Source organism: Aedes aegypti, chromosome 3 (genome assembly GCF_002204515.2).
Source record: "Aedes aegypti strain LVP_AGWG chromosome 3, AaegL5.0 Primary Assembly, whole genome shotgun sequence".
NCBI classification, from domain to species: domain Eukaryota; kingdom Metazoa; phylum Arthropoda; class Insecta; order Diptera; family Culicidae; genus Aedes; species Aedes aegypti.
In genome coordinates this window covers 153,975,258-154,216,482 of record NC_035109.1, presented here as the reverse complement: position 1 = coordinate 154,216,482, position 241,225 = coordinate 153,975,258, and the positions used below count along the sequence as shown (strand labels likewise).

Below are 241,225 nucleotides of genomic sequence, written 5' to 3'. Positions count from 1 at the left end.
CGTCGACTAAGCGAACGTCAAACATGATCAAACGTGTCAAGGTTCATTTATGGACCAAATTTTTAAATTAAAGTTTAAACATGTTATAGCCATTATTTGAGCGGGAAAAATTGCTAAAGTAGTTACAGTAACATGCTTTTACGTGTTATTAAATAAAAACAAGATTTCATTAAAAATTTTAGGACCCAATTAATCGATTTCGACCCTATTTTGGAATTCCAACCGGAATTCTCGGGGTTCCAACTGGAATCCTCGGAAATTCGACTGGAATCCTCAAGACACCGACTGGAATCATCGCGAATAGAAAATAGAAAATATATTATATAGAAAATATGTAACATAACTTAGAGTCCACTCACATTTCCAAGGATTCCACTCGGATTTGTAAGGATTCCAGTCAAATTTGCAATACTTTTTGCAAGGATTCTAGTCGAGTTAGCAACCATTATAATAAAATAAGCATGGTTTCCAGTCGGATTCATAAAGAATCTCAAAGATTTCGGTTGGAATTCTAATGACTCCACACCAGAAAATAATGTGTATTTTACCAAGAGATTTCCAACACAAATGAACCCAATATGCATACCAAAAAAGCAAAGACCGGTGGTGAAACGAGTTAAGGCTAATATGCTGATACTTTTTCTTTGATTCGTGAGATGAATTGGCAACAATCATCAACAACGCGTACAAATGCCAATGACGGCCTACTTCACCTTAAACTACTTCGCGACTTAAAATGGGTGAACCAACATGCGAAGTTCGATTTCTGACCAACTTCGCCGCGTCGCGAGGCGCTTCGCTATAGTGCGCATCTATGCTCTCCACCGTGTGCATTATGCGCACTATTGAGAATCGAGATGCGACGCGGCGAAGTTGGTCAAAAATCGAACTTCATACGTTGCACATTGGGGAATTCCGAGCCCAAAGGTGGAAAAAATTGATAAATTTTACTATAGAAAGATAAAAAATAAGTTTTATAGCTCATTCGAAAGGAAATTTTCTCAGGAATCGATTGGTGATGGTTTCATGAATGTGGGGTCTTTCTGGGATAAGCTATGGTGCCCGTTTTGCCCCAATTCCTTGAAAATTTTAGATTTTCATGTTGTTTTGAGTAAAACTTTTTTATTGTGGAGATTATTTCCCATAAAATCCATCATTTCTAGTCCAATCAACAATGTTTCACAGAGAACGTTATAAAAAGATGGAAATTTAGGGGATTATGGGGCCAAATGTACAATACATTATTTTTGAAGAGGAATTTTTGTTTTAAATTTTTTTCAACGTGTTTTTTTATTGAAATAATTTTTAAAATAGTCAAATAATTATGAATATAGCTTGCAGAAATAAGTTGTAGTAAAATTTGTAGAATATGTATGATAATTATGTATGCTCTATGCAACATATTGTGAATAATTTACCTTCTTATATCACAAATTCCAAACATTTCCAAACGATGTGCGATAGTTTGGGTAAACGATATTGATCTAAATGATCGATTGCCGTTAGCCTCATTGATAGGAGATAGTGGGAGCATATAGTGTTTTGGCTATTTTTGCCCCAATTCCTCTAAACACGATTTCTTTCATAATTAATTCAACTATTTTTCCTAAATCAAATTTATTGTGTACTGAATTGTTTATTCTGTATCTGATACAATATTTAAATCCTAAAACATAGGAGATTTTGGGGATCTTTTACGCATAAACAAAAAAATAACCAAATAAAAAAATCAAAAATGAATCCATCAAGAAATCATCAGTCGTTTTTTCTGATTGCAACAAATTACTCAGGATAAGGTTAGTTATTCAATCATTACTGTAGCAATTTCGTGAGAGTCAAATTGCATTTTACAAGAAATTATTCGGGAAATAATTTTGTCTTTTTATGGATATTTGGTATTCAATATTCCAATTGCCATCTTACACTACAGAAAAAGTTATCATAAAAGTGATAATGCAGTTGTTAATAATGCTCAATTCTAGATTTTTCCAAAATCGATCATTCATTTCATTAGTATAATTTATAGTTACTATGTTTGTTATGTTGCCTCTACATTAGCAGTTAACAGATTGATTGTTGGTTGACATCAATGTTCCTCATGGTGAACCTTACTTTGTTAATATTGTAAACAGTAATTATGGTTACATCTGTTTGACTGAATTTCAAGCATTTTCAAGAGCCTTCTAAAATGCATAACATGAAGAAATTGAAATTAATTAACTCATTACGCGTGGTAAAGATGGACAAATTATGGGTGAAAATATGAAAAAAATCCACGAGCTCGGCTGGGATTTGAACCCAGGACTCTTGTATGCTAGACGAGCGCTTTACGGGTTCGGTAGCTTAGTTGGTAAAGCACTCGTCTAGCATACAAGAGTCCTGGGTTCAAATTCTAGCCGAGCACGTGGATTTTTTTCATAATTTCACCCATGATTTGTTCATCTCTACCACGCGTAATGAGTTAATTAATTTAATAACCATGCGGATTGGATTACCGAACAGCTCAGTATAAGCGTCAATTTATTTTGAATTAAGCATTATTAATTACTACATCTTCAATCAAAATGTGCCATATTGAAATATATGGAAGACTTTGTTTGTTTATGATCACTTTTTCAGTAGTAGGGTGCAGGCAGAGCTACTTGGGCACTTCCACGCAATTTTATTCTCATGAAATTTCTTCAAAATGCAATTTTATTGTCATGAAATTTCTTCAGGTATGATTGAGTAACTAATTTAATTCTGAGTGATTTGTTTCAATCAGAAAAAAACTGCAGATGGTTACTCAATGGATCCATTTTTGAGTGTTTTTATTTGTTTTTTTTTTTATTTGTTTGTAAAAGATCCCCATAATCTCCTATGTTATAGGATTTCAATACTGTATCAACTACTGAATAAACAATTTAGTACATAATAAATTTGATTCGGAGATATCTGTTCAATTAATTATGAAAGAAATCGTTTTTAGGGGAATTGGGGCAAAAATAGTCAAAAAGCTACATGCTCCCATTATCTTCTATCAATGAGGCTAACGGCAATCTATCATTTAGATCAATATGGTTTACCCAAACTATCGCACATCGTTTGGAAATGTTTGGAATTTGTGATATAAGAAGGTAAATTATTCACAATATATTGCATAGAGCATAAATAATGATCATACATATTCTAAAAAATTTAATACAACTTATTTCTGCAAGCTATATTCATGATTATTTGACCATTTAAAAATTTATTTCATTATAAAAACACGTTGAAAAAATTTAAAACAAAAATTTATCTTCAAAAATATTGCATTGTACATTTGGCCCCATAATCCCCTAAATTTCCATCTTTTTATAACGTTCTCTGTGAAACATTGTTGAATGGACTAGAAATGATGGATTTCATCGGAAATAATCTCCACAATAAAACAGTTTTACTCAAAACAACATGAAAATCTAAAATTTTCAAGGAATCGGAGCAAAACGGGCACCATAGCTTATCCCAGAGTGGCCCCACATTCATGAAACCGTCACCCAATCGATTCCTGAGAAAATTTCATTTCGAATGAGCTATAAAACTTATTTTTTATCTTTCTATTGTGGAAGTTATCAATTTTTTCCACCTTTGGGCTCGGAATTCCCCAATGTGCGTTGGTTCACCCATTTTTCAACGCGAAGCAGTACACTGAAATTAATTTTATTGTAGAAACTACTGAATCCATGGTAAAATTAAGAACTGCACCAACGATATTCAACCGACTACATTTATCTGTTAATTCTACCAAAACATGGTCAACATCACTACACAAGAAAATATATTCCGTTTATTCAACCACAGTTGCAGTATTTATGACTAGAAACATTCTTGATTTGACGATTTTGACATTCTACTTTTGACCACACTGTGTTGTACGGTGGGTGTCACTGATTGAAATACAATGCTTTGTAGTGGATGCTACTATGGACATGGTCACATTTACTGCACTGCTCAGTGATTTGTACTAGATTATAGTAAAATTAACAGATTTTTGTAGTCGATTAAAAATCGTTGGTGCAGTTCTTAATTTTACCATGGATTCGGTAGATTATACAACAAAATTTGTTTGCGTGTATACTAAATATGGTGCACGTCGATTTCAAAAAAGTTTTGTGATCAATTCACCTAGCAGTGAGATGGAAAAACTATTTTTTCAAAACATTTAGATAGACATATGGTCTTCGGCAAAGTTGTAGAATTGGCAATTTGAAACAACTTTGTCGAAGACGCTATTGAAACAACATATCATTACGCTATCTTTTGAAGTAACAAAATTATTTACGAATTACTCTTTTTTTAAGAGGTAGTTTAGGCCCATATAACTGCCTTTGGCGCAAAATGGCGCAGACCACTCTTACAAATCATGAAAGTACCATATCTGTAGAAGACATGGAAAATGTTGAAAGTCTTGTAAAAGAGTTACGATTTTTTTACAGAAAGTCGTATGAAAAAAATCGTTTAAAATCATTATTGTTCATAACCATATCTGTAGAAGACATGGAAAATGTTGAAAATCTTGTAAAAGAGTTACGATTTTTTTTACAGAAATTCGTATGTAAAAACTCGTTTAAAATCATTATTGTTCATAACTTTTACAAAAACACGGGTTTTTTCATGACAAAAAACTTTGTAGAAAACGCAAAAAATGTCAAAATTCTTGAAAAAAAAGTTATGATTAAAAATATGATTTTAAGGGGCCATCCACATACAACGGCATATATCTCGAAAAGTATAAGAGATAGAAAAATCACGTCTTGCACAAAGTTGTTTCAAATTGCCAATTCTACAACTTTGTCGAAGACACCATATGTCTATCTCAATGTTTCGAAGCATAGTTTTTCTATCTCACTGCTAGGTAGATTGATCACAACACTTTTTTCATCAGTAAATGCGCTTTAATATACCAAGAAACTCCTCCGAACAAACTATATCGCTAAAATCAACGGTTTGGTTGATACATAAAGATGTGGAGGACAGACAAATCTCGAGCAGCCAAGAAGAATACATCGACAAAAGGAGGTTATGGGCCCAGCATCATACGATTTGGCGTATGAAATTCCACAGTTTCGAAAACATGGCGATTATTCAAAAAATTAAGCCTCAGGATCAGTTTGTTTCTGGTTGCAGCTAGTGCTTCAAAAGTACTTATGAGATACTCTTACGGAGAAAAAAATCATAACCGCAAAAGGAAAGTGATAAGGGACAAAATAAGTAGTCAATCAAAACGTGGTTTCATGTTCAAAAACGATTTTATTTCGCTAATTCAAACAGACTTCTTCTTGTTAAAAATCATAAGGTATACATTCGAGATAGGCGTACACAGAGAGTGCAAAGGATAGAAATTATACAAAATTATCACATTTTTATTTATCCTTTCATTTATCATAACGCGTATGTGTTGTGAGTGTGTTTGTGAATTGTCAGCTCCAAAGATGGGGTTAATTTTGCTTCATCGTAACCAGAATTGCGCTAAATTTTGTCTTGCTTTTTGTTTGATAATGAGATTTATAACACAGATAATGCACGCACGGGAGTGACGATGATTTGAGTTTACTCAGTGGATTTAACCGCCCAACAGTTTTTTTTTTTCAGAACATATGTCTTTCCCATCAGAATTTCCTTTACACAATTCTAAGCTCACTAATAATTTGACTTAACTGGGCGTTTGATGTATGATTATTTCTGTTCACAAATGTACATGATATAAGAGCATTTTGTTTTTCTTTCGTTCGTCAGCATTCGAAAACGTACTTGGGCATAATGAGGATCTAGCTATTTTCAATAAGAAACGATATTAAAACTAGGATGACGTTGAACTGTCGCTTACTAACTGATGAATTTCGCACTAATCACGAGAACAACTCTCGCCAATGGGTGAATATGAACGGAAGATGGTTTACGGTACTACTAATGATAAACTTGTTATATGTACTGTCGGCTTCTTCTACACACTATAGCTGTACTATGCTTTTGATTCGCATATGAGTCCTATATTCATTTGAATGAATAGTATTAGATAATTTGTTCATTTCATACTTCAGCGCGATTCCACGAATGCAACATAGGTTTGTGTTAGTGTGTGTATGTGTTTTTTGAACACATGTGTGCACATGCTTCATCATTTTGTTTCACTAAATACATTCATATCAGAAAAATGTTTTGTTTTTCTTATGCTGCTCTTATATGTATACAATCTTAATGCTAAAATCCTTGTGTTGCTTGTCTCTAGATTTTGTAATGTTTCTTTTTTTAATTTCTGGATTTCTACTCAACGTAGCCTTAAAATTATTGTATGTCTGCGTGTGTTATATCCAATCAGGAAATAAATGATAATTACAGCTTAAACTTCTAACTGCTTGGATGCTTGCTGTATGATGAACGGTTCACTCCACATCCGCCTCAAATCACCCTGAAATATAAAAAATAGTATTCATCAATTAGGCATCTAAAGGAATCATAAAAGTTTATTTCCCCAAAAATTTATTGCTATCGAAGTCTGATGGTAAAATTTTCAATAGAAACAGATTATTTACAAATAGTTCAGTAAATCATTTGTTATCAATAACCTTTTTTATTCCAGCTCTTCACGAGCGCTAAAGGCTGTCGCAAAAAAGCTCACTTTCTGGTAGGGATCATGTGATTTGACATTTCAAGCGTGTGCTAGAATAAGGGCGTAAGTCGCAAGATCGATTTCTCTTCGTCGATCCTCTTTTATGTGAATAAAAGTGACAAGATGCAAGTTTGTTAGCATTTTTTCATTTCTGACCGCTTGACAGCGATGCAATCTTGCTTCCTAAGGTGAAAAAATGCTGACAAATTTGAATCTTGTCACATTTATTCACAGAAGAGAGGATCGACGAAGAAAAATCGATCATGCGACTTTCGCGCTTATTCTAGCACACGCTTGAATTTGGCTTGTGTCATTTGACAGCAAATCGACAAGATGGATCATCAAACTTATCGATTAGCTGTCAAACGACCCAAGCCAAATGTCAAACCAGATAAGAAATTATTCGGGAAATAATTTTGTCTTTTTATGGATATTTGGTATTCAATATTCCAATTGCCATCATACACTACAGAAAAAGTTATCATAAAAGTGATAATGCAGTTGTTAATAATGCTCAATTCTAGATTTTTCCAAAATCGATCATTCATTTCATTAGTATAATTTATAGTTACTATGTTTGTTATGTTGTTAATTTCAATCCTTACCAGAAAACGTGCTTGCTAGTGGCGGCCATTAGCGCACGTAAAAAGCTGTATCTATATAAATAAAAGTGTAGCTTAAGAGCATATACCCCTCAGTCCATTGTTAACCTCCCGTGAATATACAAGTATCAATTGATTCGCTTGACATGCCACTGTATTACGCGGTCTCCGAAAGTACCCCAGGTTATCGGTCTTGTCCCCGTCGGTAGTGATCCTCCTGTTGACTCCACTGTCCTGTATTGTCCGTAGTGACTGATTTGTCCTACAGTCGAGTGTGATACAGAGAAAAAAAGGGAAAACGACTCTGTAGCATGCCACCTTTATTTGGCTTGGGCCACAAGTCCGATGTCCCCCGGAACTACCTCATGGTATTACTTCAGAGGGACTTGTTGATTCCTCTACGTTTTTTCGTCACCTCTTGGTATTTTTGTTCTGGCTGCGATTTGTATCTACCGCGTCACTTACATTTTGGGACCGGCCACATTAATGGGCCATGTGAGACTTTTTATAATAGATGCTCCTGTGCTTGTTAGTTCTCTGGACTTCACTGCGCTGCTCGTCATACTTTTTGGGCGGACCGGTTAGATGAGGGGTAACTTCCAGTACGCAAACGCCCTGACGACCCATAGCCGGTGATTCGTCGTGATCGATACTACTCGGCGTTGTTCGCGACGGTGAAGCTAGCCCATTTCAATGGAGAGTTCTCCGATGGAGGAATATATTCCGAATCCGGTAACTTTACGCGTTGTTGTTACTTCGTCATTGGCCGGAAGAGTGCCGAAGTCGGCCCAGCGATTCCGGTTGGAAGATGGCTTCCGGTTCATTGGCGCTCCGACGACTCAAGCCGGTGACTCGTTACGAAATGTCGGTTACCCCTTCCGAAATGTCAGATAGGAACAACTCCAGTGTTAAAACTAAAACTCCTGTGGTGTTTTTGTCGACTAAGCGAAAGTCAAACATGATTAAAAGTGTCATGGTTCATTTATGAACTCAATTTTCAAATTAAAGTTTGAACATGATATAGCCGTTATTTGAGTGGGAAAAATTGCTAAAGTAGTTGCAGTAACATGCTCTTTCGTGTTATTAAATAAAAACAAGATTTCATTGAAAATTTTAGGACCCAATTCCGGTTGAAAGATGACTTCGGGTTTGCAAGCGCCCCGACTACTCATTACTGATACTATCTGACGCTCGAACGACTCGGCATAGTCCCTACGAAGGATCTAGCCTACTCCGATCGCGGCTCGACGCCCTCTGTTCTTCTCGCCATTTCTGTTGCAGCAACGACATGATTTGCGTTATCGCTCTGTTCGTACTAACGTGTTGACGCATTTTCTGCATGATGACGTCTGGTTTTAGATCTCCGTCATTGCTTCGGAGCGTTTGGTTCCACACATCCACGAATTTTGGCAGTCAAAAACTACATGATGCGGTGTCTCCTCGATGTTTGGGAAATCTAGGCAGTGTGGCGACTGTGCATGCCCGAATCTACGGAGATACTTTCTGAAACATCCATTACCTGATAGGAACTGTGTCAGGTAGAAGTTCACTTCTCCATGCTTCCTATTCGTCAACAGTCCAGTCGGAGTGACGATAAGTAGAGGAGGAAGCAGAGGTGAAGTAGCGGGACAAGAAGAACGGACCCCGCCGATAGTGAAGAAGGAGATTGATGAAGTAGAAGATAGCCGTTAAGAAAGTGGGAGGAATAAAGGTACCTGATTGTGCGAAGATCGAAATGAACTGAGTTTATGTTCAGCAAGGTATTAAATACATTCTTGGTCGCGATAGTCAAGCGCGTACGCCAACTCTGAGACAGTTAAATAGTGGGGAGTCTCACCTGTGCTGGACAGAGATCGTCCCATTAGTTATACAGTGCCTTGCCCCAAGCAGGAACTACGATGACGAGACATTATCAAGCAGACGCCTCGTACTGTTGCTGAGACCGCCTGAGTTTGGCATATTCTCCCTGCCTTCTCAGATATTTCGCACGCGTAATCAACGTGGCTGTTGAAATTCAGCTGATCATCGATCATTATTCCAAGGTGCTTCAATACGCGCTTCGGTGCAATCACATACCTTCCGACGTTGACCTCCTTCTACTGAACCGCTTTGTAGTTACTGACTAGCGGCACCTTTGTTTTGTAGTGAGCTATATGTTGTTGGACTCCGCCCATCCAGCTCACGATTGAATCAATTGTTTCCATCACCGGCTTCTCCACTTCTTACAGCGTCTCGCCCATCACCGTTAGTGATACATCATCCGCATAACCAACAATCTTAACTTTCCTGGGCAGCCGCAGTGTCAAGACTCTATCATACAACCCGAATAGTTGGACCGAGAATAGAACCTTGAGGGATGCCTACTGTCACTTGCATGAACTTCTGTCCTTCATTTGTTTCGTACACCAAGCTTCTGTTCTGGAAGTAGCTCTCCAGGATTTTGCACAGATAGTCCGGGACCTGCATTCTGTGCGACGATGGCTGGCGCTGTTGAATGCGTTTTTTTTTTTGTAACCACGGCATAGTATCGATCTCCTCTTTGTTTCTGCTTTGAAGCTTTCTCAGCCTTCTCAACACACTCGAGCGCGTACTGTTCGAATTGCGTCTATTATCTATTCTCCTTTGGAGAACCCAAACTGCATTTTCGACAACCCGTGCTCACTCTCTGTACACTTTATCAGCCTGTTGAGAATGATTCTTTGTAGGAGTTTCGCGTAGTAAGCGTATCCAGCAACCAAAACGGCCTAAATGAGGCTGAATCTCCCAGTGACTACATGCTCGTCATTAGCGTCCAGGAGGTTGGATCGTGTTTCGGGAAGAGATCTTCTGCGATCACCTTCAGCTTGTCTGGGTACATCTCAGCTGACGTCGAAAGGCCCTTGATCTTGGCCATAACGACTCGATACGGATTACCCCATGGATTGGTGTCTGCATCTCGGAACAGTTCTTTGTAGCAATTGGATTTACTAAGCTTGATCTTCCGCTTGAGTGCGGTCCTAGCTTCTCGAAAAGCCGTCCTTCGCTCCCTTCTCTCCATTTCCGTCCCTGCTCTCTGAGTTTGCCTTCTGGCCCTGAGGCAAACTGTGCGAAATGTGCTAAGCGTGTCTCAAGCCGATACCATCCTATGGGTTAGCTCGGTGGCGTCGATATCCTCGTTATCGCCATCTTGACGAAGTGACTCAGTGAATAGTTCCTTGTTAAAGGATTTTGTCTTCCACTTCCACTCTCTAGTTATTCTTTCCATTATTGCCGCAGGGTTCTGTTGACCGATGCGGTAGCGAATCGCTAGTTGGTCGCTATGGGTGTACTCTTCAGTTCATATTCACCGACAATGCAAGACTGCCATAATACGTAACGTTGATAATGGATTCCCTTCCGTTTCTCCGAAATGTGCACAATCGTACATCTAATTTCGCTAAGTCTTCCCCACACCACAGCCCAGGCATTGAAGTCTTCTGCAATGAGTATCGGCTTCCTTCCTATCAATTTGTCATTTGGCTGATCCACCATGTGGCTGAACTGCTCCGCTGTCCACCTTGGAGGTGTATAACAACTGCAAACAACCACACCGTTGATTTTGGCGGTGCCTTCACCTGAATTGTTCACCACTTCATGGATAGGGAATCGACCCATAACATGTATAGCAGCCGATCCCGTTCTATCCGCTACCCAGTTGCCGTTATCAGGGGGAACTTGATACGGCTCTGCAATAATCACATATTTTCTGTCATTGACTGCCATAGCAGCTACTGTGCGGTGTTGAAGTGGATCAGATTGATCTGAGCTATCTCCAACAATATTGGTAATTTATCGCTCTTTTGTAGGCAGCACGTTTGAAGAAACCCGTTTGATGGTTGTTTCCATCTTCTGGAGTGCATAGCATGCACTTTGGCCTCTGCGTGCAGTCTTTCACAAAATTGCCTGTTCCCCCACAATTCCAGCAAATTTTGGATCTGTCCGGCCCATTGCAAGCTCTCGTCCAGTGTCCAAAGCTTAAGCACTTGAAACATTTTTCTGTTTGCTTGATCAATCGCGCAGCTACTTATAAGTCAGGAAATTCACGTTCTATCGAATACCTTGTTGTAGCATTACTGTTCTCACTGCGTTCTTCTCTTACATAATTTACACTACACAATGTTTTCGAGAGCGGCTTCGACAAGTGAATTCTCTTCCAGCAATGTTTGTTCAAGGTGCTTGGCGTATGGTATGGCGACATTCGGCTGCTTCAGTCGCTCAAGGATATATTGAGGAGGACGTCGGTACCGTACGTTGTAAACGACGGAGAGTTGGGCGTAGTTCTGCCAATACCATGTAATGGTCGGAGTCGATAGGCGCCACCATACGTCCTGGCGTCGGTAATATCCGAAAAGTTCTGTCCATCGATTAAAATAGGCAGTCCTAAGATTACGTGAGGATCTGTTAATGGATTGAACGAACTTTTGCACTCACCTTCAAATACGCCATCGTCAGCAGAGGTAGCAATGTGAACGGAACTAGATACAGCAGAGCGGGCTGTGCTGCCTTGAATACTTCCGAGCTAACGGTGGCGGTTAATAAACCGAGGAAATAACTGCAAAATGTAATAAAGCTGATTAGAAAAATGTCTCTTCAGGAGAATCTCACCTGATACACTTACCCTAATAAGGAACAATGGAAATAAGTAAGCTTCGAGCCGACTCCCCTCGGCGGTGGAACACCGGCTTCCGCTGTCTGCGTACACTGGGACTTCTTGTACGCGTCGTAACGGAGCACGAAGCACAACAGCAGCCCGGGCATGACGATATCGCCGAGGCCAAGCATCGAGAAGTGGCCGCTGTTGTGGATACTGGGGAAAACCAGCTTCCCCGGTAGGTTCAACTTGGGTGGCTCCTTAACAATACCCCCAAGGTTCAGCTTGCGAGCAACTATTCCAACGGGATTGTCTGCCGGCCGGGTGGCCACCTTAACCATAACGTTGGTGCTGAAGATGTACGACGAGAAAAACACCCAAAACACGTCGTAGATGAGCAGTCCGGTGAGTAGCAGGGTGGACACCTTCAGACTTGGTAAGCGTACGAATGCTATAAATGCAACACACAGTCCCATGCCCATGGCGTCCATCAGCAGCCAATGACCCGTCAGGACCCAAATGCAAACGATCGAAACGGCCAACGAAAAACTGAACAACTCGGCGGCCGTGAAGCGTCCACACACCCCAAATGATATCCGGTTTCCGTCCGAGCAGGGCCGAATGATGTACTGACACATGGGGAGTAAGAGGAACGCTAGCGCTACGGTGGCAATGACTGAAACGAAAATATATGCATTAGAAGCCCTTCAACATTTATCAAGATCAGCGATAATTACTTGCTGTACAGACGGCGAAGAGCATTTGCATAGAATCGAAGAAGAAGAACATCACCAACAATGATATCGAAGCTCCCAACGGTAGGCAGAGAGCGTGCATCGTGTCCAACGTTGCGAATTTATCTAGAACCATAATCAAATTGAAAATTCCACAATAATCTACACCTCACCTACCAATATACATACTTTGCTCCTGCTGTACCGGTTCGCCGGTGATCAGGTTGTTCATGCTCTCGCTTTGGCGCTTTTTCTCCTTCTCGCGCTGTTCCTGTTCCATGTTGAGACTCCGGAAGCTTCCGTACACGATCAGTAGCATCGAGATGAGACACGTGGACACCCGGGACGAATCCATGATGGTGTACGAAGACCACTCGCCGCTCTGCTGCTGTTGCTGCTGAAGAATGTCGTCCTGCTGCAAACCAGCGGCGAATCCTTCCGACATTGCGCGCAATCGGAGATCCTCCGGGTTGACCGAAGTCCGCCCCTTCTTTTCAGGACCGTTGGCGGCACCGATTTGGTGGCGAGGACAACGGTGGCAGTTGTCGGCAGCCTTCAGGCTCACGGATGCTTACGGTTGGCCGTGATTATCTTCGATTTACGGAGGTGCCAGATGGAAAACAACCTCGAAGCGTACGACCTGGATATGAACTGATAAGGTCGCCTCACTATCGACCGGAGCTGATCAAACAGCTATCGATAACGGTTTGTTTGGGGAGCACATGATTGCCGTGGTGGTGTGGTCGGGAAAGGTGTGTTATTATCTATAAACTAATGTCGATGAAGCTAAAAATGGGAAGAAAGTAGAAACAGGGTATCAAAATACGGTATTGCATTGATAAGATAGGAATTGAATAAGATAGATAGCAAGTATGTAGTCTGATAACTAAATATACCATATGCAGACAGCAGTTACAGTTACAGTTACAGATGTATTAAATATTAATCACATAAAAATAGAAGTCACACATTCGATGCTGTCCATCGAAATCCTGTCCAATTATCGATTGGTTAAATGAACAGACAGGTCCGGGAATCCCTAAACTGATTTTCTATGAAATTCCCTCAGAAATTTGTACGAAACTTCTAACTGAGATTTAACCAACAGATTTTTTTTCCGGGATCCTACAAGGTATCCCTGCTACTGACATTCCTCCAAAGATTCAAGTATTCTCAAAGGGATTGCTTTAAAAATTTCTTCAAAAATTAAAAAAAAGACATTCAAAATCTCAATTTTTTCTGCATATGTTCCGTCGGGAAAGAATTCCTCCAAAATTAGATCCCTCAGAAAATATCTACAAGAAAACCTTTAAAAAAATTACAACAAGTTATCTAAAAATTCGTCCTAGAGTACCACATGACATACTTTGGATAATTTGTCCCGTAAAGAAAAAGGTTCTGGAGGAAGTCGAAAAGATATTTCTGAAGGATTGCTGGATTAACTTCAGAAGGATCATAGATTGAGGTCTGGGAAAAAATCCAGTAGTAATGCCACAGAAGCATTCCTAGAGCAATTCCGAAAACAAAATCCTGTAGTCATTCTAGAAGGAATGCCAGAAGGAATCGCGGAATTCCCGGATTTACTCCAGAACAATTATTGGAGGAATTCCAGGAATTAAGGCCAACAAGGACTAAGGACGATGATCTCCTGGGAGAATTTTAGAATGAAATCCTTGAATGCTCCCAAGAGGAACTCCAGGAGGGATCTTTAACTTATGATCAAATTTTAATTGAATAGGATATCAGGAGGATTGTTGAGGGTTCATTCAAATACTACGTAACGCAAAATTTGTCAATTTTAGACCCCCTCCTACCCCCACGTAACAGCTTTCGTATGGAAAAAAAAAATTTGTATGGACCGTAACACCATGTAAAACTCCCTCCCTCCCCCTGTTGCGTTACGTAATATTTTAACGGTCCTTGAAATGGACACCCTCCAAGAACTTCTTGAGGACACAAATCAATCATAATTCTCCCAGTATTTTGTCTTGATTTTTCCAGAAATTATACTTCTTTAAAACTTAGTTCATCGATTCCTTTAAAAAATTATGTTATATTTTTTCCCAATCCAGAGAAATAAATTGGTAGAAATAATATTTTTTTGAATTTTATTAAATGTTTCTAAAGAAACTGCTTAAATAATTTTAAAGTAATTCTAAGAAAAAAATCTTTGGAATTTTATATGAGTTTTTGACGAAATATATGAAAAAAAATCCTGAAAGAATGGATCATTGAAGGCCACTTATTTTGCATTTGACGCAAAAAAACATGCTTCCTAATGCAGAATCTTCAGATACAATGCTTTCCGTGAGCTGGAAGTCGCCATCTTGTTTTATAGGCCACCATCTTGGATTCCAAAATATTCAATTGACATCAATTTTCAACTTGAAGAAACTTGTTGAATAAATCATCCTTCTAAATGATCAGGATCTTGACATACAAGCCTATATCTGTTGAGTTTGTGCATAGTTTTCCTAAACGGAGTAGTTCTTGAACTAAGTAACAACTTTGCTGAAGACATCGTCCTTCAATCGATTTTTCAGAATTTTTATTGTTTGGGCCCATTTTTTACCATTTGTGACTATGGGGCTCGGCACAAAAATATACCTCTCCCTTTCACTCCTTCGTGTAATTTGTAAACAACAAGGCCAGTAAAAGTCAAAATCCCATACAAAATCAAAACATTGCAGAGGCCTATGCTATTCTTCGATTTCGATTTCGAAAATTTGTGAAAATCAACAAGGCCTACTTGCTCGGTTTTTTTTTTAATTCAACCGATAGATCAATTAACTCAACTTTCTGCACTATGCCATCAACTCAATTTTGATTAAACGCACTAAGGTTCGATTTTTGGGTTGTTTTGCTCTTTGCTCTCTGACAACAACAGAAACGAATGAAATAGGGAGAGATCAAATTTAAATTAAGTTAAAAATACTCAACAAAACGTCGAAAAAACGTCGAAAGAACATAACGTCGAAAAGAAAATCAAAAGAAATCGAAAATTTCTAGGAAGAATGATTCTTTAACCAAAGAATACATAAATTAATTTTATATGCCAAACGCAAATTCCATTTATCACTTCACTATGTGAAAGAAAATCTGGGAACAATTCAAAAACAAAAAAATCGCGGTTGAAATTTTACTACTTTGGACGTTTTGGGATTCGACGTTTAGTCTTTCGATACTGTCGCACCGCCATCAAACCGGATCGCGCCAGTGAGACTCGCGACGCGCCTTAACTCGCCGCATTTTGAAATCAGTTTTTTAGTGTGGTACGATTTTTATGAACACAGCGCACTATTCACATATTAGCTGCGATGCACGGGGTCCTAGAAAACGATATTTATAAATAAATGTTGGTCTTGATTTCTACCGAATACATAATATTTTGCCGTTAAACCTCCATTTTCTCCGTGTAGAACGATTTGCTTTAAAATCCATCACCAATATCACGGATTATGTGCAAGTTTGTTCTAGTTTGAGACTTCAAATACGAACAAAAAATGTGGTTGTGTACTATTAAACATGAAAATTTTTTATTCATTTAATGACTGGTTAAAAGTCAGTGTTTGTCTGTGCTATATCATTGAAATGTTTTTGAAAAACAGCTTATCTCTAATAAACCCTGCCGGAATTTCATTTGACAATCTTTCTAAAGCCACACAAGTAAAAAACTGCATTAAAGTTTGAGAAAATTCTAAAAGAGTTTCATGGAGAAATACCTTGAGGTAATCCAGAAAAAAAAAATCTGCAAAAAAACGTTGAAAAATGCTGGTGTAAATTCAAGTGAGCTCTCAAGAATTGCTCCAGATACTCATATGACTTCTTCACAGATTCTTCGAGGAAAAGCTTCAGAGGCTCTTACAGTGCACCGTTCAAGATTTATCAGGAACATATATGGGAAATGTGCAAACGTCGAAAACCATGTGCAAAGAATATAATTCAACTACTGTTCAAGGTTATCGGTTTCGTTTTTTTCGCATCCCAACAAACAATTTTGCTGAATAGGGGCTGAACAAATCACTCTAAGGCTTATTTCAATTAAATAAACTATTGTTCAGCAACTAATGTTACTAAGGTAATGCTTAGGCGAAAACTGATACCTAAAAATATGGTAGAATTGGGTGGCGGGCAGAAGCTCGAGTGGGGCAAAAGTTTCTGTTTAAGATTTCTAGCTAAATTCAAAACAAATATACATAAATATCCATAGTGATTCGAATGCTATTCAAGCAAGACGCCAAAAATAATAGAAATCGATTTAGAAAAAATAAAACTATTTGTTGTTTGCCGACGTTAAAATTGTAATTTTTGGTCAAACTTTCATTGCATTGTATGAAATAAATATTAAATTTGATTAAATATTTATTATAAGAGCGCAGCTAGGCCTATCGTAACGATGGTTTGAGATGTGTAAGTGTTTTCGTAAATGTTTGGAAACCATTTTCGGACCATAGTGGGGCAAAACTTTGAACAATATTTTGCGTTCAGTTTAATAAGGGCGCAATACTGTATTCACAGACAAACAGAGACGCCAAACTCTCATCATTGTCCATCGACCACCTTTTTAACGGTCGATTGAAATATATGTAGGTGGTCAATCTACCACCTGCAGCGCTCGCATCGTTTTTGTTCGCGTTTGACGTTTACACACTACCGCCATCTGTTGGCCCATCGTCCAAACACACCGATTTTAGCACTGGGCGTAGTTCTCTCGACCATGGTTTTGATCACGATTTGTTCTAAGTGTTACGTCTGTTTGTCTGTGCTGCATTTATCGATTTCCCTTAATTCATTTTTGTTTTAGTCAATTACTTTTCCGGTGATTGTTAACGTCTGCTATTTTCCATTCAGTATTATCAATCTGACAGAAAAAAAGACAAACATTTTTTTACATTTATTTTTTCTCAATCTCCATGTGCCGCGACTAATATTTGAATAGTGCGCTGTGTTCATGGTTTGTAAATGGTTGGTAAATGGCTGGGCATGGAGTACCATTGGTATCCCTTGTGTGGTCCTTAGCCTTTTGCCCAGCTCCTATCCCTACCTCCTCGTGGTACTGGCTGGGGTACGAGTTACCTTAGGGAAGATCTGGTAACCAACCCCGGTGGGAACTTTGGTCGTATGCTGACGGGGAAGGGGGCGTTTGCTTTAGCATTTGCTTCAGCAAACCTGGAGCGTCTATACTCCATGTTAGGAGCGGCTCACAACAACGTCTGTTCCCCATGTCAGGGGCGGGTGATCATCGTCCGAGTGTCAGAGAAGGACTCTAAGCTAAACTGTGCACTATGGTCCTCCAAATATTTAGGGGGTTGGTATCAGGCCCTGCAAGCCAGCCGTAAAAAAATCAAGCAACGAATAATTAACGAGAGAATACGAACCGGGACAATCGGCGAAGACCACAGCGACGTAAAGGGACTAGCGATTGGAAGCTCGTTACGTGGAACTGTGAATCTCTCAACTTCATCGGGAGCATACGCATACTCGCCGACGTGCTGAAGGATCGCGGATTCGGCATCGTAGCGTTGCAGGAAGTGTGTTGGAAGGGATCAATGGTGCGAACGTTTAGAGGTAACCATACCATCTACCAGAGCTGCGGCAACACACACAAGCTGGGAATAGCTTTTATAGTGATGGATGATATGCAGTGGCGCGTGATCGGGTGGTGGCCGATCAATGAGAGAATGTGCAAGTTGAGGCTCAAAGGCCGGTTCTTCAACTTCAGCATAATAAACGTGCACAGCCCTCACTCCGGAAGCACTGATGATGATAAAGACGCTTTTTACGCGCAGCTCGAATGCGAGTACGACAGCTGCCCAAGCCATGACGTCAAAATCATCATAGGAGATTTGAACGCTCAGGTTGGCCATGAGGAGTTCAGACCGACTATTGGAAAATTCAGCGCCCACCAGCTGACAAACAAAAACGGCTTACGACTAATTGATTTCGCCGCCTCCAAGAATATGGCCATTTGTAGCACCAACTTCCAGCACAGCCTTCCATACCAATACACCTGGAGATCACCACAGCAGACAGAATCACAAATCGACCACGTTTTGATTGATGGACGGCACTTCTCCGACATTATCGGCGTCAGGACCTATCGTGGCGCTAACACCGACTCTGACCACTATCTAGTGATGGTTAAAAACTCTCCGTCGTTAACAACGTACGGTACCGACGCACAGTGTTGCGTCCCTTGGACTAAAGTGAATAAATCAACTATTTTATTGCGCCAAATTAAATATGCTACTTTGTTTCCATATAATTGATATGTGTTAAATGAGTAGAAAAACATCGTGAACTCAATTATTTATGAGACCAGACCAACCCAAGTTGTTAAACAGTTTGATTGACTGGCGCGGATTCTGTAAATTTTTGCGAATTACAATTTATCTTTTGTAGCGTTTTACTTTGGTCTATGATATTTTCCTAAGTGATTATCGGAATGGTAAGCAACAAACTGAATAAGTTCTATACATAACACTGTAAATAGGTGTGATTTTTTTTTCATACAGGAATTTTGTAAGATTTGAAACCCCCATATAATGTATTTTTTACTAAGAACAAAATAACTAGCAAAGCCTCAAACAGCTAAAACAAAAAATCACCTCAAAACACCTCTCTCATGTGTACATCAGTTCTTATTTAGGATGCCTTTTAAACACTGAAAATGATTCCAGCTGCTCCCATCTGCTCTTTCAATTACAATCTTCGATTTGTGGATGATGGTCTTGCGATAAATAACCAGAATTTTTGAACGCATGTGCAATGTTGATTTATTGAAAAACAATAAACACCTGCTTAGCTTCCTATGCAGTTTGAACAAGGGCGGAGGAAGCACTTTTTATTATAGATGCAGTGAACGTCTTTTTTGGCGTTACGTCCCAACGGGAACAGAGCCTGCTTTTCAACTTTTGTGCTAATTGATCACTTCTGCATTATAAGCACTTTTCATTACGAATACGTATGAACTTCTTCCTTTTATCGGTACGTTCAAATTGGAACAGAACCTGTTTCTCAGCTTAGTGTTCTCCACTGTAATTAATTGAGAGCTTTGTTGCCAATTGATCATTTTTGTATTTGCATTCATACATTTTTTCAAATTTTCAACTCGAAAAGGTGAGATTAGAACCCAACGCCCTGAGCATGGTATTGCTGAATAGTTACGTTAAATGGTTAAAGATTTTGATTTGTTTGAAATAACCTGCTTTGCTCTGCTTTGAATTTGTGCAGTGAAAATTGGCTTTCTTGTCATTCAGATGCATTCACATAATTCATAACGTCGAAAATGGCATCTTTGACACCCACGCACTTCATTGCTAAATCAACTGCTTTTATTGTTTGATTAAGGTGAAGATGAATCGAAGCCGAAGTTTAAATTTTTAAAGGCACGGATCTGGAGAACCAAACATCCGTTTAAGCTGAAAACTTAATCGATTAGTCACCTGCTGGTGGTGATCAATCGATTAGGTTTTCAGCTCAAACGGGTGTTTGGTTCTCCAGATCCGTGCTCTTGAAAATTTGAACTTTGGCTTGGATTCATCTTCACCTTAACATCGCTGACATGTTGGAGAGAGCTTACATTTACATTTTCAAGAGTTTACATTTTGTATGAAATAGACATAACTATTTGGTTATAAGAGTCACAAGGATTTCATGGAATATACGCACATTCTATAATTTATGGAAAACAAAAATATGTGAAGAAATATCAGCAAATGCAATGTCAAGATTACTGCTTTGATTTATTCGCTAAAGAATACTTCTGAATAAACTTGATATACGATATTTTTCAAAAAGTGATTTATTTTATCTGTGATGATTTGAAAAATAAATAACGATCATTTGGCGTTTACGCTACTCATGGGATCATTTAATTGCGAGTAATTTATGCTAATATTAAATTGAGCCATCTCCAACAATTTATGAAACACATCTTTATGAAACCAAGTAAATTGGCGCTTATGTCACTTATGTCACTTATGTGGTTACGTTTATCACATAGGTCAATCATGTCAAATATAGCTCTAATAATAGAGCGCTGCATACGACGAGCCTAACCTCACTTATTTGACAGCTGCTGGTCCTGTTGTTTACGTTTCGGACTTAGTCGTTTTTTCCATCATTTTTTCATCTTCGCATTTCTATCACCAGCATGCTGACGATTTTCCACGGTAGGAAGATAGAATAATACGACCCGTGGGTATCTGCAGTGGATTTGACCTCTCCTCGCAGCAAACTTTCACGAAATTAAGAATGATTCGAAAAAAGTACTAAGTCCAAACTGTAAACAACAGAACCAGTACCTGTCAAAATTGATGCGTGACGTCACAGTGCAGTGGAGTATTCCTGACAACATTCCTATAAACACCATTGAGCTAAAACGCCCATACCGGAAGTTATGATATTTGTCCCGAGGTCCCATACATTCGAAGTACTGTGCGACGGCCGCCCTCCGGTATGACCTAGAGCGGCTTAAGCAACCGGATGTCGCCAATGCGTATGCGCAGCACCTCGAGGCTGCATTACCGGAAGAGGGTGAGCTGGATGAAGCCCCTTTTGAGAACTGCTGGAGAACAGTGAAGGCAACCATAAACAATGCAGCTGAGAGCAACGTCGGGTACGTGGGACGAAATCTACGGAACGATTGGGTCGACGAGGAATTGTCGTAATCTTCGGAATCCGGATGGTCTCCGGAATTATGAGACTCCATTTTGTTTTCGGACGAAACTCTTAAGATGATACGCGCACAACTTCACTAGCGTAAATTCGGGCAGTAAAGTTGTGCGCGTATCATCTTAAGAGTTTCGTCCGAAAACAAAATGGAGTCTCATAATTCCGGAGACCATCCGGATTCCAAAGATTACGACAGGAATGTAGGCAGATTCTGGAGGAGAAGAATGCAGCGCGGGCTGTCAGAACGTGGAGCGTTATAGACAGAATCGGCAACAGCAGACCCGCCTCTTTCGGGAGAAAAAACGCCGCCTGGAGGAGACGGAGTGCGAGGAGATGGAACAGCTGTGCCGGTCTCAAGAAACACGTAAGTTCTATCAGAAGCTCAACGCATCCCGCAACGGCTTCGTGCCGCGTGCCGAGATGCGCCGGGATAAGGAAGGGAGCATTTTGACGGACGAGCGTGAGGTGATCGAAAGATGGAAGCAGCACTTCGACGAGCACCTGAATGGCGCTGAAAGCACATGTAATGAAGGACAGGACAACGGAGGAAATGCCTTCGTCAGTACTGCGGAGGATGGAAACCAACCAGCCCTCACTTTGAGGGAAGTTAAGGATGCCATTCACCAACTCAAGAACAATAAAGCTGCTGGTAAGGATGGTATCGGAGCTGAACTCATAAAGATGGACCCGGAGGCTGATAGGCACAATCTGGGAAACAGAACAGCTTCTGTCGTATGTCACCTGTAGTAAATGAGTTCGTGGGAAGTTATCAAGCCGGCTTCGTTGACGGTCGACAACGAACCAGATCTTTACTGTACGGCAAATCCTCCAAAAATGTCGTGAATACCAGGTCCCAACGCATCACCTTTCCATCGATTTCAAGACGGCATCCCGGGTAGAGGAAAATGGCAAAGGAATAACAAAACTTACATTTGAAATAGAATGTTTGAATAGCAAAATTTGTTCTTTGTTTGTTCGAAATAAGAGATAAAATATCAAAAATTATAACTGAGTTTGTATGGTATAAAAACTAAATAATAACATGTTTTGCCATAGTAATAACAAAATAATAGCCAAAATGTAGGCAACTGTAAGATATTGATATTGATAACAAAATAATAACTAAATAAGCTATTCCCAAGTAGATCAAAATAATGGTAATTTTAGTTCTTTGACTTTAACATCTTAATTTAGCATGATTGAAAAATAAACTTTTTGTTTTCCTGCTAAAAAACTTTTGCTTTTTGAATCTTCAATGAATATTATACGAATAGTAAAATGAGCTATTATGGTAAAATTTAATATTGGTTTGTTCTCATGAATTATTTTAATGAAGTTTTCAAATATCAAAATAATGATATATTTCACTGTAATGGCGATATTTGTTATTCTTTAGACATTTAATGTTTTTTAGTATTTTTGGCACAAATAACACATTTTTTCATGATAGTATATTTTGTTATTGATTAGTTATTACATGACTTTCAAGAATAACATATCAATGATAAAAAATTGGTTATGATTGTATGTTTTGCTATTGATGAAAATTTAATTCCTTTTTACCATTATTTTGTTATTCATCTCTACCCATGATACGATAGAATCGACCGCTTAGAGCTATGGAAAATCATGGACGAGAAAAGCTTTCCCGAGAAGCTCACGAGACTCATAAGAGCGACGATGGAGGGTGTGCAAAATTGTGTGAAGGTTTCAGGCGAACATTCCAGTTCGTTTGGATCCTGCCGGGGACTACGACAAGGTGATGGACTTTCGTGCCTGTTGTTCAATATTGCGCTAGAAGGTGTTATGCGGAGAGCCGGGCTGAACAACCGGGGTACGATTTTTTCGAGATCCAGTCAATTTGTTTGCTTCGCGGATGATATGGACATTGTCGACCGAACATTTGACAAGGTGGCAGACCTGTACACCCGCCTGAAATGCGAGGCAGCAAAAGTTGGACTGGTGGTGAATGCGACCAAGACAGAGTACATGCTACTGATGGGGCCGAGCGTGACAGGGCCCGCCTAGGTAGCAGTGTTACGATAGACGGGGATACCTTCGAGGTGGTCGACGAGTTCGTCTACCTTGGATCCTTGCTGACGGCTGACAATAACGTTAGCCGTGAAATACAGAGGCGCATCATTAGTGGAAGTCGGGCCTACTATGGCCTCCACAAGAAGCTGCGGTGAAAAAAGATTCACACCCGCAAAATGGTACAAAAAACGCTCCTCCACGTCCTCTACGGGCATGAAATGTGGGCGCTGCTCAAGGAGGACTTGCAAGCACTTGGAGTCTTCGAACATCGGGTGCTTAGAACGATCTTTGGCGGAGTACAGGAAAACGGTGTGTGGTGGCGAAGGATGAACGACGAGCTCGCTCAACTCTACGGCGAACCCAGTATCCAGAAGGTGGCCAAAGCTGGAAGGATACGATGGGCAGGGCATGTTGCAAGAATGCTGGACAGCAGCCATGCAAAGATGGTGTTCGAGTCGGATCCGCTTACAAGAAGGCTTGGAGCGCAGCGAGCTAGGTGGGCGGATCAAGTGCGTATCGATTTGGCGAGCGTGGGGTAGAACCAAGTATGGAGAGATGCGGCCACGAACCGAGTATTGTGGCGTGAAATTGTTGATTCAGTGTTATCTGTTTAGATGATAACTAAATAAATGAAAATGTTAAACGACTATTATGCCAAACGGCTTTATGTCAAATGACCTACTACCGCTACACTGCAATATAGCGCACTTCACCCATAATTGGACTACCAAAGAAGTTAGGGTGCAGAAGAAGTGTGATAAAAGTGCACGTTTTCATCTGATCGTCTCGACGTGTTTGGTGCACTTATTCCTTGAACAATAAAGAATAAGTGCACCGAAGACAACATCAAGATTCAACGTAACACTGAGATGCTACCACACTTCGAAGGAGCCTGCACACTTTTGTGACGGTTCAACTTGAGATGGAATAACTAATCAGCAATAATATTTTTGACTGTTCCGTCCTTATCGCTTATCGGTCAAGCCAAGCGGATCCTGGTAAATAATTTATTTATTTCCTGGTAAATATATTTATTTATTTTAAAAAATTGATATCAACCCACCGTGTGTCGCTATCAGCTATCACGAACACACATGAAACAGAAAGGTAAACAACAGTTTTCGCATACACAAAACACCCGAGGCACACGCACACCAAGTCATACTCTTTTTGACAGCCAGCAGTGAAGTGAATGCAGAATCCACCTCCCACTCACTGGTGCGATGTATCGTGTGCTGGGTGGAGGATAGATAGATCATCAGTCACCCGACCGACCGACCCAACCAAAGAACAAATACGAGTGGAAGTGGTGGAATCGATGGTTAGTGTGGCGCCGAAGCAGCAGGAATTTCATCATCATTCACCATCCACAAGCTCTAAAATTTTCTACTTCGCTTCTCATCGGTCGTGACCAGTTTCTGTTCGCATAAAGACGTAGTGTTTGGAGTTTGTAGAATAAAAAAGTGCAAAACTGGGACAGTTTTCTTGTTGCGGAAAACGTTTTTTGCTTGAGTCAGCACTTGGTGTATAAAGGAAAACACCCCATCGGGGGACGGCCCTAGTCTTGATCTGGACACGAACTGATGGATTCTCAGTATAATGGCAAATGTGTAGTAGCAGAGTAAAGGTGGATAGATTTCTATTTTTTGGAAAATTTCCCACACTACCCTTCCTCCCCCTGATGACGTCTACAAGGGGGTGAGGCGATCTAAGGGGTTTCAAGGTGAGCCACAAGTCAGTCCTCTTGTCAGTAGCTTCCGTGAGGGTGAGACGGCTTCATCTCTCAGCTGAGCACTTCAAGAGAATCGGTTCTGTGTTTGTCTGGTGCTGCGGTATCATCATCCAGTTACATAAACATCGCGGTTCGGATTGGCCGTTCGCGGAGCCATTTGGAAGTCCGGAGACAGAGCCAACGTTTCCCTTCGAAGAATAGTGCGTTGAATGACTTTACGGCCAGTCTCAGGGTCACGCATAGCTGTAGTGCTCAGAAGAAAGAAGTTCAAGCTGATGCAAAGCTGACGAAACGAATAGATAAGCTGTTATCTGAGGCGAACACAAAAGACCATCGTCGGTGACGCAAAAAAAAAATTGGTCACAAAGTTCACCTCGTGCAAAGGTCCGACGACCGTCTGTTGAAACCCTTTGGACATAATCCTCTCGGGGGAAACAATGAACCACCGGAAACAGGAGGCGTGACGTCAGTCGGAAATTCGAAACTACATTGGAATTGGAAATCTCTTTTAGGGACACGGAGACACACTACTTCTTAGGAAGATGGAGAGCGGCGAGGCCTTTATCAAGACCATCGAGTGGGACATGATGGACAAGAAGAAGTTCTTCCCGCTGTCGATGCTGAGTTCTTTTTCGGTGCGCTGCGCGTTGTTTCCGCTGACCGTGATCAAAACACAACTACAGGTATGACCTCATATGCTATAGGCATAGCTAGACTTAGCTAAACTAGACAAGAATGCAAATAGGGGGGCCTGTCGCCAGGGGAAAGCTTCAATTGCATTTGCAAGTTCAACTAACTCATAGAGGTACGAGTTTCATTTGTTTGCCCCCTTGGATACAGCGTCAGCTGTGTGCTGCGTGAGATGTTGTTTTGCAATGATGAAGGTCGTTCTTTTTGGGAATGTATTTATTCTTATCTTCAATGAACTGATGCTCTTCTATCAATGTTGAAAATTGTAAACCTTATCAAAGCAATTTGAAAAAAAAATATGCTTTTAGAACGATTTACGCATTGTTTTGCAAAAGTAATAAATATTGTTACAGATTCCTACAAGTTCATTGCTGTATACGTTGAAACATAATTTCAGTATACAAAGCTTATCTCTCAATCAGCTTTATACATTACGTTATATACGACATGCTGCATCGTGCATGTTTGGTTGATAATGACCATAATGCTCAATCAATGTAAAACAAGTTGTGATAATTTTAAACATTTGTCTGTAGATGGCCGGTCATATTCAAACCAGTAACTTACTACCGTGGGGCAAGTGGATAAATGGTAAATTTCTTAGGAGATCTACTGAATTCTTGGACAAATTCATTAGGGATTCCGTTTGCAGGAATTCAGGAGTTACAATGTACATATGCACATTAGACTGATGCAAATTTTGAAGTTTTTGCTCCCCTATGCTTAAACGATGTCAATTATGATGAAAATGATCCTCCTAAAATTTGAAGTGATTCTGAAGAAATTTGGTTGTGCACACGCTATTTGAAGTTCATTTGGAGATTACTATGGAAAACGCCAATCTTTTGTGTTCAGTCCTCTAACACGTCATCATAATATTTTAGGTAAAAGTGAACATACTCATCCTATGTGAAAACTTCCCAGCTACAACTTTGTCGAAGAACACATTTTAGTGGGACGTAAGGATTATTTGTTATTATTGATAACAAAGTCCAAATCGTGCTGAGATGATCATTCGATTACTTTCAGAGCAACACTGCTTTTTTGCTGTAGAACATAGTAGCCTGGATTACTTTGATCTATGCTTCCCGCCATGAGCATCGCTGTTGCCTGCCGAACAGTTGGTGAAGCATGCTACATGCAAACCAACTTTATGATGGAGAATAACAATTTATCGTGAGGTCCAATCAAAAAGTGGTCTTTGGCAATGTTGTAGCTGGGAAGTTTTCACATAAGATGAGTGTGTTCACTTTTACCTAAAATATTATGATGACGTGTTAGAGGGCTGAACACAGAAGATTGGCGTTTTCCATAGTAATCTCCATATAAACTTCAAATGGCGTGTGCACAGTCAAATTTCTTCCGAATCACTTCAAACTTTGGGAGGATGCTATTTACCATAATTAAAATCGTTTAAGCATAGGGGAGCAAACATTTCAAAATTTGCATCATTCTAATGCACATACAACGTTAATATAATTTTAAAACCTCTCTGAACTTTCCATAAATTCTAAGAGCTGGACGATCTTTGAGATATTTAATCAAATATAAAAAATAAATGTAAACTGTTCAAAACGTGTTGGAAATTCAAGTGCTTTGAGCTACAAATGTTCTATAAATTTAATGAAAAATAATTCACCAAAAATTTAGAATTTTGTATCAGAAATAAAAAAGAAAATATCAAGTCGCCGGATGCTGTTGTAATATGATTTTTAATTTTTCGGGTATCCGTGAAAAATCCAGGAACCGTAAAATTGATTTCGAATGGACACGCTGATCAAGACGCCCTTGGCGAACCTTCATTTGTGCACCCGTGGTCAAAGTCAAAGTTTGCCTTAATAATTCTCACTAGAAAATTCAAAAAGAATGTTTTTTTCAATAAGGAAGGAAAACATCTTCTTAATCCTTAAAAGTATCAAGGTCACGCTAAAACTTAAATGACTATAGTATACTTTAAACTGTTGATTAAAGTTCTGCAAGAAGTTTAGCATTTTTAGACTTTAAAATAAAGGTTCATGAAAAACAATGTGACTAAAAATTAACGTTCAGAAACTACCAAAAACTGTATCTGAAAATTTCAATTAAATTTATTGAAAAATAGTGTTGATATTATTGAAGAAATTCCTTAAGGGGACAGGATCCGTCATTGATTTCAAAATTTTCAGTAGCAAATTTTTAGTTCAAAATTAAGACACTTTAAAGGAAAATGCGTTCACTGTATTGTAGTATCCAACCAAAACACAGTGACCACAATTTCAAGTTTTGAGCAGAAAAACTGCTTTTGAAGTTTCGATGATGACGATGATTACGATGACGGAGCGTTGAACGTTAAGACATTGTTGAATTATAAATTGTTGGTAAATTTTTAATTAGGTATACATTTTTAATTTATTGATTTGAAATCTTTGGCTGTGTAGTGCACCAAGTGCACCTTAGGACGAAACGCTACTGCCTAGTTGTAACGTTTGCGCACAGACAAACAAATGTAACTGCTAGAACAATTATCAATTCAAAACATAGTCTCGCGAACATTAACGCCCAATGCTAAAACCACTGTGTTTGGACAACCGTTAGTGCGTAAACATCAAACTCGAACAAAAGTGATGCGATCGCCACGAGTGGCCCGTCGGCCAACTACCAAGTATTAGCATTGAGCGCTATTCTGCTGTACGATGAAAATAATTCGAGCGTTACGTCTGTTTGTCTGTGATTCGCGCTTACAAAGCAAAGCCATGCTGAAGCCGTCTGAGTTCGATTCCCGGTCGGTCAAAAATCCTTTCGTAATGGAACATTGTTTGTCCCCGGTCATAGATTATCATCGTACCTGCCACTCGATATACGAATGCGAAAATGGCAACTTTGGCAAAGAAAGCTCTCAGTTAAATAACTGCGGAAATGTTGGGACAGTTTACCAAGAAGAAGAAGAATATCATAATGTTTAACCAATAACATCACGGGACTGCTCGTATTTGAGCATACGTCAATATTTTTTCATCCATCCAATCGAAAAAAAAAACGTATTATTGATCTAGGGTGGGTGTACTCTTAGTAAACCCATTAGTGGCATTTTACGGCTGTAAGCAGCTGTTAAGCTAGAAACCGTTGATTAAAACTCGAGTTTGTCCAAAATATATCGTAATAATTGTGTCTGCTTAATTTTAGCGAAAACAGCTCACGCTATGCCTAAACAAGCAGATTATACAAATCGAATGTACCTCGGATTTTTCCCGCTAGATATCAGTATTTGATCTATAATTTCATAATCAGAAGGTTACAAAATGTTCTATCGGTGAATTTTTTCCCATACAGTTGTATGGGCTGAAATGTGTAGAAAAACGTGATTTTCATAGTCTGTATATGGAAAAATAGCAAAAATGTGGAAAAAATCAAAATTTCACCAATGGAATATTTTAAAACCTTCCGATTATGAAAATATAACCCAATTACTGAACTCTAGTGGAAAAAAATCCGAGGTACATTCGATTTGCATAATCTGCTGGTTTAGACATAGCGTGCAGCTTTTTGCGGTATCTGTATATCTCTATACAAATTAAAATTTCAATAGCGCTAAATGTAATTAGTAGAAACATTTTAAGTATTATTAAAAGACTGTTTTATGACATTACTTTGTGTCATTGATACATTTATTCATTCAAACAAAAGATTTATATTTATCTTTGCTCTGTTTCATGTTTGAAAAATCATGAAAACGAAATGAAAATAGGTAAAACGCGTTAAAATACTAAGAAACAAGAAGATCCCAGTGATGCAAGCTTTTAAAATTGCATCGGATTGGTGAATGTTAGTGGAAAATCTATTTACAAGATATTAAAATTGTAGGGTATATTTGAGTTAACAAATTCACTTCATATTTAGCGACTGGTGGTCTCAAATGAAAAACACTAGTCTATTTACATTAACATTTCAAATTATGACGGAAATGAAGACTTAACTGGCAAAAAAATCATTCGATTCATTGATTTGTTTTCGGGTCGTGACATAAAGTAATCAATTTGCTTGTTTCACATATGTCCAATGTCACACAAACTAACAATACCGTGCGGTGTCATTAACGCGGTGAGATCATAATTTAAATGCTCGAATATTGTGTGACATTGAATGCATACTAAATGTGTAATAAAATATATGTTTTTACCGCAATAATAGGACAAAGTAAGAGCTTCAAATTTACATTGAAAAAATGTCAATTTCATTTCAAAATTAACGTTTTAACTTCACTATACTCCAGATAAGGGATAGTTTCAACACTTCGCACCGCAAAATACGATAAAATTTAAGTTTTTGGTACTGAAATACGATTTGAATTTAAACCGTGCTCCATGGACACCCTGCAAGCTTTTATACTACGCAAAACAATACCTCTGGCATTATTTTTTCGTTTTTATGTAAATAGGGGTAGGCGGGGCAATATGAACCACCTTTGATTAGAGCATGCAAAACATATTCTGACCACGAACACATTAGCACTTCATAAAGGATGCTTCAATTAGCCACCACCGTGAACCGTACGAAAATTTTCAGCCCTTGGCTGGTTCATCTCCGCAAAAGCATTAAGGTATTACCGTATTTTAACTTTAATTCAACGAGAGCTATGCAGCATTGCTTTTATTCTACAATATGCGTGCAATAATGCTTTAATTATATTTTATGAATGCAATGTAGCATTGCTTTATTGTAGCAATGAAATGTGAAATAATGGGTGATAGGTCACCGCTCAATGCTTCATTGCATCATCTTTCTCAATGCTACATAGCAACAAAAACAGCAAGACTTCAATAATGCTGTATTTATCGTTAACCCTTCCCTCACTCAGGCAAATAGATTATAGAAATACTTAAATATCCCTTATGAAAACTCGGCACAAGAAATCTGGTTGAAATTCGTAGGTTTGTCTTATAAAAAACAGAATTTGAAAACAAAAAAAAATGCAACAACCTGGAATTGAACCAAAAACCTTACGATTGGTAGGCCCGTGCGTACACCACACGCCTATCGATGACTCAATGTGGCGAGATGCTAAAACGATACATAAAGCGGGCAAATGAGCAACTGGTTTAGCTCCACACAATGAAAACAAAACAAAATCTCAACAGCAAAAATCGACAGCCGCGGTAAACTTGTAAGTGCAACAGTCGTGTCCACCAACTTATTGCGCACTTCACCCCAAATTGGACTATTACAACATTTGAAGAGTGCAGAAAAAGTATGATACAGTGCACGCTTGCAAAGGATCATCTCAACGTATTTGGTGCACTTGTTCCTTGAACCACAAGGAATACATCATCATGATTCGACGTAATCCTGAGCTGCTATCACACTTTGAAGGAGCTTATACACTTGTGACAATCCAACTTGAAGTGAAATCGATAATATTTACCACTGGCAACGAAATGGCGCTGCTTCAAGTTGCACAATTTTCCCGGCCAAGACATGCATCATTCATGGTCCGGAGGATAGGCGCGGCGAGTCATCGAAAACATTTCTCAATTAATTTAGATTCGAATCCCGGCAAAGGAATTAAGAAAAATACACATATGAATATCATACTAAAAACAAAGACAGACAAACGCAACGCAGACACCCAACGATTAAATATTTTTGTGTTTCTATTTTTAATCTCAAAATAATGGTTTCCTTCATGCATTGAATACACGTTAGCTAAAGCTTTTATACGGTACAGACAGTAACTATACTTTAGCAATTGCCATCATACAGCTAGGAAATGTAGCCATATTTAAACTGTAATAGTGCCCTTTTCCACTTTAATACTGCTTTAATGAGACATATAATGCGGCATGACTTTATATGCCATATACTATAGTAGCATACAAAGTGATATTAATGCAAGTATCTTCTTCTTCTTTCTGGCGTTACGTTCCTATTGGGACAGAGCCTGCTTCTCAGCTTAGTGTTCTTATGAGCACTTCCACAGTTATTAACTGAGAGCATACTATGCCAATGACCTTTTTGCTTGCGTATATCGTGTGGCAGGTACGAAGATACTCTATGCCCTGGGAAGTCGAGAAAATTTCCAACTCGAAAAGATCCTCGACCGGTGGGATTCGAACCCACGACCCTCAGCTTGGTCTTGCTGAATAGCTGCGCGTTTACCGCTACGGCTATCTGGGCCCCTAATGCAAGTATATACAGCCTTACTATTACTTGGGGTGTTAATTCCGGAATATCACAAATTTCATAAAAATACACTCATAATCAACGTACGACTATTTTTTTGTTAGCGTCCTAGCCTACGGCTGAAATACATGGGTACGGCAAACAGTAGTGACATAGCTGAAATTTACTCATATTTCAAATCGCATAAAATGTATGAACAATTTAGTAGACTACTTTTCAAATATTGTTACCTATAACTACGTATTTCGGAAGAAAAATATGAGAGAAATTTCTCCCAGAATTTTGTAGACACTTTATTCAAAAATTCATAGAAAAAGATATTTAAAAAACTCATTTGGTAATTAAGTCCCGATTTTACTCAGAGATTACTAAAAGAATGACACAAGTATACCTCCAGAAGTTCTTTCAATAGTTCTACAAACACTCGTCCAAGTTCATTCAAGAAGACAGGGCTTGTAGCGTTTACGTGTTTTAGAAATAGGAGCTTCAAAGGCCTTTTGTCTGAAAAATAGACCAAACAGATACCAAAAAGAGGAGACAGGAATAAGGATTTGACTCCTCAAAGAATCTGCAGCATTTCTCTAAAAATACTTCTTAGACTGTTTTTATTCTTTGTGACATTGCCACAAGTATGACTGCTCGTATTACTGTATATATTTTTTCCTTCGTTTTTTTGTACCTTTAGGCTACCTACTTGCAAAATGTACAGTATTGGACAAAACATTTGCAACTTTTTCGATTTTTCATACAAAATCGTCAACTTTGGTGGCTCAGATCTCAGTTATTTGTGGACCGATTTGAACGAAATTTACTACTAAAATTCCTATTTTGGGAAATTTTTCAAACAATTTCCAAGAAAAATGTCAAAAGTTTTTTTTTATAAATTCTACTAGACATATTGTGATATGTTAACAATCCAGAAGCTTTTTTAAATGAAGTTGTAGAGTAACTTCTGATGAAATTTGTGTACCCTTAATGAGATCCTGCAACAATATCCGAAATAGTTCTTAAATTTTTGTGGAAGGAGGTTTTCTCAGATGAATTGCTAAGATAACATTTTTTGGAAGAATAATTAGAAAAAAAAAGTTGGATTTACTGGAAAAAATGTAAACGAAATTCTTCAAAAACTCTACAATAAATCTTGGAAAATTTTCTTGGAAGAAGTCCGTTAGAAATGTTTGTAAGATCTCCTAAACTAAAAATCTCGCATAACAGTCCCATTCGTATAGGAAATCCTATAGAAGATTGGACTGTTATGCGAGTATGGGCAGTAAAGTAACAAACAAACATATCGTTACAAAAATAGTAGACGAATATCTGGAGGAAATCTTGGAATAGCCCCCGGTAAAAGTTTGATAGTAATTTCTAGGCAAATTACTGGATCTAGTAGCAATGAAGTACTTAAGGATTTCTGGAAAAAAATTCTCTAAGCATCTCATAAAAACGTGATTAATTTCTGGGATTATTGGTTGAGGAATTTTTTGAAGAGATTCTTGAGAGAAAAAATATCTGGAGAAATCACTAGTAGAATTCCTGAAGTTTTCTTCGATTCTTCGAATAGTCGTGGAATAGTCGCTTAAGACTCTCTGAAAACTCAACTGGAAGCTATTGGCGAATAAAAGTTGGGTTATGTTCTCGAAAATTTGGGAATTGAATAAGCTTATTCTGACTTGCTGTCGCCTAAATGGTGTAACATTTGTCAAGGTTCCAATAAAAAAACGTTTTTCCTACATTTGCATCACAATGAAAGTTTTCTGGCAAACGCCAATTTTGAGTTTTCAACATAGATTTTGGAAATTTTAACCTCACCTTTATCCGTCAATATAAGTTTGATTCACTGCAAACAGAACAAGGAAAACATTGATTTTAGAAACCGCTTTGGTTAAAATAGAGACCTCAGACCAATTGCAAATATATCCTTTAGAGATCTGCGTTAAAATAGTGACCAAGTCTCAGGTACTACTTTCTGATTTTTAATGAATTCGGTTCACAGTTCTCCAGAAATGTATCCAGAAATCTTCAATAGATTTTCCTAGGATTTCCTACTGGAAAATCTCTATAATTTCTTCAGCGTATTCCTAGGAATTTAGACACAACATTTTCTTTCAAGATACTGGCAATATAACTATATCTAGCATTTCCTAATGGAATATCCAATTGAACTATGAGGAGAATTTATGTAAAATTAACTCAAGAGATTGTTGGAGGAGTGAGCTGCAGTAGTATACACTGGATGAAATCTCTGTAAGAAATTCCTTGAGAAATTTTATGAGGAAATACTGAACGAATTTATTGAGACATTCTTGAGAAACATATGTAGTAGCCCCTGGAAGATCTTCTGAAGAATTTAATAAATAAACCACTTGAAAACTGGGGCCATGCTGAGGGTCGTGGGTTCGAATCCCGCAGGTCGAGGGACTTTTCGTAAAGGAAATTTTCTCGATTCCCAGGGCATAGAGTATCTTCGTACCTGCCACACGATATACACATGCAAAAATGGTCAATCGGCAAAGAAAGCTCTCAGTTAATAACTGTGGAAGTGCTCATAAGAACACTCTTCTGAGAGCAGGCTTTGTCCCAGTTGGGACGTAACGCCAGAAAGAAGAAGAACTTGAAAACTAGATTAAACGTTTTTTTTTGTAGAATTGCTCGAAATAACCTTTAGAGGAATTCCTGAGGTTTTCCGGGGATTTTCTGAAAGAACCCTTGCTCTCTGGAAATAACTTGAATAAGTATTCATTTTTTAATTATGAGGCTTTAAACTTGAGCCTCATACCTTGAATAATTAATGCAAATCGGATTTAACAGGAAATTAAATTTCTCCAGGAATTCCTGAAAATATCCTTGTCGCAAATTGTGAAGGAATCGTTTGAAAAGCATTGTTAGAAAAAAAAAATGGATTTATTCTTCAAGAATTCCTTTGATAATACCTGGAGGAGTGATCTATCGATTCAGCATCCTCAACCCATACAAGAGATCCAAACCGATAACCGGAAGAATTTTTGGACGAGTCCCTGGGAGAATTGCAGGAGAAATCACTGTAAGATGTAATATATCGAAGCTCTTCCTCAAGGAATCTGTAAAGGAATTCCTAAAGAGCGTATGGAGACGTTGTGTAGGAATCTCTGGAACCTTCAGATTTTTTAGCATAAATATTAGGAACGATCATTCCACGACTTCTTGCAGAAATGCATTTTTTAATAATAAATTGATTTTTTTCAGGAATTAGCACGTTCTTCTGAGATGTCTTGAAAAACTTCTCCTGAGACATCCTGAAAGATTCCAGATACTCTTCATATCAGACTATACGAATATTAGCAGCATTTCTTAAATATTTTTTTGAAGTATGTCTGGAAAAGCTTCACTTAGTAGTTCAAGTATCTAACATCTTTTTTTTCCTTTTGTATAAATTTAAATCCATCTTCAGCCAAAGGTTGCACCGACTGAGCATAATTACATCAGACAAATGTAAAACATGAAATTATTTTGGCTCTGTTATGTCCTATGTAGCGCATGCCTACCAAATAAACGAGATGAGTAAAAGATAATCTTGAAATTTTTAGTTAAAATAAGAAATTTATAATAAAACAATAAAAATAAAAAAATAATTTCTGAAGATATGCCCTCGGAAATGTTACCAGTAATTCTTCCAAGAACCTTCGTTCAGAAGTTCAAAATTCAGGTGGAGTAAAGATGGAAGCGACAAATTTGAGTAGAAATCAGAGCAGAAGTTCCTGGATTTTTTTTTTGCAAACCTGGAGAAATCTTTTGAAACACTTCACGATAAAACATAACAGAATCTCATCTTATATAATCTTAAACTCGCAAAATAAAGGAGAATTTGTTACCATATTTTGATTTATGTCATACCTGGTTCAATTCATTTAATAGAAGTCTAGTATAAGTTTTTTGCCATACCTGGAAAGATAAGAACATAAGGTTAATTAGTAAGGCTTTATATTAATTTGCGTATAAAATAAAACATTTTAGGTAAAATTTGGCTAATCATTTCATGATTTTTTCATTTAAATTTACACATAGTTACTTTGACATCTCATAGATGATTTAGCAAAGATTGTAACAAAAATAACTTCTTAGCGTGTCTCAAGGACCTGACTGCCGTTCTAAGCATATTTGTCTCGTGGTCCATAAGATTCACATAGAACATGGGACAAGTAGGCGTAGAAGGTCAGTGCAGTCTCCATACATAATTCTGTGTTTCTTCTCTGTGTCTTTTATATGGCAAAATACAATTTTTTTGTTGATCACAAAAAAAAAACCTTTTAAGCATCAAAAGTATAGTGAACTATGTTGGTAAGTATTCTTCAACACATGAAGTTTAAATTTTGTGACAACTTTAGCAAACCAATTGCCCTACAAGCTGGCAAACTTGCATGCAAGTTCATAGAAATCGACAAGTTCTTCATTTTAATATCTCAAAAACCTGACTCGAAAACGACTATGGATTTAATTGTAATTGTAATTGTAATTGCTCAATCCACACCCTGGCAGACAATTATCCGCCCATCTAGACACGGGCTGGGTGAGGACCTACCAAGCCTCCCCCGTTAACATGTCCTATACCGTTTAGCACACCGGGATCTTCCACAAGCAGGCGCCGGAATTAAAGCGGTCCCACAAGCTTCAGATACATTAAATAGATATAGTCCCTCTGGCACTAAACCGAATAGCGGCCTTCATATCATCACTAGCACTGCCTATCCCGCACGCCAAACAAAATGCCGGAAGTAGCGTGCCGTGTAGAACATCCGATGTTCTACACAGCACATCACCTCCGACACCATGCTCAACGTACAGCAAAGACATCGCTAATAAAATGCGGAATGCGTCATTCGATTCAGTGCCAGAGGGACTATAAATGTAACGAAGAGGAAATGAAAAGATAGTAGAGATGGTTTGGTTGTTGGATTGCTGAAACGAGAAGAAATAAAGTCATTACGTTAAAACGTGGTTTTTATAGTTGAATAAATGTATCGATAGTTTCTCATCTGTTTCTTTTCCGTGTCGTAGTTGCGTCGATTCTATCCACCTCGAGTTTTGTCGTCTCCGCTCGAGCAATGAGGACCGCGATGAAATGAAAATATAAAAATATGACCATTAGTGTTTATCTATTATTTAATGTGGTTCTCATTTGCTTTTAAATACCTAAGTAACATGTGAACTCTGCCTCTATCAGAAAATTCCAATGAATTATATTTTATTCTCCTGCACTTTCCCTAACACAAAGTATTCCTATTTAGTAAGACATTTACAAGTGCAAAAGCGCAAATAAAAGTGTGGGACCTCATCGAATCATGTTGATGCCCTCAGAGCACTCATTCTTCGATTTGCGAAAAATGAGTCCGCTGAAAACACCGACCCGACTCGACGCAATCGCGCACCTCTACCAACGCCTCCGCACATGTAAAAACTTCTGCGATAAACCTGTGGTGTGAAAGAAATGCGCAATATTATTTTAATTTCAATCCTAACTGCATGACCCGTAGGCTCTATGCGTATGATTGTTCATTATTTTAGCTAAATATACCAGTTATTTCTGTACATCAGAAGAAAAGAAAAACGATTAAGAATATCTTGCAGCGTAAAGTTTAAGTGATCAAATATTAATCCTTTCTTCGAACCTAATTTCATTATACATTGGGTTAAATTTTATCAATTTATACATGTGTATTCGAAGAAAACAAATCACGAGCATTTATTACCTCGCAACACATTCCTAAGTGATCAGATATTTATCATTTTCTACAGCCTAATTTAATAATACCTAACCTACATTGGGTTGTAACAAAAATTTGATCTTGGGATGTTGATTTGCCTCCTAATCATTGTTTCGACAATAGTCACATGCTTACTATCCCTTATGGCAGTGTTGTTGATTCTATTGTCTATCGCTCATCAGTTTCGCGCTACCCGGCAGGGACTTGGTCCTATGTACCCAATACTCTGCTGTGTCTTAACTTCACGCAATACATTATGTAGATGTGTGATACAGTTTGCGGAATATTATGATTTATCACTTCATCCAGATGAAAAATTCTGTTATGGTACCATATTCACATATCAGATAACTCCCACCTGGAACGATGTAATACATCGGAGACATGTAGATTCAGATATATGTAGACGATCTATGCCTAGTTCGGCTCTGATCGACAGGCAATCAGTGTATTCAGTTTTTCAACTAGCTTGAAGCGATGAACGTATCAAGACAAGCTCTCCACTATATCTGCTAGCAATCACCGGTCGTCGATAGACATTTCGGTTCTTTTCTGCTAAAGAAAGACCCGATTGTATGCCAAAGACTATGGCTCATGCTTTTCAATACAGCTGGAAAAACAAGAACTACACCCAGCACCAAATAGTACGTAACTATGAGGCGGACCGGAAGGTTTGATGAGCAATCCCCACCAAAAAAAAACGACTATGGATTTAATAATCCTAAAATAAGTAAATAGCTTAGTGAAAGATTCTTGAGACAAAACACTGTGTTACGCGTATTTGGTAAAGTTTTAAACTGTAATGATTTTTTACTGAATCAACCTGTTCAAACCCTTTTAAAAGATTTTTTTCGCGAATGATGTGGGGATAGGAAAGAAAGGGTTAACATCTTCGATGTAAATTGATATTCGTGCCCAATCAAAATTACAATATTGTTTTGCACAAGATCCCTAATGGAATACTGACATTAGTCTCAACATCATTGAAGGGGGGAAATGCTAAGCGTTTTAGTGTCTCTTGGACAATCCAGTGGACATTCATTGCGCACTTACTTTTCGTTTCAGCTGATTTGATTGAACATAAGAACTGGAATGTCTTCTAAAACTTATTGATAAACATACGAAAATTATTTCATTTAATGATTTCATTTGCTTCCATTGCCTAATGTCTCTTCCATCGTTCTCCACTTCCAGGTCCAATACAAAAACGACGTCTACAAGGGGATGATCGACGCCGGCGTCAAAATTTATCGCCACGAGGGCGTCCCCGGTCTGTACCGGGGGTTCTGGATCTCCTCAGTGCAGATCGTGTCCGGCGTGTTCTACATCAGCACCTACGAGGGGGTGAGGCACCTTCTCAACCAGTACGGCGCTAGTCAACGAACGAAATCTCTGGTGGCGGGTGGAGCGGCCTCCCTGGTGGGCCAAACCATCATCGTGCCCTTCGACGTGATATCGCAGCACGCGATGGTGCTCGGAATGGGAGCGGCGGGTGGCGTGAAAGGCGGAAGCTGTAATCCCTTGGGGATCGACTTCGAGAGGAGCAATAGGTTAAGGATAACGATGGACATTGCCCGGGAGGTGATGCGTCGGGATGGGTTCAAGGGGTTCTACCGGGGGTACGTGGCCAGTCTGATGGCGTACGTTCCTAACTCGGCCATGTGGTGGGCCTTCTACCATTTATACCAGGACGAACTGCTGAGGGTGTGTCCCCCGTGGGTGTCACACCTGTTTGTCCAGTGCGTAGCGGGTAGTTTAGGAGGTTTCACCACAACAGTCATCACCAACCCCTTGGACATTGTGCGAGCGCGGTTACAAGTGCAACGACTAGACTCGATGCAGGTGGCTTTCCGCGAGCTGTGGCACGAGGAACATTTCCACATGTTCTTCAAGGGTCTGACGGCGCGGTTGGTACAATCGGCTGCGTTCTCATTTAGCATTATCTTAGGCTACGAAACGATCAAACGGGTGTCGGTGAACGAGCAGTACCGGCATCTTATAAAGTGGTGATTTGGCAATAGGTCGGCTGGAGATGTGCCGCATGCGTAGCATGGAAGCGGCGGAAAGGAAAAATCCAACCGGCGCAACGATCGGTGGAAGCGATGAATGCAAAAGAATAACAAAAGAATTCTTATGCCATCGTGCACAGTGGGCTCCATTGTGACCAAAACAAAAACGATCGAGACGCCGCAGTTTGCTGTTTAACGCTAGGCTCCAAAGTTGTGTAACGTAACTTACTAGATTATGTATTATGGATTTGAAATTTACGTATGTATATCAAAGTGCGACTCAAATGTTTTAAACACTGACACCTGTTATTTAATAATAAATGTAAATGTTGTAAATCTTATGCTTCTGTGCAATTAATCTTGATTTAAGAATTTCTAGGGATTTATTGTGATGGTCAACAAACTGTAATGTATAGACAACCTAATCAAAAATCGTATACCTTATTGCCTCAGTTTCCTATATTACCTCGCTGAGCGAGGAGTTACAGTCGTTATTTGGTACCGTTACGTTAGTTGTGAATACTGGATACGGGACTATTTTGTGTCTTAACCGCTCAGACAATCAAACATCTCAGTTCTATAATGAATAAGAAAAGCAAATTCGAGGATTTTTTTGCAAATTAAGGGTAAGTTTCACACTCGTTAACAAATCAATTCACCAAGCACTCATAATTGATAGCTACAATTCAACGCAAATTTCAAAATCTGGTAAAAACTAGTTATTTTGAAAACTTTTTCAATCAGCCGTAAGTCAGATGAAAAAATAAACTTAGTTAATCGATCCTACGTGTTTCGCAGACGCTTTATTCTGAACCAATTCGATTTTAACTTTTATAACGTTTAATTTTCGGAATTTCAAAACGACGTATGGTAGTTATTCGACTATTATCGGCAACCAAATTTTAAACGCCAAATACATAGTATTTTTCTATCAAAACACACCAACGAAAATACTCAGCTGGTTCTTCGTTCTGTCAGCTTTTCACTGACGAGATTTCCCAGACTGAACAAATAATTTTACCAGTAATGTCATCAATTCAAATGAACATGCCTCAAAATGCGACTGATTTGAAGCTGTCGAAGAGATTTTCCTGCAGTTCTTACTGGAAAGCTGTCGAAGAGAATGAGGCTGCCGACAATAGTCACGCGGACATGAGATGTTCGAAGCGTTTTAAAAATGTTTCCTAAAAGCTTTCAACAGGTCTATCGATATGAATTGATATAGGATTAAGCAGCGCATACATGTAAACAGACAAACACGTATTTTGTCTGCTGATGTCCAAGAAAATTACAAAAGAAACGCGGCATCGACTTAGACTACCGAGTATACGAATCCCCTAAGTAAGATTTTCAATTTCGCAACCTAACCACCACTTTCACCGCTCTGTTTTATCGCTTAGCTTAGCTTAGACTGACTACACATATCAATGGTTGCTATTCCGTGATTGACCGAAGTCAGTGAAAATGCACAAAGAATCAACTAGAAGTTCGGCGGGGATTGGCCATAATCTTCTTCAGTGTGCATAATTCAGTGCCTCTATTTATACAGGGTCAATAACGGCGCCGGCCACGTCCTTGCAGTCAGGTGGGATTGGAGGAAGGAATGTTAGTGTGTAACCTTTGCTATATGGAGACCGTGTTTACCTCTGCATCTCCACAAAGGTTACTGGGAGGGATGTTTGTTAATGGGGAGGATCGTTGGGTCACAGGATTCACTTTGATAAGCGATTAGACCAAGATAAATTGTTTGACGCGAGCTAAGGATCGAACACTACCAACCTGCTTCGCGAACCGCGCCACTAATAAATCATGCCACGCGAGCGACGCGCGACACGATTGATCCTGCTCACATCACCCGCCCCCGCAGGAGCAAGCGACGCGAGCAAAGGATCAAACACAACTAACCTGCTTCGCGAACCGCGCCACTAATAGATCATGCCACGCGAGCGACGCGCGACACGATTGATCCTGCTCACATCACCCGCCCCCGCAGGAGCAAGTGACGCGAGCAAAGGATCAAACACTACTAACCTGCTTCGCGATCCGCGCCACTAATAGATCATGCCACGCGAGCGACGTGCGACACGATTGATCCTGCGACGCGAGCAAAGGATCAAACACAACTAACCTGCTTCGCGATCCGTGACACTAATAAATCATGCCACGCGAGCGACGCGCGACACGATTGATCCTGCTCACATCACCCGCCCCCGCAGGAGCAAGCGACGCGAGCAAAGGATCAAACACAACTAACCTGCTTCGCGAACCGCGCCACTAATAGATCATGCCACGCGAGCGACGCGCGACACGATTGATCCTGCTCACATCACCCGCCCCCGCGAGAGCAAGCGACGCGAGCAAAGGATCAAACACAACTAACCTGCTTCGCGATCCGCGACACTAATAAATCATGCCACGCGAGCGACGCGCGACACGATTGATCCTGCTCACATCACCCGCCCCCGCAGGAGCAAGTGACGCGAGCAAAGGATCAAACACAACTAACCTGCTTCGCGAACCGCGCCACTAATAGATCATGCCACGCGAGCGACGCGCGACACGATTGATCCTGCTCACATCACCCGCCCCCGCGAGAGCAAGCGACGCGAGCAAAGGATCAAACACAACTAACCTGCTTCGCGATCCGCGACACTAATAGATCATGCCACGCGAGCGACGCGCGACACGATTGATCCTGCTCACATCACCCGCCCCCGCGAGAGCAAGCGACGCGAGCAAAGGATCAAACACAACTAACCTGCTTCGCGAACCGCGCCACTAATAGATCATGCCACGCGAGCGACGCGCGACACGATTGATCCTGCGACGCGAGCAAAGGATCAAACACAACTAACCTGCTTCGCGATCCGCGACACTAATAAATCATGCCACGCGAGCGACGCGCGACACGATTGATCCTGCTCACATCACCCGCCCCCGCAGGAGCAAGCGACGCGAGCAAAGGATCAAACACAACTAACCTGCTTCGCGATCCGCGACACTCCACTTTCACCGCTCTGTTTTATCGAGAGACAAAGTGATTTAACTACGCTCCATGTTAAGTTTGAGGATACACGTAATGTCAAAATGTAGATTTGTTTTCTTCAAACCGTGTTAAAGTTTCTTACGTCGATTACTTCAAACTCGGAGGCGGCATATGGGACCAAATGTGTTCTGTAATGCACTAATTGACCTGAAAACATGTCATCTTTGATCGGTTATGTTTCTTTGAAATTTTAGACAAATTTTCGAAATCAGTAGCAAAGTACCGTAAAATGGGGCGAATAGAATCACTTTCCGACATGTTTGAATGTGTACAACTTAAACCGTGCGGATAAAAAACAATTTTATTAGCCTTAAATATGGGTCGCGTCTTCCTTTGCTAAGACCCCAATTGCTGTTTAAAAATAAAAATTATATCGTACAAAGATTTTTGAAAATGTTGTATGTTTCAATTCACCCCGCAATGGGGTGAATAGAAACACTGTTCAGTAAATATCAATACTTATTTCATTTCAATAGAAAAAAAAAAAACACATTTTTAAGTGCATCTAGAAGAAATATCATCATGTATTTACTTAGTGAAGAAAAAAAATAAATTTTTTAAAATTAAGTTCAATTTTCGATCATTTTTGAAATCAGTAAAAATGGCGGATGTTTCAAGCTATCAAAAATGATTGAGATTTCAATATTTTCTTCTCAATTTTTTAATGATAAATTTAGCAAAATTTTTAATTTGAAAATAGTCTAGCGGTACTCTGTTGCTATTCAACTAATGGGAAAAAAAAGTATTTCAGTAGGTTTTTAAAGGTTATCATTTCATAATATTCACATTTTTAACTGAAGGTCGCTTTGTTTCTATTCGCCCCACTTTTTCTATTCGCCCCGTTTTACGGTAGTGGCTCTCTTTGTGTTTCAATGAGTAACCCACGGACCTCAGAACATAAAAGTTTTTGAAGTCACAGTTTATGAACGTGAATGATTAGTCTGTTTTACAAGACCTGAGTTAGGCAAATTCGGTACAGATTTTAGCAATTAGAATAATATTACCAAAAATTGCAGTACCGCCTCGGCAGAAATCGGCAAATTTTGAAAAATCTCTCTTTGTATCTACAGTCGACTCTCCACTTCTCGATGTTCAATATCTCGATATCTCTCCCTATGTCGATGATTTCTTAGGTCCCTTCGATCTGCATACAATTTATCTCTCCACATCTCGATATCCTCCTTATCTCGATATCTCCCTATCTTGATGTGTTGCTGTTGATTTTTCGTTCCCAATTTTCTTTCTGTATGTCGATATGACCAATATCAAAGGTTACTAGACCAAATTGTTCGTGTTCAAAACAAATTAGGAATAAGCAATGACGCCTGATTGTTTATTGTTTTCTTAGTAACGGAGTAATTTTCAATCTAGTATTTAATAAAAGTTTGTTCTTTGTCTCGATCTCTCCCTATCTCGATGGTCCCTTCGATATCAAGATGTGGAGAGGCGACTGTATATTATAGATTCATCCGACATTATTAAGACCATGATGAATAAAATTAAAACTAAACTAAACATTGCAACAAAATTCTTGAACAACTCACAGGATACATTAGACTTGGCGATTGCGGGACCGATTTTTGATGATATTACACGCAAACAAATTTTGTTGTATAATCTACCGAATCCATGGTAGAATTAAGAACTGCACCAACGATTTTCAACCGACTACAAAAATCTGTTAAGTTTACTATAATCTGGTGAAAATCACTGAACAGTGCAGTAAATTTGACTATGTCCATAGTAGCATCCACTACAAAGCATTGTATGTCAATTCGTGACACAACACAGTGTGGTCAAAAGCATGATGCTAAACTTCTCAAATCAAGAATGTTTCTAGTCAAAAATACTACAACTCTGGTTGAATCAACTGAAGAAATTTTCTTGTGTAGTGATGTTGACTATGTTTTGGTAGAGTTAACAGATTGATGTAGTCGGTTGAAAATCGTTGGTGCAGTTCTTAATTTTACCATGGATTCAGTAGTTTCTACAATAAAATTCATTTCAGTGTAGTTGAGATGTCAAACTCTAAAAAAATATTATTTTGGAATCTCCGGTTTATGAAGCAGAACAGGATTATCCTATCTGCTCCTGGAAATTTAAAAAGAGTAAAATTCTTAAGTTCCATTGAATCTATTTAGTTCCGATGAGCCTTGCAGACCGACTTGAATGACTCTGATACAGTAACTCCTACATTGTTCCGTGAGTCAGTCAGTTCGGAATTCCATCATGCAAGGCTTGTAGGAGGTCTCTTCTTAGAAACTTGGTATCTTTTTTAGTGCAAGTCTCTAAACAATCTCATTTTTTTTACGGAAGGTCTGTGAAGTCTCTTTTTTTTAGCCAAAATGTCTCTGAAGTCACTTTATACTGTAGTACCGTGTTGATCTAGTACGTCGTTTATTTTCATTTCCGTTAAAGTAGGCTTAGAGATTAGGAAGTCAGGAACATCCTTGTCAAATAAATCATTCTGTACCAAAACATCAACCACTGTAGTCGTTATTCTGTCAATACAAGTCAAAAATGGCTTAAAATAGTTATCAAATCAAATTTTATACAAGACAAAATGATCATTTACTAACTCTATCCTAACTGTACCTACTACCTAAGTGATTGGCATAATTTTCAAAATTGTTGACAATTTTTTCTTGAGAGACATCTGGGACTTGGAACTCTTGAATCTGCATTTACGTTACTATGTGGCTGCAATAACGGAGTACTAATACGGCAATATTTCGACATGTAGCCAAGTCGACCACGATAAGTTGATTTGAGCTTTTGTACATTTTTTTTAAAATGTGTCCAACTTGGTTACAATTGTGGCACCCAACCGAGAAACGGTAGGACTTTTTATGTATTTGACAAATTCAAATCTCTTGAGGCAGCATATTATATCCATAACTGAATCAAACTTCTGCATTGACAGCATTGCTTGAAGCTCGTAATCTTGAATACCATGTATTACATATTTGTTCAGCGCTTGTTCGCCGTCTTACCAATCGTCATGATCTCGCGTACCTTTCAAAATGTTCATTTGATTTTTTTTGAACAATGAATGGAAATGGAAATGAACATCTGATTTATCAATGGACCAATGCACGAATTCACCAATTTGACGTTTGAGCGGTGCCGAATTCACTTGTTTCCATGGTCACGTAAATAACAGGGCACCGCTCAAACGTCAACGAGTGAACGCGTGCATTGGTCCATGGACCGATGCACGAGTTCACTAATTTGACGTTTGAACGGTGCCGAATTCACTAGTTGCCATGGACCAATGTACGAGTTCACTATCTGACGTTTAAGCGGTGCCGTATTATTTATGTGACCATGGCAACGAGTGAATTCCGCTCAAACGTCAAATTAGTGAACTCGTGCATTGGTCTATAGGCCAGGGGAAGTGGTTCACCTAGAGTGAATTTATGTCAAAGAAAAAGTAGATTTTGTATGAGAATTGACAGAAAAATGAATGACAAGTTCATCCACTTCTCCTGGCCTATGGTCACGTAAATAACACGGCACCGCTCAAACGCCAAATAGTGAACTCGTGCACTGGTCCATAGAAATATTAGTAGTAGAACGCTAATGGCGCTGTTCTTACAAAACTGAAATAGTTTATTATCACCTTTAACTGTATCTTTTCATTGTTTGTTCGATGCCATGTTGTAGTGGATCATTTAAACATTTATTTGACACTTTGAGGATCGGTACTCAATCTGTCAGCGCGTGGCAAACTAGATGTTGGTAACACGAACAGTAGCGACATTAGCATTCTTAGGTTAATGCTTCTACTGCTTTATCGAATGTATTCGGAAACCCTTTGAACAACTCGTGCTTAAAATCTTCCCAATCATCAATTCTCTTGGACAGCATCATACGACATACGGGGAACGCCTTCTAGTCTTGTCACAGCATAATGAAGAGAGGTTTGGTTTGACCAAAAATATAAACGTTGCAAATTTTCAATAATTTGTATCCATAAATTTGAAGTCGTATCTTTGGGTTTGAATGAGGGTACTAGTTTCTTAATATCGTCCGGATGCAAAGGGAGTTGTTTGTCGAGTCTTCTAACGCTTATCTAACGGAATTGTACAATCAGCAACATCTTGTGGATTATCTTTAACGTTAGCAGAAGTTTGACCTTTTCCATGTTCATTACTAGTTTCTTGTTTGATTTCTATCGCCAACTTGAGGTTTATTTTCAGAAATAGGAATAACCGATCCAGAACGGGTATGAAGCGGAATTCTAGCAGTACGAGGTATCATAAACAGTAGACGTAGTCTTCCTTAAAGACAAATTGTAGTATCCCACTTTTGAAGTTGTAGAATAACGACTACAGTGGTTGAGAGTTAGTTCTGTTTGATCTTTCGACCTTGATGCTTGCTTTTGCCGGAGCGAGCGACGAGGGCAGGATCAAACATGTCGCGCGTCGGTCTAGTAAGTGAAAAAGTGGCGTGATCGGGGAGTTCGGTTGGAGTAAGTGAAAAAGTGCCGCGATCGGTTAGTTCTGTTTGATCTTTCGACCTTGACGCTTGCTTTTGCCGGAGCGAGCGACGAGGGCAGGATCAAACATGTCGCGCGTCGGTCTCGTAAGTGAAAAAGTGGCGTGATCGGGGAGTTCGGTTGGAGTAAGTTAAAAAGTGCCGCGATCGGTTCGTTCTTTTTGATCTTTCGACGACCTTGACGCTTGCTCCTGGGCAGTGCGTCAAGAAAGCCCGAGCTGTCGTCCGTGTTTTTTTTTTCGAGTCGCGCGCCTTTTTTTTTTTTTTTTTTTTTTTTTTTTTTTTTTTTTTTTTTTTTTTTTTTTTTTTTTTTTTTTTTTTTTTCTGGGTGCTAGCCGAGCAAACGAGTGAAGCTGAAAATGGATTGTGGCCGCTCAGTCAAGGATAACGGATCAATTGGTGAGCTCGTTTCATGCTACTATTTCTAATCTATAAAATATGTATGACTGCACATTTAATCGTTACAATGGTGGGATGTAAATATGATGTTTCAACAAACTATGGATGGTTCGTCACTGTGAGTGTCGACACAAACTCTGATTCATGATTTATTTATGTTTAACATTTTTTTTTTTTTTTCAGAACACCCCTTATATACCTTTATTTTTGTAATTAAAAAAACTTTGAATGGTTCGACACTACAAGTGTAGACTTGCGAAAGGTCCACTTTATTCAACAAACTTTGGATGGTTCGCCACTGTAAGTGTCGGCATAAGAATAAGAGTGTTCTATGATGTCCCAACCAATTGAGTCTTTTGTTTCTTTTCAAATGAGTAAAATATAATAACACATGCTTTCGTACTGACAGCTGTAGGAATGTTACATTTAGGTATTTGTTCAACAAACTTTGAATGGTTCGTCACCTCAAGTGTCGGCATAATTTTCCTCTACATAGAAATTATATGAACAATTATATTTACGTATAAGCATGTATATATCTCACAAATCATTGTTTATCATGGTCTAATCGCTTATCAAAGTGAATCCTTTGACCCAACGATCCTCCCCATTAACAAACATCCCTCCCAGTAACCTTTGTGGAGATGCAGAGGCAAACACGGTCTCCAAATAGCAAAGGTTACACACTAACATTCCTTCCCTCAATCCCACCTGACTGCAAGGACGTGGCCGGCGCCGTTATTGACCTTGTATAAATAGAGGCACTGAATTATGCACACTGAAGAAGATTATGGCCTATCCCAGCTGAACTTCTAGTTGATTCTTTGTGCATTTTCACTGACTTCGGTCAATCACGGAATAGCAACCATTGATATGTGTAGTCAGTCTAAGCTAAGCTAAGCTAAGCTAAGTGTAGAATAACGACTACAGTGGTTGATGGTTTGGTACAGAATGAAAGATGTTCCTGACTTCCTAATCTCTAAGCCTACTTTTACGGAAATGAAAATAAACGACGTACTAGATCAACACGCTACCTTATTTTGCACAATACCTTATTCTGCTTGCAGTGAATCCTGCTGCCAAATATGGGGGTTTTACGATATTTCACAGGTTCGTCAGGAATTTCTTCTCAGATTCTTTGAGGAAAACATTAGGAATTCTGCTAGTGATTTCTTTAGAGATTTCATCTGGCATAATTTCAGGGACTCTTTCACTGATCCTTCCAAAAATTCCTGTAGTAGTTTCTCTATCAATTTTCCAGAAATTCCTGTAGTAGTTTCTCTATCAATTTTCCAGAAATTCTTCCAGTAGTGTTTCAAGGGATAAAATCCATGAGCTCTCAAACGCTCTACATCTAGTAATTTCCTCTACATTTAGAATGTCTCAGGATTTCCTCTAGATATTTTTTTATGTACTCTTTCAGGGAACATATTAACACTCTAACACCCAAATTTTTATTTTCGATTTAAGTATTATTTTTCGTTATCTAAAATTGTTCTAAACACGTTTTGGGCATTTATTTATTTTTATTCGCAAATTTTTAAATTTTGGTTTTCGATTTTTATAATTTTTATTTTTGAACATCCCTAGCTTTTTTCATTTTTTCTTGAAGCCTTTTCTAGTTGTTGATTTTTGGCAATAATAAAAATTTTAATTGTTACGCTATTTTGAAAAAATTTAAATATTTTATTTTTTTTCAGAGCGTATTTTATCTTCCGTGTAACTAACGGAAAAACAGGTTTGAAATGATTTTAATACCACCAGGCTCTTCGTTTGTGATAGGTTAATCGTAGAAAAATATAAAAGGTACGATTTTTTTTATATTACACGTTAAATGAAGCCCAGGCATTTGTAGGTTATATAAGAATGCGATTTTTCAAACAATTTCTAAAAATACAAAAAAGTTTCAAAAGTCATTAAAAACTTTTCTTATATGCGTGTTATGAGTCAAGGTATAAGCCAAAAATAAAATCATTTTGATTTCCGAGCTACGAAAAAATACACAAAATTCCAAAGTGTACCCCGTCTAAAGGGGGGTTGGGTATTAGAGGGTTAACCCCTTTTCAGCCCTCTTGATTACTTGTAGGAATTTCTCCAGCATCTCATTCAAGGATTACTTCAGCACTTCTTCCAAACAATTTCTCGAGTAACATCTTTATGGATTCTTCACAAGTTCGTTTAACATTTTACACTATTTAGTACTACAGTTATCATTCCAGAAATTAAATAAGTGTAAAAATAAATTTCTTCTGACCTTTCGTACAATAATTTTCAAAAGGTTATATTTTTTTTGTTTTTTTTTTCTTCAATTTGTTTAGAAAATCCTCCAAGTTTCCTAAAGACACCAGGATTTTTTTCAAAGTACCTTGTGGGAGTTAATCATGGGTTAGTTTAGAACTTAATCAAGTTTCATCTGATGTTACTTTAGGATTTCCTTCTGAAATATCTCTTGGATTGAAAACACTTTAATAATTTCTGAAATAATCCTTTCCTGAAAACATCCTTGACATAAAAAAAAACATTATAAAAGTGGAAATTTCTCAACGAATTTCTGAAAGAATTTTTATAGAAATCTTAGAAGAAATGTTAGGAGGAATCTCTGGAGCAATTCCTAAAGGTACTCTTAAAAAAAAATCTTATTCAAATCTCACAAAAAAAAAAAAAAATAAACGACAATTTTGTAGGGAATTCTTGAAATCCTGGTTGAATTCTAGAAGATGTTCTAAACGAAAATCTTGAAGGAAGATGGTAGAATCATTGGATAAATTTATGAAAACCTTAGGGCTTGCTAGAAAAAATTCTGAATGAATTTTTGGTGGAATTCCAGTTAGAATCTCTCAGCTAACATATGAGGTTATCGTTAGAAAAGTTCTTGAAGAAAGACTAAATAAACTGAAGAAATCTTTGGAATAATATCTGAAGGCAAATTTAGGGCAAATACCTGAAGGAATTTCAGGAGAAAATGGCGAAAAAAATACATACAGGAATACGAGCAATAATACTTTTCGTAGTTAGTCGTAGTTAGATCCTATTTTCAAGCCACTTAGTCGCTAACAGCCCTGCATCATGATGACTCTCTTGTAGTCTTCACAGACCGCCGATTGACTTTAGTAAATAATCCAAGATCTGTACTACTTAAGTATTTCATCAGACTGGAGCCTCTCAAATTGATGTGGTGAGCATTGGCATCACTGCCCACAATCAGCGGATGGCCTTAGGTTACGCAGTGTACACTGCTTACACTATTTTGGTTCACCTAGTTACGATTATTAGCCAATATTTTGCACATGCAATTCAAATGAAAATGATCAATAATAGTAGGTGACCCGTAATAATGTGACATATTGTACTACGACTCGTTTAAAATCATCGGTTCATTATGTAGTACATACACCGAACGATAGACGTGTTTTATATTGAGGTCACCAACACAAACATGAATTGTGACACCACATACATCTTTGGTCGTTAACTAGAAATGAGTGTAACAACGATTGCGCCAGGCATGGCACGTGAGTGTGCGATTTCATAATTGCTGAACGTAGCAAAACCTGGGTCCACAAGGTTACCTTGATAAAAGTTCCTGAACTAGCACCACTTGAACTGTACCATTTTGCATGAGTCTACAAAGATTGATCGTTGCTGTTCTTTTATGCTGAAGTTTGATCTGAGGTTTCCTAACCGTAGCCAATACCAAACTAGGTAGGATTAAGATATTTGCTATCTCAGCACGTCAAAGACCAGCAGCGAAAATGCCAAGAATCCATATTCATAATTCCACCCTTATTTAGCCTCAGGCTAGAACTTGAAGAAGGGCAGCCCATTATCTCAGAGAAACTCAAGGTCAGCTGCACCATTGCTCCGGGTAGCACAGGAAGGGCACAATACTGGGACTCCACAGGCTTTGTTGATTTTGAATCTAATATATTTAAGTGCTTAAAATTTCTACAAGAAGGTTTGAAACTCTAGTCTATTCTAAGTGCTTGTACAACCAATATTTAAAAGCATCCTGGAAAAACCGAAATTTCTTCCAGTATTTTCTTGACAGCATTAATATTTACAGTATATCAGAGAAACGGTACAAATAATAAAATGGCCAGGCCCACTGTTCTGCAAGAAGTTTTGGAACTCTGATTCAAAATTTTGAATCTTTACAGTACTAGGTGCCGATATCGAAGTTCCAAAATGCTATAACTTAGCAATAGTTTGCTCGATTCCGATTAAATTTTCAGGAAAAATCCCAATTGTGTTATAATTTTGATTCATGCATTGTAAATATCGAATATAGTGCTTGTTTTGGACTTGAGTTCAAATTTTTTGGGGTACCTAGGGTATTTCGGAATGGAAATGGTTTGGAAATTCAAGAAACCTTATCAATAATTTTATAAAATTAGTGTTAAAATGATCAGATTGACAGTATATATCAATTGTTTGGTATTTGAAGAAAATTGCATACAAATACGGCAAATGATGAATTTGGAAAAAAATCTTTAAGGCCATTGATGTGAAAGAACTTGTAAAATACACATTTGAAAAGAAAGCTCAATTCCAGTTTGGTCGTAAGGTCAAACTGAAAACGAAGCATTTGAGAAGATTTATGTTCAATTCTGTGCGAAAAATCATGTCATTCAAGCCGTCACACGACAACTGCACAAAAGGTCCCAAAAGTGGCCTTTTTGAAGCCCTGTCACCAAATGTCCGAAAATGACAAGAATCACTTTTTCATGATAAGGCATTTATCCATTTCTGTATAGAAAACCATGAAGTTTGCGCCGTCGAAAGGTACTCGATATTTTGGAAATGTGCTTCCAGGGTTCCTACCGAAATTGATATCCGGTGACCATGTGCGCGGAACGAGCACAATACATAGTTTCCAAATTGAAACAGGTGAAACATTATGTTAAAAAAATCTATGTTACATTGATTTTTCGAAGTTTTCGGCAAGGTTACTTGCATTTCACTCATACCTAGTTTTCATTATGAAATAAATTGTTTAGTAGCTCAAGGGCTATCATTATTCTAGCCAAGAAATTCGGAATTTTGCCACTTGGCGACGCTAGTGAGCATGAAACTTTTGTTTTGCAGATCTCAAGATCCTGACCACTTAGAAAAATGGCGTCTTCGGCAGAGTTGTTTAGTAGCTCAAATTTTTCTTTGTTTAATCTTTAAAGTTCGAGATTTGGTAAAATAATGATAGTTCCTGAGCTTCTGAACAACTTTGCCCAAGTTGCCTGTCTAAAAAGTCAAGATCCTGCAGTATCTGCAAAACAAAAATTTCATGCTCACTAGCACCGCCTGCTGGCAACATATACTATTTCTCGGCTGAAATAATGATAGCTCTTCAGCTACTACACTACTTTGCCGAAGATGACATCTTTCCAAGTGGTCAGGCTCCTGAGATATTGGCAAACAAAAGTTTCATGTTCACTAGCGCTGCCTAGTAGCAAAATTTTGAATCAACTATCTCGAATAATGATAGTTCTTAACTTACTAAACAACTTTGCCGAAGACGCCATCCTGCTAAATGGTCAGGATACTGATATATCTGCAAAACAAAAGTTAAACTTCCATGCCCACTAGTGCCACCTAGCGGTCAGATTCCGAATTAAATGGGGTACCATCAGATACCGCTACACCTCCAGAACAACTTTACTGTAGACCCCAAGTTTCTAAATTATCTGGATTTTGAGATATACCGATTTCAAACTGTGGTTTACTCGAACCGTATATAGTGCGTTCATTATTATGCGACTTTCATGTACATTTGTTGATTTTACCGCATTACAAAGGTCCATACTGTAAATAAAAACTGTTCTTATGAAAATTCTTGAGGAATACATTTTGGTTTGGTATCGATAGATATCTTTGTTGCAAAATGATAGCATATAAATCACAACTGTTGTACAAAGTACAACAGCGCGACAGCCCGAAGGTTAAGGACAAATCTGGTATTTCTAAAAATAATAATCTGAGTTATGTTTTGCCTTGAGGATTTTTTTTTTAATATCGTAACTAATTTCAAGTAAGCTGATTTCCTGAAAATCAACAAAGAAGCAAATGAATAATTCATGAATAATTATTAATTATTCAGAAATTAAATTTGACCATTTAAATAAACAATAAACTTTCCTGCCATAGCTCCATGAACTTATTACGAATTATTACAAAACCTAGGGGTCAGCGAACCACTACTTGAGAACCACTGCTCTGAACAGAAAATATCAAAGCTCGGAATACATTTGTAAAATGAATAAGACTTAAATAAATTGGTACAAAAAATATCTCCAAATCGGACCCGCTGTGCATGGATAGAGTTGCTTCGCTTCACCACCGACAGCGCCGTCATACCTATAAGCTTGTAAGCAACAATAAAACAATGATAATAATTGTAATAGATATATTTTTTCGTTTGTCTCTAGATGCTAATAAATCAACTCCTAAACTACCTTTAGCCGGTAAGCGGCATCAGCAGGTGCAAGAGGCAGCAATGGTTCTTGCAACCACTTGTAGTTTAAGAATGGAAACTTAAAGGAACCAAACATGTTAGGCAAGTAGTCGTTAGCAAGCAAAAGCAAAAATGTTTATTAGCATAACCAAACAAGAAAACGAAAAAGAAGAAGCAGAAAAGCCCCAGAACATGGAAGTAAGCTGAAAACCACGGCAGGTGTTTGGAGGGAAAAGCACACACCATAACCAGCGCAAAATCTTATTGAAAACGACGAGAAGTGAAGAAATCTAACCATTCAGTCAGAATAAACAGAAAACCACATCCCGCAACGGTAGTGCGCATGCATCGTCTGGGATCCGCCGGTAGTAATATCCACAATAGCGCAGAAATTGCAAAACATTCAAACCATGTTGTGTTACGAACATCTCTTAGATTTTAGCCACTTCACTAACCTCGGTGTGTGAACTCAAAGAGCCATTGTTGCCGCCTCGCGTTGATCGGGCCAAAGTGACAATGGAACGCTTTATTTATCATTAGTATTAGGGGTACCCCATGAGGGGCGAGGCTCTCAAAAGTACCCGACAGCCATCGAGCGCAACCGTTTCTTTAGTTTAAGACCTACATATTTTGGAGGGTAATTTATTTGTACACATTTTTTTAGCGTTTATACAAAAGGGATTTCGTTTTCCAACGCGATCCATAGCGAGTTGCATGACTCAATAAACTGTTGTAAAATTAGAGTTGTACATATAAAGAATGAAGCAAGGTAAGCAATTGGAACCGAAAAGTATATTCGAGGGTAAAAAGCCATCTGTTAACTAAATGTTAATGAAGAACAATATTCACGCTTTGTAAAAGCACATGTAACGCGTAGTGTTTCCTTTTTGATAATACGTACTAGTGATGTGTTGCAAACTTAACATGTAATTGTAAATCGTCAGAAAACAAGTAGGGAATATAAGAAAATACCTGAACAAATCGTTCAAACTTCAACTTTGTCCCTTCTTTAAAATCCGAAAGCCTTATTTCTGAAACATCTTCACAATAAAATTTGATCCAACTAATATTTATCATTCTGTTTAGAGTTAGAGTGTCCGTTAGAGTGACGATTTACAAGAGATTTTTTTTGCAGAATAGTTCAAGAAATTCCAGCGAAATATTTGTTGGAGATTCTGCGAAGCAATTTTCAAGCATCCTCAGTTTCTCCTGAAAACTATTGCGAATAGCCGGATCTTTTCGATGCAAGGAAACAAATAAGCAACTCATATTCACAGAATTTTTGCTGTTCATCCATTTTTTGTCCAGAAAAAAAAAATGAGAAAATTAGAACAACCACACTGATAGTAAAGGCAAGGCATCTCTACTTCTAACGGAAAGTTTTTAGAGTATTTATTTCAACCAAAATGGTCTCTTTTTCTTATTCTGCTTGCATTGAATCCTGATGCAGAATTGTACAGGCTCCAAAGAAATATAAGAAACTATAACGGGTTCAGGGTGGCCACCATATTTCCGTTTTGAAATTCCCGCTTTTTTCCCGGTAAATTTTAGAGAAATTTTCCGGTTTTTTAATTTGCTGATTATACTTATTTTTGCTAATTATACCTTCAACTAAATTTTATTTTTTCGATTTTTTTTTCTTGGAATTGAAGGGTTCTCTAAAGCAAATACGTTTAAGGTAAAAATGAAACAAAACCACACGTGTAAATGCACCTCTACCTTATTTATTAATCTCTTAGTCTATTTCTTAGAGAATGACTCTAATACTTTTATATATTATATAAGTAACATTTTAATAAAGGATTGTTTTCAAGAATACATATCTTACTTTATGGTGGTATATTAATGTTCAGTAACTGAAGGTATTTTTCCGATACATTTGATTATCAAAATGTTCTACACTAATTTATTGAACTTTGATTCAAACATCGAGTCAAAACAGTTAGGGAAAAGTTAAAAAAATGTTATCCATGACAGAATTGGAAACATTTTTTTTTAAGACGCGTAGTTTTAACCAAGAAGGAAAAATAAAAAGCATTCCAATGAAAGTAAGTTGCTCAAACTTACAAATGATGAATTACAATATATTCAAACATAACGATGATCTACAATTTCTGGTTTGTAGATTTATAGCTCGAAAATGTTCGTTCAAAACTTTTTTCCCGGTGACCATCTCAGATTCCCGGTTTTCCCGTCTTTTTCCCGGTGGAATCAAATTCCCGTCTTTTCCCGTTTTACCCGGTTCGGTGGCCACCCTGCGGGTTCAACAGGCTCTTCAAGAATTTCGTCTCAGATTTTTCGATTAAAAGCTCCAGGAATTATCATAGTGATTTTATTTAAAATTCGTTCAGGGTCTTCTACAGGGTTCTCTTCAAGAGTTATTCTAGAGATTTATCCACCATTTCTCCCAGAAACCCTTTCACTCTTTTTTCGATTTTTCAAAGGATGATTAGAAGAATTTTTCCAGAATTTGCTATAGGAAATCCTTGAGAACTCCAAAGCTACTACCTCCAGTAATTCTTTTTCTAGGAATTGCTCCAGCATTTCATCCAAGTAATACTCCTATAATTTTACATTTTATCATTTCTTAAAAAAGTTTCTGCAAAAATTTTCATGCAAACTGCAAAAGTTCATTTAAATCTTCACACCAGTTTATACTACAATAATTTTTACAATATTTCCTCCGATTATTCCACAAATTTCTATAGAATTTCTGTCCAATGTTTTCCAGGAACTTCTTTAGAAAATCCTGCAGAATACTATCCCGAGATTCGATTGATTTTTTTTTATCGCCTTAGCAAATTTTCTAAGAAATCTTCTTTTAAGATTTCAGGAGTTATTTCAGAGATCCTTGTTCATTAAGGGTAACTTCAAAACTTACGCAAGTTTAGTCAGAGGTTACTTCATATGTTTTTTTTATAAATAACTCACTGATTTATTTTTCAGATAAATTTCCTTGACATTGCCTTTAAGACATTCTTGGAAGAATTACTGAAAAAACTTTCGTTTTGACCGGGAATCTCGGAGGATGTCCCAGGAAAATCGATGGATTAATCACTGGATAAAATCTTGGAGTAATTATGACTTTCTTGAAAATTTTCTCGAAGATTTTTTGGAGGAATTCATATGATTTCTGAAATACTTTTTAGAGAAATTATATTGCTGTTCCAAAATCCTGGTTATTATAGAAATATCTGCTCTGATACTTTGAAGAGTCAAACTCTTATCTCCTGGCCTCCTATTATATTTCACTTTGTTTTCTTGGTTCCTGTTTGATCGCTTCTCGGTCTCTTTTTGGTTCCTTTTTTATCTTTTTTTGGCAAGAGGTCTTTTAATTCCCGGGACGGACCTGGTGTAGGGGTTAGAACACACGCCTCTCACGCCGAGGACCTGGGATCGAATCCCATCCCCGAGATAGTCACTAAAAATTTCAGTGACGACTTCCTTCGGAAGGGAAGTAAAGCCGTTGGTCCCGAGATGAACTAGCCCAGGGCTAAAAATCTCGTTAATAAAGATAGAAAAAAAAAAAATAATTTTTAATTCCCATTTTTTTTTTTATTTCATCGTGTTTTGCAATGGCGATATCAATCACTAATAGAACTAGTTTACCTATTATGACAAGGACTCACATTTGCAACACACTCGTGACCTGTTTAATGACATGTTATTTTTTTGCGGAAACCGTGCGCCTGTAATGGGTGCTTGGTATCAGAAAATCAAGGAATCGCTAATATTATTTATTTTATAATTCGTTTATTTAAACACTGTAGCAAAGTGTTCGATGGTTTGTAAATTAACGTGTTTTACATTTGATCTTCGATGGCCGATCGGGACTGGTTTTACACCATCGAATAATGGGTTTTACAATTAGTGAAAATTCACGTGTGAAACACGTTGATCGAGCTTGTAGAATGTTTTCAGTGTAGTAACTTTCAATTTCCAGCCTAGGGTTAAAATTTACTAAAAAAATTACTAATGTTTGTGGGGACGGACCTGGTGTAGTGGTTAGAACACTCGCCTCTCACGCCGAGGACCTGGGATCGAATCCCATCCCCAACATAGTCACTTATGACGTAAAAAGTTATAGTGACGACTTCCTTCGGAAGGGAAGTAAAGCCGTTGGTCCCGAGATGAACTAGCCCAGGGCTAAAAATCTCGTTAATAAAGTCAAACCAACCAAACAACTAATGTTTGTCCTACCCATGGTTCCGAACGTGGACGCGCCTCTGGGTAATTGTATAATTGTGCATTTTACATATGATAATTTTAATTCTAATAAAGTAACTAAACAGAAAGAATACCCTGACTTTTCCCGGGTAATCGAGAGAATTTTCCAAATTATGTATATTATATGCAAAAGTATCAACATTTGTGTTATAAGGCTAGAATAATTTGTTTCATTCTGAACTTTAAAAATTCGCCTTCCTTAGCCGAGTGGATAGAGTTCGAGGCTACAAAGCAAAGCCATGCTGAAGGTGGCTGGGTTCGATTCCCGGTCGGGCCAGGATCTTTTCGTAATTTTATTTTGTTTTATTAGTGGCACTTTACACCAGAAGGGTGCATTCGTGTCAGAGAAAATATTTAACATTTTTTACTTGTCATCACATTTTACAATACACATTCACAATTTAACATACAGTCTTGTATCATGTAAAATTAGACTGGCCCTTAAACAAAAAAGTTGTAAAATTCAACGGGGCACCCCCTGGATATGTGCCTTTTGGTAAGAAAAAAGCTCTCTCAAAATTTCAACTCATTTGGTTGCTCCCCCAGCTGGCGCATTCAATTCAAAGTTTGTATGGAATATTTGTCTCAAATATATTGAAAATTGACCCTATGTCACTGTTTCGTCTCGTACACTAGTTAATCGCGTTCAATTGAGCACAGAATGACAAATTCACTAGTTGATACGCTAATGAACATAGTTACAGAAGGTTGTATCTGGATTTAAGCTCATTTTCATTAAGCTTTCAGTTGTTGAAAGTTAGGCTTAGATCAGCACTCCCGTACATGTGCATGCACCTTGTGCCGCAGCTCGCCCAGCGTCATAGGTGGCTATGATGCGCTTAGTGGCTACCACCCAGCTAAGTTGAAGAAATACTAAGCAATATTTCAAATCTACTTCAGATAGTCAAAACACCAACTTTATCAATTTTAATCGTCATACAACCTTCTACAATATTGTTTGTTAAACTATCAAGTAGTGTTTTTGACATTCTGGGTTCAATTGAACGCGATCAACAATTTTCCTGACTCAAACAGGAGATGATGTGCTGTTTCCTATATGTTTGAGCTGAAAATCCCATATTAACTTCAATTCAATTGCGCCAGCTCATGGAACGACCAAATGAGCTGAAACTTTCAGGAAGTCTTCCTCTAACCCTAAAGAATAATCCTGGCGGGTGCCCCGTGGAATTAGACAACTTCATTTTTCTCCCCTACTAAGGTGGGCCAGTCTAATGTAAATACTTCAGCAATTTTGCGTTTCTATCTTTACTGTTATCCAGTGCTTCTCTCAAGGTAAGAGTATCGATGGTGTATCGCTTTCTTTCATTCACATATTTTCTGCAATGTAATGCAGCCCACAGACGCTCAGACGGTTTGACCAACATTGACTCAGTTCCCAAGTTAGTCAAACCGATTTTTGTTGATGCAACCGTTTGACCGACTGTCATAATTCGTTGCAGCAACACGATATTTCTTCGCATCGTCCAATCCAATTGCCTGCATAGTAGTGCAATGTTGACAAAATTTGCTTCGTTTGCTGTGACGACTGTTACAACATTGCTTTTGTTTGCTGTGAGAAAGAAAATATAAACAGAATTGCTGCCGGGCATTGACGTCATGACGTCAAACAAACATCGACGCTTTTTTATTCTGAGGAAATCGAATTGTGTAAGATTGATCGTGCATTGGTATTCGTGGCAGTTTGCTTGTAGACATCTATGTTGTGAATTATCGACAAGTCTAGTGAATCTGTGATTGTTATTTTTTCGAATTCTGTGACTGTGGGGGCGATTCTTTCTACGATTTTTTGACAATAGTCGTAGTAAGGATGAGCAGAACTTTCAAAACATACCGTTACCGGAGGAAATGGATATTGATGAGGAATTCCAGTTATATTTTGCACGAAGTATTCCGGCAATACTCTGATATTATGAGGGGTCCCCGTCAGGGATTATTCTGAGCAGTCATCGATATGGGAATGGTCATGAGATTTTTTCAACTATTCTACCCAGAACCTTCTTCTTCTTCTTGGCATTAACGTCCTCACTGGGACAGAGCCTGCTTCTCAGCGTAGTGTTCTTATGGGCACTTCTACAGTTATTAGCTGAGAGCTTTCTTTGCCAAAGTTACCATTTTCGCATCCGTATATCGTGTGGCAGAGAGATGATACTCTATGCCCAGGGAAGTCAAGGAGTGGCAGGACGTTAGGCAACAATTTGTCGTTTCGATTGTATTGTTCATATATTGTTCATATTCTCTCATCGCTCGCTTGCGATTCTATCCATCATATTCTTTCATTACTTTCCTTGCTCCCTTCCACTTTGACAAGCATCGCGTTCATCGAAAAAAAAACACTAAAATGATCATTATGATACCTTGAAGAGTTCCTGGATGAATTTCTCGAAGATTCCATAGAGAAACCCCTGGAAGAAAATTCGAGTAGAATCCCTTAATTAATTCTAGTAAGAATCCGTAATAAATGGCCCGATGAAACCCAGAATATTTTCCTGAAGGAGCCTTTAGAAGAATTACTTACAGAATCCCTGACAGAACTTCTGATGCGATTCCAGGAGGATCCTTGCATAAACCAATGAAATCTATTGAAGAATTCCTGAAAATAAACCGATGAAATCTATTGATGAAATCCCTAGAGAAACTTCTAATAGAATTCTTGGAAGAACTTGTGCTATGATCCCTGGAGGAATTCCTGGTGAAATCATCAGAGAAACTATTGATGGAATTCCTGTAGACATATTCTGATAGAACTCCTAATGGAAACCCTGATAAAATAAATGATAGAAGAACTCCTGATGGAATTATTGGATGAACTCCTGTTGTAATCCCTAAAGGTCTTCTGATGTAATCCATAGAGGAACTTCTAATGAAATTCATGGAGAAACTCCTGATGAAATCCTTGTAGAAATTCCTTAAGCTATTCTTAAAGAAACTCTAGATGATCATTGGAGGAACTCCTGATGAAATCCATAGAAAAACTTCTGATAGTATCCCAATAGGACTCCTGATAAAATTCCTGGAGGAAATCCTGGTAAGATTCCTGATGGAACACCTGATAGAATCCCTAGAGGAACTCCTTATGACATCCCTAGTAGAAATCCCGATGAAATTCCTCGGGGAACTCCTGATATAATCTCTGGAGGAACTCCTGATAGAATCTCTGGAGGAATGTCAGGTGGAATCTTTGAAGGAACTTTTGATGAAATCTCTGGAGGAACTCCTGATGAAATCCTCAGAAGAACTCTGATACAAGCCCTAAAGGTAATCCTGATAGAATCCTCATAGAAATTCCTGATGGAATCCCTGGAGTAACTCATGATGGAATCCTTAGAGGAATTCCTAAAGATATTCTTGAAGGAACTTCTGAAGGAAACATTGGAGGAAGTCCTGATGAAATCCCTAGACGAACTCCTAATCAAATCCCTATAGGAACTCCTGATTAAATTCCCTGGAGGAATTCCTGATAAGATTCCTGATGGAACTCCTGATAGAATCCCTAGTAGAACTCCTTATGATACTCCTAGAAGAAATATTGATGGTATTCTTCGAGGAACTTCTGATATAATCTCGAAAGGGACTTCTGATAGAAACTCTTGAGGTATTTCAGGTGCAATCTCAGAAGGAACTCTTGATGGAATCCCTCGATGAACTCCTGGTGAAAACCCCTGAAGAACTTCACGACATTCACGAAACACGACGCAAAACAAGACATAACACTTATAGTTCTTACTATCGTCAAGAAAACTTAAAAATTACCTTTCTGTCGACCGATTTCGGGCGCGATGTGGCCCATCTACGGGACAATGTCCGACTGATTGCGTTTTGTACGTTGTTCGTACACGTCCGAAGAGAAATACTGCTACTGAAGTGTCGTATTCTCCAGATCGAACAGACACGAAACGATCGGAGGATCGTCTTTATTCATCAGCGGTCCTAGGTTATTGCTGAAGAACATTGATTCCCATGCGTTTAAGTGCGAGGCTTTTCGTACATTTTTGATGAGCTTCGCACTTTCCCTATCTATTTCGTGGTTGGAATTTAACGCATGAGCTGCCACACTGGATTCGTTATGTTTTTTTGGATGCTGCAGCATTTCTGTGTTCTTTGAGGCGAACTCTTACTTTTCGGCGGGTTTGGCCGATGTAAACTGCTGGACATCGGGTGGCACTTTGTCTCTAAGGTTGCATAATAAGCCACGCAAAGTTTTGTCGCTTTTATGAACGACGTTTAGGCCTTGTCGACGAAGTGTACTCTTAATCGAATTAGTAACTTTCGGGAAGAGCGGTAAACTAATCCTCCTGATTTGTTCTGTATCTGGTTGAAGTGTTGTGATATTTTGTCGTCGTCTTTGTCCCTAGAGGAATTACTGCTAGAATCCCTGGAAGAATTCCATGTGGATTCTCTGATGGAACTGCTGATGGAATCCCTGGAGAAACTTCTGTTGGAAATGTTACACATACTCCTGATGGAATTCCTTGAGAAATTCCAGGTGCAATCGCTGAAGGAACTTCTGATGGAACCCCTTTAGGAATTTCTGAACTCTTGTGAGAACCCCTGGAAGAACTCCTTATGAAATCCCCAGAAGGAATCCTGATGGAATTCCTCGAGAAATCCCTGATATAATCTCTGAAGGAACTCCTCATAGAATCTTTGGAGGAATTCCAGGTGCAATCTCTGAAAGAAATCTCAAAAGAATCCTTGGAGGAACTCCTTATGAAATCCCCAGAAGATCTCTGATGGAAGCCCTAAAGGTCCTGATTAAATCCTTAGAGAAATTCCTGCTGGAATCCTTGTAGGAACTTCTAAAGATATTCTTGAAAAAACTCCAGATGAAATCATTGGAGGAATTCCTAATTAAATCCTTTGAAGAACTCCTGATGCAATCCCTACAAGAACTCCTGATGAAATCCCTAGAGGAATTCCGGATAAGATTCCTGATGGAATCCTTAGAAAGATTCCTAATGGTATTCCTCGAAGAACTCCTAATAAAATCTCTGAAGGAGCTCCTGATAGAATGATAGAGATCCTTCCTAGAAAAAATATTGATAGAATTCATCGAGGAACTCCTGATATAATATTTAGAGGAACTCCTAATAGAATCTCTTAAGGAATTCCAGGTAAAATCTCAGAAGGAACTCTTGATGGAATCCTGATGAAATTCCTAGAAGAACTCCTGATGGAGAAACTTCTGATATAATTGCAAGAGGAACTCCTGATGGTATCCCTAGATGAGTTGCAGGTGCAATCCCTGAAGAACTCCTCACCTCTAGAGGAATTCCAGATGGAATCCCTGAAGAAATTTTCAATGGAATCCATATCATAACTCTTGATGGAATCCGTAGAAGAAATTCCGATGGACTGCCTAGAGAAACTTCCGATGGAATCCCTAGAGAACTCCTGATAAAAACCCTGAAGGAACTTCTGAACTAACTCTTCGTGGAATTTATGATTGAATCTTTAGAAGTACTCCTGATAGAATGTCTGGATAAACTCGTGCTTTATTCCCTAGAATAACTTCTTATCCCTAGAGGAACTACTGATGGAAGCTCTCTTGGAACTGTGAGGAATTCCAGGTAAACTTTCGAAAGGGATTTCTAAAGCAATTCTTACAGGAATTCCTTGTTAAATCATTGTAGGAATTTCTGGTGAAATTCCTAATGGAATTCCTGGTACAATATCTGGAGGAATTTCTTTTTGAACTTTTAATGAAATCTGCTGATGGGTTCTCTGAAGATAATTTTGGAAAAACTTTTGATATGTAAAAAATCCCTGGTGAATTTGTTGAAGAAAACTGTTAAATATTGTTGGATACTCTAGGGAAACATATAGAAACAACTCAAGCGCGCTCATTTGGCATGGACGCTGCGTAAATTCACGCATTTCGACTTGCCACCCATCTTGACCCAAATTTTACATGCTGACGTCGTTGTTCGTGCAACATCCCTACAGACAGTACGATCAGTTCGTCAAACATTTGGCTCCGCCCACCGGTGCTTTGACCAAAATCAAACTCGTTTGATTTTGGCCGACCGATTCGTCAACCATCAAATCGGTTTCACACACGGTCAAACATAGCACCAACATGAACATCAACCTGGAGGCGGAGTCAATGTTGGTCAAACCGTCTGAGCGTCTGTGGGCTGCATAAGATGAGATGTCGTACATCCAGCGTGATTCCGCAACACTCGCAAGTGGGCAGAGGTTTCTTTTTTTAGGAGGAAAGTGTGTGTGAGCCGCGTGTGGCCGATTCTCAGTCTGGTTAACACGCGTTGGTCGGCCGCATTGCCGAAATCTGTCCACTTTTTAGTATCGTGCTTTATCTCTCTCAGCTTGTTGTCTCTTATTCCAAACCATTGGCTATCCCATTGGTGCCGAATGGCTACCTTTATCGCTCTCAGAGCATCATCGCTTATTGCTGTCTCGCTACGTTGGCCAAGCGATCAGCCTTATTATTGCCGGTTATGCCGGTATGTCCCGGGATCCACCGGAACTGAATATTTTTGTTTCGCACAATGTGCTTGATCTTTTGAATCCATGGGTGCTTGGAAGATTCTGCCTCCAGGGCCTGCAGGCAACTAGCCGAGTCCGTGAGAATTGTCATATCGTTTTGGATAGAAACCGCCATCTTAATCGCATACGCCTCTGCAGAGAAAACGTTGCATTCTCTTGGTAGATTGAACAACCCGGACATACCGTTATTGTAAAATGCGGCTCTTACCGTGTCTTCGCACTTCGACTCGTCAGTGTAGACGACGGTCGAGTTGCGGAAGTGGGTCGACAGAAGTTGCTGGATGACTGGGCGGACTTTCTCCGGAGGATTACCGGCACGAATGCTCTCTTTCACGTCCTATACAATCGATGATTTCCGTTCATTCCAAGCACGATCGCCCTGACTCGCAAGGTGACCGACAGCAGCGAGTGCTGCGTCAGTTAGTTCCTCCAAACGTTACGAAGCGCGGATTGTTGCTACGGTTGTTCTTCCCCAGAATACGGACGGACAGCGTGGACAGCCCTACACATTGAACCGCCAGTGGTTCAAACGGTAGGGTACCCGCTTCAGCCATGACAGAAATTATCGGGCTGGTGACAAACGCTCCAGAAGCAAATCGAACCATTTTGTTATAAGCCAGAGTGAGGATCTGTAGTGTTGCTGGTCCACCTCGGCTCACCAATCCGAAATAGAACGTCAGTTTTGCAGTAACTAACACCGATCCGACTTGCAGTAGACTTGTCCGATTGCCTTGCGGTAGTTTGGGTCCGATCATATGGAGTATTCTTAGACGTGATTCACATGCTTTCTTTACCATTTTGCAATACGGTTTGAACGTCAAGGTTCGGTCCAAAGTGACCTTTTGAACCCTCAGTCGGTTGGTTTTCGGGACGGACACTTGGTCAACGATGAAGTACCAAGCCGGCTTCCGACGCGCGTTAGGGTTGCAGTAGAACACCTGCGGCTTAGCAGCAGACATGGCAAATCCAACACTCTTCGCCCATTTACAGACAGCCTTCACGGCGGCCTGCAATTCGCCTTTAGTCCTTTTATCGATGAGGACAATGTCGTCGGCGTACAAAAGTATGTCGACTCCATCCGGCAGTACTCGGAAGATGGCCTGTATCGCCACCAGGAACAGCTTTACGGATAATACTGATCTCTGCGGCACACCATTTTCCAGCTTTTGTTCAGTGGACGTGTAATTACCCAACGACATCTGAAACGTTCATTCCGAGAGGAAGCTTCGCAGAAGGTTCATCATCCGACCACGTATCCACCATGATTTCAGAATGCGAAGTATACCGCGTCGCCAGGTGGTGTCGTATGCCTTTGACAGATCCAGAGACGCTATCAAACAGTCGGCGTTCGGTATCGACCTTTCCAGCTTGGCGAATTACGTGTCGGTACCGCGTCCCAAACGATAAGCGTGCTGACGCTTGTCAAGTCGTCCGTGCGACTCCAGCTCCGTGATTAAACGACGGTTGACAATTAGCTCAAGTGTCTTCGCCGTGCAGCTTGTCAGCGATATAGGTCGGAAGGCAGCAGGACCGGAATCTTGACAGTTCGGCTTCGGAATTGGAACAACAAGGGCATTCCGCCAGCTGGCGGGAAACTCACCGTTGCGCCAGATTTTGTTCAGCAGCTCCAGCAGTACAAACTTTCGGACACGGGAAGACGTTGAAGCAGCGGATACCTTATTCCATTGGTACCTGTCGAGGCACCTCGGCCTCTGCCGAGAGCCCACAGAAGTTCGGCTAGCATGATGTCAATGTTGTACCCGGTCGCCGGTATTAGACGAAACTGTAGAGTGCAATCCGAGTATAGATGATAAATTAATCAATGATCAGTTATTGTCAATTAAAATATGCGATATGTTAGCACTGGTTGGAAATAGCGCCCTAGTCAATGACAAAACGAAACGCTTCAACGTCATTCTGAATGAACGGTAGACTCGGGCAGAAGAGCTTTACGAATTGAAGCACGGTTCAATGCTCGCATAAGTGTGCGTGAAGTATGTGAATGGAAAGTCAGAATTAGAAAAGCTTCGCGACGACGGAGATGATTGGAGCAGGAAAGCTAGAACGGCTGTGTGTCAGAGCAGGATGGTGATAAAACTCGGATTGGGTTCAAAGAAAAATATGCTTGACGCATGATTCATTCTGTTGACGATTTTATCGGCAAACGGATGTGTGTAAAAAAAGACAGTTTTGATTTCGGACGGTCTAAATTACAAGGTTTACTACAGAAACATCTATGGAATTTCTCTCAGCTGCCATTTTCGCCATCTGAAGCGATGGAGGGTAGCAAGACGTCGCCGATTGTTCGCCTTGAAACGTCGCCAGTTCTTCCGCTACTTCTTCGGGATTGTCCGTGAAACCGTTAGGTCGTTTGAGGATAGCTGAGCGTTTCTGCCGATTTCCACGCAGTGTGTTAACTGTACGCCACAGTTCCGTCGTCGTGCTGTGCGGAAAGATTTTCCCTACGAAGATTTCCCACGATTGCTCCTTCGTTTCTTTAATCGCGTTTCGCGCCTCTGCTTTTGCTGTTTGGAACTCCGCCAACGCTTCGGGTTGATCTGGGTTCACCCGTTGTAAACGTCGGAGCGACAGAAGACACTTTCGCCGTCGACGAATTGCCGCCTTTACCTCGGAGCACGACCATGGTACCGCTTTAGGTCTCATTCGGCAACTAGTCAGCGGGGTGCACTTAGCTGCTTCAATTAGTTTTTCGGGGAAGCTTTCTACATTCCACTCGACCTCTGGGCGGACGATTTCTACTGTAATCCGTTCGTATAACTCCCAATCAGCCCGATCGTACAGCCATTTTTGTCGCGTTGTTTGCTGATTTGACCACCCAGGTATGGTAGCTGAGCCGTCATTCAAGATCACCATTTGCTTCGTCAGGGTTGTTTCGGCTATGAATCGCCCAAGCGCGCTTGATTGGTGCAATGCCTATGCGATGTAGTGGTTTGTCGATCTGCACACGTTCGAACGGTTTACCTTCTCGGATGGCGAGGCCTACACAGTGTTGCCAATAGTTGGCGTTCCTCAACTGTAGCAGCAACGTGTAGTTTCTACCAAAGAAGTCTGGCGGAACAACAGTCTGGTTTACCTTGGTCTCCTGCAAGGCTATGACGCATTCCTTGTTGAGCTACCGTGCGAGACAGTCGATAGTTCTCGTGTGTCCGGGTTCACCCCCGTTTTTCCAAATCTTTGGTATTTCAACGCCTATTGCAAAGTGTTTTTAGTGCAGTGAAGAGCCTTAGTTCGGCTTGGAAGCGGAACACTTTTGGCGAAGCCATTGTGTTGCCGTTTGATCGAGTTTTGCGCAAAAGTCTTGAACGTTTTCGCCATTGCGTGGTTATTTTCCGATCACGTGTATCGTAGAAGACAGCTTGCACCTCGTCCCGTGTGCTACCTGAGTGATCATCGTTTGTGGTGTGCATATAGCGTGCACAGCGGTGCGCTCTCCACACCGACAGTGGTCACCATCGTTATCGACGCCTGTGTTGGTTGGTGGCAGGCAGTGAGAGACCAACCACACATACACCGTACCAGCGAACCAGGAACCAGACCGTCCTTTTTTGATCACGTGTATCATCGAAGGCAGCTCGCACCCCGTCCCGTGTGCTACCTGTGTGCAGTGCAGAGTTCATCAGTGCGATCATCGTCTGTGGTGAGCGTATAGCGTGGACAGCGGAGATCAACCACACATCTACGCGTCCCAGCGAATGGTCGTACGTTACTTGCTACCTCTCCCCAAGCGTAGACGCCCATCGGTTACAGCATCGACGACGCCAGCGTGGATAGAGTAAAAGATAAGTACCTCTCGTTGTTCTTCTCCTCTTCACGTCTTTTTTGATTAGTTTTTACTGCGTGTGAAAGTTTTCCCTCTTCCCTTTCCCCTTTGTATGTGTTTTTTTTTTCAGTTTGATTCAATTTCCCTTTCTGTGAATAGTGTTAGTTTGAGTTATTCGTGCGCCCTTTGCGGTGTTAAGCTACCGCAATGGGTGTAGATGATGATGGCGGGGGAACGTCGTATCCCCTCACTGAGTCTTCGAATGTGTTAAACCAACAAAACACAAACACCTCTATGCCCAATCCATGTGTGTCCCCTCAATCTGATGTGTCTCAAATGGACACCAATATTCTACCATCTCCGACGTCCCCTCGCCTCAAGGCCTACCCGCCCGACTCTGGTGGGCCTTTTGTTGTTTTCTTTCGATCCAAAGGCAAACGGTTGAACACTATTCAGATCAGTAAGGATCTGACTAAGCGATTCTCTTCCGTTGTCGCCATTGACACAGTGGGTTCTGGTAAGCTGCGCGTCACCGTCAGTGACCGTAAACAGGCCAATGAGATTGTGGCCTGTGAGCTCTTTACTCGGGAGTATCAAACTTATCTGCCAAGCCATCGGGTTGAGATTGCGGGAGTGGTCACCGAAGGCAGTATGACCTGCGAAGAATTGATGCAGGGTTGTGGTCGCTTCAAAAACCCTTCTCTCCCATCTGTCCCCATACTGGAATGCAAGCAATTGCATTCCGTATCCCTGGTGGGAGAAAAGAAGATCTATTCACATTCTGAATCCTTCTGTGTGACCTTTTCCGGATCTGCTTTGCCGAATTTTCTTGTAATCGTCAAACTTCGTTTACCTGTGCGGCTGTACGTACCGAAGGTAATGAATTGCACAAATTGCAAGCAGCTGGGCCATACTGCCCAGTATTGCTGCAATAAACCTCGCTGTGCTTCTTGCGGGGAGAGACATGTGGATGGTGCATGTAGTATACCGCCAAAATGCGTTTATTGCAACGAAAGTCCACCACATGCCCTCGAAAACTGCCCGACGTACGTACGCCGGCAGCAACATCAGCGACGATCATTAGAGCAGCGCTCTCGGCGTAGTTTTGCCGAGATGTTGAAAAAGGCTGCTCCGTCTGCTGAATCCCAAAATATCTACTCTTCTCTGTCTCTTGATGATCAGGGCTCCGACTCTGAGGTTGGTGAAGGAATTTCCTTCGTTTTCAAGGGTTCATCGAGGAAGCGTGTGAGACTCCAGAGACCCACAAAAAAGCCTCGGAATCTGTCTAGCAGTGATGACCCACCAGCCATGAAAAATACTAAGCCTGTCGCGAAAGTCTCAAAGCTTTCACCTCCTGGATTCAAACTCCAAGAGGAAAGAGACTTTCCGCCACTACCGGGAAAATCTAAAATCCCAAATATTCCAAAATTTCAAACTGCTCAGCCAAAAGAAAGTTCGCATTCGGAGCCCCTAGGGCAACCTCAGGGCGTTCCAATGTTTACGCTTTCTGGCATTGTAGATATCATCCTTAATTTCTTCAATGCTTCTGACCCAGTGAAGAACATTGTCAAAGGATTGCTTCCATGTGTGACTCCTCTTTTGAAGCAACTGGCTTCTAGAATGCCCCTCCTTGCAACGATCATATCTTTTGATGGATAAATTATCCACAGAGGTCGAAGATATGATTTCTGTTCTACACTGGAACTGTCGTAGTATTATGCCTAAATTAGATAGTTTTAAATTTTTAGTTAGTAATTTACAGTGCGATGTTTTTGCGTTATCAGAAACATGGCTAACACCTGATGTGACCCTTCCTTTCCATGATTTTAATATTATTCGCCTGGATCGATCCGACTCATATGGAGGAGTGCTTTTGGGGATCAAAAAGCATCACTCGTTCTACAGAGTCGATCTGCCGCCGATGTCAGGCATTGAAGTCGTTGCATGTCAGGTGACTATCCGAGGCAAAAGCCTCAGTGTCGCCTCCATATATCTTCCTCCGAGATCGGCGATATCTCGCAGAGATCTCTCTCACATCTGCTCTGTTATACCTGAACCACGGTTGTTCATTGGGGATTTCAACTCCCACGGAACAGGCTGGGGGGAACTGTATGACGACCACCGATCAACGTTGATATATGACCTCTGCGACGACTTCAATATGACAATTCTCAACACTGGGGAAGTTACACGAGTGGCACCTCCAGCTCAAGATGGAAGTCCTAGGGATAGCCGTTTAGACCTCTCAATATGTTCAAGCTCGTTATCGCTGGATTGTTCATGGAGGGTAATGCAGGATCCCCATGGTAGCGATCACTTGCCGATCGTAGTTTCAATTTCCAATGGAACACAACAGTCTTCATCCATCGATCTCGCCTACGACCTCACAAAGCACATAGACTGGGGAAAGTACGCGGAAACGATCATTGATGGAGAACAAGCGGTAGAAGTACTTCCTCCGTTGGAAGAGTATCGCTTTTTATCCGAGTTGATTCTCAACAGCGCTCTTCAAGCCCAACGCCGTCCTGTGCCTGGTCCGTCGGTTCGCAAGAAGCCTCCCAATCCGTGGTGGGATGAAGAGTGTAAGACACTCTATCGCGAGAAATCCGCCGCGTTTAAAGACTTCCGGAAACGTGGTTCAATTGGCAACTATGAGCGCTATTCTTCCCTTGAACGCAAGTTTAAAAGCTTGGTCAAAGCGAAGAAAAGCGGTTATTGGCGTCATTTTGTGGAAGGATTATCACGTGAGACCTCGTTGAGAACGCTTTGGACCGTCGGAAGAAGAATGCGTAATACATCGTCGGTTAATGAAGTTCGAGAGAGCTCTCCTCGGTGGATTATCGATTTCGCTAAGAAAGTTTGTCCGGATTCCGTTCCTGTTGATCGCGTGCGACGAGATATTCCGGTGGATAGGGACGCCATGGATAGACCTTTTTCGATGGTTGAATTCTCACTTGCTCTCCTTTCATGTAACAATTCCGCTCCAGGAATGGATCGAATCAAGTTCAATTTGCTTAAGGGCCTACCTGACGTCGCAAAGAGGCGCCTATTGAACTTGTTTAATCACTTTCTGGAGTGTAACATTGTTCCGGATGACTGGAGGCAGGTGAGAGTAATAGCCATCCAAAAACCCGGGAAACCCGCGTCGAACTATAATTCGTACCGCCCAATTGCGATGTTGTCGTGTATTCGCAAGTTGTTAGAGAAGATGATTCTCTTTCGGCTGGATAAATGGGTTGAATCGAATGGCATGCTGTCAGATACACAGTTTGGTTTTCGCAGAGCCAAAGGAACGAACGACTGTCTTGCGCTGCTTTCTTCAGAAATTCAACTTGCCTTTGCCCAAAAGAAACAGATGGGTTCAGTGTTTTTGGATATTAAGGGTGCTTTTGACTCAGTTTGTGTTGATGTCCTTTCAGACAAACTCCACGCAAGTGGCCTTTCATCAGTTTTGAACAATTTTTTGTACAATTTGTTGTCCGAGAAGCATATGAGTTTTACTCATGGCAACTTGTCAGTTTCACGAATTAGCTACATGGGTCTCCCCCAGGGATCATGTCTGAGTCCCCTTCTTTATAATTTTTATGTGAGAGACATTGATGACTGTCTCATGGAAAATTGCTCGTTAAGACAGCTTGCAGACGACTGTGTTGTTTCTGTCACAGGACCAACAGCAGCCGAACTACAAGGACCCTTACAAGATACCCTGGACAATTTGTCTACTTGGGCCTTAAAGCTGGGTATCGAATTCTCTGCGGAGAAAACTGAGATGGTTGTCTTTTCAAAGAAACACAAACCTGCCAAGTTTCCGCTTACACTCATGGGTAAGACAATCACTCATAGCTTGTCTTCTAAATATCTCGGGGTCTGGTTCGACGCCAAATGCACCTGGGGGAAACACATTGTGTATCTGACACAGAAATGCCAAAAACGAATCAACTTCATGCGAACTATAACCGGAATATGGTGGGGAGCCCATCCGGAAGATCTGATCAAGCTGTACCAAACAACCATCTTGACGGTCTTAGAGTACGGTAGCTTTTGCTTTCAATCCGCGGCGAAAACACATATGCTGAAGATACAGCGGATTCAGTACCGCTGTCTTCGCATCGCGCTAGGCTGCATGAACTCGACTCACACAATGAGTTTAGAGGTACTTGCAGGAGTACAGCCCCTGACAGATCGTTTCGCGGAGTTAACACTCAGGTTCCTCATCCGTTGTGAGGTTCTCAATCCATTGGTTATTGAAAACTACGAAAAGCTGCTTGAACATAACCCTCAAACTCGTTTCATGAGTGTGTACTACTGGTACATGACGCTGGAGGTTAGCCCATCTTCGGTTAACACCAATCGTGATAACATCCTAGAATTCGACTGTTCCTCTGTAGTATTTGATTTGTCCATGAAGCAAGATATCCATGGTATACCAGATCACTTTCGTTCAAAGTTTATCCCTCCCATGTTTGCAAGTAAATTCGGGCATGTCAGCGAGAGCCGACAGTTCTTCACTGATGGGTCAAAAATGGATGATATCACTGGTTTCGGTGTTTACAACGTTTCTGATAGCGCCTCCTTCATGCTTCAAAAACCATGTTCTGTATATGTTGCTGAACTAGCAGCTATACATTACACCTTAGAGTACATCAGTTCTCTCACACCCGAGCACTTCTTCATTTTTTCCGACAGTTTAAGTTCTATGGAGGCTGTTCGGTCAATGAAGCCGGTGAAGCACTCAGCGTACTTCCTGAATAGAATACGCCAGGCATTGAGTGCTTTGTCAATTCGCTCTTACACTATTACCCTTGCTTGGGTCCCTTCGCATTGCTCCATTCCTGGCAATGAGAAAGCGGAATGGCTGGCTAAGGTAGGCGCTAAAGAAGGCGATGTTTACGAGCGTCAAATCGCCTTCGAAGAATTTTTTGCATTGGCCCGTCGGGAGACCTTGATCAGCTGGCAACAGAAATGGAGAGACGGAGAAATGGGTAGATGGCTGCATTCCATATTTCCACAGGTGTCGAAAAAGCCATGGTTTAAGGGTTCGGGCATGAGCCGTGATTTCATTCGTGTCATGTGTCGGCTTATGTCCAACCACTATTCGTTAAGTGCGCATACCCACCGTATTGGGCTCTCAGAAAGCAATCTCTGTGTTTGCGGCGTGGCTTACCAGGATATCGAGCATGTTGTGTGGGGATGCGTTGAGCATTGTGGCGTCAGATCTGAGCTGACTGAAACTCTCCGGATCCGAGGAAAACAGCAGAAACCTGTCAGGGAAGTGTTGGCGGGCCTTGATTTAGAATATATGAATTTAATCCATCTGTTTTTGAAGCGTATCAATATCCGGGTTTGATTGTGTTCGTTCCCTGTCTTTCTTTTTCCCATTCAAATTGTCCTCTTCCCGTCGTGTCTCCCACAAACCGTTTCTGTTTAGTTTCATTACAGATCTGGACATCCTGTCCCTTCAAGCTTCATCAGCTTAGTAGTCTAAGTAGCTTAAGAAATTCCAAAAAAATCCTTTCCTTCCCTGTTTCAAATGTATCCACTAACCTTAAAACTTCCGCAAACTAACATAGTTTTTTAAAATAATTTCAAATTTCAAAATGTAAATAATGTAAAAAAAAGAAAAGATTTCGGCTCTGTTATGCCCTACGGCGCCTGAGCCTGCCAAATAAACGAGATAAGTAAAAAAAAAAAAAAAGGCTATGACGCATGGTTTGAAGTCGGAGATGAGCAGCTTTAGCTCGTTAGTGTTGGCCCTAAGATCACGGATATTCCACTGGAGGGCGCAGCAACCGCCGCACAGTATTTCGATCGGCCGAAATCGTGAACTTAATTCTGTAGCACCTTAAAACGTGATTTTTTTCGAAATGGTATCTTCGGACGAAAATTTTCTAAAAATATAGCGCATATATTGACAATAAATGTTAGTTCACAACTTTGCCTTTTTTTTGAAATGACGATCTTTAAATGTGATGTCTTCGGCAAAGTTGTAGATAATTCAAATACAAACAACTTTGCCAAAGACACCTAGTGTGTATTCAGCCGCATTTCCAAAATACGGGAGTATTTTATGAACGACCCCCTAAAACTAGTTTGTCTCCGATATTTTGAAAATACGAAGTTTCCGGTAGCAACAATGTTCTACAAAATTGTGTAAACAGTCAAAATGAATCATTCTCTAGAAGACACTAGTCTTCTGAAGATCAAGGAAAAGCAGTTATAACCGTTTATGTGCAAAAATCAGTCATTTTAGGGGTCCGTGTATTTATTCGGGTGGCAGCTGGTGGCAGATGAAACCTAGTAGGATTCAAAGTACATCATTAGTAGTTGTAAATGTCGATAGTGTCATTAGTATCCACGAGTATCCCTTTTACTTAGAGGAAGTTTCATCAATGACTGTTATTACCCTGTAGTACTTAGTTATATGATGGGTAGAGGGCTATGTGGCTCCATACTTCTTCTTTTTCTTCTTCTTGACACATTCTTCATCATTACGCACAATCAATAGGTTCCAAATACATTTTTGAAGAAAGTTCTCAATCTCCTGAAAAGACGCTTTACGAAATGACTCGCCCTACAACTATTTTTCACTTGAGATTTTTGCGTTTTTCGTACATCCCAAGTAGCCAAATAGCACTTTAATTTGCTCTGCGTGCTAGCATTATACAGCTGACACGCTTAATTGGTCGAATAATAGCACTTAAAGACCAAAAAGATAAACTAGCAGGCTAGTGTTTACTACATGCAAGAACGATGCGGTGAGTAGCAAATTAAGTGATGTATCAAATTCAAAACCAAAATCAGGCAAGTGCCTCAATAGCAGATCATTTTGTTAATGAGTGTTGCAACCATAAGAACTGCGTTAACATTTAAACACTGATTTGATTCACAGAATAGTGATTCAATGATTTATTTTTTTCTCAACAGAATATTTCACCAAATTTGCATAGCTTGCACTTACTATAGTGTCTATGTACGAAAAATTGCTTAAACTGCAAGCGAAAAATAGTTGTATGGCGAGTCATTTTGTAAAGACTAATTGAGAACTTTCACCATGAAAGTATTTTGAACCTATTGAGTGTGTGTATAAATATGAAGAATGTGTCAAGGAGAAGAAAAAGATGAAGTTTGGAGTCACATAGTCCTCTACCCCTCACATAACTAAGTACTTCAGGGTAATAACAGTCATTGATGAAACTTCCTCTAAGTAAAAGGGATACTCGTGGATACTAATGACACTATCGACATTTACAACTACTAATGATGTATTTTTAACCCTACTAGGTTTCATCTGCCACCAGCTGCCACCCAAAAAAATACACGGACCCCAAATATGACTGATTTTTGCACTTAAATGGTTATAACTGCTTTTCCTTGGTCTTTAGAAACCTAGTGTCTTCTAGAGAATGATTCATTTTGACTTTTTACACAATTTTGTAGAACTATGTTGCTACCGGAAACTTCGCATTTCCAAAATATACGAGAAAAACTAGTTTTAGGGGGTCGTTCATAAAATACTTCCGTATTTTGGAAATGCGGCTGAATACACACTAGGTGTCTTTGGCAAAGTTGTTTGTATTTGAATTATCTACAACTTTGCCGAAGACATCATATTTAAAGATCGTCATTTCAAAAAAAATATTTTCGCAGCGCCGCCCGTGGCAAAGTTGCGAACTAACATTTAACGTCAATATATTCGCTATGTTTTTAGAAAATTTCGTCCGAAGACACCATTCCGAAAAAAACACGTTTAAAGGTGCTACAGAATTAAGTTCACTATTTCGGCCGATCGAAATACTGTGCGCCGGAGCGACTATCCGTAGCTGGTTGTGTGGTGGTTGATGTTCTTCGGATCGGCGGTACCCTCTGACGACGAAAGAACCAAACTGTCACTTGCCTGTGGGACGCTTTGTACCACAGTACCAGCTACTGTCAAAACCATTCGATTCCCGGTCGGTCCAGGATCTTATCGTAATGGAAATTTCCTTGACTTCCCTGGGCATAGAATATCGTCGTACCTACCACACGATATACGAATGCGAAATTGGCAACTTTGGCAAAGAAAACTCTCAGTTAATAACTGTGGACGTTCTCATTGATTGAACACTAAGCTGAGAAGCAGGCTTTGTCCCAGTGAGGAAGTAATGTAAAGAAGAAGAAGAAGAAGAGGAGATTTAAGGTTTCACATCAAATAGTATTTTTGGTATTGTTCAGGAATATTGTAAGGCTTTAAATCGAACAGCTACAATACTCTACATCTGAACTGAGTTCAATTCTCATCTAATAGTAATGAATAATAATTGTAAGTTGCGTCCAATGCTTGTATAATGACCTCGACAATAACTTCACACGAGTCGTTAAAAGACTTCATAATTGAAAGGGTGTACACCCGTACCATCATCTACATATTATACAACCATGCGTCACAGTCACGTTTCAAAGGCTTCAGAATGAGAACCTAACAATACAGCAACTGCCTACCGTCATAAATAATGCAACGGAAAGAGAAAGTCCCTCCTGCCCGGTTGCCTTTGTGTTCACAGCGCTACCGCACCAGAGGTTCCCAAAAAGTTCCAAAACCGCCTCAGAAGATGACTGCCGGCGGCGGCGACCGACCATGGTGTAACACGATACGGCAGCTCGACATTATAAGCTGAACTAACAAACCGTGGCTCACGATGTTGGTGTTACAAGCGAGACAACAAAAACTAAACAAAAAACTATAAAGGAACTTTCCCCCCGTTGGTCCACTCATGCTGGCTGTAAATAAACATCGTAAAGAAACTGTCCAGTCATTTGAAGTTTGCGAACTTTTGGCATGAGTGAGTAGTGCTCGGGACGTGGAATGTGCTTATAATCGGTCGGTTGCGTACACGGTATCGCCGAAATTATGTTTCGGCCCGCGGCCAAACGCACCATTGCCGCGTAATTCGTCCGAGCACTTTAATTATTCAACAGTGGCTGGCCCGTTAGGGTGTGGCTCATTTTTTAGAAGTACTTGAAGTCCAAAGCTCATATAATTCATTCTAGTTCAAAGACATTGAAATGGAAACCTCGAATTTAGAGTTAAAAATAATAGGATTAAGAAGTGACTAGGCTGGCGCAGACTACAGGATTACTCTACGATACTACATAGAGTCATCACACTTTTGCGCCAATCTATCTCGCATAGGACCTACCGCAAATAAATTGTCCAAAATCATGAATTTTTCAATGATGCGTACCTTCCTACTATACGGCTTTACCGCTCTTGGATGGATTTCTGATTCATGTGATAGGTAGTTTGCCGTGGTCACGAACCGTGAGTCGTTAAGCGCCGCGGCTGTGTAATAATAAATAATTGAACATTATTATGCATTCACACTTTTGGGCGAAGCGGGGGCGTAACGCGGAACCCAGGTCGAGACACGACTGTTGGTTCTTCGCGAAATCAGTTCGGTTTTGTGTGTGATCCGTGGGACCGTAGATACCGATGTGGATTTGTGTAACGTAAGGTGGGGCAAAAAATCGACCTTAGTGGAATAATCAATACTTCCAGAGAAACTAACATTTGGAAAGGAATAACCCCACTGTAGACGTTCGACGTATTGGCCAAAAACGGTGTGCAAACATCTATGCCCAAGCTAAAACTGTTCAAACCATCCAGAAATTTTTAACATTTGTTTTGAATTCAGCTATAAATCTCAAAAAGAAACTTTTGCCCCACTTTATCCTATTTAAATTTAAACACGTCCATTTCTCTAAAGTGCACATTTGCACGCTTTATTCAGCAGGCCACTACTGCTGGTGGTGCATATGCATGAATAGTCTTGATGAGATGGACACGGTACTGCACACGACGGTATGCACCAGGACGTCAGTCAGTGGTGAGGTATGCAGATCCAAAGTGTTGATTTGGTGATGATCATGAGCATGTCGCCCTTCCATTACGCTGAACACGAAACGCACGCAGTGTTGGAAAGAGTCATATGGCTATCGTAGTACAAGTATGTTATTTTTGTAACGAGCCGTTGTTACTATCAACAAGCTGCCACCTGCTGGAAAGTTGTTTAACATAAGAATTTGGATCATACAGTATGCATCAGATTGTAAGTTTGTATGCAAATTGAACACCCCAGCTCATGTTGGTACTAATGTTTTGGTGGCTTTAAAAACATTTTTTTGTTGACTCTTTATATCAGAAGGATGCATGTCGTTAACTTTATAGTGCGAGAAAATCTACTTCTCACCTTAAGGTTCCTTGTATATCGTGTCAAATATTTGGCTAGAATGGGAAAATAAACATTCAAACCAATAGAATCACCTCACTGTCAAACAGACGTTTGTCATTCAGTCCAATGAAAGTCAAATATTTGACTTCGTGTAGTACAAGCTTATAGCCCCAAACGCAATGATTGCGGAACGGCAACGGAAAGCGGAACCGGTTCGCCAGCATGAACTATAGCAGACGAATTCCATGCAGAATGAGTCGAAAAAAATAAAAATCGTGCTCGATAGTCTTCGATTTGGATTAAATTTTGCACATGCTTTTGGTATGGTAGAATAAGTGTTTTCCATAGAAAAATTGATCATTTTGACTCAAGTGGAACTTTTGAAAATGGCCTATGAATTTTTGCATGCAACTTATTTGAAAAATTCTAACTCCGAAACTGTTGATTTTAGAGAAAAATGTTCTATGAAGAAGTTGTAGTGAACCGTTTGGACTATAAGAAAAAAAAATATACACTGAAAACATATTTTATTAATTTTCATAAAAAAATCAAAAATAAAACTTAAATTTTAAATTACACAAAAACCCCATTTTTAATATTTTTTAAATTTTCACCATATAATCTTGATAGTAAAAAGAGTTTTGGGACAAAGTTTCATGATGGAGAAATTTTTAATAAAAAAGTTTTTCTAAGAACAACTTTTGGACGATTTTCAAAATTTTGATATTTTGTCAAAATAAATACGTTCTGATGATACAGTAAGCAACTTGAAATGATTCTAAGCCATAATGATTATATGAATAATTTCTCTAGAAGTAGCCATTTGTGAATTATATCGAGTTTAATGCAAAAAATATTATTTAAATATTAAAATAGGCCATTTTCATTAGTTATTCGTGATTCTCCATCAAGGAAAATAAGTAAATGTAAAGAAATATGGTCTTTACTCTCGAAAACGAATTATTATTAATGGAGAAACGCGAATAACTAATGAAAATGGCCTATTTTAATATTTAAATAATATTTTTTGCATTAAACTCGATATAATTCACAAATGGCTACTTCTAGAGAAATTATTCATATAATCATTATGGCTTAGAATCATTTCAAGTTGCTTACTGTATCATCAGAACGTATTTATTTTGACAAAATATCAAAATTTTGAAAATCGTCCAAAAGTTGTTCTTAGAAAAACTTTTTTATTAAAAATTTCTCCATCATGAAACTTTGTCCCAAACCTGTTTTTACTATCAAGATTATATGGTGAAAATTTAAAAAATATTAAAAATGGGGTTTTTGTGTAATTTAAAATTTAAGTTTAATATTTGAATTTTGTATGAAAATAAATGAAATATTTTTCCAGTGTATTTTTTTTTTCTTATAGTCCAAACGATTCACTACAACTTCTTTATAGAACATTTTTCTCTAAAATCAACAGTTTCGGAGTTAGAATTTTTCAAATAAGTTGTATGCAAACATTTATAGGCCATTTTCAAAAGTTACGCTTGAGTCAAAATGATCAATTTTTCTATGGAAAACACTTATTCTACCATACCAAAAACATGTGCAAAATTTAATCCAAATCGAAGATGGTCGAGTTCTGTAACTGACCGATTTGACATGGAATCCGTCAGCATGCTTGTCGGCTCAGACATGGTTCACTTTCGTTCGTTGACAGCTCAGTCAGGATGGTGTGATTCATGCTGGCGAACCGGTTCCGCATTCCGTTGCCGTTCCGCTATCATTGCGTTCGGGCCTTAAGTATTCACGAAAGGCCCAAACCCAATGACAGCAGAACCGGTTCGACCATAATGAACATTATCTCGACCGAGGTGTCAACGAATGAAAGTGAACTGTCACTAACACGACAAACATGTTATAGTTCATGCTGGCGAATCTATTCCGCTTTCCGTTGCCGTTGCGCTATCATTGCGTTTGGACCTTTATCCTAGACCCTAGTGGTTAGAGTCTGCCATGCCATGTTTCCCCGAAAGCTTGTTGAAAAGACATTTTTTATTTATTTTTTTATATTTTTTAATAATTTAATAATCTGCTACACGACTATATTCAGCATACGATAATTGATAAACGAATAATTTTCTTATGAATATGTTGGATCGAAAAACGAAAGATGAGATGTTTGGATTTGAAATCGATGACAATTTTTACTGGCAGGTCTGCTTTGAAAAATAATTAATAATAATAAGAATTGTAAAAAAATGCATAAAATGTAGAATTGTAGAAAGTAGGTTTTGGAAGAATTTGCAAGAAACAGGGCCGGATTTACAAATATAAAGGCCCTTTTCATAGAAAAAAAAAAAAAAACATTTTGATACTTCAGTATAGACAAGATATTTGTAATGTTTTATAAGGTTTTCATTACCAGAGTCAGACTATTTCATAACGTTAGAAAATACTTCAAATCTTATATGAACGTAAACCGATTTGAAATTAAAATTTATGTAGGTAATGTTTTTTTATATTTAATACATCTTAGTAGGTTTTATATGTTTACAGGTTAAGGTGAAGATGAATCGAAGTCAAACCTCAAATTTTCAAGAGCACAAATCTGGAGAACCGAACACCCGTTTGAGCTGAAAACTTAATCAATTGGTCACCACCAGCAAGTGATTAATCGATTTAGTTTTCAGCTGAAACGGATGTTTGGTTCTCCAGATTCGTGCTCTTGAAAATTTGAGGTTTGGCTTCGATTCATCTTAACCTTAAATTCAATGTTTTTTTTGTTAATGTCAACAATAAAATTCGTTTGACGATTCTATTCTTATAGGTAGCATAACTCAAATTATGCTTATTTTATTCATGTTTCATATTCAAACTGTTGAATTAACAGATTTATTTAACAGTTTTGAGTTCAAGAAATTGCTGTAGGGCTGGTAGCCAATCTTTTTCTAGAGTCTTCCCTACAGACATTTTCACAGAATAAGAGATTTTCAAACATATTTCACCTGAATAAACTGTTATTCAGCTTCTAATGTTGGTTGGGTAGGTCTCTATTTAGATTAAAGTCTCTGAATAGTCTATATTTTTAATGGAAGATCTCTATTTCAATCAAAATGCTCTATAGATTTTTTTCCCCTCATTAGGATTACAGTGAATCCTGATGCAGAATTCTTAAATGCAATTTTTCAGTAAGTTCTTTAAGAATTTCCTCTTTCATGTCTCATGGAAAAGCTTCAAGAAATCTTCTAGTGATTTTTCCAGAGATTTCATCTGAAATACTTTCAGGGACTCGTTCTGGGGCTCCTCTGGATTTTTTTTCTAGAAATTACTCTACCAATACTCCCAGAAATTCTTCCCGCGATTTTTCAAAGGATGCTTATGGCTTTCTCCAAGAAAACCTTAAGCACTCCAACGATTCATCTCCAGTTATTTCCTCAGGGATTACCTCAAGTTTTTTTTCCAAAGACTATACTAGGAGTTCCTCCAGGTGTTTTTTTTTTCACTAATCCTGCAACCGAATTTTTCAGTTGTTACTAACGAAATCGATGGAAGAATCACCTGATACAATCATGGAGAGCTTAGGGCTTCCTTGAAAAATCTCTAAAAGAATCTTTGGAGAAAATCCTGTATTTTTAATGTTATCCTTGTTAAAATCCAGGTTATATTCTTGAGATATCCGAAATTCTTTGAAAAGTTCTTGAAGGAATCCCACAGGAAATAATAACTTAATCTTCGGAATTATCTCTGAGTCTTTGGGAAAATACCTAAATCACAGACAGACATACGTAACACTTAGAACAAATCTCGATCCAAATTATAGTCGCGAGGACATGTGCGCCCAATGCTAAAATTAGTGTGTTTGGCGGACGGGCCAACAGATGGCGGTAGTGTGTAAACGTCAAACGCGAACAAAAACGATGCGAGCGCTGCGAGTGGTGGATTAGCCACCTACCATGTTTTTGAATCGACAGTTAAAAAGGTGGTCGATGGACCATGATGAGAGTGTGACGTCTGTTTGTCTGTGCCTAAATTCTCATGAAATTCCTAGGAAAAATCATTAAAAAATATATACAGTCAGGCTTGGGAACTGTAATCACAATTTACCACAGTTGATTCTGCCAGTCAACCAAAACACAAAGCAGCAGCAGCATCAGACGTTGCGCTGCCAACGGTTCACACACTGCTTGAATGTTTTTGTCTCTCCACTATGATCGTTTTCGGGCAGCCATCCCAAGGCTAATGAAATGACTGAAAAAATGTTAAATAACACTGCGGAACACGTTTTTGTCTCCAGCATTAAAATACCTCTATTTACTCAATTAAGAGTTGCTGAATCCATTGCCGTTTACAGAAATATCATAGCACGTCTAGTTTTTGAGATATTGGTTCTTGAAAATGTAAAAATTGACTATTTCAGCCAACTTGCATGCAAGTTTGCCAGCTTGTAAGGCAATTTATTTGCATAATTTGCCACAGAATTCATTCTTTATTTGTATAACAATACTTATCATCAAAGTTTATAATCATTTTGGTGCGGAAAAGTTATTTTTTGATGGTTTAGAAAAGTATTGTATTTTGCCATATAAGAGAAACAAAGAATTTTGTATGGAGACTGCAAGCATGTTGAAAAAGATCTGTTTTATCTAAATTTGATCATGAAATTTCAACCAAAATATATCTTAAACGAAAGTTTAAGTTCTATTTTGCATGCTTGGTGGATAAGATCACAAAAAAAATTGATAAAATATGCTTCAAATTTTAAGTAAACATCAATAAAACCAAAGTTTTATACAACTTTGGCGACCTGTAGCTAAAAATTGTGACGTGCTGGGAAATTTCTGTCAACGGCACCAGATTCAGCAACCTCAAATCTACTAGAGACACATAATTTGATTCTTGAGACACGCAAAAATGTCATTTTTGTTGCGCTGTGTAATTCAATCGCTAATATTTTATACATATAAACAAGTTCAATTTTACGCCGCCTTTACCGAGCAAAAAGTCGAAACCCCGAAAACCGGAAAAATCGTGTTACCACTGTGCTCGAGTCATTTCGCATTCGGGTTTGAAAAAACGTTGGGAAGAAAAAGATTACAGTTTTGAAGAGCCGTGACATTTTTTTGTTTTGAACTGTGCTTTGGATTTTGATGGTCGTGTATAAACATGTGAATGTCGTGGTGGTAAATGTTTCCCATCCCTGCATACAGTAATACGAACTGTAACACTGTCACAAAAAAAAGAAAAATGTCTGGCCTGATTCTCTTTTCTTCTGGTTCATTTTAAGTTACATTTTGTTTTTCTGTTTCCTGTTTGATCCATTTTCGGTCTCTTTTTGTTTCCTGTCTGGTTTTTTTGGTCCATTTTTTCAAGCTAGAGTTCTCTAAAGTTTCTTTGTTCAAAGCACTTAAATGCTACCAGGTCTGCAATGTGATCGATAGAAAAAATTTCAAAATAAATAATTAATTTTTATTCTTGATCTTCAGATATAACAAAATGCATTCGAACCTAGTCTTACATTTCTGTTTATTCAAATCGTTTTTGAATCTTCCTTGATCTTCTTGTTTCTCATAAATTTAACAAAATCCCATTCTGAATGTTTGAATGTTTTGTTCTAGTTATTTTACGTAGTTTTATTAGAGTTTTATTAGTATTAGAGTTTATTTTCAAAAAATTCTCCCATTATTTCGGATTTATTAAAAAAAATGATTCTTTCAAATCATGCGTTTCCGAACAGTATGTACTATTGCATTGATTCTTATTATTTGTGAAAGTTTAACTATAAATATTGGTCGAGATTTATGGGGGCCCGAGGGCTATGGCCCCCTCGGCCCCCCGTAAATGCGGCTCTGTCAATAGATGAACAAATCTGATGCTTAATTTCGTGTCATCTCAATGACATCTGGCTGAATTTTCAACGGCAGAATTATGAAATGAAGTTTAACTGGTTGAAAACAGTTAGCAGGATTCAAAGACGTGACCCAAATGAGATCTTCCCTGCATGAGAACTTAGAAAGAATAAATGAGTCACAAAGTTGATTTGGGATGCATCTGACAGTTCAGCACACCGTGTCCAGGCTGTCATTCGATCGATCATTACTTTCGCGTTAGTACCGTCAAGCTACCATTCACCGTGCATTTAAGAAAAATTTTCACTTCAAAAAATTATATAACTTTTCCAAATAATTTGATGCGTACTAGAATACCACTAAGTAGCGTGCAATAATATAATAATTCAAGGAAAAATCTACAACTAGTGATGTATAACAAAAAATTACTCAAAAATTATGTTTGAAAATGTCATCTTAAGGTCGCCTTGTACCGTTCTATGTTACCATTTACCGTGCACACTAGTGCACCATTCACCGTGCGTATAGTTTTCGTCATGATTTAATTTTATATTTAAAGAAACGTTGTTGATGGAGTAATTATGTGGCTAGTAGTGTGCGCACTCATTTTTAAGAGTATTCAAATCTTCATTTACAATAAAAACCATAAAAAGTTTCAAAATACGCTAAATAATTATTATTTCAATAAAACCGTTATAGGATGTTTGATTGTATTGTCCAAACCATTCCATATTCACTGAAAACCTAAATATGAGGTAGTTGAATGACGACATAACAATAAATCTAATATTACCGAATAATTTCATGCCTTTTACACTAATGCACGGTAATAGGAACTATATATATTGAAAAGGATCAATTCACCGTGCATTTGGAATTCGACTTAAAAAAAAGGAAATTTTAATTTGCATAAAATCTCATTGCTCATATGATGAAATACATTTTACTAATAGTATCCACAGTGAAAACTTATTGAAATTTTGAAAAAAAAATAAAAAAATAAAATGAAAAATGTGAATATTTGGCGTTTCTACTAAGAGTGTTGAAAAATCTCATTATCAAACAGAATTCACATGATTTTGACTACATAAACTAGGTTTTTCAAAATGCTTTGTGACAAGACTACTTCATTTCATCAGTTTTATCTTATTTTTCTGATAAAAGAATGATTTGTGAAAATTGTATGAATATTCTGTAGGAATTTGTATATGTGCACGGTGACTGGTGACATAACGGTAGTTTGTGTTTCTCAAAACATAAGCAGATGATTATTCTTTATTCTGAACTACGATTGGAAACGTAAAAAGGCTTGTTTCCAATTTTATAAATATCCCTCCGTTAGAACATATGTAGTTCTTCCTTATATTACTGGACTAATAATTATTGTCCTCGAAATAGTTGTTAATTTTAAAGCTAGTCTCGTCTTCTTATAATCGTAAGCAGTTTTTTGAAACTTTGTTGTGTTAATATTGATCTGCTAGCAGTTGCTACTGATTTCATCAGAAATTTGCTCTTCTTTTGTTGGAAGGCTGTTCTTTAAAGATAAATATATCGATAAAATTTAACAGATTTTAATTAACTGGTAATAATATGCTATTACTTCAAATGTAATTGTCAGAACTAATATTACAGATTATATTTTGATCCAACATTTTCAATGTTGGAAGGCAAAACTAAGCCGAATGTTCATTCGGCCAAATGTCCATAAGTCAAATATATATACTCAAAAGATACCGCTTCCAATGAAACTGCCTATCATGTGCTCGTTTTTTTCATCAAGCTATCACAAAAAAAAATCTAAGTTGCATTTGACTCAAACCACGTGGCTCATATTTTGAACATCTGTTACTCTAAACACATTTTATAACAAATTAATCAATTTTCATCTAACCTTACATCAACTAGCACGTTAACCTTCGGGCTGTCGCGCAGTTGTACTTTGTACAACAGTTGTGATTTATATGCTAGCATTTTGAAACAAAGATATCTATCGACACCAAACCAAAATGTATTCCTCAAGAATCTTCTTAAGAACAATACATGACAGTTTTTATTTACAGTATGGCCCTTTATAATACGGTAAAATCAACAAATGTACATGGAAGTCGCATAATATGTAATGAATGCACTATATACGGTTCGAGTAAACCACAATTTTAAATCGGTATATCTCAAAATCCAGATAATATAGAAACTTGGGGTCTACAGTGAAGTTGTTCTGGAGGTGAAGCGCTATCTGATGGTACCTTATTTAATTCGGAATTTGACCGCTAGGTGGCACTAGTGGGCATGGAAGTTTTACTCTTGTTTTGCAGATATTTCAGGAGCTTGACCATTTAGAAGGATGGTATCTTCGGCAAAGTTGTTTAGTAATTTAAGGACTATCATTGTTCAAGCTAGTTGAATCAAACGCTAGTGAGCATGAAACTTTTGTTTGTGGATATCTCAGGAGCCTGACCACTTACAAAGATAGTGTCTTTGGCAAAGTAATTCAGTAGCTCAAGTGCTATCATTATTTGAACCAAGAAATAGGATATTTTGCCACCAGGCGGCGCTAGTGAGCATGAAATTTTTATTTTGCGGATACTGCAGGATCTTTACTTTTTAGACAGGCACCTTCGGCAAAGTTGTTCAAAAGCTCAGTGACTATAATCATTTTACAAAATCTCGAACTTTTAGAATTAAACAAAGAAAGAATTTCAGCTACTGAACAACTCTTTCTAAGTGATCAGGCTCCTGAGATATTGGCGAAACAAATGTTTTACGTTTATTAGCGCCGTCTAGTGGCAAAATCTTGAATTGATTAGCTCAAACAATGATAGTCCTTGAGTTACCGAACAACTTTGCCGAAGACGCCATCTTTTAAAGTGGTCAGGATTCTGAGATCTGCGAAACACAAGTTTCATGCTCACGAGCGCCGCCTAGTGGCAAAATCCCGAATTTCTTGGCTAAAATAATGATAACCCTTGAGCTACTGAACAATTTTGCCGAAGGTCTTTATCTTTCTAAGTGGTCAGACTCCTGGGATATTCGCAAAACCAAGGGTGTTGTACAAAGTACAACGCGCGACTACTCGCGTTACAAAAATTCGCGCGACGACCGAAAGGTTAAATACTTTTTTGCAGAAGGATGATGAAGTGCTTTCAGTATGTCAATAACATTACGAATTTGGTACGAAATGGTACATTCGAGAAAAAAAATCGGGGAAATAGTTCATTCTGGAAAACGTCTTACGAGAAAATTACATTTGGAGAAATGGTTTTCGGGGAAATGGCATTCGGAGAAAATGGTCATTCGGGGAACTGACGTTTAGGGAAAAGTAACACAATCGGCAAAAAAGCTCTCAGTTAATTATTGTGGAACTTCTCTAGGAACACAAAGCTGATGAGCAGACTCTGTCCCAGTGAGGACGTTATATAAGGAAGAAGAAGAAAAAGAAGAACAGAAACAAGAAGACGCCGTCCGATCAGAGTTCAGAGTTGAAAAGATATGAAAGCTTATATTGCCGGCCACGTCTATTTTCTCCGTGACTGGGATAGGAAAGGATAATGATGCTATGATATATCTGCTTGGTAAAAGACATGCGACTCATAGAAGCAATACCCGAGTAACATTGGTAGCTGAATAAAAGCTTATTCATCTACCAATGCTACCTGGGATATATATCAAGGATTTGGTTGTAAAAAGCGATAGTCTAGGGTTTTGGCTTTTATTTTATTTTTTGGCCTAGGCTTAAGCGCCATTACTTAATAAAGTAAAAAGGCACATTTTTTTACTAATGATGCAAAAAATGAGCTCTAAATCAAGGCCAACTTGAATGGTCTCTCAAGTGGCTATGAGTCACATGATATGATCAAACAGAAAATGAATTATTTACTTGGATCTTAATCAAATCGTGATGAAAAAGAGAATCCAATTTAGCATTTGTCGGAAAAGGCTCTATCAAGAATATTATTTAGTTCACTTAAATAAAAGTGATCTAAATATTGTTAAAGCTTTAGAAAAAGCAAAACTTATGTTCGATGTCCATGTGACATAGAAACATGTTCGGGGGCCTGAAGGTAACTTCAGTGTTTCAGGTGCCATCAGGAATCTATGACAAAAAGGTCGAAAGACAAAACGTCGAAAGGACAGAAGGTCGAAAGACAAAAGGTCGAAAGGACAAATATGAGCATGAGCATGAGCATGAGCATAGATGACCGTACAATTCGTAGTTGCTACTCCGTGATTGACCAGAACAATCGAAGTTGCACAGAGAATTTATGAATGGGGCTTGGGATTAGCTTACCATTCTTCAATGTGCACAAATCGAGAACTCAAATTTAAATAATTAATAACAGCGCCGGCCACGTCCTTACGGTCATCGGGAAGGGAAGGAATGTTAGTTAGACAACCGTTGTTACTAGAGACCGAGTATACCTCTGCATCTCCACAGTTGGGGGTCATGCACAAATTACGTCACGCTCCAAGGGGAGGGGGAGGGGGTCGAGCCAAGCGTGACAAGCCTTACAAAAATTTCGGAGGACTCATACAAAAAGTGTGACAAAAAGGGGGGCGGGTCGAAAAAGTTGAAATTTAGCGTGACATAATATGTGTACCATCCCTTGTCATGTAAAGGATATTGGATTAGTGGGATAAGGTAAAGATCTGGGAGTCACCAATGGTTGGTGATGCGATCCATGATATAATCACGCCTAATCGGATTCGCGATATAATTTGATGAACGCATTGTACCCCGAACAAGTGTTTATCATTCGCCCAAACACTACAAACGATCCGCGGCGCTTTTTCATTTCATTACTCGACCGACACGCGACATGTTTGATCCTGCCCTCGTCGCCCGTCCCGCAGGAGCGAGCGTCAAGGTCGAAAGATCAAACAAAACTAACCGATCGCGGCACTTTTTCACTTCACTCGACCGACACGCGACATGTTTGATCCTGCCTTCATCGCCCGCTCCAAAAGGTCGAAAGGACAAATAGTCGAAGAACAAAAAAGAAGGGACAAAAGGTCGAAAATCTTTTTTCAAAGAAGGAAAAATTTCCCAACAAGCAAATCGTTTTCGACCTGTTGTCCTTTCGACCTTTTGTCCATAAACCCTAAAGACGTCTATCCTGTGAAAGAAGGAACCAAAAAATGTGTATGTACAAGTTGCGGAGTCAATCAAAAATCCAACTTTTTGGATAGTCCTTTACGCAAACGAATTGTAGGACTCGCATTAGGCAGATGTATGGGAACGTATCGTACCCGGAATATCCTAGGCAGAATCTTCAACAATACTCATTTTTCAGTTGACGGTCGCTTGATTAATAAACATACCCATCACCAGGTAAATTATAACCATGCTCATTGACAATATATTTTTTTTCCTATGGGTATCCGTTCGATTTTTTTTATTCGAATGGAAATACACAAGAAAATACTTATCTATGCTAATGTCGCCGCTGGTACAGTTCGGGACCGAGATCCGTACAGGCTCAAAATCCGTACACTTCATACAAATAGTAGGCGTTTCGTATGAAGCTGGGGGGTGCGCATTGGATATCAACAAGCAGCCATGCTGCTGTCAAGCTAAATTTTTCATAAAAATGATCCGAGTATGCCTAAGAGTGTGCGATCATCACTTTCTTGGGTGTACGGATTTCGATCCCCCACGGTAATGTAAATTCTGCCTCTTTATCAACCGAAAATCGCAATAGAAAATCAACGATTGTACCCCGATTGGCATAAAGTCGTTTGACATAAGGTCGTTTGGCATAATGGCCGTTTGGAATAATGGACATTTGGCATAATGACCGTTTGGCATAATAATTGACTTAAAATAAATATCGGCATTTTTTAAGCTTTTTCCGAGATCAATACCACCGAGCCCATAGCAAAAAATTTTGGTAGGTTCTAAACAAGCGTGGTGTTCGTTCAGAAATTTTCCAAGCTAAGAATTTCAAAAATTGTTGTGACATTAGAGATTTGCAAAAATATTATTATTATTTATAAAGCTCTAATCCAAAGATCTATCAATGCAACTTAATGCAAAAATAACCTATATACGAGAGCAGATTATTTTTCGTTTAAAATGTTTAAGGCTCTAACGCAAAAAAATCTTTTCACAGCATAGCACAAATGAACAACACATCTTTAAAAAAATGTTTGTGGCAAAACTTTTCAACGGTTTAATTTAAATTCTAATTTTGGAAGTGTACATCAAAAACACCGTCTATTATCGAAAGAAGGGAAAATTTATGATTAAAATAATATTTATTTTTCCAGCATATCTCGGAAGGAGATCACGCGTTTGCCACAAAAAAGTATATGTTAAATATTGGCAGTTTCAAAAGTAATTATCATTCTAACAACACATCTGACAAAACAGCAAAATATTAAAATGGTTAACATTTAGCTTTACTAAATAATAAAATTTAAAACAGTATAAATATAAGGAACAGCCTATTTTTAAAAGAAGGCAAAATTTAGTCGAGTTTAGTACACGACACTGAAGACGGCCTTGCAGTTGAGGTCGAAATACGCGTATCTGTCAAAGGATACAAACTCTAGTGGAATTAAACGGTATAGTACTAAATTCGGTTTTTCATCTACTTCAAAATTTATAATTAAACCAATAGAAGAATGGACACCAAAAATTATTGTGACATAATAAAACGAAAAGACATTAAAAAGTGGGTTCAGAATCATCGAAGCGATTGTGCTATAATTTTCCCCGAATGCCATTACCCCAAATGACTGGTTTCCCCCAAAAGTGGTGAAGAGAAAGAACGATAAACAGTCAAAAGGAGGAAGCATTCTGTTATTCTCGGCTATACACATGTTGGCAAAAATGCTGAGGACGGTAAAACTCGGAAGATCCGCCAATTAAATAAATAAGGGTACATATTAGATGGTCAGTTCGTTCACCACCCTGAAATGTATAAAGTTACGACAATTATGAACGCTAAAAAAAAATCGGGGAAGTGGGCCGGTCGGGGAAACGGGATATTCGGGGAACTAGCGTTCGGGAAACGCAATTCGGGTAACCGACGTTCGCGGAAAAGTAGCACAACCCATAGAAGTAACTGCATTAATCGATTTCTCTTTTCGCTGATAATTTGAGCAGATCAATGTTATCGATTTCCGCCCTTTTGTCAGTTGGAAAAAATGCTTAAAAATAAAGCTCCAAAGAACACCCTATGCATAAAAGAATGAGAAATTTATTGAAATTTTAAATCAACAGTTTTCATACCTATAATTATGGTTACATCATATTTAGAAAAAAAAAAAGACAATTAAAAGAAGGGTAAATTTGTGCTAAATATATAAAAATCTCCAGTGCAAAAATTTGTTCCAATAGCGAAACTCAAAAGAAGGGTAATTTGTGGATAAATAATAAAATACTATTGGCAATTACTTTCCTAATATGCTTAAATTTATTCAAGAGCGAATGATTGTTGAATAAAGTGTCATTCTGTATCAATTGACTCCAAAACAAGCCTGATGTCATCAGAAAGATTCAATAAAAACGTATAAACGAAAAATTGAGAAATTCTTGGTATCAGACTCATTATGCCAAACGACTTTATGCCAAATGACCTACCACCAAAAACAACACCTACTCCTAGTAACATTTATCCCTGCGATTTTAATTTTTAAACTGAACAGTTCTCGCATAACCTGTGATCTTGCCCTAAAAGCCATTGGTAAACGAGTGTGTAGTTTGTTGTTACCGAGCAAACGAATGGATTTACACGTTAAGTATTCAACAATGCTACGATGAAGAGAAGATACTTCTCTATCTCCCAGTGGTAATAGTTTTCATCCTGGTCCATTCATTTGCTTAGAAACAAGGAGCTACACACTCGGTTACCAATGGCTTTTAGGGCGAGATCACAGGTTTTGCGCATGGTGTGTTTCGTAGAACAACTTTATTTCAAAAAAATAGGTAAGTCTAAGACTTCACCATAATAAAGTCTAGGTCTCTCGCGTTCATATGCTGCAAAAACCAAAAAAATCGGTCGGGGGGTCTAGAGTATTTTTTTTTTTTAGTTTCGAGAGACTTGCACATATATTCGTATTTGCGTGTCTATATATTTATGTACATTAGGGCGGTTCAAAATTTCAAAATGTTTGAGAATCCAATCTCCCATATATCCCATATATACATATATATCCCCCGACGAATAGTAGAAGAGGTATTCATGAGTTTGTTTGCTATTATTTAGTGTAATATGGGATTATAGCCCTGCAAACATATACAAAAATCCCAAACCCATTTTAGCCTCATGATGTTAGTTTCTGATCTTTTCATAAGCACTGTGCCATTAATAAAATAACATAAAAAATATAAGATTTGAAGCTTCTCTCTAAAATAGTATATTTTTCTGCACCATGGGACAAGTATGTTACATGCCTTATAACAAGGTTTATCACATGCGAGGCTCTCTACTAGTCAATTCGAAAAACTGAAATTGTGTTGTTTGAAAGGCGGATAAATCACCTTTGTAACTACGAGTGGAAAGAGAAATCTCGCATAATTTATGATCTCGTCCTAAAAGCCATAGAAGCCATAGAAGCCATAGAAGACATAGAAGCCAAACCTCGAGTTTTCAAAAGCACAAGTCTAGAGAAGCAGACAACCGGTAACTCACGGGTCACTCGCTGGTGGCGACCAATCAATAAAATGTTCAACGCAAAAGGTTGTCAGGTTCTCTAGATTTGTGCTCTTGAAAAATCGAGGTTTGACTTCGATGCATCTTCACCTTAGGACGAGATCATAATTTTTGCGTGAAATAATTTCTAATAACTTCTTACATTATTATGACCAATTTAGGTACGATTTTCAAGGGTTTTCATGGAAAATAATTAAAAAGACGCTTGAGACAGTTTTGCAATTATGCGTATATCATTTGTCATTTATGCTTATTACAGCTTTTTTAACCAAGAACAACTTTACCTTCCATGCCAAGGTGTTCAAATGGTTTGATCTTGCAGTTTGTCCCGTATCTCCATATGTTCAACGCAATGTGTGTCGGTACAAAACAACATATCCATAAATACTTCACACAATATACAAAAAAATGTTCTGGACCCCCCGACCGATTTTTTTTTATTTTGGTCGCAAATGAAAAAGCACAGTCTAATTGTATTTAGTTCGCAATTTCAGACTTACCTTTTTTTTTGTAATAAAGTTGCTCCACAAAGACACCGTGATGCGAGAATTTAATCAAATCTCGATTACTTTTTCAAATCGACGTAAGTAACTTCCGTACGGTTTTGAGAAAATTAATTCAGAAGAATCACAACCTGTCTTCTAAAACTGTTTTAAAATGTGTGTGTTTTTGTGGCCGTGCGGTTAGTGTCGTCAGGCAATGAGCGCATTGTGTCATGGGGTGTGGGTTCGATTCCCGCTGCAGCCATTGAAAGTTTTCGTCAGGAATGTGTTTTGTTTTGATTTTGATTCGCTCAAGTAGTATTTTGTTTTGATTCGTGGATAAGTCACTTTGTCTCTCCATACAGCGGAGCGGCGAAAGTAGTGGTTAGGTAACGAAAGTTGAAAATCTTACTTTCGTCGTTTTGTAAATCCGGAAAGTAAACGCTCTAAAAGTGAAAAATCGAGTTGGTTTAGAACAAAATGTGTAGAATTTCGTCTGCGAAACACGTAGAATCGATAAAGTAAGTTTGTATACTTTTTTGACTTGAGTCGATAAGTTGACTTGTTTGAATAAGTTTTCGAGAAATGATTGATGCAATGTCCAAAACCACCACACCAGTTGGTGAAATTTACAAACAAAAGTGTTATTAGATTATGCTTCTCTCATGGAATTGATTTTTGATAATTTCGAATTGGAATACTCGTTTCAAAGAACGAGTTATTTAATTTTCTAACATTTAATAACGTACATATAGCAGGAATTACTGAAATTGATTTGAAACCTGGATCCAAAAATCGCTTGAATGAAGCATATGGTGGAGTTGCTATCATCATTCATAGGCATGTAAAACATCAACTTTTTTTCGTCATTGTAAATATACTTTCATAGCTGCCACAAAATTTAAAAACGTGAAAGCACATAGCGATGATAGAACTATCTGCATCCTTATATATAACGCGTAATTCCAGAAAAAAAGTAGATATGTATACTTGGTATCTAGATCAGGTTCCATGCAATCCTTTATAATTATCACACATTTATCTTCGCTGGTAAAAGCCTATCGCAATTCTTGAAACACTTAAAAACCAAATGTAGGCACATACATCAATTCAAATTACCCTCTGAGAGTGTCCATCGTAAATGAACAACAATTAACGACCAAAGTGCGCTGCCTGCCCTTGAACAAACGCGCCGAAGGCTTGGACTAGTACCCGATCTAACGTGCATTTTAAAAACCCATATAATCTGAGCTCGTGTGCCAGCAACACGGGAAGTACGAGTAAGTACTAAGTACTTCCCCACGCAACGGACCACATGGGAAGTGAACGGCGAGCGCAAATGATAGACCACAGTGTGAAATTTTAAAACCACGGTTCGCGAACCAATATTCAAACAACGACTAGGGGCATGAAAGCTACCGGCCGCATCTACATGGGCGTATGACATGGGGGAGGACCAGGAACCCAATTTTTTTTCGTGGTATTAAACACGAATTAAAAGCAAAATTATTAATAACACTGGCGAACATTTTTTTTTAACAATTACCGAAAAACTAGACCATATACTTTGCAATTGGACAAATTGATGTGAAATTTGCGAAAAAGTTACATGTCTTCTCGGTGTGAATCGAACTCACGACTCCCTGTTCACTAGATATGGCGCGTTACCCCAACGCCATGAGAGGACTTATGGACGCAGAACCTGAATTCGATTTCAGCTCAATAATCATGTGATCCTCTTTCGCAAATCGCACTTCTTTCGGAAGAATTAGATGCTCATCCAAACACTACGATTTCTATTGTATATGCAATGCCTAGCCCGAGCTTGATTGATTGTTCATAAGTTTTCAGAATGCGCGGAAATATCCCAACTATGGCAGCTTATCCAACCGGAGTTAGCGATCTTGAGAGGTCGGAGAAACTTTAGTTTTTCTATGCTTCAGTACCCTGAATTACAAGGAATTCGTAGAGAAAATCTTGGAAAAATTTTGAAATACTTCATTAGATTTGTCATTTTTGTAACAGAAAGTAATTCAGAAAACCTTAATGTGATAAATTTAAGAACCTATTTGAGAATGTATACTTAACTATAAGATAAAGTTTAATTTCAACTGACAATAAAACAATGAGGGGAAAAAAAGAAGAAAATCTGATTTTTTTTCTCCTTCTATTTAAAATATTTTTATTTTACATTCAGTGTTGTGAAAAACTCAATTTCTCACAACTCACACTTCAGATTTTTCATGCGTGAGTTGACAATCATGCAACTCAGCAGTCAAAAAATCATGGATGAGTTGGCTCACCTTTTTGACTCATTGTCTCGTATTTCCACAGTTTACTCACACATGGCAATAATTTCTTGTTAGTCTGGTAAAATTATATTATTTCTTTCTAACGTAAACAAGAACATTCGGGTTTCACGAGTTTCTGCCGTGTTTTGCGACTGAATCATTTTTTACGGTTTGAGTTGATTGAGTTGATTTTGCGTCAAAATCTCAAGCGTGAGATTTGCGAAGCAGATCTCTAATGAGTTTGCTCTCACGGGAGAGTGTATTGATTGAGATTTTGAGTGTGAGTCTATCAACACTGTTTACATTTTTATTTTTTTTTAATGCTAGCCCTCCTAGCTACGCCAATGCACATCGATTCTACTTGCTGCTATGTACCGACGGCCTTTTCTTGTGGAACTGCAAAAGCAAAACTCTACGCACTAATTGAATGATTCACACGTGTCGATTGAATTTAGAGTTCTTCCTACCGTACCACTTGCTACACACTGCAACCAACCACAGGCAACAGATGGGCAGAAGGCGGAAGTTTTTTGTTTTCAATTACGCAAACTGGTCGAAATTCGGGCTGCGATTTGAACTTGGGGAAGCTAATTGTAGGCAAATTGCACAATGGAATTAGGGGCTCCGGCTTATTTGATCATCTGGTGTCTTATGATGATGGAACACGTAAGATAGCTAGAGCTAGTCGTTTGATTGCTCCGATAGATAAAGGTAAGTTTTTGCCTTTGAAAAGATATTATGGCGAGCGAGGTTTTTTTTTCTGGTTGTCAATTCAGTGCGAGCAATTTGTTGCCACACCATCGTTTGACGCCTGTTGAACATGCGCGTAATAAGCAAGTAACCGGCACAACAATGGTAACATTGCTGAATTGTTGCGTTTGCGGTTTACTAATTCCGTATGCGACAAGCGAACAGCTAAACAGTGATTGTAGGTTTTGATGAAATTATTGCATATTATACGAGGTGATTTTTGGTTTAAGTGCTTCTGTGATGTGCTTATAATGAAAGTGAATCTTTTAATTTATATTTTTTCTTATTTTAATTTTTCAATTATAAAATAAAAAAAAAATATAAAATAATCCCAAAGCGATAGTCGATGAAATCGGTATCCGTTTTCCATAAATTTGTGTGAAGGCAGTTGAAACATATTCTATTTCAAAATATCAAAATAGAGAAAAGGAAATAGTATGATACAATATAAAATCAGCCTTAATTTTGAAGTCAAATTAAAATGAATGCTACAATTTTAGTTTCGTAATCAAAATATGTCTTTGGGTACGAAACTTCTTTCATGGATTATATTTTACATGAGCAATCGAAGTGAAGTCGAGTCTAGTACACAACACTGAAGACGGCTTACAGTTGAGGTCGAAATAAAATACGCGTATCTGTCAAAGGATACAAATTGTAGTGGAATTAAATTGTATAGTACTAAATTCGGGTTTTCATTTACTTATAAGCATTCAATTGAAAAAATGCGATCCCTGCTCGTTAGAAAAACAAAGTTACAAACCTGGGTCCTGATTGTGGTCTGACACATTGATCCAATCTAGTATTTATCACAGTTTTGGCCGGAATTACCTGAAATGAACAGAGAAATTGTATGCGGTTAATGTTAGATTTTGCGATAAATTCTTCTGCATTTCTGTATTTCTGTAGTGTTGTATTCGAGTTGAATGTGATTAGTGGAAACTTAGATACCTTAATATACATGTTTCTATGACCAATAAACGGTATAGTTTAAATTTGGACAGACTGCTCAGAAATCAAATTTGACATGCTTGAACAGATGTAAAGTGTAACGTATAACAGTATTATAGCGGAAATCAACAAAAATATATTTTAAGGGTTTCGAGTTTTGTTCAAATAAAGATATGACATTAGGGGTCTATTTTATGAGTAGATTCGATCAAAATGACTCGACTGCCTAGACAATCAGAAATCGCATAGAAATTCACGTTATGACTCGTTTATTCATACTAATTTCATCAAACCCGCAAAACACCGTGGATAACATCGTTAGATTGATGAGTTTCCTCGCATAAAACACTTTTTTCTGAGTTCATTTGTACATTTTTTTTCATCCCGTAGACTCGTACAAAGTAAGTCGGATCAATCCGTAGCAGCTGTCAAATCAACATTTGTTATCATAAGATAAGTCGCATAAGATCACAGTTTAGTCCGGTAGAATATTTATACACTCGCATTGTATACTATCATTCGTCACATAATTAATGCACGTATAGACACAGCTCTTTCACTAGAATTTTTCGATTGCTGTCACTCCATGTGGCTGGATTTCTATGGGAGTGAATCTACCCGATTTATAGAATAGACCACTAGGTTTACAATATTAAAGAATGGTTTTTATTTTTATTTTCATGCACATGCATATCTGTACTAATACAGGGACAAAAAAGTAAAATATAATCAAAATTCAAACATGTATAGCTTCCTTGAAAAGTGATGACATTTAAAGCGTCTGGAGGCATTTTTAGCGGGTAATTTCAGAGGGATGACATGAGCCAATAATTAGCAACCCAACATTGATTCAACATGGTGCCCAGTGTTTTTGTTTAGATCGTTTGGGAAGAACAAAATGTATGTTTTTTTATCTCTGAAACTAACACCCGAGCACTAACACAGAAACACTAAAATCAGGAGCAAGTTAGTGTAAGCCCACCAGATAGTGCATACCAAAACGCGAAGTACCAAAACGATGTCAAGAGGCGTCGAAATGTATTCAGATAACAGCCGTATTAGTCCTCTGGGTATTTTGATCTAGTTTTTTTTAACACCGCTAGCGCATGACGGCTCACCATAGTAGCATGTCCGAAAGAACTTGAAACTATTGAGAACCAGAGCTACAGGTCCAAAGCCCTGATAAAGGTGGATGGTTGTGATGGCTATGACCGTGGTCATCATGTAAAGAACAAGCGGACGATGCTGTATCGTGTCAGCATCGAGGAAGCAGCCCCTCTAGCACGATGTAGGTAGCGCAACCCTGGTTAGGTGGCCTATCGAAGACTTTTCACCAACCAAGAAAGGCAAAAGTAGAGCAAACGGATTGATTTTACGGCAACACACCCGGCAACGAATAAAGGACAACGATTGGAAAGTTGGATCTTGGAACGTGAGAACTTTGAATGAACCCGCGCGTGTTGGGCTCCTGGTTCGTGAACTGCGGAATGTCGGCGTGAACGTGGCAGTTATCCAGGAAATACGCTGCCCGAGAACCGGAGAACGCGAATTCCGAGCGGTAGACCCCATCGCCAACACTTCATTCAAGTACCACATCTACTACAACGGTGGCGACAGAGCAGAACGTAGAGTTGGGTTCATAGTGATTGGGAAGCGGATGAAGCGAATTATTCGGTGGAAACCGGTAAGCGACCGAATCTGTGTGTTGAGAATGAGGGGCAAGTTCTTCAACTGATCAGCACATATGCGCCAACGAACGATAAGCCCGATGAAATAAAGGATGAGTTCTATGAGAGCCTGGATAAGGCCTACGGAGAGTGCCCAAAACAAGATGTCAAGATAGTCATCGGCGACGCCAATGCGCAGATCGGGAAAGAAGATTTCTTCCGACCCGTCATTGGAACGGAAAGCCTTCAATCCATTACCAATGATAATGGCCTGCGGCTAGTGACCTTCGCTGCTGCTAGAGGGATGGCAATCAGTAGTACCTACTTCACATGAAAGAATATCCGCAAACACACCTGACGACACCCGAGTGGCGATGCCTGCTCCCAAACAGACCACGTGCTGGTTGATGGGCGACATTTCTCAGATGTCATTGATGTCAGGACCTTCCGAGGCCCTAATATCGACTCGGATCATTATCTCGTTGTAGCTAAAATTCGGGCGCGGTTATCCAGCGTCACGAGTTCCACAACAAACAGAACGCTGCGCTTCAACGCTTCAACAACGCTTGTCGACTGATGGGGTAGCTGCGCAGTACCATCAGCAACTAGACGAGCAGTTGGGAAGAATCAACGTTGCTGGAAACGTCGACAGCCTGTGGGACCCTATCCAGGAAGCGGTGACAACAACGGCGCGGGAAGTGATCGGCACTGGTCAACGACGAAGACGAAACGGCTGGTTCGATGAAGAGTGCCAGAGGGTGACAGACATGAAGAATGTCGACAGAAGCCGTATGCAGGGCAGCGAGAGCTGAAGAAAAACGAATCCTCCGCAGAAAGAAAAGGCAGCACGAAGAAAGTGTGGTAGCTGAAGCACAAAAAAGCATGAACCGGAATGATATGCGGAGATTCTATGCAACGGTCAATGGTGCGCGGCACAATACCGTACCAGTGCCCGCCATGTGCAATGACCGAGAAGGGAATTTGCTGACCGATAAAACGGCGGTGGCTGCCAGGTGGAAGGAGCACTTTCAGCAATTGTTGAACGGTGAGAATGGAAATGTAGCGAGGAACAGGATGAACATAGATGATGACGATCAAGCTGTGGACCCACCAACCATAGGGGAGAGGTTAAAAAGGCTATCAGCGAGCTGAAGAACTGTAAGGCTGCTGGGAAGGACGAGATCCCGGTCGAGCTTCTCAAGCACGGAAGCGAGCAGCTTTATCAGTCGATCCACCGAGTACTTCTGAAGGTATGGGAGGACGAAGATTTGTCCACCGAATGGTTGGATGGCCTCATACGCCCAATCTACAAGAAAGGGCACAGACTGGAGTGTGCCAATTACAGAGGAATTACCCTGGTGAATTCGGCGTACAAAATTCTGTCGCGCATCCTGTTTAACAGACTGAGACCGCTCGAGGAGTCCTTCGTCGGCGAATACCAAGCTGGTTTTCGTGAGGGCCGTTCGACAACGGACCAGATGTTTAGCTTGCGAATGATCCTAGACAAATTCCGGGAGTATAACTTGCAGACTCATCATCTGTTTATTGATTTCAAGGCGACGTACGACTCAGTGAAAAGAAATGAGCTTTGGCAGATAATTAGGCTGATACGTGCTACGCTGGATGGTTCGAAATCAAGTGTTCGGATGGCAGACGAGGTGTCAACCTCGTTCGTGACGTTTGACGGGCTGAAGCAGGGAGACGCATTTTCGAATTTACTGTTCAACATTGCACTCGAGGGTGCTGTTAGGAGATTTGGCGTGCAGAGAAATGGCACTATTATCACAAGGCCACACATGCTCCTTAGCTTTGCGGACGATATAGACCTAATCTGAATCGATTGCAGGTCAGTGGAAGAGGGCTTCGTGCCTCTGAAGAGGGATACAGAGAGGATAGGCCTGACTATTAATTCTACCAAAACGAAGTACATGGTTGCAGGTAGAGATAGGGGCAGGCTTGGTGGTGTAGGTGCTGAGGTAGTGTTTGATGGGGATGTGTTTGAAGTTGTTGAAGAATTTGTTTACCTTGGAACACTTGTGACATGTGGCAACGACGTTTCCCGCGAAGTGAAAAGACGTGTTGCGGCTGCGAATAACAAAATGCGGAAACAAAATTCGCCCTGTATAAAATATTGATTCTTCCGGTGGCTCTCTACGGGCACGAAGCGTGGACGTTGAAAGAGGCAGACCAGAAAGCTTTCGGTGTTTTCGAGCGTAAAGTGCTGCGGACAATACTCGGTGGGAAACTCGAAAATGGTGTGTGGCGCAGACGCATGATTCACGAGTTGTATCAAGTGTACAAAGATGCGAATATTAGCAAGCGTGTAAAATACGGCAGACTTCAGTGTGCTGGTCACTTAGTACGAATGTCGGAAGAATTGCGAAAATTCAGCAGGGAACCAAGTAGAGGTCGGCGGCTTCGGGTAAGACCACGAATACACTGGCTGTACGCAGTGGAAGAGGACCTGGCGACCCTAAACGTTCGGGGCAACTGGAGAAGTTTCGCCCAAGATCGACGAAGATGGAGCTCTACAATACGCCCGGCAATGGCGTGACGCTACGCTGTAGCCATCAAAGTATCAAGGTAGGTACTATACAACCTGTTCACCTCGGACATGCCTCAGCTCCTTGTAGGCGGCTCTCTATCGTTGTCCGCTGACGACACCTCAGTCGTCTACAGCGGTAGATACACGATAGCGTTAACATCTCGACTCCAGAGAGGCTTGAATGTCTTGTCAGATTATTTGAACAGCTGGAAGATCTGTATCAACGCGGCGAAGGCCCAGGTCGTCCTCTTTCTCTATTCCAAATCTCCCAGACTTCTCTTTAATGAATGTTCGAATCCTCTGAGCAGAATCTCAAATGGAGAAACTTTAAAGTAGATGGAGTACCGTGTACCTTTTAATTCCGCTCCTAAATGCTTATCTTTGACAGATACGCGTATTTCGACTACCACTTGCAGTCTTCTTCAGTGTCAGTTACTCGTATCCACTCTCTACTCCCAGACTTGTTCCGGCTGAGGATTGTAAAATCACCCTCGGTGGATTAACGGTAGAATGGTCTGATGTGGCCGACTACCTTTGTTTAACGTTAGACAGCAAGCTTCTCTTTGGACAGCAGATTGACAAAACGGTCACAAAATGCAACATCTTGCGTAAAGCGCTATACCCACTAATCAACCGAAAGTCAACCTTATCTTTGAAGAACAAGCTTGTTGTTTACAAACCGGTCATTCTTCCGGTCATTGAATATGGCGTACCAATCTGGGAGAGCTACGCTAAAACCCACCAGCTGAAGCTCCAAAGGACTCAGAACAAATTCCTCCGGATGATCCTCAACAGTCCTCCGATAGTGAGAACAACTGAGGTTCACCGTCTGGTTGAGCTAAAAACACTCGAAGAGCAAGTGCTCGTGACTCGATCGATAGATACAGGGCTCGTTGCCAACAATCTGGCCAGCAGGTCATCCGGGACCTCAGTCCCCCTCCTATGTTATCAAATTTTTATTAGTAGACTTGTAGTAATTAGGTTATCAAATTTTTATTAAAAAAACTATCAGTGCCAGAGGGTAAAACCAAACCAGAAACAGAACCTGTTCAAGGACCCCTCGGTGGTCAACCTCTTGAATTGTTAAAAATAACTTAAATGTAAGAGACAAAATGAAAATAAACATGAATTTAAGCACAAAAAAAAATACGTGGAACGATCACTTTTTCAGCGAACGTGGTAGAGTAAAGACTAGTAGCAGCAACAAACCAGTAGCAGAAGGAAGCAAGCCGCAACCACCGTTGAAGAGTCCGGTTGGATTGTTCCGCATGCAGCGCTGATTTTGCGACGGTCTCATCCACCTTGCTTATCGGTTTCGGATGGGAACAAGCTGCAACCATCAGTCTTGGTTGTTCCGCTTGCATCCACCTTGGAAACTCTCAGGAACTACCGCTGAAGAGTTCGCTTGATTGTTTCTAAGATGGCGGGCCAACAATAGAGAATGCGACATGTTGCGACAGAGATCTTGAACTCCATTGAGGGAATCAAGGCTTTCTTCTGAATCGCAAAGAAAGGAGATTGTCGCGTATTGTCGAAAACTATTATAGATCGCGAACTTCTTTTCAAACAACTTGAAGATAGGAAGCACAAATCTTTTACTTATGATGACAAAACTGAACGTTTGTTCAAAGTCGTCCTGAAAGGTTTCTCGAGTGACGTTGACGAAAATCGATCAGTATTCCAACGATAATGATATAATGATTATAGCATTGCTTTTTTGAATATTCTTAATCATCATTTGCCTAGTCTAAATTTAGAGAAAAAAAACGGATTATTATCAGTGCTATTGATTTGCGCTCCTAAGCCAATGTGCGACTCTGCGCAATCGAAAAATAAACTGTAGACATCAAACAACAACAGTTACAAAATTTAAATTTATTTACTACTGGACGTGACAAGAATGCGAAACTACAAAGTACAACAACGCACTTCCACATAGCGCAGAACGGATTCATGGGATTTAACTCTAGCATAATTTATGATAACGTCCTAGGCGCCATTGATAACTGAGTGAGTAGCTCGTTGTTTTTGAAGAAATCCATCCAGAAATAACAAGACACACACTTGGTTACCTATGGCCTTTAGGATGCTATCATAAAATATGCGAGAAATTATCCCTCGATTTGGAATGCCTCAACAAACACACTGAAAAAAAAAACATTCGCTTTCATCTTAATTGCGGCATTACGGCCAACTGATACACCCGCAAAGTCAAGTAAGGCACCGGTATCACACACCGCACCGTAACTCAACGCTCCGTCACCCATTCAGTAATAACTGCTGAACTAAATGAACTCGCGACTGTGACACACCATACAATATCAACTCCCATATCGACTACATATGTACACTACTAAAAAAATGTATATAAAACAATCTTATCTCTCCGAACAGCCACAAGCCGACGACTAAAGGTTCAATTAAATCAAAATAATTCTGCAGCGCAGCCTACCAGCAGTTGTCTCGGGACGTCGGGTTTGTACTGAGGTGGAGCTCTCCGTACGGCTCTTTCGAAAAACATGGAAATGAATTACAACGTTTCCAAAAGTGACGGCTTTCTGCAGCAGAAATGGGACGCCTTCCTGGATGTGGTCGGTAAGTGAAAGGTGAACCATCCGGGCCCCCCCTGTGCGTGTGCCAATTGTCATTTGCCATCTGCGATCGACCCCTGGGGGTAACGATTTCCTGTGCTACTCAGAAATGATATCGAATAAGCCTCCGGTCTAATTTATCTAAATTAGCATCTATTCCGAAGTGTTAATCCGTAAGATAACCTTTTGGATTTATTGAGATATAAATCGACCTTATACATAGATCATCGTGTGCATGTGTATTAACTCCTCTTCAGGGCTGGTAGCGAAAAGTGAAAAAAGATTTGAGAAAATCGTGATCAAATAAGGGCTTAGCCCTTTTCACCTTTATGACCAAATTTCTCTTGTAAAAGGGTAACATTACAAATGGATTTGTATTCTACATGATGTGTAAATGTAACTCGTTGGCTATGGAGAATTGAAGACAGAAAAAAAATATATGTGAATCTGGCCCGAAATAAGCCGTTTCAAAAAAGTATGTCCAGCACAATTGTGCTGCTTCGTCCCGAAAGGGATAGAGATTGAAAAGGTGCCTTGAATTCTAAACAAAATCAGTTTATTTCACTTCAATCAACTACACTGTGTTATGATGGAGAAAACAAACATATGAGGTGATCTGCTGCAGGTTTCACTAGACCACTAGTCGAGCACCGTAATTTGATCAGGTCGGTAGCAGTTGACTTTCCAAGAAAGCTGTATTTTTCGTTAGTATCTCACTGCCGTTCTACGCATATTTGTCCCGCTGTCCATAAGGTTTACATAGAACATGGGACAAGTAGCCGTAGAAGGGCAGCTCAGACATTTCATGTTTTCTAGTTTATAGATGTCTAATGATGATTTTGAACTATTTCATTTTTACTAAGGTCAGTTTTGCAAAAACAAATGAAGGTGTAAACTGCCCATAAATGCGTGTCAGTCCCATGTTTGCTGGATTTCCTATGTACATGGGACAATTATGCGTTTATGGGCAGTAAAGAATACTGTTGGAAATGTCGGTATCAGTGAATCAAATTGTCATCAAAACAGATGAAAAATAAACAACAAAGCCGGCTCGCTCAACAATTTGCAAGTGATAAATTTGCCCCCGGTTTACTTACTTACCAGTCAGGCTAAGGCCTGGGTGGCCTCTGCTGTACGTAAGAGAAGTCTCCATTCGACTCGGTCCATGGCTACCCGTTGCCAGCCACGCGTTCTGCGAAGGGTCCGCAGATCGTCCTCAACTTGATCGATCCATCCTGCTCGCTGCGCACCACGTCGTCTTGTGCCGATCGGATTGTTTTCGAGAACCATTTTCACCGGGTTGGTATCCGACATTCTGGTGACATGCCCGACCCACCGCAGCCTCCCAATTTTTGCGAGGTGGACAATGGTTGGTTATCCCATCAGCTAGTGTAATTTATGGTTCATCCACCTTCTCCACGTTCCGTCTTCCATCTGCACTCCGCCGTAGATGGTCCACAACACCTTCCGTTCGAAAACACCAAGGGCGCGTTGATCCTCTGCACGTAGGGTCCATGTTTCGTGCCCATAGAGGATTACCGGTCTAATCATCGTCTTGTAGACTTCATGCGACGGCGAACTTTGCTCAATCGGAGCGTTCTGCGGCATCCAAAGTAGGCACGATTTCCAGCAACGATGCGTCTCTGGATTTCTTTGCTGGTGTCGTTGTCGGCGATCACCAGTAGGCCAAGTACACTAATTCTTTGACAACCTCGATTTCATCACTCACCGTCAATCACGGTAAAAAGAAGCAAGGTATTATACTCCGAAAAATGACATTTGACAGTGACGTCATTCCTATCGCAAACTCGAACGAGTGCAAAAGAAAGCAAGCCCTTCTCTCCTTTACTGTCCTCAAGGCCTCATGCTTGACGATAGGAATGACGACACATGTTTTGATGGAAAATCGTTGTTTACACGTGGAAATAGCCTACCTTGTTGTGTATACCGTGACCGTCAATATGAACTCGAGGTGGGGAGCGTGCCGTGTCTTCTCTTGAGCCCCTCGCTATCATGTACTTCGTCTTCGACACATTGATGTTCAGTCCGATTCGCCTAGCTTCAGCCCTTAGTCGGATGTACGTATCCGCCATCGTCTCAAAGTTGCGTGCAACAATATCAATGTCGTCGGCGAAACCAAGTAACTGAACGGACTTTCTGAAAATCGTGCCAGTCGTGTCTATCCCCGCTCTTCTTATCACACCCTCTAAAGCAATGTTGAACAGTAAACACAAAAGGCCATCACCTTGCCGTAACCCTCTGCGAGATTCGAAGGGACTCGAGAGCAGGGTTGGAAAAAAATCTGAAATTCACTCTACAGTAGTCGAACAAAGCCAATCACAGTCAGCGAAGCCAGTGAGACTCACGTCCATCGCTGCTGTAGGCAAAAAGCCTTGAAAATTGCAAAACACCTGTTGCTAACGGTTACCCAAAATTACTGTAGAAAAATGTTCTATTTCCCGCTGCATTTCCCGCATTTAGAGCCTTCAATTACACTACTGATTTAGAGAAATTCATGTACCCAATATAGGCTACTTGATGAGATTCACGATTTTAAACTACTGTAGTGAGAGAGCCACGTGATTTTCGCGAAATTCAAGCCTACTACTATTACCATTCCCAGCACTGCTCGAGAGTGTCCCTGATACTCATACTACGCACATTACTTGCTCCATCGTCGCCTTGATCAATCTTATCAGTTTGTCCGGGAAACCGTATTCGTGCATAATCTGCCATAGCTGTTCTCGATCGATTGTTTCATAGGCCGATTTAAAACCGATGAATAAATGATGTGCGGGTACATTGTATCCACGACATTTCTGCAACACCTGGCGGATGGGGAATATCTGGTCCGTTGTTGCTCGTTCGCCCATAAATCCTGCCTTATATTTCCCAACGAATTCTCTAGCAGTTGGTGATAGACGGCGGCATAGAATTTGGGAGAGTACCTTGTATGCGGCGCTCAAAATTGTGATCGCACGATAATTGGCGCAATTCAACTTGTCGCCCTTTTTGTAGCTGGGACACACGACACCTTCCATCCACTCCTCCGGCAATACTTCCTCCTCCCAAATCTTGGAAATAACCCAGTACAGCGCTCTTGCCAGTGCATCACCACCGTATTTTAGCAACTCGCTCGGAAGTTGGTCCACTCCAGCGGCTTTGTTGTTTTTCAACCGTCTAATCTCCGTTTCTACCTCTTGGAGATCTGGAGGCGGAAGTCTTTCGTCGTCCGCGCGTGCTCCCAAAGTTATTCCGTCACAGTTTCGGCACATGTCTGCTTGTGGTACAAAGCCTTTGCACGAACGATTAAGCTTCTCGTAGAACTTCCGTGTGTCTTTAGCGCGGAACAGCTCTTCCATCGCTTCGCGATCTCGTTCTAGGTGGCGCTTTTTTCCCCGGAAGATCGAGTTTTGTTTGTTCCGTGCCTGTTTATACCGTGCCTCGTTCGCTCTTGTGCGGTGTTGCAGCATTCTCGCCCATGATGCATTCTTCTCATTCTTCACCTGCCTGCATTTGCCGTCGTACCAGTCGTTTCTCTGATTCGGGGCCGCTGGACCTAGTGCTGCTGTTGCGGTGCTACCTATGGCGGATCTTATGTGCCTCCAGCCATCTTCAAGAGTGGCGGCGCCAAGCTGCTCTTCCGTTGGTAGGGCCACTTCCAACTGCTGCGCGTATTCTTGGGCTACTTCTGAGTCCCGTAGCCGCTCGATGTTAAGCCGCGGCGTTTGGCTTCGACGCGAGTTGGTCACCGTCGAAAGTTTTGAGCGCATACATACAGCAACTAGTGGTAAAACATGAGCTCAATAGCTTTCAAAAAACACACTGCCGAAGTGAATCAAAAGTGCCAAGGATTGTTTCAAAAGGGACTATTATAATATTACGCAACTTTTTTTGAACCATTATTTAAAAATGCGTTTTTTTTGGCAGCACAATTTTTTTTTGTATTTGATCGAGTTTGATCAAAATGTGTATGAACAGTGGAGAAATATATTTTAAATGAACCTTGTATAAAAATATCGTCAAAATATACAGTCACCTCACAGTTATGGGTAGCATACAGATATGGATCAAAGTTGGCTTAAAAGGACAATATCTCATCAAATAGAGTAGCAATTACGCAGAACACATTTTATCTACGTGAACCATAAATCTGTACAGCATTGCAATCAATCATAACATCTTCTATCATATTTAATTCATCCGTATGAAACAAAATGTTATCCGTATTCATAGAATCGTTGATTCATAACTGTGGGGCATTGAAACCCGTACCACAGTTATGAATCAACGATAAGACTATTGCGAAAGAAACGCCGAAACGTATACTTTCACTAACACACCATTATTTCACTTCACAGATAGGGGAAATCAGGGTAAAACCGACACTGTGGGTAAGATCGACACCCTTTGATTTTTCATGTTTCGAGCAGATTTTCATGCAGTTTCCATTACGCTCTATTTTAACTTGTGAAATGTCGTGTTTCGGATGACATTACAACTGACGCTACCAATAAACTGCCAAAATAAACAACAAAATCATATTGGATAACATAGGAGCAACAGCAGTTGCAATATTTCGCTGTTATTCTTTAACTATTTCGCATGTCAAATTTTTCAAATGTCATTATTTTTTCTGCGTCTACATCATAATTTACTATTGTTACGTTCATACAACATGAAAAAGAATTTAATTTTTGGGTTTTCGACAGCTGAAAACGCTTTTGAAAAATAAATGTCCACTCGGGGTAAGATCGACACTTTCATTTGGGGTAAAATCGACACCTTTCTTCGCTTCATAATCTAACTTCAGGGAATCTTTCTTGTCGGAAGACTTCCTCTGTAGTTTATGTGAGTCTTTATTTTCGAATTCCAGTGAAGTTCATGGATGCCGACCTTGTTAACATGTGAAATATGACACTATATGACTTGTCGCAAGCTATCATTTAGTATTAAAAAAAATATTTCTATGTTTCACGTGTAATCTGATTGGATAAAGCTTGAAGAAATTTTTCTCATTTCAAATTGGAGAATTAATTGAATTCTAAATGTTTTCACATAAATTAATCTTATTGTTTATTTACAAACCATGGGGTTCGCCAGTTTTTAATAACTAAAAATAATTACACTTTTCTATCTTGTTAAAATAAAACAGTATTTATTTTTAAAACCAATCATTCGCCACAACTTCATCTTCGTAAACATTCCATGAACACAAATTAATCATATCCATGTGTATTCACCCCAACTTAATAATCTTAGCATGAGACATTTGAAATTTTCACATATATTTAGTGGATCTTTGGCCTTTCCTCAATAATTTACGTAATATGTGTATAATCCTTTAGAGGAAGGGGTCATAACAATCGAAAGTCATGTTTAAAGCATTCTTTTTTAATATGACATGTGATGGTGATGTTCATAACGTAAAAATTCTACTCAAAGTGCATGTGTCGGTTTTACCCCAACAGGGTGTCGATCTTACCCGCACTCTCAATCGTCTCACCTAAAAATGATGAAATATCAATTTGATTTAAATCACTATATAACCTTAATATATCATCCAGCGATCGCAAGGATTGATAGATTTATAACCAATATGTGATTCTACAACAATTTTAGGTTCGTTTAACAAGCGAAAGTAAACAAATTTTATCAATGAGCTTAGGGTGTCGGTTTTACCCCGAATTCCCCTACATTGCTTTTATAGTGTTCTGATCCATAATATGAGTCGATTCGATCCATAATAAGGACTCTCATGTTCCACTGATCCACATCTGTGGGATGGACATCGTTTGAAATTTATATCGAAATTGACACTTTTTCGTAAATAACCGTGATTTTTTATGTGTATTCTAGAAAACAACTATATTCGGCATTGCCTGGTGGGTAATTTTGTTTTTTACAAGGTCACCATGATTTGTAATCATATTTTATTCTAAAAAATGACTCTTAGCTGATCCATGGGGTGACTGTACAATATTGGTTTGTTCAAATCAGCAAATTTCTTAAAATAAATTCAAAAGTTTTTTGTGTGATCTAAGAATGCATTTTTTTGTGCAAATGTCGTGAAATGACGCGACAAAAGTTGTTTTTTATGATCGAAACAATCATAATTACTGAAGTGTAATATTGAATAGTACTAAAGTTTCAACTAAACATTTTTCCCATCGTCATGTTCGATAAAAGTGTTGAACCATAAGATTTCAAATAGGACATAACATAAAGAAAAAACCACTTTCCTGCTACATTCATGTTGTACTTTATTTTATTACACATTATTATTTTTTTTTTCAATTTTTTGGATACAGCCGCGGACTCTAACTACTCGGCTTAGGAAGGCCCCTGCACTTAACTTAGAGTTTTTAAGGTGAAACAGTCTGGAATCAATTTCTAAGATTATACTGAAACTTCAAAGGCACAAATCTCGCGAAGAAAGTATCCAACAACAGTGAACTTTTTATTTTGGCTTTGTGCAGAAAGCTTATAATAAGAAGATCAGAAACGTTTGCTAACTATTTCTCCAGTTTTGTGCCTTTGAAAACGTGAGTAGGGGCACAAGTCGGCCATTGTGACGGCCATCTTTGGATTCCGAGATGTTTTACCTTAATTTGGCTACATACACCCCTGCAAAGCGACTCAACTGCCAAAATTTGTCATGCTAACACATACACAGTATATACGCTCATACTTTATACAGAATCAGAACATAACATTTCAACCAGCAGATACGTCATACTGTTTCTGAATCACTAAACGTGTTAAAAAGCGAGAGATTCGGATTCCCACAGCTGACGGGTCGACAAACTGATGTGGAACATCATCAGTATTCGGTTTTAGATAACATTTCTTACAAAATTTCTCAAGAACTGTTCTTCATCTACTTTCGTTACTCACAACTGCGTCTGGTCCTCCGGTTGGTCAAGTTGAAACTTTTGAATAAAATAGTTTGGAATAGGTAGTCACTTATTGACGGAAAAAGTGTCTTTTGTAGAAACGACTTTTACTAGACTAGTGAAACAAAACTAAAAGAGTGACCAAATCACTAACAAGTGACTCGCTTCCAGCCCTGCCCAGTACAATCGGTGGCGGTTTATATAGTTTTCAAAAAGCTATAAAAGAAGCAACCGGAGCGAGCGAGCAGATGACATTGAAACAGCAGAAAGAAAACGCCAAAAATTCGCGTGACTCTGTGCCAACTCCGATCGTGCAATTCTGTGGAGTTGTTTGTGGGGCGAGTTCAGCGCTTCTGCTTCTGATTGTTCGTTCGGGCTAGCTTGAGCAATCCCTCCTCGTTGGCAGACTCCACTACACTTTCTGCCACTGACTGGATTCGATCGTCGGTCGTCTACAGCTCTTGCACACTGCGCATCAGAGACAGTCTGGGGCGGTTGTGCTTTGGATGCGTTTTCGGTCGTAAAATTGGCCAACCGAATGAGAATGAGAGTGTGATCGACCGTGCGACTGAATCTGAATGGGGCAGACTGCGTCGACGTCGTATGCTCTGATTGGTGGTGGTGCGATGAAGATGATCTTGACCGAATTTGAACGACTGAACTGTTGGTGTGAATGATTCCGGTTTGTGCACTCTGAGGAGCATCGAAACCTGACCAAAGTTGTCAGAATGAACTTTTAATTAAATTACGTTTTGAAAGTAAACTGATACTATTTTTCGATGTGAAGTAGATAAGTAAAATGATAACATTTTGTGATTGCTGATAAACAGTTATTGACATGTTTGAACCTTGTTTTCTTTTGTTATCTTTAAGAACGAGATTTTCAGCCCTGGACTATAGCTCATCTCGAGACTAACGGGCTTTACTTCCCTTCCGAAGAAAGTTGTCACTATAGGGGGAGATCACCCAGTACCGGACACTTAAGCCGCTAAATTCATAGCGTTAGCGTTAGCGTTAGCGTAGTTACGGTATACTTCGTAGATTGGATACTAGCGATATTCATGTTTTTCTTTTGATAATCTCATCCAGACTGCTTTCAGGAACAAGGCTAGGGAGTGAACCTTGATCCAATCATAGACAAGAGTACCAAAACCATGGATATCGTTATTCCCGGCCACGCCCATCTTTACCGTAACTTGGGATAGGGGAAGGAAATGTTGATGTAGCACTTACTTAATGAGAGGCCACCGACTCAGCGACGCCCTCATAAGTGCTACGGAGTTGGGGGTTGGGTGGGGTATAACGTCAGGATTCGCCTGAAAAGCTAGCGATGGACCCAGAGCATGTGTTGTTTAATTGGTTGTTATTTAATCTTTGATTGACGGCAATCAAAAGAGAAAAAAAGTTTTATTTAGTTGTTTTTTGTTTGACGGTAATAATTTTCTGCTTGATAATCACTAAGAAGCAGAATCGATCCCTCCAGGGTCATCGAATTGTCGAAAAAAAAAAAAAATGCTTTAAAATGCACACTTTTAACAGAAAAAAAACACACACTTTTTGGTTGACAACAAACGACCGAAACCACAACGTATGGCCAATTCTGCGACAAGCGACCAACTGAAACGGGTAAATCACCGCACTTCCAATAAGCAAAAAAACTGAACTTTTCGTCTATGTAAAAGCCTACACAATAATCAAATTTCAAACAAGTTCCGGGCTTTTTTATAAAGGAACCGACTCACCAAATGCCTGTAGCCTGTTGTATAATCCGTACTTATCCGTCGGTCAACGTCCAATACTCTTGAGTCAAATAATGCTACTCCAGAAACCTTCACAGGTCCATAAACTTTTTCACAGGTTCTTTAACTTACTACACTTTCAAACAGTTAGAACACTCGCACTTTTTTTACCGTTAAAATATTATACCAGCACAAGCCGATTTGCGATTGCATCAGCCAAATCTGAATTATACGCGAAGCCGAAAAAACGTGACAGTATATCAAAAACACAACCGCCCGCGCGCGCGGCTTGCTGCGAATATCCGGACACTTAAGCCGCTAAATTCATTATTCAAAAACTATTGATTTTATGCAGTCTTTGTGCCCATTTATAACAAATATTACCATTTTTGTAGCGTATAAATATAAATATGGATCTTGATTTTAATGATGTGTTTTAGTACCAAATTGACCTGTCATAAAAGGTTGCTCCCAATACCGGACACGATCTGGAAATGCCTCGAAGTCAGTAAATTTATGTATCATTGAACGTTTTTACTCCATGCAAAGTTTTCCATTGCTAATTCAATGCATTTGCAATATTCACAAGAGTAATTTAAGTTTTACTTAGACTGCAAGTTGGTTATCCAAAAACCTCTTTCATGTATGATAAAAAAAACATCACATTTTACGTGTTGATCTGAATTTTCATTCTTCTGATTTGGAATCTATGAATGAAATCTATAAAAAGGAGAGAGCTTGAGACAAAAACGTGTTATTTATGCTTTGGTGGAATTTTTTGTGTCCTCCCAAAAAAGTTAGCTCATTTGAATGCTGATACTGATGCTGTACAAATCTAGCTTCTAAGTAACACTAGACATTAGTATTTCACGCACTTTGACTGTTCTTAGAATTGTCGTAACACGTACAATATTTGTCAAAATATGTGTTTTGTTCACAAAAACCTAAAAATTTGTACGTCACTAAAATTTTTCTATCACAAACAGTTGAACAATTATTTCATTTCATTCCATTTATTTGGCATTACATCAATTATCTTGATAAAACCTCGACTCGGCCATGAACCGAAATATTGCCAATTCACTCGGTTCATGGCCGCTTCTCTCCATCCTCGTCTGCGACTCACGCTCTCCAGGTCCTGGTGCACCTGGTCAATCCACCTAGTTCGCTGTGCCCCACGTTTTCTTGTTCCGACCGGATTCGTAGTGAACACCATCTTTACAGGGTTGTTGTCCGGCATTTTTGCAACATGCCCTGCCCAACGTATCCTTCCAGCTTTAGCTACCTTCACGATACTGGGTTCACCGTAGAGTTGAGCGAGCTCGTGTTTCATCCTTCGCCGTCACACGCCGTTCTCCTGTACGCCGCCGATTGTCCTTAGCACTCGGCGTTCGAAAACCCCAAGAGCTTGCAAGTCCTCCGTTTCAAATTTTCTCCCAATAATATCCATGTCATCCGCGAGGCAAACAAATTGTCCGGATCTCGTGAAAATCGTGCCTCGACTGTTAAGTCCGGCTCTCCTTATGACACTTTCAAGCGCAATATTGAACCCTGTCATAGTCCCCGCCGAGGCTCGAACGAACTGGAGTGTTCGCCCGAGATCTTCACGCAGTTTTGCACAACGTTCATCGTTGCTCTAATCAATCTTGTGAGCTTCCCGGGAAAGCAGTTCTTGTCCATGATCTTCCATAGCTCTACACAGTGCCGTAGCGTGCGGTTGGCCAGGTTGGCACCCGCCAAGGGCGCCAGCCGTCAGGGGGCGCCAAAATGAGCACATGGCAAAATTTTGGAACAAACATATCCAACGGAAAAAAAAGGAAAACATATCAGTGAAGAATTGAAGAAAATCTAGGTTCATTTTTAGCAGTAAAGCATCTCAAAAGCAGCGTTACCAAACTTCCGGATTTGTCTGGAATATTTCAGATTTTTAAGTCTACATTTTACAAAAATCTGGAAGATCCATATACAAATTTATGGTGACATTCTAAGGTCTTCCATATAAGACAAAGGAAACCCAGTCTTTTCTAATTGAAATTTCTAAAACCATCAAAATTTTTGAAAAAAAAACAACCTGACATCTCTGTTTACATATTACAGAATTCATAAGTTGAAGAGTCTTTTTAGAAGTACTTGAAATCTATCTATCTATATAAATAAAAATGGAATGGTGTTTGTATGTCACGAAATGGCATCCAAACGGGTCAACGGATTTGAACGATTATAATTCCGTTTTGTTCGTCAAGTGTTCCGACGTGTTTGTGTGTATAAAAATCCCAGGATATTCACCGGGAAAGTCGGAAAAACGAGTGTGAACGGAACTGTCGTATTGTATGGGAGGTTCCATGACATGTTTCAACAGCCTACTTGATGGCAAGACGAAGTTTGCCGGGACCACTAGTATATAAATAAAAATGGAGTGGTGTTTGTATGTCACGAAATAACTTGAGAACGGATCAACGAATTGGGGTAAATTTTTCACTGTTATACTTGACAAGGGATGTGACGAGTTCGTGCAAGGAAAAAGTTTGGGAAAGTCTCCGGAATAATCGGGAAAACGGGAGAAGACTCTGTTGTCATTTTGTATGGACCAATGCACGAGTTCACTAATCTGACGTTTGAGCGGTGCCAAGTTCACTCGTTACCATGACCACATAATAACACGACACCGCTCGAACGTCAAATAGTGAACTCGTGCATTGGTCCATAGGGGATTACATGACGTTTTGCAACAGCCTACTTGATGGCAAGACGAAGTTTGCCGGGACCACTAGTTATAAATATAAATAAATTTATATTTATTATTTTTTTAAATTTACTTCCAAATTCCAAAATTTAAGCAGTTAGGCTTCAACGCTCTTCTTTTGTGAGCTCTAATAGCCGTGAAAACAGTTTTACAAATAAAACTGATTTGTGACGTTCGATTGATATTTAAAATGAGAATGAGCTAGTAGTTTTTATCAATTATATTAATTTGATCATACTAGATCCTTCCGCAATTACGCTTTCTATACTGTTTATTGGTAAAACAACATTTCTTCAAACTTTGAGAAGGTCGATAATCACTTAGATAGCTTAGATAGGTTTTCAAACACAGTTTTATTGTATCATCATATCAACAAAATTCTTCAAAATATATTCAAAGAACCTTGAGCATAAATTTCATGCAATCCTAAACGCAAATTCTGGGATGATTTTTTTTTATAAAATAATGAGCAGAAATCTTACATTATCTTGCGTAAGATTTTTACAAAATTTTGGAAAGTTTGATTACAAGATGCTCAGCAGGATCCCGCAGATTTAAGAAGTGGATTCTCGCACAATCCATGACATAGGAAAACGTGAGTATTTCAGGCTCTTAGTAATGGTAGTATTTACAGGTAAAGTCTTCTTATATTTGGCTAAGAAATAAGTTTTTGAGCAAAGATGGTTTTATTACGAATTAACTTATAAATAAATAAATAAATAAAACTTAAAATGATTTACAAATATCCTTCTGGTTCTACCCAACAAATGTTCTCAAATTATTAATGTTTTCTAATAAATCCTTGGAGATAATTTAAAAATTGACTTGGATGAATTTTAGTGATACTAATAAAAAGTAAGAACATAGGGAAATTTTTAGAGCCTCAATTTTTTTTGAGATGAATAAATTTGTGCTGAAAATTTTATTGACAGGATTTCTACGGAAAAACTGTAGAAACAATCTTAAAAACTACGCAAAAATTAATTATTCAATAATATAAATAAGATTCCTTTAATTAACGTTTTTGGAGCCTCTAACAAATTCTATGCTTTTGTTCATTGCATTTCACTAAAACTTCAAACTAATTGTCTTATGTATCAAGCACTATCTGCGGTTTTTTTTATAAACATGCATTCAAATTTTGGAATTTCGTCTAAAAATTATCTTGATAATATCACCAGACGGTTGTTTTATACAAAGTATGTTAGCTTTTTACGAACAGATTCATAAACTTCAAATTTTAGTAAAGCCGTGAGATTCAGCATGATACTCTTTCAAAACGAAACCTCTAGGATTTTTTTTTTTCAATATATTTAACGTAAACTTGTTCCATTCAAAGACATACAAAGTTTTTTGAGTTTTCACTTTGACTAGGGGGGCACAAATGGAGGTTTGCCAAGGGCGCCATGAGGCAACGCTACAGCTCTGGCTCTACACGGTCAATACTGTCGTATGCCGCCTTGAAATCGATGAACAAATGGTGCGTAGGGACCTGGTACTCACGGCATTTCTGGAGGATTTGCCGCACGGAAAAGATCTGGTCCGTTGTCAAGCGGCCGTCGATGAAACCTGCTTGATAACTTCCCACGAACTCGTTTGCTATAGGTAATAGACGACGGAAGAGAATCTGGGATAGCACTTTGTAGGCGGCGTTTAGGATAGTGATTGCACGATAATTTTCACACTCCAGTTTGTCGCCCTTTTTGTAAACAGGACATATATTGCTTGCTTCCACTCCTCCGGTAGCTGTTCAGTTTCCCAGATTCTGGTTATCAGCCGATGAAGACAAGCGGCCAACCTGTCCGGGCCCATCTCGATAAGTTCGGCTCCGATACTATCCTTGCCAGCGGCCTTATTGTTCTTGAGCTGTTGAATGGCTTCCACTGTCCGCTGTGCCCGATGTAGCCATCGCTTTCGCTGACCTGAACTTCTGTGCCTGTGCTATCTGCACCATTCAGGTGTTCTTCGTAATGCTGCTTCCACCTTTCGATCACCTCGCGTTCGTCCGTCAAGAGGCTCCCGTCCTTATCCCGGCACCTCATCAGCTCGCGGCACGAAGCCTTTGCAGGATGTGTTGAGCTTGTGATAGAACTTCCGCGTTTCTTGAGAACGTACAGCAACTCCATCTCTTGGCATTCCACCTCTTCCAGGCGGCGCATTTTGTCCCGGAATAGGCGAGTTTGCTGTTTCCGCTTCAGTCTGTATTTTTTTCTCAGTCGCCAAAAACTTTGCCCTTACAATTTTGGCGAAAATTGGCCAGTTATGTTTGAATATTCTAAGAATAAGACAAGATATTCCGTTTTTCCACATTTTCGTGTGATTTGTGCCGTTCCGTATGAAAACTAATAAATCGTACCACCGATCAATCTCCACCATCCGACAGGTGATGACCCGGCCACCTTGTACATCTGGGTGCAGATGTTCTATGTCTACTCGCACTACTGGCTCATGGGCGCCCTGTTCATGATCATGGACATTACCGGGAAGCCGAAGTTTCTTCGAAAGTATAAAACGCAACCAGGGGTTAATGAACCGATCAAGTGGAGCGATCTGAAGAAGGTAAGTTAGTTCAAAACTCTTTAAAAGAATACTTCAACATTTAACAAGCTCTATCTATCCAGATCATCAAAACGGTCCTGTTCAACCAGTTCGTCATTGGGGCTCCCCTGACGTACATCGGTTTTCACCTGTCGATCGACAAGGACCTGCCAGATGTCCGAGTTCTTCCGCCGCTGACGACCGTCGTGCGGGACCTTATCGTTTGCATGTTCATGTGGGAGATTGGTTTCTACTACAGCCATCGACTGCTGCACCACAAGTACCTGTACAAAATCATCCACAAGAAACATCACGAATTTACCGCCCCGGTTTCGTGGGCGGCCATTTACGCGCACCCCATCGAGCACATATTCAGCAATATGATTCCTCCGATGTTGGGCGTCTCGCTCATGAGGTGCCACGTGGTAACTTCCGCTCTCTGGTTCAACTACGTCATCCAGGACACGCTGACGGCGCACTCCGGCTACCATCTGCCGTTCCTGATGAGTTCGGAGTACCACGACTATCATCATTTGAAGTGAGTTCTTTCCTTGGTAAGGGAATTATAATGCAAATGATTAATTTGTGAACCTCCAACAGATTTAACCAATGTTTCGGCACCAATGGTCTCCTGGATTGGCTGCATGGGACGGATGCAAACTTCCGCAAGACGAAATATGGGCAACGCGATCAACGATTGTTAGGGCTGAAATCGGCAAGGGAACTGGTCCCGGATAAGGATTAAGCTGCTGCCATTGTTGGTAGAACGAATTGAGCTGTGAAAATTGTGAATTTATTACAAACCTGATAAAATATACTAAAAGTTGACATTTTTGATATTCTGTTTAAAATGAATCAGTGTTTTTTTTTGCTTTCACAGGCCTTCTTTACAGTTTCAGTACCAAAGTTGCGTTACCATGAATACTGGAAGACGAACTTATCCAAGTATGGTTATAGTTCCTCATAAAATCAGCATCTATTTTCACTCTAAGAAATAAACTAATTCGTCTTGGTAATTTTGCACTCGTTATGATCATTTGGCTCCGGATATATTCCGATTTTTTCTTGGAGGATCATGCCTCAGGCATTTTCTCATGATTGATTCTTTGCATTCTTGGACAAGAGTTTGTGGTGAAAAAATGAAAAAGGTTGGTGCAGCCGTTTTCGAATAATGAAGATTATGTTTCAGATATCACTATAAGGATAAAGATCTTAAAATGACAGGGCAAATCGTACTATTGCTTTTTTTTGTTCAGTAACTTTCACTCATGGTACTATAATTCTGAAGTATTCTCTCAAACAACAATAGCGTTCGAAATACAGATGTTTGAAAAAAATACAGTACTTTGAATTGTCCATGTTTAGTTCGTCACAGTCATAAGAATCTTCAACATATTTCGTTCTTTAATTAGTCTGGGTTCATATAGACTAAACCAAGTGTTTTTGATGGCTTCAAGAAATCGTACTCTCTAAAATAAAGTTACACAAAATCGGGTTCTTCTGGACCACATGTCATGTGTGGTATTTTCATGCATCCGGAAAAATCGGTTTTGTGCTAATTTCTGCATTATTTGCTCAAACTACACGACGCACAGAGATGCTTAGTATTTCGGAGCTTCTTTATGTGTCATATACTTTAAAAAATAGAAGAAGAAATTATCGCAGGAGCGTGTTGTTCAAATGTGTTAAAATTACACATCTGATGTGTTGGTCCAGAAGAGCTCGATTATGTGCGAATCGTACTCAGTTTTGTGTAACTTCGTTTATGCGTGTACCCAAGACATTCGAAATGTCAAATTATTAACATTATTGGCTGCAATAAAGAAAATTATCTATTTGATGATACATCTGTATCAAAATTGAATCGAAAAAGTCAGAATTGATGGGGTTTTAGCGTATCCATACTTGTCCTACTTGTTTTTCCTCTTGTAGAAATTCTTCTACAATATATTTGGTTTTAATAGACTCTAGTCAGCTTTGTAGCATGGCAGCCAATCCATGAAAATCCGTTCTAGTGGGTCAACGAATTCCGTGAAAATTTGCTATTTTGTTCCTAATTTGAAATAAGGATACACGTGTTTTTGGATTTTTTTATTAGGGTGACCATTTCCGAAATAGTGTGACCAGAAAAATCGCGATTTTGCAAAATTTTTATTTAAAAAAAATATTATAACTTTTGAATCGTTCGATCGATTTTTAATCTTTTTGGACTAAATAAAAGCTAAGGACGTTGACTTTTCAGGAAAAATAAAAAATTCACAAAAATTGTTTTTTACTTAAAAAAAACAATAATTTCTGTTTTTTCGTGTCCTAGAGGCCTCGGGGCTATTGCTGTTCTCATTTTTTCTTGAAAGTTCAGAAAATTTTACGTTTACTATCACACTGTAGGTCTCAGCATGTTAGATTTTTTATTTAAAAAAAATCATAACTTTTGAACAGCTCAACCGATTACCAATCTTTTTTATGGAATGAAAGCTTAAGATTTCAACTTTACAGACAAAATTAAAAAATCTAAAAAATAAATATTTTGATGTAAAAAATAAATATTTTTTCAAAGTTTTATATTTTTTTTCTGAAATACCGTCGTTGGGGGTGACAATGGGTCAAAAATGGATATGTGCGATTTATTTTTTGAATAACTATCGCAATTTAACTCCAATAAACTTCAAATTTGGTGTGTATGTACTTTGATGGTACATTAACAACTGTTCAAAAAATTAAAGATAAATATTTATTCACAGCGGCACCACAAGTGAATGAAAAATGACCCAATCTCACCCCATAGAGGGGGTGACATTGGGTCACTGTAATTGAAATAACTTGTTTTTGAGAATATGATTTCAAAACCATTCACAACTGAAAAATATTGATAAAAAACGATGCAAACAAGACAAAAACATATCTAAGATGTTTCACAAGTATGATAAACCCACTTAAAAGAAAGATTATACTGAAAATTGAAGAGCTATGAGAAAAAATATGAAAACCCAACATTTATCGTCAAATTTACATAAATTTTCTTGGTGTTTCCCTCAAATTGTCTTCAAAGTCTCATCCCCATTGCTATAAAGCCCATTCAGTTTTCCCAAAGGTGTACTGAAACAGTGATTATTTTAAACCTTCGCAAATAGTAAAATTTCGGTGCGACATTCCACGATCAATAAATTTCAGGCAGAAGTTGACGTCATAATCCCAGTATTTCAGCGATCCAACTCATTTGTAATTCCGTGAGATGTTTCTATTATATGAAAACACTGATAAATGATCAAATTTAGAAAAAACACCCTTTTGATAAAAATTTACGATGTTGCTGCGCTCGAAACACAGTTGCTGGTTTGAGAAGTTGTCAAAATGCGTTGTATTGTTATTCAATGCACGGAATACTCAAGTAGACTTGTTTGATGTTTCAGAGATGCTATATTTATAAAGAATAAACACATCTTAATGAAAAAAGAGAACACTCGGCACCGTAAAATGTCAAAAAAGTGGACTTGGAATTTCATTAACTATCGTTCTTGCTTGACCCAATCTCACCCCCATTTTAAATGTTTTAGACATCGTACCGAAAAAAATGATTTTTTTTTTTTGTGGGAAAATCAAACAGATTCCGGAAAATACTGGTGATGTGTTCAACATTCTAATAATACAACGGTAGAGGCTAGAGTACATGCGTGATACTTTGTACAGGAGAAATTTAATGTTGTAAATCTTATCTAGTTTCAACATGCAAGTTTATTCATGTAGTTAACAAAAACTACTATTTCTAAAAATGCATATTGTTATGAATTATGTGTAATAATATGTTCCCTAACATATGAATTATTAATTTTAGTAATATCAGCGTTATTAGCTGAAATATTTCACAAAACATATTTTTCCGTTTTGACCCAATCTCACCCCCTAGACCCATTGTCACCCCCATCGACGGTAGCAAATTTTTACGGAATTCGGTGACCTACTAGATCGGTTTTTCATGGAATGGTTGAAGGGAAAACTTATTTTTGCAAAGAAAAATCACCAAAGGAGGTTCATTGACCTCTATAGAAATGAATAATTTTGCCGAAGAACGCAAAACAATCCAACACTTGTGAAAAAAGTTAATCATTATAAACCTATTGACAAGGTGACGTTGATTAACACGTAAAGAAATAAAAATAATAACAAACTTTGGCTTAATTTCGGAATAGTCTATGCCAAATAACTTTTTTCACAAGCATCGGATTGCTTTGCGGGCGTCGACAAAGTCGTAAAAATACCTATCGAGATCCGTGTTCAAATTTTTTATAGAGGTCAATGGGAGACCTATCGCGATTTTCCGTTGCAAAAGTAAGTTTTTCCTGGCGCTAAAATATAGTTTCGGCGATCATATTTTTCATATAAACGTGTCCCAGGCTAGTGTCCATTCAGAATCAGTTCTCCCGTATGCCTAAAAATGCAAAATCGGATAACATCATGATGCTGCGACTTGATATTTTTCTGATATATGACAGAAAACTCTATGCAGTTTCATAGCATCAGAACATCATTTTTTAATATTATTCAGTAAACTGACAAATATTGTAACATTTTCCAAATCCATTGCAGTATAAATTTTGGATTAGTAGAGGATTTAACACGCGTTTCAATTTAACACTTTTTTCTATCTTTATTAACAACATTTTTAGCCCTGGAATAATTCATCTCGGGGAATTTAACATTAAATTTCGGGAAGATTTTGTAAATTATCCAGCTGTTTTTTCTTGAATATTATACATTTAGTAATACGAGGTTCATCAAACATTTGACAAATTTAAATTCAAGTTATTATGATACAGCCAACTCTCCCTAACTCGATATTAAAGGGACCATCGAGTAAGGGAGGTATCGACTTACAGAACATAAAACCAGTGCAACTGCGATCCAAGGGACCATCGAGTTAGCCATGAAAACCAATTTTTACTATGGTTCTCGAACTCGATATCAAGATACTGAATATCGATTAAGGGAGAGTTATCTGTTTATTTTTTAAACACTGAGTTTACAGAATAAGAAAATGAGATCAGTTTACCGCAGCGTACCTGTAGTAATATGTAATGCGTCCGTGTACAAAATGGAAATTGTGGGCTTAAGTCCCGCCAGCTACATAATCTTTTAGCACAATGTTAACACAATTACACTTAGTTTGGCAAACATACTTCTATCTGCCGATATTGAATACCTCCTCTATTGATTCAGTAGTTCGGAATGAACGCAGAATTTTGCTTTGTATGGTCGACTGGAAGAACCTCGACAGAAATCGGTTTACAGTTTTCAATGGTATCCTCCTGTGTTATTGGAAAATAATCACGTTATTCTTAACCCAAAGTAATTTAATAATGAACCCACCATTATGTTCCATTTGTTTTGGAAATTCCAGCGACAACAAAACAAAATAAAAAGCGATTTTTGGCTAGCTTGCAGCTTGTGGCGAATTACTTTGGCACCGGAGTTAATTGCAAAATGTAGTTTGGGCTACCATACGCATTGTCAGGATGTTTTAGTCATCTGTACTAAAACGTAGTAAACGTCCCAAAAACTGTGACCATTTTCATTAATTTTAGACATAGTAGAACTGAACAAACAGTAATGGTATGGATTACCATATAGTTTTTTTCAGTGTATGCATGCCATAAAACTTTTGACTTTTACTGTGCGCACTGTTTTCAAGTTGCCCGTGAGAGAGAACGAGACAGCACCAACACACGGCGCAGTTGAGCCCAATTACTTCATTTCGGCTAAATTTTCAAGGTCTCCACTAATTAATTTGCCTTCAATTCCGTTAGAAAAATATACTCAATTTTGGATTGATTCAAGGCAAAATTGAGTTCTTTTAACTCATACCTAAGAAAGGTAGCATTTACCCAATTTTGGTTTATTGAGCCAAAGTACCCCCATTAGGTAGATGCCAGAGTTTATATACACAGAGTTGCGCGAAGAGACTTCTTTGAATGCTTGCTCTTCTTCGTCTTCGAAAACAGCCCCTATCTGTTTTGCTGGGCTGCTCGATAGGTAGACGGTTTGACAGTTCGATACACTGAGAAAAATCTACACGTCAAGGTCGTGTGTTTTACTTATAGATTTGCGCAATGAGGAAAACCACATGATTTGAGTGTGGTAGCCATATGGATTTCATCATTGATTTCACGGTATCATAACATGTGTATCAACATTAGGTTGTCATGTGAAACAAACATGAATTTCCAAATATTAAATCATGAAAACCAACTGATTTGCTTATTGAATTCGAAATGTAGTAGCTTTAGATAGTCATGTGTGATAGAACATAAATGTCAAGGGACTGAAAGAAGAAATTTGGTAGAAAAACTTTTGCTCCCCAAAATATGGATCCGTGGCTCCTCTGCTTGTCGCAAGCTCTCTTGATTTTTTTTTTCAAACCCGTGAGCCAGCAACAAGCGGGGCGCCACAAATCCATAATTTGGGAAGCCAGGGATAAGCATATTCCATTTTTTTCGAAACTGAAAGCCAGGAAAATCTGATAGTGGAATCCGATTTTTCTACTAAACTATACATTATAATCAATGTTTTCTTATAGAAAGGTAGAACTCTCGTACATCGGTCAACTTCACTAATAAAAGAAAAATCGAATTCACAAATTTTCATCTAACACTTTCAGCTTCAAAATTTGCTTCTTCTCTTTGGAAGCATGATGATGACTGTCGTTCGACACGAGGTCCAACCGCAATTCAGTTCACTATGCATCCCATGGGTTGATCACAAACAATTTAGAAGCTTTGAACATGGAAATCGATAGCATAGCTCATGGATTTCATCATAACAATCTCATTGCGCAAATCAATGAATCGACCAACTTGAACATGATGATTATGACACAAGGTAACCATAAGCAAAACACACTGAATCCGTGTTGGAGTGATGATCTATGCGTCCATAGGTTGACACATACGAAACTGAAGAGAAAGCTTCGGGAACTTATGTGGAAAAAATATGGAATCCCTGTTGTCGGTTGATGAATCAATCCATGAAGCAAAACACAGGAATTTAATGTGTAACACACACGAAGTTTGCAAGAAAATCATAGCAAATCGATATGGACGTTCATGAATCGATCCATAATTTTAAACACACAGATCGAGCGTGTGGATTTTTATCAGTGTAGGTAGATTTGGTTTCACTCTTCGCGCAACTCTTCATTCATAGACTCTGGTAGATGCAACTCTCTCTATATTTGACAACATTCGTGGGGGAGAAAGAGAACACCGAGAGCTTTTGAGTGGAAAGGATAATGAATATACTTAATTTTGGGTAAAGTTAACCCAAATTTAGGTATTTTTTCTCCGTACACACTAAAAGTCAAAAGAACAAAAGAATTTATAGCACGTACAGAGGCTCATGAGCCTATGTATGCTATAAAACGTTTGACTTTTACTGTGCGCCCTGTTTTCAAGTTGCCCGTGAGAGAGAGCGGAACAGCACCAACACACGGCACACAGTAAAAGTCATGAGAACAAAAGAATGTATGGCACGCACAGTGACATGGTGACAGAGTACACTGATAAAAATCCACACGATTGATCCGTGTGTTTAAAATTACACAGCGCAACAAAAATGACATTTTTGCGTGTCTCAAGAATCAAATTATGTGTCTCCAGTAGATTTGGGGTTGCTGAATCTGATGCCGTTTTGAGAAATGTTCCAGCACGTCACAATTTTTAACTACAGGTCGCCAAAGTTGTATAAAATACTTGTTTTATTGATGTTTGCATGAAATTTAAGGAATGATTTATTAAACTTTTAAGTGATCTAATCCATCAAGCATGTAAAATAGGACTTCAACTTTCATTTCAGATATAATTCGGTTGAAATTTCACGATTAAATTTAAATCAAATAGATTTTTTCAACATGCTTGCAGTCTTCATACAAAATACTTCGTTTCTCTTATATGGCAAAATACAATACTTTTCTAAACCATCGAAAAACAACTTTTGAGCATCGAAAGTGTTATGAAATTTGTTGATAAGTATTGTTATACACATGAAGCTTGAATTCTGTGATAAATAAGACAAACAAAATGCCATACAAGCTGGCAAACTTGCATGCAAGTTGACTGAAATAGTCAAATTTTGCATTTTCAACAGCCAATATCTCAAAAACTAGAAGTGCTATGATATTTTCGAAAACGGCAATGGATTCAGCAACCCTTAATAAAGTAAATAGTGGTATTTTGGTGCTTGAGACAAAAACGTGTTCCGCAGTGTTATGGATCGATTCATGAACGTCTATATCGATTTGTTGTGATGTCCATACAAACTTCGTGTGTGTTACACATTCAATTCTTTAGTTTTGCTTCATTAACCGACAACATGAATTCCATAGTTTTCCACATAAGTTCCTAAAGCTTTCCATTTCAAATTCATGTGCGTCAAACTATGGGTGCATAGATCATTACCCAGCACGGATTCAGTGTGTTTATCTTATGGTTATCTTGTGTCATGGTCATCATGTTCAAGTTGGTCGATTTGAGCTTGCTGTCGATTTTCGTGTTCCAAATTTCTAAATTGTTAGTGATAAACCCGTAGCAAACTAAATTGCGGTCGGACCTCGCGTCGAATGACAGTCATCATCATGTTCCAAAGAGAAGAAGCAAATTCTGAAGCTGAAAGTTTTAGAGGAAAATTTGTGGATTCGTTTTTCTTTCTATTAGTGAAGATGTTCGAGTGAAGATGAGGAATTCATTCTATTTTTGTTTGAATAAAATGTATTACTTCCAGCATTGGATGTAATGTGTGGTGTTAGAGAAAAATCGAATTCCACTAGCAGCTCTTCCTAGCTTTCAGCATCGAATAAAATGAAATATGCTAATCCCGGGCTTCCCAAATTATAGATTTGTGGCGCCCCGTTTGTTGCTGATTCACTTGTTTGGAATAAAACAATTAAGTGAGCTTGCGACAACCAGAGGAGCCTCAAATCCATATTTAGGGGAGCAAGAGTTTTTCTATCAAATTTCTTCTTTCAGTATCATGACATTCATGTTCTATCACACATAACTATCTCAAGCCACTAAATTTTGAATTCAATATGCAAATCAGTTGGTTTTCATGATTTCATATTTAGACATTCATGTTTGTTTCACATGACAACCTAATGTTGATACACATGTTATTATACTCAGGTCATGTGGTTTTCTTCATTGCGCAAATCTATAAGAAAAACACACGACCTTGACGTGCAGATTTTTCTCAGTGTACACAATATCACCAGTGTTGCTGTTTTGTAAAATGGACTATTGTCGATCGTGTACCGCTTGATGGGTACATTTATGTGATTTTTTTAGGCGTTCAATGAAACAACAATTTCACTGGTTCATAAGTCGTGATTTATGGACAACCTAAGGTTTTTGCCTCAGTGTAGTATCCACTTCATAAGTACCGTGCAAAAGTATAGGACAAGTTATGGCCAAGAAATGCCTCAGCAGTCCAAATTACTTGAGCTGTATGGTAACGGTCGTATTTTAGGCCCCCTAAGGAAGTGATTTTGTTTTTTTTTGTCCCAAATAATCAATTGCACAGCTTAACTAAGTCAAAAAAACATGCCAGAATGTAGAGATAAACTTTTTTTTTTTTTTTTTTTAAAAGACACTGACACTGACACACAAACTTCGTCGAAAATAATTAAAATGTGAAGTACTGTTTGAGTCGGCGGCGGTAAACAACTAAAATCTGTTAGGGAAGTGTTGGCGGGCCCTGATTCGGAATATATGAATTGGATCTATTTGGTTTTCAAGCGTATCAATATCCGAGTTTGATTGTCGTTCGTCCCCTGTATTTCGTTTTTTAAAAGACAATTTACACCGTCTTCAGCCATAGGCTGCACAGACTGAACATAACTTACATTAGACAACGGACACACGGAACGACCAGTGGACCAATGAAGAATTTTTCGTTTGACGAAAAGTTTTCTCCGACTGGGGCGGGAATCGAACCCACACTCTGTAGCACAATACGCCTAAACGACTGACGCCGCTAACCACACGGCTACGAAGCCCTTCACATTGTCCTCTTCTCGTCGTATTTCTCACAAACCGTTTCTGTTTAGTTTTGTTACAGATCTGGACATCCTGTCCCTTCAAGCTTCATCAACTTAGTAGTCTAAGTAGCTTAAGAAATCCCGAAAAATCCTTTCCTCCCCTGTTACAAATGTATTCCCTAACCTTAAAACTTCCGCAAACTAACATAGTTTTTAAAATAAGTTCAAATTTCAAAATGTAAATAATGTAAAAAAAGAAAAGATTTCGGCTCGGTTATGCCCTACGGCGCCTGAACCTTCCAAATAAACGAGATGAGTAAAAAAAAAAATGCGCTTCGAGAGTAAGCGGAAATTCCTATCCCTTATTCATTTGGATCGTAGTGCAATTCTTACCAGTTCCGATCAATCACGGAGTAGCAACCATTGACATGTACAGTCAGTCTATGCTATGCTATGCTAGTAGGGCGATTCAAGTTTTAAAAAAGGTTTGAAAATCCAATCTCTTATATGTTCCATACTACCCTTACCATAAAAATAGTGTTCTATGAAATTTTCAGCTTTCTAGGTGGTGATTTAAAGGTAGCCCAAAGACAATGTAGGTTTATATGGAAACTAGTGGTCCCGGCAAACTTCGTCTTGCCATCAAGTAGGCTGTTGAAAAATGCTATGAATCGTCCCATACAAAATGACAGTTCCGTTCACTTTCGTTTTTCCAACTTTCTTGGTGAATATCCTGGGATTTTTATGCACACAAACACATCGGGTCCCTTGACGAACAAAGCGGAGAAAGAATCATCCAGATCCGTTCACCCGTTCGTAAGCCATTTCGTGACATACAAACACCATTCCATTTTTATTTATATAGAAGATAGATTACTATGGAGATATTTTGAGAAATGTTCCAAATACGCTTGTACTGTAATGTAAGGAGAAACTTATCATCCCTTATTGAAAACTCATTCTTCAAACCTTAATGAAGCATGTTGCTTAAGAAACAAATCCTTTTTGAGCAAATTTTGTTTGGGATTTTTGTACATGTTTGCAGGGTAATAATCCCATATTAAGCTAAATAATAGCAAACAAACTTATGAATATCTCTTCTGCTACTTCTTTTTTTCAGCAAATTTCTTCATTTTGGTTTAAAGAATGAGTTTTTACTATGCGATTATAAGTTTGTTCTAGCGTGTTTGGAACATATCTCAAAATTTCTCCATAGTAATTTTCATATAAACCTACATTGTCTTTGGGCTACCTTTAAATCACCACCTAGAAAGCTGAAAATTTCGCAGAACACTATTTTTATGGTAAAGATGATAAGGAACATATGGGAGATAGGATTCTCAAACATTTTTAAATTTTAAATCCAACATGGCTGTCACAATGGCCGGCTTGTGCCCCTAATCACGATTTCAAAGGCAGTAAACTGAAGAAATATTAAACGTACGAAATCAATCTTCTTATCTTCTTTAAACTTTGTGCTAGTGTACAAAGCTAAAATAACCTCGGAGATGAACAGTTTAATGTACCTGGCAAGTTTACATAGCACGTTTACCTGCAAATAGAGAAAAAAAATAACAGTTAGTCAGCTGAATAGCATTATTTCACATACATTTCGGCATTGAAAAATAAATTATTTTAATAATTTGATTCAATATGAACACATTTTAACGCATATGTTTGAATCAGCAGCAGTATTCATCTCACCTGGAGAAAAGCCTGAGTCTAAGTTTTGACTGCTATTTTGTCAATAGATTATTTTACATTCGTATATCACGAAAAGTATGTTGCAGTGCGGAGATATGTCTGTCAAACTTAAAAAAAATCTCCGACATGAATTGGCCGCGAGCCTTCCTTTAGCATGGTTTTGTTTTATAGCTGCACGTTCTTCAACCCAGCAGGAGCAAATCATTTTTTTTTTTTTCAAATGGAAGGGAACAGCTTACTGATAGTATAGAATCAAATGAGTTTTAGCCCATTCCAATAAACATAATTTAAAATAGCTTTTTCTATTCCTGAGACCAAGTTACGCCACTACAATAATGGTTTATTAATATCTTTATCAAATAGAAACAGGGCGTATTTCTACAAATTTTATACAAATCGCAATCCATTAATCTTCCGAAGAAAACAAAAACAAATTCCACTTATCTTTAACTCGTTATCTAGCTACCGTGTGGGTCAAGTAGATTAATGAATCGATTTGCAAAAAAATACAAAGAACAAATCGCACTCAAGCTTCCTATCAAAAATGTGGACTAAGATTGCAAATCAAATAGATAAGTTTCCTTAGCTACCGGTGAATCTAATTGAAGTGAAATGTAAATAAATCAAAATTAAACCAGTCGTAGCACAAGTACCCTACTTAACTAAAGATAACACGTATTGCACAACTAGCGCCTATCGACGTCCAAACTGTCAACAAGAGCATAACCGTCCCATGTGGAAAAACTAGACATCGGGGAAATTATTTCTTTAACCTTAAAGTATGATTTCACATACCAATGTTCACAATTTGAAAATGTATAGAGGACGGTAATGCTTTCATGGGCATCAAAGTGCTATCTCATTTTGGAATGCTAAAAGGTGGTTCTACGCTTACTCCCAGGCATAGATCATAGTGATGACTCGCTATGACTTTTACGATCCATCTCATTAATCATCGCCTCGCAGATCATCTGTCCCTACACACAGAAGCATTGCTCTTTTGCATTCCCCTCCCTGAACCAAAGACAACTTTCGCTTCTTCGCCACCAGGTGACGATCCGGAACTGCTCTACGTATGGTACCAGTCATTGTACGTCTACTCGTTTTACTGGCTAATGGGATCACTTTACATAATGATGGACATCACCGGGCGCCCTCGGTTCCTACGCAAGTACAAAACCCAGCCAGGAATGAACGAACCGCTCAGCTGGACCGATTTAAAGAAGGTATGGCACGGTGTGTTGGGAATCGTTGTTATTGAAAAATATGATCATAAATTTTGCAGCTATCGTTCGAAAAGATAAGACGTCTAAAGCATCCTCTCCGTGAATTTGATTTTTTTTTATCGAGGGAAACAAAAGTAACATATACGTTTGGGTAGTTTAATGACATTACAAACTTATCCTAGTTGTTCCCCTTTAATATAGAATAAATTCATCCAGAATGAGTCGAAAAAAATTAAAATCGTTCTCGATAATCTTCGGTTTGGATTAAATTTGGCAAATGTTTTTGGTACGGTGAAATAAGTGGTTTCCATAGACAAATCGAACATGTTGACTAAAGAATAACTTTTGAAAATTGCCTATAAATTTTTGCATGCAATTTGTTTGAAAAATTCTACTTAAGAAACAGTTGATTTTAGAGAAAAAAAATCTATGAAGAAGTTGAAATAAACCGTTTGGACTACATGAAATAAAAATACACTGAAAAAATATTTTATTTTTTTCCATTAAAAAAGATTTTGAATTATTCAAAAACCCCATTTTTTGTGTCTTTCGAATTTTCACCATACAATCTTGACAGTAAACAGATATTTGTGAAAAAGTTTCACGATGAAGAAATTTTTAATTTTCTAAGAACAACTTTCGGCCGATTTAAAAAAAATTGTATTTTTGTAACAATAAAGTTATACTAGAGTTATCTTTTTGCAAATTTCACTTGTATGCTGATGATTGCCAACTGTATATATCAGATACAATAAACTGTCTAGAAAATAGTATAAAGAAAATTAACTCAGATATTCAGAACATTTTGAACTGGTGTGAACGGAACGGACTAGTATTGAACTCGAGTAAAACACAAGCGATTATATTTAGAAATAAGCGTACTACAATTACATGCCCTTTCAAAATTAAAATAGACAACGATACCATTGAATTTTCAGATACTGTAAAGAATCTCGGATTAATAGTGGATTGCAGATTAAATTGGAACGTCAATGCTGTATGTAATAAAGTGTATAAAGCTCTTCATTCTCTTGTTGTTGTAAGAAGTAGCACTCCGCAACACACACGACTTCTACTTGCTAGATCATTAATTATTCCACTGTTCGATTATGGAGATATTTTATGCTCGCTTATTTCGATAAAAAAAATTACGAAAACTGCAACTAGCCTTCAACACTGTTACTCGATATGTTTTTAACCGCGGAAAATTTGATCACATATCCAGATATGCAAACTCGATACTTGGTAGAATTTTCGCTAGCCATTTAAAACTTCGAATCTGTACGCAATCTTTCAAAATCTTAAATGATCCTCCATTGTATCTAGAAAATTTCTTTTCATATGCACGATCCATGAGAGCACCTTTATTAACGACCACAAGCTAAAACAAAGACCAAGCTGAGGGTCGTGGGTTCGAATCCCACCGGTCGAGGAACTTTTCGGGTTGAAAATGTTCTCGACTTCCCAGGGCATAAGGTATCATCGTATCTGCCACTTGATATACGCATGCAAAAATGGTCATTGGCATAGTAAGCTCTCAGTTAATAACTGAGGAAGTGCTCATAAGAACACTAAGCTGAGAAGCAGGCTCTGTCCCAGTGGGGACGTAACGCCAGAAAGAAGAAGAAGAAGATGTAATTTTGGCTTTTCGGTAGTTGTTACAATTTAAGTTTAATTTTTGAACTTCTCATGGAAAAAAAATAATTCGGTGTATATTTTTTTACGGTTCGCTACAATTTCTTCAAAGAACAATTTTATCTAAAATCAACAACAGCATTTTAATGCAAATCGAAGATGTTTAAGTTCTAAGACTGACCGATTTGACATGGAATTTCGTCTCTAACCATCCTCCATACAGCATGATGCTCAAATGCTGTTATTATGATCTAATTTCGAATGAGTGTAGCCTTCAATGCTGTTGTAGTGCTTCTTCTATTGTAAATTACTTCAAAAGTTACAGAACGATCTACGAGTTCAATAGAAGGAAATTCTCGAATATTCTGTTGATAAGTACAGTGGGATTCCGTTTTTGACACCCCCCAGTGGGATTTTTGTAAACAACTTCGTGTTTTTTGTTTTAAGATGAAGATAGAACGAAGCTAAACTTCAAATTTTCAAGAGCACAAATCTGGAGAACCGAACACCCGTTTGAGCTGAAAACTTAATCGCTTGGTCACCACCAGCTAGTGACCAATCGATTAAATTTTCATCGAAAACGGACATCTGGTTCTCCATATTTATGCTCTTGAAAATTTGAGGTTTGGCTTCGATTCATCTTCACCTTAACTATTCGAACAGCAGGCTAGCTTCACGTTGATCGCATTCCAGGACTCCATCTCTGTCGATATTTCATCAAATCCCACCAATTAAAAAATAATTCCTTCAAGATAGTAGCTTCTTTCTGAGTACCTTGTGTCATTTAATTTGTTACTTAAAATGCGTAAAAAAATAACAAAATCATTCAAAATTGAGAATCTTATGTGATGAAATTAGCGAAATCGAATGGGCCAAAACAGAAGCCAGTAAAATAAAATGTATCCACGGCAAACTCTTGGGAGTTTTAGGGCGCCCTATGATTTTATAGCGGGATACTGTTGATTTTTAGTATTTCTTGTGAAATCCTAAAAATATGAATAGGTACCCAGCAAAACTTTGGTATAGCTAACAGTTGCCTATGACGTCATAACTGACCTTAATGAAGTCCCATCGAAGTCTTGACTGTTTTCAACAATATCAGAGCGGATCTTAATTTTTTCAGCGACATCCTCACAATTCCTAGCGAACTCTTGGGCATATGCCAATTCCCATCGAGATCCTAGGTGAAATCCTCCTGAGCATTCTAGGCCGGTTCCTGTAGGTAGATTCATGTGGAGATGATTCAGCGTCTCAACGATGTCCTGTGGATTTCAAAAGAGCACCTGAAGATTCATATAGGACACTTGTGGTTTCGTTGCGGCAACCTATTAATTTTTAATTTAATTTCAAACTGAAATCAATTGTCCAATATAATGTTCTACTATGCTAGCAACATAATTTTGAAGAGACATTTTCTACTTGCGAATTTGGCCAAATTTGGCGCTAAAGCTTAGAATGCATGAATGCATTGTATTTTTGTATTCTTACACAGTTTGAGGGAATGTGCAGTTCTTGAATAAAAGTCACTAATGCGATAATTATCTCTACCCACCCCATAATTACAAATAGTATAGAGCTTATAAACATTGGTTAAAGATTTTTATGCAATAAAAGTGCAACGTCTGTCACTTTTAATACCACGGGTCAATGGATTATCATAACATAATCATGACCTACGGAAATCTGCTTCGAAGTGAACCTTTCCGATATATGGCTGTCATATGATTACGTAGGGATAATGTAACACTATCTTAATGGTAATTTTGAAAAGAATCATTAAAAAATAAAGTGAGAAAAAAGTGTTCTGATTTTGGCACGGTTCCGTTTTTGACAACTGAAAATTTCGACTTTGTTGTCAAAAAAGGGATCCCACTGTATTACAATTTATTGCCATCTTTCGAAATGACAGTACATAGTAATGTTCTTGTATCGATGTTCTTTTTTCGGGTGGTGTTTGAACTTCAGCTAGTTTGCGAGTACCGCAACCCCCTTGTCAAGATAGATGATATTGATGTTCTCCCATCGAGCTGAAATTTTGCAGGAGTTGTTTTCCTATACAAAAGATGATATTTCGCAATATTTCAGATTTTTATATTAGGGGGAAGTGGTACACAATAACCACTAACGCTACTATAGCTATAGTGAAAATGCATGGATTTGTATGAAATTTGGCATGTTTACTTTACGTTATATGAACTTCAAAATGAACATGGTATTTGTATTAAAAAAATTGTTTCAAATCGAAAAATCGGTTTTTATTTTTTTTTTTCAAATCGATTTATTTTTTTAAACCGAACTAGGTTGAAAAATTGAATATGAAGTTTTGTAGGGCAACTCAAAAGCTTTCATTTGAGGTGTACCGTGGTGAATCAAAACCCGGACGGTATGAGAAGCATATGGAGTATCTCTTGTTGGTAGTTGTAATACCGATTATATCATACCGTATTGCCGCTGCCATATCTGAAATAAATTTCACTTCCTTGTACCGGGTACCCCCGTTGGTATGACCACATTTAATCTGAACACTTTTTAATTTGTACCCCGCTAATTTGCACATCGTTCAGATTAAAAATGGTTCAAACGTCATTCAGCTCATGAACGCTGTGGAACGGAACGCAGAATCAAAATAAAACAGCCAAAGGGGTAACCAGAAGTATGATTTTCTGTTGTTCGTAGGGTGACTAGAAGTTGAAATCAAAAATGAATCCCGATGGTTTGTTTAAGGTACCGTTCAAATTAGCGGGGGTGCACGGTAAAAGTGATGATGCGGATAACAATCAAATTTCAAACATTGCGACGACAGTGACGATAATTCAAGTCCTCTAGAATCATAGAAGAATTGATCATCCTGTGAAGAAATTTGAGTGATTTTCTCGAAAAATTGCTATAGAAAGACGATTGTTCGGAATATGAGTTATGTTCGGAGTTTGGAATAAAACGAATGTTTTAATTTGGGGTGGACCCGAAAAATCAGTTTTTATTTTTGTCTGACTTGTTTGTTTTCTGGTTTACTCGAATGTGGTCTTCAGAAGAGTTGTAGTGGAAGTAATGATATAATTTTTTGCTGAAATTGCAAGTTTGTAATTCTTGTGATTTTGAAGTTATAAGCTAATTTAAGTGAAAAACTATGAAGATGCCCATAACTCATGGAGTTGGTTCGATGTTTTTTTTCTTATAGCGGTATTCAAAAGACCACAAAGCAGGAACCTTTACTGCAAAATCTGTGATAACGACATTTTTTCTCAATTGCGAAACTTCACGTCAAAGATACACTTTAGAAAATCGAAATTCGTCTGTAAATCAAAACATTTTAAGTTAAAGTGAAGATGAATCGAAGCCAAACCTCAAATTTTCAGGAGCACAAATCTGGAGAACCAAACACCCGTTTGACCATCGAGTGACCAATCGATTAAGTTTTCAGCTGAAACGGATGTTTGGTTCTCCAGATCCGTGCTCTTGAAAATTTGAGGTTTGGCTTCGATTTATCTTCACCTTAAAGGCGTGGTATCTTCAGCAAAGGTGTAGATTTTAGCTAGATCTACAACTGCTCAATATGAAACTTTGAAACAAACATTATTTTTCGGGTCAACCCTAAGTAAAAACTTTCAGAATAAATTTACTTTTCTCAAATGTCTCAAATGAAGAGTTGTCTTCGAAAACTTTGTTCATAAGAACGCTTTCTGAAAGTTCGCAGAAACGCTTAGCAACAAATTTCTTCAAACAAAAAAGTTCGAGTCAAAATATAGTTCTAACTAAGGGCCCCTCAATTTCTCTCTGAAAACATTATACGTCTAAAATCGTCGAGAACAGATAAAATACATTTTCCTGCTAAAATGTCGATTCGGAACATTGTGCAATGTAAGGCCGGAGACACGACAACATTTTATTTATTATTTACTAATAGAACATCAATATTAATGTAACCTACAGAAAATGAACATCGTTCGTCTTAATTATTGTCGAATTGTGCGTTGTGAAGTTTTTTTTTTTTGCTTTAAAGAAGTGATTCCCAAAGTGGGTGAATTCGCCCCTCTGGGGGCGATTTTCAGGCTTAATGGGGCGAAAATTTGTAAAACAGAATTTGGGGGCGAAAAATCCTAAAAGAGGGCGAAAAAGCTAACATGGAAGCATTTTAAAATCTGAAGGATAATCAATTCTAAACTTAACTATTTACCGAATAATTTTGCCTTAGATCGATATATCGCTAAGCATGGTCATTTAATAAAATATATAGACAACACTTGATGATTGTCAAACACTAAATTTTCGGGGTTTTTCATATCATTTGAGTTAAAAAAAATTGTCGGTATTTGAGATTTTCTTTAGTTTAAGATGAATCGAAGCCAAACCTGAAATTTTCAAGAGCACAAATCTGGAGAACCGAACACCCGTTTAAGCAGATAATTTAATCGGTTGGTCACACCCAGCTAGTGACAAATCGATTACATTTTCAGCTTAAACGGATGTTTGGTTTTACAGATTCGTGCTCTTGAAAATTTCAAGTTTGGCTTCGATTCATCTTCACCTTAAGGTCGGAATGGTTAGCCACAGATAACACAGATAACAAAACAAAACAAATCTTTGAATGTACAAAACATGTATCTGAGAATTTTCAAAAATTGTTGCAAATGTCAAATTTTCTATATGGGCATTTTTTTTTGCATCGGAACTTTGCGGTTAGGAAGCTAGTATTTCTTTTTTACGGAAAAAATCTACAGTACCCATTTTTAGGTTTCGGTTACATTTTTTTTATGGAGGTTGCACTTCTTCTTGAAAAATTTACCAGGCAAAAATCGGGTTCCATTAATTATTCACAATTTCTGAAAATTATAGCAGTAGTTTTAGAAATAGCAGATCACAATTAACGAATCATATCACATATACGCGCCAACTTTTAACGTGGTTAGGGAGCGAGATCTTTCAAAAAACCCAGAATTGCAAACAAAATCGATGCAGTTCACCTTTGTTCATGTGGATAGAAATGTATTTGCTCGGAAAACAATGCATTTGCATCAGTTTTGGGGAGCTTCGCCACCAAACTACACAAGTGTGCGCCCATGCATATATCTTGTTTAAATAGTTGAAAGTGGGCCGAACTTGTATCGAAAATTGATTAAGTAGCCTGTAATACACGCAAGATTTGCCTAAATAATAAATTATAGTCTAGAAAATGATTGATAATAATTGTTGGTTCTGATATTTAAGAATTTAAGGATATATTTTTAAATGTACATGATAGTTATTGCATGATTGTAATTGGCTACGTAAAACGATGTATAATCCACTATGGCAACAATTGGCGTATGGCCAAAACCAGTGCTTCTACCCTACAACTTATTGTTTTAGGCAAATTTGATGTTCTACGAACTTTTATTGAACTGAATTTTGGAGATAATGAGCTTGAAGACTGAAATTGCTTGAAAAATAACAAAGTTATGTAAATTTCACTGAAGGACACATGTATTTTATAACACTTGTGCCATCTCTAAATCTTAATATTTATGGTTTCTCTATTAATGTGATTTGAAATCAGAAGAGCACACGAACTTTTGGTTTTGAGATCTATCAAAATATAAGTCTAGAGAAGTATTGATTGTCATTTGTTGTGTTAACAACGGTTCCAGACACACCCTGATAACTAATTTGATTATAGAGCTTGTTGAAATGATACTCCATCTTCCGTCTCCCTTCCCATCTAGATCGTTAAAACCGCCTTTGTCAACCAGTTTCTGATCGGCCTGCCGCTGTCCTACGCCCTCTTCCATCTGTTCGCCCAAGACGCATACCCCAACGTGCGGATTCTGCCATCCGCGGTGGAAGTGCTACGTGACTTCATCATTAGCGTCATCCTGTGGGAGGTTGGCTTCTACTACAGTCACCGGGCTCTCCATCATCGGTTCCTGTATCGGTTCGTCCACAAGCGGCATCACGAGTTCACGGCCCCGGTTGCGTGGGCCGCTCTTTACGCCCATCCGATCGAGCACGTCACCAGCAACATGATCCCTCCGCTGCTCGGGATAGGGCTGATGAAGAGCCACTTCGTCACGACGCTGGCGTGGTTCACGTACGTAATGCACGATACCCTGGCGACCCATTCCGGGTACCATTTGCCGGTGCTGGGCAGCAGCGAGCGCCACGATTATCACCACTTGAAGTAAGTGCAGGAGCGAGCGAGCGAGGGTCAATAGCTGACAATGATGATGATGATGGGAAGATATCACCAGTCATAATGCTGGTCGGGTTGAGGGAGATAGTTGCATGTTTAAAAGTCGTTAATATTGTCAGCCATTTTAAAGTTTTTTTTTTCTTTAATTCCTTTATTAGTATCATTTCGATCATTACATTCATTTCTAGGAGTTCTGTATTAGGCAACACTACCATCCTAATTTGGTAAAACAAAATTATGCTTTTATTAACAAATGTTCTGGAACATTTTTTTTTATTTCTTTATTAAGGTGAATTTTAGCACATTGACGAATGGCTAGTTCTTCACCTTGTTCTGGAACAGGGCTACGGCTAATGAAATGTAATGTGTAGTTAACTAACTACACATTACATTTCATTAGCCGTAGCAGTTCAGAATTGAGTTGATTTCACCTGCTTATAATAGAAATAACGCTCTCAATTAAATCAACCTAACTTACACTTACCATAGACAAACAGACATCACACTTTCATCATTGTCTATCGACATTCTTTTTAACGGTCGATTCAAATATATTGTATGTGGTCAATCCACCACCCGAAGCGCTGGCATCGTTTTTTTCGCGTTTGACGTTTGCACACCATCGCCATCTGTTGGCCCATCGGCCAAACACAACGATTTTAGTATTGGGCGTACTTATTTTCTCGACTATAATTTTGATAGCGATTTGTTTTAAATGTTACGTCTGTTTGTCTGTGCATATACAATGTCTTTATCCACTTATTAACAGAGAACAATTCTTGAGAACAAGCTTTTGAACTTCAAATTAATTTTCAGGCCAGCCAATATGGATTAGCTGTTGCAATACCAGGAGGAAAGTTCTGCATAATACTAAAAATAATATTTTGAAATTGATTCTTAAGCTCCCTCCGTGGTATAGTACTAATGAGTTACATAGAATATCCCATGTTGGAACATTTTAGCAAATGTTAAATAAAATAATTAATAATTTTAGACAAAAATCGTTGCAATCTTCTATTGCCACGATTAATGCGTTATATATTTAAGTTAAGTTAGGTTAATTTGATTGGAAGCGTTTTTTTTTTTGTAAGTAGGTGAAATCAACTCACTAGTAAAAATTCTGAACTGCTACGGCAAATGAAATGTAATATGTAGATAACAAAATGTTGATAAAAGCTTAATATCGTTTTAACAAATTAGGATGATAGTGTTTTCTAACGCAGAACTCCTAAATATAAGAAGTGAATATAATGTTTAGAATGATATCAATAAAGAATTAAATAAAAAATAGCTTTGCCAAACAAAGTCTTATATTACTTCGGAAGTACGAAGTACGTGTGCACATTTGTATCACACATAACCCATATTTTAAAGTACGCTTCACACTTTTCCCACGTTTGCTAAACTCGCGTTCCCATTTCCACAGGTTCACTCAATGCTTCGGCGGATGGGGTATCCTCGATTGGCTGCACGGTACCGATGATCAGTATCGCAAATCCAAGAACTATCAGCGTGATCGCCGGCTTTGGAGCGGGAAATCTGCGCGGGAACTCGTCCCCGACAAATAGACGTCGTCGTCGTCGCCCATTGGCGCTAGACGGGTGAAAGGAGCTTTAGCCGACGTCAAAAGTGGGACGCGACCTATAGTTGTCTTTAGTCAATAGATAGGGTTAATTTAATGTGGACTACCTCCTACCATCCTATCCTAGTTTATACGGGTACAGTGCCATTGTGTGCTAGTAACATTTATTTTATGCCATAGAATAATAAAGTTCAATCGGGTCGCAACCCGTTAAGTTCAAGTACATCCATTATGTTATTGCTCAGGATCATGCTCCGCACTCTAAGTCGTGGACCCAAATGACGACGGTGGAAAAGATTCACTGGAATAGGTAGGATAACGGAAAACGTATATCGAGCAACGCCCTATCTCTGGAAATAATAATTCGAATTTATTCCTCACGTACTTCCGATCGTCGACGCCACGCAGTAACTCTCCTCCACAATCGAAAACGAACGTTGCACAATGGTCCGAATCGGTAATTTAGCTTATCTTAAAATATCTACCCTTGAGCAAGACAAGTTGTTATACGCATTTCTGTCAACACTAAGGGTAGAGTTAAATGATGAAATATATTTAATTTACTCCAGTTGCGCCACTAGGCAGGAAAAAAGGTAAAAGCAGAAAATCCAATAATTCGAGTTTTTCATGGAGAAAATCGTATACAAAAATACCCAGACAACCAGAAATCACACGAAAGTTCACGTTACAACTCGTTTATTCATACTAATTACATCAAACCCGCAAAACACCGTGGATAAACTCGTCAGATTGATGAGTTTCCTCGCATAAAACACTTCTTTCCTGAGTTCATTTATACATTTTGTTTCGTCCCGTACACTCGTACAAAGTAAGTCGAATCAATTCGTAGCAGCTGTCAAATCACCATTTGTTATGGTGGTAGGTCATTTGGCATAAAGCCGTTTGGCATAAAGTCGTTTTGCATAATGGTCATTTGGCATAATGGTCGTTTGGCATAACGGTCGTTTGGCATAATAGTCATTTGGCATAATGAGTCTGAAGCCAGGCATTTCTTAAGATGACATTCATTTTTACGTTTCTGTTGTGTCTTTCAAATGACATCAGGCTTGTTTTGGAGTCAATTGATACAAAATGACACTTTATTCAACAATCATATGCTCTTGGGGCCCAGATAGCCGTAGCGGTAAACGCGCAGCTATTCAGCAAGACCAAGCTGAGGGTCGTGGGTTCGAATCCCACCGGTCGAGGATCTTTTCGGGTTCTCGACTTCCCAGGGCATAGAGTATCTTCGTACCTGCCACACGATATACGCATGCAAAAATGGTCATTGGCACAGTAAGCTCTCAGTTAATAACTGTGGAAGTGATCATAAGAACACTAAGCTGACAAGCAGGCTCCCCAGTGGGGACGTAATGCCAGAAAGAAGAAGATGCTCTTGAATAACCCAAAGCATAGAAGGAAAGTCATAGTCAATAGTTTTTTTTTTTTATTATTTATCCAGAAATTATCGTTCTTCCAAATATCAATTCTTCTTTTGAGTTTCGCTATTGGAAGAAATGTTTGCAATGGAGATTTTGATATTATTTAGCACAAATTTGCCCTTCTTTTAAACATTATTTTTTTCTGAATAATTATAGGTATAAAAATCGTTGATATAAAATTTAAATAAGTTTCACCTTCTTTTAGACATAGGCTGTTCTTTGGAACTATATTTTTCAGTTTTTTTTTGTTTCCAACTGACAAAAGGGTGGCAATCGATAACATTGATTGCTCAAGTTATCAGCGGAAAGAGAATTAGATTACTGCAGTCACTTCGATGGGTTGTGCTGTGATTTTCACAGCACGAGTTGTACATTAGTTGTGGATTATTACAACGAGCACTGTAAAAATCGAGTTCTGCAACTAGTTGCGTTCAAAATTTTTGCAATTTCGTTGAAAACCACTTAAGGGTAGCAAAAATCATATCGGAATGCATTCACCATGATTTTTTTGCAATTTCTGAAAATAATTGCGTAACTCAAAATAGTTACGTTATGAGAAGGCGTTGCGTAATATCCATTACGCAATTGATTTCAGTTGCGTATTGGCTATTACCGCACTGCATAACTCAGTGCAGCAAAGTAGGCCGTTCCATTACAGATTGGCGTTATGAAAAACAGCCTATTACGATGAGAAATTGCAAAATAGTATTTTACGGAACAAGTTGCAGAATAATGATTTTTATAACACGAGTCGTAAATTTGTCTTACGAGGCTTGCCGAGTAGGATAATTACGACGAGTGCTGTAAAAATCGAGTTCTGCAACGAGTTAGGTACAACATTTTTTGCAATTTCGCAGAAGACCACTTGAGAGTATCAGAAATTATATCGGATTGCAGTCATAATTATTTTAAAATTTCTTAGAAACTTTTGTGTTATGATTCATTACACAACTCAAAACAGTTGCGTAATGAGAAAGCGTTGCGTAATGAATCATTACAGCACTGGTTTCAGTTGAGTAAAGACTATTCCGATGAGAAAATGCAAAAAATATTTTTTTGATATTCCGTTGCATATAACCTTACTTTTTATCAAGAGGACTTATGATTTTTCCTAACCGAACAAATAGTACTGAAAAGTGCTTCTATTCAGCACTGCTTACGGTGCTGAAAAGTAGCACTTTTCAGTTGTGTTTTTTTAGTGTCCGTCGAATTTAATATCTGTTTCTCTTCATACGCCATTCATTTGATTTATATAGCTTCTGATTCTACGTCCGTTGGGCAATCCGGATCCGATTCAGGTGGTTCTAATTTGGATGCGAAACGTTCATTGTACGTAGAGGAGGCAGTAGAGTCAGCTACTTTACTTCTTTTTAGGGGCGATTTTTCACGCGACTTTTCGCGTAGGAAGTTTTGCCTATGATAAGCACTTGCACAACATGGCTAGAAATTACTCGCGACATCTTACCTGTCTATCCTCGAATAGAGAGTATAGATCGGTATCGATGAAAAACTGAAAGTCGTACTATTGTTGCTCAGCCTACCTGATTAAAAAGTCCATACTACGCAAGAATGTCCACGGATGCTCTTGGAATATGTTTGTACAATTTTCAGGAACATAATCATTTGCGAATTCGTAAAAACTGCATACACAGAAGGCAAAATTATGGATTGCATTGAACATGATTCCTTTTAGAAAACAATAATATCACTTTCCTTTCATAGATAATATTAAGAACTGCAATTTATGTACATGCAACAAAATCCATTAATTGTATTTTGAATTTTATTGTCAATATGACACTTTTGGGAACAAATAATGCACAATAGTGTGAAATTTCAAAAGATTACCTTTTAATATTATTCAAAGTTATGGAATTTATTCAAGAATCTCTAATTTATCATATGGATATACATCTGAAAGATTACTAAACGTCATTAATTTCTCAATAGTTATGTTTATATGAAAGCTTTAATATATAAATATTTAATATTTATGCGTTATTTTTGATATTTTTTATCATTTTCATTGGTTACCAGTTGACCCGACAAACTTTGTTTTGTCCCGAAGTAGGTTGTTTGATAATGTGAAGCAAAATTCTACTAAAACGTGTGAGTTTCCTACTCCTGTTTTTTTTTTATTTTCCCGTGAATTTCTTCGACTTTTCATACGGACTAGCACGTCGGAACACTTCAAGAACCTAACTGTTTAAGTATCAGGTAAACCCGTGACTCATGCTCAAGCTATTTCGTGATATACAAACACCATTCCATTGTTATTTATAGGTAGATTATCATGTTATTTTTTTACTTTTTGTCAATAAAATCATCACACAGTTGTAGTTTATAGGATATTAGCTCTTGAAATTCACATAGGGAATGGTCAACTAATCCCAAGCCCGACAATGTGTTTTTTTTTTCAAAGTGGTACATAATATCATTTTGAAAAGCCTGAATTCATAAGCTATTGAAGAATTAATTATAATTTTACTTCGACTAGATTTCTTGGAGCGAAACTGTTATTTAGCCAATGTTCGAACATTTGAAAAAGATTTTGTTGAAAATATGCCACTAACTTTTTTTTGCAGGGGAGCATATCAGTTAGAAAATCAGTACATATATCAAAAACTAATTTAAAACTGTGAGTTTTTGATAATATAAAAAATTACAACAACAACACTCAAAAAGAAGATACTCTAGATATTCGAAAAAAATTTCAACTTTTGCTGCTGTGTGAATTGTGTTGTATGACTCATTTATTTTTGTACACACATCATTCAAATAAAAAAAAAAACACTTAAAAAATCTTAAATTTACAATCAATCGTATAAAGACAATCAATGACAACTCTGTTGAAATCTTGTTCAGTTCTCAAAATTGTTTCAAGGTGAAGCTGACAGTACAAAGCGTCATCTAAATGTATACATTAGAGTGTTTCAATAGAAAATTACTATGAATTCAATATTTCAATTGCAGTTGCCTATAATAGTCGAATGGTGCCAAGGGGCCCAGATAGCCGTAGCGGTAAACGCGCAGCTATTCAGCATGACCATGCTGAGGGTCGTGGGTTCAAATCCCACTGGTCGAGGATCTGTTCGTAAAGAAAATTTTCTCGATTCCCAGGGCATAGAGTATCTTCGTACCTGCCACACGATATACACATGCAAAAATGGTCAATCGACAAAGAAAGCTCTCAGTTAATGACTGTGGAAGTGCTCAAAAGAACACTAATCTGAGAAGCAGGCTTTGTCCCAGTTGGGACGTAACGCCAGAGAGAAGAAGAAGGTGCCGAAGCCAAACCCACCCTTTGTGCATTATTTTTGACGGATTTTTCAACGTATAATCATGTAAACAGAGCAATCTCGTTTGTAATTTCACTTTCAAGATGCAAGAAAGCATGCAATATTGGCGAATTTTGGATGCAAGAATACAAAATGTTTAACCCTTTTTTTCCACAGCTTTGTTCGATAATTTAACTATTAACATGACAAATCAAATCAGCTAAATTATTCAAAATCATTATAAAAAAATAATTGTTTTCAATAGTTAGTTAACTGTTTTTCAATAGTTTGACGCTTATGTCACTTATTTCGATGTTTGATGAGACAAATGAGCGTATAAATTTATTTCATTTATTATTGAGCTAATTGTTCCAATACGATTTGGCTAGCATTCTTGAGTGCATAGTTCACAATGCTAGATCTGCAAGTCAGCTTAAAGATAGATTTAAAAATCATAAAAATAAGAAAAATATAATAATAATGCGGTCCGTGCAAATTCTTCAATAAATTGTTTAAACTTTTTTCTGTCCTAAAAGCCTGAAAATAATAAAACTTTTATCTAACCGCATTGAACACTATTAAATATTGTAGGTTACAGTCCTAATAGCTTTAAAATCGCTTGTTAATTATAGGCGACTGTCGAGTTTTTAAAGGATATTTTTGAAATTTTCTCAATTGAAAATAAAACTATACTCCACCAGTTTTGCAGCAGAAGCTACCTCATGTATGTGGAAATTCCGGGTTGATACGACCAATAAGTCATGATACTTAAAAAATCTTCGGACTATGATACGCGAAAACCGTATTCTACAATTCGATCATCTTCATTAAGATCAATGCGATCTTGCACAAGCTCCTACGCATACTGACTTCACAATTCATTACAATTTGATACATTGGAATAGGGTGAACCCGAAATATTTGAAGCAATTATTTCAAATCACAACATGTATGGCTGTTAAAGTTTTTTTTGAATCAACTCCATGAGTTTAAGGCAACTAAAGATTTCATTGCTAATTTTATAAGAGAAACTTAAAGTTGCTTCCAATTTCCAAATGACAAAGTTATAAACGTGCAATGTACATCATAATTGTGTATCATTACTTTCTTTATAACGCTTGTAATGAACATAGACCACACACCACCACCACGTAAAACTGAAAATAAAAAAAGTTAGGCAAACAAGTTTTTTTTGGTTTAACCTTTCAGAATCGATTTGTGAATGAAGACTTCAATCAAAAGTGTCTTCGGCAAAGTTGTTCGTAATAACATTTTCTAAAAGTTTGCTGAAAACGCAATCACAAACTTCCTCAAAAAGTTTGATTTAAAATTTAAACTTAAATAAGAAACACTTTATCTAAATTATTTCTAAGAAGATACAAACATAAATTGCAAACGACTCATGTGAAGATACCATACGTATGAAGTCAACGAGATCGTGAGCATAGATGACCGTAAAATTCGAAGTTGTTACTCCGTGATTGACCAAAATAATCGATATTGCACAAGGCCAACCAACGGATATGTCTAAAATCAACGAGAACAGAGAAAACACTTTTTTTTCTACAAAATTTTCGATTCGGACCATTGTGCGTCGGAGGAGAAGAGAAAAGCTTTCATTGGCAGACATGTTGCAGTAATTGCTGTTGGCTAGACGGTTCGTAGCCGACGAAAGAGCGAAGAAATCTGCGGGAAAAAGCGCACAACAGTCCAAAAGCGCAGACGATTGGCCCGGCCCGATACGGACAATCAACGCGAGGTGAAAAATGAAAGTTCAATTTGGTCGAATCAAAGTTCAATAAACAAAACTGTGTGTATGTGTGCGATAAAACCTTAATCTATTTAGCGGTAATTTATGATTGGTGGCGCGGCATGGACGCAAAACTACGTACCATGCAGCAGCGCTGGGTTTGGTTACGCCTAACAGCTTTTGCATGGATGGACATACACAGAGGATTTCTTTCACGTTTATGAATCGTATCGCAGCTTGTATGGTTTGTACAGATTTGTATTGTGTCTCGTAGCAGAGTGATTGCAATTTTTCTTCGTTTTCATTGTTAGCGTTACACTCAATACTTTTCATTGAGATAGTCACATGGATACCAATAAAATAGCATTGTATGGTTCGAAAAAGTAGGAAACAGAAAGTTACTTGGAAACATGAGGCTCTTTAGGATCATAAATAATACTAGGACCATTTAGATACTGTTCCTCTTTCAAACTGTTGTATAAAACTATTAAATGCATAAAAAAGTCGAGTCCAATACACGGCACTGAATACGTGTAAGGTCGAAATACGCGTATCTGCCAAAGGATACAAAATCTAATGAAATTAAATGGTATAGTACTAAATTCGGTTTTTCATTTATTTATTAAATGCAATTAATGACACAAAATGCTACAAATATTGTAGGTTCAAAAAACGAATCAATCGTATGCCGTCTAATGTATTACTACACCGTGTTTGAATAATCCCACAGCTAGTGATAATTTACTTAACTTTGGGTTGAAGTCGATTATCTCAATCGGATGAAGTGGCTATGCCATACTTTAATCAGTCAAATGATTGATTTGACAATGTTTCTTTGACCTACCATTTACTATCGAGGATACTGGGTAGACCTGTTTTCCGGAGAGACATGATCCCTCCCTATTTTCACGGAATCTAAAAAGTTTTTTTCCAAGTCATTTTGTTCATACGAAAACTAAAAACAATTTCAGAGCTGAAAATTTGTCAATGTTACAAAAAATAGTACCGTAAAATGGGGTTTTAAGGGATTGAACTTCTCCATCAAGTTTGCCAAAACGCAAAAACGTCGATGGTCGATATATCAGTCATCTGATATGCTTGATTTGTTCGGACGATTGTGAGCTGCATTATGTGTTAGGGGATGTCTATTAAAATATGGTATTGTGAAGTCTAGATATTGAAAACCTTTCAAAACATTTTTGTTCGAATTTTATAGGCTAAATACATTTAACTACAAGACTATGAAACAGTATTTAGCATAATATGTGAGTAACTTAGAATATATAATTAGGATCATAACGCAGACAAAAACTGTAATAAATGTGATCTAGATTTCAACTTTTGATATTTTCTATGGAAAAAGTCTCTTTTTGAAATTAAGTGGGGTGTTAAGGGATTATCTTTCCTACTTTTTCCAAGTTCAAAAACTCATTCGATTTATGTTGTTAATATATTTCAATATACTTTTGGCTTGTTCCGTGACGTAAAACTTATGAACTTATTTTGTTTGTTGCTGAATATAACCAAAAATGTCTAATCTCTAAAATCGGTAAAACTGGTAGGAAAATCTTGTTAACTACGTAATAAAGAAAATATGGGTGTTTTCTTTATACTATTTTCAAAACTCGTTGGATAACTGGTAAAATGTTTGGAAATACACACTCCCAAAATATCATGTGATTTTACGTTTTTTGGATGCACATAAAAGAAGCGAGCCAAATGACGTGAATTTATGTCACATTTCAAATACCATAGCGTCTGATTCGGGAAACGCCGATCACAGTGACATCGTTTTCGTGTCCATTTACGTGTAAAACTACATTTTTTGTTCAATACATCTTCAAGGACACATTTTTGTGTTGTTTTATCATTTACATCATGTGTCATTCAGTCATTCATGGTGTTACCACCGTTAGAGGAAATAAGTCTTCGATTCTTCAGCGAACAATTTATTGTAGAATGTTGCTTTTAAGCTACAAATGGTAGAGATTATTAGATTAATTGTTTACAAACTTCTAAGTTCCATTGGCTTACAATTTCGGTGACTTTTAGTCTGCAAACTACTCCTCTTGACCTCAACGGTGAATTACAATCGTACCGCAATCTGAATGAATGTTTAAGGCAGGTTTAGCAAATTCTAACTTCATTATTGATTGAATTACTTCATAAAAAAAACTTACGGATAGTGAGTACAAAATTTGGGTATTTAATAAGAATATAAAGCTTCGTTAACCACACAGGTATCTGTAATATTAATAACGAAATAAATTCATAGTTCAATTTAAATCAATCGTACTTACAATACTTCACAAGATAATTTAGAATAATCGAATTCAATTTATACTGTAGCGTATACAAAAGAGAAGAAAATATAATCCTGAATGCCTCTACTGAAATCTCAATCTAATTTGCTGGTCATATTAGTTGACGTTCGCTTCGTGTTTTTCTATTTATCCATCACGATGAAGGGTATCTAGGCCGCCACAGTCCATTGCGCCTACAGTCGTGCGTCCGTCAGTGATGCCAGTGCCAACATCCCCCGACCCGTAAAGCTGCCCGATATCGGCAGGTTTACCGTTATCCAAAACATCTAATACAGCTAACTTTGCAGCCGCTCGACGTAAAATTCCACCTCCAGCAATCTGCACGTCAGCCTGCCTTATCCTTCCATCTGCTCCAGGAATCAACTTCACAACTCTGCCTCTTAGCCAACTATTTCTTTCGTTTTCGTTCACTATGAACACCAGCGAGCCCTCTTCTAACGGCTTAACGTCCTCAAACCATTTTGTCCTGCGTGTTTTTCTACCTATCCATCACGATGAAGGGTATCTAGGCCGCCACAGTCCATTGCGCCTACAGTCGTGCGTCCGTCAGTGATGCCAGTGCCAACATCCCCCGACCCGAGATAGTGGGTAAATATTCACGGATCCATCTAGTCCAGAAACGATCAAGCATTAGTTGACATTGATTCCAATCACTTCGAAGTGCCGATCCTTCACACGTAGGTTGCTTGATGGACTGTTTCACTCCCGACGAACTTAACAGAAGGAAGTGGTTCGGGGTGAGAGCTTCTTGATCCGAGGTTTCTAACGGTATGTAGGTTAGAGGCCTACAATTCATCATTGATTCAGCTTCTGTACATAAGGTCTGAAATACTTCTTCTGTTGGAGTTCGCAGATGTCGTAGACCAGCCATCGCTGCCTTTACCGAGCGCACCAAACGCTCCCACACTCCTCCAATGTGCGGAGATGCTGGTGGAATGAAGAACCACTTGGTATTTGCGTCTGTAAAGGTTTCTGCCAATCCGTCATTCACTCTTGCTAGCTGCTTCGCCAATTCTCGACACGTTCCTTGAAAATTAGTCCCGTTGTCCGTATATATCTCGGCTGGGGCACCTCTGCGATCGATGAACCGCCGAAAAGCTAGCTTGCAGGACTCTGTAGACAGTGACGCAACCACTTCCAAATGTACTGCCCGCGTAGCTAGGCAAGTGAACAACGCCACCCACCGCTTCACTTTGCTTCGCAGAACTTTTATTGCAAAGGGCCCACAATAATCGACTCCAACTCTGGAGAACGGCCGCTCAAACGGAGTCACTCGTGCTACGGGTAGAGGAGCCATTCTTGGAATTTTTGGTTCTGCTTTCCGTACCAGGCAAAAATTGCACCTCCTTGCTACACTACGAACCAGAGTCCGCAGATTAGAAATGTGGAACTTTTGCCTATGTCCGAAGCGCCGGTGATACCAGTCAATCAAAAGCATGATCACGTAGTGCCCCTTGGGAAGAATAACAGGGTACTTTGCATCGAATGATGCAAATGGTGAAGTCTCAATTCGACCTTCCATCCTTATCACACCAAATGCCTCGATGCAATGGCGCAAGTTTTCGTATTTTACTGGTTTTATCGAAACGTAACCGTCGTCTTGCGTTTTCTTTTGAATTCCCCATTAACTCCACCATTTCCTCTGCATATTCGTCAAGTTGGGCTAAACGCCAAAGGGCATGTTCTGCTTTTTCAAAATCAATCTGCTCTAGTTGGAGTTTCCGGTTTTCTCTTTGAAGGCGACAGTTATCAACAAAGTGAAACACGTAGGCTGCACTCCTCAACAAGCGTTCCCATTTAGAGAACCTTGAGACGTCTATTACTGCGCAGTGCAATATTTCTTGGTGAATACATATCGATCGTAAATCCTCAGTGGTATCTGTTGACAATCCCCTTTGAGCAGGCCAGTGGTCTTCTGGCAAATATAAGAATTCTGGTCCTTTAAACCACTTACTATTTGGATCCATGGTTGGTCTATTGGTCCATTTCGTCGCTTCGTCAGCCACATTGAGTTTAGTTGGTACCCAACGCCATTCGGATACTTTGGTGTTCTCCAGGATCTCTCCTACTCGCACTGCCACATATTGTCTATACTTGCGAGTGTCCGATCTAATCCACGATAATAGTGTACTGGAATCGCTGTGATAAACGGTGCGTTTGATTGAGAGGCTGTGATTGTCCTTTATGGATGAAGCCATTCGACTACCTATGACTCCTGCTTGTAGTTCTAATCGTGGAATTGATAAGGGTTTCAGAGGAGCAACTTTGGCTTTGGAGCATACAAATGCGCAGCGAGGTTTGCCTTGCTCGATGATGCGGAAGTAAGCGACAAACGCATACGCCGACTCACTTGCGTCAACAAATACGTGGAGTTCAAGAGTTTCTAGGTCTTCTACGTTGTAGGATGAAAAGTAACATCGTGGAACCTGGACATTCTGAAGAGCAGGAATTTGGTTAACCCAGCGTTTCCAGTGCGCGTAGATCTCCTGTGGAATTGGTTCGTCCCAGGTTACTCCGCCTCGCCAAAGATCTTGTATAATAATTTTTCCATGAATTAGGAAGTTGGAGATCAAACCATGTGGGTCAAACAAAGACATCAGCAACCTCAATACGCCTCGCTTAGTTACTGTTGTAGCTTCGTACGCACTTTTCTTCAGATCATCGGGTAAATTTACAGAGAATGTGAACAGGTCTTCTTCAGGCATCCAGGTCATTCCCAAGACTCGCTCAGTTTGATTTATCTTATCTTCACCAATTTTCTTCTCCGTGTTTACTGATTCCTGCCCGACGCGTCGAAGAACATTTTTTGAATTAGAGCGCCAATTCCTTAGATCGAAACCCGCCTTAGCGTGTACAGTTCGAACATCGATCGCTAAGTTTGCCAACTCCTCTTCTGTGTCCCGGCTATCTAAGTAGTCATCTACATAATGATTGTCTACTATCGCAGATGCTGCCTTAGGGTACACATCTCTCCATTCTTCGGCGTTTAAATTCTTAACATGTAGTGCTAAACATGGAGAACACGTGGAGTCAAAAGTGGCTACGTCCATTATATAGGTCTGCAGTTCGTCCGTTGGATTAGAACGGTACAAAAATCGTTGGGAAGAACGATCAGCTGAGCAGATTTTGACCTGATGATACATCTCTTTGATGTCGACCGTGATGCAAAATTTACGCTCCCGGAATCGAAAGAGAACTGACGATAATGAAGTCATCATATCCGGCCCCTTTAGAAGCATCGAGTTGAAAGAAATTCCGTTAACCTTAGCGGCCGCATCCCATATGATCCTCACCTTTCCGGGTTTCTTCGGGTTAATAACCACGCCTAGTGGTAAATACCATGCCCGCTTTGGATCCGCAGCTTCCAACTCCTTCTTGCTGGCCTTATGTGCGTAGCCTTTCGTTTGGTATTCGATGATTTGTTTGTCTAGATTGTCTCGCTATTCCGGATTTGTACGCAAACGACGTTCTAAACATTGAAATCTTCTGGCAGGCATCATATAGCTTGGTGGGAATTCAAACTGGTCGTATCGCCATAGCAGGCCAGTTTCGTAGTGCCCATCAGCACATTTTCTTGTTGTTTCATTCAAAATCGCTTTAGCCCGTAAATCATCTTTTCCTTCTGGTAAAGGTCCGCCCATTATTCCGGAATTTTCCGCTGCGAAAAAATCCTTGACCAGATTATGGAGTTTTTCGTCGGTCGTACAGTCGCACATATGGAACGAATGTGATACGTTAGTATCTGCCATGTTGCCGAAAACTGTCCAGCCCAGTCTCGTTTTGGTTGCCACAGGTTCATTTTGGCGACCTTCGTGACATTTCAAAGGCACCGCTAGCTGCAAATTGCTCAAACCTATGAACAACCTAGGCGTAGCGTTCTCGTAACTACGTATTGGCAGCTTCTGTAGATGGGGAAATCTTTTTGCCAACTGAACATAGTCCAAGGATTGAAGGGGTAAGTTTAGCCGACCCACCGTACGCACATTTACTAGAGATAGGCGCTTTCCACCTCCTGCACCAGTTATTTCCAAATTGATCCGTCTAGAATTGGCCTCATCTCTAGTGATGTTCGACGTCCACTTCAAACAGAGACCTTTTCATTCTCCTTCGACGCCAAGAAAATCTGCGATTTCTTCGTCAATCAGCGTTAAATCCGATCCTTCATCCAAAAAGGCGAATGTATCGATTTGCGTTGTATTCCCATACAATATAACAGGAATAATTCTAAAGATGGTCAAACTCTTTGGTGTACGGTGTAGGGATATTACCGCGACTTCGGATGTTTCCGGAATACCGGGGTGAAGAAGCGAATGGTGATTCCAAGCACACCCGCTGACATCGCATCAGTGTTGGGAAACTCGTACTCACGAGTTAAAAAATACTCACCCTCGTACTCGTTTGCGAGTAATACTCACACTGTGAGTTACTCATTCCTTACTCTTACTCACGCGAGAGTATGACGTCATAACTCACTGCGAGTATTACTCACGTAAAGAGTAATACTCGCAGTGAGTATGACGTCATTACTCTCGGGTGAGTGAGCAAGTTACTCTTTGTGAGTATGGTGAGTAAAAAAAATCCAAAACAAATTAAGAGTGTACATTTGTATGTTTTATACTAGGTGAAAGACTGTAGAATTAATTCATAGTATTAACACTTGCTTCGATTTCTGTATTGTGATACGCATTTTTTAGCATGGATTTTAAAATATTACTGAATTTATAGTCAGTTTTCAAACATGAATCAACAAGTTATAATGGCGAAAGTTTGCTTGTGTTCAAATATACTGCTTCGCGTTAGAAAATGGGTTAACCAAGGTGCAAAGTTTGATTTTGGACCAACCTCGCCGCGTCGCAACTCGATTCTCAATAGTGCGCATGATGCACACGGCGGAGGGCATAGATGCGCACTATAGCGAAGTGACTCGCGACGCGGCGAAGTTGGTCAAAAATCGAACTTCGCACGTTGGTTCATCCATTTTTAGTCGCGAAGCAGTATATATTCCAGACCAATTTCATTCTTCTAGTAACAAATAATAATACAGATACTTTTTTCTGAATACGTTTATGTTATTGATATTCAAAATTGAATAGCAATAATAGTAACATTCATTTATTTAATTAACATCTAAACAGATAACACTGAATCAACAATTTCACGCCACAATGGACCGATGCACACCAATTATGAACTAATCTAAGATGACGTCACGCTGCAACTTCCAGCGGGAAGAAAGCCTTTACTGCGGGCCGTGTTTACAAAAAATGAATGATTTCGTTGTACATTCATCCAATTCATGTTCATCCGGTGAACATTCGTTGTCTGGATGTTGGTCCGGATGTCATTTAATGTAAACATTGCCCGCATTTACAGCAGAAAAGAAAAAAAAGTGAAGGGTAAAAGAAGACCGTGGATAAGTCCACTACGATTATTACACGAAACCAATGTATGGACCAATGCACGAGTCCATTATTTGAAGTTTGAGCGGTGCCGTGTTATTTATTTGACCATGGCAACTAGTGAATATGGCACCGCTCAAACACCAAATTAATGAACTCGTGCATCGGTCCATTTTGTCGTTTGCCATCATAACATAAATAACACGGCACCACTAAAACGTCAAAGAATGAATGCGTGCGTTGGTCCATTATCGCATCCAATTTCGATGCGATAAAATCTCGCAACACTGCTCACCTTTGTTTTCGTACCGGTTGACGACACAAGGTGCAGTTGGCGTTCGCGTTTTTCTCCACAACGCAGGAAATAAGTTTATTTTATTGTAAAAAAAAGTGTTAAATAGTGAAAATCACTTGGCATAGGTGCCGGAATGGTAAGAAACGAGAACTTATTCGGGTGGCGCAAAAACCTAAAACTTAAGCAATTCTGAAACAGCTACCGGTGAAAATTGTATTCCATTTGGCTCTGCGGATCAGGAGCAAACACGAGATGAAAATCGTGCTAAAGATAGCGCAGGATCTGAAAGAACATCCCAGGAGCTGATCGTCACTGGTTAGTTACCTCGTCTCAATAAAGGACATCGGTTCCTCCACATCGATGTGAACAGCCCAGCAACTTCACGAAAAGGATATCCCCTCTTTCAGTTCCTGGAATTCCTGCACGGATCCGCCCTCTTGGATAAACTTACCGCCACCTCCTCCGACGATACTATCCACTCTACGGCTCATCTCGTCCCCTCAAATGTCCACACAACAGCCACTACCGAATCATTCGAGGAAGCCATTGATTTGGTCCTCAAGGAAAGACACCGCTCGCCACCATCCCCCATTTTCACCAAACAGAACCTGCTCTAGGTGCAGATCAACCAGTTTCACGAGTTCAGTCTTCGACAAACGCAGATCGAAGGAGATTCTGGTGGAGGTCAACACAATCACCGTAACCGTCCTCCACAGTCACCAAGCTCGCGGAACACCTGAAATCCATACTGTTTGCCGTGAGGGACGAACTCAGGCGGTACGAGTAAATTCCGTGGACGGCCTCCTCCGAGCGGAACATGCTGTACATGATCAGAAACACATTGGTGACATGACGAAGATTTTGGACTTTGTGCTGAACGGGCGCATGCTGCTGCTCGAGAGCGTCCAATACGAGGCCAACCAGACCTTGCTGCTGCAAAAGTTTAAATAACAGAGGAGTGACTTGATTTTACCGCTAGGTAAGCGTTGGTTGTTGTTCGATAAGAAGGAATAGGAAAATTAGACCTCTCATTATCATGCTCAATTTTTATCTAAAAAAATCTGACAAAGTTAAACGATACGTTTCCTGTAGACAGGTTCTAAAATTTGGAAATGAATGTTGAACCCTAAATATCTGTAGAGATTACTTTATCCCAGCAACCTTTAGGAGTGGATTTTTTCAAGAATCTTCTCTATGAAATTCTTCAACACTCCGTGGCTTAATAAAATACAGAGATTATCAAAAGATTTTCCACAGTTTTCCAACGATACTCTAGGGTATTCTACAAAGATTTCAATGGGAGTTGTATTAATAAAATCCACATTTTCAGATAGGACCTCTATGGACTTGACATACGAACGGACAGCGAGACGTGCATCAGGACAGACGGCTGACTTAACAACTGTAGCTTCAGGGGCATTTTCTGATTTTTAGGGCACGGACAATAATAAGTCAGAAACTTGAACGGACATTCGAACCCAGGACTCTTGTATCAAAGACAAAATAAAGACCTTCATGTCCCTTGCAATTGCCCAAAAATTTTTGGCACATAATGTAATAGAGTAGAATATAGAATTCCGTGAAAATTGTAATTGTACCTGTAAATTGTACAAACCACATTTTCTATGCAAAATATATAAGACGCTTTACTATATAAAACTAAACTGCCCATAACTGCATATTTGTAATATTCGACAAAAGTAGGCATTGAGTAAATGGAATACCAAGTGTGCATTTTATTGCAGTATGGGAGGAAACTAAAATTTCAAAAAATTACCAGGAACTCAAAAGTGCTTATTTGAGGCTGATTTTGTACAACTCATATCGCATACTACGTGAATAGTCAGAAAATAATTCTGATAAAAAATTCATTGCTATTACATTACGAGGCACATTTATAATCTCAATATGACTGTTATGCGGTTGTAATTACCAATGTGACAAAACAACTTGCTATTTTTTCGAATTATCTAGAACAATCTCACAGATTTCATTAAGTTGATCGAAAGTATTTCATTTGACGACTCTTCATGGTATTAACTCCAATTTGTCAAAAATGTCGAATGTGACTGTTATGCAGTTATGGACAGTAAAAAGAAACTTGAAAATAATCATTTTTTTCTGATTGATTGAAACTTGAGATTTTTAATTGTTATAGGGCATGTCACGGTAAACTTCAAAACGTCAAAACCTTATAACAGCCCAAATTCTTGAGACCACACCATAAAAACGATCATCTAATTATGTATCATGAAATTGAAAGCCTTTAAAGCTAGAGGTTGTGCAACGAAATTAATTACAAGCCTAAACGAAGTTACACAAAATTGAGTAAAATGCGAACAATACCAAGCTCTTGTAAACCAACACATGTATACAATTTTAATACATATTGAAGAACTGCTCACGGGATGGTTTTATCTTTTTTTCGCAAAGTTTATTCGAAAAGTAATCCGAAGCATTTTTTTGTGTGGTGAATTTTAATAAAATGAAGTAGAAATCTGGATGTGTTGAAATCACACATATGGTATGCATCAGTTAAAATAAGTAAACTACCACTGACTAGTTTAGGGTAATTCGCTAATTGTTGAACGCTACCCAAATGTTGAACGATCTGTACAAACCATGTTAAAACAGGAAATTGAACCATTTTCAAACAGTTGCAATAAATTATACAGATTATTTTGTAAGTTAGCTGTACTATTGGACACAATAAATTTAATAAGCACATCAATTTCTGAAACGAACTATTTATTGAAAATTGTAATCGGTAGGTGGAACGAAAATTTCGATTCTCTTAAAAAATAACTTAAGCTGGGGCTGCTATGAAATAAGCTGTGTGGTAAAACATACTACGTATATTGGGTTAAGCACCTATTCACGATATCAGTAAAAGTCTACTTTAGTTATTTTCTAAACATCCGTACAATTTACTCGTATCTATTAATTACATAAAATCATTTTCAATTGCACTTTCGTTTCACGTACATTTTCCATTTGTTGAACACTAGCATAACATGAAAGGCTTGGTTTCATCAACAGTATTGCCAGATTTTTTTATTTTCGTACCAAACACCTATATTGAAATGGAATATTGCATTACACAATATAGTATTGTTTTTTGCTTTAAATATCTGTTGAATAATTATTTTAAAAATCCTATAATGGTGTATGTTGCAATGATGAAAACGCGATTCAGAAAAGTATAATTAATTGCATCCCATTTCCATAGCCATTCTGATTCTTTTTTTTACGAATTTCACTATCTTCACTATGGCATCAATGCCATCACCGTTTGTTTGTTTACACCATGATTGAAATTACGCATCGGCAGCCGATTTATCCGGAGTATAACCTCAATCTCGCGATTGATGCTGTAATGTCGAAAATAATGTACATTAGGAGAAGCCGCTAAAGTCTATGGAGTGTCGTAGGGGACGATTCACTTCCGTTTCAGCCCAGAGTGGTCAGGGAAAGTGCTTCGTGGACCTAACCCTGGCCTCACAACCGGCGAGGAGCGCAAACTTGCAAGTTGAATGAATGCGGGAGTAAAACGGTCAACATTTAGCGACAATCGTTCAACATTAGGATAAGATGGGTTATGTATGTGTTCAACAATTGGGTATAGAACTCTCTTTTTAAATATATATTTTTTCAATTAAAAATGGACATTACCGTGCTAAAAATGTTACAGAAATAATGTTAAAAAATCGTCTACGTGTTGAATGCTTTTTAAGCAACATTTCTATCGAAATTTCCATGAAAATCAAATAACAAAAAAACGTCTATCTTAACCGTTCAACATTTGGCGATTTACCCTATATGTTTGCTTCGAGCAGTGTGTAATGTACTGTAGAGGCGTAGCGCAAAAAAAACATTTACGAGACAACATACGGAGCGCAATGCCCAAAATAAATTACAGCTTGTGTTAAGAATTGATATTAAAACAAGGTTTTGCGTCCATCAAACAGTTCCCAGAATAAAAAAATCATCTTACCATTTCATTAAGAACGCCCTTATAAAAGCCTTACATAGAACTTATTATTTATTTGAGGCATTTGCAAGTTTTTGAATATTTACAATACTTCAAGTGAGTAAAACTACTCACGAGTGAGTAAGCGTTAGTCTAAAACTCACTCACGAGTATGAGTTGTACAGCTGAAACTCACGCCTGAGTATACTCACGCGAGAGTTCAAGCTGTACAACTCATACTCGCGGGTGAGTTTTCAGTTTTCAGTGAGTACTCACGAGTTTCCCAACACTGCATCGCATGACCGGGATGTTCGACACGGCCACTTACCGTGCGGAACAAGACACTTATGACATAATTTGTGAGTTTGAACCGTTTTCCAGCGTTCGCTTAAGGAGAAAGATTTGAACTCAAAACATTCCTTGACCCTGTGCCCTAATTTATCGCATACGAAACAAGGCTTTGCTGTATCTACAGTTTTGAATGTGCTGTCGCTCCCCTTCTGACCTTTCACTTGTTTGTACTCTTCAAATGAATTGTGAGTGTTTACGAACGATTTCTCCCTTGATTTCTGTCTTTCGATCCTGATTGGTTGTGAAGGTTCGAACTCATCAAAACGTGTCACGTCGTTTGCCGCTGAGATGATAGCAGTCATGTAGTTGCTGAACGTTTCTAGGTTGGCCCCTACTAGTTGCTTTTTGTAGAGCGCCCCGTCCAAGCGAATATTTGCAGGCAGCTTGTCAACCAAATCGTGTAGTAACGAAGGATTTGCAAGATGAGCTTGTTGATTGGCAGCCTTTAAATGCCCTACTAAGTTTTGGACAACGATCCCAAAGTTGATTAGTGTCTCAAGTTTGTCAGCGTTGGGAGCAGGTGTGTTTCGCACTCTAGCTAACAGCGATTGGATGAGCCTTTCTGGGTTACCGAATAGGGTCTCTAATGTGGCTAGTACTTGTGGAACTGACGATGGAAGCAGTAAATTGCTTCGCACAACCTCTAGTGCATTTCCACGCAAACATTTTTGAAGACGCATCAAATTTTCGGCATCTGTATAACCACACATCAATGTAGAATTACGATAACTGCTAACAAATATAGGCCAATCCTCTGGATTTCCCGAAAAGACTGGTAGTTCTCTCGGAACTACCTGTCTCGCTGCCATCTGTTGCTGATATTGACCTACGAACGGTTCAAGTGCCTCGTGTTGAGCCGCATTGCACAATAGTGGTTGTGACTGAACTGGTTGAGTCTGATATGGCTGCCATGGTGGGAACTGCGATGCCTGAACTCCTTGCGTCGGGTGAGATTGCTGTTGAGACTGGTTATTCTGGAAAATCGTATGCCTGTGGAATGACGTCGATGGCAACGCTGGACCAGGTTCCACAATTAGAGGTGCTTTCCAAGTCGTGACTTGAGGAACAATCGGAAATGTAGTTGATGCAGCTGGCATTGTCGTTCTTGAAATAATCGCACTCGAGACTGTTGCTTGATGTACCGCCGATCCAGAAGCCTGAAACTGTGGGACTGGCGCGGGCAATGCCGACAGTGTCTGTCCCAACAATGTTGATGATTGAGGGATTCTCGTTTCGCATCATGGGCTAGCCTGCCGGTTAGATTTGCTGCCCACGACACCGTAGTGACCGGTGCAGATGATTGCAACAACGTCTGTGTTGTAGTTTGGCATCTGACGTTAGCTTCGAGTGAACTTAGCGGAGTCCCATGCAGAAGACTATTCTGTTGTCCAGTCACCGGTGGCTGTGGTAGGCCAACTATTGAATCGTCGAGTGGCGCATCTGCAACGGTGATTTCTTGATGTCCTGCTTCCATCCAATCCTTGACCTTTTCAAGGCTCTTTTGACGACTAGCTCGACTTCTCACACTCATTTCTCCATCCTCCAAGGTCTCTGCCATCAATAATGCGTATTTTTCATCGATATATTTCTGGGTTAGATCCTCCTTCTCCTTTTGAATGCGCTCTTCTCGTTGCCGCTCCTGTTCCTGTCGTTCTAGCATATGTTTTTCCTTGGCTTTCTGAACCTCTTCCAAACGCATCAGCTCCAGTCGTACTCTGGCCGAGCGAGTGCTGCTTGTTGAGATTATCGATTTCGCCGGCCCGCTGATGGATAATACACACGCTACGCATGACCAACTGCCATCCTCAATCTCCCCGACTCTTCCTGCACAAGCGCCGTGATACCAACGGTGACATTGGTGACATGCGACCGTTGTCCCGTCGCTGAAACTGGGTTTATTACAACCACCACAGTTTTGTTGAATTCTGGGATCTCTTGATGCTGTTGCCATTGCTTGCCGTGCGCTTATCAGCGGATAATGAACGAAATTCTTAAAAGAATTGTTACCACCGTTAGAGGAAATAAGTCTTCGATTCTTCAGCGAACAATTTATTGTAGAATGTTGCTTTTAAGCTACAAATGGTAGAGATTATTAGATTAATTGTTTACAAACTTCTAAATTCCATTGGCTTACAATTTCGGTGACTTTTAGTCTGCAAACTACTCCTCTTGACCTCAACGGTGAATTACAATCGTACCGCAATCTGAATGAATGTTTAAAGCAGGTTTAGCAAATTCTAACTTCATTATTGATTGAATTACTTCATAAAAAAAACTTACGGATAGTGAGTACAAAATTTGGGTATTTAATAAGAATATAAAGCTTCGTTAACCACACAGGTATCTGTAATATTAATAACGAAATAAATTCATAGTTCAATTTATATCAATCGTACTTACAATACTTCACAAGACAATTTAGAATAATCGAATTCAATTTATACTGTAGCGTATACAAAAGAGAAGAAAATATAATCCTGAATGCCTCTACTGAAATCTCAATCAAATTTGCTGGTCATACTAGTTGACGTTCGCTTCGTGTTTTTCTACCTATCCGTCACTATGAAGGGTATCTAGGCCGCCACTGTCCATTGCGCCCACAGTCGTGCGTCCGTCAGTGATGCCAGTGCCAACACATGGTGTTGCAAGCAAATACGTTGTTTAGTGTGGTGTTTTATTTACAGGGAAAATTTGCCATTTCTCTTATTAAAACTAAAAGCTTGTTAAAATTATCCTTTTAGGGGTCATGCACAAATGACGTCACGCTCCCAGGGGGGAGGGGGTCAAGCCAAGCGTGACAAGCCTTACAAAAATTTCGGAGGACTCATACAAAAAACGTGACAAAGGGGGGGGAGGGGTCAAAAAAGTTGAAATTTAACGTGACATAATGTGTGTACCATCCCATATGATAGGTTATTTCGAAGTTGCTCTGCATTGCTTCTAAGATCCGTAAACTGCAAACATATAGGTTATGATACTGTTGCATATAATTATAAAAATTAATATAAGGCAATTTTACGATACATTATTGATAGTTCCCAAATAGGATTAATGACTATGAAAGATTTAGCAGTAAAAATAAAACCAAGTTCCAAGTTCAATAATATTGATGTATTATCTGCTTAAGTTTGAACATAACGTATGAAATTGAATGAAAGCATCATAGTTATTGACCAAAAAGATTATGTTTTGTTGTTGGCAAAATATGGTTTTATCTACGAAAGTCAAATTCCTTAACACCCCAGGTGGTCATGCACAAATTACGTCACGCTCCAAGGGGGGGGGAGGTGGTCCAGCCAAGCGTGACAAGCCTTACAAAAGTTTCGGAGGACTCATACAAAAAGTGTGACAAAGGGGGGGGGGGGTGGGGGAGGTGGTCGAAAATGTTGAAATTTAGCGTGACATAATTCGTGTACCATCCCCAGTTTGCATTTCCGTCAAATCACACATTTTCATGATTATCTCAGAACTCTGTCATACACAGAAAGGAAAATTCATGTAAATTTCAGCGTAAAATCATGCACATAAAGGGAATGCCAGATTTGTCGCAAATTTACATGACACGTCGTGTAAAATTACATCAACATCATGTAAATTTATGCGAATTGTCGCGTAATCGATTAGAGCCCATGCTAGATTACACGATGTATAGCGGAAACTTACATGATATTATTGTAATTTTACACGATGTGACGTGTGAATTTGTGACAAAACTGGCATTCCCTTCATGTGCATTATTTTACGCTGAACTTTACATGGATTTTTCTTTCTGTGTAGGATGTGGATTTCTTTGGGACTAGTAGTACTGGGGAATTGTATGGTAGAATAGAGGGTTGTATAATTTTTTCGTCTGACATATTATTGACTTGTCTGTCTATTTCGGTTCTGTGTGCTTCTGTTGTTCTGTAATTTTTTATGTAAACTGGTGTAGGGTCATTGAGATTAATCTGCTGTTTATAGAAATTGTTCGACGTCAACATGTCATTTTGTAAAACAAATATTCATTGTCTTCCAGTTTGTCTTTGATGTAGCAAGGGGTGTCTTTTAAATTTAACTCTGAAACACATTTTTCTTCCGGTTTGTCTGTGTCGTTTGATTAATTGAGGAAATGTTATAGTTGTCAAGAGGTCTGATCTGGTCTGAAAAGTTTTCGGGTATTTTGACTGTATAATTTGTAGTATTTATTAGTTTTATTAGACAGTTACTGGAGTTTATTACTGAATTAGCGCAAAATACTCCAGGTTGAATTTCTTTTGATAAAATGATGTAATCTTGATGAGGGTCTTGAACTGTAATTTTTCTAAATACTTCACAACGTGCTGGTATTAAAATTTCTTCATTTAGTTTGTCCTGAGCTGGGATTTAAATTAGTTGGGAATTTATAAAATTTGCTAAAGTCCATGTGTCATAGTCGATAACGCAACGAAATTTGGTCAGAAAATCTCGTCCAAGGATTCCGTCAGTACCAGATTTTCGGGAATAATATGTAATTGATGTGTTACTTGGGATTCATAGGGTAGATGTAAAGTTACGTTGATTGATCCTAGTGTGTCTATTGCTTGTTATTGAGCATATTTGTTGATTATTGATATTTATTGCCTGGTTCAATTTTGTGGGTTTCAAAACTGAAATTTCCGCGCCTGAATCTACTACGAAAGTACATTCAGAGTGTGTAGCTTCTGTTTTCAAAGTCACAAAATTTGACAGAGCTGTAGATATATTGAAAATTCCTTTTACTGCCTGCGTTGTTGCATGTTGGCTAATGCAATTTGGAATGGTTGTTGTTGCTGTTGTTACTGTTGAGTAGCAACTGGTATTAGTTGTTAGCCCCCAACTGCTTGCTGGGGGACCTGTAAGTTTTTTGGCCTCGGAAGAGGAACCTCCCCTTTGATTTTTTTTTTGAAGAGTAGGTATTGGCTGCTTTAGTTTGTATTTCAGCTTCATTCTCGGAAGCTTCTTCTACGGCTTGGGACAAGGTGTTAAATTGTCCAGCATTAAGAAGTAATTTTGTCTCATCATTTATTAGACCTGATGTCAGTGCTTTTACGCCAGCACTCGTGGCTAGTTTTGTAGCTGTGTCCAACGGGACATTTTCGCTTAGGTATGATCGTTCTAATTCAAGAGTCAGTTTTTCTATGCCTTGTGTAAATTTTTCGAACGAATCTCTCTGTTTGAGAGCGTTTAATTTTGCTAGCACAGAGTTTAGGGTAGTAGTAGTACTGCATTTATCTTTTAATTTATTGATGATTTCATCAATGTCCGCGGGATTGTCTGTAACCGCAGCGCGGGCTTTTCCTTCTAAACGAGAGAGAATGATCTGAATTGCTGCTGCTTTATTTGCATCATTTATTAATGCTTTGCAAGCAGTCAAAGATGCAGTGATATTAGTTAGTCGATCTGGGTTTCCATCATAAAACGGGACCAGTGATGTAATAATTTTCATGATTTCGATAATACTCGCCATTCTGTTGCGATTTAGTTTATTTTGTATTCTATTGCACCACAACACCACTTGAACAATTGTTTTGAAGTTATGATTTTTAGCAAGTAGAAGCTTTGTATTGATAATATTATAAATTTCTGTGTATAATTCGTTTGTTAGTTTTATAAAAGAATCCAATTGGGTTTTCGTTAAATCCAATTTTATTTTAATTAGGTGTGTTTAATTATATTATACGTTGTTTTCAATACTTCAAGTTTTTTTTAAATGTAGTTTTCAGATATTTTCTGTTTGGATTTTTCTTAAATTTTGACGTTGGATAACGTCTTACGGCAACATATGGGGGTACAATTCAGAAAAACGAAAAATTGAGCATGTAACGAAAAATGGTCAGGTTTTGACCGCTAATAACTCAGCCATTTGTCGATAGATTTTCAATATTTATCCATGAATCGATTGGAAATTTATCTACGCGTCGATCCAAATGGAGGACACTATTGATTATTAGCAACAAACTATTGAAATATCGTAAAATGTTGACCCCTTTCTTATCTAACCAATCACGTTCAAGCACATTTTTCGGTTCCGCTTCCCACTATAAAAGCGCACCGCACCCTGCTTCTTCCCTCATTCTTCTTTTTGCCGTCAGACTGTGAACACGGTCGGCGAGCAAATTTCGAGAGTCATTCGCGTCCTCAGTTCAGTTTTCAATAGGACGCGAATACAACACGCATTAAAACCGAAGAACCACGCATTTCGGAGCCGCAGCAACTGAAGCCGCTCATTTGAGTGAACCAGCCAGCATAATCGTTTTCGGCCAGAAACCGTCGCTACCAGCCAGTGCTCCGCTGTCATTGCCATGCGGGAGGCTAGCGCGGTCATTCTGGTTCATTAGATCGAGCGGCACAGCCGTCACCGTCCGTGTAATATTCCCTAATTTGTACGAGATGGCTGAAGAAAATCGACCAAAGCCGCTTGTTGAAGCGCACATCGTCATCCGCACCGCAAATCTCATCGGGCGAGGAGGATTGAAACCAGTGCGCCGTCAAAATGTGTCCGTGTTACGCAAATTCAACAACTCAATTGGCCCTTTTGAGAGCCAACAAATGTGTTTTAAAGAGTTATTGGTATAATATTCCCTAATGTGTTTACCACATACTTGCTATAATCTCTTAATTCATCTCATAGCATCATACAATAATTGATTTATTACGAATAATTGACAATACGGCAATTTGAAGCTGTTTCCGAGGATGCTGCTGCAGTGCCGTCGGGTTGCAATAACAGCATAATGCTAATCTGTACATCCCTTACCCAGACATCAGTTTCATATAGCCTATTTCCCAGATAAGAAAACGAAGAATATGAAAGGAGGAGCATCATCTGCTATTCTAAGGGTATAAAGCATCCCTCCTTCGTTGAATCTGGTTTCATTCTGTTTTCGCTTTCGAGCTGGTAAGAGCTCCTCCAAACCTGCTCAGCTCCTCGCCATCAGAGGCAAGCTGTTGTACGAGATGGCTGAAGAAAATCGACCAAAGCCACTTGTTGAAGCGCACATCGTCATCCGCACAGCAAATCTCATCGGGCGAGGAGGATTGAAACCAGTGCGCCGTCAAAATGTGTCCGTGTTACGCAAATTCAACAATTCAATCGGCCCTTTTCAGAGCCAACAAATGTGTTTTAAAGAGTTGATTGTGTAATATTTTCTAATTTGTTCGAGATGGCTGAAGAAAATCGACCAAAGCCGCTTGTTGAAGCGCACATCGTCATCCGCACAGCAAATCTCATCGGGCGAGGAGGATTGAAACCAGTGCGCCGTCAAAATGTATCCGTGTTACGCAAATTCAACAACTCAATCGGCACTTTTCAGAGCCAACAAATGTGTTTTAAAGAGTTATTTGTATAATATTCCCTAATGTGTTTACCACATACTTGCTATAATCTCTTAATTCATCTCATAGCATCATACAATAATTGATTTATTACGAATATTTGACAATACGGCAATTTGAGGCTGTTTCCGAGGATGCTGCTGCAGTGCCGTCGGGTTGCAATAGCAGCATAATGCTAATCTGTACATCCCTTACCCAGACATCAGTTTCATATAGCCTATTTCCCAGATAAGAAAACGAAGAATATGGAAGGAGGAGCATCATCTGCTATTCTAAGGGTATAAAGCATCCCTCCTTCGTCGAATCTGGTTTCATTCTGTTTTCGCTTTCGAGCTGGTAAGAGCTCCTCCAAACCTGCTCAGCTCCTCGCCACCAGAGGCAAGCTGTTGTACGAGATGGCTGAAGAAAATCGACCAAAGCCGCTTGTTGAAGCGCACATCGTCATCCGCACCGCAAATCTCATCGGGCGAGGAGGATTGAAACCAGTGCGCCGTCAAAATGTGTCCGTGTTACGCAAATTCAACAATTCAATCGGCCCTTTTCAGAGCCAACAAATGTGTTTTAAAGAGTTGATTGTGTAATATTCCCTAATTTGTACGAGATGGCTGAAGAAAATCGACCAAAGCCGCTTGTTGAAGCGCACATCGTCATCCGCACCGCAAATCTCATCGGGCGAGGAGGATTGAAACCAGTGCGCCGTCAAAATGTGTCCGTGTTACGCAAATTCAACAATTCAATCGGCACTTTTCAGAGCCAACAAATGTGTTTTAAAGAGTTATTTGTATAATATTCCCTAATGTGTTTACCACATACTTGCTATAATCACTAAATTAATCTCGTAACATCATACAGTAATTGATTTATTACGAATATTTGACAAAACGGCAATTTGAGGCTGTTTCCGAGGATGCTGCTGCAGTGCCGTCGGGTTGCAATAACAGCATAATGCTAATCTGTACATCCCTTACCCAGACATCAGTTTCATATAGCCTATTTCCCAGATAAGAAAACGAAGAATATGAAAGGAGGATCATCATCTGCTATTCTAAGGGTATAAAGCATCCCTCCTTCGTTGAATCCGGTTTCATTCTGTTTTCGCTTTCGAGCTGGTAAGAGCTTCTCCAAACCTGCTCAGCTCCTCGCTACCAGAGGCAAGCTGTTGTACGAGATGGCTGAATAAAATCGACCAAAGCCGCTTGTTGAAGCGCACATCGTCATCCGCACCGCAAATCTCATCGGGCGAGGAGGATTGAAACCAGTGCGCCGTCAAAATGTGTCCGTGTTACGCAAATTCAACAACTCAATCGGCCCTTTTGAGAGCCAACAAATGTGTTTTAAAGAGTTATTTGTATAATATTCCCTAATGTGTTTACCACATACTTGCTATAATCTCTTAATTCATCTCATAGCATCATACAATAATTGATTTATTACGAATAATTGACAATACGGAATATGGAATCGCAGATCGGTCTTAAGGTGACACGGGAGACCGTTTTATTTTCCCTATCTTTTGTCTCACTCTAACAATTATCATCATAACTTTGCAGAAGCAAATCTCTAGTTTAGGTGAACCGATTAAACTGAAAATTCAATGGGTTGTGCACTACATATATATAATGCTAGTGATACATTTTTCGCATCGATATATTGAGTGGTACTTGAGATAAATTTTTCAAATGGAGAGGGTGATTAAAACACCGTCCCGTGACCTTACTCAAGAAGTCCTGATCGATTTCACCGCCAGCAACAACGATTGCTGTGGCGCACAAGATTCGAAAACTCTGCACCTGTTATGATGTGGAGCTTGGCTTGTCAGATGATTATGGTGATATTTGCGCTGCCGAGATCACTATAATGAATTGTCGGCCACTACTGGTTTGCCTCTACATTTCTCCGGATACCACAATGAAGCAGAAGAAGTTCTTTATGGCGTGGAACTTCTTGGAGTATCAAAAGGAGACCATGCCAATCATCGTGACAGATAACTTCAACATCGATTTGAGCAAAGAGGAGTACACAGAGTTAGCGGACTTCATGGACAAGAGCCTCAAACTGGCATCGGAATCCACTAAAGCAACCAATCTTAGTGGATCATGAATGGACCTAACGTTCAACCGGTATATTTGTTTGGAGAGCAAAAGTTACCGCTCATGCTTCATCTTCCATCGACCGGTTCTATCGGTGTTGAAGTGTTAACCGAACCAACCAAATAATAACACTCAATGTCCATAATAGATCAGAATGGACATGCAACAAATAATTTGAAAATTGATTAGATTTTATGTCAGTACCTAGAAATCTTCCATAAGTTCGTGACGGTCCTAAATCAGGAAATAGAAGAAGCTAACGTTATCCAACGTCAACTTGGCGGTCGTATCTCGGAAACAACCTCTTACTTTTTTAACAGAACTAATTGAAGTTCAATGAACTTTACTTCTTCATCCATATAATTTGTATATGACATCTTTCAAGTGAAGTCATAATATATAATTAAATTTCTGTCATCATCAAATTTGTAACAATATTAAATTATAAGGGGTCATGCACAAATTACGTCACGCTCCGAGGGGGGGGGGGGGGTCGAGCCAAGCGTGACAAGCCTTACAAAAAATTTGGAGAACTCATACAAAAAACGTGACAAAGGGGGGGGGGGTCAAAAAAGTTGAAATTTAGCGTGACATAATTTGTGTACCATCCCTAATAAGCAATTCTCGCTGAAACCAGGCCGCCATCGGCACCCATCGTTAGAATTCCAATTTTATGTCACTGATCGCTAGTTTTCGATAAAACTTAAGGGTGGTCCTTTCTGTTTTCTCAAATTGGTGGACCCCTCGTACGCCAGCTAGCTGAACAGTTTGCGAAAAAGCCCATTTTTTGATAAATCTAGGGTATTTCGTCACGTGATATGCCTCATATTTCGCTTGGAACACATAGCAAACTCAGTGGCATCGTATAGAGAAAGGATATAGCTTTCATTTGAAATCGAAAAATTTTTGGCGGTCATTTTGAATTTGGCCGCCATCTTGAATTTTGATAGAAAAATCGTTTTTTCACCATTAGCGCACCGCTAGTTTTAAATTCTGAGATCACCATCAGAAAGCTGAGAAAAAATTGCGTAAGATAGGCTAGTAAAAATAAGGTGAGCAATGGTATTTACCCTATCAAATGAACGATTTTCTAAATCATGTTCTACGATTTTGACGCATATGACGAGTGCAATCAATACAAAAACCTTTTTTGTACTACAAAGAAACAAGTTTTCAACCTTTGTTGTTTTATTCGAGTCGAGTAAAGAATAAGAATATTATTTTAGGTGAAACAATCGGGCGGCCATCTTGGATTTAGACGCCATTTTGATTTTTAGTAGAAGAATGAATTTGTCACCTTGATAGCACTCAGCATGTCGAATTTAGAGGCTACCAATAAAAAAAAGGTTACGTATACTCTTCTTCTTATTATTCTTCATTTTCCTGACGTTACGTCCCTACTGGAACCGAGCCTGATACTCAGCTTTATTAGTTATAAATCCAGGGTATTAGACAGGAATTTTCTTTTATAATGCGATTTCTGACAACAGAATAATTCTACGACATATCTTTGGATTCAGTAATAATGAATAAATAAATTCAATAAATGAAAACCGGCCAAAAACATTGATTGTATTAAACAAACATGTTTGTACCATTCATTGAATGAAGTTTATAGATTGGGCAACGGGACATAAGTTAGTCTTGTTGTAATATCTGTAGTTTTAACGTAAATCATTGACAAAAGTGCATTAATTTAGAATGTTAATCTTACATTTTGAAGCAAAAAAACATCCTTGATTTTCTGAACCATAAAGTATCGTTTTTACTACCACCCAACATGCATGTGAAAAAGAGTGAAATTGAAAGATCAGAAGCAGGTTTTGTTCTAATGTGAACGTAATTCCGAAACGCAGGTGTATTATTTCGAGGTTGGAAAATCTAGCGGCCATCTTGGATTTCGACGCCATCTTGGTTTTTAGCAGTTAAATGATGTTTTACCATCTCAGTACTCATCATGTTGAATTATGAGGTCTCCGTTAAAAAATAACAATCAGATTCTATTTTTCTTATCTTATCTCAGCTGTTCAACTGATTGTTCATTTCTATCAATGGTTTAGACCAAATAAATGAAAAAAATAATGCTTTTTTTTCAACTCGAAGATATGCAGAAGAATCATTCAGGTAGCAAACAAGCGTTAAAAAAATATATTTGATAATTTGTATTTAAAGCTAGTTAAGCTGAGGGGCTGGCTCTGTTCCAGTAGGGACGTAACGTCAGGAAAAATAAGAGAGAGGAGAATAATAAGTGTAACGGTAGCATTAAAGTTCAACATGTTGAGTGCTAACAAGGTGAAAAATCATTCTACTACTTAAAACCAAGATGGCGTCAAAATCCAAGATGGCCGCCCGATTTTTTCACTTAAAATAATATTCATATTCTTTACTCGACTCGATAAAACACCAAAGATTGAAAACTTGTTCCTTTGTAGTACAAAAAAAGATTTTTGCATTGATTGCATTCGCCATATGCGTCAAAATCGTAGAACATGATTTAGCAAATCGTTCATTTGGTAGGGTAAATACCATTGCTCACCTAGTTTCTGTAGCCTATCTTACGCAATTTTTTCTCAGCTTTCTGATGTTGATCTCAGAATTCAAAACTAGCGGTGCGCTAATGGTGAAAAAACGATTTTTCTATCAAAATTCAAGATGGCGGCCAAATTCAAAATGACCGCCAAATTTTTTTCGATTTCAAATGAAAGCTATATCCTTTCTCTATACGATGCCACTGAGTTTGCTATGTGTTCCAAGCGAAATATGAGACATATCACGTGACGAAATACCCAAGATTTATCAAAATATGGGCTTTTTCGCAAACTGTTCAGCTAGCTGGCGTACGAGGGGTCCACCAATTTGAGAAAACAGAAAGGACCACCCTTAAGTTTTATCAAAAACTAGCAATCAGTGACATAAAATTGGAATTCTAACGATGGGTGCCGATGGCGGCCTGGTTTCAGCGAGAATTGCTCAATAGTAATAATGGTCATATTTTGTTTCACCTGTTGCTGATTCCTGGTTGATATCAGTGGCGGAGGCGCTCTCCTCTACGCTCACTTCTGTTGAATACTCTGCTATTTCTTTCGTTTAGGTGTCCAAATAAATTTCTTGAAGATATCATTGGTAATATCCCTCAAACAATCCCTAGAAAAACACCACTGTCACAATTTGAACCAATCAGGGACATAAAATATTGCTATTAATCGAACCACGTGCCCATCGATGCGTCAATTCAACGGACGACTGAATTACGTCTACCATCAATTTCTTACGCCTACAACATGTCTCATGGAAGGTACACATTTGTCTAGTATTATTTACACTCCGACTGCAAGAAAGGTCACCCCGAACCAAAGGTTAATGTCACCCAATTACACTACGTTGGGCAATTTGAGATATAGTAATACAGAGTTGGTGCCTCATCTCCAAAAGCACTTTCACGCCCCATTAGATTAGGCATTTGTCTCTCCGAAGGTACCGGGTAGGTAGATGGAGACCGCTTTTGGCCACAACGATTCACAAGGAGCAAGTTCACCACGTCTTCTCGTCTGGTGGCATGTTGCAACAAAGCATACCCGTTCGGGAAGGAATAACAAAATTATAACAACCAGATATATTATTTCGAAACATGTTAATGTTTAATAAATAATATATCTAAATGTAATAAAAATAGATTTTTTTTAACTATTATAATATAATATCAAACATTACAGTGTCCTGTGTTAGGCAGTATTTACTATCATCCTATCTTGATTAAACCAAAATAAGCTATTAACATTTGGTTAACAGCATATTATATTTCATTTGCCGTAGCAATTCAGAAATTTTACAGATGAGTTGATTTCACCTGCTAATAAAAGAAAAAAAAACGCTTTCAATTAACCTAAATATATTCGGCATCAATCGTGGCAATAGAAGATTGCAACGATTTTTGTCTGAAATAATTAATAATGTTATTCGACATTTGTTCCAATGTTTCAACATGGGATATTCTATGTAACTTATTGGTGCTATACCAGGGAGGAAGCTTCAAAATCATTTTCAAAATTTTATTTTGAATTCTTTGCAGAGCTTTCTTTCTGGTATTACAACAGCTAGGCCATATTGGTACATCATACAACATAGCTAGCCTGAAAATTTGTTTGAAGAACAAAAGTTTGTTCCTCACACAAAGTTCAGATTTTCTGTCAATAAATGGATACAGACATTCTATACATTATAACGATCGTTGATACAACTTTCGATATAAATGAGTTATATTACTGTCATGCATTTCTGATCGGGAACCCTATAGTCATACATTTAGCCGCTCGTTGACATTGACGTTGCCGGAGAAGACGTCAGATGAAGATAGATGCGCGCATCATGAACGCTAATCTAGGTCGAGTGGTAGGTATATCTATATTTCTCATTTTTTCTTATTCGCTAGGCTAGGCAATGCTCGGAGCGATGGTGGTGCTGCATATTTTGGAGACAGCCAGCGAGCATATTCGGCACTCCCAAGAAGTATAATGTGAAGGTCGCATGCCGGTTACGGGACTAGCCACCGGTAAATTTGCATTGCCATCTTTATAGTAAGCAAAAAACCCGTTAGATTGAAACCTTGGACTAATGAATCAATGAGTTTGACAATAGCTAGACCATGCTGCACAGTGGTTCGGATTAGAAAATTCATGAAAAAATTACGCAGTGCTTATCGTACCTTCGTGCTGTGCGTACACGAATTCTCTCTACTCGTAGAAGTTTTTGAAAACTACCTTAAGCAATAAAAAAGTACTAATCAGTGCTACCAAAACAGTACTTTTCATTGCTAAAATAAAAAACGGTACTTCTATACCAATATGGACTAGAAAGATATGTTGAACGCAAGCTAAAAAAATTGGTTTATGTAAATATAAGGTCAGCTTACTTTTATCCATAATCAACTGAAATCGAGTGGATAAGTACACTGTACAATCCCCGTCAAAACGTTAGTTAATATCGAGCTTTTTCGATCAAATATGCACAACCATAACCACACGGGAAATTCTATAGATTCTCGGAAAATTTCCTCAAGCTCCACTGAAGTTGAAAATTTTCACAGCTGGATGCTCTACCAGCACACAGGTTGGGTTGCGCATCCACTTCCTACACGGTTCGGTCCGACTTCGAAACACTTTCTTTCCTCTTTCAATTGGTTTTTACTTTCCTCGCTACCGTACCACCGCCGATTCGTTAAAGGAAAAAACATAATTTATCAACATCAACAATGACGATAGAAACAACGGCCTCCGCACGCGTCCGCCAAAACCTACCTCCTCGTTGCGTGGCTGACGAGCAGGCAGAAGCAAGCGAAAAACATGGGAGAGTACACCGCGAGTCGCAACGACGACGTCGACGACATAATCCGGCAACACATTATTGCCACAGTTCAACTACAAAAAGGACCGAATAGGGTAAGGTGGGGCAAAGGTTTGAGCTGAGTTGAATAATTAACATTTTCAGAAAAACGTTAACCAGAGTTGGGAAAAGTTCTGAGATTCACACTACAGTAGGCAAGCGTAGCGAATCACAGTCAGCGAAGTCAGTGAACCTCACGCGTATCGCTGCTGTAGGCAAAATGCCTTGAAAATAGCAAAACACCCGTTGCTAAGGGCAACCCAAAACTACTGTAGAAAAATGTTCTATTTCCCGTTGCATTTCCCGCATTTGCAGCCTTCAATGACACTCCTGATTAAGAAAATTCATGTAGCCAACATAGGCTACTTGATGAGATTCACAATTTTGAACTACTGTATTAGGAGAGCCACGTGATTTTCGCAAAAACTCAAGTCTACTACTATTACCATTTCCAGCACTGACGTTAACAATTGAAAAATAAATAAATACTACACAGTAGGCCTTCAATCTCTAGGATACAATTTTGGAACTTATGTCAGAATATTTATTTATTTTTATTTTTTAAAGTTTCAAGACTAGCATGAAAAAAAGCTTAGGAATAACGCCTTTCAGTGTTGTAAGCAATCACGGTAGTCGACACGTTTTCGTTGACATTCGACAAGTTTTGCTTTCAGCATTGACGCCACGAGCGGTCAATCAAACGTACGATAGCAAAATGTCAATTAAATGCAGCTGACCCAAGGGCTGACCACAATGACGTCGTCAGAAAACGGTGCGGTTTTGTTTATTTCTATCTTTTTTCGTAATAAGACCTGCTTTCACTGTATGAGTGTCACATTAAATGTCAAATTTTGACAAAACAAGCAAAAATATGCTATTCTTGTTGTTTACGATCTATAGACATCTCTGGAATCCATGTTAAATTTATGATTTATGAAAATGTCATCGTATCAGACGCAGAGTTGCTCAATATCAGTCATATAAGCTGATAGCTGATGTACTAAAACTATCAATATCACCCACAAGCTATATATCACTGCGACATCGCACTTTAGATCATAATCATTGCAGAATTAGTGATCAGGTGGTAATTTCCCAGTCTAATAATGTTTTTCAGTGATCAACATATAGTTCATATTCATCTGCAGCACTGTCAAATATATCGTACTGATAAATTGTCATTCTAGTTGTTTAATTTAAGGTCAGTGATATTCAGCCTATCGCCATCAATACACTGGTGATGGAGTAGGCAGCATGATGTTGATATGATATAGAATGATCCGAATTGTATCGAAAGCGGGCTTGTGGAAATTAGCAATTTTAAGGCGTTGATAGTGACAGCGAGCAAATCTGATCAGACGACATTCATTTCACCGTTTTTTCTGTTCCTTGATGTTCATTCAGCTCGTGCTGATTGTTAGAGGTGACTGTAACGGATGAGCATGAGCATAGATGACCGTACAATTCGTAGTAACAACTCCGTGATTGACCAGAACAGTCGAATTAGTGGCAACTCAGAGATTTAGTGAGTAGGGCTCAAGTCAAAAACGCCAGCCACGTCCTTACGGTCATCGGGGAAGGGCAGAAATGTTAGTTAGACAACCATTGTCACTATAGACCGAAGAATCTTCTGCATCTCCACAGTTGTCATGGAAAGGATATTGGGTTGGTGGGATAAGGTAAGGATCTGGGAGTCACTTTTAGTTGGTGATGCGATCCAAGATATATTTACGCCTTACCGGATTCGCGATATTATTCGATAAATGCATTGTACGCCGAACAAGTGTACATCGTTCGCCCTCTGCTGACTGCTGACCATGGAATCGAAACAAACGTCACGAGAAATGTCGAATGTTAACAGCACTGGTCAAGGAACATCAAACTTTTAATAGAAAACTAACACTATTTTCAAATTTCATATGAATGTCTATCATATTCATTCTTATTGATAAATAGTATCAAACATGAATAGAGGTCGATTATTTTGTTTTGTTCCTAATTCGGACCAATTCTAGTTTCTTGGACCTAATATCATCCCCTCGATAGGGTAAGAATGGGGGGTGACCCATTTCGCATAAAGACGTTTCGCATAAGGACGTTTCGCATACGGACGTTTGGCATAATGGACGTTTCGCATAAAGCAGTTTCATATAAGAACAGGTAGAATTTTAAAGAAGGCATATAATTCTCTTTATGCCAAACGTCCATTATGCGAAACGTCCACCCATAAAATTATGCGAAACGTCCTTATGCGAAACGTCTTTATGCGAAACGTCCCTCCCCCGTAAGAATGGGCCAATTTGCAAACATTTATGGATTCGTGAAAAATAAATAATTCCGTACATTTTTTTCAACATCTGCAAGTTTATTACCCGAGAAAAAGACGAAACAGATGCCAAAAAGGACAAAAAAATAAAATAAAATGCCAGACCAAACGTTGATTTATGAATCAAAGAATGAATATGACAATTTTTATGAACATTCCTTAGACAATCCGACCAGACATTTCACAGAAAGCACTTTTAATATTTCCTTGATGTAATCCAAGGATTTCATCAGAAACTAGTTTAGGCAGTTGCTTACAATTTACCTAAGGTACTATTTCTAATAATTTATAATTTCTCCAGTAAATATTTCACGGGTTCCTCTAAATATTCCTCCATTCGTTCAATATCATAAGTTTCCAGTAATTTCGGGATATAGCTGTAGTTAGAGACGTTCCGATACTGCAAAGTATCGATATTTGATTCGATACGATTATCGAATCAAAGTATCGATACCACCGATATATCGATTCAAAATATCGATATATCGGAATATCATATGATATATTTGAATAGAGCAAAATTCCTTTATCACTTTGTGACTTTCCGTTTAGTTGCCTAAGGTTCGAAAACATTTTTTTTGAACACTCAAAAATACCGATCTTTTGACCAAGGATTTAATTTTAGAATACAGATGAGTGTTAATAAAATACAGTTAACCCTCCATGAGTCGATGTTCCATTACTCGATATCGACCCATAGAACCATACTACACACTTATTTTTTTTTACTGGTTCCTGTGAAATTTCACCGAAATCTCAACAGCTGAAGATTCGGTGAAAATTCACCGAACAATCTGTGAAATCTGTGAAAACAAAATCATAAAGAAAAACACGAAAATGGTCCGATCGAGAATTGAACTCTCGACATATCGATCAGGAAGCAGGCTTGTTACCACTACACCAGCTTTCACTGCTGATAATTGGTGCGCCAGAAGTGGAACAAAAAGAGCTCATGCCTGCCAGAGCGGCTGTCAAATGATTTCACAGAAGTTCGGTGAAAATAATGCTTTTACCGAACTGTTTGTTGGTATTTTACAGAATTATAATTCATTTGTTTGTTTTCACGGATTTCGGCGGTAAAATAGTAGATTTCATAGCTTTTACAGGAAAATCTGTATTTTTGTTGTTTACAGTTCATATTCGGTGATTTATTTCACAGTATACTGCGATTTATTCTAAGCGTGTACATTCAGAAAATCATGGTTACAATGATGGTCCCCTCAAACAGCTTTCCGAGGAATACCTGTTCCATGACTCGATATTTCCATAAGTGGATGGTCCCTTCAATATCGACTCATGGAGTCATATATAAAATAAAAAACAAAATTGGAGAAAACCCAACAATCGTCTTCTACATATTCGTGTACGATATATCGGAAGGAAATATCAATACCACCGATATATTGAATTGAAAATATCGATACAAAAATATCGAATATCTGAAGCAAACTATCGATATTCCGATATATCGGAAGTATTGGAACGTCTCTAGCTGTAGTCTTCCATAAATTAAACTGTGCAACATTTTTGAGGTTCTTCTTTTTTGCGTTACGTCCCTACTGGGACAGAGCCTGCTTCTCAGCTTAGTGTTCTTATGAGCACTTCCACAGTTATTAACTGAGAGCTTACTATGCCAATGACCACTTTTTCATGCGTATATCGTGTGGCAGGTACGAAGATAGTCTGGGAAGTCGAGAAAATTTCCGACCCGAAAAGATCCTCGACCGGTGGGATTCAAACCCACGACCCTCAGCTTGGTCTTGCTGAATAGCTGCGCGTTTACCGCTACGGCTATCTGGGCCCCAGAGGTTTAACGAACAAAATTTTGAAAGCTCACAATAATACTAACAAAAACCATTTTGGGTTTTGAAAGATTAGTTCGATATTTGTAGTTACGCCTATTTTAATTTGCTTAATTTTTCCTTAACCCTCTAACACCCAAAATTTTATTTAAGATCTAAATATAATTTTTCGTTATCTAAAATCGTTCTAAACACGTTTTGGGCAATGATTTTTTTCTATTCAAAGATTTATGTATTTTGGTTTTAAATTTTTATAATTTTTATTTTTGAACATCCCTATCCTTTTTCATTTTTTCTTGAAACCTCTTCTGGTTGCTGATTTTTGGAAATAATAAAAATTCAAGTTTTTACAGTACTTTTGAAATATTTTTTTTTCAGAGACATATTTTATATTCCGTGTAACTGACGGAAAAACAGGTTTGAAATTATATTAGTACCACCCGGCTCTTCTTCTGTGATAGGTTGGTTGTAGAAAACTATAAAAAGAACGATTTTTTGTGTTACACGTTAAATGAATCCCAGGCATTTGAAGTTTATATAAAAATACAATTTTTAAAACATTTTTCAAAAATACAAAAAAGTTTCAAAAGTTACAAAATTATTTCCTTATATACGTGTCATAAGTCCCTTGACTCAATCATTTTGATTCCCGAGCTACGAAAAAATACACAAAACTCAAACAAAAGTGTACCCCGTCTGAAGGCGGGGCTGCGTATTAGAGGGTTCATAGGACTAAATCTCACAAACACAATGCAGCCTTCAGACCAAATGTCATTGAGAAGTTCCCAAACGTTGATCACATATAAGAGTCAAGGATTGAATCCTGAGAAAATTGAGAGAATCTCTCACGTATCACTCTCTGTAGCTATCATAATAAGCAGCACATTATGAGAGACTGTTTATCGTATACTGCTACAACTTTGATCAGATTGTGAGGGTAGTAGTGCATGATTAAACCCCTCTGAACATGCTTCAAACCTGGGGGACACTATTGCTATTGGAAGTTCGTGGATTGTTTATCGTGCCAGCAAAGCAAAACACCTACCCTCAACGGTAAACAAGCGAGCAAAATGGATTTTATCATCGCTCTCTCTTTGGGGCTCTCGTTCGCCGCTTCTATTTATTAGACATGTTACAACTTTCGATACATTGCTGATCGTGGACCGCAACAGATGGGATGTTTTTCTTTGCTTGCTTTCATCGTGCTTCAAAATCAAATGAGAGCGCATTCTGCAATGCTTGATAACCGTACTGAGGAAAAACCAAGTTGAAAAATTGGAAAGGGTCTAACTCCGAGTTCTGAACCCAAATAGGGTTTGCTAGTGTGGGTGTGTACTTTCAAGAACTGCAGACAGATTTTTTCTTATTCTTATTCTTATTCTTATTCTGTGCTACTCTACAGATATCCCCAGAAATTAATTAATATTAATTAAAAACTATATATTCCGATACTCTCCCATAATGTTTTTCAAGGAAGGCCTCAATGAATTTCTCCAGGAATTCATGAAGTGATTGTGCTGTTGAGTTCCCTAAGATTTCCCCCAAAATATTCATTCAGTTCTTCAAGAATTCAACAAAAGAATTAATAAGTATTTTTGTAAGGATATCTCCAAAAAATATTCCAGACATTCCTTCAGGTATTTGTTTCAAAAATCTACCAAAAAAAATTCAAAAAGAAAAAGAGTGATTTTTTCAGAAATTTTACATAAATTCATTCCGTGTATTCTACAGACCTCTAAAGGATTTATTTTAAAATTTTCATTCAGTATTATTCATAGATTTCAACTAGGAAGTTCTCTAGAAAAAGATTCCTTATAGATACCCAATAGAGTGGTTCAAAAAATCGTTTTTGCTCCACACCGCTCATTCGATTCTAGATCAAATTCTGAGTGTCGTCCCAAAATTTGAGCTCATTTGGATAAAAATTGAGACTGCACAAGTCTTTTAAAGTTTAAGTTTTAAAGGACACTTAGAATTTGAACTAGAATCGAATGAGCGGTGTGGAGCAAAAACGATTTTTTGAACCACTCTAATACCCAAGTAAAAATCAATGAATTTGTTCAAAACTTATAATCAAGGATTTCTCCAAGGAGTTGTGAGGAAAATGGTGAAGAAAGTATATCAAGGATTCCTGAAAACAAAACAGGATTATCTTGAGAAATGCCTGGTGAAATATGTATAGGAGAAATTGATTTAAACGCTATAAGAAGTTCCTGAAGGAACGTCATGGAGAAACCCTAGTCGATGTGACATGAGACATCTTGTAGATTTGTTTTTAAAGAATTCCTATAAGATATCCTGTAATAAAAAAAATGTTGTAGTGTACACCGAAACGAATTAGTTCCTAAACTAGTTCTTGGAGAAACCATGCGGAAATAACTGGAGGAATCAGAGTTAGAATGTTAGAATTTCTTGGAGGAAAATCTGAGAGAGTGTTTTGAAAAATCACTGAAATGATACGCAAAGAACTCTTTCGGTAAAACGTATGATGTTTTCCTGTAAAAACCACTATAATAATTCTTGAAGAATATGTGTTAATTCCTGAAGAAGTGATACCAGGATTTTCTGCAAGGATTCATTTCTCGAGAGATGTTTCTATGAATTTATATGATGTTATTTGGGAATGCCTACTAGATATCATGCATTTCTCATTTCTGTCGCTATGGTAGGTAATTATTTTTATCAGAAATTACTCAAAACAATTCTAGATCAATATTGCTGTGTGCGTTTGAAACGCAAATATCAAATGCGGGAACACCAAACGCGGTAAAATTTCGCGAAGTCATAGTTTGATTTTCTGTGCTGGGTTGGCGATGATATGGATCATGATTGCTAAGTATCCTTTGATTGATCTTTGCTACCGCATTTGAAGTCCAGTTAGGTAAAGTTTGCACGTCAAATGCAAACAGCAATATTAGCAAGATTTATGTATTTTATTTCTTTCAGGTTTTGTTGAAAAAATTCTGGTAAATGAAACAGTAAATTTCCTACCAATGGCATCCCTTTGCTGATACCAGAAATTTATCCAAGGATTCCACAAACATCCGTCCTGTTGCCTGTTGTAATTCCGCACACTAGGGCGGATCACTGTTTTCGACGGCCAAAACCTCTAGTACCTCTAGTGAATAAGAATCCTGACTGCTTCAGAATTTGTCTAGATAATGGTTGGTACGCTGATCATAAGTACTCTGCAAAACGATAGGACAAGAAACGGTCATGATATGGATCAAAAATGATTCCGCTACCGAAATAACTTGAGCTGTACGCTGCTGAGAAGTAGAGCTGATTTCGTAACGTCACTCAATTATTCCGCAAGTAAAAGTGACACTTCGCTCATACTGGATCAGCTATCAAAATTACTTTAACAAAAAAGAGACATTTTACTTGGGCGCTTTACGTTTCAGGTGCATACCACGCATAAGCTAAAACTGTTCTCGATTAGTTTAATCTTTTAATAGGAGTATCCTAGAAATAGATCTTTATTTTGTTCATTAAGGCATTTTTGACATTTTTTCCAAACACACCTATGCTCTATCGTTGACGTGGATGGCACTGTATGGTATTTTATTAAAAACAGACAAAAATGATCACGTCAGTGGTAGAGTATAAATGTCTTCGGATAAGTTTTTAAGTGTTAAAGACACCAAAACTCCAGGATGCTTATCCAGAGTACTAGAGGTTTTGACCGTCGAATACAGCGTGCTACCCCAGTGTGCTCTGTGAATCCCGTTTGCAAAATTGTCAATGGTGAAATGCATCCAAAAAAATCAATCAGGAATTGTAAAAACATTCTCCATCAAATTCTATAGGTATTTTATATAACAGAACTTGATTTTTTTTTCCAAAGACTCGCTCAACTTTTAGTAAATAATAAAAATTTACATATTTTCAATTCAGTCAATTACTTAAAAAATCATAATAATAATTCATTAAAATTTTACTGCTCGAAATTCGAAAAACGTCCTGTTCTTGTACCAGGTCTCATAAGACAAATCCATTAATAAACCAAAAAAGAGACTTTGAAGACCTTTAAAATTGATAGTCGGAAATGAACTTTTACCCTATTAGTGGTGTTTTAAATCGTGCAGAAACCTCATTTTTAATTTTGTTTTTCTAAATATTGGCCATAGAATTTATAGAATATATTTATGATTATTTCGCTAGAAGCGGCCATTCTAGAGTCATTTACGTTTATGCAAAAATATATTTCTTATATGTTAAAATTGGCCATTTTTATAAGTCTTTCGCGAGAATCATTCAACAACAATCAAGGACAAAAAATGATTTCCTACAACTGACCCTTAGATGCCCTAGGAATTTAAATCGTTTAAAGAAAAATTTAACGTAAATATTACCTTTGTTATACCAGGGTGTCCAGCCATTTGGCCGAATGTCATTTGGCCGTATGCCATATGGCCGAATGCCATATGGCCGAATGTCGTTTGACCGAATACCGATTGGCCGAATTACGAACAAAAAAATAATCAAATTGCTTCAACGCTGATGTGGATAGGATTCGTAAGTGATATAAATTGCTGATTTATATGATGTCGTGGGATGTCATGTTTGTGCTCCAAGAGAATGGTTTAATCGATTCGTTAATTCAGGACAAACACATCTCAAAGCTATTCTTTCGAGTCATACTGGTGTCATTGCTATTGGCAATACTTAAGCTTATATTTTAAATGAAAATTTTACCTTTTTTAAACCAATTCCTTGTAGTTATACTGATATAAGGATTATTTGCATTACACTTGCTTAAATTTTCATAAGAAATTTTTCCTGTTTTTGATCATAGGCTGTTCTTTCAAGAGAAATGTATATTTCATAGTTATTGAAATTAAGGCTTTTAATATCTTCATATAGTCTTATTAAAAACATATTTTCTTAGCACAAGAGTTAATTTAGGTGAGATGTTATTCTTATCCAAGATTAAGATTGCAACATGCAATTTATACTCTGCACCAGTGCTGTTAAATGTCAAAATTTTGAAAAAATAAATAAAATACGTATAGCGTTCTTTCATACAGAATCCAGCATCAGCAAATATAATCAACCAATAGTAATTCAAAAATGGTCACCAGGAATAACATTTTCCGATGACTTTTTCCACGGGAAACGATGATATTAGCAATATTCAAATGTCAAAGTCACGTGATATTCATGACATTTAACAGCACTGCTCTGCACCGTTGCTTGCCGAACGACTCGAACACCCAAGTCAAAGAAGCTCACAGCTTCCCCGTTTTGAAAAGAAATAGCCAAAACTTGTGGTTACTAGAACTATGGCATGATTTGCTACAATTGAGCTATCGAAGTAAAGTAATCATGCAGAAGGATGAATAAGCTGTAAACCGTTTTAGTTACTGTCAAAAGCTGACTAAAAATGCGAAAACTTTTGCTGGCAGCTGTTACCGCTAGCAGAGAAGTGAATAATTGCTTACATTAATGATGCTCTTCTTTCAGCACTTTCAGACTGTTTCTTGAACTAACATTAAAAAACTTATTATTTGTAAATCAATGACGATTTATCTTTCTTTAAGAATAAACTGGCTTTTTAAGTCCATTACAAATGCATGCCACCTATTGTTCACTATTGTTTTCAATTTCGGCCAAACGGCATTGGGCTAAATGGCATTCGGCCAAATGACCGAAACCTTATACCAGTTGTACAAACATTTGTTTTAAATTATCTCTACAGCTGGTCACTATCACTAAACAGGTTCAATAATATTACGAATACATGTTGCATGATTTCTTAGGTCCCTTCATTCTGCATACTATTGGTGATCTAACGCAAAGCTAAAATGCTAAGATGGCGCTGATGTTCTAAAATGGTGATTAGCGCATCCTAGTCGAAGTGACCTGTGATAACTTTGGAAGAAAAATCACCACAATCATTTAACTGATAAGAAATTGGCAATTTAAAGCACATGGAAGCGTAAATGTTCATTTGTATTTGCAAAACTTTCGCAAATGTGTTCTTTGTCTCGATCTCTCCCTATCTGATGGTCCCTTCGATATCGAGATGTGGAGAGGCGACTGTAATTGGAAAATGTCTACTTTCAGAGTGCTAGTCATAAGGAACACTATAGTTCAAAATAATTTCAAGATTCTTATCTAATTATCAAAAATTTGAATCAAATTATTTCAATGTTTTAAAAATTGATTAGAAGTTGCTGCTAGAAAAAAAAAAATCAACGAAAAAAGTCTTCATCATGAAAGTTAGCTATCAACTTCTGTTTTATCTAAATTCCACGGTCAAAATTTAGATATGCTTTTGTATAAAGGCCTTTAGTCATGCTTTTTTCGTAAAATTGTTTTTTTTTCGGTGTAGGAAAATAAGGTTCAATTTTGACGTTTACTGACCTTGTTGTTTGCTAATTTCATGAAAGAGTAAAATAGATGGGCTGATTTTTGTACAGAGCCACTTTCGGAACTAGTAACAGTTTTAGGCAATATATTTTATTGAGCTTGAGCTTGATTGACCGCCCGTAGTTGCTATCCCGTTATTGCCATAACAACTATATTCACACAGAGAGCCAACAGGTAGCACTTGGGACTAGTAAAAACCTTCAATGTGTGAGTACAGGTCGATATGGGATATGAAAATATGTTCATATATGTGGAATATGTTGATGTGGTGTTTGCTTAATGGAAGCCGAATATACCTCTGCACCTCCACAAGCACCACGGATAAGGGTTTTGAGACTGGGTTGATGTCGTGGTTGAATGTCCTCTATTTGCCACGCATTCAAAAATTAATACACTTTGTTTGAGAATGATGTGGTAAAACATGAATTTAGCTTAGTTACAACTAAAATCATATTTTCCCACAACATTTTCAAACAAAGTGTATCAATTTTTAAATGCGTAGCAAAGTTCATATGAAAACATGAATGTTTCGATGGAAAAGGATGTTGGTTTGAAAGTAATTGGTATATAATAAATTGTTATCACTACACTATTATCAACTCAAGTTACTCTTAACTCTTAACTCGATTTTAAAGGGACCATAAAATTGGGGATGTATCGATGTACAGAAAACACATTTTTTAAGTACGTTCAAATAGTAATTATAACGTGTTAAATATCAAAAGTCCAACCATTGATTTTTTATGAAAATGATCAGTGGAGACCCGATAAAGAAATTAAAACATAATTATATTAACTGTTGATATTTATAACATGGTTTGATTCAAATACGTTTCTGAAAAAAAAAAATTCATAGCAACATAAGTTTTGATTTATTTTCAATATAACTTACAGGCTCCTCTGATTTACAGCTACAATCGACATAAGATGGATATAACCCGACATCGACTTGACATCGACCCAATTACATTTTGGTCATCGACCCACACATTTTAACCCGACGTCAACCTGGCATTGGTCCGACATCGTATATCCGAGATTTGATAGACGTATCAGATCGAGAACAGCCCATATGTTTCTTCTGTGAACTAGCCGGCCCTCAACCCATCAGCGCACGATCATCTAGAACGGCGGCCAGACATGTTGATGGCCTCATTGGTAAAGCAGTGCGTGTCAGATATGCCGCAGACCTGAATTCAACTCCCGTCTTGACCAATTTTTTTTAAAGTTGAAATTGTTAATAAATCTTTGAGCTGTTTAGTAGAATACCTATAAGTAGATGAAAAAACCGAACTATACCATTTAATTCCACTAGAGTTTGTATCCTTTGACAGATACGCGTATTTCGACCTCAACTGTAAGGCCGTCTTCAGTGTCGTGTACAAGTCGAGTCTAGTACATGACACTGAAGACGGCCTTACAGTTGAGGTCGAAATACGCGTATCTGTCAAAGGATACAAACTCTAGTGGAATTAAATGGTATAGTCACAGACAAACAGACGTCACACTCTCATCATTGTCCATGGACCACCTTTTTAACGGTCAATTCAAAAATATTTTAGGTGGCCAATCCGCCACCCGCAGCGCTCGCATCATTTTTGTTCGTGTTTGACGTTTACACACTACCGCCATCTGTTGGCGTGTCGGCCAAACACACCGATTTTAGCATTGGGCGTACATGTCCTCGTGACTATGATTTTGATCCAGATTTGTTCTAAGTGTTACGTCTGTTTGTCTGTGGTATAGTATTAAATTCGGTTTTTTCATCTACTTATTGAAATTGTTTTTTGATATTATTGCGACATTTGCACCCATTTAGACTGCACCTAAAATCACGATTATCAAAGTCGAATCTCGCACACGATTTCGCTGTTTGTCAAGCATACTAAACAAAGTAGGTAATCTAAGATTTCCATAGAAAATGAATTTTACAGCACCTCCATTTCAAACCCCTTGCCTCGTCTGCGCAACTGTCAACAACTCGTTCGAGTGTAAACATAAACAATTTGTGCTCGTAAATGTTTCGCTTCTCTCGTGATTTTAACTTCTTCTAATTAAGTACGTAGCGGTATTCACAGATCAATATCGAAGTTAATTGGTAAGATAAACCCACAGACAAACAGACGTCACACTCTCATCATTGTCCATCGACCACCTTTCTAACGGTTGATTCAAAAATATGGTAGGTGGCCAATCCGCCACCCGCAGCGCTCGCATCGTTTTTGTTCGCGTTTGACGTTTACACACTAATGCCATCTGTTGGCTCGTCGGCCAAACACACCGATTTTAGCATTGGGCGTACATGTCCTCGTGACTATGATTTTGATCGCGATTTGTTCTAAGTGTTACGTCTGTTTGTCTGTGATAAACCTATTGAAGCATTAAACTTAGGATTTGATCGTTGAACATTGTTTGCAGACCGCCGAAAATGCAAGATCCAATCGAGCACAGTGACTTTACGGAATCCGACGAGGAGGTCCAGGGATACATCGAGGAACGATTGTTTGATGCTGATGAGGAGGAAATTGAGATGGATTTGGGACAAGAAGGAGATGCTGTTTCCGATGCTGAACCAGACGGTGATCCTGAGGAATCCGTTGCGTCCAGTAAGAATGGTGAATCGTCTCTGTTTATAGTGAGCCTGATTGTTTCGCTACGAGATTTCAAAGGACAAACTTCAGCCGGAGAACTGGACACTTGGATGGTTTGTGCGAATAGTGTCGAAGAATTTCTGCACAGCGTTTGGGTACAATCGAAGAAGCACCTCGTTCGTCACATCATAACGGTTTGTGATGATGACGGCAATATTACCTACAGTTGGAATCCGAAAAAAGTGATTGATGAGGCAGATTTCATTCACTTTGCTCTGTTTTATGACAAGCAAAATCGACGAACCATATCAGTGGATAAATTGACGACGACCATACTGCAAAATTGGAAAACAAAATCAACTGTAGAGCTTTTGCTGCACCGATATTCCCTTGCTGTAAACTCGAAGAGCGTATGGAAGAAAGTGGAAAAGGCGCTTATCGATGTTGTACCTAAAAATAGGGGTGGTGCCGCGACAACAGAATACGCTCAAGAGCTGGCAAACGATCTTCGTCGTAGACATGGATATATTTGGAATGGTCACGATATTGCATGGAGTATCTGGGCGAACAGCATACTTGCTTCACCAGCTCATCAGCATGAAGCATTGAAGGAAGAGTCTACACCTCCGGCAAGCTGTGTGGAACTATTATCATTGCGAGAGAGTGAGCAGATTCGACGAATTCGACGCGAATACCGCATAGCACATAACGTCAACGATGGTTACCATGCGGAAGTGAAAAAAATCGTGGATGCTTTAGCAGAGCTGAAGGAAGCACACCAACATCAAGGTTTGATGATTACGGCATTGGAGAGACACATCGAGAACCTTGCTCTGAGAAGTCAAATAGGAGAATCTTTCATCAGTTCTGCTGAATCAGCTTTAGATGCTCGTGATAACGAGTTTTCAGCATCAATTGCGTCGCGAGTGCAAGATGCCGAAGACGTGGACCACATGTGAATTACCAATGAGACACTGAATCAAATTTGTGTAATGAATTTGTTGTGCAATATCCGAATTTATATTATTGTAATAAAAAGAATAAATGATTTAAAACATGTTTTGCGCTTTATTTTTCATCCATTTATTTTTTTTCTTATTCAATGTTACTTCGCTTCTTACAGTTTTCTTCAAATTCAATGTCCAATAGGCTGGCTTGATCGTTGGCTGTTGGATCAAACTTACCACCCTGAATGTAGCCACACTTTCTGAACAAATTATTCATGTTGTAGTTCGAGAAATGCTTCATAATTTTCGCTATCGTAACTTTCAGTTTTATTTTTCTCAGCTCATCGTATTCACGCTGCAAGCGCTTTTTGCTCAATCCAAACAAGATCTCGATCGGGTTCATGTGCGGGCAATATGCTGGCAGAAAAATTATATGGATTCCGAGAGATCTGAAGTAATAAACCAAGTTCGGATCACAATGTATCCGAGCTCCGTCTAAGATCCATACAGAATGGAATCCTGGATGGTGTTGAACGAGTCCACTGTTGAGCGCAAATCGTTTACAATAATCAAAAAATTTTGCTCTCGTGAATGTTCCTTCAGTGTGGCACACTTCAATCATACCATCTTGCCCAGCAAAACACAATAAGGATTCCCGAGGTTTCCTAACGAACTCACCTCTGAACAATAGGCGCTTTCCACGAGCACCAAATCCCTTGTTTCGCAACATGGCCTTATTATCGAAGCTGACTTCATCAATAAAAAGGAGATTATGATAATCCCATTGGATAGCAGACAATTCGTTGTAATATCTAATCACATCTTCCTCCTTTATTTGTAAAGCTCTGCGTTCAATAGTTTTCCATGTCATGCCCTCATGATGCAAGATTCTACAAACTGATGCCACCGAGATTGTTATATGGAAATGCTTCAGAAAAAGTTTTGCTGCTTCGTCCAGGAATGTAGTCGGTTTAGTATGAAAAAGTTGAACCAACCAACGACGCTTTTCGGCACCAAATTTTTGGGCCGTTCTGGAATAGTTTACACGATCAAAATATCCATCTTCCTCATAGCGTTGTATCCAATTGGAAATCGTAGTTTTGTTTTTCTTATAAATTGTGGCAAGTTGTGATCGTTTAAGGCCCAAAAAGTAATAGCCGTATAAAACATGGTACACAGTATTTGTTGATGCTCTGCGATTTTTCACTTCAGCTATGATGTTGGCCATATTTCACAAACATTCACGCTCAAATATAAAAAAATATCTGTAAAGTTAACAAAATTATAATCAAACAAAGTGTGCAGCAAAATTGTTTGTAAACAATCCATGTTCTCATTGCAACGACACGTCACTGATCTGTCAGTTTGACAGAGCGAAATTTGGAGAATGACAGTGCACGATTATCATCAAAATCTAAGCAGTCATAAGAAAGGCAATATTATGTTCTCAAAATAGAATAGCACCGAGTTAGAGATGTATCAACATACAGAGATGTACCTATGTTATATCGAAGAAACCACGCGTTCCATCGTGTTACAGAACATTGAACATTGTTCTCTGCACTAGGTCACATACTGCTACTTTTTGGTATACAGCTTGGCTATGGTGATGATGAGAATGCTTTTTGAGTATGTCTGATTTTCAGTGCGCATCGTACCTTCGTGCTGTGCGTACACGAATTCTCTCTGCTCTTGGAAGTTTTCTTAAAAACTACCTAAAGCAATAAAACAGTACTTTTCAGTGCTACAAAAACAGTACTTTTCAGTGCTAAAATTAAAAACGGTACTTTTCAGTGCTACTAAAACAGTACTTTTCAGTACTATTTTTTCTACTATTGATCCCTTTACGATCCTTGTTTGGACCCGTGCCTTCGATTTTTCGTTGGACCCGTTGGCGAAAGCTAGCGGTGGTAATCCTTCTTGGATACCGTCTTGGGAAAAAACCTTTCGAAGGTCACGTCTTCTTTCGTTTATTAATTAAACATGGTATCAACAACAAACAAAAGGAAGGGTGAATCTCTGAATTCACTACTTCCTTCCAAAAAAGTGGGTTTTAAAACTGTCACTACACGTGGCAAGAATGGAAGAAAGGACGCTTCCCCGGAATGCGAACTTTCTTCCAAGGGTGAAATGAATAATTGTATCGAAATGAGCAATCAGTTCGATGCTCTAGACAAATTTTCCGAACACCAAATCGAAGCAGCCTCTAGCCTAGGCTCTTTGATTCAAGTGAGGAAGCAAAGAGTGCCGCCTATCGTGGTCAGTTGTTCCGAATTTGCGGGATTTAGGCAGGAGATCTTGAACTCCATTAGGGGAATCAAGGTTTCCTTCCAAATCGCAAAGAAAGGAGACTGTCGCGTTTTGCCGGAAACTCTTAAAGATCGCGAACTTCTTCTCAGATATCTTGAAGAGAAGAAGCACAAATTTTTTACTTATGACGACAAAACTGAACGTTTGTTCAAAGTCGTCTTGAAAGGTCTCTCAAGTGACTATAAGTCACCTGAAGAGATCAAAAATGGAATAAATGATTTACTTGGATTTTCCCCAGTCCAAGTAATCATTATGAAAAAGAGAACCCAATCTGGCATTGTTCGGAAAGGGCTTTCTCAAGAATTTTATTTAGTTCACTTTAACAAAAAAGAACTAAATAATATTAAAGCTTTAGAAAACGCAAAACTTTTGTTTGATGTCCGTGTGACATGGGAACATTTCCAGAAACCTGGAGGAAATTACCAGAACCCCACTCAGTGCCGTCGGTGCCAAAAGTGGGGTCATGGTACAAAAAATTGTCGCATGGATGCTAAATGCATGATTTGCGGAGGTTCTTCTCACGCCAAAGACGTCTGTCCAGTGAAGGAAGATACCACCAAATTCATATGTTGTAATTGCGGGGCTAACCATAAGTCCAATTTTTGGAATTGTCCTTCACGCAAAAAGGTTATTGAGGCTCGTGCCAGGCAGATGAAAGATAATATCCGTTACGATAACGGTCGTTTCCGGAATTTGCCTGGTAGAGTATCGAACAATGCTCATTTTTCAGTTAACGATCGCTTGATCATGAATCATACCCATCAGGAAGATCATAATCATGCTCATTCACAAACTAATTTTAATCCGTCGGGTAGCCGTTCGAATCTTTCCATTTCGAATGTATCTACCCACGGTAAATCCTTTGCCGATATCGTAGCAGGAAATTCGAAATCCTCCCCTGTTCGATCCATGGGTACCCATTCTACTTGTTTCAAATCAAATGGAAAAAACCCTACCGCCACAGGTAACTCCGCTTCTTCGTCTACCGGAAATTCCAATGGGAAATCACATGACATGTCTGCCTCTGATTTTAATTTTCTAACTGAACAATTGAATCTAATGATTGATGCAATGTTCAAAGCCACCACTATGACTGAAGCAGTCCAAGTAGGTGTAAAATTTACAAATCAAATTGTTATTGGATTACGTTTTTCTAATGGATCCAAATAATAATTTAAATATTTTAAATTGGAATGCTCGTTCTCTGAATGGTAAAGAGGACGAGCTGTTTAATTTGCTTACGGTTAATAACGTGCATATAGCAGTTATTACCGAAACGTATTTAAAACCTGGATCTAAACTCAAAAGAGATCCTAACTTTTTTGTTTATCGTAATGATCGACTTGATGGGGCATGTGGGGGAGTTGCAATAATCATTCATAGGCGTATAAAACATCAACTGTTTTCATCATTTGAAACTAAAGTTTTTGAAACTTTAGGTGTTTCTGTTGAAACACAGTTTGGTAAATATACTTTCATAGCTGCCTATTTGCCTTTTCAATGCTCTGGGCAGCAAGTTAATTTGCTCCAAACTGACTTGCGTAAATTGACTCGCAATAAGTCAAATTTTTTTGTCATTGGTGACTTTAATGCCAAACATCGGTCATGGAATAATTCTCAAAGTAATTCCAACGGCAGAATTTTATTTGATGAGTGCTCTTCAGGATATTTCTCAATTCAATACCCTGATAGCCCCACATGTTTTTCCTCTTCTAGAAATCCATCTACGATTGATTTGGTCTTAACCGACTCTAGTCATCTTTGTAGCCAACTGATTACTCATGCTAATTTTGATTCTGATCATGTCCCTGTTACATTTCAAATATCGCAAGAAGCGATTCTCAATCCTATCAGCTCCACTTTCAATTATTTACGAGCCGACTGGAATATATATAAAACGTATGTTGACTCCAATCTTGATGTTAACATTTCTTTAGAAACTAAACTTGATATTGACAATGCTCTTGAAACTTTAACAAATTCCATTGTTGAAGCCCGGAGCATTGCAATTCCAAAATGTGAAGTAAAATTTGAATCCGTGATTATAGACGATGATCTTAAACTCTTGATCCGTCTTAAAAACGTGAGGAGAAGGCAATTTCAACGCACTCGCGATCCTGCTATGAAAATTATATGGCAGGATTTGCAGAAAGAAATCAAGAAACGTTTTGCTCAATTAAGAAACAAAAATTTTGAAAATAAAATTTCTCAATTGGACCCTGGCTCTAAGCCCTTTTGGAAATTATCGAAAATCTTGAAAAAACCTCAGAAGCCAATACCGGCATTGAAAGAGGAAAACAAATTATTACTAACTAATTGCGAAAAAGCTCAAAAACTTACTATGCAGTTTGAAAGTGCGCACAATTTTAATTTAGGACTTACTAGTCCAATTGAAAATGAAGTTACTCAGGAGTTCGAAAATATTCTCAATCAAGAGAACGTTTTCGAAAATGCCTGGGAGACTGATTTGGAAGAAGTGAGAACTATTATTAAAAAATTCAAAAACATGAAAGCTCCTGGCGATGATGGAATTTTCTACATCCTCATCAAGAAACTTCCAGAAAGTAGCTTATCATTTTTAGTTGATATATTTAACAAATGTTTTCAATTGGCATATTTTCCTGACAAATGGAAAAATGCTAAGGTTGTTCCAATTTTAAAACCAGACAAAAATCCTGCAGAAGCTTCTAGCTATCGTCCAATCAGTTTGCTTTCCTCCATCAGTAAACTTTTTGAAAAGGTTATTTTGAACAGAATGATGGCCCACATCAACGAAAATTCAATTTTTGCCAATGAACAGTTCGGATTCCGCCATGGACATTCGACCACTCATCAACTTTTACGTGTAACAAATTTGATCCGTTCCAACAAATCTGAAGGCTATTCTACTGGTCTTGCTCTTCTAGACATAGAAAAAGCATTCGACAGTGTTTGGCATGAAGGTTTGATTGTAAAATTAAAAAACTTTAATTTTCCAACATACATTGTTAGAATAATTCAAAGTTATCTGTCAAATCGTACACTTCAGGTTAATTATCAGAACTCCAGATCTGAAAGACTTCCTGTAAGAGCTGGTGTTCCTCAAGGCAGCATTTTGGGACCAATATTATACAATATTTTCACATCTGACTTACCTGAGCTACCTCAGGGATGTCAAAAATCTTTGTTTGCGGATGACACAGGCCTCTCCGCCAAAGGACGAAGCCTGCGTGTCATCTGTAGTCGATTGCAAAAAAGTTTGGATATTTTTTCTTCATACTTGCAAAAATGGAAGATTTCTCCTAATGCTTCCAAAACTCAACTAATAATATTCCCACATAAACCAAAAGCTCTTTATTTGAAACCTTCAAGTAGACATGTTGTCACGATGAGAGGGGTTCCAATAAATTGGTCAGATGAAGTTAAGTATCTAGGGCTCATGCTAGATAAGAATTTAACTTTCAAAAATCACATTGAGGGCATTCAAGCCAAATGTAATAAATATGTAAAATGTCTCTATCCCCTTATTAATAGAAAATCAAAACTTTGTCTTAAGAACAAGCTGTTGATATTCAAACAAATTTTCAGGCCAGCCATGTTGTATGCTGTACCAATATGGACTAGCTGTTGTAATACCAGGAAGAAAGCTCTGCAGAGAATTCAAAATAAAATTTTGAAAATGATTCTGAGGCTTCCTCCCTGGTATAGTACCAATGAGTTACATAGAATATCCAATGTTGAAACATTGGAACAAATGTCAAATACAATCATTAATAATTTCAGGCAAAAATCGTTACAATCTTCTATTGCCACGATTAATGCGTTATATGTTTAGGTTAAGTTAGGTTAAGTATATTAAAAACGTTTTTTTTTTCTCTTATAAGCAGGTGAAATCAACTCACCTGTAAAAAAACTGAACTGCTGCGGCAAATGAAATGTAATATGTTGTTAACAAAATGTAAATTATATCTTAAATTTGTTTTACCAAATTAGGATGATAGTGTTGTCAAATAACACAGAACACCTAGATATAAGAAATGAATGTAATGTTTGGAATGATACTAATAAAGATTTAATAAAAAAAAAAAATAAAAAAAAAGTATGTCTGATTTATCAATTTCCCTGTTTTTTGAGGTCTTCCGTGTTTCTTACATTTGTTAAAAATCTTTCTAAATCACAACAGAAACAATGACACTTTTGATAAATATTCCATTTTCTATACTTTCACTATGAACCAAAAACATTTTCCAAAGATTTAATGTAAAAATTAGTACATTTCAAACCATCTTTACGATAGGCGATTTTTACTATTCCCTTGAATAAATAATTCAAATTATATATTAACACATATATGGAGCTTTTCGGTAATTAAATCCGCATGGTTATTAAATTAATTAACTCATTACGCGAGGTAAAGATGGATAAATTACACTGCGGAACACGTTTTTGTCTCAAACATCAAAATACCAGTATTTACTTAATTAAGGGTTGCTGAATCCATTGCCGTTTTCAAAAATATCATAGCACGTCTAGTTTTTGAGATAATGCCTGTTGAAAATGCAAAATTTGACTATATCAGCCAACTTGCATGCAAGTTTGCCAGCTTGTATGGCAATTTTTTTGCTTAATTTGCCGCAGAATTCAAACTTCATGTGTCAAACAACAGTCATCATAAGAGTTCATAATATTGTCGGTGCTCAAAAATTATGTTTTGATGGTTTAGAAAAGTATTGTATTTTGCCATATAAGAGAAACGAAGAATTTTGTATGGAGACTGCAAGCATGTTGAAAAAATCGATTGAATCTTAATTTAATCGTTCAATTTCAACCAAATTATCTTTAAAATGAAAGTTCAAATCCTATTATACATGCTAAGTGGATAAGATAACAAAAAAGTTTGATAAATCATACTTTAAATTTTATGTGAACATCGATAAGACCAGTGTTTTATACAACTTTGGCGAGCTGTAGCTAAAAATTGTGTCGCACTGGAACATTTCTGAGAACGGCATCAGATTCAGCATCCCCATATCTACTAGAGACACATAATTTGGTTCTTGTGACTCGCAAAATAGTTATTTATGCAACAAGTTGCAAAATGATGATTTTTTCAGCACGAGTACAACGAGTGCTGAAAAAATCGAGTTTTGCAACGAGTTGCATACAACATTTTTTGCTATTTCGAAAAATGCCGTTTCAACTCGATGAACTCTAAAAGCACAAACAAACATTGCAAGAGAACCCTCATGGGCATACAGCCATGCGTAGTTTCAATTCAGTATTTTTCAATCACGTAGGCTGTGACACAGTAGTACCGTGATGCATCAATACCCGGACACTTAAGCAAGACCAAATGTTCAAACACTATTTTTACTAAGTTTTCTTCAGATTTAGTTGAACTTCAATTATGCTACTAACAGTCTTACATCAGATCTTGGGAATAATGATGAATTTCATGGTAAAAACTACTAAAATGTAATGAGATTCGGTTTAACAATGTAGTTTGTCTTGTCCTTAAATCCGGACATCTGAAGCAATCTTTGGCTTTAAATCCGGACACTACTGAATCAAAATCCGGACAGCAGTATTTAACATTGAAAACTGATGAATTAATTCATAAAACATGTCCCAACTCAATTGAATATAACAGTCGTACGAATTTCTACCATTAATGGGCTCCAGAATATTTTACAGAGCTATTTGTAAGCGATTTTGTGTCGTAATTACCTCTCATGAAACTGATGGCATCCTATTAAGGGTGGCTTGTTTAAGCTGCAACCACGAAGCTACATTAACGGATTTTTTTTCATTAAACAGCATTCTGATTATTCATAACACTTTGCATAACTATTTTTCACGTTTCCACATAAAGCCATTTCACAAATATTAACACACGCAGGCAGAACACAGGGTTTTAGTACGATGTCCGGATTTGATGTCACTTGCACATAATTCCGGACAGCAGTTTTTAACGCCAATTAATGTATATTATCTCAATATTTCACTGCAGTTGTGTTGTCAGATTGTTGAACTATCACTTCGTTTATTTTTATGATGCAAAAGTTGCCAAAAAATATTGTTTAAACTAGTTATTATCAATTACACGTTATGGTACTTTTGCGTGAGTAATAAGCACTTAAACTTGCACTGTAGCAGAATGACGTTCAACTGGAGGAACATGTTTGTATTTATTTTTATTATTTTTTTTTAGCAATGGTAACTAGATTATAAACGATAGTAAAATAATTAGCATTTTTATAAGTTGAAATTGTGAATAATTCCAAACTGTTTAATACTCAATTATACCTGTAATTTATGAATAATATTCGAGTGTCCGGATATTGGTACCGTCCGGATTTTGATTCACCACGGTACCCATGAATGCATTCATTCATGACATTCGAATGTCACAATTCTTCTCGTTCCCATCGGTATCATGCAGATCTATATTCCCTATTAGAGGAATGAACAGGTAAGAAAGCACAAATGCTGGACGATCCGACCCTACATCAGTATCGCCAACCTGTGTCGGAGCCTGATCACACAACGGATGTAGACTCTAGTGAAGTGACTCGCCGTGTAAACCACATGGAAAGTCACTTCGCTCGAGTCGAGAATTGTCACCTCGCTATAGGACACCGACAATTCTCACCTCACGTCAGACATAGAACAAACTGAAGAATCAGATGCAATTGTGCTTTTTCTGTGCGGCATGTAAGGCAAGACGAATCGGTGAGGTGTCGACTCGCTTCCATTTGATTAACATTAGTCGCATCACGACACCCGAGGAGAGAACGATTCGTCGCGACTCACACGCCGCGCACAATAAGCATGGCATAAAGAGACTAGGACACTGGGTTGTTCGGTTGACGCCTACCAAAACAGTACTGAAAAGTGCTACTTTTCAGCACTGAAAAGAGTGCTGAAAAGTAGCACTTTTCAGCACTGTTTTATTTGGTAGGAAAAGTAGGCCGTTACGTTGATCAACTTCTCAATGAAAAGTTGATTGATTTGCAACGGAATTGCAAAATAGTTATTTAAGCAACAAGTTGCAAAATGATGATTTTTTCAGCACGAGTTGTACATTTATCCAACGAGGCTTGTCGAGTTGGATAAATACGACGAGTGCTGAAAAAATCGAGTTTTGCAACACGTTGCATACAACATTTTTTGCAACTACGAAATATGCCGTTTTAGTTGGATTATTTCGAGAAACAGAAGGCAACCCACATGAACAAACATCCACGTGTAGTACCGACTCAGAGTTTCCAATCACGTAGGCTATGATACTGTTTACACAGGACTGTCACAAATGTTCACTCTTCCATCGGTAGCACATTTGAACTACATTCGGAACAGGTAAGACGCTGCAATTTTCTGCCATATTTCACAAACAGTTGTCCCTCATGTTGGCAGATGAGGCCCGCACAATCCGCCGCAGAAAGATCCGGATTTTTTTGAGAGTAAACATTCCAACTTAACTACATATTCTATGTCCGCCAGACGATCATATTCTTAATCAAAAAGACTCTTCTGAGTTGGATTTGGATTGCCCAACGTATGTAGAATAAGAAACTAGTTGAACAAGTGTTTGAATAACCCAGAGCAATTAGAGAAGAAACGTGCGGTAAGACTTATGCAATAGTTAACGACTCCAAAAAACAGTGCTGAAAAGTGCTATTTTTCAGCACTGTTAACAGTACTGAAAAGTATCACTTTTCAGCACTGTTTCGTTTAGTAATAAAATTAGGCCATTTATCGTTCATATCCTAAATGAAAAGTTGGTTCACATACAACGGAATTGCAAAAAAGTTATTTTTGTTACGCTGTGCTACGGGTGAAATTATGAAAAAATCCATAACTTTGAGTAAAACTCTCATATTTAAATAGCATTGACCACCATGCCATTTACACGGCGTGTCTGGTAGAACAATATTATCGCAAAAAAATAGGCATCGCTAAATCTTCCAACATTCGAAATTATATGTTTTAGCTTTCATTTGACGTGTTCCCCAAAAAAATGCACCGAAGGATCCCGAACATTTTTTTTTTTACTTTAAATTTTTGTTCCTTGAAGTACATTATTTTCAAATATAATCATGATAAAAGGCAGTTTTTTTAAGCTCGATGGCAGCCCAAATTTCAAATGAAAATTGATATAACAAAGATATATAAGATAACATGTTGTAATGGACATAACTGTCCTATGTGATCTTGTGGATTTAATGTGCCATAGGACACTTATTAGGGGTCATGCACAAATTATGTCACGCTCCAAGGGGGGGGGGGGGAGGTGGTTAAGCCAACCGTGACAAGCCTTACAAAAACTTCAAAAGATTTATACAAAAAAAGTGAACAAGGGGAGAGTCAAAAAGTTGAAATTTAGCGTGACATAATTTGTGTACCATCCCTTAGTATAGTGACATAGGACACTTATCAGTTGAGTTCAACTAATTTTCAGCATTTTACCGAGATCCACTCAGCTGAGCCGTCAGCAAATTAATTTAAACTGATATGTCAGCAAAAAAAATCAAGTTTACTTAAACAGAGATTTGCAACAGCAGAGATTCTGATTTAAGTATGTATTTGATTCTAGTGTATAACTGTTTCTTTTCATGTTTAAAATAGATGATAATTTTTATTCTGTCTGGAATTACACCCCTATTGAGACGAAGCCAGCTTCTCAGATAAGAGTTCTTCGGATACTCAATAACTAAGAATTTGATTCGCCAATCGTTCATTAATGTTTGTTTTTTTTTTTATATTGTATGTCAGAAAAATATTCTCGACCGATGAGATCGAATCAACCATCCTGAAAAAATAACGTAATTCATAACAATTTCACGTAACTTTTCCTACAATTACATATTTCAGTGTTAAATTCCGTACGAATTCAAGCTGAAAACGATTGATTTGAAATAGATCTCTTTTAAACCATTTTTACAAATCAATAACACTTACTGCTGTGTTAATATTTTCATCTTTTTTACAATTAATATTATACAAAGATGCTTGATTTACTAGTTTGGTGGTGATATAATAAGGGAAAGGAGATTTCAGTCCGTTGAAAACTGTGTTTTTTATTTAGTACTAGTGGTCCCGGCAAACTTCGTCTTGCCATCAAGTAGGCTGTTTAAAAACGCCAAGCTAATCCCGTGTCGAAAATGACAGATTAGTTTTCTCCCGTTTATCCCACTATCCTGAAGACTTTCCTGAACTTTTTCTTCTCACAAACACGTGTTATTGGTGTTATGCTTGTCAAAAAACCACTTGCACGGTGGATTTTTTTTGTTTGATTTAACAGGAAATATCTTCCATTATATTCTTGTTAAATTTTGAAATTATATGTTAAAAACATCAAAACAATTTCAATACTATTAAAAAAGTATTCGGATTGTCACTTACTCCGGGTACCTCAATAATATGTTCAATGAGGATTTTTTAAGCTTTTTGCTAAGGCTTGGAGTATAGGGCGTTTTAGCATATTCCATTTACTTTCGTAGGCTGTTGTGATGTTGATCCATTTTACTTTTTATGAACCGCATAATAATAACGGTTGATTGGCAAAGAAAACTCTCAATTAACAACTAAATACCCAACGAACTCTAAGCTGGGAAGCAGGCTATGTCACTGCAGAGGTGTAATGACAGACAGAAGAGGAAGAAATTTAATGTATTCTTACAATGAAAGTAAACAGTGCTCGGTTCGATATACTTCCACAGTACGTATAAGTGAACAGTCGAACTCCCAACATATCTAATCAAATAAGTGTCCTATAGCTCATTAAAACCTCAAAATCACATAGGACAGTTCTGTTTTTTATTAAATGAAACCAAATATATATTTATGTATAATTATTTTATGAACTTATATATGAAAATGAAACTTTCATAGAGCTTAAGACCAACGAAACTGATTTTCACAATGATTACATTTAAAAATATTGTACTCTAAAGAACCAAAATTTTAAACAAAAAAAATGTTCGGGATCCCTCGGTGGATTTTTTTGGGAAACACGTCAAACGGAAGCTAAAAACTTATATTTTTGAATGGTGAAAGATTTACCGATGCGTATTTTTTTTGTGATAAACCTTTCCCATATACACGCCGTGATTTATAAAATTTGTGAAATAAAAAAATAAAAGAAAAAATATTAAACATATGTAAACTTTTGCACCACTCAAGCTTTTGCCCCACGATACCCTACACTTAAACCTATTGCTGCACACCGTTCAGCACTTCGCTCGGATTCATTTTTGTGTTTGGTTTTACAACCGGGCCCAGGTCTGTTAAACGCAGTGGCAGAAACAGAAACATCCATTCATCATTTTACTTATATTTTGTTTAATCATCACAATTGCACCTTAAGAGATGGGGGTTCCATGGGAAATGGTGCACTACGCTCGAGTGAGAGAGTGCGCGTTTTGAACGGATCAAATTAAGTGAAACGCGCTTGTAACGACTGACGTTGAATGCAGTTCTGTAGGTCACTTGTGTGGTGTTTCCTGAAGAAGTGCAATTACTGAGCTGCCACTGACTGGCACTGACTTGACTGACTGCGGAGGAGACGGTGATTTTCCAAATGGCGGCAATAATTGCCCAGAAATGTACTTTACTTGCGCATATGGTTGTTAGGGGGTTACGAAGATACCTACGACAGACAATGGTGCTTTAGTAATTGAATTAGGACCCTGATCTTTCTGGATTTGATTACAACTGGTAGGAACTTTAAGATTGTTGAAGTTAACATCGGAAATGTCTCATGCTAGTAGGTTGAAGATGATTAAAGTCAAAACACCGGAAATATTTAATGCAGACATATTTGGGATGGAATGACCTGAGAGAGAGGAGACAGCTCACTGACAACTGGCTTGTTTTCTTGGCTTCTTTGATCTCTTCTTCTCATGTTTTGGTTGTGCACAATGGTTCGGAGAGCACAAACTGGGTCAAAACCATTTTCCCATCCCATTTGATATCAAAAAGATCATAAAATTAGAAAATTTTCAATAGCAATTGGAGTCCAATCGACAATATTTAAATATTCAACTATTTTATATGCGATAGCACAGGAAAACAACCTAAATTTTCAATTACATCCAGTTTTAGTTTGGTTAAATTCTGACGATTTTTTACGTTCTGCCCTTCGAATGTGCGATTTTCCAGTGACAGTTGATGACAGGTTCCCATGACTTTTGGGAGCTCGCAATTTAAGCCAGCTGTCTCCTCTCTCTCAGGGAATGACTATAAGGCTCTGCATTGTTTTGATTTTGTATGGGAGTTTGACGTTTACTGGCCTTGTTGTTTACAAATTTTGTGGGAGAGTGAAGGAGAGGGGAAGATTTTTGTGCAGAGCCCCATTGGTTTGTAGAACCTTCAGTTAGTAGATAACAGCCTACTCTTCAAAAGTTCTCAAAACCAAAAATTGGTGTGCTTTCCTGAATTGAAATCACATTAAAAAAGAAACCTCCAAGCTTGAGCAAAAATATTAAGATTTAGAAGTGGTGCAAACGACTGTTGTAGTTATAAAATATGACCCTCAATAACGTTTACATAACTTTGTTAATTTACAACTAATTTTACACCATCAAATTTGTCTAAAACTACGACTGATATTGATCAGAAGTTAGTTTTCTCTAAATCTGTCCCACTTTAGACGTAACGCCAGAATGAAGAAGAAATTGTCCAGATTTCTCACAAATCCAATCGTTAACAACGTTCATTCGAAGTGAACCTCAAACAACGAGATTGATATGACGCATTCACAAAATCACTTTTGCTTCCCATAATGGTTGGGGATAAGTACGATGGCTAGTTATTACCATATTGGCAAAACATTGCGCCCTGCGTTCAACCGGTAGTAACGTTCCAAAAAGGCATCGTCCCATCCATTTAATCACCATCGTTCAGAACAATAAAAACAGAAGAAAATTTCAAGTGAAAGTAAATGACTCCAATTTTGCACATATTGAGTTGTGCAAAGCCAGAAGAAGCAAAAAAAACTCCGAATATGCAGCAGCACTAGCGCACTATGCACAGTTGCACGAAAAATTTACGCCATTCGAAAGTGGACCATCATGTTTCAGCAATTACATAAAAGTGAACGACGACGGTGACGATGACGGCAACCAGTTATTCCCCCCAAAATAAGAAGGAAAAAATCGTAACTGCACAAATCTGTTGCGATTGAACTGCGTTTTTGATACGGAATGATCTGGCTTACTTACTCATGGGTTGTAGCAAGCGCATTCCCATTGATCGATTACATGAAAAATGCACGCTGAGAAAAATTGAACAAAGGTCGAGCACATATCAAATTCGAGAGTGGCTGAAGTTGATTTTACGTATTTTCCTATAGAGAACGTCATAGAGGTCCGATCAACTTTTTGTTTTGATTATTTAAAAGTTCTATATACAGTCAAAGCGCGCTATAACGACTTCGCAAGGGACCGTCGCACAGTGCTTCGAATGTATGGGATCTCGGGACAAAAATCATAACTTCCGTTATAAGCGTTTTAGCTCGATGATGTTTATGGAATTATAAAAAAGGACTCATCAGGGCTATAATTAACATAAATTTTCTATGTGATAAACGTAACCGTATAAATGATACAAGCGCCAATTTTGTAAATTTTGATTCACAAAGATGTGATCTCTTCTAGAAATTGTTGGAGATGGCTAAATTTTATATTCGCAAAAATACTCGCAATTTATTGATCCCATGAGTGGCGTAAATGCCAAGCGATATAAGTTTATTTTTCAAATTATCACACTTAAAATAAAAATACAAAATCACTTTTGTTAAAATCTTTTATATCAAGTTTATTAAAAGGTATTCTTTAGCGAATAGATCAAGGCAATAATCTTGACATTGCGTTTGATGATATTTCATCACATTTATTTTTGTTTTCCAGAAATTACAGAATCAAAGTTTGCAGCATATATTCCATCAAATCCTTGTGACTGTTCAAATCAAGTAGTTATGTCTATGTCAAACAAAATGTAAACTCTTCCAACCTGTGAGCGATGTAAATAAAACAATAAAAGCAGTCGATCTAGCAACGAAGCGCGTGGGCGTCAAAGATGCCATTTTCGGCGTTATGAAATATGTGAATGAACCCAAATAATGTATGTCTCTACGAATAAAATGTATTTTGAAATATATTCTTCTTCTTTTTGACATAACATCCCCACTGGGACAAAGCCTGCTTCTCAGCTTAGTGTTCTTATGAGCACTTTCACAGTTATTAACTGAGAGATTTCTTTGCCAAAGTTGCCATTCTAGCATTCGTATATCGTGGGGCAGGTACGATAATACCATCAAGTCAAGGAAATTTCCATTACGAAAAGATCCTGGACCAACCGGGAATCGAGCCCAAACACCTTCAGCATGGCTTTGCTTTGTAACCGCGGACTCTAACCACTCGGCTAAGGAAGGCCCAATATTTTATTATTTTTTTTAAATATATCTATCGAGTTAGGGAGAGAAATTTACCTCTCACGTGACATCGACTAGTAGAGATATCGAGCAATAGAAATATCGACTTATGGAGAGCACAATGTATAGGAATTCGGAGGGTCCGGAAACATTTCTAGAACTATCGACTAAGCAGACTAAAGGGTCTAAAGAAACTTTTGATGATATTTACAAAGTATGTGAAGACTCTTTTTGGTTTCAGGAACTACTTCACGAAGCGTAGAAAATAAGCTTATGTTTACGTTCTGTACCAATTCCACAAGGAAACTTCTGCCAGGAAAGACTTCGCTCGAAACAAAGGTTCAAGAACCCATCGTTAAATCATCAGCAATCATCAAAAATTTAAAACCGTTTTTTCGTCGAAATTTAAAAAAATGCGCATGAAAATCTATCATCGCATTACAGACAGTAATTTTTCTTGAAAATTGCTTGAAGATTGAGCAAAAAGACTGGTTTTGAAAATTTAAAAAACGATGATGGTTATTTTCCTCTCATTGCATGAATATGATATGCATATCTTATTATGATATAATTTTGTTAGGCACCGTTATCCAACAAAAAAAATAACATAATATTTCTTTACTTCTTTATTTGGAGTAGGGAAAAGCCCATTTGAGTAGATTCTTGAATATATTTCTATTTGTTTATTTTTAAGAATTTCATAATAAAATTATGGGGGAAGTATGAAAAAAAGTCTGTTAGGTTTCTTAAACCATCCAAGCGGTAACAAATTGTTATTATCGTAATTTAATTATTGACTAAATTGCAAGTGATTGAAAAATGACTTGTTGTGCTATAAGTCTAATTTTAAATTACTTGTTTTATATATAAAGATACATTTTTCTGTCTATTGCTCCATATATAAAGTTTTGTTTTAATTTTCATATAATTGATTAAAAAACTCGTAACTGAAGGTGTAATCCCGTATATCAGATAGTATTATAGTTTTGGTACTTTGTATCAAAAATTAGAACTAAGTTTGATAGTTTTTGATAGATATACAACATATTTTGTTTTATTTATGTTACAATTCATACAACTTTAGTTATGTTTTAGCATAGCATAGCATAGACTGACTGTACATGTCAATGGTTGCTACTCCGTGATTGATCGGAACTGGTAATAATTGCGCTGCGATCCAAATGAATAAGGGATGGGAGTTTCCGCTTACTCTCGGAGTGCAATTTTAGCAGATCTAATATTTTTGATCAATAACGGCGCCGGCCAAGTCCTTACAGTCAGTTGGGATAGGGGAGGAATGTTAGGGTGCTTCTAGAGACCGAGAATACCTCTGCATCTCCACAATCACCACGGGAAGGGTGTTTATTAGTGGAAAAGGAAAAGAGATAAGGAGGAAAAATACGATTTATACTTAAAGCTAGTTTTTAGTTTTGTGTCAAAAAGTTTTTGGTAGAATATTTAAAATAAACGTCAACATCTACAATGTCGAACCATTCAAAAGAAGTTTTTATTAATGGCGAAAAGAGCAAAATATATGCGTATATTTTAAATTATATGAAACAGAAATAATGCCGACACTTGTAGTGGCGAACCGTACATAGTTTGTTTGAAAATTACATAAAAGTATTATTGAACATTTATGCTTCAAGAAGAAAAGTCTTTGGTAGAAGTTTTAAAATAAACGTCGACATTCATAATGTCGAACAATTCAAAAAATATTTTAAGTAATGTCCAAAATTAGAATTGTATAAAACAGGCATAATGCCGACACTTGACGAACCATACAAAGTTTGATTGAATTTTACAAAAAAGTAACGCTTTCATGAAAAAATGTGTTATCATAAGCATGAAACGAGCTCACCAGTTGGTAATCCATCCTCGACTGAACACGAATATCTTTTCGCACTCACACAGCGCGAACAGCAAAACTTCTCGGCGCCCCGAAAACAAACCGTCTTGCTTGGGCTTTCAAAAACACTGCTCAGCACACCACGCGAACCGAAAACCAAACTCCCGGCGTCCCGAAAACGAAGCGTCTTGTTTGGGCTTTGCAAAACACTGCCCAGCAAAACGCGCGAACCGAAAACCAAACTCCCGGCATCTCGAAAACGAAGCGTCTTGCTTGGGCTTTCCAAAAAACACTCCATACAACATTAGTTATGTTTTAGTTAGCTAAACAACATCCTGCATCAAGTTTACAACCTATGTTTGATAAAATCTTTATATCATTATAACATACGCTGATATAATTTTGTTAGTGGGACTCTTATGCGTAGAAATTCCCCAAAAACATGGTATTTCTAGGCATAACCGTCCCATTTTTAATTTCACAGCAAACTTCATATTTTTTTTCGCTAAAACCAACTGTCGACTCTGAAGAATACTCATTTCTTCATAAAATTGTGAAGAAATTTTTCAAATTTATCATAATCTCTATCAATGCGGAGCATAAAAGTGCAAAAATCTATAATCACGTTTTTCACAGCTTCATATTTTGGAACATGGGACAATTCTCACATAACCTCTGATCCCGCCCTAAAAGCCATTGGTAACCGAGTGTGTAGCTCCTTGTTTCTAAGCAAATGAATGGACCAGGATGAAAACTATTACCACTGGGAGATAGAGGAGTATCTTGAGGAGTATCTATGTTCCATTTGAGTCGCAATTGACTGTCATTTCCTGGTTATTTAATGACATATTTCAACAAAATATTTCAACCAAATACTAAATACGCCATACAAAAACGGAGTGTTCGTAATTTAAGACAAAACGATACCTGTGATTGGGTTAATCCATTTGAATTTTGAAATGGGCCGAAAACTCCATAAGTCCTTACTAAATATCATTATATTGGATAAAACCCCATTATCGGTTATTCAGACTTCGAGAAAGTTATATCAAACTCAACTGACTCATTATCCATCTATTGTATGTACTTCCGTGATGCCTAAATCGTACGGTTTCGAAACGTGTCAAAATTGAACGGACACTGTGTTTCAAGCAATTAAAACGATGCTTTAACTATCTCGTGTGTACATTTAACGTGTATACATTAATATATTAACCTTCCAGTCGTCGCGTGGACTTCCACCATCAGAACCACCACGCTGATGCTGTGTACGAAAAGCGAGGTTGTTCCAACAGTGTTGTACAATATAGCAGGCCAATATGTTGATTGTCAGTGTTGGCTCTGCACAGTGGCCCATAGCTGGGTAAAAATTAACAAAAAAATTGTTTGCGAACTCCTTCTCAGATTTTTTTTCTTGACTTTTTTAGTATTGAATAACACATCCTCAAAGTTTTAGATTGATCGTTGTATGTTTCTATTTTTCACACTATACGACCTGTAAAGATGCCAGTTGAAATTGCTTCTTTTGAATTTTTCAAATTTTGCGTATGTTATTCTATCGAAATTACTTGTTACGAATATCGCCATTTTACCATCATCACCTCCCGAACAGTTTCAGGAACCATCAAAAGTTTTCTCAAGATAATCAACTTTAAAATTAAACGCAAATAATTGAATTTCAATACATTTTAATCTGGATACAGGTTTATTGATTAAATTAAAGAAATATTATATTTTAAACCAATTCTGTCAAATGTACCGGAAATGAAGATGTTTTGTCTCAGCGACCATTTCTATCAAATTGCCTACAAAAATCATATTATGTCAAATGATTAGCAAATGAACGTTTTGAGAGAAAATTGTACCGTAAGATGTGGTATTAAGGGATAAAAAAAAAAGATTAACTCAAATTTAGAGCAAATTCTAAATTGTCAATAATTGGACAGAAGACAGCAGTACCATTCTCCCGGCGAGTATATCAAAAGCCAATAACAATGAAGACGATCCTATGACAGATTTCTGATATAATCATGAACATGTTTTATTTTTGGCGGAAATGCAAATTGGGGTGTTAAGGAACTTGAGTTTTATAAATGCAACTATGTATTTCCGTCAGAAATCCCTCCCCTAGGACGTGCAATCTTGCCGCGATGGGTGGGTTTACCCCATTAGCACTTATATGGGAACCAAAGACATGTCCAGTCGTGGTGGTATCACATCAGAAAAAATTTGTTTAATGCCGCGTCATCAACCATCTGGCATAGATGCATCAATCTTACGGATGTGATCCAACGGTTATCCTGTTACCAAGCATCGGGGTAACAGAAGCCGTAGCCACGCTTTGATGCAGATAGGTTAGATTTTCTTTAAATGGTTACAATATTGACTAATGAGGAGAATGACTAAGGATCCATCGAGTAGAATGTGACACAAATATTAATTTGTTATGCTTCTCTCATTAGAATCATAATAAAAAAACACATTTATTATGTTGGTATCATAAAGCTACAACAACTTCATTCTCCCAAAATTATAATAAATAGATAAGGCTTAGGCGCGATGAAGCTTTATTTTGTCACCGAAAAGTGGATCCGGACAATAAAAAATGACTTTCTATTTCTTTATTATTTCTAGTAAAGTTTCTAACACATAGAAATGTATTTACGACGAATCTAAATGAAAACAGACAAGACCAGATTTGAATATGAGCAGATGTATTAAACAAACTGATCAAAATTATTATTGACCAACATGACAAAAGTAGTGAACTTAAAATATTCAACTTGTCCAAGTACTAATAAACATGTCAAAAAGGACCTTTAGCAATACTGACCAACGGGACTGAGGAAAAATTAAATCAACAGTCAACACATAAAGTTTCCGATGTCGTTGACTATAATCAGCGATGTAGTCAAACGTAAGTCAATTAAAACTCAAGGTTGCATCGCATGACTTCATTGGCCCTGAGACGGCTATTCCAATTTCGAAGTGCTGGGTGAAGCTTCAGATAAATTCTTGGGCGGCAACTCAGCACAAGCAATATTGGAATAGTTTGGAGTCGTGTCGTCAAACAAAATTGTACATTACTGAGCCATCTCCAAGAGTGGCGAAGTATTTATCAAATGTGTCAAAGCAGAATTACAGTGTCTTGGTCAGAGCGTTGACAGGCCACTGCCGACTCAACTATCACATGGCAAATATTCAACGTGCTGACTCATTTGTGTGTGATAGTTGTGACTCCGCGAAGACAACCAGAAGGTACATATAACGAAATCACCTTTTGCGTTATACGATGCTTATATGTGGCAAGATTCCGTATAAGATGTCGTCAAAAAGGACTTACGCTTATCATAGTTGAGGCGATATATGTGTATTATTTATATGATGAAAATTGACATACGGGTGTGCAGATTTTATTATGAATTAATCTGTAGCCTTGTACGCCTTAGTTTATGATAACAAAGTTGATTTGACAGCTGCTACGGATTGATTCGACATCCTTTGTACGTTTATACGGAACAAAACAAAATGCACTGATGAACTCAGAAAATATCGTTCTATGCGAGGAAATTCATCAATCAAATGATTTCATTCACCATGCTGTGCGGGTGTGATGTAATTCTCACAAGTAAACGATAATAAGCTAAAGGCTCTTATTACGCTTATGCGTTTTGCAGTGCCGTTTTTAGGGCGCTGTTCGAACCCATTGTGGTATGGAGCTACATGCTCTAATATCGCTTATGCGAACTTCCCTCTTCAAGGGACCCCACTCATTTTTCCTCCCATCTTTCCCTTCCCTTTCCCTTTCGGGTAGATGATGCAATAGGCTCAAATATGGCGATGGCACAAATCGCCCAACTGGTGGGGAACGTGCCTCTGGAGCCGGCCTTCTGATACCTGATACCAGTGACCCACCGGAATAACTCCGGCCACATAAATATTTCCGAGTTCCTCTGGCCACTTCTAGATATGTGGGCCAGTGAACTGACAAAAAATCATTTGAATCCGTTAATAATTCGTTGAGCGGTGAGGGTTTCAGTATTTTTGCTTTCACTCAGGCCTATATGGGTTAAGCATCCCTTGAAAAATTGCAGGTAGCATCCCTGGAGAAGTTCATTAAGTGATTTTAGAAAGAATCACTAGAATACTAGAATAATAATAATTGAATTTAATTATCATTTTTGTTAGAAAAAGTAAAAAGAAGCGAATTTTAATACTTTGTATTCAATCACAAGAAGAGGTGCTCTCGTGATATTACTTTTGAATAAGCATGAAATGATTCTCATTCGATATTTTATCACCTTTGATAAAATACAAAAATATGTTTTGATCAATTACGGGCTCTTATCATATTTGTCCATAGTTTGAGATCACGACTCACAGTAACAGTTCGTGACATCAGAATCTCGGCTCTTTTTGATGTACAGAAATTTCGTATCGGTATTTCCCAGCTCACTACCAACTCTGAAATGTACTTTTTGCAATTCCGTTGTAAATCAATCAACTTTTCATTAAGAAGTTGATCAACATAACGGCTTACTTTTCCTACCGACACAAACAGTGCTGAAAAATGCTACTTTTCATCACTCTTTTCGGTGCTGAAAAGTAGCACTTTTCAGTACTGTTTTGGTAGGCGTCAACCGAATAACCCAGTCTCCTCATGCCATGTGTGCTTATTCGGCGCGGCGCGTGAGTCGAGGCGAGTCGTTCTCACCACGGGTGACGTGAGGCGACTAATCAAATGGGAGCGAGTCGACATCTCAACGACTTATCTCGCCTTGCATGCCGCACAGAATAAGCACAATTGCATCAGATTCTTGAGTTTCTTCTACGATTGCCGTGAGGTGAGAATTGTCGGTGTCGTACAGCGAGGTGACTATTCTCGACTCGATTGAAGGTACATTCTATTTGATTTACATGGCGAGTCACTTCACTGAATGCGTAGTTTCACGCATGGCTGTATGCCCATTAGTGTGGGACAAAATTTAGATTCTCGCTCCAGTCCACTTTTTGGACTGCATTTGGGTCCCATAACAACTGTGTAAAATTTTACCTCGACCGGAGAAACTATATTTTAGCGCCAGCCGTTCAAAGTTTTGTATGGGATTTACTAAAGGAAACTAACTTTTACAAAGAAAAATCGCCAGAGGTCGCCCATTGTCCTCTATAAAAATTCTGAACACAGATCTCGATAGGTATTGTCTTAATAACTTTTTTCACCAGCATCGGATTGCTTTGCGGTCTTCGGCAATGTTGTTCATCGTAAAAATACCTGTCAAGATCTGTGTTCAGAATTTTAATAGAAGACAATGGGCGATCTCTGGCGGTTTTTCTTTGTCAAAGTAAGTTTTGCCATAGTAAATCCCATACAAACTTTGAACGTCTGACGCTAAAATATAGTTTCTCCGAACGAGCTGAAAATCTAAATTTCTGGGCAAACATTTCAAAAGGGCACATCGACATTGGTAAACATTGGCTTTGCAAGATGCTGTTGAGCCCAATTCAACTCGATCACGCTCACCAATACCACTATCAGAAAGAGCTAACGCCAATCTTTCTGAAAGTGGTGTTAGTTTGCGTGGGCGGGCTAAGAAGGGCTCAACAGCAACGTTTCTAAAAAAAGGCTCAAGACCTCTTGGGCCCTTTTCAAATGTTTGTCCAGATTTTTCATATAACCGTGTCCCAGGCTAATGCCCATATGGGTTCTCTTGAATTGTTTGTTTGTGCTTTTAGAGTTCATCCAGCTGAAACGGCATTTTTCGAAACAGCAAAAAATGTTGTATGCAACTCGTTGCAAAACTCGATTTTTTCAGCACTCGTTGTACAACTCGTGCTGAAAAAAATATAATTTTGCAACTAGTTGCATAAATAACTATTTTGCAATTTCTCATTGTAATAGGCTGTTTTTCATCACGCCAATCTGTCATGAAACGGCCTATTTTCCTACACTGAATTATGCAGTGCAGTAATAGTCCTTACGCAACTGAAATCAGTGGTGTAATGATGTATGCAACGCTTTACGTGGTCTTTTACGAAATTGCAAATAATACGCAACTCGTTTCAGAACTCGACTTTTACAGCACGTGTCGTAATTATCCAACTCGGCGAGCCTTGTTGGACAAATGTACGACTCGTGCTGTAAAAATCATCATTCTGGAACTTGTTGCGTGAACTATTTTTTTACAATTTCTCATCTTAATAGACTTACCTGCTCTAAATTATGCAGTGCGATTATAGTAATGATTTTTACGCGCCTTTCATTACGCGCCTATTTCGAGTTGCGTAGTAGATAGACACAACAATATTCAGAAATTGCAAAAAAATGGCAGTTGGTCTTTTACGAAAACGTTGCAGAATGATGAGTTTTGCAGCACTCTTCGTTATTATCCAACTTGTCAAACGTCGTTAGATGAATGTACGACTCGTGCAGTACAAATCATCATTCTGCAGCTTGTTGCATAAACAAAAGCCTTTGAGAGTACCAAAAAATGAAGATTTCTGCGTAAAATTCAATAAGTGAATAAGTATAAGACGGTAGTAATGTGTTTAATTAAAGATTTCCCTAACCAAATTGAATGTGGAGCCAATTCAGATGACCACACGACCGGTAAGAAGCCTGCGTCTATTACGAATAATCAATTAAAAGTGAACTCACCTTTTGATGCGTGTGGTGCTTGTTTTCCTCTCTCTATCTATCTATGCTAGGCCAGCTAAGCTATCCGTCAGTTTCGGACCGGGGCGGTTTGGATCATCGATTTCCCGGCAACCATTAATTCCACTAAAAATTGCACGTTGCCGATCCTCAATACCGACCTGGCGGGGGATCACAGAGGCCCCTCTCTCGCTCACACCAATTTCTCTCCGGGGGGCAGTCGATATTCGCTTCGCTTTTGACGCACACCACCACCTTCTTTCACCAGCTTTTAACAGCTGCTGGCTACCGCACTGCACTATAATGGCCACACTAGAGCTTTTGATTGCTGGCTCTGGGGAGCTACTTTTGATCCACTTTCAATTCTCACACACAAAAGAAAGGAAAAAAAATAAGAAAAAGACTAGTTGTTTGCCGTTTCACTGTTTCTTCACGTCGGACCCTCTTGAGCCGCGATTCCACACGGTTTTCTGTCCGTACACCACCAGCCCAACACTCCGGATCGGATCACTGGCTGAACTTCTGCGAAAAAAAAAGAAAGAGAAAAATACCAGCTGATTGAATAATCGTCTACTCGCCGTGCACTCCGGGCGGGACGCTTATGCCGGATTGTCGTCGTGAGAATTGCCGCTGCTAAGCCCTGCAGGAACAAACAGTCACCCCACGCAGTTGAATCACCCACAATTTATGAATCAGCTGATTTCAAAAGACAAAATTATTATCAAACTTGTCACAAAACATCACAGAATTATTTTTACTGATAAGAAACTATGTGTAAAAATAACTCTGTGATGTTTTGTGACAAATTTGATAATAATTTTGTCTTTTGAAATCAGCTGATTCATAAATTGTGGGTGATTCAACTGCGTGGGGTCACTGTAATTCTTTCGTTTATACCGGTCGGTTGTGGACGGACCCCCGCACACTATGGATGCTCTGTGTTTCCTAAGGTATGAATTTGCGATCGAAATTGCTTTACTCCCGAAAAGTTGGTTTCAGAGGTCATCAGAGAAGTTTTTCGGGATGTTGAGACCCTTCCTACCTACGGGGCTAGGATTCAAATTGCTTGTATCTGAACATAATAATATTTTCCCATGAAATTTTCTTGATAATTTTATTGGTTGTTGTTGTTTCATGCGTAATGCGGAATCATAAATTAAACTTCCAGCATTCCCACATAAATCTCAAAATACGCACCATAAAACAAAAACTTCTATTGGAATTTCCACTGAAATCGCAGATTGCAATAACACATTGAAACCCAGGATTTCTCCCATAATTCCAGAATTCCACTAGAGGGTAAATGACAGGATTCTCTTTGGAATTCCAAAACTTCTATCGGAATTGAAGAATCCAACCAAATTTCTAAGAGTGGCTTCCCGAATCGAAAAATTCGTATTCTGCTCAAATTTTGAAAATTTCTTTATAAATTCTAGCAGTCTCTCCGAAGGTATTGAGGTCTCTCCGGATGCCCAGAACTCGCGCCGAAATTTCTGATCACCATAAAAGCGTAACTGCCCCATGTGGATTGTCGAACCAACACCTTTTTTGATCGTAACACTTATGTTTTAATTTATACTATGCATATAAAAGTAAATACACTTTGCTCGAAAAAGTAGTGGAAAAATTTGAAGTTGGTGCAGTTTCATATTGTTGAAAAATAAAGGCATCCTAAGCAACCAAAACTTTGCATTTTACTTAAAAAGTAAACTCAAAAGAAAGAGAAGGGATGGTAAAATGAACTCTCTAAGGATATCATCTTGTTTCTAATAGAAAAACGATGATTTTGTCTAGTTTTTCGCACAACGTAGAGATGTTATCTAACGCAGCAACACGTGTTCAGACAAAGATAGCTAAATTTGCAGATATTTTCATCGTTAGCAAAAAGAGATGTTAATGGTCCTTGTACTTGCACTATGTGAGTAAAATGAACTGCTGTTGGTGGTAATATGAACATCATACGAAATAGGGTAGGGCGGGGCAAAATGAGCCTGAAAGATAGACCGATTTTTGCTGAGTGTGCCATCATTTTTTATTTAAAATGACATGGAACCGTTTATACAGTCATCTCTCCCTTAGTCGATATTCTGTACCTCGATATTTCCCCTAACTCGATGGAATGCGCGGTCCCTTCAATTTAGCATGCTTTAATACCTCTGTAAGTCGATACCTCTCTAACTCGATGTTCCCTAACTCGATGCTATCTGTTCCAGTTTCCCAAGTGAATTTACCTCTCTAACTCGATATTTTCATGAAAAGTTCCAAATGTCCTCCAACTGTTAAAAAAATTCAAGAATTTGAATATTATGACTAAATTGATAGTAAAATTGAGGTTTACTGCCTAGTCCTGGGTGATAAAATTTTCTTTTATTGCCGACCGGTAAAAAAGTTTCACATAGGTAAATGTGGTAAAATTGTATTATATTTCACATTTAAATTACTTTTTTGAATGTGTTTTGTCAAAATAATTAAATGTTTAAAATTTGAAAAATATGTATTCTGTATCTCGATACCTCCCTAACTCGATGGTCCCTTCAATATCGAGCAAGGGAGAGTTAACTGTATAACATGTTTTCTATCATCCATAAACATAGCAGCTTTGTAAAATAAGTATTTCATTGAATAAAATGATTAAACGAAAAAGAAGTTTTTCAGTTGGCTTAAATAAGATGCGGGGCAAGTTGAGTACCCCTACGGAGCAAGAAGAGCACTTTCTGTTTGAGCAGAAATGTCTTGAATCATTTCACAATTTGTAGATTTGAACGCATTATCTATTTTGTTTTACTAAAATGGAAGGAAACGATGAGAAAGGACTGTATAACAGCTCAATTTCATGAATACAAGCTAACCAACAGATGTAATAAAGCTTAAGCATCTAGTCCAAGCATTGCTAAGCGTATTTGAATGATTTCGAAAAAAAAATCTCATATCCATACCCCGACTTGTAAAAATTACTTAAATCAAATAAACTGCCGTGAATCGCAAGTCAGTCCCATCTGCATTTTCATCAAAATTGAGGTGAGTTCAGTTTTCAACATATCTTCCAATGCTCTTTTAGCTGCCCTAATGAGATAGTAAGATTTGGTCGGAAAAAAGTAGGAAAAACAGCAAGTCAAATTGATCGGCGTAAGTCAGAGGGGACCAAGTACAAAACTTGGGGAAATTGGAATATTCTCTCATTAATGCGAATTACCTTACATCCGTTCCACTTTGATCAGATTTGATTAATGGTGTAAACTGCTAGAGATATGTAACAAATTTACTTTGGATGATCAATAAAAATCGATAAAAGTGTGGAGGCAGAGTGGACCAAGTGATTATTACCATAACTGCGAAAATGCGAGGAATGCGAGGAAATGAAAAACATTTCAAGAGATTTGTCAGACTTTTCGACATCGAATGATTCTTCTATTTATATATCAATAGAAATTTTTGAATATTACTCAATTCGATGCATTTGATTTTGATTTTTGACCATTTACCATATTTGGATGGGTAGTCAGAAATTGCAACAATTTATGTGCAGACAGGCCGGACCAAATGTTGAAAAGCAATAAACTAATTGATTATTGCATTTTTTTGAGTCAATTTCAAAGTCCGATAGAAGTTTATGGTAGTTCTATGGTGTATGTATGGAATGTGGTAGAACCCGCTTATTGGACCAGTATATTTTGGTCGGTACTCAAGATTTTCACTTGGTCCACTCTGACTGAACACAAATTTGAATATTTCTGGTCTTCAATGCCCTGACCCTACAAAACCTTAATTTTCAAGCTAACGTAATGCCATCGATTTCGGTATTGACGATATGGATTATTGAAGAATTTACGATACTGGTGCCGAAGGGTCCTGATAATATTGTTATCTTAGAGATATGCACACAGTTTAACCATGCAGGCATTAAATATTGAGCCAAAATTTAAACGAGTTCAAAATTTACAAAGCGGTACACTTTAAACCCATTTTTCTCTAACAATGAAAAATGTCACTTGGTCCACTCTCACTTAACACCGACCAATTGTCCCATAATGAAAAGTAACCGCATATCAGTCCCAATACAGATTTCCGCACCGTGTAACTCAAAAATGAACCGTTTTTCGATCATCTTTATATTTTTTTTCAGAAAGTTATCGTGTTGAAAAGCAAATTGTGAAAGATTCATTGAGATTTTAATACGTTCTAATCTTTTGAAGTTTTTTCAATATTCGTATGGAAATCGAGTTTGGAAACTTCACACGCCATTTTCTCAATGCCTACTTTTTACACAAGGGACTGACTTGCGATTCACGGCAGTAAAGTGCAGTAATTTTTGCTGATTTTTTTCCTCATAAGCTAAAAGACTCTTCAAAAGGTTTGAAATGTTGGCGCGAATCAGAAATTTGGTCAAAATATTGTTAGACGACAAAAGTCCTATTTTACTTATTTTTACAGGAAAAATCTATGTTTTCATAAGTTGATGATAATTTACTCATATTCAAATGTATACATTTTTTAATAACTTTTCTCAAGGATAGTAATTGGATGAATCTCAATTCGGTGTCAACCGTGTATAACAATATTTTGATAAACACTATTCAATCAGTTTCAAAATTGAGGGGTGCTCATCTTGTCCCGGCCTCCCTTACTTGGGCTAAACAAAAAAAGCCATCATTGCATTTCTTGAAAAGGATTTAAATTATGGTAACCAAATTATCAGATTTGACATCATATCATAACGATATTCACCTCACTTAAAAACCTCAAGACCTCCGAGCTTAAAATTACTTCACTTTTATTTTTCAAACGCGGTTTTCAAAAATTTTAATTATCGTTGATGTTTTCACTTCTATTGACCTCCGAACACTCCATAGGGGACGGACCTGGTGTAGTGGTTAGAACACACGCCTCTCACGCCGAGGACCTGGGATCGAATCCCATCCCCGTGATAGTCATTGACAAAAAAGTTGTAGTGACGACTTCCTTCGGAAGAGAAGTAAAGCCGTTGGTCCCGAGATGAACTAGCCCAGGACAGTGAATCAAATTGTCATCTAAACAAACGAAAAACAAACAGCAAAGCAAGCTCGCTCACAACCATGTGACCCAACTTTTGCGGATAGGGATACAATCAAAAGCAAAACTGTCATGACAATCACAGGTCGCAACATTGTTGCTACACTTTCAACTCGCGATTAATTCAGTATAGTGTTATCAGACCCAAATTTGTTTTACGGATGCTGTTCGATAATGTGTCAATGCTTACCAACACGAAGAAAGTTCTCGAAAATTAAAATGCGAAGCCCAGAAAATCGCTGCGCACGTGGTGAGCGATCATTGTCATATTCTGTTCAAGTGGTGATAAACTGATGTTGCGGAATAAAATTGTTGCAACAAGAATAGGAGATGACAACGTATTTGTTGCTCCGTGTTGGGTGACAATAGATTCACTGGCCCAGGGCTAAAAATCTCGTTAATAAAGAAAGAAAGAAAAAAAAATGGTCCATAGGGGAAAGACTGTTTACTTCGCTCTTATCCTTCCAGTTGTCGCGCGATTCGTCACCTTCAAAACAACCACGCTGCTGTCGTGAGCGAAACGCGAGCTTTTTTCACCAGTGTTGTACAAAATACAACAGCGCGACGACTGAAGTGTTAAATGCTAACAGTTGGCGTCAGCGGCAAAAAGTACAGGCAAGAACCTTCCGAACATTGAGTTTCTTTCACAGGCCTGCCGAGCGGCGACACTGATGTTTGTACACAGAGAACAGACATGGAGGCTCGAACAAAATTTCATCTGAACCATGTGTAAAGATTCGAATCACCATCAGCGCCGCCAACGCAGACAGCCCGACATACAAACTCGTTTCGACAACACGATGTCACTAGTGAACGTCAAAATGCATTAGCACACAAAGCAACGCTGGCGACAAGTGGCAATTTTTGATATCGGCACTAGCGCCAAAGTGTAAAAAGCGGCAAATTTGTAGCGTTCTCAATCTGACGACAGCGCCACGTAACAGGAGCATAACGACATACTTTGAAATGACCAGTACAATGCTTTACACACGCTGACGAGAAAAGATGAACGTCTGTTCTCTGTGGTTTGTATTCCACTCACTGATCGCGCTACACACGGTTCTCAAATTTCTCAAACTTCCAACACAAGCGCATGGAAGAATGGTAGTCGAGAACTATCAAAACGTATGAGAAATAATGAAAAACGCGAATTCCAAGTAATTAGGAAACTGGATCGAAATAATAGTGATTATAAATCAAGCATAATGTGAATACATAGCTTTTTGTGTTGTGTTTCATTTGCTTCAGGATTTCGGTTTTGCTACCACTGGAAAATAACCATCTATTATTGCCTTTTCAGTTTTGAATATCGCTCTATTTGAAGAAGAAATTAAATACCTGCGACAATATTGGCATAGGATTTTTACTTGAGTAAATCCGTTCGAAATTAAAAGATTCGTACGGTTATCCGACGGAAGAAAATTAGCTTTACCTGATGGGTATGATTCTTGAGCAAGCGATCGTTAACTGAAAATTGTGAATTGTTGGAGATTCTGCCTGAGAAATCCTGGCTACGAAATATGTTTAAAAAGACACCGACACGTCAATGCTTCCAGTGGGACGATTTGCCCTTTGAAGGAAGCACCACACTAGACAACGGACTAGCATGCAACGCCCAGTGGCACAGTCGAAATACGTTTCTGACGAAAAGTTTTCCGGACTGAAGCGGGAATCGAACCCACACTCGATGCGTCTAAATGCTTGGTAACACTAACCGCACGGCCACGAAGCCCACAAAGCCATGTGTCCGTTCATATGCTAGATATAAGCCTCAACAAATCGTTTGCGCGAAGGGCAATCCCAAAAGTTAGACTTATGGTTGCCCCCGCAATTGGCACATACAGACTTTTTGGTATCTCCTTTAAGCACCTCCGCAAATCATGCATTCATGACGCAGTCACAGACAAACAGACGTCACACTCTCATCAATGTCCATCAACCATCTTTTAAACAGTCAATTTAAATACATGGTAGGTGGCCAATCCACCACCCGCAGCGCTCGCCTCGTTTTTGTTCGTGTTTGACGTTTACACACTACCGCCACCTGTTGGTCCATCGGCCAAACACACCGATATTAGCATTGGGCGTATATGTTCCCGCGACTATGATTTTCATCAAAATTTGTTCTAAATGTTACGTCTGTTTGTCTGTGAGGCAATGTTTGGTACCATGACCCCACTTTTGGCACTGACGGTCCTGAGTGGGGTTCTGGAGATTTTCTCCAGGTTTCTGGAAATGTTCCCATGTCACACGGACATCGAACATTAGTTTTGCTTTTTCTAAAGCTTTAATATTATTTAGAATTTTGTAAAAGTGAACTGAAAAATATTCTTGAGAAAGCCAAAGAATACCATATTGGGTTCTCTTTTTCACAATGATAATCCAAGTAAATCATTTATTCCATTTTTGATCTCTTCAGGTGACTTATAGTCACTTGAGAGACCTTTCAAGGCGACCTTGAACAAACGTTCAGTTTTTGTCGTCTTTTATTCTTCAAGCTCTCAAAAATAGTATCTAAAACTAACATGTGACAAATATCTAAACGTAGAAAAGCAAACCCTAGCTTGAATTTCGACAAATTCGATAGCTATTGAGTTACTCTTTCCAATTCAAACTGAAAATTTTGCTTTAAATGTAAGAAAATTGTTAGTGAAATAATTGATTTTTAAGCATATCAATAAACGATATATTATTGATGTCTTCTGGAAGAAAAACCTGCGTATTTTATCGATTCAAACAATTCTGAAAAATAACCCAAAATCTTTACAACAGTCTTACAGTTGAGGTCAAAATATGCGTATTTGTCAAAGGATACAAACTCAAGTGAAATCAAATGGTATAGTACTAAATTCGGGTTCTTTTATTTACAAAATAATACTTCCTTGAGAAGAGCTTCTACATCCCCAACAACTTCTCTGAAAACATTGAAAACGTTAAAATCAACTTTTCGGGGATAAAATAATTTCAATCACGAATTTAGTTCTCAGGAAGCACTGTGAAACGGAGCTGCATCCAAGAAACCGATTAACCCCTATGCAGAAGGAGGTGGGGGTGAACCATGGAAGACCTACATTGCGGCCTCCTTCCTTCCAGGGGTCCGATATGTAGGGTAGGTGGGTGAGTCTAGTAGAACTACGTGTTCATTGAGTTTGCTGCCGATCCAATTCACCCGGTCGGTTCCAGGCGAACTGGGCGCACAGAGCAAGACCAGAATCAAATCACTATATTGGGGCTGGTTAAGTGACTAACAAGATCGCTCCGGCAAGGAGCATCATGATGGTGGTGTGGTATGGAAGCTTTTTGCCCCAAACAACATCGAGCTGTTGGTGTTCCGTAGATTTACTAGTTGAGGTTCACAATTGAAAACACCAATACAAGGGTGAAGTGTCGAATGGTTTTGATATGTTCAAAGGCGGTGACGGTGCTTCGGTTTCCGAGTTTTTAGCATGAAGAGATATTTTTCATGAAAGTAACGAATTATTTGCCAAATTTTATAATCTCTGGAAAAACTACGGGCGCTTGAATTTCAGTAGATATTACTTGAGACATTTTTGGAGAAATTATGAATTATTATGGTCCGTTGTTCCCAATTTGGGAGATTCAGGCAAGAGATCTTGAACTCCATTAGCGGAATCAACGTTTCCTTCCATATCGCAAAGAATTTAGACCGCCACGTTTTGCCGGAAGCTCGCGAACTTCTTTTCAAACATCTTGAATAAAAGAAGCACATTTTTTACTTATGACGACAAAACTAAACGTTTGTTCAAGGTCGTCTCTTCGTGACTATAAGTCACATGAAGATAAGCAAAATGGAATAAATAATTTACTTGGATTTCCCCCAATAAAAGTAATCATTATGAAAAAGAGAACAAAACCTTGCATTTGTCGAGAAGGGCTTTCTCAAGAATATTATTTAAATCACTTTAACAAAAGTTATCCAAATAATATTGAAACTTTAGTAAAAGCAAGACTTATGTTCGATGCCCGGGTGACATGGGAACATTTCCAGAAACCTGGAGGGTATTTTCAGAACCCAACTCAGTGCCGTCGGTGCTACCATGCTACCATGCATGCTACCAAACATTGCCGCATAGATGCTAAATGTATGATTTGTGACGCTAAGGACATCTGTCCTCTAAGAGGAAGATACCAAAAAGTTTGTATGCGCGAATTGCGGGGGCAACTCTATGTCTATTTTTTGGGATTGGCCTTCGCGCAAACGAATCTTTGAGGTTCCTACCAGGCAGATGAACGGCATCGTACTTCGTAGCCAGAATTCCTCATGTAAAATATCCAGCAATTCTCATTGTCTGTTACGCTTGCTTAATAATCATACCCATCAGGTAAATTATAATCATGCTTATTCACAAGCGTATTTTCTTCCGTCTGGTAACCGTTCGAATCTTTTGATATCGAATGGAAATACCTATGCCAAAGTATTCGCAGGTAATTTTTGTTCCTCCTTTTCAAATTATCTTTCTACGAGTAACCGTTTGAATTGTTTCAAATTAAATGGAAACACTCATGCTTATGCCACCACAGGTATTCCGTCTCTTCATCAACTGAAAATCACCAGGAAATGTACTTGCTTCAAGTAACATACCTCCCTCTGATTTTGATTTTTCAACTGAACAATTGAATCAAATGATCAGGCTTCCGAATTCTCACTCACTCTCACGATAATGGATTTATCCCTCACAGCAATTTTCAGCGATCAGCTGCCTTGCGATTTTATCCGTCCACAAAACTAAGCGAAAATAGATAGTTGCACATTTCAGCTGTGAGAAGTTTGTTTTCTCTTTCTCCGATCCATGGAGAATTTTTCCTGTATCCATCGCCACGAGCAGCAGTTGCTTTTATGCACCAAATTAACCACTCCGTTCGTAAAGTTGGTGTGGTAGCATGATTAGCGTGCGCGCATCGCGGTTGTTTTTAGCAATGTTCTAGGTTCGAATCCCGTCGCCGGCACTAGTTTTTGTTTATCCACATAGTGATAATTCTCGGGAGCAGTTGGTGAGCGAAAAATATGATGGAGTGAAAACAAATTATCCACAGAGTGGAGTGATTTTCGGTTATCTTCCATCGTAGCTCCAGGGAAAATTAGTGTGAGCGATAAAAGATGTTCACGTGAGGAGGCGAAAAAAGCATTCTCCTTACGTGCGAAAAATCGTAGATTTCGCATCATTGATACGAAAATTCAGAACCCTGGTTATTGGATTAGGTTTATTTTAATGGATCCAAATATTTTCAAATATTTTGAATTGAAATTCTTTGATTGGTAAAGAAGACGAGCTATTTAACTTTCTAATGACTAATAACATACACTCCCGTGCATAAGTTTGGGTTCACCCCCTTAAAACATGCAAAAGTGTTCAGTCCATATCTCGCTGATTACACGTCCAATTGAAACTCTCTAAGCCGCATTCGAAAAGCGAAGAGTTATTCTTACTTCGTACGTATTTTTCCAAAAACATTCTTTAAACTTTGTATACTCATTTTTTACTAAAAATTGTGACATTTCAAACACAACACTTTTCATAAATTTATGGAGGAATTATTAGAGTATGTTTGAGAAAAACCACTGATAGAATTTTAACACTTCACTTCACTTTTGCGGTCAAATCCACATTCAATTAGAGAAAAAAAATTTCTCGATCTGTAAGAATTTTTTTTTATAAAATTTACAAACAACAAATACTAAAAATCACTAGTAAGGCGACTCTATATCACATTCGTTTATAGTTTGATAAGTATGTACTCATTCTAAGATCTGGAAAGTCGGTAATATTGCTCCACACCGCTCATTCGATTCTAGATCAAATTCTGAGTATCCTCCCAAAATTTGAAAGGCACTTTCCCCGCCATTTGGGAGATTTGTGCCATCGCCATGTTTGAGCCTATTTCATCATCTGTTTATTTCGTGGTAAAAGGCACGGTGTCCATTGTACCAGCCCTGCTCATTTTGTCACCACTTTCCCTATAGGCCTTTTCATGTGACAGGTCCGTCTATGCATTTGTTTACATCGGTAGAAGACCGGTGCATACACGAGGCTGTCATTTTCATAGAAGAACTGTCAAAGAGCTTCCCGATCAGCTGTTTTGAAACGTCATGTGAATAGGCCTATCGGATATTCCAGCACGGTCCCCGACAGACCGTTATTATGCAAAAAAAATATGTCCATCAAATCTGAGTACAGGGCTCGATTCCTTATATTATTCTGCACCTCTGAGCCAATTTAAAAAAAAAATCCCTAGGAGTAATCTCAAGAAATCTTGATTTGAAGTTATTGACTCAAACTTCCAATATAAACTAATATAGTTTAAATTACGTAAAAGCACTGGAAAAAAACCTAGAAAAACGCTCAAAAAGCTGATCAAACTGTTCTTAATAAGTATAAAATATGTAGATACCGTTGTTATAATTAGAAATGTTTGCAACTGGTTTGACTTACCGGAGTGCATGTTTTTAATTATGAATCGTGGTTTACGGCTAACCAGCCGAGTGGAAGTTTAACAACTACCGAAAAGCTAAAGATTACATATAATTTGCAATTGGATTAAATGGACAAATTGATGTGAAGATTTGCGAAAAATTTACACGTCTTCTAAGTGAGAATCGAACTCACGACTCCCTGATCTCTAAATAGGGCACGAGATCAGGGAGTCGTGACTTGATGGACAATTTTCTTGCATAATAACGGTCAGTCGGGGCACCGTGTCCAGGTTTATCGAACACGTTAAAGGTTTACCCACCAGCGGTAACCATCTTTACGCAGGCGGTTTTGAAAAAGGCTGCGTCCGATTCCCGGTCGTTTTAGGATCTTTTCGTAATGGAAATTTCCTTGACTTCCCTGGGCATAGAGTATAATCGTACCTGTCACACGATATACGAATGTGAAAATGGCAACTTTGGCAAAGAAAGCTCTCAGTTAATTACTGTGGAATTGCTCATAAGAACACTAAGCTGAGAAGCAGGCTCTGTCCCAGTGAGGACGTTAATGCCAAGAAGATGAAGAAGTATAACACTGAATGACGGTAACGGTTGCCCAGAGATGAACAGTGTGCTGTGATCAAACATCGGGATTTGTTTGAACATGAACACGGCTCTCGTGAACACAAGCTTTGAACAGAACATGAACAGAACACGATCAAATGCATCTCTGACAGAGAGCCCCATTTCAGATTAAAATTGTCTTGAAATCGACACTTTTCCGCAATTAATTTTGAAATTTCAAGTGTATTCATGAAAACAACTACCGGGTACCCCCGTTGGTTTGACCACATTTAATCTGAACACTTTTTAATCTGTACCCCGCTAATTTGCACATCGTTCAGATTAAAAATGGTTTAAACGTCATTCAGCTAATGGAACAGAGTAAAGTGAAATGGAATGCTGTGGAACGGAACGCAGAATCAAAACAAAACAGTGAAAGAGGTTACCAGAAACACGTTTCTAGGGTGACTAGATGTTCAAATTAAAAATGAACCGCGATGGTTTGCATGAGGTACTGTTCAAATTAGCGAGATTGCACGGTACATTCTTCAGTGAAAGGGAGGTAATTTTGGTTTGTACAGAGTCACTATGATTTTTAATCATATTTTGTTCTGAAAAAAGACTCTTAGTTGATCCATAACTGCAGAGTGACTGTAAGTTCGGTTTTCATAATCTGCTGCTTCAGACATTGCATTCAATGCCATCGAAATATTTGCCAAATGTTGCTTGCAAAGCATTATCTTTAGTTGATTCATATCTGTGGGGTACAGTCACCCCACCGTTATGGATCAACAAAGGGTCCCTTTTTAGAACAAAATATGATTAAAAAACGTGGTGACGTTGTAAAAAACAAAAGTACATCCCAGGCACTGCAGAATATAATTGTTTTTGAGAATACATCTCAAAATTTGCGGTAATTTATCAAAAAGTTTCGATTTCGATACAAACTCCATACGTTGTCCATCCTCCAGATGTGGATCAGTGGGAGAGGAGGATCCTTATTTTGGATCAAATCGACTCATATTATGGATCAACACATTATTACAGCAATTTATCTGCGAGGTGAACGAATGGTGTGTTATTGAAAGCATACGTTTTGGCGTTTGTATCGGAAGTCTTATCTTCGATTCATAACTGTGGTATGGTTTCTACTGCCCCACAGTTATGAATCAACGCTTCTGGGCATACGGGTGACATTTTATTCCCTACAGACGGAAAATATATGCTTTAGCATATTATAATTGATTGCGATGCTGCACAGATTTATGGTTTACGTAGGTAAAATGTGTTCTGCGAAATTGCAATTTTTTTGATGAGATATTCCCGTTTTAATCCAACTCTGATCCATATCTGTGTACTATCCATAACTGTGAGGTGACTGTAACTGTACATGCGGTTCACGATTTCGCTGCAAGATGTTCGCATGGGTGTCTCTGTACAGGTGAAATTGAAAACCTCACCGAAAAGTTCTCCAATAAGAACACCGTCAAAATATTAGTATTATGCTCGACTTGACGGACGGTCTTTACTGTTTCCCATCGGCCGCTACTTCTGTGAGTGCGAGTGGAACACGCTACTCACACACTGACGCTTTTCTGCCACTATTATTCTAAAAAAGCCTGCCTGCAGCACTTCAATCCAATCCACACCACTCTCTCACTTGCTCCTCGTCGTCTCTTCAGCTAATCCATCAATGAAAACTGGAACCAGCCCCAACAAATATGTAGATCCATTCGGATAGTTGCTTGCCTTTTTCTCCAAAACTGGAAAACTCCGATCCACTACTTCGGGCTAATAAGCCACCCCCTTTTTCACCATCCGATGCAAAAATGATGAAACCTTTCCCGTTTCCCTTTTTATCTGTATTGTGTTACGGCACTGTCAAACATAATTTTCTTTTTGTGCACGACTCACTTGTCAGTTTTCCTCCGTCAGGTCTTCGGGAAAATGCACTGTCAAAATTTTCTTCACCTCCCAGCCTACTAGACCGGATTTCTCCAAAGGAAAACAGGGCAATTCACACGACGACGACTACGAATATCTTCGACTTGGCCAGGCCTGCTAGACCGTAAATCAGAAAGGCCTTATGCTGTTCTCCCACGACTTACTTGGATGGAGTATTCGAAAAAAAACTGGAACCTTTTCTCACAATCTGAAAATCTTCGACAAGACAATGTCCCCGAAAAAAAAAAACTCCGCTCTGTCCGTAATCCGAGTAACTCCGAGAAAGCGATCGCGAGACTACAAGACAACGACCGACGAAGACTACGGCAACGACAATCGCACACAAAGTTGCAAGTTGAACTGAACGAGCACAAAATTTTGCACAACTTCACTTCAATCCAGCAGGCTATGGCTAAACTCCACTCCACGACCAGTCAGCCGAAGACCGAGGGAAAAGGTGTACACAAAAGGTTGATTCGGTAGCTATCCCCCACAACAACACAAAAAAGACTCCCAACTTCTCTCCACGGCCCGAGCAGAAAGTCGCGGAGGAGGCAATGATCAAATTGGACACCCGCGGTGGCTTGGTATGCGTGTATTTACATGCATACAGTAATACCAGGATGCACCGAGGGGAGCATAAGTTTATGCATAGTGCAGTGCTGTGCGCACTTGTGTGAGTGTGACAGTAGGCTATGATTGGATTCTGCAGTTTTCGTGTGAAGCCATTTTTGTTTATGGTGTTGTTGAGGGCGGCGATGTCGACCGACGGCATTCGAAACACCGACTCGAGATGAGGGTGTTTTTATGCTGCGCAATGTTGGCACATATTTAAGTTTACATCAATAAATATGTTCGGTCTAATTTATCAGAAGATAATATCATGTTATCAACGATTGGTTCGACAAGGAATGTAGACAGATTCCATAGGAGAATAATGCAGCTCGGGTGGTCATGCTGCAGCAAGGAACCCGACAGAACGTGGAACGTTATAGACGGAAACGGCAACAGCAGACTCGCCTTTTTCAGGAGAAAAAACGTCCCCTGGAGATAAATTGGAATGTGAGTAAATGCGACCTGTGTTATCCCAGACCATCTGCCGTCGTTTCAAAGACGTCTCTGATCGTTTGTCACCTGTAGAAAACGAGTGGGAAGCCGGCTTCATTGACGGCCGATAGGCAACGGATCAGATCTTTACTATAAGACAAATAAATTCTCCAAAAATCATCGATTTCACGGTGGCATACTTTAATATCAACCGCGTAGAGCAAAGGAGAATCATGGATGAGTACAGCTTTCCAAAAAAATCTCACAAGACTGATAAAAGTATGTAACAATGGAAGACGTGTAAAATTAGGTGAAGATTTTGGGCAACCATTCCAGTTCGTTTGAATCCCGCCGAAGACTACGACAAGGTGATGGATTTTCTTGACTGTTTTTCAATATAGCTCTAGAAAATGTTATGCAGAGTAACATTTTCAACAGATCCAGTCAAGTTGTTCGCGATGCACCAAAAGTTGAATGTGTAAAAGACAAAGTAGGCGTCCAAACCAAAGTACATGCTAGTAGGTGACTGCAACAGGCTTTGCCTAGAAAGCAGTGTTACGATAAACGGGGATACGTTCGAAGTGATCGACGAGTGCTGACGGCTGATAATAACATTAGCCGTGAAATACGGAGGAGCATCATTCCACTGATGATGGGGCCTACTGCACTGAAATGAATTTTATAGTAGAAACTACTGAATCCATGGTAAAATTAAGAACTGCACCAACGATTTTCAACCGACTACACTAATCTGTTAACTCTACCAGAACATAGTCAACATCACCACACAAGAAAATATTTTCGGTTCAATTAACTACAGTTGCAGCATTTATGACTAAAAACATTCTTGATTTGACAAGTTTGGCATTGTACTTTTGACCACACTGTGTTGTAAGGTGAGTGTCACGGATTGAAATACAATGCTATGTAGTCGAGACTACTATAGACATGGTCACTTTTACTGCACTGGTCAGTGATTTTTACCAGATTATAGTAAACATAACAGATTTTTGTAGTCGGTTGAAAATCGTTGGTGCAGTTCTTAATTCTACCATGGATTCAGTAGATTATACTACAGAATTTGTTTGCGTGTGTGACCTCCACAAGAATCTGCGGTCAAAAAAGTTTCTCCTCCGCACCAAATGTACCATGTACAAAACGGTCATAAGACCGGTAGTCTTTTACGGGTATGAAACGTTGCCTATGTTCGAGGAAGACCTGCAAGCTTTAGGGGTTTTCGAACGCTTAGTGCTTAGGACGATCTTCAACGGGGTACAAGAGAATGGTGTGTGACGGCGTAAAATGAACCACAAGCTAGAATCCAGTATCCAGAGGGTAGCCCAAGCTGGAAGGATACGATGGGCAGGGTATGTTGCAAGAATGTTCGACAGCAACCCTGCAAAGATTGTGTTCACTTCGTTTCCGGTTGGTACAAGAAGGCGTGGAGCGCAGCGTGCTAGGTGAGTGGATCAAGTGCACAACGATCTGGCGAGTGTCAGGCAGAACTAAGGATGTAGAGAAGCGGCCACAAACCGAGCATTGTGACGTGAAATTGATTCAGTGTTATCTGATTAGATTGAAACTAAATAAATGAATGAAAAATCACATTATTGATGTTCAATGCAAAGTTTTACCGAGATCTCGGCCAATATTACCGAGATTCGGCAGACGTTTACCGAGATCTCAGTAAAAGTTTTACTGGGATGCGACAAATAATAGCCGAGATATCAGCAGTTGGGTTCTCGGTGAATCCGTTTACCGAGGTCGATTTCCGAATTTAAGTGTGATTAAAAGAGAGGTGCTGTGCTGGCGGATAGGAACTAGCGTTGGACAAATTTGTTCAGAACATCGATGTTACTGAATCGATTCATATTTGAACTCCCAAATCGATTCACCGATTTAACCGAATAATTTGCTTCGATGCTTTCAAATCGATTCAAACCGAATACAAATTGAAATTTATAGAAATTGAAATTTGACCAAATGCATTTGCATTTGATTTCAACATCTTTTAATCAAATCAGTTTTGAAAATCAATCAAACAGATTTACTTCTTCAAGGCCAGTTCAAAGTTTGGTTCCTTTTCCACCAACACATTGAAAAATACTCATCGATTTCAACAAAATTAATCGAATGAAAAAAATCGATTCACCCGATTTTAGTTGCTCCAAACATCGATTCAAAAAGTCGATTAATTGGAATGAAAACATTGATTCATATTTAGTTTGGTAGTTAGGAGGAGTTCATATTTTGCGGTACGGAAGTTGTGTGATGTTGGAGAGCATGTGGATCTCTGGTGCAATACTGTGTGGTTATTTCAAGAAGTCTATGCTTTGCTGGCAACTTCTTCTTAATTTAAAATTTTAACAACATTTGAAAAGGCTGTGCTATGCGCGTTGAATTCTAGAGCCAACGATTCTGAAAAACCTTTAACAATGTTTTTTAAAGGCACTTTGTGCTTGTGGCCACTACTGTGCCGGGATCAGTTCATCTGTAGCTTCTTGATCGATACAGATCTATTTTCAACTAATCTATATTTACATCTACTTTCACTCTCTTCTGCTCTTTTACTCTCACACCGAGCAGGTAGGAGAGTGCTCTGCGGGTAGTCTAATAGATTTCCATAAGCCATAGTCCTTGCGGTGCACACAAGAGTAATTTGGGTAAATTATGGCCAAAATTATTTTTTACCCTAAATGATCTGCTCATACTTTAATATTGACTAAAAAACTGTTATAACTCAATTAGGATTAATTTTGAACCATTTCAGGACATTTATCCACATATCAGTGAGTATCCGTATCGAAAAAAATACCGTTGTAGACAAACAGTTTTTGATTTAATTTTTGATGGCCAATCGTTTGAATATTCTACCAACAGATGGTTATAAATTGACTACTCCGCGAAATTCTTGACTTTTTTTTAATTTTTCTAGAAATATAGGATTTTTTTTTCAAATTTGGAAGCATATTCGTATTGAGGGAGCCGGAATTCAGTATATGGAGTAATTTCAAAAACTCACAATAATCGCATTGACAAATGATCAATTTCACCCCGAAATGGAATCCCCCCCGTTTTTATTTTAGAGATTATTTTCAGCACTAAAACCACATTTGATAGAAAATTTCTGTACATGAGCTCGTGAGGATTACCGTCGTATTTTCCTGTATTCAGTTGTTTGGCATTGTCAACATTGAAGAGAACAGATAAAACCAACCGGGAAAAATTATCCATTTCAATCGAAATTACGGTATTCCTGAAAACCTATTAATGTGATGTTAACAACTGTGGAAGTGCTTATTGAACACTAAGCTGAGAAGCAGGCTCTGTGCCAGTGAGGATGTAATTCCAAGAAGAAGAAGAAATTCAAAAGACATGGAATTTTAAACCATGGCACCATTGCGTCTCTTACAAAGCATTTCGATTTATTTCAAAAATTTGCTAAATCTGATTTGGCGATTACACATGACTAAAAACTGTGATATACGTTATTTATAAAATTAGCAATTTTACTTAAGTTAGTTATACATATAAAAGAAATATGTTTAAATTTCAATTTTCTCGGACATCACATTGAACAAACGCATTAAAAACATGCACTTCAATTGATTAGGGATAGAAGGTTATTGAAAAGCAGGCAAAAATATTCGAAAAAAAATGATAAAAATTGATATTTTCAAAAGACTTAAAATTTCAAGTCCGGAAAATGCGAAAGAGTTTTATGCTGTAACTGATAGATAACATATGTAAGTTTCACACTGTGATCTAAACTTTGCCGGATATTGCCGTATGAGGTAACCTTTTCAACACTGAAGTTTACGAAAAATGACTAATAGTTCGTTTTGCAAAATAGTCTTAAAAATAAACAAATAAAAAATATTTTTTGGAAAATTTTATGCAGAAGCTCTTTTTGTATTCATAAACACAAAGTTCAGTAAAAAATATATGTTTATTTTGGCAAAATTGTCTCATGTAAAAAATAATTCTGATTAAAAAATATAAAAAAATGAAAAAAACCTTTAAAATTCTGCTTTTTTGTACTCTTTTAACATTTTTTCAAGGATATATGACGTCTTTTCAATGTAGCATACTATTAGCTATGTTTAAACAAATATAGCGGGGTCAAAAATCACAATTTTTCAAAATCGAAATTATGGCCACGAATTTGTTCTAGGTGATCCTCTGTGCAGCGCAACAAAACTTACATTTTTGCGTGTCTTTAGGATCAAATTATGTGTCTCTAGTAGATTTGGGGTTGCTGAATCTAATGCCGTTCTCAGAAATGTTCCAGCACGTTAGGATTTTTAGCTACAGGTCGCCAAAATTGTTTAAAACACTTGTTTAAATGATGTTTACATGAAATTTAAAACATGATTTATCAAAATTTTTCGTGTGTAGCATATCAAATTAGACAATAAAAATCAAAATCTCTCTCTTCACCCAAAATGTAATAATTATCCTAAAAACCATTAAACCTTAAAAATTCATGTCTCACACTTTCCCACACATAAAATCAGAGACTTTCCCAGATTCGTAAAACCCTTGTTTTACGATTCAATAATCGATACCATATGTACAGAACATATTGCATCAATGTAACCACTTCAAAATATTTAATAGTCATCTTTCTCCGTAACACACTAAAAGTCGACGACCCATGTCATCGACACTTCATTGCAATTGCTCAAAGTTCTTTCCCACGCGATCGATCAATGCCCAGCGTTATTCGATCTCTTTCATGTACAATCGCATTGACCCGTCCTACGCCACATGCGACAAATAATTATGCACCCATACACTTAACCTTCTTTACTTTCTATGCTGATTGGTTCTCAAGAATTTAGTCAAGCAAGCTAACTCCAAGCTCCTCCCTCAACCAAATTTGTAAGACTCGATGTAATAACCTTTTTCAGTTAATAAATTCATTCTGATTTGAACCGTCAACTAGAGACGTTTTAATAATTACCATAATTACCAAACGTGATCTTATCCATCAAGCACGCAAAATAGGCCTTTGACTTTCATTTAAGATATAATAAGATATAAGATATAAGTGTGGCTTCGTAGCCGTGCGGTTAGTGTCACCGAGGCATTTAGCCGCATCGTGCTAAGGAGCGTGGGTTCGATTCCCGCCTCAGGCCGAAAACTTTTCGAGAGGAATGTTTTCTGACTGTGCCACTGGGCGTTGCATGCTAGTCCGTTGTCTAGTGCGGTGCTTCCTTCAAAGGGCAAATAGCCCACTGGAAGCATTAACGTGTAGTGTCTTTTTGAAAAAAAAAGGAAAAAAAATTTGATTGAAATTGCACGATTTAATTTCGATTAAATCGATTTTTACAACATACTAGCAGTCTCCATACATAACTCTTAGTTTCTCTTATATGGCAAAATACAATACTTTTCTAAACCATCAAAAACTAACTTTTGAGCACCAAAACTATCATGAACTTTGTTGATAAGTATTATTATACACATGAACTATGAGTTTTAAGGCAAATGTAGCAAATAAATTACCTTACAAGCTGGCAAACTTGCATGCAAGTTGGTTGAAATAGTCAAATTAAGTGTTTCAACATTAAATATCTCGAAACATAGACGATGTTTATGAAAACGGCAATGGATTCAGCAACCCTTAATTAAGTAAATAGCGGTATTTTGGTGTCAGAGACAAAACCGTGTTCCGCAGTGATATCGGAAAGGGTCGAACCTATCTTACTTCCTCGTACTACGTTAGCCAAAATATTCAATTAACAATTCAAGTTTGCCAACAAAATTCAACCCAATACATATTTTCAAAACAAAAAATCTCTGTATCCACAATGTTCCCTATGTAATAAAATTTAACTACCATTTCAAACATCTCACAGCTCATCCTTTACAGCTCAATTATAGCTGATATAGTTCCCCTCATTTCTCGCTACTTTAATTCGAACTTTTTCCAATTGCCTTTCTTCCAATTCGAAACTGAATGTCTCTGCTGCAATCCCGCACACACATCTGCGCCTGTTGGTTCTGTACGAATGCTACGAATAAACATAACAAACTGATAAATACGGAGAATGCTCCTCTATACAGCTGAAAAGGCAATAAGCAACTCATAAAATATAGCACTGTCTGTCTGTCTGTGCACCGAAGAGACGACTTTCAAGTTACCTCAGTTTTAGTTCATCTCTTCAGTAATTTTTGCATTTTCGTTTTTTAATTTTATTGAAAACCAAATTGTGATATTTCTCAAGCAATTCAAAAAATGTTTACTCTCAGGAATACCGCCAAATTAGGTAAATTACGTGCCAATAGGCTGTCGATAATCAACAAGTTAGCACACCCGCAATCATTCTATTAACCTTTGGACTTTCGACCGTCTTGTCTCTCCTTTTGGTAGGATTAAACTTATGGAGCAAACGATCGATAGCGAGCTTATCGGCGCTCTCCGAGACGCATCAGATGCTGCAAAAAACCTGCCGCGACTTCGCCGATAATGAGCTGATCCCGGTAGCGGCCAAAATCGACCGAGAGCATCTCTATCCGGCCGAGCAGATCGAGAAGATGGGTGAACTGGGACTGATGGCCGTTGCCATCGATGAGAAATACGGGGGAACCGGTTTGGACTATTTGGCATACGCTATCGCCATGGAGGAGATCTCCCGTGGATGCGCTTCGGCCGGAGTGATCATGTCGGTGAACAACTCTCTATATCTGGGTCCGGTCGATCGCTATGGGAATGAGGAACAGAAGCAGAAGTATGTGGTTGGTTATACCGATGGCAAGAAGGTGGGATGCTTCGCTCTGTCAGAACCTGGTAATGGATCGGATGCAGGCGCAGCATCTACGGTAGCTGTATTGAAAGGTGATCGATGGGTTCTGAACGGAACGAAGTGTTGGATTACGAACGCATACGAAGCCGAGAGCGCTGTAGTCTTTGCCACCACGGACAAGAGCCTTAAACACAAAGGCATCTCCGCTTTCATAGTTCCGCGAGGCGCCTCCGGATTCACCCTTGGCAAGAAAGAGGACAAACTGGGAATTCGAGGCTCCTCAACGGCCCAACTGATATTCGAAGACTGCGAAATCCCCAAAGAAAACTTGCTCGGCGAACCCGGTTTCGGGTTCAAAATTGCCATGCAAACCCTGGATGCAGGTCGCATCGGTATCGCCAGTCAAGCCCTGGGAATCGCTCAGGCATCTCTCGAATGTGCCGTCGACTACGCCAACAAACGTATAGCATTCGGCAAACCCATCTCGAAACTTCAGGCCATCCAGCAAAAGATCGCCGACATGTCGCTGAATCTGGAATCGGCTCGCCTGCTCACGTGGCGCGCCGCATGGCTCAAGGACAACAAGAAGCCGTACACTAAGGAGGCGGCCATGGCTAAACTGGCTGCGTCGGAAGCGGCCACCTTCTGTTCCCACCAATGCATCCAGGTGTTGGGTGGAATGGGCTACGTGTCGGATATGCCGGCCGAACGGCATTATCGTGACGCGAGAATCACCGAGATTTACGAGGGCACCTCGGAAATTCAACGGTTGGTCATTGCGGGACAGATTATCAAGGAACTGTCCGCATAGGGACGTTTTTGGCTGTGGTTCGGTTTCAATTTGCGATTGATTAATGTTCTGTCTTTAAGTTATGTTCAATGGTTTAGATAAGTGTATAAATATGCATAACAACATATCAAGTTTTTGAAAAGTCCATATCTATGGAATTCTGAAAGAAAGTACTGGTCAAAATTTCGTCATATTTTATATGCAATTTTTTGTTTGTTTTTTACTTGTAGATTGAATTTCATTCAAATTCATTGTAAAGTTAATCACATACATGCTATGGAACCGTTTCGTTGCACAAAATAACGGATGATTTCGTACTTGAAACGAACATTTTCATTTGCAGAGAAATATTGAGATATTACTGTAGATACTTAAGAAAAATAAATGAATTTAGCGAGGGAATTGAGAAAATATTTGAATTGAATTTAAATTGAAATGGTTACCGAAAAGTCCTAAAATTATCTCTCTCTTCCAGAGATTCTTATTCTTCATTCTAATGTTGATCTTCTTGATTCTAATTCTTGAACGAATTTGAGGGAAATTCCTGAACCAATTATTGAATGATTTTTAGTGCTCTTGAAGATGCTATTTGTTCATTACTTAGACGAATATTGAGGAGAGTACTGAAGGAATTCTTGAAAGTTCTTAGTATGTTCTTTTAATAAACACCTGGAACAATATCCAAGGAAATTGTTTGAAGGATTTCTGATATGAAATTTCAAAATAAATTTATTAGAAAAATTGCTAGTAATTTTTTTTTTAAAGTTTCATGAAAGCTCAGAATAACCTTAAATTAAGAATATCGTGTATTTAAAAAAAAAATTATGAAAAACGCAAAATCATTTCAACCCAAGCTTCTGTACGATACATCATACTGAGGGGTGAACTCAAACTTTTGCACAATGGCTTGAATTATTGTTTCATTGATTTTGAATGGTTTTCAGATTTTCCCGCCAAAAATTTCGTGAGTGCACTCACGAGCATGCTTTTTAAGGAGTAGGTATAATATTACAATTATAATGACACATTGATTTAAAATTTTGGTTGATCCGATGCTGAGGAAATTAATCATTTTTAACGGTGTGTTTTTTAACACACACAACTTTAAGTAAAAATTTAGCATAGAATATTCAAAAAAAAATATGATGTCAAAATACCTACGAAGTAAGAATAACTAAGCCTTTCAAATGCGCCATAGAGAGTTTCAATTGGACGTGTAATCACCGAGATATGGAAAAAACACTTTTGTATATTTTTAGGGGGTAAACCAAAACTTGCTATACTTTTAAAGCTATTCTCCAGGATTTATTATCAAATGTAACCCTTTGAAACAGAAAAGAACTGAAACAATGTCTGGAAAATTCTCTTCTTGGAGAAATTCCTGGGAGAATTTTGTACAGGTTTTGAAAATCTCCTTTTAAGATAACTAGTAGTATTGCTAGTAGTAGTAGTAATTCTTGGTAGAAACACATTTCTGGTAAACTATTTAAAATCAATCATGGACTGATGGTGGAACCTTGTAACCGATTTTGCTACGTGAGAGCAGACTTGTAGCTCTATATGTGTAGCGTGCAAAATAAAAGGTATAGGGGGGCTGGGGGCAAGAAGGACACCTTAAGATATATAGGTTCAAATCATGGTTGATTAGCACATTTTTTGAAGATTATTCCAGTGTAGGGGCAAGCTCACCTCTTGTTCTAAATGATGTTATCGATAGATTTCAAAAATATAAGAAACACATGATGATTTGAGATTTTTGAAAATGTCCCTTCTTATGAGGTTTTTAAATGAGGCACGGGGCAAGAGTGCCACTTGTATGGGGCAAGAAGACAACTGGAGCAAAATGCCACAAATTTTGTATATTATTATTCCCCCGCCTAAACGATAAATTGTAGAGTAAGTAAAGATAAAAACTGAGGGATAAAAGTTGACTTATAGTTAAACAGTAATTTTACGAAATTAATTTAGTTCTCATCTTATTTAATAATAGTAAAAATTTTCAGAAACCATTTTGAATGTCCAAGATGGTTTATTTTGATTTTATTTAGTAGGAAACATTGATTTAATGCAATATTCAACAAGAAAAATAAAAGTTCATTTGATTTTATATGAGAAAATTGCGGTGTCCCTCTTGCCCCATAAGACATACTGTTTTTATATATGTAAAACTTAATGTCAAAAGGACTTTTACGAAAAAAAATCCTCACAGCTATATGAAACAATTGAAAATAATCAATACTGTGCGGAAAAATCAATATGTTTTGTATTTATTGGGAGTCAAACCTTGTTTTCCAGTCTTACATTCTTATAATATTTCGCATATTTTGCGTTGGTGAGTTAAAGACATTTTTCTAATTTTTTGTACTAAACATTTTTAACTGTAATATTTACACAACCCTCAATTAGTACTCAATGTATACTTATAATGCGTTAAACATCAAAAATTTGATTTGAACTACGTGAAATTAGAGGTGGCACTTTTGCCCCGGGTGTCCTTCTTGCCCCATGTCCCCCTATATTCCTTCCATTCCATGTGTTAATCGCTACACACAGAACACCAACAGAGCAACAGGAGATCTGCAGTAGCAAGCGTCATTATTTGCTCACATTTGCCGTTTGATCCGTCCCGTGCTACTCTCCCATATCACAGATCGGGATCGATCAATGCAGAGTCAGTCTGGCTGAGCCGGTATGCAGATATTAGAAGACATTAACATCATTCTCACATCAGAAGTAAGTACCATTAAATGGTTTCAGTAATCCATCACTCAGAATCACTCAGAATCTTCTCTCTCATGAGTTTGGCTATATTCTCCTTATCACACCCCGCTGGGATCAGTAGCTAGCTGATCGTCAAGCAGACAGTGAATTGGAAGTTACAAAATACTAGCCCGACTAGCAGAATATTAGAAAGTGGTGATGCGTTGTTCCGCGAAATTGGGGAAGTGTGGAGGTTACCATAAGGTAAAATCCTGGAAATCCTCATTTAAATAGATGTGACAAAAATAATAAATAATAATACCTAGGGTCAGGCGGGGTAAGATGAGCACCCTAAGGATAAGCGCGATTTAAGCCTACTTAAACGTTATTATTTTGGTAAAATTGGTAACCATCCTTATCTTTTACATTATTACTTTGACCTCCAACCATTAAAAGTTAAAAAGTGATAAATAGTTTTCCAAATAACACGTTAAAAAATAGCTTTTTTATCATCGGTCAAAAAAACTGCGGGGCAAGATGGGCACCCCCATTAAAAGATGCAATTTACTAAAGAAAACTGTTATTTTTCAATGTTTGCAATATCCCGAGATATTTTCTTTAATATCAGATAATATTTATCTTCAACTAGCTTAGTTTTTAAAACTTTTATCAGAAAATAAATAACTTTTCATATATTGCTAAGATTTTACTTAAAAAACGATTAAAATTGTTGTTTGTTATTATGTTTTTTAGAAAAATTGTTTTGTGCAAAGAAGATACCGTAAGTCAAGCCCACAGCTAAATGTGGTTCTATAATTTCACACTTTTACCTAATTTTGAACATGGTGCTCATCTTGCCCCAAGGGTGTAAATTTATTAATATAATCAAAACAATTGAAATATTTTTTAAATTTGATAAAAAGTTTTGCTCCTGATTATCTACAAAAGATTATTCTATAACTATACGGTCAAAAACGAATGAATTAATTTGTTTACGCAACAAAAATATCACTTTTAAATTAACAAATCTTATATGAAAAGGTAAATTTTTGGACTTCTATGTATTTTGGACAATATTTACGTTGTGCTGTTGATTTTTTAGCTGAAATTTGTGGCCATCATATCACTTTAATCATATTCATCAGAACCCCAAATAATGTATTGAAAAAAATCGGTAGGAACGACACAAACTAGGGGTGCCCATTAGTGTGGGACAAAATTTAGATTCTCGCTCCAGTCCACTTTTTGGATTGCATTTAGGTCCCATAACAACTGTGCAAAATTTCAGCTCGATCGGATAAACTATATTTTAGCGCCAGCCGTTCAAAGTTTGTATGGGATTTACTATGGGAAAACTTACTTTTGCAAAGAAAAATCGCCAGAGGTCGCCCATTGACCTCTATAAAAATTCTAAACACTGACCTCGATAGGTAGTTTTACGATGAAGAATATTGCCGAAGACCGCGAAACAATCCGACACTTGTGAAAAAATTTATTCAATGAAAACCTATTGGCAAGGCGACGTTGATTAACACGTAAAGGAATAACAATAATAACAAAATCGGGTAAAATTTCCGAATAGTCTATGCTTAATAACTTTTTCCACAAGCATCGGATTGCTTTGCGGTCTTTGGCAATGTTGTTCATCGTAGAAATACCTATCGAGATCTGTGTTCAGAATTTTTATAGAGGTCAACGGGCGACCTCTGGCGATTTTTCATTGCAAAAGTAAGTTTTCCCATAGTAAATCCCATACAAACTTTGAACGGCTGGCGCTAAAATATAGTTTCTTCGATCGAGCTGACATTTTGCACAGTTGTTATAGGACCTAAATGCAATCCAAAAAGTGGACTGGAGCGAGAATCTAAATTTTTCATATAACCGTGTCCCATGCTAGTGCCCATCTTGCCCCGGCTGCTCATCTTGCCCCACATTCCCCTAATAATGAAAATAATAGCTGTGTTCAATGACTTTGATCGAACTTGCTCGGGGTTGGTTGTACTAGCTCGTATTTTTTGTCAACAAATAACTGTCAAAGCTACTTCGAGCAACTCCAAGCTGCTTTCTCAATGAACGCTCTTTTTACTCTTTTTACTAATTTACCGGAATTCCACGAGAAAAAAAAATTCGCGCACTTAACAATCCGTATCGCTTCGGAATTTTGCTTTTTTTTCTCAATGTTTACGTTTTTAAACGTCAAAAACACGAGCTACTGCGAGCTGGTTGAACTAGCTCGGACTCTAGCTTCCAACCTGTTTCGAGCGACTCGGAGTTGGTTGGACTCGGCTCAATGAACACAAACCCGAGCGACTCGAAGTAGGTTGGAGTGGCTCAATGAACACCAAAAGCTGACTCGCAAGTGGTTGCAATCAAGTTCGAGCAGCTCGTTGAACACAGCTAATGTAAAGTTCCTGAATCATGTTTGATCTGGTATTGAACCTCCATTTTCATTTCATTTATTTACAGGCATTGCAGAATTCGCTCTCATTTGATTTTGAAGCACGATCAAAGCAAGCGAAGAAAAACATCCCATCTGTTGCGGTCTTTGATCGGCAATGTATCGCAAGTTGAAACAAGTCTGATAAACAGGAGCAGCGAACGAGAGCCCCAAAGAGGTATCAGGTATCAGAAGGCCGGCTCCAAAGGCACGTTCCCCACCAGTTGGGAGATTTGTGCCATCGCCATATTTAAGCCTATTTCATCATCTACCCGATGGGAGAGGAAAGGGAAGGGAAAGATGGGAGGAAATAGGAGCGGGTCCCTTGAAGAGGGAAGATCGCATAAGCGAAATGAGAGCATGTAGCTCCATACCACAATGGGTTCGAACAGCGCCCTAAAAAGGGCACTGCAAAACGCGTGAGCGTAAAGAGAGCCTATAGCTCATTACCACAGCGGGTTAAGAATAACAGGATGTCCTGAAGATTCAGGCTTCTGTATTCAGTTTCACTTAATAAGTGTTTACCAAGTAATTGGAATCGCATTTGCGCAAAAACTGGACAGTTACATATCAGGTGATACGAAGTTCCATAATCGGAGTCACAACTATCACACACAAATGAGTCAGCACGCTGAATATTTGCCATGTGATAGTTGAGTCGGCAGTGGCCTGTCAACGCTCTGACCAAGAGACTGCAATTCTGCTTTGACAGATTTGTTAAATACTTCGCCACCTTTGGAGATGGCTCAGTAATATACAATTTTGTTTGACGACACGACTCCAAACTATTCCAATATTGCTTGTGCTGAGTTGCCGCCCAAGAGTTTATCTGAAGCTTCACCCAGCACTTCGAAATTGGAATAGCCGGCTCAGGGCCAATGAAGTCATGCGATGCTCCAT

At 38.4% G+C, this 241,225-nt stretch overlaps 5 protein-coding genes across 7 annotated transcripts; 4 read left to right on the top strand and 1 right to left on the bottom strand.

The window, feature by feature from the left end:
- Window positions 1–5,366: 5,366 nt before the first annotated feature.
- On the bottom strand, window positions 5,367–227,166 carry LOC5564163 (signal peptide peptidase-like 3). Of its 2 annotated transcripts, XM_021850391.1 has the most exons (7): window positions 226,764–227,166; window positions 212,616–213,134; window positions 12,766–13,362; window positions 12,580–12,702; window positions 11,870–12,518; window positions 11,683–11,803; window positions 5,367–6,430 (listed from the first exon to the last, which is right to left on the bottom strand). In XM_021850391.1, the coding sequence occupies exons 3-7, from the start codon at window positions 13,019–13,021 to the stop codon at window positions 6,362–6,364; spliced, it is 1,218 nt and encodes a 405-aa protein (XP_021706083.1). In that variant the 5' UTR covers window positions 13,022–13,362; window positions 212,616–213,134; window positions 226,764–227,166; the 3' UTR covers window positions 5,367–6,361. The 2 variants fall into 2 exon arrangements, with proteins under 2 accessions (XP_021706083.1, XP_001648511.1); XM_001648461.2 differs by lacking the exons at window positions 212,616–213,134; window positions 226,764–227,166 and adding an exon at window positions 97,493–97,563 and having other exon boundaries at window positions 6,289–6,430.
- Window positions 24,547–39,952, top strand: LOC5564172 (solute carrier family 25 member 44). Its single transcript, XM_011494922.2, has 2 exons — window positions 24,547–25,701; window positions 38,797–39,952. The coding sequence occupies exons 1-2, from the start codon at window positions 25,561–25,563 to the stop codon at window positions 39,610–39,612; spliced, it is 957 nt and encodes a 318-aa protein (XP_011493224.1). The 5' UTR covers window positions 24,547–25,560; the 3' UTR covers window positions 39,613–39,952.
- On the top strand, window positions 104,273–140,959 carry LOC5564166 (fatty acid hydroxylase domain-containing protein 2). Of its 2 annotated transcripts, none has more exons than XM_021850394.1 (4): window positions 104,273–104,487; window positions 131,178–131,353; window positions 138,688–139,142; window positions 140,581–140,959. In XM_021850394.1, exons 1-4 carry the CDS (start codon window positions 104,412–104,414, stop codon window positions 140,720–140,722), a joined length of 849 nt encoding a protein of 282 aa, XP_021706086.1. In that variant the 5' UTR covers window positions 104,273–104,411; the 3' UTR covers window positions 140,723–140,959. The 2 variants fall into 2 exon arrangements, with proteins under 2 accessions (XP_021706086.1, XP_001648508.2); XM_001648458.2 differs by lacking the exons at window positions 131,178–131,353; window positions 138,688–139,142; window positions 140,581–140,959 and adding exons at window positions 118,245–118,420; window positions 118,483–118,937; window positions 119,000–119,236 and having other exon boundaries at window positions 104,327–104,487.
- On the top strand, window positions 186,650–189,138 carry LOC110678024. Its single transcript, XM_021850392.1, has 2 exons — window positions 186,650–186,947; window positions 187,268–189,138. Exon 2 carries the CDS (start codon window positions 187,278–187,280, stop codon window positions 188,397–188,399), a length of 1,122 nt encoding a protein of 373 aa, XP_021706084.1. The 5' UTR covers window positions 186,650–186,947; window positions 187,268–187,277; the 3' UTR covers window positions 188,400–189,138.
- A 6,551-nt stretch (window positions 227,167–233,717) lies between the features above and the next one.
- LOC5564158 (short-chain specific acyl-CoA dehydrogenase, mitochondrial) lies at window positions 233,718–235,601 on the top strand. The gene is made up of 2 exons (XM_001648455.2): window positions 233,718–233,921; window positions 234,026–235,601. The coding sequence occupies exons 1-2, from the start codon at window positions 233,891–233,893 to the stop codon at window positions 235,207–235,209; spliced, it is 1,215 nt and encodes a 404-aa protein (XP_001648505.2). The 5' UTR covers window positions 233,718–233,890; the 3' UTR covers window positions 235,210–235,601.
- The last annotated feature ends 5,624 nt before the right edge of the window (window positions 235,602–241,225 follow it).

Coding starts and splice junctions, on each gene's coding strand:
- LOC5564158 (XM_001648455.2), top strand. CDS start 233,891: ATGTTTACTCTCAGGAATACCGCCAAATTAG. Junction 233,922..234,025: donor CAGGAATACCGCCAAATTAG/GTAAATTACGTG, acceptor TCCTTTTGGTAG/GATTAAACTTATGGAGCAAA.
- LOC5564172 (XM_011494922.2), top strand. CDS start 25,561: ATGGAGAGCGGCGAGGCCTTTATCAAGACCATCGAGTGGGACATGATG. Junction 25,702..38,796: donor TGATCAAAACACAACTACAG/GTATGACCTCAT, acceptor CTCCACTTCCAG/GTCCAATACAAAAACGACGT.
- LOC5564166 (XM_001648458.2), top strand. CDS start 104,412: ATGGAAATGAATTACAACGTTTCCAAAAGTGACGGCTTTCTGCAGCAG. Junction 104,488..118,244: donor CGCCTTCCTGGATGTGGTCG/GTAAGTGAAAGG, acceptor ACCATCCGACAG/GTGATGACCCGGCCACCTTG. Junction 118,938..118,999: donor CACGACTATCATCATTTGAA/GTGAGTTCTTTC, acceptor AACCTCCAACAG/ATTTAACCAATGTTTCGGCA.
- LOC5564163 (XM_021850391.1), bottom strand. CDS start 13,021: ATGTCGGAAGGATTCGCCGCTGGTTTGCAGCAGGACGACATTCTTCAG. Junction 12,703..12,765: donor ACCGGTACAGCAGGAGCAAA/GTATGTATATTG, acceptor TTATGGTTCTAG/ATAAATTCGCAACGTTGGAC. Junction 6,431..11,682: donor TGACGATGGCGTATTTGAAG/GTGAGTGCAAAA, acceptor TTTATATTTCAG/GGTGATTTGAGGCGGATGTG.
- LOC110678024 (XM_021850392.1), top strand. CDS start 187,278: ATGCAAGATCCAATCGAGCACAGTGACTTTACGGAATCCGACGAGGAG.